Raw genomic sequence first — 288,358 nt, forward strand, 5'->3', positions numbered from 1 at the left:
TAGTGGACCCCAGTCTGGGAACTCCTGTGCTAGAGCAATTTGATTTTTCTGTCGTTTAAACTTCCCAGAATGTAATAATACTTCAAAGCAATCTTTGTTAAAGCTATTAAATAACAGTTGGGAATAACTATTCAAGATAGAAGGATGATTTCAGCAGATATGGAGGTACCTGCAAAGGTAAAAGGGCATCCAACTTTCTTTTTGTTACATAATACTTTAGTTTCAAGAAATAATCCACGCACGATGACTTCTATTTTGTAAATTAATTAGATGAAATGATTGAAAGTAACTTAAAATCGATTACTCAGAAAGAGCAAAGTACTGCTTAATTTGCACCAAGTGTATTGCACTTGAAACACAACAAATTTCCTATTAAATCAAAAACCCAAGAAATAGTGTTCACTTTACTAAGGCCGCTCTACTCACTTAAGTTGGTTTGTCTGCCTGTTTTGAATTTTGACTTGCAGTGGAAAAGGATTTACCACATTTCATTTAGGCAGCAATGAATTTGGTATTAAACCAGTGCTAAGAACATAATAGGGATGTCTGTCAGAGCCTTTCCCTCGGGAGCAAGAGGGCAGTGAAATAATCCATGCCCATTATACTAACAACTTAATGCTGCAAAATAAACATAATAAATAGCATCTACTTCAATATTTCTGTCTATCTGCAATGTTAATTAGATTCCAAAGGGAATTAATTAGATTCCATTTTTAGTTTTAAATTTCACTCCATGTAACTGTCCACATTAATGTTAAAAGTGGCAAGATATGGATGTCCTGAATTGTAATTTTTCCTTATCATTTATCCCTCTGTAAAGATTCCTTAACAACCACCAACAAAGTATTTCGTAGATGCCAGAAAACAGGCCCATTCTACTACAAGAACTCAGTAAAGAGTTTTTAAAAAAATGTTATTTAGTTTTGATGACTTCCCACTAGAAAGACTAAAATATGTGTCTTTTGCACAATCTTTCAGATCTACTATCCAATATTCTTGTTGCATGTGGACAGTGCTCCCAAGTGATACATTTGCCCTGAAGTACAGGGAATGCTTCTTTTATCTACTTTAGTCTTGCAAGTTGGTTGTGACAAACTCTTCCTCACCTTCTCCTGCTAATTAGGAAGGATAAATTCTAACAATGATGCCATTGGAAATTTTGATGAAACTATATGAACAGAGTATGTTTATAATCCTTTTCTAGAGCAAGTTAAATTCAAAGCAGGCAAGCAAACTAACTTCAGTGATTTGGCCTTGGTAAAGACAACCCTTTTTCTCAGGTTTTTGATGTTACTCGCTATTTTTGAATGATTGCCTGCTATTTTGGATGTTTTGCACTGAGCCCCAGAGGAACGCTGTCTCATTCACCTGTATCTACAGAATGTATGGTTTGAATGATAATTAAACTTGATTTGAAGTCTATTACATGAACAATAGTTCAATAACTAAAAATTAAATGTGGGTACTTCTTTCTTTGCCACTTCTCCAGTCTACAAACCCTTCTTCAGAGAGGCTTTAAATGAGGTGCACTTCACACAAATTCCATCCTTTAGATGGTATTCCCTTGCCTATTCTTAATATCTAAGGGGAAAAAAAATGTTTGTTTTGGAAGGCAGGGTTTTTAGTTGTTGAAGCTCTAATGACTTGCCAGATGACTTGCACTGACTTAATAGCTGAGGGTGAAAAGCAGAATGACTATGTGGCTCTTCACCGAATCCTCTTTTGAATTTAATACCATTACTCCTATGTATAGAGCTTATTGTCTGTCCAAGGATATGCTTGCTCCAAAGTGGATAAAGTCACCTGTCACATTAGAATTCTGTTTGTATCAGCAAAATTTGACAGTGATTATCAGATGAAGTTGTATATAGTCTTTTTCTCTGTAGAAAATCATTTGCCGCGTCTCTCTTCAGTAACAGTCTCAACCCACCACAAAGAAACACTTTTACTTAATTTTCTGTTTGGATAACTGGGGTTTCCATCTGTACACTCAATCCAATGTGCTGAGCAGGAGATAATTGGCAGCTACATAGTGGAGTTTTATCTAAATTGAGCTTTGAAAAAAAAATAATCAGGAAATTTTTCTAAGCTTGCAGTTCAGATAGTTTGGAGCACTACCTGAACACAATTTCAGGGAAGAGTTAGTTGCTGACAATCCTGTTGAAAATGGGAATTGTGTTTCCAGATCTGGTGTAAAATTAGATCAGGTGTGTAGTCTTAAAGTTCATCATCATTACAGGCTGGTTTTGTTTTATAAATGTTGCTCAATTCCAGTGTCATAACAGAGGCAATGTGCTACATACATCAGTAACCTACAAAGTAATAGGCAAGGAAAGCATTTAAGGATATCAGAGAGGTTCTTGTGTAGGATAATTAAAAACAATGTTTTTATGTGGAATTGATTGTGCCACAATATATCCATTAGAAGTCATGATTGTTTTAATATATTTGTAATTTATGTAAATTATAATCAATATAGTTAAAACAGCCCGACATCCATCACTTGCGTGATTATGGAAATATTAGAAATCTCTATCAATATCACTCAGGCTCTTTTATCTGCATTATAGAAATGGCATAACCACAGGGCGCGGAGCAGAATTGCAGAGATTATAAATGTCATGGAGTAATATTCAAAGGTTTTGTTCTTCGTCCCCGTTCTTTAACTGGGTGAAGACCATTATCAAAGCATTTGAGAAATTATAAACGGTCCAGATTCCAATTCCAACGTCCCTTTGTGGAATGGTGAAAATAATAATCTAATTCTAGAGGTAACACTAATGAAGAATTTCTCATTCTGGTGCCATAGGGTATTCAGTTTATAAATGAAGTCTGTGGCAGTTCTTTCCCTCAGCAATGTAAATACTCTATGGAAAGCAAGATCCTAACGTTACAGCAGCATGTGGAAAATGGGAACGAATGAGTGTTTCTGAAAACACATCAGTCCAAATACTTCTGTAAATAAGGAGTTTATAATACTTTATACTTTGCTATTAAATACTTATTGTGCTTACATTTCAGATTACCATCTTTCAGAGAGGACTTTTGTCTATTAACCCTGTACTCGTTCTGAAAAAACAGACTTGTACAAATGTACAATTGATCTCAAGTAACTGACAATTAAGAAAACATTTCACCTGTTCCATTTCCAGGGCATCTAATGCTATCAGGCCACATTTCTTGTAAGAAAATATCTATATATTTTATTGTTTTGGAACTCAGGAAATTAAAAATTAAAATGTTGAGAAATGCAATATGACTAATAAATAAACCGCACGACAAAACCGTACACATTTACTATGAAACTTTTGGTCAAGTCAATAATAACTGAGGAAAAAAGATGTCTTGCAACTTGTATGATCTCTAACTAAATTAAACATTTATCTTGTAAATTCCAGACACACTATCTTAGAAATTTACTCCAGTATTAGATCTTTGGAAGATGCAAAAACATTTTTAGTGCTCAACTTGCATATTTGTTCTATTGAGTTGAAGTTGTAATCATTAAAAGGGAATGTTCTTCAACATTCATACTCATCATCAGCATCATTATCTCCCAGCTCAGAGAGATACAGACAATTTACCTATTATTCCAAACTCATCGTTTAGTAGAATACTTTTCATTCTTGTTCTCCTAAACCTAATAGATAGGGTAATTAGTCAGAATCGTTTTCCCTGGAGTGGAAATGTCAAATATTAGAGGGCATAGTGTTAAGGTAAGAGGGAGAAAGTTTAAGGGAGATTTTATGGTGAAGTTTTGTTTTAGAGTGGAACTTGCTGGAAGGACAGATGGTGGAATCAGATATGAATGTAACATTTAAGAGGCACTCAGATGTCCTCAAGAATAGACTTTGTGCAGGGAAATGGAATTAGTTGGCATAGATATCATAGATAGAAGGGCCCGACCCTGTGCTGTAACGTTCTATGTTTAATCAATTTAATGCAGATTACTCTGAACTGTAAGTCAGGGACAAAAAGAAATTAGATGATGTTCCAAATTGATTTTATATAGGGCCCTTATAGTTAACTGAGTGACAAGACTTTCACCTCATAATTTTGCTGAAACCAGACGTACAACCAGAGGTGAAATGACTGTGTATAATTGACTATTTCATCTATAGTCTCTTCGCAATGAGAAATGAACCCAGTCATCCGTCCTTTCCTAGAGCCATACAATATAACAAAAACACTTTCACACTGCTTTTGTTACTACATCTTATCAATCTATTCGAATAGTTCTTGATTTTCACTCCTTAGACGAACCCAACCATTGTTCATATTGACTCGTGTAAATGTCAAATGTATCTGAATACTATTAACAATCAAGTAGAAAAACAAATGGTTCAATGCCAAAATATGCTTTTATGCTCTTCACACTTCAGTTTTACTCAGGCTGAGTAAACATTAGTATCTTTAGTGTCACATTTTTTTTAAACAATTACTCCCATTGTGCAATTTGAGATAAATATATTTTGCAGTTTCTAAGTTTCTCCCCTTCTGTTACAAGACAATTGTGTGCAGAGAGAATAAAAGTAAATGAGGCAATAGAGATATTTAAAGCAGTTACAAGATAAAAATAAGCAGTATCTAAAAAAACTATGGCAGTTGGCTTTTAAAGCAGAATTTCCAAAACTGCTAACTTCCTGAATGCATTGGCAATATTGTCTGTAGGAGCTCTTTACTGAATTGTCCAATCATTCTACACACAAATACCTGCAAGAAATCGAATCTCAAGGTAGTGTACGGTAACTTTACGTAGTTTGATAATAAATTTACCTTTGAACTTTGAAATGAATTCGAATAAGCACTCTGCATTTGAGGAGCTGACTGCAAGTTCAACATTGTAATGTTGGGTGGATTTCATTGGTTTACAGAAAGACGTTAATGTAGAGCACTAGCTCAAGCCTAGGTTATTATGAGATTTACCAACATTTCTTAAACAAAACTCCAAAATTTTAAAAAGGAAAGATTTATAGGCACAAGAATGTTTTTGACAATGCACAAAATTATAGAATAGCAGGAAACCAAGGACTAAATTAATCACATCACGCTAAAGTTTTTAAGACCAATCTCCATCAGTATAAATGACAAACAAATCATATGCATGATGTGAATTACGAAACAGATATTTTAGCTGTTTATCAAATGTCCTCCCTAATGGAATGCAAGGGTTTTCCCCTGGGTGCTCCAGTTTCCTCCCACAGTCCAAAGATGTACTGGGTAGGTTAGTTATTCACTGTAAATTGTCCCGTGATTACACTAGGGTTAATTGGGTTTGTTGGGGGTTGATGAGCAGCATGGTTTGAAGGATCGGGAGGGCCGACTCTGTGCTGTATCACTAAATAAAATTTAAAAAAATAGAAATACACAGCAGGCACACCAACTCATGTAGTAGGAAAGGACAATATTCTCACTGCAAACATGCTTTTTAGAAATATTAAACTGCTTTGTAGGTGCTGATTATACCCCTTTTCAGTTCTACCTCTCTTTAAACAGAACCCCAAAATACTACAACTGAACCGTGGAACCTAGCGTCAAATTCGCCAGGGCTTGGAGCTATATAATGAGGTGACGGCAAAGAGATTAAAGAAAGGATAAACTTACAACTATCTCACTCTGATTCATCTTTCCCAATGGCTAATTATGAGACACCAACAAATTTGAGGAAAAATGTGAAGCTGTTTGCTATTTTCAAGATTAAAGGGGTACAGCGTAACAGTGTGAAAAGCTGACAAAAAAGTAGGTACATCTTTGAATGTAGTAGCTGGAGTTCGGGGTGGGTTGGGGGTGTGGGGCTATGATAAATTAGAGGAATTTCATTTTTGTAACATAAACAGTAAATTAAAACTGAACCTTTGTGGTCAAAGAAATTTTCACAGGCATTAAACAATGCAGTTGAAAAAAAATTATGCATGAGCTAAAGGTTTCTACCAGAGATGCAGAAAATATACATATTCATGTCAATACATTGAATCAGCTTTGACTAGGATACAGCTTATTAAGTATTTTAACTGCTGGAAGGAAATAAAGTTGATTAATCTAATCAAATACATATTGGTTAAACAGAAACCTATTGTGAAAGTGCAGTTCATTTATAAAACTGAATGCTGTCTGTCTAGAAATAACTTTTATTAATGAACATTTGATATTAAAACCAAAAGACTGGTAGTTCAAATGCAAAACATAATCTTACTATTTCCCTTTCTGTTTTTAAGTTAGCAGCTGAGCAGTGGTCAGTTAATTCTTCGAGAAAATAAGTAAGGAAGAAGAGTATACGTTAAAAAAAATGTCAATGGCCTTGTGGATCTCTGTGAAGCTTGCTCATTCAGGGATTATTGGCTAATTCAGGAAAAATGCTGGCAAGTCCAGAAGCAGCAAATGTGAGGAGAAACTGTATGAAGAAAGATGGTATACTACCTTGTGGAATGCAGTAGCATTATAATTGTGACTACAATGAAAAATAACTAGGCCTGGTTGCCCCCTATGCTAGCCATTCTTCCATGACCCACTATTACTTTTGAACTGTTATCAGATATTAGTGTTTGCTATTCACCACAATCTCTGAGTGTTCCATGTTGCTGAACAGGCATTTATTTCAATTATAAGGTTAAAAAAGAGTCAGTATATAGACAAGTCAGCTTCTGTAGGAATGTGCTGTTACAACTTATTGTAACACCTAATGGGTTTTCTAATCCTATGGAAAGAACAGCAATACCAGGTACAGTATTCTTTTGAGTGTGTTTATCAATGGCATCAACCCTTGCATCTTCTCACAGCTCGCTTTGCTACTTCAGCACAATTGTGGGCATGTATTTCAGTAAGAAAATCTGTCAAAACTAACAATTCCCTCATACGAACTTCAACTTTTCCCTAAATTTAAGAAGGAAAGAAACATTTATTAGCAGCCAACACAAAATTTAAAAAAAATCAAACAAGAATTAAGTTCAAGTTTTCCAAGATACTTTCTTTTATAATATTTTAGACTGTCCCCACTTTTAATTCCAACACAGTGCAATAACGACTCTCCACTCTGATTTAGGCAGTAGTAATCATGGCAAAGATGAAGATGACAATGACAGTGACAAGCAGCAATGGCGAGGAGGATCTCGGGACCACATGTTCACAGAATTGAGCGCAGGATTTTAATTTAAACTTTTTCTGCATGCAGACCCACCAGCACATATGGCGAAGCTTTCTGCACATTTCCAATAGCTCCTTGCCTTCTGTTGTCCAATGTCAAATCCTAGTCCCCATTTTATTGTATTTTTTTTCTTATATTGCCATCTTACATTATTAATACCAGCAGATTCCATGCTTTTGTCAACCCAGACTCATTCCAGCATTGTGTAATACCTGGGCCATTTTAAACACGCCACTTCATTTGCCTTTAACTACAGTATTGAGGCTGAAGATTTCTGTGTACCTCTCTAAAAGATTTAACACCATTGTACTAGCTTTCTGAAGAACAGTTCTGTTTCTATCTGTAAACCGGTAGTCGAATGTGAGCATTTTGGTGGTCCAACAATCGAGGTACTGAAACTGTTTCGTATCCTTTACCCAACATTTGCTCTTTAATGCAGGGTGGGTGAATATCATTAATCAGATACTCCAGTGACTGCAGACTACTACTGAGAATAGAGGTATTACACAGCGTTCTACTGGAGACACTGGCCAGTCCATCCGAAGGCTGAACGACAAGGTCACGGTGCCCATTCGTGAGGTCCTGTGGGTTATAACAGTCGCTGTCTGGTGTCACCAACACACTGTTCCATGGGGCGGCTAGATATTGTCCTGTAGAAAAATTACAGTGCATACCCACACAGTTCAAAGGAGATGAAGGAATTTTTTCAACAGTAGGTGCCAAGGTGTAGGGTCTTGGGACACCACAAACCTCCGGTGATTTACTGATTACTCCCCCGCCACCATTGCCCGAATACATACGGATCTGTTGTTTCTGTTGCCAGAGTAAGTAATCCATTCCGTCCGGGTAGGTCCCAGCTTTAGGTCCCGTTGTGGAGGTTATACTTGAAGCAGTTGCCAACTCTGCACCTCCACGACATTCAGGTACGACTGTTCCAGCATACACCACGCTGCCATTGACCATACTGGTAAAACCATTGACAGTGTTGCGGCTGGCCGTGGCTGGGCTTGGATTGGTAATGATAGCACCCTGACAAACAGCAGCTGAAACCTGTTGTGATGCCTGAGCCTGGCACTGCTGGTTGATCTGGTAGATAATACTTTGAATGGAGGGGAGATTTGACTGCTGCAGTGCCAGGCTTCGCCCTCCTAATGGAATCACAGATGTGGCAACAGTCACATTAGGTGGAACAGGTCCCTCCAAAGGTTTCTGGCTACTGTGGTAACTTAATTGCCCAGTACAGGATTGACTCTGCGCTAAAGTGCTTGGCACTGGGTAGGCTCCAATGTTGCCATTTCCAACTTGTGCTGGGGACATTCGCGTCCTCTTGCCATCTGTACTTTTCACCACACTTTTGCTATGTACCTTCACAATAGCTAAAAGACCTTGATATCCTCCAGAGTGTACTGGATATGGACTGTAGCGTTGCCCCGTAGTGTCATAGCCATTTACAGTCCTATTAAGGTGCTTATGCTGAGGAACCCTGATATTTGTAGGAAAGATCTTGATTGTTAGTGGATTGTTAGCCACCTTCTGGGCATAAGCATCAAGTTCAGCTGGACTAGGATACCGTGGCGAATGTGTGGATCTGACTGCCTCACCTGAAATAAAATACAATACAGAAATTAGAAAAAAGAAAACACATTTAACTTTGTGCTGCTAGTGACCCACTATGGCACACCTATTGATGTAAATGGGGTTGAAAAGGTAAAGAAAATCATGTGTGGCTACTTTATCGGCAGCAAACCTTACAACGATGTAACAGTATGGTGCTGAAGTATCTATTAACGGAGTGGTCAAAGAAAGATGAGAAACTTTAATCACCCTGATGGTAACTCAGGAATGATACTGTACAAGAGGAGACCTGGAAGCATTTGTCAAAGTAAACAACATTTTCCTGAATAATTTCATGTCTATGATTTAAAAGCCCTTAGAAGATACAGGAGAAAAGTATTAAAAGTTTTACTTTACCTGTTGATTAGAAACATTTGAGGTAGTGACTTTATTAGGAAGGTGTCACAGAAGAATGGAACTGAAACAGTACAATCATTGAAACTTCTTGTGGTAATTCCCATCTTAAATCACACAGATAACTGAGGCTATGTAATGAGAGATTACTGTCAGAATTGGTGAGTTAAATTTACCACTGCTGCTTTTATTTTTCAATTTCTTTAGTTACAGTTCTGAAAAATGGATATACATTTAGTAAAACAAAATGAAAACTGCTTATGTCTGGCCCCCAACATTTATGTAAACATCAATTAATCTACTGCTGAAAATGCTTTAAAAAATTATGGTTATGAAAAATTGAAATGATTCTGAGTCAGCCTCCTAGCCAAGCTCTACACTTCATTTTAATCCTATCCTTATCCTGTTAAAAGTATAAATTGGTTCCACAAACACTTCCCCATTACACACTGAACTAAAGTTAACGTAACAAAGAGGATAAAGGGGATAAAATTAAGAGTTTCAGAACTAAGAAATTGTCAAAAGTAAAATAATTATGAAAAAAGTCTTCATCATGTTTCCCAAAATGACCATTCATGATTTCTAGTGACTTGTTTACATAATTTTCCTTACAAAATATATTTCAAAACTTCAAAAGATTATTTTTAATGCATTGGATGTCAACAATGGAGGCAGGTAGCTTGTTTATGAAGACACTCAAAATGAGATTTACAATATAGTTAAAGTATAATATATGGGATAGAGTTTGTCAAAGGTGTTCAGGAAAGTGTCCTTCATCAGTACATAGAAGTTCTAATGAGAGAGTGTGAGATACTGGATCTGCTGTGAGAGAAGGAGACAGGGCAGGTGACACAAGTTTGTCCAGAGAGCACACTTTGCATCCAATGACCACAATGCCATTAATTTCAAAGTAAATATGCAAAAAGATAGGCCTGGTCCGCAGGTTGAGATTCTAAATTGGAGAAAGGCCAATTTTGATGGCATCAGGAATGATCTGGCAAGTGTGGATTGGGACAGGTTTTTTTTCCTGAGAGAGGGACTTGGAAAGTGGGAAGCCTTCAAAAAACAAAATTTTGAGAGTACAAAGCTTGTATGTGCCTGTCAGAATAAAAGGTAAAGGTGACAAGTATAGAGGAAAAAATGGAGGTGTAGCGCATGTAGGAACAAAAAAGGTGCCTATGGAGTACAAGAAATACAAGAGAACACGAAGGAAGAAATCAGGAAGGCTAAAAGAAGGCATGCAGTTGCCCTAGCAGACAAGGTGAAGCAAAAGGATTCAAAGGGACAAAATTGGTCCTCTGGAAGACCAGAATGGTAAACCATGTGTGGAGCCAAAACACATGGGGGATATCTTAAATGCACCCTTTGCATCCGTATTTATTCGGGAGATGGATTTAGAGTCTATAGAAGTGAGGCAAATTGACATCAACTTCATGGACCTGGTACAGATTACAGAGGTTGTGTTTGCTACCCTGAGGCAAAACCAGGGAGGATGAATCCCCAGGGCCCAACAAAGTGTTCCCTCAGACTGTATGTGAGGCAAGTGCAGAAATTGCCGGGACCCTAGCAGAGATATTTGAAACATCCTTAAAGACAGGAGAGGTACCAGAGGACTAGAGAACAGCCAATTTTGTTCTACTGTTTAAAAAAGGTTCTAAACATAAACCAGGAAATTACAGGCTGGTGAGTCCGACATCAATTGTGAAAAATTTATAGTAAGGTATTCTAAGGGACCAGATATATAAACATTTGGATAGACATGCACCGATTAGGATAGTTAGCATGGCTTCGGGTATGGTAGGTCACGTCTAACCAATCTTACGATATTTTGTTGAGGAAGTTAGCAGGAAAGTGGATGAAGAGAAGACAGTGGATGTTGCCTACATGGACTTAAGTAAGGCATTTGACAAGGTCCCGCATGGGAGATTGGTCAAGGTTCAGTTGCTCGGCATTCAGGGTGAGGTAGTAAATTGGATTAGTTATTAGCTTCGTAGGACAAGCTAGAGAGTGGTAGTAGAGGGTTGTCTCTCTCTAACTGGAAGCCTGTGAATAGTGGTGTGTCGCAGGGATTGGTGCTGGATCCTTTGTTGTTTGACATCTATAATCAATGATCTAGATGATAATGTGGTTAATTGGATCAGCAAATTTGTGGATGACACCAAGACTGGGGGTATAGTGGACAATGAGGAAGGCGATCATGGCTTGCAGAGGGATCTGCATCAATGGGAAAAATGGCAGATGCAATTTAATGCAGACAAATGTGAGATTTTGCGCTTTGCTAGGACCAATCAGGGTAGGTCTTATACAGCAAATGATAGGGCACTGAAAAATGTGGTAGAACAAAGAAATCTGGGAATACAGGTATACAATTCATTGAAAGTGGCGTCACAGGTAGATAGAGCTGTAAAGAAAGCTTTTGGCATATTGCCCTTTATAAATCAATGTAATGAGTACAGGAGATGGGATGGAAGACATTGAGATGCCTAATTTGCAGTATTGTGTGCAGTTTTGGTCACCTATCACCAGGAAAGATGTAAGCAAGGTTGAAAGAGTGCAGAGAAAATTTACAACAATTTTGCCAGATCTGGTGGACCTGAGTTACAAGCAAAGATTGAATAGGTTCTGAATTTATTCCCTAGAATGCAGAAGATTGAGAGGAGATTTGATAGAGGTATACAAAATTATGAGAGGTTCAGATAGGGTAAATACAAACAGGCTTTTTTCACCGAGGTTGGGTGGAACTACAACCAGAGGTCACGGGTTAAGGGTTAAGGGTGAAGGGTGAAAATTTTAAGGGCAACATGAGGCAAAACATCTTCACTCAGAAGGTTGTGAGAGTGTGGAATGAGCTGGCAGCACAAGTGGTGCGTGCGAGTTCGATTTCCACGTTTAAGAGAAGGTACATGGATAGTAGGGACATGGAGAGTCATGGTCCCGGAGCTGGACAATGGGAGTGGGCAGTTTTAATGGTTTTGCCATGGAATCGATGGGCCAAAGGGCCTGATTCTGTGTTGTACTTCTCTGTGACTCTGTAAAATAAAGTTGCCGATTCAACATCTATATCAGTTTTGGGTTACCAAATCTTGTTGTTATTTTGGATAAATGTACCAGAAACTTGCATTTATTCTTCCCTATTTTAGCAAATATCATTAGTTTACATCTCCCACTTGTAAAAATCCATCACGTTCACCACTGAGCGAAGTCGTTGTCGTCGTGGCTATCCCTCGAGGTCAAGGATGTTGGTCTTCATTCTGAAGAAGTGGCTCACAGAGTGAAGACACCTGTGCGTGTATTTTTTTTTTAACGTGTACTTGATGTTGCACTCCAAGAAGCACACAATACTTCACAAATCAACCGATTCCAATGGCACAGAAACCACGACGATTGGAGCTGATGGATTTATTGCAGCCTTCAACTGCTTCACAGCCGTTGAGTTCGAAGTAACTTCATTTGCCTGTTCCACCGCTGAGGTCTTGGTTGGATTGTTCTTTGTCAGGGACCTCACTCTCAACCTTACCGCCATGGGTGACCCTACCAGGAGCATAGCTCGAGACGGCATTGCTCTCGGGATCACAGGACCACACAAGCTTCTCCACCACGACAAGGTGACGATCCACGGAGAAGCAGATATCATTGCAAAGTAATTCAGAGGTCAACATGGACGTACGAGGATAGAGAAGCAGAGAACTTGAAGCCATCGGAAGGCTCGAGGGTTCCTCAGTTTCAATACGAGACCTGGGTGTCATTATACACCAGTCATCGAAAGTGGGCATGCAGGTACAGCAGGCGGTGAAAAAGGCGAGTGGTATGCTGGCATTTATAGCCAGAGGATTCGAGTACAGGAGCAGGGAGGTACTACTGCAGTTGTACAAGGCCTTGGTGAGACCACACCTGGAGTATTGTGTGCAGTTTTGGTCCCCTAATCTGAGGAAAGACATCCTTGCCATAGAGGGAGTACAAAGAAGGTTCACCAGATTGATTCCTGGGATGGCAGGACTTTCATATGAAGAAAGACTGGATGAACTGGGCTTGTACTCGTTGGAATTTAGAAGATTGAGGGGGGATCTGATTGAAACGTATAAGATCCTAAAGGGATTGGACAGGCTAGATGCAGGAAGATTATTCCCGATGTTGGGGAAGTCCAGAACGAGGGGCCACAGTTTGAAGATAGAGGGGAAGCCTTTTAGGACCGAGATTAGGAAAAACTTCTTCACACAGAGAGTGGTGAATCTGTGGAATTCTCTGCCACAGGAAACAGTTGAGGCCAGTTCATTAGCTATATTTAAGAGGGAGTTAGATGTGGCCCTTATGGCTACGGGGGTCAGGGGGTATGGTGGGAAGGCTGGGGCGGGGTTCTGAGTTGGATGATCAGCCATGATCATAATGAATGGCGTTGCAGTCTCGAAGGGCCGAATGGCCTACTCCTGCACCTATTTTCTATGTTTCTATGTAACTCAGCGGTCACTCGAAAGCATACTAAAACCGCTTAGAGACTATGCACATGGGGTGATCCTGTATGACACGCTATCCATCCAATAACGAAATTCCAAAGTGGAAGGATACATTTGACCCTTTATTAAGCAACTAACAGAACAATCTTGTACTGATAAAAACTAATGAAAATAAAACTAGTGATATAATGAAATAAACAGTCTTTGCGTATTTAAATGTACTTAAACCAAGCATTCATTAATGTATTTAAACGATCAACAAAAAGATATTATTCCCAGCTGCCTCTAACTCAACCGGGCTAAAACTGAACTAAAGACAAAGCATGAATACACAACTAAAGTCTTCACTTCTACCATGCCTCAACCCATGTGACTAACTACCCCTAATAAACGGGCAACATAAAATACAATACAGACAAAAAAAAGATATATAGCTCCTGCAATGCTCCATTGTCTTTCTGCAGCGATGCAGCTTAGTCTTTGGGCTAATGGACTGGGGGGGTGGGGTGGGGAGGGGAGAGGAGGGGAGCGATGGTACAGACAGGTAAAACCCTAGCTCCTATGACATATTTACATGTTCTATTAATGAGCCAAACCTGGCTAGATTTTTTTTTGTGCCCCGGACAACTAGAGCTAGGACTAAATTAACTGTCGGATTACCAAGAGTCCTGCAGAGGAATGTCAGACTTTACTAATTACATCAGGAAACAGTGCATTTTTGAAGGTTATTGATCGTATAGAGGCCTTATTTAGCAAATTAGCAATATTAATTGACAGTCGGTACCAGGAAACCTGTGCCTAAGTGAATATCATAAAATGTACATATCATAATCTTTGTTCTATTCCTGGCAGAGGTAACCACTAAAAACAAGACATCTGCAACATTTGTAGCAGCAGAATTCATACCTTCTGCACATTTAATCAGTGTGCACTACCTCTTGGGTAGGCATCGACTTCCACTAAATGTTATCAGACCATAAGACATAGGAGCAGAATTAGGCCAATCGAGTCTGTTCCGCCATTCCATCATGGCTAATCCCGGATCCCACTCAAACCCATACGCCTGCCTTCTCACAATATCCTTTGATGCCCTGCCCCTCAAATTTGAGGCTGTGCCCTCTAGTTCTGGATAGCTCACCAGAGGAAGCATCCTCTCCACATCCACTCTATTTAGTCCTTTCAACATTCAGTAGGCATCAATGAGATGGCACCACCTTCTTCTAAATTCCAGTGAGTACAGGCCCAAAGCTGTCAAACGCTCCTATGTTAGCCCCTTCATTCCCAGAATCATCCTTGTGAACCTCCTCTGAACTCTCCCCAATGTCAACACATCCTTTCTGAGATATGGGGCCCAAAAACAGTTGACAATACTCTAAGGGCGGCCTGATTAGTGTCTTATAAAGCCTCACCATCATTTCTCTTCGTTTACATTCCATTCCCCCTGAAATAAATGCCAACATTGCATTTGCCTTCTTTATCACAGACTCAACCTGTAAATTAACCTTCTGGGAGCCTTGCATGAGGATTTCCAAGTCCCTCTGCACCTCTGATGTTTGAACTTCCCCCCCATTTAGATGATACTCTGCACTATTGTTCCTTGTACCAAAATGCACTCTCATACATTTCCCGACACTGTATTCCATCTGCCATTTTTCGCCCATTTTTCCCAATTTTACTTAAGTCCTGCTGCAATAACATTGCTTCCTCAGCACTACCTACCCCTCCACCTATCTTTGTATCATTTGCAAACTTTGCCACAAAGCCATGAATTCCATTATCCAAATCATTGACTAACAATGTGAAAAGTAGCAGTCCCGATACTGACCCCTGAGGAACACCACTAGTCACTGACAGCCAACCAGGAAAGGCCCCCTTTATTCTCACTCACTGCCTCCTGCCTGTCAACCATTCCTCAATCCATGCCAGTATCTTTCCTATAACACTATAGGACTTTATCTTGTTGAGCTACCTCATGTGTGGCACCTTATTAAGTGCCTTCTGAAAATCCAAGTAAATGACATCCATTGCCTCTCCTTTGTCCACCCTGCTTGTTACTTCCTTGAAGAACTCTAACTGATTTGTCAGGCAAGATTTCCCTTTATAGAAACCATGATGACTTTGACTCATTTTATCATTAGTCTCCAAGTACCCCAAAACCTCATTCTTCATAATAAACTCCAACACTTTCCCGGCCACTGAGGGTAGGCTAACAGGTCTATAATTTCCTTTCTTTTGCCTTCCTCTCTTCTTAGAGTGGAGTGACATCTGCAATCTTCCTGCCCTCCAGGACCATGCCAGAATCAAGTGACTCTTGAAAGATCATGATCAGTGCATCAGTTATCTCTTCAGCAACCTCCTTCAGGACTCTGGAATGTAGACCATCTGGTCCAGGCGACTTATTTACCTTAAGACCTTTGAGTGTGTCTAGCACTTTTTTCTTTGTAATAGCAATGGCACTCATTCCTGCTCACTGACTCACGGACCTCTGGCACACTGCCAGTGTCTTCCGCAGTGAAGACATATGTACCCATTAAATTCATCCGCATTTCTTTGTCCCCTATTACTACCTCACCAGCATCATTTTCCATTGGTCCAATATCAACTCTCATCTCCCCTTTACTCTGTACAACTGAAAAAACTTCTAGTGTCCTGCTGTATATTATTGGCTAGTTTGCTTTCATATTTCATCTTTTCCCTTCTTATAGCTTTATTAGTTGCCTTTTTGGAAGCTTTTAAAATCCAACAATCATCCAACTTCCCACTCACCTTTGCTACTTTATATGCCCTTTCCTTGGCTTTTGTGCAGTCCTTAACTTCCCTTGTCAGCCACGGTTGCCCAGCCCTGCCATTTGAGAACTACTCCTTCTGTGGGACACATCTATCCTGAATCTTGTGAACTATTCCCAGAAACTTCAGCCATCTCTGTTCTGCCATCATCCCTGCCAGTATCCTCCTCCAATCCACCTGGGCAAGCTCCTCTCTCATGTCTCTGTAATTCCCTTTATTCCATTGCAATACTGATACATGTGAGTTATACTTCTCCCTCTCAAATTGCATTGCGAATTGAAACGTATTATGATCACTGCATCCTAATGGTTCCTTTACATTAAGCTACCTAAAAAGATCTGGGTTATTACACAACACCCAATCTAAGATAGCCTTTCCCCAAGTAGGCTCAAGCATAAACCGCTCTAAAAAAAATCTTGTAAGCATTCAACAAACTCCCTCTCTTGCGATCCAACACCAACCTGATTTTCCCAGTCCCCTTGCAAATTGAAGTCCCTGTTACAATTGTGTCATTACCCTTATTACATGCATTTTTCAGCTCCCTTTGCACTCTCAACCCCACATCTTGGCTACTATTTGGAGGCCAATGTGATTCCCATAATGTTTTTTTTTAACCCTTGCAGTTTCTTAACTCCACCCACAAAGATTCAACGTTCTCTGACTCTATGTCACCTCTTTCTAAAAGGTGTAATTCCATCTCTTACCAACAGAGTCACACCACTACCTATGCCTTCCTGCCTGTCCTCTCGAAACAAAGTATATCCTTTGATATTAGGCTCCCAACTATGGCCTTCTTTCAGCCACGACTCAGTGATGCCCACAATGTCATACTGACTAAACTGTAATTGTGCCACGAGTTTATGCACCTTATTCCAAACGCTACGTGCATTTAAATACAACACCTGCAGTCCTGCATTCTTCTCCCTTTTGAATTTTGTCTGCTTCTATTGCAAGAATATTGGTTCCCCTTGGATTCAAGTGCAACCCGTCCCTTTTGTTCAGGTCACGCCTGCCCCAGAAGAGGTCCCAATTATCCAGAAATCTGAATCCCTATCCCCTGCTCCAATTCTTTGGCACCTCATTCTATTCTTACCCTCACTGTTGTGTGGCACAGGCAGCAATCCTGAGATTACTAGCCCTGAGGTCCTGCTTCTCAGTGTCCTTCCTAACTACCCGTATTCTTTTTTTTCCAGGGCCTTTTTCTACCCATGTCATTGGTACCAAAATGTACCAAAGACTTCTGGCTGCTCATCCTCCCTTTTCAGGATATCGTGGACGCGTTCAAAAACATCGCGGACCCAGGCCCTTGGGAGGCAAACTACCATCCTGTTTCCTTTTCAGGTCCACAGAATTACCTATCTGTCCCCCTGGCCATAGACTCCCCTATTACTGCTGCCATCCTCTGCAGTCCCTTATCCTTCTGAGCCACAGAGCAAGACTCAGTGACAGAGGCACAGCCGCTGTTGCTTCCTCTAGGGAGGTCGTACCCTTCAAAATGGAGTACTTATTGTTGAGGGGGATGGCCACAGGGGTGCTCTCCACTATCTGACACTCTCTCTTCCCTCTCTCGACGGTCACCCATTTATCTGTCTCCTGCAGCCTTGGGGTGACTACCTCCCTGTAGCTCATGTCTATCACTGCTTCACTCTCCCTAACAACCTGAAGGTCAACTGTGATTAAGGATTTCAATTACTTAATTTCAAGATTTCTAGCTTTAGAACTGTGGAAGGGACTTTGCAGACATTTTTGTAACAAGCAAACCACGTCAGTACTTGAGATGTGTTCTCCATTATGTTGGCCTTTAGCTAAAAAGTACTGATTTGAAAAATCTGATGAAATCAATTAGATTTCTGAATAGCAAAGAAAAATGACTACATAACAAACCTCATTACCATCTGATGGATGTGCATGCTGATGTTTCTTTTGGGCACCAGTTAATAATATAGTAAAAAATACATTTATGTGATGTAGCTGTTGCAATAATGTTCATTTCTTGTTGGTAAAGTCTTGTTATACTGAAGTACAGCAATAAGTGATAAAATAGATTCTTGGTGTTTCTTTAAAATTTAATTATGCCATATGTTTTATTTCCTCAATCCCGCTTACTCGTTACCTACTAAACCGGCACACAGGATGAAAAACAAGGTTTCACACTGCATGAAAACTGTAATAGTTATTATCATCAGCTCAACCAAAGGGAATAATTGCTCCACACCTGAAAAAGAAAGCAAAATGATACCAATGACAACCCTCCAACAAGCAGCATCCAATAGACAGCTAGTGCCTCATGAAGAAAGAGTAAAAGGAATATCTTGTTCACAGAATTTACTCATGTGCTTAAGATGTTCACCTAAAATCTCCTTTAAACTTTGTATTACCATAGAAAATCCTTCTCCCTGAGGGATGTTACACAATAAGAAACCATGTAAAAATAAACATTTTCATAAAAATAAGTTTGTCTGAACAATGTGCAACATGTCCAACAGTACCTTTGGAAAATATAACGTAATTGTTAAGTATTCCCCAGTTGAGTATGGAGATATATACTGTATATTATAATCAAATTAATGACGATCACATCAATTCATGGCTGGACTTGGAATGAATTATGGCCACCAAAGCTTGAAACATATCATTGGATTAACTGATAGGGCATCTGCTGGCGGTGGGGGTGGGGAAAGGAGAGATCAGTTAACCAATTCAACATGACACCTAAAACTTTGCCAAATTTCCAAAGGTTTGTAGTGGAGAGTATATTGACTGGCTGCATCGCAGCCTGATATGGAAACACCAATGCCCTTGAATGGAAAATCCTACAAAAAGTAGTGGATATGGTCCAGTCCATTGTGGGTAAAGCCTTCCCCACCATTGGGCACATCTGCTTGAAGTGTTGTTGCAGGAAAGCAGCATTCATCATCGAGGACCCCAACATCCAGGACACACGCTCTCCTTGCTGCTGCCACCGGGAAGGGAGTACAGGAGCCTCCAGACCCACACCACCAGGTTCAACTATCAGGCTCTCAACCAAATAAATATATGATTTCATGTGCAACTATTACCTACAGTCTCTAGCTGTGGTGGCCATAATTCATTCCAAGTCCAGCCATGAACTCATATAACAGTCATTAATTTGATTATAATATGCAGTATTTATCTCTCTCCTCAACTGGGGCATAACTTCACTCATCCCATCACTGAAATGTTCCACAACTTGTGGACTCACTTCAAGAACATTTTATCTCATGTTCTCGATATTGATTGCTTATTTATATATTATTATTATTTCTTTCTTTATATATTTGCACAGATTGTTGTCTTTTGCACACTGGTTAATATCCAAATTGGTGTGGTTTTTCATTGATTCTATTATGTTTATTATTCTATTATGGATTTATTGAGTATGCCCACAAGAGAATGAATCTCTGGGTTGTATATGTATATGTTTTGTTGAACACTGTATATTTCAGGAACAAATTAACAATAAAGTACCACTGCTAGAGATCTGAGAGAATGTAGTTTGTTGCCTTTATTATCAAATGATTTGTGGTCAGAGGAGAATGAGAACACAGCTAAAAATAACAGTAGACAGGATTGAATGTGATATGGAGAATAGTAACGTCATCTGATTCAAGTGTGGAGGTTTCCTGTAACCCTGTTGGAGACAGAATATCAGGGCAATTTCACGGATGCTTAACATTGCTTCTAGACTATTCCTCAATGAGAAACATGTTCTTAACTCAAACAATAAATCAATAAGAGTCTCAATGAAACAAAGGAATGTCAGTTTGATGGAATTTTACACATGAGCAAAATGCACCTCAAAAATAAAATTAAAGTGGTGCTACAATAACTAGTCCGTCAAGCGGACATGCTGGCAAAATAAACTAAATGGAAAATCCCAAATAACTGCCGCTTGCATATCTGCTTTATGGTAAAAATGCTGTAAAATACATTTGTTGAATTCATTACTTTCTCATTCTGGGTTTATTCCAAGTATTCTAAGGGTCATTAACTGCAAAAAGTGAATATATTTTCCAACATACACACATCCAGAGCAAATTGGATGCTTAAAACTAACAGGAAATTAAACCCCATGACCATGGAAGATCAGGCCCTAAGTCAAGCTCAGGCAATAATCACAGAATTATTTGCAACCAAAAATATTCCACTAATTTTCTCTTTGTTTCAGCAACATCACCAAACAATTTCAAATGCAGAATAGTTTAAAGATGTGCAATTTTAAAAAGCATATGGCTTAATTGCAGATTAGGGAATTTAAAAGGTTTCTTTAGTATAGATAATTTAACAGAAATATTTAAATCATGCTCTTCAGAATCAGAATCAGGTTTAATATCACTGGTGCATGTCGTGAAACTTGTTAACTTTGCAGCAGTACAATGCAATAGATAATATAGAAAAAACTGAATTACAGTATGTATATTAAATAGATAAATTCAAATAAATAGTGCAAAAACAGAAAAAAAAAGTAGTGAGGCATGTTCATGGGTTCAGTGTCCATTTATCTTCCTGATTTAACAATTTGACAGGGACATACCTTTCACCCATGTAATCAATATTCTGTGCTCTGACCGTATAGGAGCAGAATTAGACCATTTGGATCATCAGGTCTGCTCTGCCATTTCACCTTGGCTGATCGATTTTCCCTCTCAGCCGTATTCTTCTGCTTTCTCCCCATATCTCTTCATGCCCTGACTAATCATGAATTTATAAACCCGTCTTAAATATACCCGGTGACTTGGCCTCCACAGATGCCCGTGGCAACAAATCCCACAGATACGCCACCCTGGCTAAAGAAACTCCTCTTCCTCTCCATTCTAAATGGACGTCCCTCTATTCTGAGGCTGTGCCCTCCGGACCTAGACTTTCCACCATAGGAAACATCCTCTCCACATCCATTCTATCAAGGCCATTCAACATTTGATAGATTTCAATGAGATCCTCTCTCATTCTTCTGAATTCCAGTGAGTACAGGCCCAGAGCCATCAAACACACATATGATAAGCCTTTCAATTGGGAAGAATGGGCTACTGCAAAACAGATAAAGATGAGTAGAAGGGTAATTTGGGAAATATTTGCAAGTATCTTGTTCTTTAACCAATATTTAAGGGAAGAAGCTCTTCCTAAGGAATTTATCCTACTGTGACACTGCAATTTCCTTTGGGATCAATAAATTATTTATCAGTCTAACAGACCTTCAAAAAGTTCTATTTTAACTTCATCAGTTCACAGGACTTGTTTCCAAAATGCATCAGGCTTGTTTAGATGTTCCTTTGAACTTTTTGAATTGAATTTTTTGGTCGCAATTAGCAAAGGTATGTTTGGAGAAAAAAGGGTGCAGAATTTCATGAAAAGAAGCCCTCTCCAACTGTTAAGCATGGGGGTGGATTGATCATGCTTTGGGCTTGCGTTGCAGCTAGTGGCACGGGGAACATTTACTGGTAGAGGGAAGAATGAATTAAATTAAAAACCAGCAAATTCTGGAAGCAAACATCACACCACCTGTAAAAAAGCCGAAGATGAAAAGAGGATGGCTTCTACAACAGGATAATGAACCTAAGCACACCTCAAGATCCACAATGGGCTACCTCAAGAGGCACAAGCTGAAGGTTTTGCCATGACCCTCACAGTCCCCTGACTTAAATATCATTGAGAATCTGTGGATAGACCTCAAAAGAGCAGTGCATGCAAAATGGCCCAAGAGTTTCACAGAACTAGAAGCCTTTTGCAAGGAAGTATGGGTGAAAATCCCCCAGACAAGAATTGAAAGACTCTTAGCTGGCTACAAAAAGCATTTACAAGCTGTGATACTTGCCAAAGGGGGTGTTACTAAGTACTGCCATGCAGGGTGCCCAAAATTTTACTTCAGGCCCTTTTCCTTTTTTGTTATTTTGAAACTGCAGAAGATGGGGGGGGAGAAAAAAGTCTTCTTGCTTAAAATATTAAAGAAATGTGTCATCTTTAACTTTATGCCTTTTGGAAATCAGTTCATCTTTTACTCGCTTAGCTATTCACAGTAACAGAAATTTTGACCAGGGGTGCCCAAACTTTAGCATGCCACTGTATACAGCATGGGAACAAGTTTTACACATGTAATGGTGCAGAGAAACTGGAAGTAGTTTTAAGATAGGTTACATTGCATGTGTATATATGCAAAATTGTAGATGTTGTAAATAACATGGGATTAAGACATTCTGGTAGTAATAGAGGTGGCTGTAAAAAGGCAGAACAAATTGTAAATATTACTAGGTATATGCTATTGACAAAATGCATGGAAATGAGGAATGGGGTAACAGAGTACTGACCAAAGAAAACACTGCACTGCTGAGGAGACACAATGCCTTGGAAAAATCAAAGATTGTTTAGAGTTTAAAAACTACAGAGATGTAATTAAGTCGAAGTATTCTATAGATTGCCAAGTAGTGGGAATCATGTTGAGGAATAACCCTGCAGAGAAATGAAAGGAATATGAAAAAGCTAGAAAATAGTGATGATAGGTGACTTTGACTATATGAATGGAGTCTCTAATAGATTTAACAATAAGAATGAGAGGAAGGAGCATCTGAAATGTTTTTAAAAGAACTTTGCTGATCAGTTTCTGGCCCAGTGAGAGAGGCAGCATTGGCTGCTTGGTTCTGGAGCAACATCTGAGAAACAGCAATAAGCTTAGAATAGTTAAAAAGGCTACGGACAAATCAAAGGTGAAAATAAATAACTGTAGGAAGGCATCTTTTAATGCAATGTGAATACTATGGCAGGTGGAACGAATAACCGTGTTAGTTTTAAGGTGAAGATATTTCAGCTGGTCTAGGTATATTCCCACGAAGGTGGTGAGGGAAATCAAAGCCAGAGTTCCATGGGTAAACCACAAAGAAAGGAAGTAAACAGCACACAATAAAAGCATCAAACAGATGCCAGGTAATTAATACAAGTGAGAAACAGACTAGACTGCAGAAAGCTCAGAGGGAAAGTAATAAAGGTAATATGAAAAGCAAAGGGTGTGCATATAAAATACTGGCAGAAAACAAACAATAACTTTAAAATATTTTGTTGACGTGTAAACCAGGAAAGGATTGCCAGTGGGGAGCTTGGGCTGATTAGAGAGAGAAGGGAAATGTTGATATTGAGAAAGAGGTGTTTGAACTCTTGAAGACTATCAAGGTAGATAAGTCCCCAGGGTCTGATGGAATCTAACCTAGTTATTGAGAGATGCAAGAGAGGAGATTGGGAGGCCTTGACAAAGATCTTTGTTTCAACATTAACTACAGGAAAGGTCCCAGAGGACTGGATAATAACCAATGTTGTTCCTCTGTTGAGAAAAGCAACCAGGATAAAATGGGAAATTATAGGCTTTACAATCAGTGGTATGGAAATTACTGAAAAAAAGTAGAGGGAAGACCTACTAGCACCTAGAAAAGCATAGATTTACTAAGGAGAGTCAGCATGGCTTTGTGCTGGGAAGGTCTTGTCTTACAAACTTGACTGAATTCCTTGAGCAGATGACGAAGATTGATAAGGGTATGACTATGGATTTGGCAAACATGGACTTTACTAAAGCTTTCAATAAAACCCTTCATAGAAAAGGCTGGGAAGTCTTGATGAAACGCGATGAAAATAAACTGTTCTCATTATTGTTGTTGGTTGGTTGTCAGTCTTTGTTCTGTATCATTTTATCATTGGTTCTATTGTATTTTGTTGTTTTCCTGTAAATGCTTGCAAGAAAATGAATCTCAAGGTAGATAATAAATTTACTTTGAACTTTGATGGAAGGGTTAAGAATCAAAGAATTATAGACTTGAGGCGAATACAAGGAGAATTAAAAGTGACAAGTAAAAAAACATAAAACATGAATGATTAGAGTACAATGCATTGTTGGGTTTGTGGTTGACATAGATTCAACTGTGGCATTCAAACTTCTGCCTGTGAAGGAATGGAACTAGCTACTACTAGATTGCTCAGAGGGCACCTAGCACCAGTTCAAGAGAATACAAGATTCATTTGTACTGCAAGAAGCTGTGACTGTCAGTCAATCTTTAACAATAGAGTTCTATTCTTTGACAAAAATGAACTGTAAGAATAGGTGAAGTGCACAAAAAGATGCCAAAAATCTGAACTTTATCACTTTTGTTTATTCAGTTACCATTACTGACCACTATTCTCCCATGCGGCCCTAAAAATTTGGTTGAACTAAAACAGATACGAGGACAGATGAACAGAATCTTCATCTGTGGGGTGGGTATTAAAGAGGAGAGAGAGAAAAATGTGAAGAAATCCAGAGTTGAGGTAATGTCCCAATCCCAGTGGCAGGGTGGGAGATGAATGAACACAAGGACAAAAGTGAAGGAGTGCAGAGAACATAGACTTGTAGAAGTCATTGGTTATATGTAATCTGGAGGGAGACAGGTACTTAAAGAGCAAAGGGCATCCAAGTTCATATGGAGAAGGCAACGGGAAGGGGTTGAGAGGTAAAATAAATCAGCTGTGATTAATTGGTGCAGTTTCGATGGGCTGAATGGCCTACGTCTTATGGTCTTATCATTTAATATTACTTGGGTTCAAAGAACTATCTACATCACAATCATTTACTGAAAAAACTAAAGACAGCTGCTCAGAAGAACAACTCAGCGGCCAGAGATTCAGATGTATTTGAATTTTATTGAAGTTAAAAGGATCAATGAAGCAACCTAGGAAATTGGCTGTTATTTCAGTGAGCATTTACAGACTACATTAATCAATTCTTTCACTCTGTTCCCTCAATTGAGATGGCGGGGAATTCAGGATTAAAAAAAACAATAGAATGAAGAGGTAGCAAGTCAGAATCTTTTTCCCCCAGGGTAGAAATGGCAAATACCAGAAAAGAAGCACTTAAGTGAAGAAGGGGTGTCTTTTTTTAAAAAAAACTACACAGATAGTGTGAGGTGGCTGGAAAGAGCTAACAGGTGTGGTGGTAGAAGCAGTTATGCTAGTGGTGTTTATACATAGACACTTGATTCTACAGGGAATGAGGAACATGGATCATGTACAAGCAGAGGAGAGTTAGCTTAATTCACCATTTCATTTGGTATATACACTGTGAGCCAAAGGGCTTGTTCTGTGCTGTATTGTTCTCTGTTCTATCTTCTAGGCCTGCAAATAGCAAGACTTAGACAACATCCAAACATGGGCTGATAAATAGTGAGTGATATTCATGCTAAAAAGAATTGTCAACAATTGGTAATAAATCGTTTGAAGCCATCTCACAAAAAGTCACCATGCCTTGGTCTCCCACCATCAATTTCCTGGGCATCACATCCCCATTGACAAGCAGCTCAACTGGAGATCAGTTATTGTGCATAACTTCTCATCACAATGGCATAGAAAGGATGTAACTAGGCCAGACTGTGCAGGAATGTTGATTGAACTGGAGTGCTTGACTTACAAAAAGAGGTTGTATACGCTGGGATTGTTTTTCCTGGAGTGAAGGAGGCTTAAGGGTGACATTATAGAGGCTTACATAATTATGTGGGGCATTGTTACAGTCTGTTTCACAGGGTATAGGAGTCTAAAGCTAGTGTCAAAGTTATGCAGCACTTCAACCTAACTCATCCATCCCCACCAAAATGTCTGTCTGAGCTTGTCTGTTTTTGGCACACATCCCTCAACCTTTTTTTAAACCTATATACCCACTTAACTAAAAAAATATTGCAATTGCACCTGTATCCACAGCTTTCTCTAGCATACTCGCACCACCTTTGAGGTGGAAAATGTCCCTCAGATCCATTTTAAATCTTTCTCTCTCAATTTAAATCTATATCCAGCAAGTTTTAAACTTTTCTACCCTGGGCAAACAACTGTGACCATCCTCCTTATCTGAGCCCCTATGATTTTATACACCTCTGAGATGTCACCAATCAGCCTTTTATGCCCCAGTGTAAAGACATCCCAGCTTCTCCAGCCTCTCTTTACTACAAATCTTCTAGACCTGGTTAACTCCTCATGCTATTTCCTGCAATCTTTCCAGTTTAATGACATCCCTCCTGTATCTAGGTGACCACAGCTGCGCACAATACTCCAGGTATGATCTCAATGACTTGATATGGTTGGCATGGAGCTGGGCCAAGGGTCCTGATTCGATGCAGTGTAAATCTACGAATCTAAAACACCATTCCTACATTGATAATGATTGACTCAGTCCCTATCACCCTCAAAGTCCATTGCCTTATGTTCACACAGGAAGCTGCCTGAACACCTCCACACAGGAATTACAACTGCCCTGTGATAAATGTTGGTCATGTAGCTGAAAAAGAAATGTATTTAAACAGCAATCAACTGTAAATTATGCATCAGCACAACTTGTAAAAGGTCAAACAACTTCACGTCTTTACCAAAAGCATCTTTATCAAAGTTCAGATTAACTGCTGAAACTTTGGTAGAAGCAATTCACTACTGCAATAACGAGAATCTGTAGACCTTACTGTTGGGGAATTACATTGAATTTAATCTGCGGTTGTACAATTCAATGGGAGAAAGTAACGTGATGGGCAAGAATATTTTAACCTGTTGTGGTTTTTTGATAAAACAAAACTAGCCCGATTGGTCTTGAAACCATACCACACTCAGCTGTATTGATTCTTGAGCATAGATTGGTGGCCAAGATGTACTTGTGTGATATTAATCCCCACACTATACATTTATATAGTGTAGCGCATTTCAAATAAGATTACAAAACCTGACCTTCCAATGACCAATATTGCCAACACTATTCCTGACAATCAATTAACTTCCATTAAGGACAAATTCACCAACCTTAAGGATTATCGTAAAGTTAAAGGCAGCTCACTCTTTCTGGCCATTTTTTAAAAGAAAATCACCATGTATCACTAAGAGCAACACACACAAGATGCTGTAGGAACTCAGCAGGTCAGGCAGCATCTATAGAAAGGAATAAACAGTTGATACTTCGGGCCAAGACCTGTCATCAGGCAAACCGTGTGTATTAAATATTTCAGTAATATTTGAGTAATCTTGTAAATATATAGATTGATTAAGCATTTTTTGTTGTTCATATAATTCCTTATATAAAAATAGGAGATTTGCATACGTCAACATGCTACCATGCAATATGTGCGTGCCTTGCTTAAAGTAAACACAAACTTAGCCTCACATTTCAGACTCGTATCTTCCTTTGGATTAGTTTAATGTTTTGAAGTTATAAAACAAACTGTAAACCCACATCTGAAAATTCATCTACAATCCAAGACACAGGAGCAGAATTGGGCCATTTGGCCCATTGATTTTGTTCTGCCATCCCATCATGGCAGATACTTTATACTTTATTGTCGCCAAACAATTGAAATTAGAACGTACAATCATCACAGTGATATTTGATTCTGCGCTTCCCGCTCCCTGGATTACAAATCGATAGCAAATATTAAAAATTTAAATTAAAAATCATATATAGAAAATAGAAAAATGGAAAGTAAGGTAGTGCAAAAAAACCGAGAGGCAGGTCCGAATATTTGTAGAGTATGGTCCAGATCCGGGTCAGGTTCCATTCAGCAGTCTTATCACAGATGGAAAGAAGCTGTTCCCACATCTGGCCGTATGAGTCTTCAAGCTCCTGAGCCTTCTCCCAGAGGGAAGAGGGACAAAAAGTGTGTTGGCTGGGTGGGTTGTGTCCTTGATTATCCTGGCAGCACTGCTCTGACAGCGTGCGGTGTAAAGTGAGTCCACGGACGGAAGATTGGTTTGTGTGATGTGCTGCGCCGTGTTCACGATCTTCCGCAGCTTCTTTCGGTCTTGGACAGGACAACTTCCATACCAGGTTGTGATGCACCCCAGAAGGATGCTTTCAACGGTGCATCTATTAAAAAAATTAGTGAGGGTTTTAGGGGACAGGACAAATTTCTTTAGTTTTCTCAGGAAGTAAAGGTGCTGGTGGGCCTTCTTGGCAGTGAACTCTGCTTGGTTGGACCAAGTCAGGTCGTTTCTGATATTGACCCCGAGGAATTTAAAATTTAAAGCTTTTGACCTGTTCCACTTGCGCACCACCGATGTAAATTGGGTCGTGTGGTCTGCTACTCCTTCTGAAGTCAATAACCAATTCCTTCCTCTTGCTGACGTTGAGGGATAGGTTATTGTCTTCGCACCATGCCACCAGGTTCTTAATTTCCCCTCTGTACTCAAACTCATCGTTACCCGAGATACGGCCTACAATTGTTGTGTCATCAGCAAACTTATATATTGAGTTCAATGGAAACTTGGCTACACAATCATGGGTGTACAGTGAGTACAGCAGGGGGTTGAGTACACAGCCTTGTGAGGCACCGGTGCTCAGAGTGATCGTAGAGGAGAGCTTGTCCCCTATTTTTACAGCCTGGGTCCTGTCTGTGAGGAAGTTGAAGATCCAGCTGCAGATCTGAGTGCTAAGGCCCAGGTTCCAGAGCTTAGGAATCAGTTTATTTGGAATGATGGTATTAAAGGCAGAGCTGTAGTCAATGAAAAGGAGCCTTATGTATGCGTCTTTATTCTCCAGGTGTTCTAAGGAGGAATGTAGGGCCAAATTTATTACCTCTCTCAACCCCATTCTCCTGCCTTCTCCCTGTAACCTTCGACACTGACTAATCAAGTAGCTCCACTTTAAATATACACAGTGACTTGGCCTCCACTGCTGTCTATGGCAATAAATTCCACAGATTCACCACCTTCTGGCTAAAGAAATTCCCCCTCATCTCTGTTCTATTGTTGTACCAAATTTGTTTAAAAACCTGTAAACCAACTAGATATCTCATTCTGCTGTGTCTTCTATTAATCAATTCTCTGACAACACTAAATTCTCTATCATACTGAGTTTGGATAATAAAAGGTATGATTTAACTCTTTTGGATCGATCATACTAATTCTAATATAGCTTTTATTAGATCTGCTGAAGGATTTCTGCCCGAAATGTTGACTGCACTGTTTCCCATAGATGCTGCCTGGCCTGCTGAGTTCCTCCAGCATCTTGTGTTGCTCTGATTTCCAGTATCAGCAGATTTCCTCTTGTTTGTGATAGCTTTTATTTTGAATGTTTGCCTCAAGTTGCTAAATGAATCCTGACAAATAACAATGATTATCATTACTCATTTTGAGGAGCCTTGAGGGTTAATTGGCGATGTGACAAAAATCACCCCTTCAGTCTAGCTTGGTTCCTGCTATATTGACCTTTTTGGCAAACTGAAAATAGAAGATAAATGCCTACATTTCCCTCCCTGCTGGTGCAGACTACCCTAGGAGCCACTTGAACACCAAGTATATGCAAATACCAATTATCATGCCGCTAATTAGCTGCCAACAATCAAAAAGCTCACATTTTTATTTAGAGATCACAGAAAGGGAAAAATATGAAAGAACAATTGTTCAACAATTCTCAAGATTAGTTGACATAATTTCATTGGCTGTTGCACAGGATTTGATTTTTTATCTTAATTTAGCTCAACTGCATTTTCTTGGTTTTATTAATGTTAACAATTAATGTTAATTTTGGATATTAAAAAACTTCATTGAGAACAATACAAAAACTTCCAACCTCCGTGAACACAACTCAAATAAATTCTAAGGAGGAAGTGTGTTGCCCTGTTCTGTGACTTTGATTTACAGGAATGCATCTGTTCAGTTGCCTGCTTGACTTGCAGAGTAGGTCATTTGGTACTCCCCAGTTGTCAACTCCTAGAGCCAGTCAATCAAGAGTTTTATGATCATGGTGACCCAAATCTGCTTCATTTGGTAGATGGTAATTAGTAATTTGCCTAGTATTGTCGCAAGTACTGAGATACGGTGAAAAAAGTTTGTTCTGAATGCTATCCATACACATAAATCCAAAACACAAGTACATCAAGATAGTACGAAGGGAAAAGCAAGAACATTCTTTCCAATGCAGAGAGTATATAACCCTTATATGGTTAAAAGACACCAAACTCTGGATTTAACAAACAGTTTTGGTGAAAATTAAATGTGATTGATTTTGGTCCATATTAATTGACCCATGAGGAAGGCCAGCCTTGACATGGTAGTGGATTGTGTCATTTATACTGGTGTTTATTCAAACATTCACTGGGTCTGAAATGTATTTACAATCCCATCAGTTAATAAATAGCACAAAAAAGCAATCCTGGCAGTCATAATGTTTCATTGGTTTATTTATAAAATAATGGCTGTTTCTCTTTTTTTTGAAAACTGGAGGCCATTGAAAAAAATTAATGCTTTTTGACATAACCTCAAAACCTCTGTCAAACCTCTGTGTTCTATCGCTGAGCAGCAGTGAACCATCTGATTGGCCTATCAGAGTTCTCTTTGGGAACTAGTTGACTTGATCAGCATTTCTGATCTGGCTATTGTTCACGATTGCACTTAATAATAAAAAAACAAATTTGGGTGATCAGTTTTCATTTGATCATGCACAGAGTTGGATTTGCCTCCCTCTTACCCTGATGCCCCTCCTGCTTCCCCTTCTTCAGTGGTCCACTCTCCTCTCAAATCAGATTTATTCTTCTTCAGCTGAAACCTCACCTTTTTACTTCAATCCCTCCCCCCACACCCACCTGGCTTCATCTATCATCTTCTAGCTTGTACTGCTCTCTACCGCCGCCCCCCCCCCCGCAAATCTTCTTATTCTGGCCTCCTCCCCTTTCTTTCCAGTACTGAAGGTGGTCCTTGGCCCAAAACATTGACTGTTTCTCCCTCTCCATAGATGTTGCCTGACCTGCTGAGTTCCTCCAGCATTTTGTGTGTTGTTCTGGATTTCTAGCATCTGCAGAATCTTTTGTATATTGTATTATTGGTCCACTTCTGTTTGTCTTTTACTCTTAGAAAACACAGTACGGTAACAAGACATTTAGCCCACAATGTTGTGCCGAACCAGCTAAAAAGCAACTTAAAAACACCCAATCACTATTCCCTCTTACCTACACCACATCCATATCCCTCGATCTTACATCCATGTGCCTATCCAAACAGCTCTCAAAAACCTCTACCACACCAGGCAGGGCATTCCAAGCATCCACTGCTCCTCAAGCAAAAAACTTACCCCTCACGTCCACCTTGAACCTACCCCCTCTCACCTTCAATGCATGCCCGCTGGTATTAGGCATTTCAACCCCGGGAAACAGATACTCTTTGCGCACTCTACGTATACATCTCATAATTTTGTAAACTTCTATCAGGTCTCCCCTCTGCCTCCGATGCTCCAGAGAAAACAACCCAAGTTTATCCAGCCTCTTGTCTTCTAAACCAGGCAGCATCCTGGTAAAACTCTTCTGTACGCTCGCCAAAGCCTCAATATTCTTCGTATAATGGGGCAACCAAAACTGTATGCAATACTCCAGATGTAGCCTAACCAGAGTTTATAAAGTTGCAACATAACTTCCTGACTCTTCTGCTTTACTATTCCCACTTTCGTCATCAAATTGACCAGTACGCTCCCGTCCCATTGACAAATGGGATTAGTCCAAGGAATCCCGACTTGGGTCCACAGAGCCTTTGGTTAATGGTAGGGGTCCATGGCATAAACCAGGTTGGAGTCCCTGGATTAGAAAGTAATCTACATGCAAATTTTGAAAGACAGGTATACCAATCTAAAGGCAAAGTGTGAATTCTATACGGTTGACATTTATTTTTAAGAACACGATTTTACTGGTGAAAAACAAAAATCACATCACATTGGCCTCTGTTTTCCAGGTTTTAACTAAAGTCTATCTGATGTTAAGGCAGTCTATTCCTCAACTAGAAATGTATATATCATTGGCAGTGCCAGTTTTCTTTCCGCAATGGAACACTTAATACTCCTTTCTAACTGAAATAATTTGACTAGAATAGCTTGCCATTAATAAAATCTCCAGACTATAACGGTGAGGTTGCATACATGAGCAAACGTCAAGTGGTATATGTTACTTATTTGAAATGAATTGCCGCTGAATGTGATGATATAAAATAAATTTTTTTATTTCGTTTGTTCCACTCCCGCAGAAAGCTGTTTAAACCTCAAAGCATAGCTGTTATAAAATAGAGGATATCAAATATTCACCAGCTGTTGAAAGACACTCAATTATAAAAGGACAGAAGTCATGATTGTGTCATTATCCTACAAGTCCTACTGGTGTCATTAAAAATAGAATGTAGCAATTGCACAATAAATGGACAAGAATGTGAGGTACATTTGCTTTATTAATCCATTATCTATGAATAAACAACAAATACAAGGTTCTACAGTTGTTTGACAAGCACCAAAGTCAATCATTTAAAACTCCTCAAAGCAACCTCCTGAAATCCACGCAGATGGGTCTTTTTGATCCCATACATGATTGCACACACTCTGCACTGAACTATACGGTATCCATTGTCAGAATCAGTGCTAGAGTTAACGCCAAAGCGAAACACTGATTGGCAGCAAGAACCAAGAAATGGAGAATGCCAGCCAGCTCATCAAGCATGGAACCACATAGAATCTAAAAGCTGAAGCCAGGTGGCACAGATTCTTAGTGGGAGTACAATGAAGCTGGATGGGATCACAGATTTTTTTAAAAATCGGGGAAACAAAGACTTGTGCCAAGCTCCAGTAACAACGCTTCCTCTTAACAATTTTCTTTGTAGCAAAACATCCTTGTTCCTGTTCACTCAGAACCTCTTTCAATGAAAGTCAACATATCACTAGCCTTAATTGCTTTACTAGCACGTTTACTCTCAATGGCTGATTCACAAGCTTATTGATCTCTTCTGACATCAATATTTCCCAACCTATCACTATTTATATTACCTTGCTGGGAAGGCACAGTAGCGTACAGGTTAGCACAATGCTTTACAGTATTGGCAACGCGGGTTCATTTCCCACCGCTGCCTGTAAGGAGTTTGTACATTCTCTCCGTGACCACATGGGTTTTCTCCAGGTGCTCCAGTTTCCTCCCACAGTCCAAAGACATACTGATTGGTAGGTTATTTGATTATTATAAATTGGTTATAAGGGTGTCAATGGTTGTCGGGAGAAGGCAGGAGAATGGGGTTGTGCAGGTTAATAAATCAGCCATGATGGAATGGTAGTCCAATGGTAATACATACCTTGTACTAAACAATTGGGGTGAAAATAAAACATACTCGAAAGCAGGTACAACTTATCAGTATTTGGTTTGAAGGCTGTATATGCTGGTAGGGAAATATAAATTTATAGGTGCATTAAAAAATAAAAGGTACAGTTCAATAAAAGGTGTAAATGTAGTAAAATGGAGAAAAAAGGCATAATCTACTGGTGTGGTTCTCTTTAAAGCAATTAAGCAACAAAAATGGGTTAGAAACCAGGGTAATGTTGCAAGCTACTCCATGGGGAAGGGAGGAGGGGTTGATTTTGCGCACTATCGTACATCGTTCAACTCCATTTGCAACATTCAGCAAATGACGCAATCCACAACTGCCTGCAGCAAGTTTCAGGCCTGGGCTGATTAACTAAACATTCGTCCCCAAGTGCCAGGCAGTGACTGCCTGCCTGCCGGAGGAAAATCTAACTACTCAACCCCAACTTGAAGACTGAAATATACTAGCCTTTCATTAGCATGAATACAACTCAAGGACCGCTCTTAAGTAATACTGTGCAAATATCTTCAAAGGGTCAGGAAGCTGGCTCATCTATTTACACCTTCTGAAGGGCAATAAATAGCGGCCTTGCTGGGTATGATGGACTTAATTCAGTACAGTTCAACTGCACAACAGGACAAATTCAATTGTGATTTGGATCTCAGCCCCAAACATTGACTGTACCTCTTCCTAGAGATGCTGCCTGGCCTGCTGCGTTCACCAGCAACTTTTATGTGTGTTGCTTGAAATTCCAGCATCTACAGATTTCCTTGTGTTTGTGATATATTTTTTCTTAGTTTGTTTTGCACAAGATAATTTGGAATCATCAAGAGTGAATCACATTTTGAAAACCCTTTAGCTAGTTAACCATGCATACTTTTTCCATTTCCTTTTTCATTCTGCCCACTTCAGGGTTAGAGTTAGGGATTACATTCTCTTTCATGGAATTCTTCACATCTACATGCAACAGCAACAACCAACATCACCTGAATCCAAGCAACACACACACACACACACACACACACACACACACACACACAGTGTTGGAGGAAATCAGCAGGTCAGGCTATGGGGAAAAAAAAATACAGGTTTTGGCTCGAAATGTCAACTATACTTTTTTTTCCCCCATAGATGCTGTCTGGCCTGCTGAGTTCCTCCAGCATTTTGTGTGTGTTGCTCGGATTTCCAGCATCTGCAAAATTTTTTCTTGTTTATCAATACAGCAGACTACCATAAATGAGTCCTGATGAAGGGTCTCGGCTGTTTACTCTTTTCCATAGATGTTGCCTGGCCTGCTGAGTTCCTCCAGCATTTCGTGTGTTGCTTTGGATTTCCAGCATCTGCAGGATCTCTGGTGTTTGTGACTACCATAAATTATTGGATCCCACCAACTTTTCAAGGACTTTGTGAAAGAACAAATGCTGAAAATGTACAACACAATTACGGAGTATGCATTCCCTGCACCAAACAATTTAAATTGAGCCATGTCTCACTGTGACCATAAAGATATTGTAATTATTAGATTAGGGAATAAATGATGCTGGGCCTTCTTGTAACTAATATCTAGAAGCATGCTTCTCTATGAGAAAAAAAACATGTAATTTGAAAAAAATCTAATCAAGATTGAGTAATAACATTGCACATTTATCATTGCTTCTTTAATTTATTAATGTACTGTGCTTTATAAATGCAGTATTTATTGTATTAATATGTCCTAAGTTAGAAACTGATACTGACCCATGTTATTAAAATATATTATTTGAAAACCTAAACACATTGTTCTGCGGATGAGTCTCTACTACTGAATATATTATGCAAATACAGCGACCAAACAGAAAATTTATTCAACAGTCTCTCCACAAATAATATAAACAATTAGTCATTGTACTGCATTAGATTCTGATTATATACAATTAACTTCCAAAGGCGGAACAAACAGAAGTTTTCCGTCAGGACACATTATCACAACAAGAAATAAAATCGTCTGACAAAAGACAATTAAGGAAAGATTCATCTGCTAAGACTAACGAGTCTAAACGTTTACTCTAGTGCAAGCATTTCTAAAAATTGCAAGATTGCCATAATTACTTAACTTTAGGTATTTACTTTTAAAGGGGGAGAAAAACTATAATAGAAGCTGCCACATTGTCATCTAGTTATGCTTTTTACATGTTGAATAAGCTGGTTTTATCACAGACGTTTGCAGAATTAGATTACCTCAGGGCAAGTAGTTTATTATCTGTAGTCAAAGCGTCACCACAAATACCATTCTACACATAGATGTGTCACATTCCATTTGTCTCCATGCAGTCGTATTAACAGGGCAGCAAGCAGGCAGTCAAACTCAAACAACAATGATGAAAGAACCAAATGAAAAATAAACAAGCTGGAAAAATAATTCATTTTCAGTTACACGTTTGTATGTAGCTCCTTACTTTTCTATTTTCTCAATCTTTGCTTTAAAAAAAAACGTCACATCTATCTACCTCAACATGGAAGACAGAAAAAAGTGCAAACTTACAAGCTATAGATGATTTGACAGAAATTCCTGTGGAAACCTCCAAGTCAGACATGAAAGAACAAAATGTGGAAGAGTTGATAATGCTCTTTCACCAAGACAGTTGACTGAAAGAAGCAATTCCCATTTTAAGCATAAAACTTAACCATAAAGGATTGAAGATAATGCAAACGAGGCAAGTAGAAGCCAGGGTGAACGACTTTGACTTATTCCACTTCAACATGATGATAGCTGATCATTCACTTCAGTGCCAGTTCCTGATTTCTCCTGTTATTCAGAAATATTTATCTCCAACTTGAATATATAATGACTAAGCCTCCACTGCATTACTGGTAGAGAAGTCCACAGGTTCACTACCTGGGTGTGGAGATTTATCCTGATTTCAATTGTGAATGGAACACCCAGAGATCCTGGTTCTGGACTCTTCTATTTACAAACACAAGTCAGTCTGCAGATGTTGGAAACCCAAAGCAATACACTTAAAATGCTGGAGGAACTTAGCAGCCTGGGCAACATTTACGGAAAAGAGTAAACCGAGTCAACGTTTTGGGCCAAGACTCTTCCTTCAGAGGGCCTCAGCCTGAAACGTTAACTGTTTATTCTTTTCCACAGAAGGTGCCTGGCTTGCTGAGTTCCTCCAGTGTTCTGTATGTGTTGCCCCCTCTACTCACTCTGTTTAGTCCTGTCTCAGTGTGATCCCTTCTCATTCTTGCAAACCCTATTGAAATTAGGCCTGGTTTCATCCTAAGAATCAGCTTATTAAATCTTTGTTACACTCTATTCAAAACATGAAATCTTTCTTCAGATAAGGAGACTAAGACTACATGAAACTCCAAATCATAAACAAGAGATTCTGCAGATGCTGGAAATCCAGAGTAACATTTAGAATGAAGAAGGGTCCTAGCCCAAAATGTCATTCTTTATTTACTGTCCACAGATGCTGCCTGACTTGCTGACTTTCTCCTTTGTGTGTTACACCAACTCTAAATGTGATCACCTTATAGCCCCGTACAGGTACAGTAACAAATCCTCGAATACTTTTGCAACAAGCTCCCGATGTACCACTTGCCTTTCTAATTGCTTACTGCACCAGAACTCTGTACACCATTTGCTAAAAGGCAAGTACCTCTAGAAACCATTGTACTTTCACTTTTCCCCAATGTAATACCACTTGGAAAATCCTTTGTCTTTGTTTTTAGAAACAAATTGGATAACCTCAATTACCCAAGTGGTTACCTGCATCCTCCTCTGAAATCTTATTTCCAATTATTTTCATTCTCCATATTTCCCTGACAAGCCACTTTTTGTTTTCTCTTCCTTTGTTGAATCCTAAACTACTCCCAGACTCAGACCTGCTACCTTTGCTGGCAAATCTCTTTGACCCCCTACAATTAGGCAGGAGGTACAGTAGCATTAGGACAAGAATTGTTAGGATGGGAAACAGCTTCTTCCTTCAGGCTGTTAGACTACTGGACTCCCTGCTACCACCCAGGCCTCATCACGTATGAAGCATCAGTAGTGTTATACGGTTGACTTTTTAACTTTTATCATGTATGAACCTTACTATTTGTTAATTTATTTTTGGTAATATTACTTTATGTGCTACATGTGTGAGTTATTTGTGTTATGCACTTTAGTCTGGTGGAACGTTGTCTCGTTTGGTGGTATATGTATGTACTGTTGAATGCCAATAAACGAAGATTTTAAGCCTCTTTGGATCCAATAATAATCCTACTTTCCTTTGCAAATTATGGTTGGACCTACTTACCCAACTTATTTTGTACTAGTCTGTAATAAGTAAAATATATATATTTTTTCCCAATTATATCAACTGTCAATCTATCATTAACATTGCAAGTGAAGCCCCCCAATCTACAATAGCTAACTTGCACCTCATGTTTTAATTGTTTCAGTTAGTTCGATCCAGGATCCTTGTATCTAATGCTATTACCTCACTGTGTTTCTTGATGCAGCTGAAGAATTCAGGCATATAGCATTTTTCCCGAAAGTATCGTGCAGAAGAATCAGTTATTCTTTTATAAATGCATTTCACACAATCCACAGAAGTTTGTTCCGTAGCTGGCTCCTCAACACATTGATCTAACAAATATTAGTGTTTCTGCAATTTTATTGCTAATTTGGTTAACCAGTCTATAACCAAAATAAATGCACATTTAATTGAAGTATAATCTCACCATCCTTCTCTGTGGATTGTCAACTTGTCATGGTGGAGAAGCTTGTGTGGTCCTGTGATCCCGAGAGCAATGCGATCTGGAGCTATGCTCCTGGTAGGGTCACCCATGGCGGTAAGGTTGAGGCTGAGGTCCCTGACAAAGAACAATCCAACCAAGACCTCAACGGTGGAACAGGTGGACGAAGTTACTTCAAACTCAATGGCTGTGAAGGTGGATGAAGGCTGCAACAAATCCATCAGCTCCAATCGTCGTGGTTTCCGTGCCACTGGAATCAGTTGGTTGATTTGTGAAGTATTGTGTGTTTCTTGGAGTGCAACATCAAGTACACATTAAACAAATACACGCACAGTCGTCTTCACTCTGCGGGCCACTTCTTCAGAACAAAGACCATCACCCTCGACCTCGAGGGATAGCCACGACGACGACGAATCTCACCATAAGAATCTCGTCTTCAATCAGAAGTTGACGTTTTAAAACTTAAGTCAGTATAAGTAATGAAAAACTTTTGTTAATTAAAATATTTGTTATTAGCCTTATTTCTTCTTCCTTTCAAATATTGTAAAAATGAGATAGATGACTTAGTTAATAATAGGACTTGATCAATGCTGTTCTCCAGCCAGCTTCTGCTGAGTAGGCATCTTGGAGAATCTTCTTTCTTGTTGAAGCAACAAATCACAAAACAAATTCCAGGTCCTACTTGACTTGCAAGAAAAGCACAATTCTAATATTGCTTGGATAATATAGCTCAGGGAAAGTAAGCATTTATTTGCAAGAATCATAAGATTCAGCCTTTCAAATATTCAACACAAATGGACCCTGGGTTAAGACTTCAATACTATTTGCATGCTCAGGTCAATCAATTTATAATGCAAACAAGTGGTTAACTCTAATGAAATAAAGGGGAGGGAACGTCGACTCAGACCATGAGAGGCCTGCATCGTGCGAGGAGTGGCGCCCCGCACAGACTTCCAACCTGCGCCTTGTAAGGCATGAAAATGCCCGATGCAGGCATGAAGTAAAAAAAAAGTTTATGCTCCATTGACAGCTTGTACTTTTTCCTATAATAGTCATTCCAATAAACTAAAAATATACAAGATAGTTCCTAGTGGAAATCTGGGGGACTATGGGAAGAACTGGAGAAAGCCTGGCTTGGGAATCTACTGTGCCAGAAGAAATTACTCACATGGTTGAAGTGGCAAGACTACAGAGGTGCCCTGGATTAATGAATGCACTGCTGATGTTAATATACTTCCCTCACACTGACAGGCTCAGTAACTTCTCAGCACTAATGCCCCAGTGATCATAGGCACTCATTTACACAGATGCAAGTTCAACTGATGGCAGCAAATAAATCTTAAGTACATATGGTGCATAATTAAGAACACTCACTTTATTTTAAATAGAATGGAACTAGCAAGTAAATACCCTTCATAAAGTTTGGGGTGAAAATTGCATTCTGAACAAGCTTTATGTCCCAAGAATTATTGTTCAAGTATATCATTTTGGCAAAATCAATTTGGAAGGGGTTTATAAGAACAACACAGTTTATTACTGAGGTGGAGTTTTATAGAGTTATACTAGAATAGGGAATTTCAGTATCAGCTGGTTCTCCTAACAACAGAGGAAATTAAGATGTGTGTTCAAAAATTATGAAGGGTAAATAGGGATTAATTGTCTTTACTGGCAGGAGAATTGATGACTGGGTCATGCAAATATAAGTAGCACAAAAAACTCAAATTGTTATGTAGTGGATGAAACCCACTGCCTGCCTGAAATACAAGAACGCACAAAAAATAGAAACTTTCAAAAGAGAAATGGATCAACACCTATAAAATTAATTTGCAGGGTTGTGTGAGCAATAAGTTTAGTCAAATATAATGGGGGGGCGGGGAATTCGAGGGTTGATGCACAGGGAGATAGAATGTTGCTTTAGAGTCCTGATTATGTCACAACCTCGAGAAATGAGAGAAAATCTGGCCACTAGTTTTATATTCTAAATTCAATTTAGAGATACAACACATTTACAGGCCCTTCCAGCCCAACGAGACCATGCTGCCCAGATGTACCCATGTGACCAAATAAACTACCAACCTGTATGCCTTTGGATTATGTGAGGAAACAGAGCACCTCGAGGAAAACCCATGTGGTCATGGGGAAAACACGAACAGCTTACAGACAGCAGCAGGAACTGAACCCGGGTCACTGGGGCTGTGGTAGCATCATACAAACCACTAGGCTGCTGTGTTTTTACTTTACTGGTAAGCTCAGCGTAAATTTCATCAGAAAGATACCAGTGTGAAGTACATGGAGAGATTATGGGGTTATACTCCGTTGAATTTACAAGTTAATGGAGCAATGTGGTCCAAGTTACTAAGATATTTTGGGGAATTAGTAAATTACATTGAATGAAACTTCGCTAGTCAGAGAGCATATGTAAAAAATTTTGCTGAATGATAGGGGAGAAACTTGGGTTAATAGAATTATGTTATAGATGATCCAGCTTTTTCATGAAATATGGAACTGACTTGGGAGGTGGGAAAAACTTACTGCTCCTCCTACGCATTGAACTGAATGACTTTCTTCTCTGCCAGATGAAGTTGTAATTCCCAGTCAATTAGATGATTACCAAAAATAATTCTTTGGCCATACTACCAGCAGTGCACCATGGCAGCTGAATGAAATTCCTTTGCTCCAACAGGATGAATACACTTCTATTGGCTGGGAAATCATGCCCTAGAAACCCTCCCACACAGAGCATTTGGCAGCATAAGATGAGCAGCCGAAGGGTTAGACTACATGATTCAAATTGGTGGTTGGCCGGATGGTGAAGTAAATGGTGGTCAGGGAGCACACCTGAAAAATGAAAGCAATAGCAATCTCACTGTTGAGAAGGGAAGAGCTGGCAGCCAGAGAGAGTGGGAGTGGGAGTGGGGGTGGGGTAAGGCCAGGAAGGTAGTGAGAGGTTCAAGGAAATAGAGAAAGATGGTTGAGAGGAAGGGGAAGAGGCTGAGTAAAAGAAGCAGAAGGGGATAGTGTATGGACACTGCAAATGGGAGGAATAAAGAGGCAGAGGATCAGAAGTTGTGAGAATTATGGAGGAGAAAGGGCCGAGGAAATGAATGTGGCATAAAAGGTGCATGAATAATGTCCAGGTGCAACGAGTCAGAGTATAGAGGGATGATGTGCATGCATACTAGGAATGTGCAGTTTAGGCTGGTTTACAAGATGGACCAAGTGGCTTAATTCTGCTCGTATATCTTATGGTCTAACTTCAATGTACACTTCAGTGCGTTCTGACATGCTGGGAGAAAATGTTAAGAACAGACGAGGACGAAGGATTTCTTTGGAATAATAAAGGTAAAAACAACCTGACTAATTTGCTGCACATAAAAATCTGGCGCTTGCACTCAGAAAAGTCATACTTGTAGAATTTATAACCAAATTACTTTGGTAAAAACACCAAAGAATATACAAAAAAGTGATAGAATCAGTCATGGGCCTTGCAGCCCAACTGATCCGTGCCAACTAAGATGCTCATTCCAGTTTCTGGCCCTGTCACTTTCTAAATCTTTCCTATTCGCGTACCCATCCACCCATCTTTTAAAAGGTTCCTATTGTACTAGTTTCAACTACTTCCTTTGGCAGCTTCTTCTACATACACATAACCCTCTGTGTAAAAAAAAAGTTGTCCTTCAAGTTTTTGATTCCCCAGTGGAAGTGAATTCATCCTGTTGCTATATGAGATTAACATCATGTCGCAGATAAAGTGACCAATGATAGATTAGATTAGATTCAACTTTATTGTCACTGTGACAAGTACAGATACAAAGCCAATGAAATGCAGTTAGCATCTGACCAGAAATGCAAACGATAATGTTATTTATAAAATAACTGCGAATAAAAAGTAAGTGCTACGGCACACAAATATAAAAGTACTGAGACAGTACAATATGGATGCAATACTGCTTAGCACTGTGATGTGAGGTTCAGCAGGGTCACAGCCTCACAGCCTCAGGGAAGAAGCTCTTCCTGTGCCTGCTGGTGCGGAAGCGAAGGCTCCAGTAGCGCCTACCGGATGGGAGAAGAGTAAAAAGTCCATGGTTAGGGTGAGATGCATCCTTGATAATGCTTTTCGCCCTGCCCAAGCAGCGTTTATGGTAGATGTTCTCAATGGTGGGCAATTGGATGCCGATAATCCGCTGGGCAGTTTTCACTATATGCTGGAGTGCTTTGCAGTCTGATACAGGACAATTGCCATACCACACTGAGATGCAGTTGATGAGTATGCTCTCACTGGTACAGCGGTAAAAGTCCCTCAGTGTCCTGGGACAGAGGTGAGCTTTCTTGATGCTCCGCAGGAAATAAAAGGTACTGTTGCACTTTTGATCAGCATGGAGGAGTTCAGGGACCAGGTGAGATCCTCGGAAATGTGGACACCAAGGAATTTGAAGCTTGATACACGCTCCACTACAGCTCCGTTGATGTAGATGGGAACGTGATTGTGGCTCCTAGCATGCCTGAAGTCCACAATGATCTGCTTAGTCTTCTGGGCGTTAAGGGCCAGGTTGCTGTCGGCACACTACGTGGCCAGGTGCCGGACCTCGTCCCTGTAAGCAGTCTCGTCATCCCCTCTGATCAGGCCAACCACCGTGGTGTTGTCTGCGAACTTGATTATGGAGTTAGAACCATGTACAGGAACGCAGTCATGGGTGAAAAGGGAGTACAGAAGAGGACTCAGCACACAGCCTTGAGGCACGCCGGTGTTCAGGGTGAGGGTGGAGGAGGAGAGGTTGTCTAACTTAACTGATTGGGGTTTGTTAGTCAGAAAGTCCGAAGTCCAATTGCAGAGAGATGAGCTGATACCAAGTTGGCGAAGTTTGGCAATCAGCTTGGAGGGGATCACAGTATTGAATGCCGAACTAAAGTCAATGAACAGCATTCTGATGTAAGAGTTGGGGCTGTCCAGGTGGGTCAAGGCAGAGTGAAGTGCCGTGGAGATGGATCCTCTGTTGACCTGTTGGTGCGATAGGCAAATTGACAGGGGTCCAGGGTAGTGGGCAGACAGGATTTCAGATGTGATAGAACCAGTCTCTCAAAGCACTTTGCAATGATGGGGGTGAGTGCAACTGGGCAGAAGTCATTCAGGCCCGTGGCAGTGGAATGCTTCGGCACTGGCTTGATGGTGGCGATCTTGAAGCTTGTGGGGACAACTGCCTGGGCCAGGGACAGATTAAAAATGTCCATGACCCTGGCCAACTGCCCTGCACAGACTCTGAGCACACGGCCAGGTATTCCATCCAGACCAGCTGCCTTCCGTACATTCACCCTGCTCAGGGTGGTGCAAACATTGGAGGTGGAAAGTGAGAGAGGCAGTTCACCAGGTGGGAGATCCGCTTTGAGAGTGACCTCCTTGTTCTCTCGGTCAAAGCAAGCGTAGAAGTAATTGAGCTCATCAGGGAGGGAAGCAGAGCTGGAAGGGGGCACAGTACTAGGTGGTTTGAAGTCTGTAATGACCTGTGTGCCATGCCACATGCACCGGGGGTCTGAGGAGTTGAAATGATTGATTCTCTGTTTGTATGTGTGTTTAGCCTCCCGGTCTCTAGACCTGAAGGCTGAATCTCTGGCTTTGAGCAAGAGGTGAACTTATAGTCTTGACTTATTCACTTTGTTGTATGCAAAAATTTTCTTGGACAGATGACATGAATATAGATAAACCCACATTAATCATATAACAATTACAGCACAGAAACAGGCCATCTTGGCCCTTCTAGTCCATGCCGAATTCTTACTCTCACCTAGTCCCACCGACCTGCACTCAGCCCATAACCCTCCATTCCTTTCCTGTCCATATAGCTATCCAATTTAACTTTAAATGACAACATCAAACTGCCTCAACCACTTCTGCTGGAAGCTCGTTCCACACAGCTACCACTCTCTGAGTAAAGAAGTTCCCCCTCATGTTACCCCTAAACTTTTGCCCTTTAACTCTCAACTCATGTCCTCTTGTTCGAATCTCCCCCACTCTCAATGGAAAAAGCTTATCCACATCAACTCTATCTATTCCCCTCATAATTTTAAATACCTCTATCAAGTTCCCCCCCCATCAACCTCCTACGCTCCAAAGAAGCATTCTTATCCTTTAAAAAAGATGTAAGTGACCACCAGATATCTGAATGTTATTTTCAGATTTTCCTCATTTCAGTTCATTCAAGATTTTAATATGATTGACAACATCAATTTATTTTTGTCTCTTTTCCTTTATTATGATAATAGAAAACCATTTACATAAATAGCTATCAACTATAAATCCAATAACTATTATAGGCATCCGTTAGTCTCATGAGACCAAGGATTTGCGCTTTGGAAGGTTTCCAGGGCGCAGGCCTGGGCAAGGTTGCATGGAAGACTGGCAGTTGCCCATGCTACAAGTCTCCCCTCTCCATACCACCAATGTTGTCCAAGGGAAGGGCACTAGGGCCGATACAGCTTGGCACTGGTGTCGTCGCAGAGCAATGTGTGGTTAAGTGCCTTGCTCAAGGACACAACATGCTGCCTCAGCTGAGGCTCGAACTAGCGACCTTCAGATCACTAGACCGACGCCTTAACCACTTGGCTACGTGCCAACTAATCCAATAACTAAAAAAATCAAGAGTGTGTATGCTGAGACTTGACAATACAAAGCACAGTTAACTCAAAGTGAAACTGTAGTGTTTTTTGCATGAGATTAAATGTTTTCTAATAAGACGGCCATTACTTTATTGTGTAATAGCCAAAGCCTGCAGATGTTCTACTCAAAGATAGACAAAGTTTCATGTCATAAATGATATATAGCTTTGACAAATTAATTACCTTCATTTTTACTGAATATAGAAAGAATTAATAACCAACTTAAGGACAATAGATTTTATAGTAATGGTGGCCACATTCAAGCCTATCTTTGAGGGAGATAAGGAAGTTGGAATAAGCTAAGGCATCATGCTAATTATGGAGCTTGTAAGAAGGAAATTAGCTAAATTGTAACATTACCTCCTGCGAGGAGTACTCTCATGAATTTCTGCAATCTACACTATAACAAGCCAATAATGAATGTAGTGCTCTGCAGTTTGAAAATAGCTATTTACATAGCAGTTGCATCAGTACTTCAATCCTAAACTCTGGAACTTGCTGAATTTCTCAATCCTTCTTACCGCTTTCAGACTTTCCTCAGAACCCAAACTTTTGACCAGGCTTTAAGTTTATCCTAAAGTCTCTTCACTTGGTAACTCTTCTTCTGTCAAGGATTTGGTAATGTTTTACAATACTGAAATCTTATAAATACACATTATTGTACTAGGTGTTACACAAGTAGAGTTCCTGCTTGTCTCGTATTTGATGAAGAATTTCTCCTTTCTGTACTCAGCCTATTAATACAAGTGCAAGTTAGCTTAAGCTTCTAATCCTTGGTTCCTATGTACTCGAGGGCTGTTGCTGAAATTTAACAAGTGAAAGTTGAATACGATAGGGTCTTTTAAGAGACTCCTGGATAGTTTACATGGAGCTTAGAAAAATAGAGGGCTATGGGTAACCCTAGGTAATTTCTAAGATAAGGACATGTTCGGCACAGCTTTGTGGGCCGAAGGGCCTGTATTGTGCTGTAGGTTTTCTATGTAAGCCATGTTCTTTACCAGAACAACATATGATTCTCAACTTTTGCCAATTAAAATAATTCTATCATGTCAACAACTCAATACCAAGATCCTGCAAAGAGGCAAAGGAGGTCCTTGTGTTGGCTGAACCATCAAAGTTTAGATGTGCCTTAAAGGCTAAACTGGAATTTAGACTTTTTTGCTGCAGAATAAAATCAAATTAATTTTCATCTTTAATCTGTTGGATATTGAAAACTATTGTCATGAAATATGAGGTCTATTTGGTCACATTCTTAGACACAAATAAACACCTAGAAAATAAAAAGTCTGTTAATCAACTTGTTAGAAAAACAATGATAGGCAAAAATGGTGGTCTTGCCAACAATATTAATAACCAGAGGATGAATTAACTCAAAAAGGTAACAGTGAACTCACCTCTAAGACGCAGTACCATAGTAAGGTCTGTAGGGTAATGTAGTTGGTGAAAACGTACATCACTCATAACCACCAACACTGAGTTGGGGTTCACTTTAAGAGGCTGGTCTGATATGATGACATAATTATGTTAAGTTTTTTACTGCGCTTTTATGTTCAGTGTTTGGAGAACAATAAAGGAGTTTGTTATGGTTTTCTTTAAACTTAAAATGCCTCATGCAGATTTATTAGTGAAAATTTACACATCTACCCACTTTCACTGCATCTTGTTGGATAGTCAACAGATCAGGTTGGTGAATACAGTGCAATTTCCTCAATAAAATTCAATGCCATTCAAAATACTGTCAGAAAAGTCTTGGCTCTCTAGGATCGAGAATTATTCCCAAATGAATTTTATTCATGGATAGTTCAATGGAAAAGGTGATGAAACAAATATGCAAGATCTAAGAAGAATTAGGTTAAACAGACTTTTACTCATTGTGTTTCTGAGGACACACACAGGGAGACAATATTTCCTTAAAAATCAGCTATGCCTCAGCTCATAGCTTTCTCATTTCAATTAGTAAGGTGCAGTTGGGGGAAGGTCCTGATAGAAATATACAAAATTATGAGGCATAAAGGAGGAATTTAGAGCATTTACCAGCATTTGATGAATGCATTAAAGGGAGTAACCCTGCGATGGAAATCAGGCTCAAAATAACAGTCTGAGATGTTAAAAGGAATATTTTTATGTTAAAAGATGGTATTAATCCTAGGGACCTCTTCTGAGACTTCATGTTTATTGAAGCAATCGATAGCCTAGAGATTAATGACATAGACCCATTTTACTCATGTTAGCCAAAAGCAGCAGACAAACCAACTAATCCCCTCCCCCCCCCCCACTTCCTGTAGCCCTGATCGCTATAGCACTTCAAATGGTAATTAAATCTGATGGGGATCTTGTCTCATTGGTCCTTCAGAACACCAGCCGCACAACGGGTGAAACAAAGAACTTCCTCATCTTCCCCTCTAATACTTCCTCTATTGTGTATTTAATACTTGAGTAATATTGTAAGTGACATACGTCATTACGCCACGCCCAAGTGTGTGCCTCGCAAAAGTACAAACAAAGTTTAGATGCATCTCTCCGGTTCCCTTTTTTTTTTCTTTCAATTAATTTGATGTTTTGGAGTTACAGATGATTTTAAAGCTGTTCCTCTTGTCCTTAACCTCTCTATCAGAAACAGGTTCATCCTATTTACAGGCAGTGCCCAGGTTACAGCGGGGTTCCACTGGAGTTCAGGCACTGGGTTTCAACCTGAAACTGCTCCCCTCCCCCACTCCTCCCGCCAACTCCACAGATGCAGACCCACTGCCCGCTGGATTCCTCCAGCAGACTCCTTGCTGCTCCAGATTCCAGCTTTTCCAGTTTCTTGTATCTCTATTCCTGAGAACTGTTCACAACCCAGACTGTTTGTGAAGATGGAAATGAACAAAAACTGTGCAGTAGAGGATCACAGAAACAGTAGTGATGGAAGAACAAGTGCAGGAAGCGTGTTGGCGTCACTGAATCAGTGAGTGAACAAATTAACAATGTTCCCAGCTCTTCTGCTAGCTTGACCTAACTGTTACTGATTCAGGGGAGGGGGTAAAAGTGACCTGTTCCAACCTGTAACCCCATCTGTCTCAAAGACCTCCAAAACATTTGTTCATATGTACAGGATGACAGTAAGTCAAAGAGTTGTGGAAGACTTGTACTTCATTTAAGACTCATAACTTTGTGTACTTTATATGCTTGGCAACTCCTCTCCCAAGGCTTCCTCTATCCTAAAAGGAAAACACCACAAGGACTTTCTCATCACTAATATTTTTTACAGGCTAGCAACATCCTCATAAATCTCCTCTGCACGCCTTCTGGCAGAATTGTATCCCTCCTGTAATGACCAGAACTGTAAAGAGTGTGCCAGCTGTGGTCTAATTGCTGTTTTATAAAAGTACCAGAAGGAACTGCTTGGTCCTATATCTATGTCATAAGCAAATCCCTCGAGAGCACAGATCCTGAAGTCAACTGGATATGCATTCTGAGATCCCTCTGATCCTCTACACATCTTATCCCACCATTCATCATGTATGCCCTTGACTTGTTTACTATGCATTGCCTCACACTTCCAAGATTGATTTTCATTAACCACTTTGTAGCCCAGCTAACTATTCCACTAAAACTTTTTTTTAATAACATGAAACTTTTCACTCACCATTAACTTACAATTTTGGTATCCATTTACAAACTTAAGTTACTATTAAGTTAAATAGTAACTTAATCACTATTTAATTAAATATACTTCATTTGTATAAAGTTACGAAGCATCCGTTTTTAACTTAATACAAGTAACATTGCTATTACCATTTGGTTGAATCATTGAATATACCACAAAAGTAAAAGCAAGGGACACAACACTGAACCACACCATGCAGCCTTCCAATCACAAATTCCTGTTGATCATTAATATACCGGAGCACCTCTGCTCACATTTGGGGGACTCAAACATTTGCTTGTATTTAGGTAAAAAAAAATGGTGCATTAATAGAATATACACTCTTCAGCAAACAGACACACGTGTATTTTTCAGCAGCTATGCAGATTTTAACATCTGCCATTAACTTCCAAATCATCATCCACTTGAAACATAAGCCCCATGCTAAGAGATTGCCCTTTCCTTTCTAGAGGGGCCACACCTTCTAGAACATTATTGCTTATTTTTCTATGTTGTTCAATTTCCAGCTATTGGCAGCTTCTTATACAACACCATCAAATAAATTCCAATTCACACTCGTACTCTTGTTCCAATACTATTGCTAATAAACTTACTACCATTCTTAGAAATAGTATTCATTTCCCCTGGAATTCTATCTTTTGCTCATAACATGGAGCTCAGTAACTTCATGTTAACCATGTACTCAGTTATCCATTTTAAAAATAAAAATAGGGGTATTAGTGCACGTGAAAAGGACAGTTGAGTTGACTCTTCAAACCTAGTCTCTTAAATCAGATTATTCTGCTGAGAATCTAGAATGATAGCATGGCGTATCTTTTCAGGATTAGCATGCCTGCATTTTATCACAATTCCACGATTGATGTTCAGACCTACAGCCCTTTCTGATGTTACCATCCAATGAGACTGCATATTCTTTTTTCTGTAGTAAGCTGTAATTCTTTCTTTGGGATGCTTTATCATATCACTACAAGATTGTTGCCTTCTCCATTAAACAGTTTGCAGTTTTCATTTCCTCCCACATTCCACGTATTTGGAATATCAATGCTCAAGACCAGCTATGCATTTCAAACAGTCTTTTTTTAAATATTAGAATTCCAGCTTTGACAGCTTCTTTCTCCATACTCTCCCCCCCAACTTTTCAACAAAGATCATGTTTTCTTTCTTTCTCCCACTGAAAGGGGTTTATATATATCTGCAACACCTTCATTCAGATATTTGGAAACCCCATAAAAAAATCTCAATTATTCAGGTCCAAAACTCTACCAATACATTTTTAGATGGTTGGATTTATTCATACAAGATCAAAGCACTGTGCATGAAAGGTCCAATCATGATATGGAAGCACGAGCATCACCATGGCAGCAGTGTGCAGAGATATACCCTATCAAACTGCTATCAAATTCCACTCACATTTCAGAGGCTCCAGCGTTTTACTGGGACATGACAAGCGCTGTGAAGGTGGGTTCTGTGTTCGCTGAAGACAGGCCAACATGATGGAGGAGCTGCGTCTATTCCCACAGTCAACGCCCTCAACTATCACACTGTTAAATGGAAAAAGGAAAAATAAAAAATGGTTACTTTTGTTTTAAAGAAAATATAATACTTAATGATGTAGTACACAAACTAATATTGGCATGACATTATTTTTGAAGGCAAGGGTACGAGGGCTAATTAATTCCATACAATCTCAAACTGATCGAAATTCCTGTTGAACCCATTTAGTTGATAGCATCATTATAGAATACTGCATTTTAATTCAAGAGATGTCTGGATTTTAATCTCAGACTCCATAAATTTACTAGTTGTTCCAATCAGAAATAAATTAAGCTGCAAATATTTCATACATAAAGCAGCCCAAAAGCAGTTCCACATGTGAAGGCCTTAGAAGTTTTTCCAGGTATTACAGAAAAAAGCCTTCAAATATTAGCTTAGTTATGATCCACTGCATAATCTTTGAAAAGACCAGTGGTTTCATTGTTACACTTCTCTTAAATAACGAATAGATTCAACTAGCTACCCTTGATACCTTGATAAATCTACCTCATAGATATCTTCTAAAGCAGCTTCCCAGGAAGGAAGACTACTTCTTTTCACTGTAGTTTTGTGGGACCTTAAGTGGCTCATTACATTAATGTGCTCCTTCACAGATGAAGCAGTTGGTGGCTGAATAGGTGGTATGCTCCTTCTGCCATTCACACAGAGAATCTGCACGATCCCGATGTAGGAGTTCCAAAGTTCTCAATACCATCCCCATTACCTTGACCTTCATTGCTATAAATCTCAATTCCCTAGCCTAGTGGTCCCCAACCACTGGGCCATGGACTGGTACAGGGCCGCAAAGCATGTGCTACCGGGCCGCGAGAAAACGATATCATTTGGCGATATGAGTCAGCTGCAACTTTCCTCATTCCCTGTCACGCACTGTTGAACTTGAACGCACACGAGGTCATTATGCACGCGTCATCCATGTCAGCACGGGAAGAAGATCAACTCCGAGCTTGCAAATGATGGCGGGCTGAAAAGCATATTTGACATAACATCTCTGCTGGCATTCTGGATCAAAGTCAAGGCTAAATATCCTGAGATAGCCATGAAGGCACTGAAAACTTTGCTTCCATTTCCAACCTATCCCTGCGAAGCGGGGTTTTCTGCAATGAATGCAATGAAAACTAAATTGCAGAATAAACTGGACATAAGGAACCCCCTTCGAGTATCGCTGTCTCCCATCAACCCTTGATGGGACCGTCTTGTTGCAAGGAAACAAGCCCAGGGCTCCCACTGATTCAGCGATATTGGTGTGTTGTAATGATTTTATATGTTCATACGAGGAAAATATGCGCTGTGTGTTTAATATTAAATTCATTAGATAAAACCTTTTAGAAACGAAATTGAGTGTATCAGCCACTTATAAGCATAGTTCCCCTCTAAGCTGTGCGTGTGCACACGTTTTTCAACCAGCGCACAAAGGAAACTGATGAGCGCATGAAAGGTTAGTTACCTAAGATAATGCAGTAATTAATAATTATACTTATTGAAAGTAATCTTTTAGTTAACTGTTTCTGTTAACTAGTTAGTCGGTTTTTCAAATACCACAATGCACGTCACTAATTTACGTCACCTCACCTATCCTGTTCCAGTTTGTACAGCTGCATCACGGTGACAGCCATGTTTGGACTGTGTTCCTATCGTACAGTTTACAAAGATCTGTTTCAAATCCTGTAGATAGCTTACTAAGTTTTTATTGGAAAAAGTATTGATTCACTATGTCAAATTCAAAAGAAGCGAAGGGTGTGAAGTGCAAAAGAACTGCAAATTTGTTTAAAGTTGAATGGCTTAACAAAATAGTAGAAACTGCTACACCAAAAGCACATGAGGTCATGAACGTTCAGCTACAAGAAATATTTATGTATGATTTGGAAACTGGAGTAATCTGTTTGTATTGTCGTGATGCGAAAGTTGCTGGAGAATTTGCTAGTGGAAAGAAGTGGGATGATATTTGGAAACTTGACTTTTTGAAGCATCACTTGGCAAGTAAATCACATTTGGATGGTGTACAAAAGCTCAGGCAACAGAACCCGTCATTACCCATTACAGGAGTGCTATGCATGAGTCATAGCATAGCCATGCATGAGTTATGCATAAATGATATGAGTCAGCTGCACCTTTCCTCATTCCCTGTCACACACTGTTGAACTTGAACTTAGGGTTGCCAACTGTCCCATATTTGCCGGGACATCCCGTATATTGGGCTAAATTGGTTTGTCCCATACGGGACCGCCCTTGTCCTGTATTTCCCCTGCTAAGGTAGGGCGTTCCTATGAAACCTTTCGTGCCGAAATACTGTAAAGCGAAGAAGCAATTACCATTAATTTATATGGGAAAAATTTTTGAGCGTTCCCAGACCCAAAAAATAATCTACCAAATCAATACCAAATAACACATAAAACCTAAAATAACACTAACATATAGTAAAAGCAGGAATGATATGATAAATACACAGCCTATATAAAGTAGAAATAATGTATGTACAGTGTAGTTTCACTGAACAGAATCGCCAAAAATGATTTGTAGAAAAAAAATTGGCAGGTACACGCATGCGCACGTCACGCATGCGCACACAGGTGCCTGCGTAAGGCTTCATGGTCATGGTAGTCTTTCTCGGGATAAACACAAGTGTCCCGTATTTGACTGCTACTCTTGTCCCTTATTTGGGAGTGAGAAAGTTGGCAACCCTACCCCCCCTCCACCCGGTTGGCCAGTCCACAAGAATATTATCAATATTAAACTGGTCCGCAGGGCAAAAAAGGTTGGAGACCCCTGCCCTAGCATTCCAAAAGTCTTTCTCAGCCTTGAAAATATTGATCTCTGGCTAACAGATTCCGCTGCCCATTTAAACAATTTGGATTCTGCTCCTTGAAAGGTAACTTTGACAGAAGAAAATAAATCAAGTCATTTGACTGTTCATGGTAAAAGCCATGTTCTTTTGTTGTGCTTGCATTTTGGTCATTTTAGTAAGCACTTGTTATTTAGTTATATTTCTGCATAAATTATACAAAACTGAAAGTAACCAAATTGTTCTAATTTTGCTGCCACTTAGCAATTTGTACTGAGGGCAGGGACAAAAGGTTTTATTGAAAGATCTTGATGAATACCATCATTAAAGATAGACTCTTGGGCCTCTCTACATAGCCTGAAAGGATAGCTTTGACATGAACTACTTAATCACGAACCAGATAAAATGCATTCTTGTTTTTCAAAATTTGGTACTTGTCTCCTTAACATTAATCATTCCTTCATCGATTGGATCTACTTCTACGACTACTTGTTGCTTGGCGCACCACAGAAAATGTCTGAGAAAAGAATAATAAACTAAACTATTTCTTCACCATGAAGACAGCTTTATACTAACTGCCCTTCTGAATTCTTCTACAGAAAAAAAATTGTCTTCAATATACAGGTAACTTTCTTTTAATGTCTTAACATTTTGTATTGGAATATATTAAAATTTGACTTGCAGAGGTGTACTAAGCATCTCCTATGGCAAAGGACATTGACCAGTAAGCCCAACCTTTCGATAGAGAGGTATTCTAGTTATTAGAGAAGATTCTGAGGGATAAGATATCCAAGGATTTGGAAAGAAGGGTTGATCAAGGATAGTCAACACAGCTTTGTGCACAAGAAATTGTGCCTCGAACTTGACTTGAGTTTTTCATGGTGGTTGATGAGAGCAGGGCAGTAAATGCACCAACAAAGCCTGTGAGAAAGCTCTATATAATAGGCTGCTATGCAAAGTCAGATCGCATGGGAACCAGCTAATTGGACACACAATTGATTTCATGGTAGGAAGCAGAAGATAATGGTAGAAGGTTGTTTTTTGGACTAGAGTCTCTTGACTGGTGGTCTCTCCCAGGGGTCACTGTTAAGCCATTTGTCACCCATATTAAGATTTTGAAAAGAATGTACAGGGCGTGGTTAGTAAACTTGCAGATGTCACTGAAATAGGTATCACTGACAGTGAAGATGATCAGGGTTTACAGTGGACCTTGATCAGCTGGGTAGTGGTTGAGGAATGACAAACTGAGTTGAATTCAGACTGGTGTTTATATGTTGCATTTCAGGAGGGCAAATTAGGGAAGAACTTTCACAGGCAGGTCAATGAATATAGAAATTGAGATGTTATGTTGCAGCTGTACAAGCAACAAGACGTGGCTGAGGCTGCATTTGAAATATGGCATACAGTTTTGGTCACCCTGCTATAGGAAAGATGCAAATAGAGCAGAAGAGATTTTGAAGATGTTGCTGGGACTCGAGTGACTGAGTTATGGACAGAGGTTGAGCAGGTTGGGATTTTGTTTTCTACTAGAGTGTAGCACAATGAGGGACAATCTTAGAAGTGTATAAAATCACGAGGGGGGATAGTTAGGCTGAATATGCAGTCTTTTCCCCTAGTAGTTGGGGAATCAAGAACTAGATGGCATAGGTTTAAGGTGAGACGGGAGAGATTTAATAGAAGCTTGAGTGGCAAATTTTCACTCAGATGGTAGTCAGGATAATGAGCTGCCAGAGGAAGTGGCTGAGACTATACTTTAGTAACATTTAAAACTTACTTTGACAGGTTCATGGATAGGAAAGGATCAAAGCAGAGGTTCCCGACCTTTTTAATGCCATAGGTCAATACCATTGTGCAAGTCAATGGACGCAAGGTTGGGAACCCCTGGATTAGAGGGACATATGGGTCAAAATTAAGCAAATGGGACTAGCTGATTAGCTTAGATGGGAATCTTAGAGGAATGGAACACTTAGGCCTGTATATGTATATGACTACAAGCCTGCCTTCATTCCAAAGTACAATTTGGCAATTATTTTCTCTAAACCTTTGTTTGATGCCCTTTGCTCCAGCTATGCACTTGCATTATCCTTAATGTTACATGCATTGATATTTTCTATTAAGTCATTCATGTGACACCTTCTTAAATAATCAAGCATACCTAAATATCTATTAAATTCCATATATTAACATATTAAACTGCAGTCCTATTGTGTTAATCAAGCATCAGTGCTTTTTCCAAGTACCCGTGCTGAAAACACAAAAAATGTAATATACATCCACATCATTCCCATTACTTTTAATTTTAAAGGTACAGCAGATTGATCTAATGTGATTGATCATTTTAAAAACATTGTTTGCTAAAATCAAATATTTGTGTCAAGATCTACTTCGGAAATGTGCTTAACATTGAGATATCATAGAAAATTTATTTTAATATTCATGCCAGTTGAAAGCAAGCTACTGAATCTAGTATTAGCATCTGATTGAAAAGACATTTCAATCTCTCGTTACTAAAGTTGAAGTTCCCACCTGCTTCAAAAGGGCAACAATCATACCTGTGCCCCAGAAGAGTAGGCTGAGCTGCTTTAATAGTTATTGTCCAGTCGCAGTTATATATACGGTGATGAAGTGCTGAGAAGTTGGTTATAGCTAGCATCAACTTCTGCCTCAGCAAGAACCTGGACTCATTGCAATTTGCCTATCGCCAGAATAGGTCTTGGATCCCCAGGACAACACTAATACTTATGTCAGGCTACTGTTTATTGACTACTGTTCAGCATTTAACACAATCATTCCCAAAGAGCTGATCAAAAAGCTCCAAAACCTGGGGCTCTGTACCTCCCCTCTACAATGGATCCTTGACTTCCTCTCCAGAAGACCAGTCCGTGCAGATTGGAAATAACATTTCCAATGGTGCACCTCAAGGATGGGTGCTAAGCTCACTGCCTTACTCTCTCCACACCCATGACTGTGTGGCAAAGCACAGCTCAAATGCAGTCTATAAATTTGCTGATGACACAACTATTGTCGGCAGAATTTCAAATGGTGATGAGAAGTTGTACAGGAACGAGATAGAGTTGAAGTAAGAATTTACATACACTTAGGTTGAAGTCATTAAAACTCATTGTTTAACCACCCCACAGATTTCATATTAGCAAACTATAGTTTTGGTAAGACGTTGCGGACATCTACTTTGTGCATGACACCAGTAATTTTTCCCACAATTGTTTACAGACAGATTATTTCACTTTTAATTGACTATATCACAATTCCAGTGGGTCAGTAGTTTACAAACAAAATCAAAAGAAATTAGCCAAGACCTCAGAGAAAAAAAAATTGTGGACCTCCACATGTCTGGTTCATCCTTGGGAGCAATTTCCAAATGCCTGAAGGTACCACATTCATCTGTACAAACAACAGTACGCAAGTAGAAACACCATGGGACCATGCAGCCGTCATACCGCTCAGGAAGGAGACACATTCGGTCTCCTGGAGATGAACGTACCTTGGCGTGAAAAGTGCAAATCAATCCCAGAACAACAGCAAAGGACCTTGTGAAGATGCTTGAAGGAAACAGGTAGACAAGTATCTATATCCACAGTAAAACGAGTCCTATATCGATATAACCTGAAAGGCTGCTCAGCAAGGAAGAAGCCACTACTCTAAAACTGCCAAAAAAAGCCAGACTACAGTCTGCAAGTGCACATGGGGACAAAGATCTTACTTTTTGGAGAAATGTTCTCTGATCTGATGAAACAAAAATTGAACTGTTTGGTCATAATGACTAACATTATGTTTGGAGGAAAAAGGGTGAGGCTTGCAAGCCAAAGAACACCATCCCAACCGTAAAGCATGGGAATGGCAGCATCACGTTGTGGGGGTGATTTGCTGCAGGAGGGACTGGTGCACTTCACAAAATAGATGGTGTCATGAGGAAGGAAAATTATGTGGATATAATGAAGCAACATCTTAAGACATCAGCCAGGAAGTTAAAGCTCAGTCGCAAATGAGACTTCCAAATGGACAATGACCCCAAGCATATCTCCAAAGTTGTGGCAAAATTGCTTAAGGACAAAGTCAAGGTATTGGAGTGGCCATCACAAAGCCCTGACCTCAATCCAATAGAAAAACTGAAAAAGCGTGTGAGAGCAAGGAGACCTACAAACCTGACTCAGTTACACCAACACACATCAAAGTTGCTGGTGAACGCAGCAGGCCAGGCAGCATCTATAGGAAGAGGTGCAGTCGACGTTTCAGGCAGAGACCCTTCATCAGGACTAACTGAAGGAAGAGTGAGTAAGGGATTTGAAAGTTGGAGGGGGAGGGGGAGATCCAAAATGATAGGAGAAGACAGGAGGGGGAGGGATAGAGCCAAGAGCTGGACAGGTAATAGGCCATAGGGGATACGAGAGGATCATGGGACAGGAGGTCCGGGAAGAAAGACGGGGGTGGGGGGGGGGGGGCCAGAGGATGGGCAAGAGGTATATTCAGAGGGACAGAGGGAGAAAAAGGAGAGTGAGAGAAAGAATGTGTGCATAAAAATAAGTAACAGATGGGGTAGGAGGGGGAGGTGGGGCCTTAGCGGAAGTTAGAGAAGTCGATGTTCATGCCATCAGGTTGGAGGCTACCCAGACGGAATATAAGGTGTTGTTCCTCCAACCTGAGTGTGGCTTCATCTTTACAGCAGAAGAGGCCGTGGATAGACATGACAGAGTGGGAATGGGATGTGGAATTAAAATGTGTGGCCACTGGGAGATCCTGCTTTCTCTGGCGGACAGAGCGTAGATGTTCAGCAAAGCGGTCTCCCAGTCTGCGTCGGGTCTCGCCAATATATAAAAGGCCACATCGGGAGCACTGGACGCAGTATATCACCCCAGTCGACTCACAGGTGAAGTGTTGCCTCACCTGGAAGGACTGTTTGGGACCCTGAATGGTGGTAAGGGAGGAAGTGTAAGGGCATGTGCAGCACTTGTTCCGCTTACACGGATAAGTGCCAGGAGAGAGATCAGTGGGGAGGGATGGGGGGGACGAATGGACAAGGGAGTTGCGTAGGGAGCGATTCCTGCGGAATGCAGAGAGAGGTGGGGAGGGAAAGATGTGCTTAGTGGTGGGATCCCGTTGGAGGTGGCGGAAGTTACGGAGAATAATATGTTGGACCCGGAGGCTGGTGGGGTGGTAGGTGAGGACCAGGGGAACCCTATTCCTAGTGGGGTGGCGGGAGGATGGAGTGAGAGCAGATGTACGTGAAATGGGGGAGATGCGTTTAAGAGCAAAGTTGATAGTGGAGGAAGGGAAGCCCCTTTCTTTAAAAAAGGAAGACATCTCCCTCATCCTAGAATGAAAAGCCTCATCCTGAGAGCAGATGCGGCGGAGACGGAGGAATTGCGAGAAGGGGATGGCGTTTTTGCAAGAGACAGGGTGAGAAGAGGAATAGTCCAGATAGCTGTGAGAGTCAGTAGGCTTATAGTAGACATCAGTGGATAAGCTGTCTCCAGAGACAGAGACAGAAAGATCTAGAAAGGGGAGAGAGGTGTCAGAAATGGACCAGGTAAACGAGGGCAGGGTGAAAGTTGGAGGCAAAGTTAATAAAGTCAACGAGTTCTGCATGCGTGCAGGAAGCAGCGCCAATGCAGTCGTCGATGCAGTGAAGGAAAAGTGGGGGACAGATACTAGAATAGGCACGGAACATAGATTGTTCCACAAACCCAACAAAAAGGCAGGCATAGCTAGGACCCATACAGGTGCCCATAGCTACACCTTTTGTTTGGAGGGAGTGGGAGGAGCCAAAGGAGAAATTATTAAGAGTAAGGACTAATTCCGCTAGACGGAGCAGAGTGGTGGTAGAGGGGAACTGATTAGGTCTGGAATCCAAAAAGAAGCGTAGAGCTTTGAGACCATCCTGATGGGGGATGGAAGTATATAGGGACTGGACATCCACGGTGAAAATAAAGCGGTGGGGGCCAGGGAACTTAAAATCATCGAAAAGTTTAAGAGCGTGAGAAGTGTCACGAACATAGGTCAGAAGGGATTGAACAAGGGGTGATAAGACCGTGTCGAGGTATGCAGAAACGAGTTCGGTGGGGCAGGAGCAAGTTGAGACAATAGGTTGGCCAGGACAGGCAGGCTTGTGGATCTTGGGTAGGAGGTAGAAACGGGAAGTGCGGGGTGTGGGAACTATAAGGTTGGTAGCAGTGGATGGGAGATCCCCTGAGCGGGTAAAGTCGGTGATGGTGTGGGAGACAATGGCCTGGTGCTCCTTAGTGGGGTCACGATCGAGGGGTAAATAAGAGGAGGTATCTGCGAGTTGTCGCTGTGCCTCAGCAAGGTAGAGGTCAGTATGCCAGACTGCAACAGCACCCCCCTTATCGGCAGGTTTAATAATAAGGTTAGGATTAGTGCGGAGGGAGTGGAGAGCAGAGCGTTCTGAAGGAGTGAGGTTGGAATGGGGACTAGGTGCGGTGAAGTCGAGACGGTTGATGTCCCGTCGGCAATTAGCGATAAAGAGATCCAGAGCAGGCAGAAGAACAGAGCGGGGTGTCCATGAAGAAGAGGAGGGTTGAAGACGGGAGAAGGGATCATCGGTGGGGGTGGAAGAGTCCTTAATTCAATCCCTTCCGACCTATGTTCGTGACACTTCTCACGCTCTTAAACTTTCCGATGATTTTAAGTTCCCTGGCCCCCACCGCTTTATTTTCACCATGGATGTCCAGATATACTTCCATCCCCCATCAGGATGGTCTCAAAGCTCTATGCTTCTTTTTGGATTCCAGACCTAATCAGTTCCCCTCTACCACCACTCTGCTCCGTCTAGCGGAATTAGTCCTTACTCTTAATAATTTCTCCTTTAGCTCCTCCCACTCCCTGCAAACAAAAGGTGTAGCTATGGGCACCTGTATGGGTCCTAGCTATGCCTGCCTTTTTGTTGGGTTTGTGGAACAATCTATGTTCCGTGCCTATTCTGGTATCTGTCCCCCACTTTTCCTTCGCTGCATCGACGACTGCATTGGCGCTGCTTCCTGCACGCATGCAGAACTCGTTGACTTTATTAACTTTGCCTCCAACTTTCACCCTGCCCTCAAGTTTACCTGGTCCATTTCCGACACCTCCCTCCCCTTTCTAGATCTTTCTGTCTCTGTCTCTGGAGACAGCTTATCCACTGATGTCTATTATAAGCCTACTGACTCTCACAGCTATCTGGACTATTCCTCTTCTCACCCTGTCTCTTGCAAAAACGCCATCCCCTTCTCGCAATTCCTCCGTCTCCGCCGCATCTGCTCTCAGGATGAGGCTTTTCATTCCAGGACGAGGGAGATGTCTTCCTTTTTTAAAGAAAGGGGCTTCCCTTCCTCCACCGTCAACTCTGCTCTCAAACGCATCTCCCCCATTTCACACACATCTGCTCTCACTCCATCCTCCCGCCACCCCACTAGGAATAGGGTTCCCCTGGTCCTCACCTACCACCCCACCAGCCTCCGGGTCCAACATATTATTCTCCGTAACTTCCGCCACCTCCAACGGGATCCCACCACTAAGCACATCTTTCCCTCCCCCCCCCCCCCCACATTCCGCAGGGATCGCTCCCTACGCAACTCCCTTGTCCATTCGTCCCCCCCATCCCTCTCCACTGATCTCCCTCCTGGCACTTATCCGTGTAAGCAGAACAAGTGCTACACATGCCCTTACACTTCCTCCCTTACCACCATTCAGGGCCCCAGACAGTCCTTCCAGGTGAGGCGACACTTCACCTGTGAGTCGACTGGGGTGATAATACTGCGTCCGGTGCTCCCGAAGTGGCCTTTTATATATTGGCAAGACCCGACGCAGACTGGGAAACCGCTTTGCTGAACATCTACGCTCTGTCCGCCAGAGAAAGCAGGACCTCCCAGTGGCCACACATTTTAATTCCACATCCCATTCCCATTCTGACATGTCTACCCACGGCCTCTTCTACTGTAAAGATGAAGCCACACTCAGGTTGGAGGAACAACACTTTATATTCCGTCTGGGTAGCCTCCAACTTGATGGCATGAACATCGACTTCTCTAACTTCCGCTAAGGCCCCACCTCCCCCTCCTACCCCATCTGTTACTTACTTTTATGCACACATTCTTTCTCTCACTCTCCTTTTTCTCCCTCTGTCCCTCTGAATATACCTCTTGCCCATCCTCTGGCCCCCCCCCACCCCCGTCTTTCTTCCCGGACCTCCTGTCCCATGATCCTCTCGTATCCCCTATGGCCTATCACCTGTCCAGCTCTTGGCTCTATCCCTCCCCCTCCTGTCTTCTCCTATCATTTTGGATCTCCCCCTCCCCCTCCAACTTTCAAATCCCTTACTCACTCTTCCTTCAGTTAGTCCTGACGAAGGGTCTCGGCCTGAAATGTCGACTGCACCTCTTCCTAGAGATGCTGCCTGGCCTGCTGCGTTCACCAGCAACTTTGATGTGTGTTGCTTGAATTTCCAGCATCTGCAGAATTCCTGTTGTCAGTTACACCAGTTCTGTCTGGAGGAATGGAACAAAATTCCAGCAACTTATTGTGAGAAGCTTGTGGAAGGCTACCCAAAACGTTTAACCCAAGTTAAACAATTTAAAGGCAATGCTACCAAATACTAACAAAGTGTATGTAAACTTCTGACCCACTGGGAAAGTGATGAAAGAAATAAAAGCTAAAATAAATCATTCTCTCCTATTATTCTGACATTTCACATTCTTAAGTTGTGATCCTACCTGACCTAAGACAGGGAATGTTTTCTAGGATTAAATGTCAGGAATTGTGAAAAATTGAGTTTTAATGTATTTGGCTAAGGTGTATGTAAACTTCTGACTTCAACTGTTTATCAGCTAGTTGAGTGGTTCACAGCAACAACCTTGCACTCATCAGTGAGACCAAAGAATTGATTCTGGACTTCAGAAAGGGTAAGATAAGGGAACACACACCAGTCCTCAGAGAGTTCAGAAGTGGAAAGGGTGAGCAGTTTCAAGTTCCTGAGTGTCGACATCCCTGAGGATCTATCCTGGGTCCAACATATCGATGCAGTTACAAAGAAGGCACGACAGTGGCTATATTTCATTTGCAGTCTGAGGAAATTTGGTATGTAACAAGACACTGTCAAATTTCTACAAATGTACAGTGGACAGTGTTCCAACTGTCTGGTATTGGGGGTGGGGGGCACTGCACAGGATCAAAATAAGCAGCAGAAACTTGTAAACTCAGCTCAATCATGGGCACTAGCCTCCGAAGGCCATCTTCAAGGAGTGATGCCTCAAAAACGCAGCATCCATCATTGAGGACCCCCACCACCCAGGAAATGCCCTCTTCTCATTGCTACCATCAGGGAGGGTGTACCGGAGCCTGAAGACACAGACTCAATGATTCAGGAACAGCTTCTTCCCCCCCGCCATCCAATTACAGAATAGACATTGAACCCATGAACACTACCTCACAACTTTTTTTTTCCCTCTTTGCAATACATACGATTTAAATTTAAAGAGATATCTGATCACAATTTACAGTTTTTATTATGTACTGCGTTGTACTACTGCCGCATAACAAATTTCACAATTTATGGCAGTGGTATTGAATCAAATTCTGATGTGTTATTCTGCAGATTACAAATCTTCAAATGCACATCCATAATCCCTTATTCCGTGATGAAATTGTTAGACGGTGAATTTCTGACAACAATTATCATCTGGATAAAATGATTTATCATCTCCACTTCAATTGTTCTCACAATTTTTAACTTATGCCCTTCTCATAAATTATGACCCCGTGTTTATGACCCCTTCGCTCAGGAAACAAGTTCTTTTTAATTATTCTGTCTAGGCCCCTCAACTAAATTTCTACTTAGTCTCCTCTATTCCAAACAATCCAAGCTTATTTATTTTTCCCCTAATAGCTGAAAAATTTCATATCACGGTTCCATCCTCAAATGTCCCCTCACCTTCACGAGCACAAATCACATGCTTCTTACTTGTATGCAAGAGACTGTGACTTGACTGGTGTTGGATATAACTGTAGCATCACATCCTTGCTCTCACATATTTTATGGCTAAACAACTCGTTCGACTATTTTTAAGGATTTGTGGAATACAATTTTTGAGACCCATATGTTCTTTCAGAATAATGGAGGTCCGCCTTTGCTTTCAGCTCCTCCTCAAATACAATGGTTCATGCTTTACAGGATTACTTTCCACGTGCCACTTCTCAGATGAACTAATCTGATCAAATAAACCCTCATGAACACTATTTGTAATTCGTATCCATTTACAAATACGTCGTTATAAATGATGTCATGCAGCACCTGAGGCTGCTGTATAATTGGGCACAGCTGATTTCGAGTAGAGTGATCCCGGTAGGGAGGATAGTGAAATGTGCTACAAACCACTTAACATCCAAAATTTGATAAAATTCCATTTGTCAAAAATGTCTCAGTTTTAAAATGTATATACACTAGAAACTTGTATATTTATTTATTGATATACACATGGAACGGGCCCTTCAAGCAATGCCACCCAGCAATCCCCCAATTTAATCCTAGCCAAATCATGGGATAATTTAGAATGACAAATTAACTTGCTAACCAGTATGTCTTTGGACAGTGGGAGAAACCCATACAGTCATGGGGAGAACATACAGTGGCAGGAATTGAACCTGGGCCACCTGTACTGTAAAGTGTTGTGCTGACCACAATGGACTCATTAGCTCTAGGAGCAAATCGCCTCCTCTCACAAGCTGCCCTTTGAGTTACAAGTTGACACTGTAGCCCCAAATTCAGTCCTTTCAGGATGAATTCCAGTACTGCTTTAGCCAAAAGGTAATCAGCAAAATTGGTCTGATTTTATGAATGCAATATTGCAGAAATGAGCTGGATTTTTAATGACACAATTCAATGAAATATGAAAAAAAGCACAAAAACACGAACAAACCTGCTGAATTCATTCAGTGAACGGCTTGCACACTAGTAAAGTGACACACACGAATTCTTGACTGAACAACCAAAAATTTCTATTTCCAAAGAAAGGTGATTTTTTTCCCCCTTAAGCCACAGAGGTCATGAAATGTAGAACAAATTGAATTCCTGGGTAATACATAATTTCTTTTCTTAAATGTACAGCAAGATGAGATGCCCATGGGATCGTGACAAAAAGCAGCAATTATGTGTCAATCATCTGTATGATGACAGACATGCATGCTCTCACTTCAAAGGCTCCAGCAAATGATTGGAGTGGCTCTAAAAGCTATGTAACCAATTGTTTCAGATACTAATTGGGGAGGAAAATGCACTTTACCAGCAATTTCTTTAATTTTCCCAGCTGAATTATAGCCAGGATCCATTTTCTTCCCGAGAAGGCAATTATAAAAACACTCTCGAATTTTGGATTTTTTTAATAAACTAAATTTACCAAGGCTCAAATACAACTCTAATGAAATCAGTTAAACTCTCAACTTAAAACTCTACTATAATCCTTCGAGGGCCACGTTTTCCAGTGTAATTATGATCAGGCCTTCGAAGGCTGTAGAAAAATAAGTTTAATGAATTAAGTACATTGGCTCTAAACTATTTTGAATAACCAACGCAAATTAAGAATGCCAGGCGGTTTGGTAGAGGAATATTTCACATTTAAATCGAACCGTTTGTGCATGGTTGTGAAAAGAAGGTATTGAAATAGATTCAGAAATATGAGGAAATCTGTAGATGCTGGAAATTCAAGCAACACACACAAAATGCTGGCGGAACGCAGCAGGCCAGACAGCATCCATAGGAAGAAGCACAGTCGACGTTGCAGGCCACCACCAACTGTGACTCCAGCCTTGAACTCCAAGCTGGGTCTTCACGTGCTGCTATTGTGACTCCCGTCTCCCCTTCCCCCACCACCACTCTGCAATCCCGTCTCCCTCAGATCCCACCGTCAGCTCCTGGGCCCTCACAGGTTCCATCTTCCTCTCACCCCAACCCTCCCCTCCCCACTGACACCACAAGCCTCCCCCCTCCCCCCTCTGATCCCACTTCCTATCCGTGCCGGGTCTTTACCATCCCCTCCGACCTTCAACTCTCTGAAGCAGGGCGCTCTGTCCTCAGCAAGGGCCTTACCTCACCCACACTTCAGCGAGTTCCGTGTTCGCCACGACGCTGAACTCTTCTTCCGCCGCCTCCGTTTTCGAGCCTACTTCTTTGGCAAGGACTCTCCACCCCCACTGATGATCCCTTCTCCCATCTTCAATCCTCCTCCTCTTCATGGAGGCCCCGCTCTGGTCTTCTGCCTGCTCTGGATCTCTTTATTGCTAACTGCGGACGGGACATCAACCGTCTCGACTTCACCACAGCTTGTCCCCATTCCAACCTCACTCCTTCCAAACATTCTGCTCTCCACTCCCTCCGCACTAATCCTAACCTTACTATAAAACCCACCGATAAGGGGGGGTGCTGTTGTAGTCTGGCATACTGACCTCTACCTTGACGGGGCACAGCGACAACTCACGGATACCTCCTCTTATTTACCCCTCGATCATGATTCCACGAAAGGAGCACCAGGCCATTGTCTCCCACACTATCACCAACTTTATCCGCTCAGGGGATCTCCCATCCACTGCTGCCAACCTTAAGAGTTCCCACACCCCGCACTTCCTGTTTCTACCTCCTACCCAAGATCCACAAACCTGCCTGTCCAGGTAGACCCATTGTCTCAGCTTGCTCCTGCCCCACTGAACTCATGTCTGCATACCTCAACACTGTTTTATCCCCCCCTTGTTCAATCCCTTCCCACTTATGTTTGTGACACTTCTCACGCTCTGAATTTTTTCAATGATTTTAAGTTCCCTGGCCCCCACCGCTTTATTTTCACCATGGATGTCCAGTCCCTATATACCTCCATCCCCCACCAGGAAGGTCTCAAAGCTCTCCACTTCTTTTTGGATTCCAGACTTAACCAGTTCCCCTCTACCACCACTCTCCTCCGTCTAGCAGAATTAGTCCTTACTCTTAATAATTTCTCCTTTGGCTCCTCCCACTTCCTCCAAACTGAAGGTGTAGCCATGGGCACCCATATGGGTCCCAGCTACGCCTGCCTTTTTGTTGGCTTTGTGGAACAATCCATGTTCCAAGCCTCTACTGGTATCTGTCCCCCACTTTTCCTTCGCTACATCAACGACTGCATTGGCACTGCTCCCTGCATGCATGCTGAGCTCGTTGACTTCATTAACTTTGCCTCCAACTTTCACCCTGCCCTCAAGTTTACCTGGTCCATTTCCGACACCTCCCTCCCCTTTCTTGATCTTTCTGTCTCCATCTCTGGAGACAGTTTATCTACTGATGTCTACTATATGCCTACGGATTCTCACAGCTATCTGGACTATTCCTCTTCTCACCCTGTCTCTTGCAAAAATGCCATCCCCTTCTCGCAATTCCTCCATCTCCGCTGCATCTGCTCTCAGGATGAGGCTTTTCATTCCAGGACGAAGGAGATGTCTTCCTTTTTTAGAGAAAGGGGCTTCCCTTCCTCCACCTTCAACTCTGCTCTCAAACGCATCTCTCCCATTTCACGCACATCTGCTCTCACCCCATCCTCCCGCCACCCCACTAGGAATAGGGTTCCCCTTGTCCTCACCTACCACCCCACCAGCCTCTGGGCCCAACATATAATTCTCCGTAACTTTCGCCACCTTCAACGAGATCCCACCACTAAGCACATCTTTCTCCCCCCCCCCCAACTTTCTGCTTCCCGCAGGGATTGCTCCCTACGCGACTCACTTGTCCATTCATCCCCCCCAACCCTTCCCATCAATCTTCCTCCCAGCACTTATCCTTGTAAGCGGAACAAGTGCTACACGTGCCCTTATACTTCCTCCCTCACCACCATTCAGGGATCAGACAGTCCTTCCAGGTGAGGTGACACCTCACCTGTGAGTCGGCTGGAGTGATATACTGCGTCCGGTGCTCCCGATGTGGCCTTCTATATATTGGCGAGACCTGACACAGACTGGGAGACCGTTTCTCTGAACACCTACGCTCTGTCCACCAGAGAAAGCAGGATCTCCCAGTGGCCACACATATTAATTCACGTCCCATTCCCATTCTGATATGTCTATCCACGGCCTCCTCTACTGTCAAGATGAAGCCACACTCAGGTTGGAGGAACAACACCTCATATTCCGTCTGGGTAGCCTCCAACCTGATGGCATGAACACTGACTTCTCTAACTTCCGTTAATGCCCCACTTCCCCTTCGTACCCCATTCCTTATTTATTTTTTATTTTTTTCTTTTCCCCTGTCATCCCCCTCTCTTTTTTCTCCCTCTGTCCCTCTCACTGTATCTCCTTGCCCATCCTCTGGGCTTCTCCCTCCCCCGCCTTCTTTCCTCCTAGGCCTCCCGTCCCATGATCCTCTCCCTTCTCCAGCCTTGCATCCCTTTTGCCAATCAACCTTCCAGCTCTTAGCTCCATCCCTCCCCATCCTGTCTTTTCCTATCATTTCGGATCTCTCCCTCCCCCTCTCAAATCTCTTACTAGCTCTTCTTTCAGTTAGTCCTGACGGTGGGTCTCGGCCCGAAATGTCGACTGCTTCTTCCTAGGATGCTGTCTGGTCTGCTGTGTTCCGCCAGCATTTTGTGTGTGTTTATTGAAATAGATTTATTTATTTGTTCTCTCTTGTCAATTCAAATGGTGAACCATTTAAATTATTGGTGTACACAGTGAATTCTGAGCATCGATGAAGTGAATAAATTATTTTAAAAATGCCCTTAAAATTTCTAAGTAGCCATGTTATTCATCACACACACACACACACACCGCGCCCCCCCCCCCCCACCCCGGATCATACCCAGGATTCTTGAACCACACCTGATCAATATTATGTAGAGACAGAAACTACAATCATGTTTACTTCTGCCTGTACAAGGGCAGAATTATTCTTATGTTAAGTGTGCTCAAATACAGAACCGATACAAGACATAGCCTCCTTTGCAACAAATAGATTTGTTATAAATTGACAATACATTAGTAGTTATGCATTAATACAAGACATTGGCTGGATTGTACCCTGGATTTGTGAACCACATCGGTACAATACTATGCAGAGACCAGGGGGTGCTGCAGCAACTGGGTCTCTGGCACTGCACCTGGTGCTCTGGCTCAGAAGGGAAGGGTGAGAAAAAGACTGCAGTAGTGATGGGAGATTCCATACTTAGAGGAGTGGACACGAGGTTCTGTGGACGTGATAGAGATACCCGGATGGTATGTTGCCTCCCAGGTACCGGAGTCAGGGATGTTTTGCAATGGGTCCTTGGCATTCTAAAGGGTGAGGGTGAGCAGCCAGAAGTCTTGATACATATTAGCACCAATGTCATAGCTAGGAAAAGGAAAGAGATCCTGAAGAGAGAATTTGAGGAGCTAGGTATAAAACCAAAAGCAGGACCTCCAGGGTAGTAATCTCTAGATTGCTGCCTGTGCCAGGTGCCAGCGACGGCAAGAATAGGATAATTTGGCAGATGAACGTGTGGCTGAGTAACTGCTGCAGGGGGCAGGGGTCCAGATTTACAGATCACTAGGATCTCTTCTGGGGAAGGTATGACCTGTGCAAAAGTAACAGTTTACACCTGAACCCGAAGAGGATCAATATCCCTGCAGGCAGGTTTGCTACAGCTGTTGGGAGGGTTTAAACTAATTTGGCAGGGGAACGGGAAACTGAGTGATAGGGTTGAGAATGAGGCAATTGGTATACAACCAGAAACAGTGCGCATTGAGACCATCAGGAAGGACAGATAGATGATAGGACAAAATTAGTGGATGAGTTGCAGTGGTAACAGGGGAACAAAATTGAAAAGGGTGATGAATACAGAACTCAATGTATTATATTTGAATGCATGCAGTATATAGAACAAGGTAGATTATCTTGGAGTGCAGTTAGAGATTGGAATGTTGTGGACATCACCGAGTCGTGGCTGCAAGAAGAACACAAGGATAGACATGATATCGAAAGGACAGGCAAGTACAGAAGGGTGGCATGGTTGGTAAAATAGGAAATCAAATCCTTCGGAACAAGTGACATAGGATCAGAAGATGTAGAACTTTTGTGGATAAAATTTTTAAAAACTGCAAGGGTAAAGAGACCCGGTTGGGACATATACAGACCTCCAAACAGTACCCAGGATATGGGGTACAAGTTACAATGAGATATAGAAAATGCATGTCAAAAGGGCATTGGTGCAATAGCCATGGAGGATTTCAGTATACAGGTAGATTGGGAAAATCAGGTTGGTGCTGATTTTAGATCCCAAGAGACAGAATTTGTAGAATGCCTCTGAGATGGCTTTTTAGAGCAGCTTGTGGTTCAGCCATCCAGGGAATCAGCAATTCTGGATTGGGTGTTCTGCAATGAGCTGGAATTGATTAGTGGGCTTAAGGTAAAGGAATCTTTAGGAGGGAGTGATCATAATACGATAGAATTCAATAATATGATAGAAGCCATAGCTGGAGTTTCTGGGAGCAATTTTGGAAGATGCAAGGTAGATAGATCCCAAATAAGTATTCTACAGTCAGGATAACACAACCGTGGCCAACAAGAGAAGTCGAAGCCAACATAAAAGCCAAAGTGAAGGCATGTAATAGAGCAAAAATTAGAGTGGGAGGTTTTTTTAAAAACCAACAGAAGGCAAGTAAAAAAAGCTATAAGGAGGGAAAAGATGAAATATGAAGGTAAGCTATCCAGTAATATCAAAGAGAATAACAAAAGCTTTACCCCCAGATATATAGAGTAAAAGGGAGGTGAACGTAAATGTTGGACTGCTGAAAGATTACGCTGGAGGGGGACACGGAAATGGCAGGCGAACTGAAGTAGTATTTTGCATCAGTCTTCACTGTGGAAGATATGTATGCCAGATGTTTGAGAGTGTCAAGGAGCAGAAGTAAGTGCAGTTGCTATAACTAGGGAGAAGGTGCTTGGGAAGCTGAAAGGTCTGAAGGTAGACAAGTCACCTGGTCCAGATGGACTACATCCCAGGGTTCTGAAATAGGAAGCTTAGGAGATTGTGGTGGCATTAGTAACGATCTTTTAAGAATCAATACATTCTGGCATGGCTCTGGAAAATTATAAATATCACTTCACTCTTCAAGATGGGAGGGAGACAGAAGAAAGGAAGTTATAGGCCAACTAGCTTGACTTCAGTGGTTGGGAAGACGTTGGAGTCAATTGTTAAGGATAAAGTTTTGGGGTATTTGAAGGTACATAAGGTAAGCTTAAGTCAGCATGGGAAAATCTTGCCAGGCAAATCTGTTGGAATTTGTTGAGGAACTAACAAACGGGACAAACAAAGGAGAATCATTGGATTTTCAGAAACCCTTTGACAAGGTGCCACACACGAAGCTGCTTAGCAAGATAAGAACCCATGGTATCACAGGAAATATGTTAGCATGGATAGAGCATTAGCTGACTGGCAGGAGGCAAAGAATGGGGCGAAAAAGGAAGTCTTTCTGATTAGCTGCCAGTGATTAGTGGAGTTCCACAGGGGTCTGTGTTGGAACACCTCTTTTTACATTGCATGTCAATGATTTAGATGATGAAATTGATGGCTTTGTGGCCAAGTTTGCAGGTAGTGTTGCGGAAGCAGAGTGGATGCAGAAGGACTTAGATTACGAGAATGGGCAAAGAAGTGGCTAATGGTGTCGGGAAGTGTAAGGTCATGCACTTTGGTAGAAGGAGTGAAAGTACAGACTACTCTTTAAACAGGAAAAAAACTGAAAAATCTGCGGTGCAAAGGAACTTGGGAGTCCTTATGTATTTAAGCCGGGGGTTGATAGGTTCTTGGTTAGTCAGGACAGGAAAGGTTACAGGAAGAGGGCAGGAGAATGGAGTTGAGAGGAAAATGGATTAGCCATGATCAAATGGTGGAGCAGACTTGATGGACCGAATGGCCTAATTCTGTTCCTATATCTTACGTCTTATGTCTTAAAACATAATTAAGTTTTTTGACCAGTTATCAGGCTTTGGGGGTTAAGTTCAAGTTCTTTCACTCTTAAGCTTTTTTCTTCCAACAGAGGTTTCTGCAAGTTAAACAAAAATAAAATGCTAAGACCCTCTCAAATCTTTTAGCATTATTCTTACTTCCAGAAACTTGCCAATAAGATTAGGAAAAACATTAAGGAAAGCTGATTGAACAAATTTCACAGAAGATCATCAGTCCAAAACATTCCTTTGCCACAAATGCTTTCTAACCTGCCAACAATGTCCAGCATTAGCCCCTTGATTCGAAAGATTCCTAGATTCTATCAGGCTTGTATAAATTACTGGGAGAAATTGCATTTATAAGTTGCGCTAAAGGTAGCTCGCAATTTTATAAACATTTCCCTTTAAGTGACACTTCGAGTATCTAGTCAAGTTTATTGTCATTTAGTATATACATGTATATAACGTATAAAACCATATAACATATATAGAAATGAGACAATGTTTCTTCAGACCAGGGTATAAAGCACAGTAGTACGCATAACACACACAAACACACAATGACTTAGGAAGGTAAGGATAAAATCTACGAATGAATCACACATAAATAACAAACTAAAGTGCATTAATATTACATATTGCAAGATACGGAACAGATTAACTAGTAGATAAACCAATGACATTTCGAATACAATGCAGCAGATGAGATCAGTTTCAGCAGTCTGATATAGGGGGGTACAGGTTTACCCCGCCATCCGAAGGTACAGCATTCCTATGAAACGGTTCGTAAGCCGAAATGTCATAAAATGAAGAAGCAATTACCATTTATTTATATGGGAAAATTTTGTGAGCGTTCGCAGACCCAAAAATAACCTACCAAATCATGCCAAATAACACATAAAACCTAAAATAACAGTAACATATAGTAAAAGCAGGAATGATAGGATAAATACACAGCCTATATAAAGTAGAAATACTTCTCTACAACGATTGCCTGCACAGATCTCTGTAGCGAAAATTTCACGCAAGCGCTCTCAGCAGAAAATCTCACGCAAGCGCTGTTGGCATAAGCGCGCTCTCCAGTAACCTTTAAACTATGAAGCTGCCAAATCTACCAAATAACACGTAAAAATACACAGCCTATATAAAGTAGAAATAATGTATGTACGGTGTAGTATCACTTACCGGAATTGGGAAAACAGCGCTGAGCACACTGATGATGGTGTGTTAGAGTGAGTCGCCGCAGACTGGGCGGTGCAGTGGCCCCCACCCTCCGGGCTGCCGACCCGATACATTGCCTGAAGAACGCAGCGGTAGCCCGGAGGCACCCAGCACATCTTTAAGAAAAAAGCTGAAATAAACATGCACGTAATTGTCGGCCCAGATCAGTGCTGATTGCCGATAGCACTGCCTCTGTTCTGGGCCAACAATTATGTGCTAGGCAGCACCCAATTAATTAGAATGTTTATTTCGGCTTTTTTCTTAAAGATGTGCTGTGTGCCTCCCGGCTACCGCTGCGTTCTTCGCGAATTGGTACAGTATCTGTCCAGGGCCCAGGGATTGGGATGGTGGGACACGGGGGTGTCATCTCATCGTCAATCAGGGCAGGCAGTTCATCTTCTCCTATGACTGCCCGCCTCGATGTCAAAGGTCAAAGTTCATCGTCTGCTGTGGCTGATGTGGAAGGCTTGCTTGACTGCTGAGCCTCACGCATGTTTCTATCATACAATTGTTTGTAAGCACTCAAACCATCCTGCAAATATCCCCTAAACCTACGTACCCTTTCAAAATTAAAGTCGTACTTTATCATTGCAGTGAAAATCTCACGTAGTTGCTTCACTTTCCGCATTCGGATTTGATTGTTATCCTTTCCTCTTCCAATTGCATCAGCTCTTCATCTATCAGTTCTTGGTCATGGGATGCCAAAACCTCTTCAACATCATCTTCGTCAACTTCCACAAGCCAAACTCACTTTGTCCTTGCTTCATTCACCACGATCGAAACGCTTAATTATTATGTCTAGTTTTACGCTAAGTGTAACACCCTTACTCTTTCAGGCTTTTCCGACACCTTAGAACTCATCTTACTAACAGCTGCTCAATGCAACGTGTTAAAGCAATGCCGTTCCAAATCCGGGGGAGAGCGGCTGCTCAGGGCGCGCGCCGCCTTTTATTGTGTGCTGATTTTTTAATCGCACGCTGCCTTTCTTCGTAACAGTGAAAACACCTTCTGAAAGTGAAAACAGGGTACTAATGTAGGTCTTTCGTAACAGTGAGGTTTCGTAAAGTGAACGTTCGAAAAGCGGGGGACACCTGTATCTTGGAACACAATCTTTGCAGAAGAATTCTGATATTTTAATAGAATCATATTCCTGAAATTCATACCATGCCACTGACATACCAATGGCTATTGGGCTATCAATATTCATAAACAAGGGATGAACGTAACTTTAAAAAAATCAGAATTTTCCACACAAAGATATTGAAAGTTTAGGTAATGTCACGTTAGAAAAATAACTCCATGAGTAGAAAATAAGGAGATATATACACTTCCTAATAATTCTAACTCTTATTGGACAGTTACTGGAAGTGTGTGTATATATATGCATCCGTTAGTCTCGTGAGACCATGGATTTGCACCTTGGAAGGTTTCCCGGGCGCAGGCCTGGGCAAGGTTGTATGGAAGACCGGCAGTTGCCCATGCTGCAAGTCATCCCTCTCTACGCCACCGATGTTGTCCAAGGGAAGGGCACCAGGGCCGATACAGCTTGGCACCAGTGTCAGTGCAGAGCAAATGTGTGGTTAAGTGCCTTGCTCAAGGACACAACATGCTGCCTCAGCTGAGGCTCGAACTAGCGACCTTCTGATCACTAGATGAACGCCTTAACCACTTGGCCACGCGCCAACACTTTCTGGAAGTAGGAGTGATACTAAAAACATTTGAGAGAGTCTTAGTATTATGCTTTTGTTTAACTTGCAGAAACCTCTGTTGTTAGAAAAAAAAGCTATATATCTGAACTTTAAAAAGTACATTGCTATTATCTTTATATCAGATATACTGTTCATTTGTAAAAGGAGTGGTAGATTTTACATGACAACTGTTCTGTTTCAGCACCCTGCACCATTTTACTACATTAAAAGCAGTATATAAAAGTTGCTAATACTTTGGTCTGTGAAGGAGGATTCTATATTTACTCTCCTTCCATTGGGCAGCAGATTCAAACCTCTGGAAGCATGTACTACGATGCACAAGGACAGTTTCTATTCTGCTGTTATTAAACTATAGAACGCTACCCCTTCCCATCCCCAGTATGATGAGATAAACTCTTGACCTCATTATGGTTTTGCATCTTATAGTCTGCATGGAGTGCACTTTCTCAGTAACATTTCATCGTGCATTCTTTTCCTTTGTACTGCCTCAATGCACTGATGTGATGAAATTACCTATATGATAGCATGCAAAAGGTTTTTCCACTGTATCTCAGTACATGTGACAATAATAAACCAATTTACCAATGTTAAGATATAATTACTGATAAAATTGCTTCCTTTGTACAAGGATATGTGAATGTGAAGATTCTAAGACTCCTTAATGTTATTAATTCAAGTGACTTTGATTTTAAGAACGATTCCACTGCAAATAATGGGAGATTTGTTGATATATTGGCCTAGGAGCAACCTTCCCAGGTGCAGCTTATTTTTAAAATCAGATGGCTTCACAGCAAATTGCAACTGGAGAAGCATGTACTGTTGGGGACAAAGAAAGAATTATTTGTATACACCTTGTCTTTCATCATATCCCAAAGTCATCCCAATGCTCCTTTCAAATAATTGCTTTTGAAGTACAGACAATTGCTTAGGCAAACATAATCAATTTACTCTTTGTAGTCTCTTGGAAGCAAAGAAAATACGACTCGAAAAACAAAAGAAGAATAATGCAAACAGTGAAAAGGTTATACAAAAGTAGAAAATGCTGAAAACATTTGAGAGGTCAGACAGCCTCATAAAGATAAACTATTTACAGCCATATTTTGGGAATTAAAATTTTAATGCATATTTAATAAGTTCAGGTGAACACCGTGCTACATCATTAACAGTCAGTTTACACAAAAAAACCCTATTATTTGAATTTCTCATAAGCTGTTTGAATTTCAACACAAATGCAACTTCCTCAAAAACAATGGTGGCCAACTACCAGTATTCTGAAAACCATGAAAAGACGACTTCTTCCGTAACTGTACCGGCTATTCCTCAAAATGGGAAAAAGACTCCCAAAGTTTATTGAGTGGGACCTTAAGTGGCTTATGGATCACATTGTCTATGGAGAGGACATATTGAGAACAAGAGGGCCACTCGCCACGTTAGCTTTCAAGAGCTGCCTGCTATGGAGGTCTGCTGAGCAGAGTTGCAAAACATTCCGATCAAGGTTGATGAAGCTGAGCGCTCACAACGGGCAACTTCTTCACTCTGGAAATATGATTAGTCCTGAAGGAGGATCTTGGCCCGAAATGTTGTCTGTTTGCTCTTTTCCACAGATGCTGCCTGACCTGCTGAGTTCCTCCAGTGTTTTGTGTGTGTTGCTTTGGATTTCCAGCATCTGCAGATCTTCTCATCTACAGTATATGATCAGATATATATTCATGAGCCATCACTCAACACTGTAACAAAGGGGTATGTTTTCAGTGTCCAGAGTTTGTACTCAGAGGCTTTTGGAACAGATGCCAGTATTGAATACTCATACTCAATTGGATTCTCTAGTTGGGATGGGCTAACGAGTATATACGAGGGGTGATTGATAAGTTTGTGGCCTAAGGTAAAAGGAGTCAATTTTAGAAAATCTAGCACATTTATTTTTCAACATAGTCCTCTCCTACATGTACACACTTAGTCCAGGGGTCGTGGAGCATACCGATCCCTTCTTTGTAGAAGTGGTCCACAGCAGGGGTGATTGATACATTCGTGGCCTAAGGTAGAAGGAGATGAGTTATACAGCTTTTGTTACATGCACGTGCAGTTCAACTCTGAGTGAAAATGCAGAAAATTTGAGGTTCATAACTCACCTCCTTCTACCTTAGGCCACAAACTTATCAATCACTCCTGCTGTGGACCACTTTCTGGAGGTCCAAGATGCCGACTTCTACAAAGAAGGGATATGTATGCTCTACGACCGCTGGACTAAATGTGTAAATGTAGGAAAAATAAATGTGCTAGGTTTTCTAAAATTGACTTCGTCTACCTTGGGCCATGAACTTATCAATCACCCCTCGTATATTAGTTAGCACATCCTAACTAGAGAACCCACATAAATCTGACTATATTCAGAATGATAAAGTGAGTGACTATAGCAACTGAAACTGTAGTTAATAGTTATTGTTATCTTTGTGTTGAAGTACAGAACATCTCTGTCAGCAGTGAGATTCCCTTAGACTTTCTTTCTCTCTCTCTCTCTCCTGAAAGGTTGCTACAGGCATGTGAATAAAGACTTTTATATTTCATTCACAATAATAGCTTCTGTGTGGTTCAGTTTTAGTCACTCACAACAGTACCATAGTTCATGCTTTCTATGTGAGAACCATCATTGAAAAGGCATAGCTGTTTGAAGGATAGAGATAAATGCCTGTTTGTAGAATGTCTTTGTATAGCCACAATTCTTTCGAAGATGTTTTGTAGGAGGACCATGATCTGAGGATAAAGTTAAATCTGTAATTGCACGGACTGGGCAGTAAACAAGTTACATATGACTGCAATTCCAAATTAAACCAAATATATTACTTGATCAAGTGAAATGATAACCATTCATAGCTGCAAGCATTCCATCTAAACTCGTTTTTGAGCTCAGAGTAGCCTTAAGACTTGTCATTGTTCTTCTCATTAGCATCCACTGATATACTTAACTGCAAGTGGTCTCAATTACCTTAAGGCCCTTGCAGTGTCAAGGATCCCTCCCATCTGTCCCACAATCTCTTTGACCCACTCCCATCAGGCAGGAGGTACCATAGTATTAGGACAAGGACTGTTAGGATGGGAAACAACTTCTTCGCACGGGCTGTGAGACTACTGAACTCCCTGCCACACTCAGTTATGAAGCGCCAGTAGTGTCATACTGTTTACTTTTTGACTTGCATTGTAAATGCAAATATAATTTATTATTTGTTAATTTATTTGTGGTAATATTACTGTGTCTGCGTGCACCTCTCTCTGTATGTGTGTGCTGTATTGTGCAGCTTGATCCGGAGGAATGTTGTTTTGTTTGGTGGTATACAAGTACACTGCTGAATGACAATAAACCTGAACTTGAACCAGTCTTTTCATGGGATATTAGATAACTACCTCTAAGGTCTATAAATAGGAAGCAATACTTGTAATTAAGGTATTCACTCCAAGATTAATTTATGATACAGTAGGTGCTGACTAGGAAAATTAATACAGTGCAATGAGCAATATTTTGCAATGCTGCTAGATGATTGTTCTCCCTTTGCAAGACTGAGTTGAGATTGAGCACCAAAGTAATAGCTTCCACCTGTTTTTAAGGTAAAGAAAACCCATTCACTTTAAGTAACCTTCTGGAGATCATTTACTGCCTCAATTTGGCTGCGATATATAGGGACGTTAACTGATTGTGTCACACTGACAGAAGACTATTTGTCATGCCATACTAACTTACAATGACAAATGCGTTAGTGATTTGAAAATGAATGATCAGGAAAGGGAGAGTGTTATTAGCCTATGAAAATCTTTCCAGAATCAAATGCCATCTCCCAGCATTATCGAGGAAGGTGTTCTCTTCAGGAAACAATAGGAAATCTGTATCACTGAAGATCTGCTCTGTGTGGCTGCTTGCCTTCAGCATATTCCTCCTCCCCAGCTTTCACAGCGGCGGATTTAACCTGCTGCTCTGGTTGCTGGTTCGTTCCTTGCATTAGCCCAACGCTCAGCTCATCTCCTGGCTAAATTAAACGGTGCACAGCAGATCACGACAATGTCAAGCATTCTGGCTGGTGAAACCTGTAGAGTGGCATCATAGTTTCGGAGACAGCAGAACTAATGTAAGCAGCCTGCCACAATCTAAATGGAGCTCCTGCTGGCAGTATATTACTGCAGAATTGTGTGTTTGAGCTGAGTGTAATGAGTAGGGGACAGCTCTCACTCCTCCTCCCTTTTCTGCCTACCTGTAACTCAAAATACACCCTATGATGGTGATTTAATTCATACACTGCCCTTGTCCTTCTGGGCACTGAAAAATGGCTTTGGAGTCACCCAGTTGAACAGCAGCATATTTTGTAGATCATACACTCTGCAGCCATAACAATTACAAACTTTTGATGGAGCCACTGAGTTATAGAGCACGGCATAGTCTCTTCAGCCCATCTCATCTAATACTCACCATATGCCTACCTGAGCTAGTCCCTTCTCCCTGCATTTGGCACATAGCCCCTTGAAACCTTTCTTGTCCAAATGTGTTTTAAATGCCCTTGAATGGAAAATGCTACAAAAAGTAGTGGATCTGGCCCAGTCTATCACGGGTAAAGCCCTCCCCACCACAGAGCACTGTTACAGGACAGCAGTATCCATCATCAGGGACCCCCATCCACTCAGGTCATGCTCTCTTCTTGCTGCTGCCATCAGGATATTGGTACAAGAGCCTCAGGACTCACACCATCAGTTTCAGGAACAGTTATTACCCTTCAACCACCAGGCTCCTGAACTGGAGGGGATAACTTTACTCGCCCCATCACTGAGTCGTTCCTACAACCTATGGACTCAATTTCAAGGACACTTCATCTCAAGACCTTGATATTTATCCTTACTTATTTATTACTTTTTCTTCTTTCTTTTTGTACTTGCAGTTTGTTGTCTTTTGCACACTGTTCGTCCACCCTGCTGGTGTGGTCTTTCATTGATTCTGGGGGATTTACTGAGCATGTCCTCAAGAAAATTAATCTCAGGGTTGTACACAGTGACATATGCACTTTGATAATAAATTTATTTTGAACTATGTTGTAATTCTTCCCACCTCTATCATTTCCTGCAATAGCCTTATTCAACATGCCACTATGTGTAGAACAACTTGCTCCTCAACTTCCCACTTTCCCCTCTTGCTTCAAACCTGTGCCCTCTAGTCATGTCTACCTTGGAAAAATGACAGCAACAATCTATTTTATCTATACGCCTCATGATGTTGTATAGAAGGCCACCCCTCAACCTCAATCAGGGAAAATAGTCCCAGTCTATCCAGGTTTATCAAGCTCTCCAGCTGTGCCAGCATCCCCTTGAGACTTTTTCTGTACCCTCTCTAGTTTAATCACATCTTTTCAATAATATGACAACCAGAACTGCACATAATGTTCCAGGTACAAGTTCATCTATGTCTTGTACAGCGTAACATGATGTTCCAATTCCTATCTTCAATAATCCAAATGAAGTAGTCATCCAATGCCTTCTGTATCACCACTTTCAGGAAACAACATACATATACTCCTCGGTCTTTCTATTCCATAAGACTCCCTAGGGAATATACATTTAACAGGGTGAGAGTTGCTTGGTCCTGAATGGCGCTGGGCTTGTTGAGAATTAATGGAACTATATTTCGATAAGCAAGGAACCTTCCATTACAATTCCTCCTAATGCATTTTAGACGGCAGAAAGGCTTGAGTATGAGGAGTTATATCAGCCACCAATTATATCCATAATATGTACGTGGTTGGTGCAGCTCAATTTCTGGTCATGCTAATCCACAAGAAGGCTCATTGTAACATCACTGAATGTCATGGGTTGATGGTTATAATTACCTTTGTTGGGGATTCTCTGCCTTGCCCAGATATTGACACAAGAGACTGCAGATGCTGGGAACTGGAGCAAAAAAAAACTACTGGAGGAACTCAGTGGGTCGAGAAACATCTGTGGAGGCAAAAGGATAGCCAACATTTTGTGCTCTGCCTCAGGATTGAGAGCTTGGGGAGATAGTCACTATAAAGTGATGGCATGAGGGGTACTGGCAAGCACTAGATAGATCTAGTTGATGGGGAGATGAAACCAGATGGGGGAAGGAGGATGGAGACAGTGATAGAGGTTGGGAGATGAATGCCATAGACACAAAGTTTAAAAAGCCAATTCAAAAGAAAATTGATGCAGTGGATGGGCATTTGGCCCCTCTTCCATGACCCACCATTCAATATGATCTGCCCATGCCTCAACTCCTCTTCTGTGCCAGCTCTATATTCCTTAACATTCCTTCAGGAATGCATTTTCCCCTGTTGACCTTGCCTCCTCACCTTTCCAGGTTATGTAATACCATAAATTCAACAACTTCTGCAGGAAGAAATCCTTAGTTTTAAATTACCGCCCTTTATTTTGCAACTTTATTCCCTCCTTTTAGACTTTCTCCACTAGAAGAAAAGTCCCTTCAACTACTTTTATCATGCCCCCTTAGGATCTTATATGTTCAATAAGATAACATATCAATTGTCCAAACTGCAAACAATACAGATCCAATTTGTTTTTAATCTTTTAACAACAGCACAACTCTCACATCCAGGAATAATATAATGAATCTGTTCTGAGTTATCTATAGTTCTAGAATATCCCTTATTAAACAAGGGGACCAAAACTCTATACAATACTCCAAGTAAAGACTCACGAGCACCATACACAATTGTAACAACTGTACTTTTCTATTTTTAACTTCCATGCCAGAACAATAAAGAGTTATCTGTACTATCATTGCTTTCTTCATTATTTGTTGAACATGAAGTGTTTCAGGTACAATAATAATGGACAAAAAAATTCTTCCAAAATGGTGTTTCCTCAGATTTTTTTTTTGTCTATGACAGACTGCTTGAAGCTGAACACAAAATATATTTTCAGACTACTTGTAACACTTAGAAATTTGGAGAAACAAGAAATTAAGTTTTATTGAGTATAAAGCATTTAATCGCATAACTGTGCTGATGCTTTGTAATAGTTCAACTAAGCTAAAAATATTTTGATGATGGTTTTCATTTGTACTCAGTGTCTAAGGTTAAGTGTCCAACGATAATCAGCCAGCGTTGATGGATTCCAGTTACCCTGATACATTTCTCCATGACTGCAATGTCCTGATGACACCTTTCACCATGCTTGTCACTGACAGTGTCAAGATTTGCGGGGAAGAAATCGAAATGGAAATGCAGAAAATGAATCTTTAGTGACTTGTACTTCATGGTTTTGCATGCCTGAAGCATGTTGTCATCCAGCTGCACATAGTTTGGTGCTCTGTAGTTGCCAAGAACATTTTCAACAATATGCTTGAATGCCTTCCATGCAATTTTATCTGGTCCCACTAGAAGTTCTTCAAATTGCCTAATATTGATGACCAGTTTGACTTGTGGACCAACAAAAATGCCTTCCTTAATCTTGGCATCAGTTATTCTGGGAACATTTGTCTCAAATGTTGAAATCCTTCATAGAATTTTTGGTGCCTGATGACAGCAACCTTGCATTTTTGAATCCAGTAATTCTACTTTTGCCTTTGACAAACCCCAAGTCTGTGACCAGATCATTTAACACAGATTGAGTTATCAGATGAGGTTTATTTGACACAAAGGGTTCAAAATCTGTATCAGTATCGGCGTCATTTTCCATTCCTGGCTCGTCATCATGGCATCTTCGTCTGCCTGCTCTAGACTCCATATCCCATTTTTCTAAAACTTGTCCTGCTATGCAGCATCTGCTCTACCTAAGCATGCTCAGGCATGCCTGGACAAGATAGAAAACTTTTCAGCTTACATTGTGGGCAACATTTTAATTGACTTGAATTATAAAATGAAATGACAAATACTTTATACTTTATTGTCCCCAAACAATTTATACTAGAATGTACAATCATCACAGCGATATTTGATTCTGCGCTTCCCGCTCCCTGGAGTACAAATCAATAGTAAATATTAAAAATTTTAATTATAAATCATAAATAGAAAATAGAAGGTAAGGTAGTGCAAAAAAAAAAAGAGGCAGGTCCAGATATTTGGAGGGTACGGCCCAGATCCATGTCAGGATCCGTTCAGCAGTCTTAATCACAGTTGGAAAGAAGCTGTTCCCAAATCCGGCCGTACGAGTCTTCAAGCTCCTGAGCCTTCTCCCAGAGGGAAGAGGGACAAAGAGTGTGTTGGCTGGGTGGGTTGTGTCCTTGATTATCCTGGCAGCACTGCTCTGACAGCGTGCGGTGTAAAGTGAGTCCAAGGACGGAAGATTGGTTTGTGTGATGTGCTGCACCGTGTTCACGATCTTCTGCAGCTTCTTCCGGTCTTCCATATCAGGTTGCGATGCACCCTAGAAGAATGCTTTCTACTGTGCACCTATAAAAATTAGCGAGGGTTTTAGGGGACAGGCCAAATTTCTTTCAGTTTTCTCAGGAAGTAAAGGCGCTGGTGGGCCTTCTTGGCAGTGAACTCTACTTGGTTGGTCCAAGTCAGGTCATTTGTGATATTGACCCCGAGGAACTTAAAGCTTTCGACCTGTTCCACTTGCGCACCACCGATGTAAATTGGGTCGTGCGGTCCGCTACTCCTTCTGAAATCAACAACCAATTCCTTCGTCTTGCTGACGTTGAGGGATAGGTTATTGTCTTTGCACCATGCCACCGGGTTCTTAATTTCCTCTCTGTACTCAAACTCATCATTTTTTACCCGAGATACGGCCTACAATTGTTGTGTCATCAGCAAACTTATATATTGAGTTCGATGGAAACTTGGCTACACAATCATGGGTGTACAGTGAGTACAGCAGGGGGCTGAGTACACAGCCTTGTGGGGCACTGATGCTCAGAGTGATTGTAGAGGAGAGCTTGTGCCCTATTTTTACAGCCTGGGTCCTGTCTGTGAGGAAGTTGAAGATCCAGTTGCAGATCTGAGTGCTAAGGCCCAGGTTCCAGAGCTTAGGAATCAGTTTATTTGGCATGATGGTTAATGAAAAGGAGCCTTACGTATGCGTCTTTATTCTCCAGTAGGCGAATTGCAAAGCGTTGAGGTTGACCGGTAGGCTGGGCTGATGTGTGCCATAACCAATCTCTCAAAGCACTTCATAGCAATTGATGTCAGAGCCATAGGTCGATAGTCATTCAGGCATACCACCTTGCTCTTCTTTGGCATTGGGATTATTGTTGCCTTCTTAAAACATGAGGGGATCTTAGACTGAAGCAAGGAGCAGTTGAAGATGTCGGCAAACACTCCAGCTAGCTCGCTTGCACAGAACCCATCCTGGGACGCCATCTGGACCCGTCACCTTCCTTGGATATATCTTCAGGAAGCCCCCTTCTAACATCCTCCTCAGTGACGATGAATCTCGATGTCACCAGATCCGGTTCATCCGGAGGGAGCGGGACGCTCCTCTTCTGTTCGAATCTTGCGTAGAATACGTTAAGTTCGTCAGGAAGAGAAGCGCCACAGTTATTGATATTCCCAGCCTTTTCTTTGCGCCCAGTGATCTCATTTAGATCCTGCCATAGTCTACCGGCATCCCTCTGGTTAGCCTGGGTTTCCAACTTGGCTCGATTATTGCCTCTTGGCGTCCTTAATGGCTTTCTGGAGTTCACGCCTGGATTCCGTGTAGCGACTGGTATCCCCGGACCTAAAAGCCGCAGCTCTAGCCTTCAAAAGGGACTTGACCTCATAATTCATCCAAGGTTTCCGGTTAGGGAATATCCGGATCGTCTTGCGAGACACACAGTCCTCTGTGCAATTCCAAATAAAGTCCGTGACAGCTGAGGCATACTCATTGAGGTTAGCTGCTGAGTCCTTGAATGCTAACCAGTCCACTGATTCAAAGCAGTCACGGAGGACCTCATCCATTTCCTCCGTCCAACGCGACACCACCTTTGACACCGTGACCTCCCGCTTCAGCTTCTGTTTGTAAGCTGGGAGGAGCACAGCCTGATGGTCCGATTTTCCAAAGTGAGGTCGTGGGACGGAACGGTAGGCATCCTTGACTGCTGTGTAGCAGTGGTCAAACATATTTGGGCCTCTAGTGGGGCCGGAGACATGTTGGTATAACTTTGGCAGTGCCTTTCTGAGGTTGGCCTGGTTAAAGTCCCTGGCTGTAATGAGCAAAGCCTCCGGATACCTGGTCTGGGAAGTGTCTGGGGCACCTTGAGGTCTCCAATGTCACTTCTGTGTGATCGTTTGCTCCTGAGAGGTGCTGGTCGGAATGGGCCGTGTCTCCAAGCGCTCCGGCATGGTAGCAGACCGTGGGTCTCCAGGAAAGCGGTGGGCCTTGGACCAGGCCTCACTGGTCGGGTTCAGGTGCGGTCCAGAGTTTAAGAAGCAATTCTGGCACGGTGATCTCCGAGGATTTTTTTTAAATGGTGCATGACAGGGAAGTTTGATGGTGATTTTCATGATCAGCAGCTCCAAATCCATAAGATACACTCAAATATATTCAGGAAGCAAAATCTTTGTTGCCCAGTGTCATTAGATCCATGTGTAATCCACTCATTTGCAATTCCTCTACATTTAGTTAGAATCTGTTTTTTTTACAGAAGTGCATGACCTCACACTTTCCTGCATTAATCTCACCCATTCACTTAAGTGGCTACGTCCAAAACCCTCCTCACAACATGCCCTTCCAATTAGCTTCCTGTCATTAGGAAACCTGGAAATTTTACGCTGTGCACCATCTCCCCCCCTCCCACCCATGTCATTAAAGTAGATTGTTAATGGTCGTGAATTATTTACCGTAAAAAGTGAACTGATGCTTGGGGCATTCCACAAGCTAATGTTTTCATTCTGAAAAAGTTCCATTTGTTCATTAAAGTCTTATGTGCTAACCAGTCTTCACATCCTAATTCGCACACACTTCTTCCAGTAACAAGCTCTTATTTTATGCACTAACCTTTCGCATGATAACTTATATGTCTTCTGGAGATCCAAATATGCTGTAGGTTTCCCTCTACTCATTGAATCCTCAAACATCTCCAGCAAATTTGTCAAACATAATTTTCCTTTAATGAAACCATGTTGACTTAGTTTGATTGCAGCGCAAGAAAACCTTTAATTTAGGAATTCAGATCAGTCGACAAGAATGTAACTTCTTTTTGTGAGGTGTACATGAACTGTGTTAATCAAGTGGGTTAAAAATGAAAATTATCCTGAACCCATGATTACTAATTAGTTATGGTAACAAAAGAAGAAGGTGACAGCAGAACTAAGTACCAAGTCAGGCATATGATGAATAAAAAAAGGCATAAATGCTAGCCTTAAACAAAAAGCAGGGACATTGGGCTGAAAGATGACAGGGAATAAATAGAAACCCAGGCTTTCATTAGACAGGTGCTTAATTATAAATTAGTAATGATAAGGATATGATTAAGGATGGATCAGAATCAGAGTTATTATCATTGTCCTATTTGATATGAAGTTTGTCGTCTTGCGGCTTCAAGACTTGGCAGTTTTTAGACTTCACAATTCTTAGAGACATCCAAAGAAATAAAGACAAAGGTCGATGATGATGTGCAAGAGCTTGAGCAAGGTTATACATATGTGAGCACAGAGTACGTCAGCAAGAAACAAAATACTACATGTATAAACTGGAGCCTTGAACCAATAGGACACTATGAATTGTGGCCCAGCATATGGGAGAGACAATACCAAATTTTGAATTCAGTGCTAGTTGATAGTTCAGCCCCATCAACTAGTGCCAGTAATGGGTAAACTGAGTGCTTTTCTTTCTTTGAATAATTGTTATTGTGTGCATCATTCTTCTACTTTTCAGTATAACTAGAGAAATACTGAAGTTCTGCTAACAATTGCATTAAGCTTCCTAAATTAATAACTATATCTTCCCTGATTATATACTTCCATATCTTTCCAAATAAAAATGTTAAGCTAATTGGCTTATTAGTATCCCACTTTTTAATCATCTTTCTTCCTTGAACAAGGAAGTCACATTTTTGGCTTTGTGTTAGTCAAGTGGGCTACAAATGAATGCTATCCTAAACCTGTCATTACTAATTAGTTATAGCACAAAACATGTAGCTCCATTTTCAGCTTCAAGGGGGCAGTAAACGCTGGCATGACCAGCAATGCCCACAAATTCCATGAATGTCTTCCTATCCACATTAATAATTTCTTGTTCAGCACTCACAATCTAAAATTATTTTTATAGTACTTCAATTAACTATTGGGATTTCAGTTAGATAGAACAGAATTTCCATTTCTCAAGATCCAGATAGTTTACCTTTTTAACATAGATAAAGTAATTTCTTGCTGGATTCTGTGACCTTGAAAATTTGGTTGGATTGCAAGGTGAGAAGTTGGAGGACCTAAGCAGCTCCACATTAGAAAGAGGCTTCAGAGGGTTGCCAACTCAACCAGCTCCATCATGGGCACAATCTTCTTCACCACTGAGGACATCTTCCAAAAGACAGTGCCTTAGGAAGGTGGTTAAGCCCTCTCAACACCCAAGATATGGCTTCATCTCATTATTTCCATCAGTGGAGAACTACAGAAGCCTGAAGAGCCACAATGAACAACGTTAAGAACAACAATCTACCCCTCACCCCCCACCATAGATTTTTGAACTGTCTATGAACACTACCTCCATATTCTGCACTATTTATTGTTTTGGAACTTGTAGTAATTTTGATGTCCTGCTCTGTATTGCTACCATAAAACAGTATATTTCACAACACAGACACGAGGAAACCTGCAGATGCTGGAAATTCAAGCAACACACAAAAAATGCTGGTGAAACACAGCAGGCCAGGCAGCATCTATAGGAAGAGGTACAGTCGATGCTGCCTGAACTGCTGCGTTCCACCAGCATTTTTTGTGGATATTTCACAACATATGTTAATGATAATAAACCTGATTCTGGTCAAATTCTGCACTAACAGTTAAATGTACTAATTCTGTACTAACAACTCCCCCCGGGATCAATAAAGTATGACTATGACGATGAAGTGGCTTCAGACTTTTGTATGTTGTACAAGGGGTTTTACAGGAAGAGTATAGGGAAATACAGGACATGGAAGGTCTCATTTTGTGAGGTGTGGAGGAGACAAAGAAGAAAGGCATCCTTACAAGAGACAAGATGGGAAGAGGTATATAGGTATAGACCAGACAGCTTGCTGGGTAGTTAGTCTAGGTCTAGGTGCAAATATTCACCTGGGTGTTCAACTGTAAGTCAATGATCAAAGTACATTATCCAAGTATGTATACTTTATACAACCTTGAGATTTATCTTAAAGGCAGTAAACACAATAGAATCCATTAAAAACAAAAACTGCCAAACACCCAATGTTCAGAAAAAACAAAACAGGCAAACAAAAATAAGCAAATATCATTTAGAACTGAAGCCACAAATCCAGTCAGAGCCGATGCAGGAGCCCAGTAGATTCAGGCCATAACCTCAGTTCAGTGCAGAAAGGAGCAGTAAACATCCCCAAGCAGAAAGTTTAGCAAACATGCCCTATTTAAGTTTAAATCTTTTTAATCTAAGAAACTGTCTGATAATAACATGTTAGTTCTATACATTTTGTACCCTCTGCAACAACATCTTCACTTATTGAATCTGCCAATTGGTAGCTAGTTTATTAATTACTTTCATTAAACTAATCCCTCCTTACTTTGAAGAACCCAGCTTTATCCCAGGTTTGATTTCTTTCAACCTTGCTGTGGTTGCTTTACACTTTGCAGAGTGGAAAAAAGAATGCTACAGCCTGGAAACTCATAAGGCCCCTGCTGCCTGTAAAAGCTGAGCTTTTCACTTACTCCCTTTGTCCTTTCCTTTTCAGTATTATTAAAAAATATTATTTTAAAAAAATCAGGGAGGTTTCAGCCCTGCTGTTGAATCTCTCTAGTTGGTCATTAAATGTCGTTAACTAGTGTGCTTTATATAAAAAAACATTGCCTTAATTCCTCTACCCTTTGTTCTTTTGGGAGCTGGATGCAAATACTCAAGACCATGGTCACTCTGACATTATACTCTAAATTATGTTGTGACTATTGTCAAAGGTCAAACACGAAACCATGTACATCATTAAATCTGCTCCCAAGGTAACAAGAACAGGTGCAGCTTTAAATATTAGCACAACCCACGTGTTTATTTTACATCTCTAATGCCTCCTTGAAGATTTACATTTCAACAATTATAAACCTATTAAACCTTTAATCTGCAACTCCTTTCTAGTCAATATATAATGTGACTCTTGGTAGAGGAGAGTCAAGTCAGATGCTCATTAAATTGGATAGCAGCTCACACTTCATGGAGATAATTCACAGGAAGTTATTCAGACAAGCCATGTGATTAGGTAAGTGAATTTGCTTTAAATAAACAGTGAAATTTCATTGGAAAACTAATCCATCAATACAAACCCAATTTTCATCCTAATGTTCTGGTGATGTAATATTTTCACATGCCATCATAAAGAATCCTTGGACTCTATGCTAAGGCATATTGTGCATCTTAACAGATAACATCATAGAATTTTCAAATTCTGGAATAATTATTTAAAGCTTCTCAAAGTCCAACCCTATGACCTATCGTGAGAGGTGGAAATGGGCAAGACTGGCCAACGGGGATCTGGTTTAGCTGTACAGTGCCCTGCACAGTGAATACAATGAATTGATGTACTCCAACCACGATGGAGACGGGAAGTCTTCGAAGGCCTATGCTCCACTGGGAGCTAAGGGCCCAAGAAAAAATATACTGATAGATTTTGCAGAATTGAATGACTATGTTGTAAAATTTATAATTACAACAACTATATTTCTGCTGATTCTAATGTTCCTTTTGCATCACACCTGCAGAGGAAAGTAATTACAAATGGACAGATCTTCAATCTAATGCAGGGAGCCAAATCCACAGTTAATATATTGGACTTTATGCGAACAGTCACAGACCATAATGATACCCAAGTGGCTATTGCAAAGTCCGGAAATAATCAGCACATCACTGATACAAAACATTGCACCAAACTCCCTATAATAGAAATACCGTGAACTTTGGTTAGGCAATATTTGGAGTAATGTGTGCAATTCTGATTAGAAAGGAGAAGATAGCTTTGGAGAGCGTACAGAAGAGATTTACTATAATGTAGCCTGGGTTAGAGGGTGTGAGCTGTGATAGGTCAGACAAACTAGTGTTGTTTTCTCTGGAGTGGAGGCTGGGGAGAGACCAGACAGAAAGTTTATAGAGTAGACTGCATGAATCGTTTTCCCAGGGTAGAAATGTTAAATACTAGAGTACATACATTTAAGATAAAGAGGGGGAAATGTTTAAAGACGTGTGTGGCAAGTTTTTATTTTATACTCTGATGGTAGGTGCCTGAACTAGCAGAGCAGTTGTCAAATCAGATTTGATAGTGGCACCTCAAAGTTCAAAGTAAATTTATGGTCAAAGTACATATACAGTTGAAGTCAGAGGTTTACAGACACCTTAGTCAAATACATTTAAACTCAGTTTTTCACAATTCCTGACATTTAATCCTAGAAAACATTCCCTGTCTTAGGTCAGTTAGGATCACTACTTATTTTAAGAATGTGAAATATCAGAATAATGGTAGAGAGAATGATTTATTTCAGCTTTTATTTCTTTCATCATTTTCCCAGTGAGTCATAAGTTTACATACACTTTGTTAGTATTTGGTAGCATTGCCTTTAAATTCTTTAACTTGGGTCAAACGTTTTGGGTTGCCTTCCACAAGCTTCTCACAGTAAGTTGCTGGAATTTTGTTCCATTCCTCCAGACAGAACTGGTGTAACTGAGTCAGGTTTGTAGGCCTCCTTACTTGCACATGCTTTTTCAGTTCTGCCCACAAATTTTCTATCAGATTGAGGTCAGAAAATGATGTCAAGTCTGGTTCATCCTTGGGTGCAATTTCCAAACACCTGAAGGTACCACGTTCATCTGTACAAACAATAGTACGCAAGTAGAAACACCATGGGACCACGCAGCCGTCATACTGCTCAGGAAGGAGACGCATTCTGTCTCCTAGAGATGAACATACTTTGGCGCGAAAAGTACAAATCAATCCCAGAACAACAGCAAAGGGCCTTGTGAAGATGCTGAAGGAAACAGGTAGACAAGTACAGTATCTATATCCACAGTAAAATGAGTCCTATATCAACATAACCTGAAAGGCTGCTCAGCAGGAAAGAAGCCACTACTCTAAAACTGCCAAAAAAAGCCAGACTACAGTTTGCAAGTGCACATGGGGACAAAGATCTTACTTTTTGGAGAAATGTCCTCTGGTCTGATGAAATAAAAATTGAACTGCTTGGCCATAATGACCTTCATTATATTTGGAGGAAAAAGGGTGAGGCTTGCAAGCCGAAGAACACCATCCCAACCGTGAAGCATAGGGGTGGCAGCATCATGTTGTGGGGGTGCTTTGCTGCAGGAGGGACTGGTGCACTTCACAAAATAGATGGCATCATGAGGAAGGCAAATTATGTGGATATATTGAAGCAAATCTCAAGATACCAGCCAGGAAGATAAAGCTCTTGCAAATGGGTCTTCCAAATGACAATGACCCCAAGCATACCTCCAAAGTTGTGGCAAAATTGCTTAGGGACAACAAAGTCAAGGTATTGGAGTGGCCATCACAAAGCCCTGACTTCAATCCGATGGAAAATTTGTGGGCAGAACTGAAAAAGCATGTGTGAGCAAGGCGGCCTACAAACCTGACTCAAGTTACAGCAGTTCTGTCTGGAGGAATGAAACAAAATTCCAGCAATTTACTGTGAGAAGCTTGTGGAAGGCTACCCAAATCGTTTGACCCAAGTTAAAGAATTTAAAGGCAATGCTGCCAAATACTAAGAAAGTGTATGTAAACTCCTAACCCACTGGGAAAGTGATGAAAGAAATAAAGGCTGAAATAAATCATTCTCTCTACTTCTATTCTAACATTTCACATTAAAATAGTGATCCTAACTGAACTAAGACAGGGAATGTTTTCTGGGATTAAATGTCAGGAATTGTGAAAAACTGAGTTAAAATGTACAATATTTAGCTAAGGTGTATGTAAACTTCTGACTTCAACTGTATGTCACCATATACAACCCTGAGATTCATTTTCTTTTGAGCATACTCAATAAATCCAATAACCATAATAGACAGCCAGTGTGCAAAAGATGGCAAACTTGTGAACATACAAAAAGAATAAATATTGAGAACATGAGATGAAGAGACCTTGAAAGTGAATCCAACGGTTGTGGGTCACAAGTATGCAGGGAATGGAGAGATATGGACAAAGTGCCGGCAAAATTATTTTAATTTGGCATTGTTCAGTATGAACAGTGTGGGCCAAAAGGCCTGTTCCTGTGCCGTAATGTTCTATGTTTTAAATCATTAATTTTAATATCTATGTCTTGTCAGAATTATCCTCTGTATTAAAAATCCTGCCAACTTGAAGTCACCTCAAATTCTGATTCCACTGTAACAAATGAGTCAAATTACTGAACAAATGAGATCCAAGCATCAGTCCCTGTGCAAAAGGACTAATTCTCCATCACAGGAAATTATCAGACTTTTAAAGCAGTTGGCTCCAACTGCCATACAACCTTGTTGAATTCCTGCAGAGAATCCTGAAGATCTCAATCTATAGCAAGAAGCCATTATTGTGACCCACCCACCCCACGGAACAGCTCCGTAAAGTCCAAAGTTTGGAATTCTTTCCCTATTGTGTATAAAGTTCCCTCTCTCCCGCTCTCATTATTTTTATTAAAAAAGACTTGATACTATTTCTGATCCAAGCATTAGACATCTTTTAATATTTTGGCTTGGTATTAAATTTTGCCTTGTGCTCTTCTGCAAAGTCCCCCGGGGTGTTTGTACTTAAAATTGCTTAATTCAATATTTGCTGCTTGTCTTTCATCACGATTCATTAAACAAAAGTCCTCTGTCTCTGCTTCCTCCGGCTCTCTCTCTCTCTCTCTCACTCGCTGCTGCTGGAGGAAGGTGTCCGCATACGGTCTATCTCCATCTTGTCCGCTACTCCTACAGGATCATGCTGCAGACCTGGGTCTTGGGCAAGACTAGAGGACTGTGCTTGGGTCCTGGGCCTTGGGCAAGGTTTACTCGACGCGGTTCATGGATTGGACTCTGTGGATCAAGTTATGATATGTTTCATGTCGCTCCTTTTTTCTGTATAGTAACAAAAAATAGCATTGGGGCGATTTTGATCGGGGCGGCCTGCAGATAATGAACAACACAGCACTAGACTGAACTGAGCTCGGCTGAGCTGAACTGAATATGGCTGGACCCTTGATTTTACATTTTATATTCTGTGTTTCTCGCCTGTTATTTTGCTGTTTGCATGATTTGGTTTTTTTTTTTGCAAGTGGAGTGGGGGTTGATGTTTTTCTTCGAATGGGTTCTATGGTTTTCTTTGTTTCATGGCTGTCTGCGGGTAGATGACTCTCAGAGTTATATACTTTGATAATAAATGTACGATGAATCTTTGAATTTTGAATCATTCAGTAAATGGTGAAGATGCCAGAATTTGAAGTGCAGGGTGGTGGGCTGCCCATTCACTGGCTAGGTGAGGCTAGGTAAGGCAGGAAAAAGTGAGCAAATGTAGTTGCCTTAAGAAATAGTATTGTACGTCAAATTTCACATTACCCTTTAATGACGCCTGTAATTGTAGTGCACAAAGACATAGCAAATATAAAGTAAAAGATTTAACAAATAGTAGCTCTTTCATTCTATGCCATTATACACAATTAAACTATTGAGGCCCACTCCAGACTTCTTACTGATTAACTGAATTACCAAAGGCCCAGTATGTCTCAAGCTAACACAAAATTGTCAGCACTTTCAGTGGAAAACTAAGCAGTTGTGTAAATAGATCACCCTTCAAAATTATGCTTTATTGCTGTAATAGAAAGCATGTCAAACCAATTAAATCCAATCCTCTCTCTGTCCTTCATTCAACAGCTTTGTATTAATGGGTAAAAATTAAATCCTCTCCATATTATTATTTCCAGCATGCTGTTGTCAATGCTGATATTTTGTTAAAAGTAGCACCAACGTAGACGAATAGTACAGCACAGGAATATGACTACAGACTACAATATCTGTGCCAAACATGATGCTGAGTTCAACCAACTCTTTTCTGCCTACGCAAGATTGATATCCCTCCATTCCCTGTAAAGTCACGTGTCTAACAATCTCTCAAGTAGCACAATTATATCTGCTTCCACGAATACCTGTGACACCATTTCAAGACATCTCCCACTGTGTGCAAGATAAAACTTGTCCTGGATTCATTTAAAATGTTTTTCCTCTTGTACTTGACATTTCTACCCTGTGGAAAATATTCTGATTGTCTACCTTAGCTACGCCTCACAATCTTATAAATTTCTACCAACTTCTTTGAAGTCAAATTAGATGTCCACAACTCTCCAAACATTAAATGCTCAGAAGTATCACACTAACCTGGTCAATGTTGGAAATAATCTTCCAATGCAGCAGGTCATGCCAGTCCGACGATAGGGGATGCATAATTTTGAAATTTAGAATCCAAAACTGGGAATCCAAAAATTATAGCACAAAATAAAAAAAGTCAAAATTGATGTCAAAAAAATTTAGTTCAAAACTTTTCTTTTCAGTGGGTGGCAGGAGTTATTTACAATCTCGATATGTTTAAATAATCTTTAAATTGGTGAATGAGAAGGAAGAACTGATGCCATGCTCAAATTTTTATTTTAATCTTGGGAGGTACAAGTCAATTTATTATGTTCTTCGTGGGTTGATCCATTTGATAGTTTAATTCAAAACTAAGTGCAATGAAGTTCTTTTGTGGAAATTAAACCTGAGTTATAAAAAAAACTTATCACTTCCCATCTAGGTTACATGTATCTGTCTGTAGAACATTTGGATGTTTTTATACGACTCATGTGAGAGAAGGGAATCATAACATGGCAATTGTGCTATGTTTGTATGTGCTTTTAAAAAAAAGTTTTTACACTGCTGGAGTAATGACCATGAATATAAAGTTTTTTTGCATTGTTTCTTCCTTTGTACTATATTTTTTTGAACCATAAATCTGTTTTAGATATTTAAAGTGTGGAGATTTTATGCTCTCCCCATGACTCTGTGGGTTTCCTCCCATATTCCAAGGTGAACAAGTTGGTAGGTTGATTGGCTGCTGCAAATTTCTCCGAGTGTATTGGTGAACAGCAGAATCTGAAGACAGTTGATAGAACGTAGAGACTCACTACGCTGTGTGAGGGAAGGATATTTTGTTTTATCTATTTTTTCATATCCTTCATTGGTAGAAGCACTTAGCAGATTCAGATAGTACACGTGAAATAAAAATCAGTTAACCTTTCAGGGCCAGGATCCTTTGTCAAAACCTGTGAAAGGTACCAGACCAGAAATGTTGACTGCTTCTCTTTCTACGCATGTCGCCTGACCCAATGAGTGGCCACTGTTTTTTTTTGCTTTAGTTTCAGATTAAGCATCTGTAGTTTTTGATTTTTATCCATCATTGTTGTTGCTGCAGGGGATAAACTGAAGGTTGCTCAGGATTTATCCTGTTGATATCCCAAATGGTCTTAATCACATGCATTATTATTTAATAACAGTAGCATTTCACATTATTTTAATAACATGGTGACCATCACTGGCTAAAGCTACTGAAACTTAAATCCAATTAGGGATTGATGGTAAATTGGTCTGCTAAATCACACATCTATAGAGAACAACAGGCACTTAGAATGGAATAGAAACCACCTTCATGCCACCACTGCCCCCGCCCCCCACATCATCTAATCAAAAGGTGGGAGATAAAAATTTGACTAAGGGAGAGCAGTTGAACTGTACACTAAATACAAAAATAGGTCTGAAGGTCACCTTCAGCAGTCAAGCAAGGCAGCAACACCACTGGAGTTTTTATGCTGCTTTAGCAACAGGGATTAGTTTATTGTGATCAGTCTCAGAAATCAATTGAGTTAGCAAATGGAATCAGAATCAGATTTATCATCACCGGCATGTCATGAACAAAGTGCAAGATATAAAAATTACAAGTAACAAAAATAAACAGTGCAAAGGAGAAATAAAGAGATCTGGTTTATGGACCATTCAGAAATCTGGTGGAGGGGAAGAAACTATTCCTAAAACATTAAGTGTGGATCTTCAAGCTCCTGTGCCACCACTTGATGGTAGTAGGGATTATTTTTACAGCTCTCCTTTTCAGTTATACCCCTTATCACAACATACTGGCATAAAACTATAAATAGCAACCACTTAAAACTCATTAATCATATACTCACACTTCACCAGTTTGTGAGATCCAAATCTAGTTTACTACAAAACACCTCCATCTCAAGAATTTTTTTCCATTAGAGTCTGCTATCAGAACTGTCAGCTAATAAAGTCCAACGTATCAGAGAACACTAAAAACAACTTCATTTTGGGCAGATTCTGTTCTGATGAAGTTTCTTCAAAACAAATTATCAACTCTTTCTCCCTCAAAAGATATAACCCATCCTACCAAGTATTCCAAATTTCGAGCTCCTGCAGCTTGTTGATTTTTAATAAATTTAGATACAACTGCTGGAAGGTCCACCAGAAATCAAAATGACCAATCTCACTTTAATCTACACTTGCTTTTGTTGATGAATGGCAAATGCATGTTTGGAAACATAACATGTTTGGAAATATACAGCGCACTTTATTTTTCAGTACTTGGGCAATAAGCACAAAAATTTAGTTAGTTTGTTAAAAGTCATGCAATTCAAGTTGCTCATTTCATATATGCAGCTTGTGTGAACACCAAATAATTACTAGCAACAGAACACCACCAAAAACTCTACTTCAGAATATCTCCACATTTTTGGGGGGAAAAAAACTGAAGTCTTAAAAATTGTATGGCACTGGAAACAGCCATTCAGCCGATTGGGTTCACATCAACTTCCGGTAGAAAATTCCATGCAGTTGTCTGGGACTTAGAACACAAACAGCCGAAGAATACAAATTACATTAGTGATGCACCATGGCTTCACTCCACAGCAAATTACAAAATACAAAATAAATTTTTGCAGTATTTATTTTTCCAACTATTAGATTTGTCATTTTTCTCTTCCTCCCTTTCCCATCAGAAACAATCATCCATCTTCATTTCGGATGGAGAAAATTTCTTTTTCCTCTGATCATTTTGAAAACATAACTGTATGAGTGTAGCTGAGAGAAAATAATTTGCAGAGTTGTGTGGAAAGCAGAGCAGAGACCGATGGGACAACTGTAATAGGAGCTGACAAAGAACTGACCAAATGCTCTCCTCCTGCACTATAACAGTCCTATCACTATCCTACGGCATTTCACAATTGGGAGAATTCACCATTTTTGCTAAGTGCAATGTGAACCAAGTCTTAAAAGGGAACTAACAGCCAGTTCAGTTTCCTGGAGGAAATGTGGGAGAGAGTAAGATTATAGACCAGTTTTTATCCCAACATTTCCCATAATGTTGGGATAAAAACTGAAAAACTGTCCTCCATTCTATCAGAAACATCTGTATGAATAGCACAGCAAATACTAAAAAGTAGCCTACAATATTCTGTCACATTAGGTAAACTTAAATGGCAGTCTTTGAAACTAATATTACTTGAGGAGAAACTTCAATCACAATCCACAGAGACTTGGATTGTGAAAAGGCTCACCTGTCCATCACCTTCCCCCGGGTCCCCTCCTCCTTCCCTTTCTCCTATGGTCTCCTCTCCTCTCCTATCAGATTCCTTCCTCTCCAACCCATCTTTCCTACCTATGTGATTTCACCTATCACCTTCTAGCTATTTTCCTTCCCTTCCCCCTTCCTTTTAGAAACAAAGAAAACCTACAGCTCAATACAGGCCCTTCAGCCTACAAAGCTGTGCTGAACAGGTCCTTACCTTAGAAATTACCTAGGGTTACCCATAGCCCTCTATTTTCCTGAGCTCCATGTACTTGTCCAGGAGTCTCTTAAAAGACCCTATCGTATCTGCCTCCACTACTGTCGCTGGCAGCCCATTCCACGCACTCACTACTCTCTGCATAAAAAACTTCCCGGTTATATCCTCTATACCTACTTCCAAGCACCTTAAAACTGTGCCTGTCATGCAAGCCATTTCAGCCCTGGGAAAAAGCCTCTGACTATCCACACGATCAATGCCGCTCATCATTTTATACGCCTCTATCAGGTCACCTCTCATCCTTCGTTGCTCCAAGGAACAAAGGCTGAGTTCGCTCAACCTATTTTCATAAGGCATGTTCCCCAAACCAGGCAACATCCTTGTAAGTCTCCTCTGCACCCTTTCTATAGTTTCCACATCCTTCCTATAGTGAGGTGACCAGAACTGAGCACAGTACTCCGTGGGGTCCTATATAGCTGCAAGGTCCTGAAGAAGGGTCTCAGCCCAAAAAGATGACTGTTTATTCATTTCCATACATGCGGTTTGACCTGCTGAGTTCCTCAAGCATTTTGTGTGTGTTGCTTTGGATTTCCAGCATCTACAGACTTTCTCGTGTTTACAACATACTCTAAACTGATTTAAAACCTCTTCAGCCAAAAGTATAGTTTGTCTTTGGGAATGATAGTAAAAACATCAAAAAATACAGAAGATATCATTCAGTCCATCATAGCAATTGGTTATACTCTTCCCCTTCATTAACCCCAACAAGGAACAAGGAACCATCCTGACTGACAGGTCTGCTGGAAAGCATAATGCTGTAGGAAATGTCACAGTTGAGGTGCAAATAGATATGCTGTTGCCAAGATTAGAATCTCAAATGGGGAGGGGAAAAAAAGCACATGGTGGCTCTTAATGTTGGCATCATGCTGCTGAGGGTGATCATGAGGGAGACAGAAACAGACTATAGTCAAAGAGTCATATAGTCAGACAGACTTGAGAAGCACGGAGGAACATCTGGAGAAACTTCTGAAATGCCCACTTCGCTGCCGCTGCTACTGTGCGAACGAGAATCTTCAGAGGGGAAGGCCCCAAATCCTCGGCTTTGCCTATTGCTTGTTGCCGGGGCCGAAGCGCTCGGCAGAGATGGTGATCGGTGTCGGAGGGCTGGTCGGACGCTTGAAGTTTTCGGACGGACTCAAGAGTTGGCCGTGGTCGGGTGCTTCCAGGGTGCTGCATCGGCAAGTTTGCGGCGCTGCAGGTTCATGGCAGGAAGAAAGTTTCTCTTCCTTCTACCGTCTGCGTGAGATGATGGGACTTTCAAGAGACTGAGACTTTTTTTTTTTTACCATGCCCATGGTCTGTTCTTTATCAAATTATGGTATTGCTTTGCACTGTTGTAACTATATGTTATAATTATGTGGTTTTTGTCAGTTTTTCAGTCTTGGTTTGTCTTGTGTTTCTGTGATATCATTCTGGAGGAACATTGTAATCATTTCTTAATGCATGCATTACTAAATGACAATAAAAGAGGACTACGTGTCCTCATAATCTAATACAGAACAGAAACAGGCCCTTTGGCCCAATGTACATGCTGATCAAGATGCCCAGATAAGCTAGTTCTATTTGCCTTTGTTTGGCCCATATCACTACATGTATCCAAACCGTCCACCTGTCCAAATGTTCTTTCAATATTGTTTTTGTACTTGCCTCAATCAGCTCCTCTGACAGTTCATTCCATAAATAGACCACCTTCTGGCTGAGGTTGCCCTTCAAGTAGCTTTTAAATCTTTACCCTCTTTTGATTCCCTATTCCTGGAAAAAGGGCTTGTTATTTTATTATTTTATCTATCTCCATAACATCATCCCTCAATCTGTTATGCTCCAGTGAATAAAGTCCTAGTCCTTCCCGAGTTACAGTCAGACCCTCAGATTCTGGCAACAATGTCATAAATCTTTCCAGCATAATGGCATCTTTCCTATAACAGCGTAACCAAAACTCCAGATGCAACCTCACTAACATCTCATACAATTGCAACATAACACTCCAACTTCTATACTCAATGTCCTGACTGATGAAGGCCTGCATTGCAAACACCTTTGGCAACCACCGTCTACTTGTCTCAAATTAATGCAAGAAAGGTACTGTGTGGGAAAGAGTTGGTGGACAAAAAGTGGTCGGAATCCTCTTAGTCACAATCAGTAACTGAAAACAATTCTCAGCTCCTTTTGATTGCTGGATATCCCAAAAGCAAAGAAACTGGATTGCCCTGAGGTAAGTATGTTTGAATGGAAGGCATACAACACTCATTTTAAGATAACATATGTTAATGACCAACCACCTTATTTAAACCATCAAGCAATGGTTCAACAAAAGCATAGATTCACATTTGATATTCCCATTGCTTTGTAACCCAAACCGCTGGATTTTCACTTTACATTACCCTTTCACATTTGTTCAGTGTTTAATTTCACAAATACACCCCCGTACCTTTGAAGAGTATGGATCTGTCTTGTATGAAATTCACTATTTTTTTTTAAAACCAACTCTGATGGATAGGTCACGTCATCTGGATGCTTAACTCTTGTCTCCCCAAACAGACCAAACAGAAGGAAGTGCACTGAGCACAGGCTGGCAAAGGAAACACTTCAGGGATATCAAAATCAACATTACATTTAAAAATTCAGAAGATACGGCACTCAATAGATACACCTGGAGGAAATCAGTTCAAACGAGAGTTGTGCTACATGAGAGCGACCTCTGCTCTACCACAGAGAACAAGTGGAAGCTGTGAAAGGAAAGACTGAACAATCAAAGGACCCGACTACGGCCACCACTTATTCATGCCTACATTGCAACCAAATATGTGAATTCCAGACAGGCTTCTACTGCCACATGAGGACCTACCAATAGACACCCCAAGGAGAACATCATACTCACACTAATACTACTACTACTGCTGTTTATGTTTTTACTTGTTAGAACTTTGCTCAGATTTGCTATGATTAATTTCTTCTCATCCCTTTAAAAAGGTCACAGCACTAAATTTGAAAACTTGGCCACTATAAATCACAAATCTAGCTTTAAATTTATTTCTAACATCCCTCCTTAATATACAACACTGTGGTTGCATGAAACTCTCCTTGATTCTCATCGGTATTTCCTGCTTTGTTTCGTTGCCTGTTTACAGAGTTACATCGCCAACCCTTTTTGGGACTGGAGACCAATTTCAGCCAAAGACCAGTTTATCTTTTTATATTTTTCCCATAAACAACATGAGTAGTGGGATTTGATGAAGACTTGGATAAACAGGCTTTAGAGCAGGGACTCCCAATGTGTGGTCCCCGGACTCCTTAGTTAAGGATATGGGTCCATGGATTAAAAAAGATTGGGAACCTCTGCTTTGAAACTGTAGAAGAGTTCCAATAGATTAAAAAATGAATAACGGAGCAAGTAAAAGACAGAAGCATGGACTTAAGGCAAGAAAACTTCTACTTATGTTGAATAACACACACAAAATACTGGGGAGACAACCAAAACTGCTGAGTTCCTTCAGCATTTTGTGTGTGTTACTCTGGATCTCCAGTATCTACAGAATTTCTTGAGTTTCTCATGCTGAAGATGGTTCATTATAGCTGGAGGAGATTAAAAAAAGCACTTGGCTTTATAATGTGACTTTCATGACCTTAGTGTCAAGTGTTTCACAGCTAATAAAGTTATTTTGAAATGTTGACACCAATGTAATGGCAAAAGCATCTGAAGCTAAGCATTTTAAAACCACATAAGCAGTCACAGCATGCTGCTACCAAATGTCAATTATAGTGCAAACTTGAGATTTCAATAGCAGCTTTTAGATTAAATATTGCTGCAAAATAATTTATAGTTGAATGGAGAAGCTTCAGGCTTGACAATGGCACAACTGATTGAAAATCTCAAACATATTCCACAATGTACCAAGGTTGCATCAAACAATTTCAGGCTAAAGCACCAACAAGGTTTGAGGTTCTGTGACACTCAAAATTGGGTGAGGTGAGAAACAATCATTGTTGTCCTCCCTGTTTCTATTGAGCAAACTCAATTGATAATTGACGTAGTTGAGTGTTGTTCAATCCACAGTAAATGCAAATACAGTCAAGCAGATCATTAAGCCTGCTGGATGATTTCTGATTTACAATTAATACATTAGTGGGAGTTAATGCATGCAAAAATGGTGGAAGTAAGCTGCAGAAAGTATGAACCCAAGGTTCACTTAACTTCAAAAAACAAAAAAAAAAGTGCATCAGACAGTCTAATATAATCTACTGCAGATATTACTGTGTTAATAACATGGTCCTTATCTCAAAGAACTTCTGCATCAAGGTCGGTACAAGGTAATTACTCCTCAGCAGCTGTCAATATTCTGCCACGCTCAGGGATTTAGATAAGGAGTTCTTGACAGCTGGAGTAAGTTTTGGAAAAATATAACGCATGTAGAATATCACCAGGAACCAACTACTTATCACATGACTTGTGCAATCAATAGGTTGCAACTCGGAGTTCTAATCCAAGAATAAATGAAACAAAACAATAGATAGTACAAGTACTGATGTGTACACCAAGTCTGTGATGACTTCAAATGTATCACTTAACAATTTTATATACCTCTTGGGAGGTTACCACTCAACCTCCAACATTCCCTACAGACTAACCAGTCCCTCTGTTTAGATCAGGGGTACCAACCTAGGGTCCACCCCCTCAGTTAATAGTAGGGGTCCATGGCATTAAAAAAATGTTAGGAACCTATTATCGATCAAGTCTGCCAAACCCTGCAACAGCCTTGTTAATCTTTTCCGCACCCTTTCCAGTTAAAGGACATTCTTCCTAGAGCCAAGCACACAAAACTCCAAGCCAGTTCTCTTCACGCCTTGTCTAGCTGCAATATTTTACTCCAGCCCTGCTTTACAGCATACTCCAAGCCTGCCTTGGTTCAACTTCTCAAATACAAAACTTTACACTTGTTCAAGTGAAACTCCATCTGCTATTACTCAACTCCTTTGCTAGTTGATCTTGCAGTAATCTTGGGCGATAACCTTCTTCACCGTCCACCAAACTACCGAGGTTACGGATGACAGATTTAATAATCACACCAATTACATTCTAATCCAAATCATTAACAGCAGTTGGCCCATCACTAATCACTTGTAGATGCCCCCATAATGAAAAACAATGCTCCACGACCACCTCTAATTTATATCAACAAGGGAATTTTGTAGTGAAATGGCTGCCTCTCCCTGGATTTCATGTGAATGACCAGTATCCCCTGGATCACTGGGAAGGACTATTTGGGAGCCTGGATGGTGGGTAGTGAAGGGGTAACATCACAAGTGCTGCATCTCCTACAGTTGTACGGGAAAGGAAGAAGGGAAGTGATTGGAACAGCAAAACAGGGATTGATCCTTTCAAAATGCTGTAGTGGGAAAGAAAGGTGTGCCTGGTGTTCAAGTTGCATTAAAGCTGGTGGAAAGTACAAAAGGATGATCCATTGAATTTGGAGGCAGAAATCTAGAGGGATATCATCCTGGCTTTATCCAGCAGAGTAAGTGAAAGGAGAGTTGAAGTCAAAAATTCTGTCAGATATGGCCGAGGATTGCCATGGATCGAAAAGGAGGAAGACACCTTAGAAGCACTTGTACAGGCATATTCAACGCCAGTCACTATATTAAGCTTCTCTAATAAACATCCTCTTATCTTTAGTTGCTGCAACAAATCATTGCATTGTTTTTAATCTGACCAGATAAATAAATTCTCTGAACTTCAAAGATGTTCCATTTTCATCTTTTCTACACATCTTCAATGCCATCGTGCCCTTCAGAAATAACAATTCTCAGAATTCGACAATTCTCCAGCTGGTGGAACGCTAATTTTTAAATAACTCCAGTATAACTTTTCTTGGCCCAATATTGTTCAAGTGGTGACTGTTTTCATTTCATTGTTCCACAAAGTTTCTGAATGGCACTGGCTTAACCTTGCAGGTTATGGTACTCTGCAAATGAATTCCATCTTCATGCCAATGTAGGTTTTCCCCATGTTTAATACTTCTCATTTCTAAATGTGCCATTGATTTATTAAATAGCTGAATACAAATTGTTGAATAATCTAAGGAGCATCCAACCCTTCTACAATAATAATACAAGGCATACTTTTAGTTTAGTTTCTATGTAATCATTAAATCAAATGTCAAAGTTGACAGTTGTAATAAAATTGATATTTAACAAAATTTATGACCTGGAACACAAATATGAAAGGTATGAGAGCCCACACTGTCATACCAATTTTATCATAAACAGCTACATGCCTTATGATCAAAGTAATCTCCTAGGCTAGTGGTGAAGGAGGCATTTCTGGGTATCTATCTTACAAAAGCCCTGCCTTAACAAGTAATTTTTTTACATTAACCTGACAGTGGAAAACAAAGGAAGCTAATAGCTAAAAATACACTTACATTTTTAGATGAATGAACAGGTTCTACTGCAGTTTTGCTCATCGGCAAATATGTTTGGCTGTTTAGTTGGCAATCATGTGTCTGCAGTCATTATATAAAAAGGTCACGGCTTCATTTTAACAAGTTACCAAGTTTTGAAATCACAGCATATTTGCAGCTATCTCACTACATGCTAATGAATAACTAAGTTTCTTTAAGTCAATAACAAAAGTTAAAAACTATTGTGGTATATGCATGCTAGCAAAAAGCCAAGACAAATGCATTTAAATTTATTTAAAAAGAAAGCTGGAGTTATCTTTGGCAGTTACTTTTGATGCTAATTGCTAGATCCATAACTTTTTTTGATAAATATGTGACTGGGTTTAATGTTTAGTTACCACACAAATGAATACAGCAGTATAAATACCATCTGTTTAAACTCCAAGATTACACTGTTGAAACTGTTCCCCTGACCCTCAGTATAGGAGGTTTCTGCTTTAAAAAAAAGAGGCATCCGCTTTATCAATATAAATAAGTGCAGAGTTCAGGACAAATAGCATTTTCTGTTGATCCAAAATGAGTTCCCAAAAAAACAAAAAGACCATATAATACATACAAAAGTATCAAGATTCCCAGAGAACCAGTATGGAAAGTTTAGGGCAGTAAAATTAAATTTAAAAAAATTAAAAAGCAATCTGACATTAAGAGGGAAAATGTGGCACAGTGCTTCAGCAATTGAGTAGTAGTAGTCTTTGCCATTCATGTCAAAGTAAATTTATTACTAAAGCACATAAATCTCACCGTATACAACCCTGAGATTCATGTTCTTGTGGGCATACTCAACAAGTCAATAGAATAATAATTATAATGGAATCAATGAAAGACCACCTAACTAAGGTGTTCAACCAGTGTGCAGACGATAACAATGCAATTACAAAAGAAATAATAAAATAAATATGCAATTAATATCGAAAACACGAGATGAAGAATTAGAGAGATGTGTAAGTATATTAAACGATACCACATGTGTGTAAAGCAGCAGCATTGTTGAATGGTTTTCAAAACACTTCTGGCTCAGTTGGTTCCAGAGACTTTGGAGCTGTGCTAAGACGACCCATTTCCTTTCAGAAAATCCATTTTCAGCTCATAATCCATTTCAAAACAAACAACAGGATAGACACAAGAGAGACTGCAGATGCTGGAATCTGAAGCAAAGAATAAACTGCTGGAAGAACTCAGCAAGTCAGGCATCGTCTACCATATAATCTTCACTAGAATCTGATTGCCTGAACTGAAACCAGCAGAACTGTTGGTTTTAGTCCATATTCTGATAAAAATTTGGGTTTGCATCAGGATTGGAGAAGCTACATTGGCCCATTCAATACTTCATTCAGCTCAATATTAACATATGTGACATTTGTTTATGAACAATGGGAAACACCAAAGATTAAAGGCATGTTTGAGACTATTATAGTCACAAGAACTGTCAAGCACAGTATGGGAAATATTTCAAAGTTTATGGTGAGCTCAGATTGGTCATGGTTAAGATGTAGTAGTTAAGATGATCAACTCCCCACATTCAAAGCAGAATGACTACTATACGTTTCCAAACTAGGGGGGAAAAAAAAAACAAAATCTGGTAGACCTGTGCCTATAGACACGTGTTGAGGAAGTGAGCAAATCCTTTTTCATTATCCATTCTCAGAGTCCTAGAGGATTTTGCCCCCTCTAGCCATCAAATCCCGTTTGCCAGTATTTAGCTTACAATATTCTATATCATTTGAACCCACATACAAATATTTAAATGTTTGGCACCGACACAAATATAGCAAAGATGGACTTCATTTAAACTGTCCATAATTTAACAAGATTATCAGGCATTTCAGATCACCTTTTTATTAAAGCATGTGAGAACTGAAGCAAAAGGCAAGCTGCGAATAGTTACAGGAACTTACATTTAATTGAAAGTAAAGTACTGCTTTTTTTGGATGACTTCCTCCAGAGTACTAAAGTTCCTTTACAGTACTGTGCAGGATTCTCATACTCTACCAGACACGGGACTGGTGGCACCCTACACACTGATGAGTTAGTGGCTAGCACATTTTGCACTCCTTCCGCAGTTTACATGTTCTCCCTCTATGGAGTGGTCACACATCAAGTATTTTCATGAGCCAGGGGGAATATTGAACCTTTTCCAGAGAGACTGAGAATATCCTTTGAAGCATTTTAATTGACCTCCTCAGAAATCATCTGTCACAATGGAACTTCAAGTTTGAAAATTTGGTGCCAGACCAGTGGAATTTACAGCTGGTAGAACAACACTAGAACTTGTGTCTGGATATGTTGGCCTAGGAGAGAAAGCTGACATTGGTTCAATAGACAGGCTATTGACAGAATCAATAGTCTGTCTATTGATTTAGAAGATTCTGCAGATGGTAGCGTTTCTCCAATGTGTTGAGGTATCCACTATAAAGCTGTCCATGATTCCTAAGCATACAGGAGTGCAAATATTGCTGTTATGCAGTAGATCATAAACTTGGGAGAAGATTTAAGGTCTTTATCTTTCAACACCCTTTTTCCCAGTTGCCTGAAGATTGCAGTAACATACTAGTTGGTGAATTTTGACATCAAATGATGATAAAGAGGCAACTTCCACGATATGGAAAATGACCCACGTTTTTTCAAGTTCTTGTTGTTGATTCAGCTGAGACTTAAGTCGTGTGATGGAGCCATGATGCTTTGAGCAAAATACAATTTTCAGACACATACATCTTGATCTCATTGCCTGTCTTCCGTGGTCCAATAACTGAAGTTTGGGTGACCTTGCAAAATAAAAATTGAACAGCTTTCTTCTGGACCTGTAGATCAGGTCCCTTCAATAAGGAAGATTATTGGATATTAGGTGCAGGCAGCATTGCAGTGAGGGACATTAAGAACCAGATAGAATGATGAGATGGCCTTGCTCAAGGATTGAGCCTGTGATAAGACTCTCAGCATGTCATCATATAGAACAATGACTTTTAAGAACAGCTACATTTGAAAACATTTTTGGATGACAGAGTCCAAGTACTTCTGAATGAGTGGAAGTATTTTACATGTTAATTTTTGATTTTTTTTTCACTATTTTCTCTCAACCCACATTACCACTCTGGGTGCAGCTCTTTAGGCCACCGTGAGTAAGCAGTTGAGGAAGCCTCGCATGATATCTGCCACAGGGAAAGATATCAAGGAGACCATTCTCTGAATAATAAAATCGGACATCTATTTTCTTGAATGGGATGGTGGGGTGGAAATACATCTCTACCAAAGGAAGCGTAAGGCACTTCTTCCCTCCACTAGCAAGGAGTCACACTTGTTTATCTTCTCCTCCCCCCCACCCCCACCGACCAGGGTCAAGTGAAGCCATGGGAGTAGGTGGTGGGTGATCATATGAGCAGCTAGTGCATATCACAAGTCCTGCCTATGTGATCACAGACACCAGGCAGACAATCTCTGAAGAGAATATTGATTATGGCTGGGGTTACCCATCTTGTAAAGACACTGCCCAGAAAAGGCAAAGGCAAATCAATTCTGTAAATTTGCCAAGAACAATCGTGGTCATCGGGCCATGATCGCCTACGTCATACGAGACAGCACAATGACAATTATTTTCTTGAAGATGGCACCTCTGAGATCTTTTGGCATGCTTCAGACTTCCTAGAAGAGTGGTATTAAGGTAGTGAATTCATGCTAGAAGACTATCAGATTTTGACCCAAAATTACCTTTCTTTTTGCCTCTTCTTTTAGCAAATACAATCTACTCATGACCTGGAGGCCTAATGGAGAATGCCGTTAATAATTAAATATTAATCTGAAAAGCAATTTTAGGAACTGTATTGAAGATCTAGTTAGAGATCTTACATTAGCACGCTGCCTTGCATTAGCAAGCAAACAACAAGAGTCATCCACTTGCTACAGAAAACAAATTTTTGCTAGTGCTGATTTCAGCTGAACAATAGCTTTGTAGATAATGCTGAAAGAATAGACATTAAAGTCTTGTAAGTGCACATATGTACTTGTAAATTTTCATATGCTGCCTGTATAACATGTTCCAAAGTCTCGTAAGAAATTACATCCTAAGATCAATACTTCTCATAGACCAAGAATGAGAAAAAGGACAAATATTCAACTACTTACTAACCTGATTGAAAATAATTTAATTTGGATTCATTTGCAAAACAAAGCTCTTCAAGGTAATTTAAAAAGTAGAGCTCATTACTGCCAGCTGTACACACAAATAATGAGTTATGATCACAAATATGTTAGACAAGCATCTAGAAATTCTTCTCAACAACTTAAAAAAAATTACAGGGTTGCTAAACTTTTTCCAGTCCTGGGTGTACAGCATTTATATTGGCAATGAAATTACCTACAAGGAGAAAATGGGATCCTTTGTTCTTTCAATTGCTATTTTACCTGTTTAGTATTTTCAGAATTGCTTTGTTGGCTTCAGATTTCCAACATCAGAGCTTTTTCCTTTGTTATTTTTAAAGAGGTAAAACAATAGACATACAAAAATGAGGAACAAAACAGAAAAGTAGCAATGACTTAATTTCAAAACTTGCTATGTTGGTACTAAACAAAAGACCTCGCTACTATTAAAGTATCAAGGCATGGCTGGCCAGGGCAGTACAGTGGCACAGTGGTTCTGTGTTCAATTCTGCTGCTGTCTGTAAGGAGTTTGTACATCCTCCCTGTGACTGTGTGGGTTTCTTCTGGGTGCTCCAGTCTCCTCCCACACTCCAAAGACCTACGGTTCAGTAGGTTTGTCACACGGGCAGTGTGGGCTCATTCAGCTGGAAGGGCCTGTTATCGTGCTGGAACTACAGAACAATAAAGACAAAAATAACAGATAACCAGAAAGCTGCTGGCAATAACACCAAGGTTGCAGTGACATTCAGCCATCCACAAGTCTCTGAATATAACCCATGCAAGTTTCAGCTTCTATATTTCAGTTTACCAAATCAAACCTACCAATGTTCCTGATCAGAATTTCTTGACCACAGTCTCTGCTCTAGCCACACACCTGGTCAACACTTCACATACCAGCTCCAGCTGTAGACTGACTTGATATTTCACTACCTTTGTTAGCATGAGACACCGAATGTAATCCACCTCAGCAAGGAAGATTCATTGGACACCAGAGGAAAGTACTCACGAGGAATGTATCATATGAACCAATTCTCCCAGTAAGACATGGCCAACCTTACATGTATGTGGATCAGTGGATAACAAATTGTGTGTGTGTGTGTGTGTGTGTGTGTGTGTGTGTGTGTGTGTGTGTGTGTGTGTGTGTGTGTGTGTGTGTGTGAGAGAGAGAGAGAGAGAGCGCGAGAGCGCGAGAGAGAGAGAGAGAGAGAGAGAGAGAGAGAGAGAGACAGTCAGTCAGTCAGTCTTGGTCTACAGTGCATGCAACTACACTGAGCTATGCTCATAATTTCAGCTTTTCCCAAAATGTGACAAAGAACAATGAAGTCGGCATAATTGAAAAGCAGTAACCAGTAATCAAGCAATTGATCATGACAAGTACTTACTGAAAATATTTTTTCAAGAAATAACAATAACAACTTGAAAATTTATGTTAAGTTTTATACATTGCCTCAACTCACAATTTTGGATAATTCTTTATCCCCTCTAAGAATGGAAATCATCTATTCATCTTAAAAATAAGATCTGAAATGAACACTGGAGGTTCAAATTTCATAGACTAAGCTCAGATGAACTGGACTATAACATCTTCATTTTTATTTTCATTTTCAATTAGAGATACAGTGCAGAACAGACCCTTTGGGCCCAAGAAACTGCACCACCAGCAACCCACCTGCTTAGCGCTAGCCTAATCATATGACAATTTACAATGACCAGTTAGCCTACTAACCGTGACATCTTTGGACTGAGAGGGGAAACTGGAGCACACACAGGAAACCCATATGCTTACAGGGAGAACAGACGAATGGTGCAGAAATGAACTGGAAACTCCAATGCTGAGCTGTAATAGCATGGCGCTAACTGCTACGCTGCCATGGTGCCCCCGTTTGAAGTCACTCCTCAGTTGCACTTATTCAAGGAACAATGATACAGTTGCAAATTTAAAAATCTGCTATTGTGAACATACATTTTAAACATATATATTCTCAGGTTTAAAGAAAATCAGTTTTGCAAATTTTAATCTAGAATTTGTGGCAGAAATCTCTGAAATAATATATAAACAGAATATAAGACTCAAATGCAAAAACAAATAGAATCTTCTTATATTACCTGTCCGCAGCTTCATGATCCGTTGAACAGCTAAAAACAGGAAGATGCACCAATTAAGTTCTGTCTTCTGTTATTAAATGTTGAACTATTGTTACTTGTCCATAGAAACCCCAACATGTACAAAACATTTCAATAACTAAAAAACTGCAAAGAATCAATGGCCATCAGAAACTCCAAAGCACTGAAATTTTAGTTTATCACCTGTGTGTGTAGTGTAAATTGCTACAGAAGTACATCTGGGAACATCTTCAAAGTGTTTATCTGTATACTTAATGTATATTAGAAATTGAAACAATTGTTTAGAATTTATAGAATTATTTGTAACTTTTGAATTTATTGTCCAATTATACATCTAATTAGTTCTTGCATAATTTGTCTCATAAGCAAATGCTATAAAAACACAACCAACACCCCTCACCAGTAAACTTGCTAAGAAGCTTTCCTCTATGTCTGGTCAGATTACCTTATTCTGACATTCAGCCTAGATTTTATCTTTGGAGTACTATGAGTCATAGAATAACACAATTTATTTTTGAACTGTCAAAAGCATACTGTATATTCACATAAAACTAGATAAGCTAATGAAGTGATTATCTGCACACATCAAATCAACGTTTTTCAAAAACAAAAAAATGCAGATCTGAAAACAGAAAATGCTAGCATACTCAGATCTAATGCAGATCCTAATGAATTCTTTAGCAAGCTTCCTCACTACTCACAATGTCAATTCTCATGTCATCTGGAAATTTACTAATCAGCCCAACTATATTTTTATCCAAATCATATACAGTGGGTTCCTATTAATTGGGCCATCAGTTAATCAGGGCAACTGTTTATTTGGGACAACTCTCAAAAACAAATATCAAATTGAGAAAATGGTCAGGATTCCCTTTGTTTATTTGGGGCACTCTGCTGCTTAATTGGGACAGGAGACCATTGCTGAACAATTTCTAACCAGTGTCAGTCGTGTGCATTTGCATGGCCATTTGACACTGCACCGTGCATACAGCGAATGGTTTTCAAATAGCATCAGTTTGTGTTAAAAAAAAAGTGATTTCTGTCACGAATCGTTGGCGAGAAATAAGCAGCAAGACAATTCAGAAGTGTTTTGCTATGGATCCCATGCACGTTTATCTCCTGGATGAGCCTACCATGAGGGATCTTGTCAAAAACTTTACTAAACTCCGTGTTTACAACATCCAGCGCTCTACCATCATCCATCTTCAGCACTTCCCCAAAATAGTAAAAAAACATTGAAAATATGATCTCACCACACATTGCCAAGCTGATAATATACTCAATAACTGTTTTCCATTCACAAATAGATCTTATCCCTAGGAATTTTCTCCAGTGATTTCGCCACCACTAATGTAAGATCCATTAGTCCACAATTTCCTGTTTGTCCCTAGTGCTCTTTGTAAACAAAAGAAACACCTGCCACATTAAAACCCAACATGCCATTGCCTGGAAAATCAATGTATCCCTTCCTAATCTCACCATCATCAATGTCCTTTAGTGGTAAATACAGAAGTAATGTACTTATCCCTTCCATGTACAAATCCCTTTGTTCTGGAGTGAACCTACCTTTTCCCTAGCTGTGCTCCTGCTCCTAACCGATGTATTCTCCTTAATCCTGATTGCCAAGGACATTTCATGGTCCCTTTGGGCCCTCTTAATTTCCTGCTTAAATTCTTCAAAGCTTCCATTATATCCTTCAAGGGTATTGTCTAACATCAGCTTCCTTAAGCTTGACATACACTTTTTTCCCTTTTGGACCAAACTTATCTCGTATTAAGCAGGACAATCCTGCATCAGGAAGCATATGAAGACTCCATGAACAAAGATTGATACCTCAATTGACTTCTTTCTCCCAGAAAAAAAAAGCAATTTGTTAAAGAGCTCCTCATTCTTGAGTTTTCTACTTATGAACATCCTTGACCCCAGTCCAAGAAGCCATTTGGTACAATTTTGCCACCACCACTGACTAATAAATTGAAACTGGCAAAAAGACCTTGGGAGTAAATGGAACATCTGTCACAAATGTCTGGGAGAAGACAGACATACCAGGTGATCGCCAAGATACTGAAATCATGTCCACCTAAAAGAAAGGAATATATTTGACTGCAGTAACTACAGAAGGATCTCCTTGCTGCTGGAAAAATCTTCACCAGGCCCTCCTCAATTGTCTTCCCCACTGACCAAAGAATTGTTCCTCAAGTTGGATTGGGTATTCTATTCATCAATAGACATGATCCTTCCAGTATATCAAATCCAAGACAAACACAGAGTGTGAAGTTAATCATCTCACAGAAGCCTTTGACCCCATCAATCTCCATCTGTCATTTGCTTCATTATGATCTTAAGACCTCAGATCTATTTAATTACAGTACAGACTGCTGTTAAGCAAAACTGTCATCTGCTCAAGACACCATCCTACTCTTTCACTACAATTCTGCACCCCTCTTTCAAAATGTTTACTGCTGGAATACAATCAATTCACTTAAAGAACCTTTCACCCAGGAAACCACCACCATGGAATCAAGAAACCTCCAACCTACACAAACGTCATCTGTTTATGACACATGCAGGCTTGAAGTCCAAGCCAAGTTACACGTACAGTGAAGCATATGACAGAACAGGCCTTATACCTTACACTTGCAAAGCAAATATCTACCCCCACTGTACAATACTCTCCTTCCAACACGAGTGGTCTACAAAACAGATTACTTCCCATATCTTTGGCATTAAGTCTCACATCAATGATACACAAATCACCATTGCCTTCTGTGTGCTAGTACATACTAAGATCATTTCAGGAAAAGGTTTAAAGGTTAAGAGCTTAAACTCAGCGCAGAGCTAATTGAGCAGACAACTATGAACTCTGCCCAAATGAACCTTTAGATATGAAATAGATATATAGCCACCACCTCAGGAGCAAGCTTAACATTCCTTCCAGCTTGCATTAATTGCTGAAATGTTCCCACTCAAAGTGGCAGAACAACACTTAGGATGGCAATGAGAAAATAGACAATTTATAGAAGCATATGGGATATCAACATGATAGATAGAGCACATCTCCTTCTGTCTCCTACCCAAACTGTGCCTGAACTCCATTAGCTACCACAGCACCTAAAGAATTGGTATGGAAGCAGGTTATCCTTGATCCAATGCATCAGAAGCCTTTACTGAGTAGGTAACCCAATTATTTAAGTACAATTCCTGTGAATGTGGGAACTCAAACCTTTCAGACCATACATGCAACCTGGCTGGGATGATATCAGATGTGTATGTATCTATGACTATGGAAGGAAAAGCCCCTTTGAGCTGTTGTGGTTTGTATTTTATTCTGAATTGCTGAGCTATGTAGAGAGACAGTATACTGTTCCGAAGACAAGCTTACCACCAGTAGTGCTGATCCACCTACTAGCCCAAGTCCATCTATGTTTTCTATTTCTACCTTGTTTTGAAATCAGGTGCAGCCTCTGGAATCATCTCTGAGAAATCCAGGAATGTGGAAGCTCAAAAGACCCAGGGAATGGCAAGAATTTTAAAGTGTTGATGTGCAGAGGGATCTTAGGGTCCAAGTCCACAGCTCTCTGAAAGTGACCACATATGTTGATAGGGTGGTAAAAAGGAATATGGCATGCTACCTTCAGTCGAGGAATTGAGTTCAAGAGAAGGGAAGCTATGTTACAGATCTATAAAATCTAGTTAGGCCGCCACTGGGTAATGCATTCAGTTCTGGTTGTCCCATATAGGAAGGATATCGAGGCTTTGGGAAATGGTCAGAAAAGGTTAATCAGGATGCTGCCTGGATTAGAGGGTATGTGCTGTAAGGAAGATTGGACAAACTTAGGTTGTTTTCTTTTGAACAACAGAGGCTGAAGGGAGATCCAACAGAATACTTTTATAAGATTATGAGAGGCATAGAGTAGACAGACAATATCCTTTTCCCCAGGATTGAAATGTCTTATTAGCAGAGGGCATGAATTTAACCTGAAGCAGAATCAGAATCAGGTTTAATGTCACCAGCATATGCTGTGAAATTTGTTAACTTTGCGGCAGGACTAAGTTCTAAAGAGATGTCAGGGACAAGTTTTTTTTCCAAAAACACAGAGTGATGGGTGACTGGAATGCACTGCCAGAGATGGCACTGGAGGCACTATAATAGAGGCATTCAAGAGGCATATGAATGTGCAAGAAATAGAAAGATCTGCACATTGTACATGCAGAAGGGATGAGTTTAGTTGGGCATTTGATTACTAATTTAATTAGTTCAACACAGCATTGTGGACCGAAGGGCCTGTTTCTGTGCTGTACTGCTCAATGATAATTTTTACATGCTTGCAGAGAACTTATATCAACTTTGGGAAGATTATTAGCAAGCTAAATGTTTTTCCCAACACTCAATAGCCAATAATAAACCTATCACAAAGTGTGCTTTACTTTTCAAGTCTGGTGGTTGGGGAGGCGAGGGAAACATTACAAAACGTTACTTCTCAAAGGTAAACTAAAGATCCCCCATCTTTTCGGCTTGAAACGGTGATTGCTTATTAATTTCCATAGATGCTGCCTGAGTTGCTGAGTTCCCCCGGCATTTTGTGTGTGTTGCTTTGCAGAATCTTTCATGTTTATTGCAAAAGTACAACCTTTATATTGTACAGTATCTTGCTAGAAAGGAGGAGCTTCTTGTGAATTGAACCCATTGAGCAGGAATTTCACAAATAACTGTTAAATCTATTTAAAGATAGGCTCAGCAGATTATAAATTCACTTTATTAAGCCACATTTGAAAATTTAATTACTAGGTTTCTGTGACCCATAAGATGAAATAATTGTACTTGCATTGTGAAATGCATTTATTAACGCTTGCAGACAGCCTTTAAAATGTTTCCTCTGGAGAAGTGCGTTTATCAAAGAAAACAGCCTGTAATCATATTCTTCTACAAGCAGCAGGATTTTTTTAAAAAAACGATTGCTACACTTAGTTCCAGAACTGATTATACTATCCATGAATCTGTGTAATTGGAAGTCAAGCAATGAGCATGCATTCGTGGCTCGTGACTTTAAAAAAAAGGGGTCACACTTGAAAGCATGGTCTTGCAGTATTATTCACCAGAGTACATTGCCTATGGAGAAAACTAATAAACAGACCTAAATAACCACTTCTGCTGAGCAGAATAAAATACCGAACCAAATGTGGTGAGGAAGATATTAGGAAAAAGTAACTATGAGAAAATCCTGCAATCCAATAAAGAAAAGTTATCATTGAGAAAGCCAAGAGGAAGGTGATGTGTGGGAGAAAACAGCCTGAGAAATGTGAACAGAACAGGGATGCATTACAAAGTCTTTCACAGAAATGCACCACTGTAAAGCCAAATATGAAATAATCATGGAATTGTGGTACTACACAGAACTAGGCCATTCAAAGAAAAAATTGAATACACAGGAGGCAATAATTGAGCAATCAACAGGTTTACATTTTTTCTTCCGTACATATGTTATCAACATGAGATTCTGTTGATCATAAACATGAGAGATTTTGCAGATGCTGGAAATCCAAAACAACACACACAAAATGCTGGACAAACTCAGGGCAGGCAACATCTATGGAATTGAATAAACAGACCATGTTTCGGGCCGAGATCTTTCCCCGGGACTGGAAAGGTGAAGCCAGGTGTGTAGGAAAGCTAAAGGGCTGGAGAGAAAGGAATCTGATAAGAGAGGAGCGTGGACAGTAGGAGAAAGGGAAGGACGAGGGGAACCGGGTGGGGGGGCGGCTGACAGGTAGGTGAGAAGAGGTAAGAGGACAGAGTGAGGAATAGAAAAGGTTGGCGGGGGGGGGGGGGAAGAAATTTTTTTTAACTGCAAGGAGAAATCGATATTCATGCCATCAGGTTGGAGGCTACCTACTCAGAATATAAGGTGTTGGTCCTCCACCCTGAGGGTGGCCTCATCTTGGCACAAGAGGAGGCCATGGACCAACATGTTGGAACAGGAATGGGAATCGGAATTAAAATGATTGGCCATCAACAAGTTTTGCTTTTGGCAGATGGAGCAGAGGTGCTCATTGAAGCATGAACCCCCCCCACCCCCGATTTACAATAGGTCTTAAATGTTTGGTGGCAAGATCCCTTTGGCGATGGCGGAGGTTGTGGAGAAAGATGTGTTGGATGTAGAGGCTCATGAGTTCGTAGGCAAGGACAAGCGGTTCAGTGGGAAAATGAGGCGAGGTCAGATGTTCGGGAAATGGAGGAGATTCAGGTGAGGTCAGCATCAATGGTGGAGGAAGGGGTGTCCTGTTTTTTTGAAGAAGGAGGACATCTTTGATGAGCTGGAAAGAAATGCTGCATCCTGGGAACAGATGCAGCGGAGACCAAGGTTCTGTAGATTCTAGAAATCCAAAGCAATACCTCTTCCTTACTTGCTTCAGCAATCCCTCCCCCCACTATCTTATTCTGGCTTCTTCCCCCTTCCTTTCCAGTCCTGAAGAAGGGTCTTGGCTCCTCACATCAACTCTTCATTCTTTTCCATATATGCTGCCTGACATACTGAGTTCCGCCAGCAATGGTGTGTGTTCATTCAGTGTTTTTCAAGGATCCACATATAAATATGTAGATGTGTTATGATTTTTAAGAAACAAAGCTTAATTTACTAAAACCAGGAATAGCTTGGTTATGGTGTTCTAAATGAATTACAATAACCCTAACACGTAACACATTTCTAACATTAGAGCATGAGCAAATTTTTTTAAAAATGCAAGAAGGACAACTGAAAAAGTGGATTTTAACATTTGCTAAATGATAGCTTTTCCTAGAAGCACTTCAGAAAACAGCAGCCTAGGCAAGAATCTTTAGCAGCAAACAATGCAGACTTCAAGGCATTAGTAATCAGAAGCTAGTACAAAAACTAGTCCTGGCAATATTCAGACAGCATTAATTGCATGTACACGAGGCAACACATCACACGTTCATGTTGTGCAGTCTATATACTTTTTACATCAAGCTGACATAGCTGCCACACCAACATCCTATTAGTTGACAGTTTCAATGATAGAACCAAAAATAAATGAACAAGGTTACGTTCATCCAACAAGGACGTTATTCAATTGTTAGTTTATATCAAAGATTATGCTAACTGATGACCTTACAGGTCTCATGAGAATTTTGTGCAGACTCTAGTCTGAAAACGACTGGTATAAAATATTAATCAAAATTGAAGTATATTTTACAATTAACAAGATGCCAGTGACATTTAATAGACATCTGATTAAAGAATATACCAAATGTTTAAAATGAAGTACTTAAAGAAATAGTTTTAATATAGAGCATAGAAAATAATTATGAACTGAAGTACAGTAGATTTTCCAGTGGATTGAACATTATATACCCATGAATAATATCTCCTTGTTTGTCTTTTGCACTATTTTTGTAACTTTTAATGACTTTTATATCTTGTGCTGTATTGCTGCAGCAAAGCAACAAACTTCACGATATTTGTCAGTGCTAATAAACCTCAGTATGACTCTCATTACTGCAATGGCTACATGATGTGCAGTGATTTCAGTACAAACTGTCCATAGGACATAGGAGCAGAAGTAGGCCACTTGCCCCATCAAGTCTGCTCCACTATTCAATCATGGGCTGATCCAATTCTTCCAGTCATCTCCACTCCCCTGCCTTCTCCCCATACCCTTTGATACCCTATCAAGAACTTATCTATCTCTGCCTGAAATGTACACAATGACTTGGCCTCCACAGCCGCTCGTGGCAACAAATTCCACGGATTTACCACACTCTGTCTAAAGTAATTTCTCCGCATCTCTGTTCTAAATGGACGTCCTTCAATCCTGAAGTCGTGCTCTTTTGTCCTAGACTCAACTTTGCCATATCTAATCTGTTCAGGCCCTTTAACATTTGGATTATTTCTATGAGATCCCCCCTCATTCTCCTGAACTCCAGGGAATACAGCCCAAGAGCTGCTAGACGATCGTCAAAAGGTAACCCTTTCATTCCTGGAATCATTCCCATGAATCTTCTCTGAACCCTTACCAATGTTAGTAAACACGAGGAATTCTGCAGATGCTGGAAACTCAAGCAACACAAAGTTGCTGGCGAACGCAGCAGGCCAGGCAGCATCTCTAGGAAGAGGTAGAGTCAACGTTTCGGGCCGAGACCCTTCGTCAGGACTAACTGAAAGAATAGATCTCCCCCTCCCCCTCTCAAATCTTTTACTAGCTCTTCTTTCAGTTAGTCCTGACGAAGGGTCTCAGCCCGAAACGTTGACTGTACCTCTTCCTAGAGATGCTGCCTGGCCTGCTGTGTTCACCAATGTCAGTATATCCTTTCTAAAATAAGGAGCCCAAAACTGCACACAATACTCCAAGTGTGGTCTCATGAGTGCCTTATAGCGCCTCAACGTCACATCCCTGCTCTTGTATTCTATACCTCTAGAAATGAATGCCAACATTGCATTCGCCTTCTTCACCTGGAGGTTAACCTTTAGGGTATCCTGCACAAGGACTCCCAAATCTCTTTGCATTTCTGCATTTTGAATTCTCTCCCCATCTAAATAATAGTCTGCCCGTTTACTTCTTCCACCAAAGTGCATGACTATACACAGTCCAACATTGTATTTCATTTGACACTTCTTTGCCCATTCCCCTAAACTATCTAAGTCTCTCTGCATCCTCAACACTACCCACTCCTCCACTTATCTTTGTATTGGCAAATTTATCCACAAATCTATTAATCCCATAGTCCAAATCATTGACATAAATAGTAAAAAAAAAATAGCAGTCCCAGTGCCAGCCCCTGTGGAACTCCACTGCTAACCGGCAGCCAGCCAGAATAGGATCCCTTTATTCCCACTCGGTTTTCTGCCGATCAGCCAATGCTCCACCATGCTAGTAACTCCCCTGTAATTCCACGGGCTGTTATCTTGCTAAATAGCCTCATGTGTGGCACCTTGTCAAAGGCCTTCTGAAAATCCAAGTACACCACATCTACTTCATCTCATTTGTCTACCTTGCTTGTAATTTCCTCAAAAAATTGCAGGAGGTTAGTCAGGCAGGATTTTCCTTTCAGGAAACCATGCTGGCTTTGGCCTACCTTGTCATGTGCCTCCAGGTTTTCCAATATGCTCACCCCTAACAATCGATTCCAACAACTTCCCAACCACTGATGTCAGGCTAACAGGTCTATAGTTTCCTTTCTGCTGCCTCCCACCCTTCTTAAATAGCGGAGTAACATTTGCAATTTTCCAGTCATCTGGTACAATGCCAGAACCTATCGATACTTGAAAGATCATTGTTAATGCCTCTGCAATCTCTCCAGCTACTTCCTTCAGAACCTGAGGGTGTATTCCATCAGGTCCAGGAGATTTATTCACCCTCAGACCATTAAGCTTCCTGAACACCTTCTCAGTTGTAGTTTTCACTGCACAGACTTTACTTCCCTGACACACTTGAATGTCCAGTATAGTGCAGATGTCTTCCACTGTGAAGACTGATGCAAAATACACATTCAGTTCCTCTGCCATTTCTGCGTCTCTCATTACAATATCTCCAGCATCATTTTCTACTGGTCCTATATCTACCCTCAAGTCTCTTTTACCCTTTATATACTAAAAAAGCTTTCAGTATCTTCTTTGATATTAGTCACCAGCTTCCTTTCATAATTCATCTTTTCCTTCCTAATGACCACCTTAGTTTCCTTCTCCAAGTTTTTAAAAGCTTCCTAATCCGCTATCTTCCCACTAGCTTTGGCTTCCTTGTATGCCCTTTCTTTTGCTTTTACTTTGGCTCTTATTTCACTTGTCAGCCACAGTAGTGTCCTTCTTCCAATCTTATTTGGAATACATCTGTCTTGCACTCCCCTCATTTTTCGCAGAAACTCCATCCATTGTTGCTTTGCAGTTTTTCCTGCTAGTGTCCTTTTCTAGTCAACCTTGGCCAGTTCCCCTCTCATGCCATTGTAATTTCCTTTACTCCACTGAAACACCGACACATTGGAATTTAGTTTCTCCCTCTCAAATTTCAAAGTGAACGCAATCATATTGTGATCACTTGTCCCAAGGGTTCCTTAACCTTAAGCTCTCTTATCACCTCCTGATCAGTCCAGGAACAAATATTTTGAAGTTTTCTGCCAGGGGAAATGCTCCAAAACATTAAGATAAATTTTATTTGTGAAAACAATGTTTAAACACAAAAGAACAATTTTATCATTATTGCAACATTACAATTAATGTACCAGTAAAACAATAAGGAAATTCCCATTCTTTAATGCTTTTGTAAAACCAGATCATAATTGTGTCTTCTATATAATTTTCTACATTTTACTTTTTGTAAATGTTTCCATTCAAATAACTATCGTATGACCATAGTTGTGTGCAATTCCAATGTTTGGAGACTCTAGATGAACATTTAGCTACCGTTCACCACGAAAGAAAATAACCTTTTAAAGAGAATAATGAAGGTGCTAACATAAAATATTCTGGATTATGTAACACTTTCTCACATTTCTTTACAACACTAGAGGCACTCACTTGGCTAGCAAATCTACATCACTTCTTTTGAGCAATTCCATTTATGTTCCCTATTTTCTCACACGTGAACATTAACATCCTCCATCCTCCAGGAGCTGGTGGTAGACCTGAGGAGAGCTAAGGTACTGGTGACCCGTTTCCATCCAGGGGGTCAGTGTGGACATGGTGGAGGATTACAAATACCTAGGGATACGAATTGACAATAAACTGGACTGGTCAAAGAACACTGAGGCTGTCTACAAGAAGGGTCAGAGCCATCTCTATTTCCTGAGGAGACTGAGGTCCTTTAACATCTGCCGGACGATGCTGAGGATGTTCTATGAGTCTGTGGTGGCCAGTGCTATCATGTTTGCTGTTGTGTGTTGGGGCAGCAGGCTGAGGGTAGCAGACACCAACAGAATCAACAAACTCATTCGTAAGGCCAGTGATGTTGTGGGGATGGAACTGGACTCTCTGATGGTGGTGTCTGAAAAGAGGATGCTGTCCAAGTTGCATGCCATCTTGGACAATGTCTCCCATCCACTACATAATGTACTGGGTGGGCACAGGAGTACATTCAGCCAGAGACTCATTCCACTGAGATGCAACACAGAGCGTCATAAGAAGTCATTCCTGCCGTGGCCATCAAACTTTACAACTCCTCCCTTGGAGGGTCAGACACCCTGAGCCAACAGGCTGGTCCTAGACTTATTTCCTGGCACAATTTACATATTACTATTTAACTATTTATGGTTTTATTACTATTTATTATTTATGGTGCAACTGTAACGAAAACCAATTTCCCCCGGGATCAATGAAGTATGACTATGACTATTCTCCCATCATCCACCTACATGAGGCTTAATCTATAGTAGCTAGCACATCTTTGACAGAGAAAAGAAATCATATCATAATGTGGTCAGTGAGACCATGGGCAGCATTCAAAAATGGGACTGAATCCAAGTTATGCGCTATGAGACATTCCAACTAAACTGGACTATCTCGAAGATAGAACAAAGTGGTCTCAGACCAAAGAGACAGGTATTTCAGGTGATGCCCAGGGGCAACTTGCTTTCTAATGAGCATTCAGTTTCTACAGAGATAGTGAACTTGAGGGTTTTATAAACTTTAGACACAGAGACTGGTTCAGGAAAGATGGGACCTCCAAATGCTACCTGGGCTGCACTTAACAGCCCTGGACCACTATCATAGGGGGAAGGTGCTACTGGGAGTGTTTCCAACTTATTTAGCAAGGAGTGGGAAGATGTGTGTGATTCAGAAATAAGTAAAACAAAATTGGAAACAAAGGAAAACATTAATAATGAGTTTAAAAGAATAATTAATAGTTCAGAATGAAAAATTTAAACAAAAAGAACAAAAAGCCTGGATATACTACAATGTACACACCTAAATGCAAGGAGTTTAGATAACGGGATGGGTGAGTTGAAAGCACTGAGACACATGAAGATATAATATTATACTCATTGCTGAAAAAGGTCAGATCTATCTAATTAATTGTTCTGGTTAAAGGATTTTCAGGAGGAAAGGGAAATGATTAATTTGGAGTTTTATTTAGAATGGGGGGGATGAATAATTGTATGGGTGAGTTCAGATGTTAGGATAATCATTACAGGAGAAATATTGGAATCAAGTCTGAGGGCCAATATAAAAAATTATTTAGAAAAACTTTATTTATTGAGAGAAAATTAGCACGAATTATCTGAAGGAGGGTCAGATCTAAATAACTTGATTGAATTTTGAGAAAATAACAAGAGGATCAAAAGAGGCAGTTAGGAAAAGTAACCTATGAGATTGAATGGATAGTGACAAATTTGGTTCAGTAACAGGAAGCAGCAATGACTGGTGTTGTGACTACAAAGTTACTCCAATTAGCCTTATTTTTTTAAAAAACACTATGCTTTAATATAGGGGCATAATGAATAATGTTGCTGATAATACAAAAATGACCATCTGGTTAACAATAATAATGAAAGCTATAATCAGCAACAAGATATAAATGGTCCGAGAAAAATGTCAAATGGAATTTCTAATCCACAGATATGCTAGGTAATGAAACTGGGTGGTAAAACAAGGTAAGAGAATGCACAATAAAAAGGGAGATACTAAATGTTTTGGGTGAACAATAGAACCTTGAAATGGATGCCAACAGATCCTTAGAAGGTACACAGCAGGTCAACAAACTGGTCATAGAGGGCAAACTGGGTATGCTTTTTTATTATTTGTGATAACATAGAAAAGCAGGGAGGTTATACTATAACTGTACATCAACACTATCTAGACCACAGCTTGACTATTGCATAAGATTCTGACTCAAGCATGAAAGGAAACACACAACTGCACTGGAGAGGGTGCAAAGGAGATATACAAGGACGTTATTAAGATTAAAAATTATTGTAATAAGGGAAGATCTGACACACTAGAGTTGCTTTCTCTGGAATACAGAAGACTGAAAGTTTGCCGGATCTAGATAGAATAAATTGGAAGATGCCATTTCTAGACCAACATGGCATGAAGTTCAAAGTAAAAACCAAGGTGGCAGAGTTCAAATAATTGATGAGAACAAAAATATGAGAAAGGTATTTTCATACAGAGATGGCTAGGGGTATGCAACTTGTTCCTTGAAAGAGTAAGAGAAGCACTAATGCTCAGCACATGCAAGTAGTACCTGGAAGAGTATTTGAAGAACTATTGCTGGAAAGACATATGGGTTAAAGTATCTTCCAACTAGTATAGATAAAACGAGCAAAGAACCTCCAAGTCAAATTTTCTATGATTCTATTTTCACCACCTATCCTCACAGCAAAGGAGTGATAGGCTATAAATACAATCATTTGTCAATATTAAATAGCGATATTATATAGAACATTTTTCATTTGATTGTTAACAATTGTCTTTAGCTGGTATGTACAATTAAATTATGGGTGAAACAAAATCATAGTCCAAATGTTAGAGCGTTTTTGGGGTTACCACATACAGCAAATAACTTCAGTAATGGAGTTCAACCACCAGTCTTCAGATTCGATTATGAACTGTGGATTAAATCTAAAATGCAGCTCTGAACAACGGGTTCCTAAGAACTGTGAACCACAGTTAATTGGAAGACCAGGCAATGCTGATTAAAATTCTTCATCTGGGTGTCTGTAGTGAGGGTGCGAAGAGGGAAGTGTGTAATTCAACGGAAAGTATAATGATTACATACTTGCACTGTCACAGTGAAGCATAATGTTAAAACATAGCAGAATGCTGGAAATGAAAGATATAAAATATTGTAGTTGCTGGATTATCTAAAAACAAACCAATGCTGGAAACACTCAGCAGGTTATGCAAGCACCCATAGAGAGGCAAAAAATTGAGTCAATGTTACAAGTTGATGACCTTCATCTGAATTGGCCAGACATGGCAAGATCAAAAGTTAGATATTTGAAATTGTTGATTTCAAAGCTGAGTCTCAAAGATTGTAAAGTGCCTAGTTAGGTGAGATGCTGTTTCAAGTTTACACTGCTCTTCCTGGAGTTACATTTGGCAAAAAGGTCACTCCAATCTGCACTTTCTTCTCAAATGCAAGAGAGAATATCATGAACACTAAATGTAGCACACTAAACCATAATGCATTTAGAAATCAACCAGAAAGAGAGAACAGGAACATATCAGCATTAGAAAATAGCATATGATAATTGATTGCTTGAAAAAAAAATCAAAATAAGACAACATAGAAACACAAAAATCAGGAGTAGGTCATTCTGCCTTTAGATACAATACAACCATGGCTGATCTGTATCATTTTCTCACCTACTCTTCAAATCCTTTGAAGATTTATTTTCTGAAAATCTATCTCTTTAAGTATATTCAGTGACTTGGCCTCCACCACCTTTTGGTAGCTTACTATTCCCTGATTGAAGAAATTTATCCTCACAATGTCTTACTCAGTATCTTGAGGTCTGGCTCCAGAACTACACAAGGGAAATATCCTTCCCTTATGAATCACTGAATCCAGTGAGAATTTTTATATCCTTTGATTAGATTTCCTTTCATTCTAGTAAACTTTAATATAGGCCTAGTTGATACAATCTGTCCTCATATGTCAGTTTTACCAACCCAGAAATCTACCCCTCATTTCTTCAATAAGTACACCTGTATACAGTACACCATACACTGTCTCACTAAGCCCCACTATAATTGTACAAAGACATTCTTGCTCCTGTAATGAAAACCTTTTGCAATGAAAACCAACATACTCTTTTCCTTCTTGGCTGCTTGCTGCATCTGAATGTTAGGTTTCTTTGTCTGATATACAAGGACATTCAGATCTTTTTATGCATCAACATTGCCAAATTTATCACATTACCAACAGTAGCCAACATCACGACTATCCACGTTACACTGCATATACCATGAATTTGCCTACTTGCTCAATGTCCAGATCGCTTTAAAGCCTTCTTGTAGATTCTTACTCAATTCTTATTTTCTGGCATTAGCAAATTTAATAAATATTCCATGGTCCCTTCATCAGATTCTTGATAGTACAGTATAATGTGAATAGCTCAGGCACCGACTCCTGCAGTTCCCTCCTAGTCAATGCCTGCCACTCAATAAAGACTTTACTGTACCTGTCATCTACTGCCTGTCAATCAATTTTCAACCCATATTGCTATATCACCTTCAGAAGCACAGGCTTTAAATTTTACAAATACCTCTTTTATAGGACTTCATACCAAATACACCACATCCATTGCTTTGTTCTCATCTATTACACCAGTTACTTCCTCAAAAAAAACTCCAATTGCTTTGTCAACACAATTTTCCTACCAATCCATGCTGACTTTATCTAATTTTGCTCATATTTTCAAAATGTCTTGTTAGCACATCCTTGCGAACTTGGTAATTTTCCTTACTGTTGATATTACGCTAAACAATTTACATTTCCTGTTTCTTCCCTCCCTCTTTCTTTCAAACTGAGATGTTGCATGTGTCATCCTTCAGGAATTGTTCCCTAATATGTAGATTTTGGAAAATGACAACCTCAGGTTTGCTACTTATAATGTATTCAAAATATTATTCCTCTTTGGATCTAATATAATCCCTAACATGTTAATTATGTTGGGTCACTTTTCTTCTCGCATTTATGCACCAGGAAGAAACGTAAAAATGTTATCCTAGTGTACTAGCAACCAGGGTTCTGGAGCATTATACAGAATTCTAGTTCAAGTTAATTAAAGCAGTCTGTCCTAATAATGGTAACCAGGAAATGATCAATTTGTCAAAAAAACACTTGGCCATTTAAAAAAAATCTCCTGACCCACCAATGTGACTTATCATAGCTGCCTCTTGAGTTCAGGGGCAAATACCTGTTGGGCAGCAAAGGTATGTCACATCCATGTCCACTTGAATGAGCGGTAAAAAGTTCAGCCTTCAAAAAGGGCCTCATGACCTTTCCTGTTTCTACTGATGGCCTTATGGTCTTATATAACAATAATTTCCATTAACACTGCATTACATCCTAGTGCATTTTACAGAACTTAAACAAAAAAAAAACAGATTTAGCAGTGGGAGTGTTTGAAGCAAGACAATCAAAAATCTTTAACTGAATATAGAACAGAGTTGAAAGGCTTACTCATTTTACGTTAGACCTGATTCAGAACAACCATTTATTTGGAACACAATCTAAACTACCAAAATGATAGCTTTATATATCCTTAAGAAAGAAAAATAATAATTTAGAAAATGCAGCACTCTTAATCAAATCAATATTACCACGAACAGTTTTAAAAATCTTCAACAAATACTTTCATTTTAAACAGAAACCAACTTCACTATATTCCAACTGAAAAGTACTCCCACCCTCCCAATGCCACCACCAGTATACTTTACAAAGCAGTTCACTGATGCCAGAGGCATTTCACCATTAAAAGCCTGAAAGGAGACCATGTCAAACAGTAGACATGGCTCACTGATAGATCAGTCACCTCCAAATCAGAATTAAATCCAGAAACTTGCCTAAAATTGATACAGTACTGAGGGGAAAATAGTTACTAGAGTTGTGTCTTTCCAATGAGGTGTTTTAAAAAAAAAGCACCGTCCTATTTGCTGCGACTCCCCCTTCTGCATTTTAAAAATCAAAACAGGGATCAGATACGAACAACTTCATAGATTAGGGCTTTCAGGAGGATAACATTGTTACCCTAATAATGCAAAATGCTCACATCTACCTCAAATAGAAATTCATCCCTTTATAGACACAAATCTACAGGCCACCTTGGGAGGGCTCTAACAAAATAAGCAGCTATCTTACTGTTCATTCACGATGAGGATTTCAAAGCTGTGTTGCGCTATAGAAGTGCATCGACTTTGCACAACAAGTAATCCTGTATGACCTCTACCGAGAGCCTCTCCTTGTGAGATTATGTGCACAGAAGCAATCCCTTCCACACAGCCCCAGGAATAAAAGACACATCCTGTAATTGAAGAAGTGCAATAATCTTCCCCAACAATAAATTAAAATACCCATTAGGCCGATTTCAAAAGATGTCAGCAGGCTTATAATTGTACATGACATCTTCTAGATAAAACTGATTACCATGCATGCAAATTGCTTAGCAACCACTCATTACCCCAAGCGCAAAGAGCTGACCAGCCATCCATTTTCACCTTGTCCTTCCCTGCACCACCAAATACAAACAGAGATAAAAAGAGGCACAATGGCTCTTGACACGTAAATAGGTTAACACAATAAAGCCAGCTTTAGCAGGATCACTCAAGGGAAAAAAGCAATTCTCAGGCAAGCAGGAGGTAATAAAATGAGGCTTTGTATGCCAGCTTCAATTCTTCACAGCCCCTACTGCCATTTTCAGATATAAATCTCACTTATTGAATTACATTTCATGAATATTAGTTGGAAGCATTTACGACAATGTTGTCACATGACTGCAGGATTATTTACCATTAAAATGGTCCAAATGCTATTAAATCACCAGTCAGGATGAGCAGTTAGTGTTACACAGATGTTGACCGCAGTATAATTTTTAGACACATCAAATCGAATCACAAGGAACTATTCTTTGCTTCCTATTTGTCAACTACATGCTACCCCTTCATAATATCAGGCTAGAGATCTGCATCATCAGTTCCATTGACCGTTCGCTGTCTCCAATTTCTTCTACTGTTTGTCTGACGTTCAATACAGGATGAGCAGAAATTTCCTCCAGTTAAATTTAGAAAGACCAAACTCTTTTATCCCACTCATAAACCTTGCCTCTATAAATCAACTGTACCACTGTCTGTCTGGAACTGAACTAAATTACTTATAACCTTTGCATCATCTTTGACCCCAAAAGCTTTGGTGTCTATGCCTTTACCAAGGTAGCTTACTTTCACCTCCATTAACACTGTCCAACTCTGCCCCCTGCATACATTTATCTGCTAAAGTCGACATCACTAATTCTGCAAAAACAGTCTTGACTACTCAACACTTTTAACCTGAAACACAAGATTCTGCAGATGCTGGAAATCCACTGACAGGTCCATAAAATGCTGAAGGAACTCAGGTCAGGCGACATCTACGGAAAGGAATAGAGTGCCAACTTTCAGGCCTAGACCCCTCATCAGGACTACAAGGAAGATTCAAGATCATTAAATGTCATTTTCAGCACACAAGTACAAAGGAGCAGGAAGTAATTGTAACTCCAGATCCAATGCAGCACGAAAAAAAGATAAAGAACACAATTTAAAACACAATAAATATAAATACATAAGATAGCTTCAATACAGGTTTCCCCCGTCATTCGAAGGTAGAGCGTTCCTATGAAACGGTTCGTAAGCTGGAATGTCGTAAAGCGAAGAAGCAATTACCATTTATTTATATGGGAAAATTTTGTGAGTGTTCGCAGACCCAAAAGTAACCTACCAAATCATGCCAAATAACACATAAAACCTAAAATAACAGTAACATATAGTGAAAGCAGGAATGATATGATAAATACACAGCCTATATAAAGTAGAAGTACTTTTCCACAATCATTACTGAACTGTTCGTAGTGAAAATCCCACGCAAGCGCCGTCGGCAAAAACACGGCACAAGCGTTCTCCAGTAACCCTTAAGCTATGAAGCTGCCAAATCATACCAAATAACACGTAAAAATACACAGCTGATATAAAGTAGAAATAATGTATGTACAGTGTAGTATCACTTACTGGAATTGGGAAAGCGCCGAGCACACTGATGATGGTGTGTTAGGCTGAGTCGTCACAGGTTGGGGCGGTGCAGTGGCCCCCACCCTCTGGGCAGTGAACCGATACCGGTCCACGAAGCATGCAGGGGTGCAGCGGTAGTCGGGAGGCACCCAGCACATCTTTAAGAAAAAAGCTGAAATAAACATGCTAATTAATTAGGTGCCACCTGGCACGTAATTGTCAGCCCAGATCAGTGCCGATTGCATCGCTTTGTGTCTCCCGGCTACTGCTGCATTCTCCGCGAATCGGTATCTGTCCGCGGCCTGGGGGTTGGGGTGGTGGGACACTGGGGTGTCATCTCATCGTCTGTTTCCATTAGGGCAGGCAGCTCAAAGTTCTCCTATGACTGCCCGCCTCAATGTCGAAGGTCGAGGTTCGTGGTCTGCTGTGGCTGATGTGGAAGGCTTGCTTGACTGCTGAGTCTCGCCCATTTTTTCATCATACAGTTCTTTGTAAGGACTCAAACCATCCTGCAAATATTCCCTAAACCGACGTACCCTTTCAAAATTAAAGTCGTACTTTATCATTACTCATTCGGTTTCGATTATTATCCTTTCCTCTTCCAATTGCATCAGCTCTTCATCTATCAGTTCTTGGTCATGGGATGCCAAAACCTCTTCAACATCATCTTCGTCAGCTTCCACAAACTAAACTCACTTAGTCCTTACTTCGTTCACCACGATCGAAATGCTTAATTATGTCTAGTTTTACGCTAAGTGTAAGACCCTTACGAGCTCTTTCAGGCTTTTCCGATACCATATAACTCATCTTGCAAACGGCTGCTCACAGGCACGTGTTTAAGCAATGCCGGCGAGAATGCCGTGCTGAATCCGGGGGAGAGCGGCTGCTCGGGGCGCACACTGCCTTTTATCGCGCGCTGCTTTTTTCGTAACAGTGAAAACACCTTCTGTTAGCGAAAACAGGGTAATGTAGGTCTTTCGTAACAGTGAGGTTTCGTAAAGCGAACGTTCGAAAAGCGGGGGACACCTGTACATGGATTGATTGTATGTCCATAAAGTGATGCTAGGTACAGAGCGTCTGTACATAATGTGACGCTGACAGGAAATGATAAAGTAGAGGTGGTGGAGGTGCAGGGGGGTGGGTTATTAGGTGGAGGTATTGATCTGCCTTACTGCTTGGAGAAAATAACTGTTTCAGTTTGGTGATCCCGGACTGGATGCTACGTAGCCTCCTCTATGATGGAAGTGGGTGGGATTGTGCATGATGTTATTTACAGACGGGTAGGCTGGTGCCAGTTTTGACTTCCCATTGTAGAGTCTTCCTATCTGCTGCAGTGTAGTTTCCATACTACGCAGTGATGCAGAATGTTAGGATGCTCTCTACTGTGTACCTGTAGAAAGGAGGCAGAAGTCAGAATAAGGAGGTGGGAAGGAATACAAGCTGGCAGGTGACAGGTGAAGTCAGGTGAGGGGGCAGGGGGTGAATTGAGAAGCTGGGTAGCAATAGGTGTAAAAGGTAAAAGGCTGAAAGAGGAGAAACCTGATAGGAGAGGAGAGCGAACCATAGGAGAAAGGGAAGAAGGAGGGAAACTAGAGGGAGGTGACAGGTAGGTAGGGAGAAGAGAAGAGGTGAAAGAGGAGCCAGAAAGGGAAGTGGAAGAGAGAAGGGGGACAGGGAGGAATTAGCAGTAGTCAGAGTTATCAATGTTCATGCCATTAGGTTGGAGGCTAATGGCAGATGGACTATGAGTTGTTGCTCCTCCAACCTTAATGGCTTCATCATGGTTGTAGAGGAAGCTGTAGACTGATGTGCCAGAATTGGAATGGGATAGGACTTAAAATGATTGCCCATTGGGAAATTCTACTTGTTGCAGACAGAGCAAAGGTGCTCAAAAAGTGGCTCCCCAATCTATATTGGATCACACTGATGTAGAGGAGGCTGCATCGGGTCACCAGATACAGTAGATGACTCCCCAACTGCCTCACAGGTGATGTATTACCTCAACTGGAAGGACTGTCTGGGGCCCTGAATGGTGGTGAGGAAGCAGGTGAATGGGTAGGTGTTACACTTCTTCCACACACACGGATAAGTACCAAGAGGGAGATCAGTGGGGAGGCGGGGGATAAAGGACAGGGGAATCACAGAGGGGGTGTTTCTACGGAAAGAAGAGAGTGGGGGGGGGGAAGGTAAAGATATGTTTGATGGCGGAAGTTGCAGAGAATGATGGGCAGAATCCAGAGGCAGATGGGGTGGTAAGAAAGGACAGGGGAACTCTATCCTTGTCAAGGTGATGGGAAGATGGGACGAGTATGGTTGTCCAGGACATGGAGATGCAGGTGAGAGTAGCATCACTGGTGGAGAAAGGGAAATCCCATTCATTGGAGGAAGACATCTTTGATGTTCAGCTCCATAAATGCTATTTGCACCTTTCTGTTTTTTTTCACTTCTTCGGTCATACTTTATAACACCTGATGTCTGCTTTAATGTCTCTTTATGAAGCTTAATGATAAAATTTAGATAATTCCCAAGTGAGGAGCTTGGGACCAATGATAAACAGTATAAACAGTACTCCCTGTTACGCAAGCATAAAAAAGTGAGCTGTCTAAATACAGATAGCTGACAAGATGGGATATCTAAAGAAGAAGGGTCTCGGCCTGAAACGTCGACTGCACCTCTTCCTAGAGATGCTGCCTGGCCTGCTGCGTTCACCAGCAACTTTTATGTGTGTTGCTTAAATAAATATTGCCACTGCATTACAAAGTTGCTTATTACTACATGCAATTGAAATGTCTAAAGATGCAAAATTTAAAAGGAAACCACCGCATGCCAAATACTCATTTAGATCAGCTCAAAAATACGCTTACTTCAGATCTACATATATTTAAACCGTTTCTTGCTGATTGGGAATAAAACAAAGTTACCGTAAAGGAGATTAAGTGGAAAACTGAATCCGATGACCTGAGCTGAATACAGTGTTCCTTAGATAGCTCATCCCCGCAGGAAGGAATGCATTAGGTTAAAAAACAAGGCTTTTCATATATATAAAAAAAGGATTCAGATAAAGCGCTTTCAAACCAGAATTCATACATTTTGATTTGCAAGTACTTTAAAGCTATCACTAGAAGGCAGCCAGCTTCTATATGCAGCAAGTACTTCAACGTCTTCTGCTACACTACAAACAGAACACAAATAGGATGAAATACTCTAAAATAGTCTGTGTTTCCTTGAAATTTTGGAGATTTCTATTTTATAACACATCTCATAAAAAAACTTTTTTCCTTAATGAGATAAAGGGAACAGGAGAGCTTTGGAATGATACTAAGAAGTACCGTAGCTTAGCAGAATTTTGTATTAGTAGTGTAGAATATTTTACACAAAAAGGAAAAAAAGGAAGTGCATTTTCAAAATGCCCCATTTATTGTTCTTTTCCTCTGATGCCTTGTGGCCATTCTAAGGCAGTGGCAGCATCTGTGGTAAGGCAGGGTACTAGTAACTCAGGTATTAGTACCAGGCAAAGTTCAAAGTTATAATTTAGCAAAGGAGTTACTAGAAACACAACCCATTAAACAAACACCTGCCTCCAAGCTTTTGTGACTAATGCATTATGTAATTAAATACTAAGAATTTCAATCATACTATATGCTCTACACTGCATCAACCTGTTCATGCAGTTTATTCATGAGTAAGATGGGATAGTTGACTAAAGTAAGACAATCCCAAATCCCTGTCTGAGTCAGAAAGATCATCAGTTCAGTAATGATGTAATTAAACGTGTCAGTCATCAGATAATAATTTGTATGAGAGCCTGAGGACTAGGACCAGGACCACAGATAAAGGTGAGGGATAATAGGGGGATGGACTGTGAAGTATGGTTACAATACTGAACAGAAAATACTGGAAGCACTCAGCAGGTGAAGCAACTTCTGTGAAATGGGAAGCGAAATAACATTTCATGTCAGGGTCCCTTCAGAAGAATTGAGAAAGAGTTAAACAGGTATGGTTAAGGTTGCAGAGTAGGTGTTGAAGGGACAGGTTGGGTAAATATCTCTGATAGATTGATGCTAAGGTGTCACTAGGGGAAGACTTTTTTAAATTTGTTTTTTTGCACTACTTACCTTAAATTAACTATTTTGTATACATATGCTTACTGTAATTCAGTTTCTTTTCTATATTTATCATGTATTGCTGCCATAAGTTTAAGAAATTTCATGACATATGCCAGTGATATTAAACCTGATCCTGATACTGAAACCAAATGATAAGTAATGTTTGAGGGCACAGACTACAAAACAGGGTAATAACGAGAAAGGGAAGAAAAAAGTACCCAGCAACTAGACAGTGTCATCACAGCATATCCCTTAGCAACCTTGAAACATCTGCTTTGGTTGTTTTCCACTGATCCTGCCCAATTTGCTGAGTATTTCAAGCATTTGCAGCATTTGTGATTTTCAAAGTTACAGTGCAAGTGAAAAACCGTGTACCAGTGAGACATCAATATAATGAAGGAAGTCTTCTGTCTCAGAAATCAGAAAGATATGCGAAATAGTTATTTGTTCGCTCGTAAGATCTAGAAATGGTCTTACAGCATCTGATCAATTGTCAGTTATCTTATTTGCTCCAAACTGCATTAAGCTCAGTGTTCTAACCCCTGGGAGATTCTCATCGAACCCTCTCCTGCCCGATTTCATCTATTGAATAAGGGCTCATTGTAGTTACATCACCAACTGGTGCTCAACCCAGAACACCTAATAAATAAGAAATAGTGATTGCTCAAAAGTAATGCAAGATGAGAATATGAAACATCTAACGTTTATTTATGAAATTCCTGACCATATAGAAAATCATTTTAGAAAGTTGGTTTTGGAAATACTTACGATTTTCCAACAGTTAAATTTCATTGTGAGTGAACTACTTAAACTTCAAAATTTTCTTGCCTTTTGCTAATCAGAATAATGGTACTTGGAAAAATAAATTTATATTAAAAATATTTTGTTGAAATCACAGAAATTATACATTTCAAAAGACAAAAAATTTCAAAGGTACCTGAATTTGTGCAATTGTGTTCCCTTTTTCTCCTGTAACTAGAACTTGGGCCTGCACAGTGCTGTACTGCCCTGGCAGTGTGACGTTTCCCTTTCAATCTCCTCCAACATCTTCAAATCTACAGGGAGTTTGGCCTCATCACATAGGACATCCATAGAGTAGCTCTTTAGCTGCTAGCCAGCTAGCTTAAGTGACGTTAGCTATGCTAATGAACCAATGACACCTGTTAAACTCACCTCAACATGTCTTTTACATTTTAACCTACCATGGGCAATAGAAAAGTCACTGTTGCAAACAGTGCAGCGAGCAACACTGTCATTAGTTTTGAGGTCGACTGTATAGCCCGCCCACAGAGAAAACTGATTGGTCTCTTTTCATACTAAGTAGACCTATCAGGATGCTCGCTCTCCCTCTCAAAAAAATCAATTTCCGGGATATTGTATATAATTTCCGGGCGTAAGGGAGCCACTATCAATATGCAGGAGACTCCCGGAACTTCCGGGAGAGGTGGGATGTCTGCATCTTCCTTTAAATTTCCTCCCTAAACTTTCCTCATGACAAAGCACAATAGGAGGAGAGTTTAGACATTTACAGCATTCCTTTCGATTTTCTCTGTATGCTCATCAAAAAATTCAATTACATTAGTCAAACATGACTTGCATTTAACAGATCTGTCATGGGATTAGAGTGTCATGGAAAGCCTAAAGAGACATACAGGGCTACCAGGTGATATTTTCAGTTGGGATTTGGTATCTCTTGAATCGCTGCACTCCCCAAAAATGGACAGGAAGGTATTCAAGTCTCTGAAGTGGACTCAAGTTCAAAATTCAAGATCTTGAAACTAATCAATAAGCTTCAAGACCTTGGCCTCAATACCTCCTTATGTAAATGGATCCTCAATTTCCTCACTTGCAGACCCCAGTCAGTTCTGATTGGCAACATCTTCCTCACAATCTCTATTAGCACAGGTGAACCACAAGCTATGTGCTTAGCTCCCTGTTCTACTTATTTACACCTATGACTGTGAGCTTCAATGCCATAATTAAATTTGTTGATGATACCACTGTCGTTGGCCCAACCAAAGCTGCAAATAGGAGTGAGACTGAAAATCTGGCCGAGTGATGCCACAACAGTAACCTCTCACTCAATATCAGCAAGACTAAAGAAATGATTATTGACTTCAGGAGGAGGAAACCAAAGGTCCATAGCCAGTCCTCATCAGGGATCAGACATGGAGAGGGTCAGTGTTATCATTTCAGAGGACCTGTCCTGAGTTCAGCATGCAAGTGCCATTCCTAAGAAAGCATGGCAATGTCTCTACTTTCTTAGAAGTTTGTGAAGATTCAGTATGTCATCTAAAACTTTGACAAACTTCTATAGATGTGTTGGAGAGATGTGTTGCTGGTTGCATCACAGCCTGGTGTGGAAACACAATGCCCTTGAACAGAAAATTGTATAAAAAGCAGAGGATACAGCCCAGTCCATCACAGGGAAAGCCTTACGCACCAGTGAGCACACTTACATGGAGCACTGTTGCAGGAAAGCACAGTGTTATCCTCAAAGACACCCACCACCCAGGCAATGCTCACTTCTTGCTGCTGCCATCAGGAAGGAGGTACAGAGGCCTTGGGATCTACACCTCTAGGTTCATGACCAGTTATTATACTTCAATCATCAGGCTCTTGAACCAGACAGAATACCATCTCTCAACTTCACATGTCCCATTACTGAATGTTCCCACAACCATTGGATTCATTTTCAAGGCCTCTTCATCTACTGTTATTGATATTTATTGCTTATTTATTTTTTACTTTTTGTATTTGCAGTTTGCTGTCTCTTGCACATTGATTGCCTGTCTATGCTGATGGGTGTGGTCTTTCATTGATTCTATTCTTTCTCTGTACTGTGAATGCCCACAAGAAAATGAATCCCAGGGTTGCATATGGTGACGTACTTTGATCTATCAACTCCATAACGACAATGAAAGGTTAACGTCAATTAGTACAATGTTATTAGTTCAAGTCAGAATCAGGATACAAGCAGCTAAAACAATTCCTTAGGTATATGTAGGTGTCTTTATTGCAGAGGCTATCATGTAGACTGTGAAAAGTTACGCTCAGACACTACATTTCAGAAAATAGATTGCAAATACGGAATAATTCTCTCAAGATTCAATACTTAAACTAAACATAAAATTCATCTTCTCTTGGAGCAAAGAATCCATAAGGGCCAGTAAATTTAGAAGCAAAATAATGCAAACTACTCAGATTGCTCTGCCAGTAATTTGGTGTTATCGTTTATTGCTTTTACTTTTCTGTAGCAATTATCATTTCTTACCGTCTCCCCTTAAGATATCAACTCATTATTAGTTGTGTGGATACCAGAAAGTGCCCATGATCAACAAGTGAGCTCTGGTGATGAGCAGCAGCAGGCAATTTATTGACTACATTGAGCCAAAGTCCATTTTAGGCTTGTTTATCACCCTTATATGACACGCTCCTTACAGGCAGTGATGAATAGCAATCAGAATCAGAAAGCTGTGGCTGGTTACCCAACACTTCAGAAATTCAGTGGAATGTTATTTACGGTCCTATCACATCTGCAATCAATTAAGCACCAGCTACCTGCTGATCTGGGTACAAGGCGCCTAAAGAACAATTTTAGTTGTATCATTGTTCATAGAGGCAAGGAAAGACAAAAATCAAGGACATCAAAGAACAAGCATTTGTACCAAGCAGGTGTGTGTTGCGATCAAAAATCACACTTTACCACTGTTTTGCACTTTCTGTATAGAATCTAATTTAACAACAACTACTTTGGAAGGGTCACCTACCCCAAAACTGGGCAAAAGAAACTTATATGCTTGTATTTGTCCCATTTCTATGAGGTTAACTTTTCTAGATACATGTGGTCAACTTTAGTGGTAGAGCTAGGTTCCTGGAGGCAATTAAGAGAGATTCTAAGGGATCTCAGGGCCTCATAAATTATAATTCAGATGTAGGGTTGAGCAAGACAGGCCCCACCCACAAAGCACCTCAGATTGCAGTGCAGCACCCCAGTTTTGCTATCGATCACAGCTGTCAGGATCACTTCGACCACACTTTAGTCACTGACATTAGAAATATTTTAAATTAGACTGTTTTAAAAAGAAATAAAAATCAAATGAGAACACTAAAAAAAAGAAACAATTAAAATAATGCAACTGAATTTCTTTGCAGGCATACAATGGTAGATAAGGCTTGTGGTTACTGTGCCAAATCTAACCTGGCTCAAAAGAGCGGATCCCCAGAGAAGAGTCTCAAACACCTGTTCTGCTGTTGGACAAAATACAGGGAAATGTGGCAAAGTACAGAAGTGATATCTCTGCTGGCATGGGATTCTCAGAAAATCCAGACAAACCCCAAAGTGCAACTTACTTCTTCACTTCTCATCATTGCATCAGTTGCAAAGCTGGTTCAATATTCAAACAAACTGAATTAGACCTGAACTCATTCTTTCCGGATATATTCCCCTTACAAGTGCATCCTCATACCCTGGATTGCAAAACACCATCAACATTACACATCTGAATTTTGTCCTCTGAACTATACTTGTTGACAACAAAGGTATCTCCACTAAACTTACTTCAAAGGTTAGAGAGTGTTTGAAACAAACGTTTTCTACAAAATATTGAAACATAACTTCTCCTTTCATTGTTCTCAAATCATATCAGCCAAAGTGTTCTTTTTTTAATTAAGTAAATGATCGAAGCTGGCTGTCATGTTAATACAAGCCACCTTCTTGAATTGTTACATTTTTCGTGGGAAATAACTTGGGTAGAATGCCAGGATTTAAACCCTCCAACTGTAGAAGGGGAGGTCAGGTAGGTATAGCTCCGAGATCTGGGGCAGATAGTGAACACTTACTCCCTACCACAGACACATTCTGATAATTAGGCCTTTCAGGATTTAGCCAGCTTGATCACTAAAGTTGGTACTGTACTACTCTTGATAATGGATAGTGAAGGTTTATATCCAGACCATATTTATACACTTGCTACTTTCGTTGCTTCTTCAACATGGTGAAACACTGTTAGAATTCAGTGCTATTTTCCCCCCAAGTGTGCCACCATCTCTGGTAGCTCTTCGACTTTAGAGCAGGTGATGATTACAGAGGGAAACAGAATTTTATTTAAAAGTAACTAAGGCCAAGCTAGACTACAAGCTACTATGGGAAAAAGACCACAGGACAAAAAGTCATTGTTAGGAAATGGACAGAAGAGGATTGCACAAGCTCAATCTTTATGGTTAGTATGGAACGCCAGAAAGAAGATTATTGGAAGAGTCTGGATATAATATATGCACAATGCTTACAACTCAAGATGATCCGAGACGGAAGAAGAAAGGGCAATCTTGCTAAGCTAGGAGCAGGCATTCGTCATGATGCAGGTCATGGGGTAGCAAGGTCTACTTGGGGCTAAATTGGATATAACTGTTTCAACCCTAGACATTCAACTGAAGAATGAGTTGAAGACATGTAACCTGAATAATGGCGTTCCATACATCACTGCAACTTTGTACTGAGGTTCACGCAAAAAAAAAGTTCTGATTCAAGATTGCTTCCTTTCAAATTTTAAAGAGGGGATTAGTGTATTGTCAAAAATCAAGCACTTTATGACTGACTGTCCCCGTTTCTAATAAAGTTGTTACAAAGAATCCAGACTTTATGCCGAAATACAGGACAAGCTAAAGACAAAATGGGTGATTCAATACTTAACACAAAGTCCCATTTCCCATCCACCTAGATCCCACGCAGCCTTGATTGATGTCTGTATCTACCACCTTAGTTCATTGGCCAGTAACAGCAAATTAATACAGCACAGAAATGGGTCATTACAAAATATATCCTCTCCATCTTCATTAATGCCTCGAGTGCAACAGCCAGAATAATGCTCTATACTCCAGTTAAGTCCTATCAGTTGTTGCAATGTTTTTATTTTTACAGCATTTTCTTGCAATTGTATTAAGTGAATATAGCCAAGGATGCTGCATGATTTTATAATGCACAAATCAAATTCTCTTGCACCTTCAAGAAATTGAGAACATACACCAATAGGTAATATCTTCAATATTGTACTATGTGATTAATAATCATTAATTTTCCCACTTATATTACTTCATACTTTTAATTAAATTGTTGTCCACACTTCAATTTGTAACTATCTTTTTTGCTTTTCACGAAGTCAGCAGATTGAGAGTTGTGTGTGTCCTGCTTCCGAATCTCTCATTTGAAGTATTAATAGCAGAGATTTCAAAAGTCACTTCCCGTCATTACAGATTGTTCAAAAGAATTAAACAAGGCAATTACCACCTGGATACATCCAAGAGACCATAAACAAAATCTGACCTGTTACTCAAATTAGACAGAAGAATACAGAAATGACCCCACAGGAAAATAAGAACTACTATATTTTTTGATATACACATTGATTTGGGTAAACTGGGGCACAATTTCGAAATATGCACCATAGATAAATTAAGAAATACAGTTAATGAGGATGATTGTAACAGACTGCATGAGAATACATACACAAAATGGCAGACACGTGATTATTCAAACTTACCCTCTCACAGTTCATGTGTTACAGGAGAGGCATTATAGACTACGTGGCCCAAGTTTAAAGGGGACTAAGGAACTGAGACAAAATCACTTATTGGCAGTTCAATTAAAAAGGCAGTTAAGTCTATGGAATGCTGAACACTAACACGAGAAGACAGTGCATGAAGCAGGGAAGTTAGATGAAGCTCTACATTAGGTCTCTGTATTGAATCAGGGTGTCATGTTTTAGAAAAGATGTCACTGCAATGGGAATAGTACAGAGATTTATTATGCGGTTACCTAGGGATGAGGGACTTTGACGATGTGAAGATGACGACATTTGCCTTAGAGCAAGCATAATTAATGAAAGATCAAAACAAAGATGTTCCTCGTTTTGGCACCCAAAAAAGAAACTGGAGTGGGGGTGGGGGAAACATTTATGATGTCTGGCAAAAGTATAAGGGACGAAGTTTGTTTTTAAAAGTGAGAATTTGAGTTCTGGAATTCTCTGCATGCCATGGTGATGGACACAGACTCAAATTTAACAAACTGAACAGCATTAGTTAAGAATTGGAAAGAAAATATGCAGTAGATTTCGCTTTATTGAATTCCTTCTTGTCCTCAGGACATGCCAAAGCACTTCAGAGTCTATTAATACTTTTGCAATAATGCAAGAAATGCAAAGCCAATATGCTTACAGTATCTTCTGTCTCACACAGACTAAATAAAATAGTTCACTGATGTTGCTTGAGGGATAAATATTACCTGAGTTAGTTCTGCTTTCCTTTAAACTTGTTCCACATAAATCTCTTACATCAATCTAAAACAGCCAAGGTCTTGGTAAATCTCTAGAATAGAAATGGAACCCACAACGGAGCAATCATTGAATTGTGTGGCAATTGACTGACAGCTGCCACTCCTATCTGAATAGAATAAAGTTACAGAATTACAGAGAAAGAGCAGTGGAAAGGGAATTAATGGGATTGTACTACCAGACAGCCAACACTGTCACCTTGGTCTAAATGTGATAATAGCCACGGATAATGTTTCACAAATAAAATACCAAGATCAGAGATAGAGGCTGCATTTGAGAAGTTGGAAGGTAGACTTTTATTAAAAAAGTCTAGTTCTTAGAATGAAATATTCTTATTTTAAAATCCATGGGCAAACCCAAAACTTCAATCTATCTATATAATTAAGAACTAAAAAGATTTGACAATTGCAAGATCAAATGTCAGGATCTCCTTTTAATATAGTCATTCAAATCACAATGCTATATGTATGTGACATAAGATTTTATTTTTAATCTACTCATATTCAGGACATCTCAAATGTAACCAAGTAAAAAAGGAAGGAAATAAATGATGCCTCAAATCTTCATTGGCAGAAAACTCATTACCAGAAAAATCCATTCAGTATTTATCCTCTTATCAAAAGAAAACTCTTGTACACCAGAAAAACACTAGTCAAAGAAATCAAAACTATTTGAAGAATAAGTGCTAGATACGCAGTGGTATAGATTACCAAACAGCTTCATAAAATACATCTTGTCAAAAACTTGGCCATCAAATCTTAGTGTCCAAATTGAAGGCAGGGTACAAAGATCACCATAAATCTAAGGCATTTTAGAAAGTCTTGACATTATTCATACAATTTTTGAAGTATTTGGTAATAAAATATCAAAATAAGGGGTATATCCCTTGTTTGGGAGAGAAAATATATTGTAACGTAACTTGAGAGTGAAACTTTAGACCCCTTAAGCAAAAAGAGTTTTTGTAATCCATCAATAACAGGCACATGGGAATGCAAGTTCCCATATATCTGCAAGTTCCAGGAACAATCCGAATTTTGGAAGTACACTGCCAATTTCCCACTGTCACTCAATTCTAATAGCACTATGGAAAACTTTGCAACATGAGGGGCCAGATGACCTACTATTTCTTTTCATGTTCAAGGTAGCCGCCACTTTCCGGAGTGGTGAAGAATCGACAATAAATAGTGGTTTTGCTAATCATTTCCAGATCCCTTCAAAAAAAATTAAGGTACCCAGAATGAGCACTGCAATACTTTGTTGCAATTAAAACCACAATGGCAATAAAAACTGTTTGGTAGACATTAGATTTACTAAAACAACACCAGTTACAAATTGCTGCTAAAGCAGATCTGCAGTCTCCAGCATGTGATTGACTCTCAGAAGACAATGAAGGGACACTGAGTCACCAAATCACCATTCCTGCTACTTCCCCCAGCTTCATTAGCCCTCATTCCCCTTCCCTCTCACTGCCTGCAGACAGACAGGACTATTCAATAAAGCTCTTTAATCAATATTACCATATTATGGGAATGGAAACTATGAGCAGGGTGGAGAGATTTACAGTACTTTAATAAGGAAGTTTATTTTTGACTGAGCATCTTCTCTGGAGTTTAATTCAACGTTGTAAAATAAAATAATAGTAATTGTACATTTTATACTGAGATCTGCAGACTCAGAACAAACAGGAATATTTTAAAGACAGCATTACCCACTTTCAAAGCAACAATGTGAAAACAGCTTTTCAAATGCTGGGTGGAAAATAAAGATCACAATGCACTCAAATAGATTGCAGTGAACTCATTTCATGAGTGAATTTATCAACTTTGGATGTAGCATCCCATAAAAATTAAATCAAGGCAGTCAGCTATCCTCCATTTTAACATAGTCATTTACAATGTGGCAATACCTAGTTTGAGGATGGCAGTGGGAGCTGTATAAAACAGGGAGATTAAAAACTGATTACTTTGCCAATGTACAAAACATGGTTTGTTTATTGAGATACAGTGTGGAATAGGCCTTTCAGGTCCTTCGAGCCACAATGCCCAGCAATCCTCTAGCCTAATCATGGGATAATTTACAATGACCAATTAACCTATCAATCAGTAGTTCTTTGGATTGTGGGAGGAAACTGGAGCACCCGGAGCAAACCCACACGATCATGGGGAGAACGTACCAACTCCTTACAGGAAGCAGTGGGAACTGAACCCTGATCATTGGTACTGTAATGTGTCGTGCTCACCACTATGTCACCTTGCCACCCACATGGCTCTCTTGACACATACAAATTCAGTGTCAACATTCTCACAAACAGGTTAATGCTCAACCTAGCTCTGTACTGAATCAAGAGGTAGAACACAGACTAAAAAATAAAACACAGACTTATGTCTACTGATAGTTAAGATTTCTATTACCTTCAAAATCTGCCATAATCCATAATTCATGAATTGTATTAAATGCACATGGCATGATCTAAAAATGCTAATTTAAGAGGCTTGTGAATACTTTAAAGTTTAAAGTGCAATCTCATTCCTTAAAGTTTATTAAGTAGTGTCCAGGCTACATTGATTATAGAATAGGGTGATTTTGATATTACCAAATTCACAGACTACCGCCACGAATTATTTGCAATTGAAAAGCTAACAGTGTATGTACTTTGCATTTGTCAACCAACCCAGAGGATAAAATTACAGCCTTTCATTTCAACACAGATGTCTATTTAAACAATGCCCCAGTCTCAGAAATTAAATGAAACTTCAATAGGTAAAGACAACATTAAAGTAACCATTATTAACAAAGATTATTTCCACGTGTGTTACTCCATTATTTTGTTACATACTTAAAATGTATGTAATTGACATAAAAGAGAAACTACAGGTACACTTTAAAGCAGCTCATTAGTCAGATGAATGACAATATTGAGTGCCTACTCTCACCTCATGGCTTAAGATCCCACTTCCATCACATCCTACAATATCCTCTACACTGAAATATATTTACAAAGTTTAGTTGAGCAAAGTCTATATTTAAAATGGAAATGTGTATTCCATGGATATTTGCAAAAACTTGATGCTTGCAAACATACCATTGTATGTTAAAAATTATTTTACATATTCCAGTATTGAAATTTCAATACTGGAACATGCAAAATAATTTTAATACCAAACTTAGTTATACATTTTTAAAAATATACAATATATTTTACAGCGAACTTGTACATTGATTAAAATCAAAGCCTCTAGATCTGAATACCCAACATACTTCTGTTGAGTAACCTTACTCTGACAGGCCTAAAGGAGGATAACATTTCAATAAACTTTGGATGAAATGTTCCAAATACACGAATGTTTGAAATCTAAACGGACAACTGATAGATGTGTAATATCAATACAACAACTTAATTTAAAAATATAGAATACAGAAACTTCAGGGAATGTGCGTAAAAATCCGCGAGAAAAAAAATGACCAGTCTTAGTCGAAACGGGGTCCGGGAACAAATAAATCCATAGCTAAAACAGAAATAAAATTAACACAAGATTGGGAGGGAGAGACGTTGGGGCTACAAACTTTTAAAAAATGCGTAAAATGGTGTAAAATACACAAAAACCCGCACCATATCTGGAGGTCTCGATCTCCCTTTAAAGTCATAAAATTACGTTTACAAAATGATCTAGAAACGCTTCGTTGGAATCACCGCCTTTCACCTATCGATCAAGTCGCAGTCAATATTGACCTCAAGGGGGTAAAACATCGCAGAATGTAAATGATGGAAAGGGCAGTAACCTCTTTTAGCAATGACACGATTTCGATCTTACGAAATGCAGTTGCAAGTAAATTAAAATTAATGTTTGAGAAATGATAATTTACATTTTGTAGTTATTAAACAAACGAAAACACTTTCGCTTCAGTCATTTTTTTTACAAAAATTGTATTATTTATAAACGCACGCATGTGTGGAGATAGTGAGGGGGATAAAAGAATTCACGCACTTAAAAAAAACACAACCTATTAAACTTTATATCTGTTCTTTCAAATCATTGTGTGTGTGTGTGTGTGTGTGTGTGTGTGTGTTGAACTTAAATAATAAGGTAACATAGTCGGAGCTTTTCTCCCACGATTTGATTTCCCAAGACCAGCAATAGTGGTGAGAGGCGTCTAAATTAATAATTATTAATATTAATTCCAGACAGCTTCCTTTCCATGCAGCTGGAGACAGATCGGTAAATCTCGAGCACATGAAACAATAAGTAAGTCTGTCTTGGATGGACTCGGGACTGAAAGGACTGCGGAACAAGAGTGCAAACTGACAGGAGATTTCAAGTCCGGGTATTTTTTTTGTTTCATATGCACGCTTTAAAGGGAACAAACCCACCTTCCCACACACCCCCCACCCCCCGATCGGCTACTCGCTCGCCTTCAGCTTTGATTATCCTCGGATACAACCTCCGCCCCGATCGTCAGTCCTCCTCGCCGCCCCGCCGCATCTGTTGGGAGCTGCAACCCCCAGAACTTGGTCCGTCGCCGGCTCAACCACTCGGGGCTCTCACTGCAACCCCTGCAAAGCGGGTCGCGATCTCTTCCCCCCACGCCACCACCCCCAAGCCCAGCTCCCGTCCCCAGGATCGGGCACCCTTCGCCGCTCCTGCTTGGACATCATCGCCCACCCAGCCCCGAACCACATCGGAGCCCGACTCCGGGCTCCGGGCTCCGGCCTCCCCTCCCCACCACACACCTTCCCCCTCGTCGCTCGCTCCGTCCTCCGCCGCGCCATCTCCCTCACAAAGCTCCCAACTCCCTGGGAAGCCGGTGAGAGCGGCGCCGGTCCCCCCTCGCCATCCACTGCCTTCCCCGACCGACCGTCAGCTGTCACAGCGCCGGCAGCGGTCGGCGAGAGGGAGAGATGCGACTCGCACTCACCTGCCCGCTTCAATCGTTGTTGCGGCGCCCGAGTGCGAGCTGTGCCATCCGGACGGCGCGCACGGCTCCAACAGCCCATTGCACCGACTGGCGCAACCGACTGAAAACTACACATCACTGAGGCGCCGCTGCTTGCGGATATTCCTGCGCCTGCGCACAGCCACCGGAACCCCCAACCCCACGCCGGTTTTTTTAAATCCCTCACTCTCGCGAGAACGGGCGGTGACGTCGGCGAGTGCAGCAGGTGTGAGGGAGCTGTCCGGGCGGGAGGTGGCTCGCCGCCGACTAAAGTCAATGTCGGCATGGCTGAGGAGCGGTCCTGCTCGGCCTCCCCGCTCCCCACCATCTTCTGTTTCTTCCCTCACTTCACAAAACTTGAGGAAAATTGGACATAAAGTACATTTTACAAACTCTGGTTGCTAACTCCCGTTGGAATCAACGGGACATTTTGCCCTCCTCAGCCGATCTCCAGCCTGTTTCGGCGGTCAGACTTTTTAATTCCACCCTGACAAAGTCGACCGAAGGACAATTCTGGCCAGGGATGAAGAATTGGCAGGGCTCGCCTCACGTTTATCTCATTGCGAGCACACACCAGTCCTGATACAGGGATCAGTGGTGGAAAAGGTGAGCAACTTCAAATTCCTGGGTGTCAACATCTCAGAGGATCTATCGGTGCAGTTACGGAGAGAGCGTGACAGTAGCTTAAGAGACTGGCAAATTTCTGCAGGTGTACCATGGAGAGCGTTCTGACTGGTTGCATCACCGTCTGGTATGGACGGGGTGGTCTACTGCACAGGATCAAGATAAACGGCAGAAAGTTCTGAGCTCCATCTTGGGGACTAGCCTTCGTAGTATCCAAGAAATCTTCAAGCAGCGATGCCTCAAGAAGGCGGCGTCCATCATTCAGGACCCCCACCACCCAGGACCTACCCTCTTCCCATTGATACCATCAAGAAAGAGGTACAGGAGCCCGAAGGCACACGCTCAGCGATTCAGTAACAGCTTCTTCCCCTCTGCCATCAGATTTCAGAATGGACATTAAACCCATGAACACTACCTCATTATTTTTAATTTATTTTACTTTTTTCTAGTTTTTGCACTATTTATTTAATTTAGTTATTTAATATACAGTATATACTTACTGTAATTCAGCTTTTTCTCTGTTACTATGTATTGCCACTGCAAAGACAACAAATTTCACCACATATGCCAGAGATAATTAAACCTGATTCTATTGGCATAATCAGTGAAGACTTCCCTTGGCTCTACCAAATGTCACACAAGGACTTATCACAGACCACAAATCAAGGCAAACACGCTCAAAATCCGAGCACTGTCCAAAGAGTAAAATAAACATTGGGAAATGGATGAACAGAAATATTGTAAAATTAGATTTAAAATTCATATCTTAAATTATGTCTTTGCCACAAACAACAAATTTCACGTCGTGTAAGACTGGTAATAAACCTGATTCTGAAATTGGATAATTCATATACAAAACCAGATAACTGGGTGTTTGAGATGGTCAGTTATGATATTTTGAGGTCTGCATTAAAGTTATCATCACTTTGCTGGTTTCTGCTGATTATTCAAAAAAATCCATTTGAAGATAGGAGGCTCATCAATGATATCACAAAACGCTGGAAGTACTCATCAGGTTAGATGCCTGTGGATTGATGGCTTTAAATATCACATAACCAGCACATTTAAAAAAAATTATTGACAGTTTTAAAACTGACAACATACAAATTCCAGGTTGCTTCCGTTATGATGGTGAGCACTGATAGCTTCAAATTGTTCTCACAGGAAATTCCAGACCAGTATTCTTCCAATTAGACTTATAATTTCTTAGCTTGTGCCTGTGCAGTGACTAGAGCCAACCCTTACTGGTTTGTCATTTTGACACTCCTTTAACATTCTCTCTTCTTTAATGTTCAACTGGCATACACTTTGCCACATGCATCTTGACTATTACTGCCCTGCTTATGCATCAGTCCTGATCTTGCTGACTCGGAATGTGTTCCTGACCCAAGGCACATAATTGACAATTCTCATCCATAAATCTCTGGTCAGCTTTCCATACTTTTGCACATGTCTATGCTGGATTTTCCTCCAATTCAAAACTCTTAGAAATAGCTATTACTGAATCTACATCAGAGAAAGCTGACTTAAGCATTGTGGCTGAACATTCTCTGCTCCTGAAGTTGCACACAACAGAATTGTTGCATTATCTTGCATTAAAAACTGTAGCATCATCACTATTGTTGACTTTAATGTCCTGAGAGCAGGAATATGCTATATGACTGTGAGTTCTATAGTAAAGGTGCCTTAAATACTTGTTGTGACTGGAACATATCAAACAGTAAATAGTGTGACCAGTTATTACTCATTTATCTTTGAGACTTTGGGTTTATCTTGGTTATTTTATTAGAATAAGCAAATCCACACAATAGAATAGAAATTAAGAGTACGAATTTCAGGCTGTATACTATATACATTCTCTGATACTAAAGGAACCTAACCTAAATCAATAGTCATTTAAAAAAACAAATAACTAGAAAAGCTTTACTGAAATTACTCTCCATCATAAATTGCTCAAGCAGCTTATTATTTTTACGTAGTCACTGAGTCACACAGACCAGATAGGTTTGATGTAGTAACCAATATGTAGCTGAGTTTCCTAATCTTAACTAAAATGGAGGTAGGATTTCAATTATTGTTCTGAGCACCAGCTCCAGGTTTAATATTACTGCAAAACAAATCAAAATTTATTAGGAAGCTGCTGGCCACGGAACTTCATCTCAGTCCATTTTGATTAATTCATCAAAAAATTAATTATATCAGTTATTGGAGACTTTAAACATGTGCTGTAAAAGATCAGGACGTAAGTGAAATGGGCAAAATAGAGAGATCCGTAGAAGAGATGATTCCAAACTCAATTACATTAAAGTGAAAGTAAAGAATGATATCAGAATCCAAAATATGGACATCAAATTCTCACAAACAACAGTGATAGTAATTAGATTGTTAATTTTCTGTGAAGTTATTTGACTGATAATAATTTCCCTGCACTTCTATAATCTTTTCTAGAGAGAGCAAGCTGGTTCATATCTCAATAAGACTGCACTTCCAACGGTCAGTATCATAATTTCAAGCTGGAATTTGTTCGTGGGTCTTTATAGCTGGACACAAAGAAACCTCTGACTTGGTGGTGTATGCACTTGTAAATAAGCCACAGCTGAAAGTGCAAGAAGAGACCTGATTGTTGTAGACCTGGATTAATTGGAGAGTGAACTGTTGGTCTGGAATTCTACAAGTGAGTAATCTAATAAACACACACCTATAACTCATGAACTAAGGATATAATGAGTGAAGACTCATACTCTGAATGAGTAAGTTTTCAACTGCTCACAGGCAAGCTTAAGGCATGGCCTGGATTATGAAAAAATAAGAAACTCACTTGGTGCTGACCTGATAAAAATACCTACAAAGATTTAATAGATTCAGGACTGCAGACTCCCTCTCTTCTGAAATAACTTAATTTAGTATAATCTTAGAGTTCAGTAACTTTGCAAAGGCAAGTAGCAGATCAATCACTCAAACAGAAAAATCCTCTCATGGCAAAGCAGATATTGAAAAGCAGAGATCCCAATTCATTTTCTAGTCTTTCTCCGGGAAGTGATTCAATAATATTTAGACATTACCATTAAGAAGCACTGAAATATCATAAATGTAAATATTATTATGAAGGAATTAGACTCCAGATTTATTACCCCTTTTTCAGGGCCAGAGGGGTTATTCAATAGGTATTACAAACTATTATTCAGTAAAGGCTATATCATTGCTCTGAAATTATATTTCAATATTTCTTACCAAAATCCTGCAATTTACCCCCAATAAACATTGAAAAGAAAGTTTTTGTAAACTCAGTGATCAGCATTTACTCTTATAATAAAGTTTCCTGGCAATATATATTTCAGGAAGGTGGACATTGATGATGACATTCACTATTGCCTTCAGGGCATCAGCTTAATCTTAGAATGACCAAGGAAATTTGTATGAGGGGTGACTGATAAGTAAGGTAGAAGGAGTCAATGTTAGAAAACCTAGCACATTTATTTTTCAACATAGTCCCCTCCTACATTTACACACTTAGTCCAGCAGTCGTGGAGCATACGGATCCTTTCTTTGTAGAAATCCGCGTCTTGGACCTCCAGAAGTGGTCCACAGCAGGGGTGATTGATAAGTTTGTGGCCTAAGATAGAAGAAGATGAGTTATACAGCTCTCGTTATATGCACGTTCAGTTCAATTCTTTGAGTGATTATGCAGAAATTTTGAAGTTAATAACTCATCTCCTTCTACCTTAGGCCACAAAGTTATCAATCACCCCTGCTGTGGACCACTTCTGGAGGTCCAAGACGCCGATTTCTACAAAGAAGGGATCCGTATGCTCCACGACTGCTGGACTAAGTATGTAAATGTAGGAGGGGACTATGCTGAAAAATAAATGTGTTAGGTTTTCTAAAATTGACTCCTTCTATCTTAGGCCACAAGCATATCAATCACCCTTCGTAGAACCTGACTGGATGCAAGCCATTATTGATTCAGCAGATTTGCCTAAGAAGGTCATGCTTATGTTATTCCAACTAAACAAGAATTAACATTTTATTTGATTTTTCTTAAGTGAATTTTATACTAAATCTTTGTATCTGTTTTGATCATACCTGTAATGCCTACGGCAGCAGATCCTATGGAGGAATGCACTTCTGGACTTAAGCATTTATCAGTCATAGCTAGATAATAATGAATCATTTTAACTCTATGTTGTGCTTAATACTAATCTGTGCAATGATAATTATTAACATTGCAGCAGTGCTCTCCTTCATTTCATTGCATTGAACATCCTTGAATTTGTTTCCTGTGCCCAATTTACTTCTCCCTTTGCTCAGAAGTGAAGAAACCTAAATGTTCTCTTGTCGAATCTCCAAGGTTCTTAGAGAAGCATAGTGTTAACACTTATTTGATTAACATAATGGTTGGTACCTTGGTTTCCTGAAGATAACATTTCCATTCTCATTCTATTCTAATTAAGCTTGAAATATAGTTACAAAGTGTGCAATATCATGAGAAATAGTCAGAGGTGCTTCTGAACTTGAAGCATCCATATCTTGGTGTTGGCAATATTTTTTATAAACTAATTCAATAATGAAAATGAACAATGTGGAATTATGTTCTTCAGTGAATTACAACTGGAGCAATCTTTATCAAGCTTTTTTTGTATAAGTAGTTCAAGATATAGTTCTGTATGACCTCAATTAACAGGCACTCTGTTCTGAAGTGAAGGGCTCTAGGAACAATTATCATCCGTAGCCCCTTTATAAGTTACTTTAAAATAAAATGAAATATTTTAGTACAATTGTATCCTTGGGGAAAATGAAGGTAAATTTTACTAATGGCTGCTCTATTTAGTTCACCTACCCCTGTTATTTTTCTTGGTTTTTGGCTGAAGTAATATATCATCAGAAAACACCTTTGTAACACTATCCAGCAAATCCAATATCAAAATTTGCTTTGTTACTTCAATAGTACCTCTGAAATATTTAAATAAATTCCTGAAGCTTGAGTTTGAATAATATTCAGAGACTTCAGCTGATTAAAATGTCCCCTTTCTCTCCTACTTATTTCTTGCCTGAATGTTCTATTTTTATTGTAGTAGATTCATTTTACATGGCAAGAAAAGCATAAGATTACAGATTACTGGATCCTTACCAAATGTCATTTTTAATTTAAATAATTTGCTAAAGAGCATTCTCTGTGATTACCATTCCATGTAGGAAGTATCAAATCACAAGAATGAGCCTTATTATTTTAATTTTCCATTTGCTTTTTAAATCTACAAAGGCTGGTTTGAAAAGGAAATAATTGATTCAACGTTTATCTTTGATTCTCTCCGTTCGTATTGGAGGGTTAAGAAATTGTATAATTTTGTTAGCAGATATGTCAAATATTAAATTAGTTTTACAACCATTCAAAATTATTACCTCGGAATTGCATCAAAGGATGAAATGCTGCTGAACCTAGTGAATGAAAGTTTACTTGTAGACCAGTCCCTCAGGTTTGAGAATAACCAACTTCTACCTTAGTGGCTAAAGAGGCTAATTTGGTAAGTGCAGATTCTTCTTCGGACGGGGTAAATAATGGAAATAGGGCAGGCAGGTGGGTAGTTTATGAAGTACCTCTGCTGCTTATGCAGGCCATCTATGTATTCTGATATATGGCTTTGAAGCTGTCAAAATCATGCTGAATCTCCTCCACTTTGAACAATCATGGATTCCCAGGTGTCAAAGGAGATGTTACATTTCTTCAAGAAAAGTTCACCATAAAGATATGTCTTGTGTAGGCTAAAAAGATGACTACTTGTGGGAATTAAAAGATGCATTTTGCAATGGTGTTACACACACGCATATGGAAGTCATAAGTCAGAAATCACAAATGTACAATAAACATTGAGCAGAGGTTTGAGCTTACCACTATGAGTAAAATTGCACCACAGCAAGAGCTAAGTCTCACTCAGAAAGACTTAAGACTAAGTAAATAAATGTGATTGTGACAAACCTAGAAGTACTAATTTTTATTTTTTAAACCAGAATAGAAAGTGATCCAACCCCTCCCCCGCGCCATTTAAGGATATCTATTTACAACATCTGGTGGGGTATGTTTTTGCAGAGTAGAGAGTGATGAATGCTCTGCTATAAAACACTTTATCTACTCAGAATCGGGTTTATTATCACTGAAATATGAAATTAGTTGTTTTGCGATGGCAGTACAGTGCAATACATTAAAAATTACTATAAGGTACCATAAGAAATATAAAAAAGTGCATAAAGAGAGCAAAATAGTGAAGTAGAGTTTGTGGGCTCATGGACAATTCAGAAATCTGATTGCAGAGAGAAAGACACTGTTCCTAAAACATTGTTTATGTATCTACATCAATTATAATACTAAAATAAGTTTTATAATTTTAAAGGCATGTGGTTCCATCCTAAATATTTTAAAATTCATTGTAATGAAAAATACTTTGCAAGTTATATTTAGTCAGCTTGATCTCTCTTGGAATTCGGGTTAAAGAGATATAAAGTTAATGAAAATTTTGTATCGAGGTGCTGGACCTTGGCTAATGAAAGTTAGCACTCATAACTTTAGTATTCTCTCACATCATAGTCATTTTAACATGTAGGTTATTTTAAAGAAATTATTTTGGGTTGCATTCACTGAATAGTAGTTACATACAATAAAGAAACATTACATAAATAAATGAATCGAGGTTCAAATATTACGCGGGGTGATTGATAAGTTTGTGGCCTAAGGTAGAAGGAGTCAATTTTAGAAAACCTAGCACATTTATTTTTCAACAGTCCCCTCCTACATTTACACACTTCGTCCAGCGGTCATGGAGCATACAGATCCCTTCTTTGTAGAAGTCAGTGTTTTGGACCTCCAGAAGTGGTCCACTGCAGGGGTGATTGATAAGTTTGTGGCCTAAGGTAGAAGGATATGAGTTATTAACTTCAAACTTTCTGCATAATCACTCAAAGAGTTGAACTGCACGTGCATGCAATGAGAGCTGTATAACTCATCTTCTTCTACCTTAGGCCACGAACGTATCAATCACCTCCGCTGTGGACCACTTTCTGGAGGACCAAGCCGCTGACTTCTACAAAGAAGGGATCCGTATGCTGCATGACCGCTGGACTAAGTGTGTAAATGTAGGAAAAATAAATGTGCTAGGTTTTCTAAAATTGACTCCCTCTACCTTAGGCCACGAACTTATCTATCACCCCTCATACAATGAGTGGGCTTACAAGAGATGTAAGCAAAATCCACTGTGATTATTTGGAGAAATACAGTAAGAAAATGCTACCATTAGCAGGCATGAGATCCGAACAATAAAATCCATGTAGTAAAATGAATAAGTAGGAAGTTGCAGTTAATTGCTTAGAGCAGATTTCAAAATAGATTGTTAATTGTCAACCCCTGCAAAGTTAACAGTTGTGTAGGTTTGACATACTACTTACAAACAGTATATGATTAACTACAGATCAAGCAAAGGGCATAATGGTATTTTGAAACCATATTTTCAGAAAAGGTAATATTGGAATTAATATTGCATTTGCAAAGAAAATAAGGAAAAATGTCTAAGTTTTGATCATTAGTGCCCAGCTTTTAGAATTGTTTTGCAAAGTACTCATATAATCATACAGCTTAATACCAGCCTTAGAAATGAGCTTGTTTTGCAAAAATCACACATTTGGAATTCTCATGACTCAACAACCTAGTTTCTGAGAGTAAACTATTATTAATGTGAAAATAAGAGCATTTTGTATTGTGACCTCATGAATGATTGGAACTGATCGGAGATAAACCAAATTCTTTTTGCTTAAAATTAGTTAGTATTGACACATTCAATTTCAGTGGATTGTAATGAGCTAAGTCATTTCAGAGTTATTCTTACCTTGTCTCACTAGGTATTTATCACATCAATTCTCAGTTTTCTCCAAAAACTTAAAAAGGTGGCCATTCTTTCATCAGACCTTTATAAGATTTGGGATATATTTCCACGTACTTACTGCATTCCTGATTTTGTTTTTATTTAATATTACTGCATCCCCTCAAGTCAGTAGTTTTCTGTCAACTTTGCATATGAGTTTACATTTTTAATTTGCTATGTTTTTCTTACTTCCTTTTGATCTTCATGCCAGGTCCTCCCGCGTTACTTGTAAAAGCTTTAAGTTTGTGATAAAATCCTTCCTCATTGTTCCTGCTACTGTGGGAACATTCTTGCCTAGCTGCTGAACTCGTTTTAATCTTCTGCCTCAGCAGTCTTTCAAGATCAAGGATGACTCTCATCATGTACAATTTTGTGGGTTCTGAGGAGACTATTGAGGTCAGTGTAAGGCCCACAGACTGTTCCACAGATGAAGTAGTAGGAGGCTTTTAGCTCCCAATGTATGTCTTCTCAGTTCTGAACGCTCCTCCTCTATTTTGAACAGTCATCAGCCAGAGTTTAACAAAATATAGTGGGGATGTTGAGGAAGCTGTGAGCATTTCCATGAATCTTTTTCTTTGTCTACTTAGTAATTTTGTTTCTCAACAGAACTCAGAATAGTGTATCTGTTTCAAGAGTCTGGTACACCTGGTAATTTCATCCCTCAACAGGTCCACCTGGTAATTTTGTCCCTTAACAGAACTTGGAATAGAGTATTGTTTCAGGAGTCTGGTGTCAGGCATGCAATGACACTAAATGACATTGGCCTTAGTTACTCTGGTTGGCTGTTAGACGGGCCCGAGAACAGATATTGACATTGGTTTATTGAACCTTTTGATCAATTTAGATGAGTTTGATTAGGCTGTATTGATGACATATTTCCAGTGTTTTGAATGCCTGCTATGTACAGATTTTAGAAGCATGTATGAGGGAAGAGATCATGGCCGCCTGGTGCAGCATGAATTTTATACCAGTTCCAAGGTTCTGATTTCAAGATACCTTTTTGCTCAATCAACCAAAGGCAAACGTGGTGAAGACAGTGGTGAATTTAATCATTTATGTCTATCTTCACAATGACTTCTGAAATATGGATAGTGGTCCATATTTCCAGAGTCTCATTAAGAACCTTTATTGTTGGATGGAAATGTGCTTCAGTGAGATTAGTAGAGGACCTTGTGGATTTTTAGTGTAATGAACATCCTCTCATGTATTTCAGTGAATAAGCCGATGATGTCTTAGGACTTGTTCTCCGAGTACGTGGAGACTTCATCAGCTGCAGCTTGGCTATTGAGGTTCAAGTGACCTTGATTCGGGATTGTAGTTACTATAGGTTGAATGGTTTCCTGCTAGTTTTAAAGATGATTTCCACTGCCAGGTGAAGGTGAGATGCAACATTGCTGTGAGCCATATTTGACTAGGATTAGTTAATACTGTGACACACATGCAGTTGTGGAGCAAAAAATAAGATGGAGATGAATTTCTGTAAGGAGAATGATCCATTGTCCTTTTCATTTGTTGGAGGCAAAGCTTTTGCGATGTAAATGAAAGCCATGATTCATCATTGGTGCTACTCACTGCAGTTTTCATTGCATTTTTGTGTTGTGAAGATCATAGGCCACTGTACCTTTCATCAATGGATGGAATGCACATTATAACTTGGGGGGGGGGGGCAATTGTTTGGATCTTGGAGGAGACGATTCAGTAAGGCCATAGTAATTATTTCTCTGTTACAAACTGGAACCAGATCACCCATTCTACTTATTATGATGGGATTTGTCTTCTTTCCTTGAAGATGGTTATGTCCAAGATCCCATGATAAATTCTTCTCTTCCCAGACATGGATGTGAATGAAGAAGTGAACCTATAATTATAGCTCTTCTCCATTTCACTCTGTTCCCACAGTCTTGTTACTTTCCTGTTGGGATATGGCTTTCTCGACTTCTTGTCTGTCAGGAGTGGCGGTATGGGTGGCCTGAATTGGATGCTCTGGAATCTCCACTGATCTTGATGTATCCGTTGTTGGTATATAAACCAGATACTGAAATAAAATCTTTGTGGATTAATTTCTGGATGGGGTTAGATATGTGGTTGGACAAACTTAAAGCTACCTTACAATCTGCATTGATCTGAAATTGCAATAATGCCTTAATTATTAGAATAACTTTTGCTAATACTAGATTATGTCTGGAGAGGAAGGGAGCCTAACTAGTTTGTGTTTGAGCTATTACAAGTTTATTAGATGCACCTTGATAACTGCTTGTCAGTCTATGGATCCTGGTGATTTGCTTCTCTATTAGCTATGTTACTGTTTTTACTCAGAGTTAAAGGTAGCAGTGAACAACAATGAATACAAACAAATGAATTCTTTTCTATAAACACATTTTAAAGCAGCAGGTCAAGGTGCTATTCACAGAAGTAATTGATTGATTTTGAGTCAGAAATCATAATTTTTCTTCCCTATCTCCTCTCATAATAAAACTTAATTTGATTTCAGTTTTGACTGAGGCTGCATGGCCTACTGAAATAGAGATTCACAAAGACAAACCACCCTTTGAGTGAAGGCGTTTCTCCTCATTTCAGATTAAAATGGCCTGCCAAAGACGTTCCTGTTGAACGGCAGAATAGGCTGAAGGGACTGAATGGCCTATTCATGCTCCTATTTCATATGTAGCCATGGTGTTTACACAGCTGAGCTCAATCCTGTTATTTCCTAGATTGCATATTAACAGGAAATACATCATTTTGCTACTTCCTGAAGTCATTTCTACTGCCAACTTGGATTTCTTGTCAAGAGCCAGTTAATTGTGGTGCCTGCACAGCCACTCGTGGAGAAATGAGCTAACTCGGCATAAATCATGGCTTGAGGCTGAACTGTCTTCGTGTGTTTAATTTGGCATCACACAATGTAGTTAATTCACCAAGTCATTGGGTAAAAGACATTTCTATTACTTCACAAGTCATGTGGAAACTGTTTATGCTTTACATTCGGAACCATCTTCATTTGGTAACAGTAACCCTCTCAAACTAATCTATCCAGGTATCCTTAGAATAGTTCTGCTTCAAGTCACAAGGTTAATTTTTATTCTGAAATCCTCTATTCAAAGTGAAGGAGATCTACATTAATTAACTTGCAGAGTTGAAATTCATAGGCATTTAATGCAAATACTGTAATTAAGATAAATTAGCTTAAAGTCAAAGTTGAAGTTCTTGTTTTTATTAAAATACCAACAAAGAATTTCAGCTCCACAATTTCTTTATAATGAAGTACTCTTCTTCTGTCTTGGTGCCTCAGAAAGGTGGCATCCATCATTAACGACCCCCATCACCAAGGACATGCCCTCTTCTCATTGTTACCATCAGGGAGGAGGTAAAGGAGCCTGAAGATTCAGGAACAGCTTCTTCCCCTCGGCTGTCAGATTTCTAAATGGGCAATTAACCCATGAACACTACTTCACTACTTGTTTTTCTCTTTTTGCACTACCTATTTAATTTATGTATACTTCTTACAGTTTTTACTATTATGTATTTCAATGTACACTGCCGCTTAACAACGAATTTCATGACCTATGCCAGTGATATTAAACCTGATTCTGATTCTGGTTCCTCCGATATTTCTATTTAACAATTATAGTTTTCTGTTGCTGTTGGGATGTAAACGATGACAAGAATCACATTTTTGTCCATCCCAAGTAACCAGAGAAGGTGGTGATGGACTTGCTTCTTGAACAGCTACGGCCCTTGAAGTCATGCTATCTCCTACAGTGTTATTAGTTAGGCAATCGCATGTCTGTCCACTAATGAAGAAACGGTGATATTTATCAATGTCGACAAGGTACTGTATGTGACTTGAAGAGAAACTGAAGGAACCATCTGAACAGTATTTGATACAGCATGGGACCATATTGTTCAAGCAGTTTAGTGATTTATTGAATTCTGCTGATCATACAACGCATAACCAGAGTTGGCAAAGAAGAGTAGTGAATTGAGTTCAGTAGAAACAGAGTCAGTAAAGTTAATCTATTTGTATTCTCACTGTTCACACAGTAAAGTTTTGATACTATTTACACAAGCTATATTGTAGCATAGTGGTTAAATTACTGCACTAGCAATCAGAGTTGTGAACCATTAATCCATGGACATATGATGTGAATCCCTATAGATTGCATAAATCTGGAATTCAACTAAAAGAAATGGTTTCAGTTAGACCGCATAACTGAATTGTCATGAAATCCATCTAGTTCGCAATGTTCATTCGTTCTGTAGATGGCTTCGGACCCTCCTCACCCCCGCCCCTAAAAGAGATTGACTCTGAAATGTGTTCTCAATTCAGGAGCAATTGGAACAATAAATGCTGGCACTGGCAACAACATATACAATCTGTGAAAAAGAGAATTAAAAAGTAACATCCCATTACTCCCTTACAAACTAAAGATCTTTCCAAAAATGAATCAGCTGCCTAATTAAATATTTTTCTTTCTCAGACAATTCCTTCCTTTGAAACAATTCTTAACATTTATATGTGGGCATTTATTAATATTGAAAGTAATTTGACCACTTACCTACCCAAGAATATGGATTTCAGACATCTATTTGAATGGCATATCTCTCTCGCCAAATCTCAACTCTGGACCACATTGATTTGTATGCGGACTTTGTCTATTTTTCAATATTGTTATTAAATAAAATGAATAGCTGAAGTCCTAGGCATTATCCCTGTGAGAATTAGCCTGTTCTTGTTTCTTGGCCTGAATAATTTCCATTTATAATCACCCTCATTTTCAATTTCCCATTCAAATTGCACTTTCAGTTCTTCATCTTTACTGACCCTTAACTATTTAAAATTACATTATTAGATAATCTCTTGATGTGGAGATATGAAATGCATGTGTTTTTATTCATGAAGGACTACCATTGCAAAAATAAATTTTGATATATTTATTCATAACACTTCTTTAGTCGTGCTTATTGTTTTTTGGACCTCCCTGGTAATACCAAAATTCTTCATATATAAAATAAATTATTTTAAGTTTTTTGCTGCCTGTAACTAATATGTATTGTAGCAGTTAGTTTTAGACTTTGGAGAAAAATTATAAGACCATAAGACAAAGGAGCAGAATTAGGCCATGGCTGATACATTTTCCTCTCAATCCCTTGTTCCTGCCTTCTCCCTGTAATTGTTCGTGCCCTGACTAATCAAGAATCTAGCAACCTCTGCCTTAAATGCACCCAGTGACTTGGCCTTCACAGCTGCCTGAGGCAATGATCCACCCCTCTGGCTAAAGAAATTCCTCCTCGTCTCTGTTCTAAAAGGACGTCCCTCTATTTTGAAGTTGTGCCTTCTGGTCCTAGACTCCCCCAACCAAAGGAAACATCCTCTTCACATCCACTCTATCTAGGCCTTTCAACATTGAACTCTTTGTACCGGTTTAAGATGTAAGACCATGCAAATTATGCAAATGAATTCTTATGTCAATTTAATTGCAATTCATTCCCATTAAGTTATTGAAAAACTTGATATCATTGCTACCTGCAAAGCCAGCTAAGCTATGGTTTTGCATCAGACACTAATATGTACATTTGGACAATCAGTTAACAGTTTTGAGTTTTCTGATACATGTATACACACTCAATATATCATGACATTCAGATTGCATAATATCCTGCTTCATGCTTATGTCATAGAGCCATTGTTGATGTGTTGTCAAAATCCTAGCCAATTAAATTTTAGCTTCCCTTCTTGTGAAAATGACATCCATGGTTGCTTATGATCTTGGGTGCAAAGGAATGCATAGATGGATCTGAGACAGTTTTGGAAATAATAGAATATTTTGGACCGCAGCAGCATCATCCAGAAGGAAGTGAACCTTTAAACTGACAAACTCTGACCTGTAGATCATCAATGGCATCAGAGGCATTTCCACCAACGAGTCACTGAGGTTGAGAGAGACTTGAAGACATCACAGAATCCAAACAGCTAACTGCATCCGGCAAAGAAGTGAGGAAGAGACAGCATCTTTTCAGCCAGCCATAACAGATACAGCCATTTGAGGATTAATGTAAAAGTCTCAAAATGTGAGAAAAGAGATTGTGAATATATTTTTAAAAATTATTTAGAGATACAGCATGAACCAAGCCCTTCTGGTCCAATAAGCTACATTGCTCAGCAACCCACCTATTTATCTGTACTCTAATCACAGGACAATTTACAATCACCAACTAACCTACCAACTGAAATGTCTTTAGACTGCAGGAGGGAACTGGAGCATCAGGAGGAAAATGACTCGGTCACAGGGAGAAAGTACACACTGCTCACAGACTGCAGTGGAATTGAACTCTGAACTATGCTGCCCCGAGCTATAATAGCACCACGCTAACTGCGACACTGCCATGACTATCTTGTAATGGAGTCTCATCTTTCAGAGAGCCTTAGATCAATTTTTTCATGTTATGAGGATCATGACAGGGAACTGAGCAGGAACATGAGGCAGCATGTGGTGAGCTCCTGATTAAACCTGCAGCCTGCCTCTTCAAGTGAAATTAATTTGTAATTTCCTCGAATTATAATTTGTGATTAAAATTTATAATATGGCTATTAATTCCATTATTTGCTTTTAAGTATCTTTAAGTATCAGGTCTCAACCATGTTTTCCATAGATTTAAAACTTTAAGTTACGCAATATTTTTCAGGAACATATCCTCCACATTGCCCATGGTTTGACTGTATGCAGAGCCTCTTCATTTTAAATGCCTCAAAGTAGGTTGTACTTAAAATGCTACTCAGCTATACTTTGAACATTTGAAGATGGCAAAGGTTATGGATAGCTCAGTGTCATTTTGCATTGCAAATGTAGATTTGTAAAAGTTAGATCATGTTTGATGAATATGATAAAATCTTTGAGAAAATGGCTATAAATAAAAGTACATACACACTCAGGCTACTTTATTAGGTACACCTGCACAGGTGCTTGTTAATGCAAATATCTAATCAGTCAATCACATGGCAGCAACTCAAATCAAAATAGCTTACAAACATGGTCAAGAAGTTCAGTTGTTGTTCAGACCAAACATTAGAATGAGGAAGAAATGTGATCCAAGTGATTTTGACCGTGGAATGGAATGACTGTTGATGCCAGACTATCTCAGAAACTGTTAATCTCTTGGGATTTTCACACACAACAGTCTCTAGTGTTTACAGAGAGTGGTGTGAAAAACAAAAAGCTTCCAGTGAGAGGCAATTCTGTGGGTGATAATGCCTTGTTAATGAGAGAGATTGGCCAGACTGGTTCAAACTGACAGGAAGGTGACTGTAACTCAAATAACCATGTGTTACAACAATGAAGTGCAGAAGAGCAGTTCTGAACACATTGAAGGGGATGGATGCCAGCAACGGAAGAGCACACGGGTTCCACTCCTGTACCTAATAAAGTGGGCATTGAGTGTATAATGAATACAGAAAATGCTGGAAGTTCTCAGTTGGTCAGACAGCATATTTGGAAAGATCAACGTTTTAGGTGAAAGTCATCATCAGAGTGGAAAAACAAGTTAATCTGCAGTGGCAGAGAAAATTGAAGAGGAATGGGTAGAACAAAGAATATTTCTAATGTGTCCAAATGTGTTAGTCGGGGCATTTCCAAGCACATTACACTTTATTGGTGTAATGTGCTATTAATAGTGAGGCTGAGGTCATGTCCAGCGGGCTGGTCTACAGAAAAAGAATAAGTAAAACAGAGCCAAAATGATGACAAGTAGAAATGTCCATTCGGATACATGCAGCAAGAAAGAGTAAGTTACTTAAAGTTGGAGAGTTTGATATTGAATCTGGATACATATGTGTCTGATACACTTAATAAGAATCTACTTGACTGAAATTAGACAAATTAAGGTGCATATTTAAAGATTATATAGTGCACGAATGGTGGGAACAAGAAGAAAACAAAAGCTAAACAGATGCTTTTCAGGTGGCTGGAGTCTGGATCATGGGCGTTATCCAGTTTTGAAAACTTCAGACACTAATTTCCTCAGATGGCTGCACTGACCTACTGAAGGTGATGGTGAATCTTGAAATCTGCTTTCGCTGAGAGGTGGCTAGTAAAATATAGTAAGTAGTCAATGATTTAACATGCAGCAGTGATTTCTTCCCTCCTGATTGCTTAGAGCTTTGGACTACTTAAAAACCTCTAAGAGCCAGAGAGATGTGCCCAACGTTATCTCCGCAAACTTTTCCAGGTCCACTGGCAGGATAAACAAATTAATGCTGATATCCTCTTCAGGTCAACGTCTGCTGTATTGAGGTTGCAATTAATCAGACTCCTGAAATAGGTACCTTACTCCAATGTTTTCTCTGAGTTGGTGATTATTATATGAACAGAGGAAAAGATCTCAAGGCATTTATGAAGCTCTCTAGAAATATCCAACATCTTCCACTGACTCCACTAATTCCTTGGACTCTTGGCCGATTACCACTCAAAGTTGAGAAGGTACATTAGGATTTGGCATTGAGAACCGTAAGTCCTCATGAAGGAAGCACAAAATATTCAAGTGCATCATCTTCTAAACAATCCACTTGCCAACAGTGGCTGAGTCTGTAGGTCTCACACTGGCCTTAATGGCCACCTCCAGAATTCATAGAATGGATATAGAAACAAGTTATCCTTGATGCCAGGAGACTATTTAAGAGTCAGGAGGCTTGTACTGTCGTCATGATCTTTACTGGACCCTCCTTCTTTTCTTCAGTTTCCACTTTCTATCAATGATGTGGATTCTATTGGGCTAAATGTAGACACACAGGATTAGCCCTGGTAGGCACCATGGTCAGCCTAGAAAAGTTGAACTGAAGGGCTTGTTTCTGTGCCATATAGCTCAATGACTCTGTATCACTGGTTTAAGTACCTGCTGACACTCAAAAGATTGAATAAGAATGTGGCATACTCATGAAATGTCAGAATATATTGTGAAAAAAATAATGGAAAAGATTGTGAGCCTGGCTTATAGGGGAGTATGAGTTTTTGAGCAATCCTTGACTACATCACAGAACAAAGAATTGACATTGAAATTTTGAACTTTGTATTTTCATTATTGGCTGCAAAATGTGAGGGACCTAATCACATTGCAATTAAGGAGTCACATAATTAAATATTCTAATTTAGCACAAGTCAGTTGATGCAATTAGAAAATAAATGGACTTTTCTAGATGATTCACAAATTGTAAAACCTATATACATTTCATCGTTACCCTTTCAGAGATAATCTATTAATGAATAAAGCTAATTAGATTGAATTCACATCTGTGAATTAGTAACCATAAAAATGGACTACATTGTTTAACTTTAAACATCTCGATAACTCTTGCTAATTTGCTATTACTGTAAGTGGGATGGATAATTGTCTAGCAGTTCCTAAGAATGTATCTTACATATCTGGTAAACAAGTGCACATATGATAGTCATCTTGACAGCTTGTGACTAGTGGTGCTCTGCATAGATAAGTACACTACTTTTTACGTTAGGTATACATGGTAACAATAAATAATAATAATAATAATAAAGGCATCCGTTAGTCTTGCAAGACCATGGATCTGCACCTGGAAAGTCTTCACTCTCCAGGGCACAGGCCTGGGCAAGGTTGTATGGAAGACCAGCAGTTGCCCATGCTGCAAGTCTCCCCTCTCCATGACACCGATGTTGTCCAAGGGAAGGGCATTACGACCCATACAGCTTGGCACCAGTGTCGTCACAGAGCTCTGTGTGATTAAGTGCCTTGCTCAAGGACACAACATGTTGCCTCGGCTGGGGCTCGAACTCACGACCTTCAGATCGCTAGTCGAATGCCTTAACCACTTGGCCACGTGCCCACATGGTAACAATATGAACGACAAAACTGATGTCTTTGTGACCAAATTTTCAGAGGATACAAAGAAAGGGACAGGTAATGTTGAGGAAGCAGGGAGTTTGCTGAAGGGCTTAGACAGATTAGGAGAATGGACAAAGAAGTGGCAGATGAAATATAGGGTAGGGAAGTGTATGATCATGCACTTTAATAGGAGGAATAAAGGCATAGACTATTTTCTAAATGGGGTGTGAGTTCAGAAATAATAAATGCAAAGGGACTTCGGAGTCCTAAAGCAGGATTTCCAACAGGTTAACTTGAAGATTGAGTTGGTAGTAAGGAAGACAAATGTAATGTTAGCATTCATTTTGAGAGCGCTTGAATATAAAACAAGGATGTAACACTGAGGCTTTATAAGGCTTTGGTCAGACCATATTAAGATGATAAAACCGTAAGATATGGGAACAGAATTAGGCCATTTGGCCTATTGAGTCTGCTCTTCCATTTCATCATGGCTGATCCATTTTTCCTCTCAGCCCCAATCTCCTGCCTTCTCCTGATATCCCTTCATACCCTGATCAATCAAGAATCTGTCAACCTCTGTCTTAAATATACATAAAAGAGTTGGCCTCCACAGCTGCCTCTGCTAACAAATCCCATGGATTCACCACTCTCTGTCCAAAGAAATTCCTCCTCATCTCCATTCTAAAAGAACAGCCTTCTGTTCTGAGGCTGTGTCCTCTCGTCATGGATGCTCCCACCATAGGAACTATCCTCTCCACATCCAGTCTATCAAGGCCTTTCACTGTTCAATAGGTTTCAATTAGGTCACCCCTCATTCTTCTGAATTGCAGTGAAATCAGGCTAGAGCCATCAAGCACTCTTCATATGACAAGCCGTTTAATCCTGGAATAATTTTTGTGAACCTCCTTCGAACCCTTTCCAGTTTCAGCACATCTTTCAAAGATAAGGGGCCCAAAACTCCACACAATACTCCAAGTGAGACCTCATCAGTGCTTTATAAAGTCTCGACATTACATCCTTGCTTTTATATTCTGGTCCTTGTGAAATGAATGCTAACATTGCATTTGCCTTCCTCACCACAGATTCAATCTGCAAATTAACTTTAAGGGAATCCTGCACAAGGACTCCCAAATCCCGTTGCACCTCAGATTTTTGTATTTTCTCTCCATTAGGAAAATAGTCAACCCTTTCATTTCACAAACAAGAGAAAATCTGCAGATGCAGTCCTGCATTTCAGGTTTTAGCCCGAAACGTCGACTGTACTTTTTTCTATAGACACTGCCTGACCTGCTGAGTTCCCCCAGAATTTTGTGTGTGTAACCTTTTCATTTCTTCTGCCATAGTGCACGACCATACATTTCCCAACACTGTACTTCATTTACCTGCTCTTTGCCCATTCTCTTAATCTAAGTCCTTCTGCAGCCTCTCCACTTCCTCAAAACTATCTGCCCTTCCATCTATCTTCATATTGTCTGCAAACTTTGCAGCAAAGTCACCAATCCCATCATCCAAATCATTGACATACAATTTAAAAAGAATATTTTGAGTTTTGTGAGAAGTTTTGGGCCCCATATCTAAGAAAGGCTAAACTGGAATTGGAAAGGGTCCAGAGGAGATGTATGAGAATGATCCCAGGAATGAAAGGGTTAATGTTTGAGAAGCATTTGGCAACTCTGGGCTACATTTGCTGGAGTTCAAAAGAACGAGTGGGGATTTCATTGAAATCTATCCAATATTGAAAGGTTTAGATACAGTTGATCTGCAAAGGTGTTTCCAAGAGTGGGAGAGTCTAGGCACAGACTCAGAATCCCTTTAGAACTGAGATGAGGAGTAATTTCTTTAGCCAGAGGTGGTGAGTCTGTGGAATTAATTGCCACAGACAGCTGTGGAATCATTGCGTATAATTAAAGCTGAGGTTGATAGGTATTTCATTACTAAGGGTGCCAAAGGTTATGGGGGGAAGCCAGGAGAATAGGGTTGAGAGGGATAATAAATCAGTTATGATTGAATGGCAGAGCAGACTCAATAGGCCGAATGACCTAATTCTGCTCCTAAGTCTCAATGATAAATTCACTAAACATGAAACTACGATAAACGCTAAATATTTTTAAAATGTAAAAGTTCAGTTAAATCCATTATGTAATGTATTTATTTACAGGTAGTTTGAATTTGCTTGAAAATGGCATGCGAGTGATGGACGTTATTGTTGATGTGTAAATTGATCAGCATCTCCTAGCATGAAAGTGATGCTCTCTGCCATCAGCTTTGGATACACTTACCTTTAACCTCTGAAGGAATTCATTAAAGAGCTGCATTAGCTCATAATTGCCCATTGATCGAGCAATTAATAATCTTTAACCCTGTCATAAAATATTATTTAATTATGTAGTTATTTATCAATCAATCAATTTTTTTTCGGAATCTGGTCTTTACATGCAAGGCCAATGTTTATTGTCTAACTCTAATTATTCTTGAGAGGATGGTTGTGAGCCAGCTACTGTAGTCCTTTGGTGGAGGAATGATGGGAGAAGAGATTTACACCCACTGACATTTTAGAGTCAGTATATTTCCGAGTCAGGATGACCCGAAGGGAGCCTGCAGCTGGTGGTATTCCCATAACCCTGCTGCATCTGTCCTTTCTGGTGCTATAGGTGTGGAAGGTGGTATTGGAGAAGCCTAGGTGAATAATTTTGAAGATTGTAGACACTACAGCTCTGGTGCCCATTTAGGAATTCCAGTCAAGCAGGCTGAATTGTTCTCAATGGTGTCAAGTTTCTTGAGAGCTTCAAAATCTGGACCTCTGTACCTCCCTCAGTAACTGAATCCTTGATTTCCTCAGTCAGTGAGAATTGTTAGTCACATCTCCTTCGTGCTGCCAGTCAACACACGTGCATGCTTACCTCACAGCTCTATCTGTAGTCATAACTTTATGGCTATGCAGAGCTCAAGTGCCATCCATAGATTTGCCCATGATACCACTGTTGTTGGCAGAATCTCAGATGGTGTTGAAGAGGTGGACAGGAATGAAATAGATCAGCTGATTGAGTGGTGTTTGAACAGCAACCTTGCACTCAACATTAGTAAGGTCAAGGAATTGATTGTAGACCTCAGGAAGGGGAAGTTGAGAGAAAGTACTGTGCAAAAGCCTTAGGCATATGTAAAAAAAATTCGGTAAAGCGAGGCTGCTTTAAAAAATAATGGAATGATAAGTTTCGAAAGATCAGAAATTACTATAAAGATCAGTAAAGAGTAATAAATTAAATCAAATCAGTATTTGGTGTGACCACCCTTGGCTTTAAAACTGTATCACTTCTCTTAGGTACATTGTCATGCAGTTTTATAAGAAAATTGGCTGGCAAATTTTTCCAAGGTTTGGAAAACTTGTCACAGTTCTTTTGCAGATTTTGGCTGACTCGCTTGCTACTGTCTCTCCAGGTAATCCCCATGTAGGCCTCAATGATATCATAATGTTGTGGAGGCTATAGCATCTGTTGCAGAACTCCTTGTTCTTCTTTTCACTGAAGGTAGTTCTTTTTGACCTTGGTTATGTGCTTACAGTCCTTGTCCTGCTGCAGAATGAAGCTGGAACCGATCAGATGCCATCTCCCTGATAGTATTGCATGATGGATGATTCTTGTACTTCTCAGCGTTGAGGATTCCATTACTTCTGACCAGATCACCAACTCTGTTTGCAGAAATGCAGCCCCAAACCTACAGGGAAACTTCACCTTGCTTCATGGTTGGCTGCAGATACCTATCCCCTCAGGACTCTCCAGTTCTTCTATGGACAAACCGCTTGCTGTTTGAACCAAAGATGTCAAACTTTGACTTGTCAGTTCACAGCATTCGCTGCCATTGCTCAGCACTCGAGTCCTTGTGTTCTTGTGTGTAAGTGAATCTCTTGGCTTTGTTTCCACTTCAGAGAAATGGCTTTTTAGCAGCAACTCTTCCATGAAGATCACTTCTGACGAGATTTCACTGGACTGTAGAGGGGAGTACTTGGGTTCCTGTGCTTTCTGTGAGTTCAGAGTTGAACTTCTGATTTAGAAGGGATGTCAGTTTGATGTACCTCTCGTCTGCCACACTCAGTTTCTGTGGCTGGCCATGGTGTTTCTGGTCCTTAACCTTGCCCATTCTTTTGTGTTTCTTCAGAAGAGCTTGGACAACACATCAGAAACTGCTGTCTGCCATGAAATTTCTGCTCGGGAGAAACCTGGCTAATGCAGGATGACCACTTTGTGTCTTTTTGCTATGCTCACTCTTGTCTTGGTGTAAAAATTGGTGATTTGAAGATTAAGCTGTCACACCTGCCACACCCTCACCTTTTAGTTTGGTCGTCCTTCACCCATTTTCTGTTTCGGTTGATCAGTTTAGTTCGTTCAACTCATTATGTCATTGATCATTAGCAACTGTTTGTTATCTTTGTTTAATCATGCACTGGGCTATATATCTACAAAGTAATCAAGTTTTACTTAATTTTACTTAATATGTTACTTTCTTTAACAAAAACAAACATTTCTCTGTGACATATAATTTTTTTGCAAAATGAATGTTTAAAATCTAAAATTTGCTCTTTTCTACTGACACACTAATGAAGAAGACAACAAATAAACAACTAAAACAGAATTTATATAAAAAATATAGGGTGCCTAAGACTTTTGCCCAGCGCTATATACTAGACCTCATTGATGGGTTGAGGGTTCAGAAGTGGAAAGGGTGAGCAGCTTTAAGTTTCCAAACATCAACATCTTAGATGATCACGAGGAAGGCATGCCAGTGGCTATATTTCATTAGGAGTTTAAGGAGATTTGGTATGTCACAGAAGGCTCTACCAAATTTCTGCAGATGAATCAGGGAGAACATTTTAGCTGGTATAAAGGTGCCGATGCATCTGATCAGAAAAAGCTTCGCAGGATTGTAAACTCAGCCAGCTCCATCATGGGCACAAGCCTCCCCACCATCGAGGACATCTTCTAAAGGTGGTCCCTCAAGAAAGTGGCATCCATCTTTAAGGACCCTCACGACCCAGGACATGTCCCCTTCTCATTACTGCCATTGGTGAGGAAGTCGAGGAGCCAGAAGGCACACACCCAGCGGTTTAGCAACCGCTTCTTCCCATCTGCCCTCAGATTTCTGAATGGTCTATGAACTCATGAACACTCTTTTGCACTACAGTATTTGTTCATTTAATGTTTATCGTAATATCGTAATTTTTTTTATGTTCTGCACTATACTGCTGCCACAAAACAACAAATTTCATGGTATATGTCATTGATGATGAGCCTGACTCTTGAGCTGTTGGAACTGAACTCATCTAGGCAAATGGAGCATACCCCGTCACGCACCTGAGTTGTCTCTTATAGGTGTTGGAGAATTTGATGCATCGGACGATGAGTCACTTGCCACAGCATATTCAGTCTTTGTCCTGCTCTCATGACCACATTATTTATTGCTGATCCAGTAGAATTTCATGTGAATGGCGACCCTACAAAATGTGGGTACTGAGGAACTAGGTGATGTGAATGCTACTAAATATTAAGACTAGGAAGATTGATGTTTTTGTTGTAGTGGTCATTTACTGGCACTCTTGTGTGTGAATCTTACTTGCTAAATCAGTCCTTACTGTATACAGGCATAGACATTTGTTGAGGAGTTGTGAAAGGAACTGAACAAAGCAGATTCATCAGCAAATATTCACTCTTCTAACCTTAGGATCAACAGAAGCTGAATGAGTGCCAATTAAATTTTATTGCCCACAAAGTAAACACTTGAGAGTTGTGTGTCAATATTTCAGAACTGTTGCTGGAGAATTTAGAAGGGCTGGCTTTTAAAGTTTTAATTTTCTTCTTACGCTCCCTTTCTCTTATCCCTTTGCTTTCTCAGTACAATGATTTTTCCCCCTTTTAGTTACAATAGAGAGTTCGAAGATCAAAGTAAATTTATTATCAAAGTACATATATGTCACCATATACAACCCTGAGATACGTTTTCTTGCAGGCCAAGAACCATAATAGAATCAATGAGGCCCACTTGTTCCATCCAGTCTGTCAGACAAACCCGAAACAACAGCTACAGGAGCCACTGACCTGGACCCACCATCCTCACCATCCTCACCTTATTTATTTATTTTTATTGCGACACAGTGCGAAATAGGCCTTTTCAGCCCTTCAAACTACACTGCCCAGCAATCCCCCAATTTAATCCTAGCCTAATCACACCTAACAAAAGGCTTCGGACTGTTGAAAGAAACCGGAGCATATAGAGGAAACCCATGTGGTCACAGAGAGAACATACAGGCAGCATCAGGGATTGAACCCTAGTCACCTGGTTCTGTAAGGCGTTGTGCTAACCACTGTGCTGCTGTGCCACCGATGGAGCTTGACCCTTGGAATCCATGCTAACTCTAGGAATTAATCACTCCATCTCACAACCACTCCTTTTAGTTATGATAAGTACTGAAGTTGATATTGCACCCCACCCCCCACCCACTCTCTCCTTCCAGTATGAATTTCTCAAACTATAAATTTCACTGGAGTGACATTGTTTGCCTCATTGTTCACTAAGGTCCTGCTTACTGCATGCTCACTATGTCATCAACTTATGCCAAAACTTTTTTGGGCTGAAGAGTGCAAATAAATATCCAACACATCCAATAAATATTCCAGTATTTATCATCACAGTGTCAAATTGACTCAAGTCGACATCAAAAGCTGTGGTTTAAAGATTTATTCCAGGCACTTTGGAGAGTCATTTTCTTAGTACTGCTTTCCTAGTTGTCACATCCAGACATTAATCCAAGACATGACTGTCTGTTCCATTCAGGTGAATGTTAAAAGTCACTGTCTGAAGTGTTTCCCAAATGTTAAACAATCCTTCTTCAATTGGTTCGATGAAAACAAGTCACTGGACTTTGTCTTGTTGTAAAATTGCAAAAGCACAGGGAACTAAATAAGTTTTCACGATGTTTCACATAGTAGTAATTATTTAACCCTAATAAGGTTCTTTCTGACCTTATTATTAATATTAATTTGGTGTGTGTGTTTTTTAAATTATTGTGATTTTCTATATCCTATCCTAAAGATAACTCTATATTCCACCGAGATACAACACTGGGCGTCATGGGAGGTTGTTCCTGCCTGTGGCCATCGAACTTTGCAGCTCCTCCCGTGGAAGGTCAGACACCCTGAGCCAAGAGGCTGGTCTTAGACTTATTTCCATCTGGCATAGTTTGCATATTGTTGTTTGATTGTTTGTGGTTTTTGTATTGCTATATTTATGCTCTATTCTTGGTTGGTGCGGCTGTAACGAAACCCAATTTCCCTCTGGATCAATAAAGTATATCTATCTATCTATCTATCTATCTATTAAGCAGTTACCAAAATAGTTATCTGGTCCCCATGTCGAAGGAGTCTTCAGTGTCCTGCCTCAACGACTACTCTCCTGTTGCTCTCACATCCACCATCATGAAATGTTTCGAGAGGCTCGTCATGAGGCATATAAAGACCCTGCTGCCCCCCTCACTGGACCCCCTGCAGTTCGTGTATCGTCCCAACTGCTCAACAGATGACGCCATCACAACCACCCTCCACCTGGCCTTCACCCACCTGGACAAAAAAGACACATACATTTGAATGCTATTCATAGACTTCAGTTCAGCATTCAACACAATCATTCCTCAGCACCTGATTGGAAAGCTGAAACTGCTGGACCTGAACACCTCCCTCTGCACGCAAACACGAGGAAATCTGCAGATGTTGGAAATTCAAGCAACACACATCAAAGTTGCTGGTGAACGCAGCAGGCCAGCCAGCATCTCTAGGAAGAGGTACAGTCAACGTTTCAGGCTGAGACCCTTCGTCAGGACAAACTGAAAGAAGAGCTAGTAAGAGATTTGAAAGTGGGAGGGGGAGGGGGAGATTCAAAATGATAGGAGGAGGGGGAGGGATGGAGCCAAGAGCTGGACAGATGATCGGCAAAAGGAATATGAGAGGATCATGGGACAGGAGGCCTAGGGAGAAGGAAAAGGGGGAGGGGGGAAAAACCCAGAGGATGGGCATGGGGTATAGTGAGAGGGACAGAGGGAGAAAAAGGAGAGAGAGAAAAAGAATGTGTGTATATAAATAAGTAACGGATGGGGTACGAGGAGGAGGTGGATCCTAGACTTCCTGACTGGGAGACCTCAGTCTGTCCGGATTGGGAGCAGCATCTCCAACACCATCACACTGAGCACGGGGGCCCCCCAGGGCTGTGTGCTCAGTCCACTGCTGTTCACTCTGCTGACCCACGACTGTGCAGCAATACACAGCTTGAATCACATCATCAAGTTTGCCAATGACACGACCGTGGTGGGTCTCATCAGCAAGAATGACGAGTCAGCATACAGAGAGGAGGTGCAGCGGCTACCCGACTGGTGCAGAGCCAACAACCTGTCTCTGAATGCGAACAAAACAAAAGAGATGGTTGTTGACTTCAGGAGAGCATGGAGTGACCACTCTCCACTGAACATTGACGGCTTCTCCGTTGAGATCGTTAAGAGCATCAAATTTCTTGGTGTTCGCCTAGCGGAGAATCTCACCTGGTTCCTCAACACCAGCTCCATAGCCAAGAAAGCCCAGCAGCATCTGTAATTTCTCCGAAGGCTGAGAAAAGTCCTTCTCTCACCCCCCATTCTCACCACATTCTACAGAGGATGTATCGAGAGCATCCTGAGCAGCTGCATCACTGCCTGGTTCGGGAATTGCACCATCACGGATCGCAAGACCCTGCAGTGGATAGTGAGGTCAGCTGAAATCATCGGGGTCTCTCTTCCTGCTATTACAGACATTTACACCACACGCTGCACCTGCAAAGCTAACAGTATTGTGAAGGACCCCATGCACCCCTCACACAAACTCTTCTCCCTCCTGCCATCTGGCAAAAGGTACCGAAGCATTCAGGCTCTCACGACCAGACTGTGCAACAGTTTCTTCTCCAAGCCATCAGACTCCTCAATACAGTACTCAGAGTCTAGACTGACATCTACATCATTTATTATTATATTGTAATTTGTCTTCTACTGTGCCTATTGTCTTGTTTATTAATTATTGTACTGCCCTGTACTGACTGTTTTGTGCACTTTATGTAGTCCTGTGCAGGTCTGTAGTCTAGTGCAGTTTTTATGTTGTTTTACGTAGTCTAGTGTAGCCTTGTGCTGTCTCACATAGTCTAGGGTAGTTTTGTGTTGTTTCATGTAGCACCAGGGTCCTGGAGGAACGTTGTTTCATTTTTACTGTGTACTGTGCCAGCAGCTTATAGTCGAAATGACAAAAAACTTGACTTGACTTGACTTGGTTCAATTTAAACAAAATAATCATTACGTTAGTGTAAATATTCATCTCCCAGGCAATATTGTTTCATGTAGTAATCTTCAATTTGAACTGTGGTGCTTTTGTTCCTATCAAATATTAAATACACTTTGATGCCTATTTGAGATTCCAAACTGTATGAGTAAGAAATCACACAAGTAATTTGTCTTTCATTTGTATGACTTACTTAAACCCACATGACCCATCAATAGGACAAGAGTTGGGGTTTTCCAAATGGACGGGAGCTTAGCTAGCTAAATTTACGTTGCTTATCATAGCTTTGTTCCTTTGCTTGTTCATCTGGGAAATCTTCATCCAACAGACATGGCTTTTGATGTATCAGATCTCATTAATCCTCCAAGAGGACCATAATGTTGTGGTTTGGAGGCTTGCGTGCCTCAATGACATGGAGAGTTGTGTTGGCTGGAGTCAGGGCTTTATGCTTTGGCTCTTGGTAGGGTCCCCCATGCCAAACAGGTCAAAGGGTAGAGGACAGACTAAGAGCGGTTCACCAGTTCTCCAGGTTTGGGGATTCAGCTCAGGGCCAGCAACCCTGCCTGGTAAAACAAAATTGTTCCGTAAACAACAGTGAAGAATCAGGGTGTGACGATATCCTGAGTCTTCACCTGGGACTTGCATGACTGACAGTAATGAAAACTGAGAGGAAGCTACTGAGACGATGAAGGAGGCCCTGAACACCACCAGAGATGGAGGGCCTTCATTGCTGCCCTAAACACCAGCTGTGTAGCGGGTATTGAGTAGGTAAGAAAATCTCAATGAGTTAAACTGGCTGGAAGATCTTTAAATATGTCACAGAATTCAGTTCAGGTATTGTATTACAATGCTCAAACCTAAAAGAAGGACAAGTCTGTTTCCAATATTCTGTTGCTAGTCATGCTAGTTTGATCCAAAGTAACCCATTGATCCTGCATAATTGTTCCTATTCTATTAGCCCCAACACCATTCACAAGGTTAATCATTAATTACTGATAAGTTCATCCTGGGTTGTAAATTTGTTTAATCACTGAGTAGAAGACAGGCATGTGAAGGTTGCACAAGTTATCATAAAACATGTGAGAAAATTAATAGTATACCCCTGATCTCATCCAATGAAGGATCTGTGCTTTCAGTACACAGACCTGAGTAGCAGCTGATTTGATTTTCAATTCAAAATAATCATTAATATTTGTGTAAGCATTCATCTACCAAGCAATATTGTTTCATGTAGCATTTGTGGATTCTTAAGCAAAGTCAAAACCATCTGCACCAAAGGACTCAACCTGATGAGAAGCAAGATTAGAACAGACTAACCAAGGAAAGAGACAGTTGAAATCAATAAGGCCTCAGGAGCAGGCAAAATCCCTGCCAGAGTACTATAGTGTAATAGAAATATATTTCTGACTTGAACTCCTGACCTAATCGGATAAAGAGGAGAGCAATCCATGGGACCTCTATTTCTTACCAGCTTCCAGAAAGCTGATATTCAAATTGTGTTTTGTTAGAGGTGCCTCCTATTCTGTGCAACAAAGTTCGTTACCCAAAAGCTCTTCCCAGTCTCTCAATGTGAATGCAGCACATCTTCATCACACAATGAACCTCACAGAATTGTAAAGAACGGCAGCAATAATAATCTTTCTCAACACAGATTTATTAACTGTGAGAAATTATGGAGAATCCTCAAATTTGGTTGTCTTCATTAATTTATTACTGCTCTCAGCCTGCTATATGCCAACATAGAAGTCTTGATTTTAACCAACCATGGCATCACAGACCAGGGTGGCAGGGTGGAGATTTGTCTCTACTAAAGGAGGTGAAAGGTGCTCCTTCCCTCCACTAGTCTGCAGGCCCCACTTGGGCAAGGTGTAACATCTGCTTAATCCCCTGATTAAGGTCCTGAGAAGCCATGGGAGCAGGTGGTGGATGGTTGTATGAGCAACTGGTGCATATCACAAATTCTGGTTATGTGATCTCTGACACCAGGCAGACAATCTCTGAAGACCATTGATAGTGGCTGGGGTCACCTGTCTTGTAGACATACTGCTCAGAAGAAGGTAATGACAAACCACTTCTGTAGAAAAATTTGCCAAGAACAATCATGATCATGGAAAGACCATGATCACCCACAGGTCATAATGACACAGCATATAATGAATGAACAACCGTCACATACCAGTCCCAGTCCATAGAGGGGTTAAGTAAGGCTCTGTCATTGCTCAAGATGAGTGAGGAAACAGTTCAATCTCTGTCATCACATCTCTGAACCAAGATCTTCTCAATCTCAGTATTTAAACTACATGAAGATGACACATGTGTGATCGGAGAATACATTCCAAGATACAGGTTTCCCCCGCCATCCGAAGGTAGAGTGTTCCTATGAAATGGTTCGTAAGCCGTAATGTCGTAAAGCGAAGAAGCAATTACCATTTATTTATATGGGAAAATTTTGTGAGCGTTTGCAGACCCAAAAGTAACCTACCAAATCATGCCAAATAACACATAAAACCTAAAATAACAGTAACATATAGTAAAAGCAGGAATGATATGATAAATACACAGCCTATATAAAGTAGAAGTACTTTTCCACAATCATTACTGAACTGTTCTCCGTAGTGAAAATCCCACGCAAGCGCCGTCGGCAAAAACACGGCACAAGCACTCTCCAGTAACCTTTAAGCTATGAAGCTGCCAAATCATACCAAACAACACGTAAAAATACACAGCTGATATAAAGTAGAAATAATGTAGTATCACTTACCGGAATCGGGAAGACAGCGCCGAGCACACTGATGATGGTATGTTAGGCTGAGTTGGAGTTTGGGTGGTGCAGTGGCCCCCACCCTCCAGGCCGCCAAGCAATACATTGCCGCAAAGCATGCAGGGGTGCAGCGGTAGCCAGGAGGCACACAGCACATCTTTAAGAAAAAAGTCGAAACAAACATTTCTGATTGCATTGTCTCTGATCTGGGCCGACAATTACATGTCGGGTGGCACCTAATTAATTAACATGTTTATTTCGGCTTTTTTCTGAAAGATGCGCGGGATGCTTCCCGGCTACCGTTGCATTCTCCGTGAATTGGTATCTGTCCGTGGCCTGGGGGTTGGGGTGGTGGGACACTGGGGTGTCATCTCATCCTCTGTTTCCATTAGAGCAGGCAGCTCATCTTCTCCTAAGACTGCTCACCTCGATGTCAAAGGTTGAGGTTCATCGTCTGCTGTGGCTAATGTGGAAGGCTTGCTTGACTGCTGAGCCTCGCACATTTTTCTATCATACAGTTCTTTGTAAGGACTCAAACCATGCTGCAAATATCCCCTAAACCGATGTACCCTTTCAAAATTAAAGTCGTACTTTATCATTACTCATTCGGTTTCGATTGTTATCCTTTTTTCTTCCAATTGCATCAGCTCTTCATCTGTCAGTTCTTGGTCATGGGATGCCAAAACCTCTTCAACATCATGTTTGTCAGCTTCCACAAGCCAAACTCACTTTGTCCTTACTTCGTTCACCACGATCGAAATGCTTAATTATGTCTAGTTTTACGCTAAGTGTAACACCCTTACAAGTTCTTTTAGGCTTTTCCGATACCTTAGAACTCACCTTGCAAACGGCTGCTCACAGGCTTGTGTTAAATCAATGCCATTCCGAATCTGGGGGAGAGTGGCTCCTTGGGGCGCGCTACCTTTTATCGCGCGCTGCTTTTTTTTCGTAACAGTGAAAACACCTTCTGAAAGCGAAAACAGGGTACTAATGTACGTCCTTCGTAACAGTGAGGTTTCGTAAAGCGAACATTCGAAAAGTGGGGGACTCTTGTATTTCCTATACTAATACATAGCAAAATGGGCCTTACACAAAATAAACAGTAAAGATTCTCTTTCAGCCTAGCCCTCCTGTGTAAAATAACCCTCCAAAAATTTAGATCCATGACAAGACTCTCAAAAATGTGGATCACTTTCTGTATCCTTGGAACCATCTTTTAACAAGGTCAGATATTGATGGCAACCACTATCTCCAGTGCTCCATCGCAGAATCTGGTAATTGAGGTAAACAGGTCTGAGTACCAGTGTTTCAAGTTGAAGTTATAATGAGTAGCAGAGATTTGAAGTTCAAAACGTTCAAGATAAATTTTATTATCAAAGTATCTATATGTCACCATATACAACCCTGAGATTCATTTTCTTGTGGGCATACTCAACAAATTTATAGAATAATAACTCTAACAGAATCAATAAAAGACTACCCAACTAGGGTGTTAAGCCAAGGTGTAGAAGAATAACTGTTGCTGAACCTGGTTGTGTGAGTCCTAAGGCTCTTGTACCTTCTACTTGGTGGCAGCAGCGAGAAGGGAGCATGTTCTGAGTGGTTGGGATTCCTGATGATGGATGCTGCTTTCCTGCAACAGTGTTTCATGTAGATGTGTTCAGTGGTTGGGAGGGCTTTACCTATGATGGATTCCAAGCTCCTTTAAGCTTTGGAGTCATGGAGAATGTAACAGGTACAGAACCTAGACAATGATGTCACCTCAGAACATTCCAAATTCTCTGGCAGAATAGCAAACCATACCAATCTCCTCTTCTGAGGAAACCTGAGTCTTCAGGCTCAGATCATCCTCAACCAACTTCAAGGATATTATTCATATGATTGATATACTCTTGAAGCAAGCAACTTTCTCCAACTTTATGAGAGGCAAAATACTGTATGTTAATAAATTATGTCTTCTTGAACAACATTTGCCATTTCTGTCAAATTAGAAATCCATACTGTTCAAAATAGACAGTCAGGATCTGAGAAGGCATTAAGCACCTCATGTTTCTACATCTGGAGCAGGTAGAAACCATTTGCAGACAGCAGGAGTGCATAGCCTCCAAAATACGTGTCTATCTGTCCCATCTGTGGCAGACTTTGTGGATCCCACAAAGGATTGTTCAGCATCCCCGGAAACCAGAGACGCTACTAATTATTCTCCACCTTGAGGGACTGTGCCAGAAAAAGTTACAGCCAGGGAATGCTAACTAATAATTCCAAGTTCCCTTGTTGGCTATTGGACAGAAAGCAGCCTTTAGGATCAGATGAAAGGACCCATCTGGTATGTGTGTAATGATACACCAATGACCTTGATGTTCGAGTGATCCACATCCTAAACTGCAAACCAGGTTTGCTTTATCATCAGCTACTCTTCATAGTCCTTGTGAACAGATATTTAACAAAAAATAGTGCCCGCTAGGTGGCTGACAATATTTTCCTCCCTCTCTCCGGTCCCCTTTCTACCAAGAACTATGTACTCTCTCCTTCCTCCATGCATCTGTTTAAATAGTGAATACTGATGACATCAGGGGAATTTGTCTTGAAACAGTAATTGAATCTGACACTGCAAGAGAGCTGGATTAACATGCGTGGTTGAAATTGAAGCAGCCTGGATTAATGACTACTGATGTTATTTCAGCAGTCTACACTGTTGCATTCTGCAGTAGCTCAAATAAAGCAGTCTCTCTGATTTTTATCCCAGTTTAAATAATTGTCTTTAAATCAGTAAACAACCACTGGAATGTTGATGTGAAATTAGCATTCACAATTGGCATTACAAGCAAATTCTTTACGTTTTGCAGAATGTTCTTTGACGTATTAAATGTCTGGTTAATATAATTGAGAATAGCAACAAAGGAATAGTTATCTACATTAGAAATGTGAATATTGATATATCAGTAGTCCTAATACAATGAATCTTTACAAATCCTGTTAAATTACAGTCTCAAGAGTGAGATATTTATGTAATGTATGTTTACTATCAGACAAAGATGTATATTACTTCTACCAGCAGCATCATAATGACATGACAGAGGAGATAAATTTCATCCTCCAGTTATGTTTAGGGTCAAACTTTCCTAGATTCCAGAATCAAGCAGAAAGAAAAAGTGTCTCCTCATTGGCTTGATGATGGCTATTCCCTCCTTTCTGTAATACAACCCCTGAAATCCCTACATTGTTTTGCCAGCCATGTCTACAGGTAGGCCTTCCATAAATACTGGAATCTCTCCACGCTCTTTAAAAACTGATTTGTGCTAGGCTGTCTGGCTGGATGTCAGTTTTTAACTGTCTGTGCTCTTCCAAAGTGTAGTAGGAGGTGGTGGTTACATTTAAACATTATATGTATATATTTTTAAGAATTAGTTTGCATGTCGATCTCCAGATCCAGTTTGACATTATCAAAGGCCCTTTGGTCTCACTCTGTTCTGCAAAAATCAGTCATAATTTTCTTCATTATCATCATCTCTCTAACTTTCCATGCCCGGACTCTCTATTTTCACATTCAAAGAAAAGTGAGTAGCTTCCCCACTTGTTCCAAAAGAGATTAATTTCTGGATTAGAATGTTTGGACATGGTTGCCATGAGTACCCAATTCAGATCTTCATCCTTTGCTTTTTCATTGTGAAAACTGAGTGTGCCTCCTGAATAGGAAGAAGTAGATAGGGCACATAATTTGAATATACTCTTGAGACTCCATTGTGATAAAATTTTAACTTTCACACTTTATGAAGCAGAAAATGGTTTCAGTTGTTACTGTCCTGGTATTCTTCTGTGTGTTCTTTTGAAATTCTGTCACAATTTTCCATTTAAATTTCCATTTAATTTATTTCAATTTCTTCAAGTGAACTAATAATTGAGAAGACTGTACAGTCTGTTGTTATTAAAAAAATAGAATCAGGTAAAGGCACTGAGGCAACAGATTTTGATCAGAATCTAGTGAAATGGGGTTAGTGGGGTCCTCTCTTTCGAAATGAAAACACACAATCTAGCATTGAGCATTGAAATTAGGACTGACATTATGTAGGTGGCCTTACTTGAGGTTCACCACTGAAACTGTGAGCCCTGCCTGCAATTGAAAATGAATCTCTGAGGCTCCTTGTGCTACTCAAGTCAAGGTATCATTGAAGGGATACTGTAGCCTTCACTTACATAAAGAATGCACACTGGTGGAGCAAAGCAATGTGACAAGTTTCAGCTATAACTTTCTAATTGGTTTCCGGTTTCATTGGAAAAAGACAGGGTGAACCCACCTGAAATGAAGACCTACACCTGATCACATGTCATAGAAACATGCCACATACTTCACATACCAACAATTACTTTTGAATTAGGGTAACAACTATGTAAAAGGTTAAGAGCAATATATGTAGTTAGTATGTTAGCCAATCTGTGCACAGGCAAAAAACATCAATTTTGCTTTACCCTTTGAAGGACAAGTGTTGCCCAGAATCCCAAGAGAAATCCCTGCTTTCCCCACAGTTATGGATATAACCAAGGAGTTGGGCAGCAGATATAACTTCATGGCTTGCACATAATTATGAGCAATTCTGTTCACAAAACAGAAACTAAGATTTTCTATGCATGCATGTTATATATACATGTACATGTTTGTATAATTCTCTGCTCTGCCATCGGGTTTGACTGGCGGGCTGATGCTTACTGCAGTGTTCCAGGTCCAGGAGCTAAAGTGGAAACTAAGTTAAACTTCAAGGGCGGTATGAGAAGATTTTGCAGGACTCATCAGGCTGAATTTTTTCAGGCTGTTGATTGGATACTCCCTGCAATGGTGCTGTGAAATTGTTTGTATCGTTGTGACCTGTAGGTGGACGAGGCTTCATTTCAATGTCTTTAAAAGAACTTCCGAGTTAGATCAAAGGATGGCGAGGGGAAACTAATAAAGGTGTACACAATTTTGAGACCTATAGGTAGGACAGATAATAGGAAACACTTTCCCTTAGAAGAGGTATCATAACTAAAGGGTATAAGTTTAAGTAGGTGTAAGAGGTTTGGGTATGAATTGAAGAAGAAACTTTTCTCACAGAAGTAGTTTGGGATCTGAAAAGTACTGCCTGCGTGAGTGGTGGAGGCAAGTCCTCTCACAACATTTATGAAGTATCTACTCATCTATGAATCACCAAGGTTTAGAAAACTATGGGCCAAGTAAATGTGATTCGTATAAATGATTACTTGTTGGTACGTTGGACCAAAGGGCCTGTTTTTGTGTTATGTAACCATGATTTTAATAACCTTCCATTCAAACCTGAATATTATCCAAAACTTCTGCCCCCTAATCCATTTGGCTCTCTCTGTTTCCATGAAAATCATGCTCTTGTTGAGTATTATTGCATAGAAACAAGCCATCCACTGTCTCTTCTAGTTGACACTTTTATTTTTAACTTGAACCCAGGCAGCTAAAATATAGTGAACATTAAGCAGATGCACAATTCTGCTTTCATTCAAAATCTACTTCCTAAAATGAGCTTCTGGATAATAACAAGGAGCTGATATATTTTTTTCTCTCTCTCCTCGTCCCTGTCTACCAAGGTCAACTGTAGCACCAATGTCACTGATGAAAGATTAGCTGGCTTAGCACAGGCCTCAAATTAGAGCTGGGATCTTCTCTGTAAGACTGTGTGCTACATCAGGCAGTGCTTATTTGTGCTGGGCTTAGGGACCAAACTGTTGCTAAGCCTTTTTATATCTTTACCTTGGTTAGTATGTTCATTTCTTTCCAATTTACTTTGACTTGAACAGACTAAAGTAAGTGATGAAATTGTTGACCCTTAAATGACCTTAAATGTGATTTTCATTATGCTATGTATTGTCATTTTAATACTCATTAATACAAGCTCACAGTATGAAAATAACTTCTCATAGAGCCAAAGGGGAAAATCGCTGGCTTTAATGATATTACAAATATAGTTAAGCAGGCCAGTTTTCTCTATTGCTTTTCATGGCAACTGGACTTTTTCAGCATATTAAATGCACCAATTGTACGAAGTGCTGGCACAACATTCACAAGGAATAGAGAAAATCAATAGCAGCATAGGCTCCAAGAAAAGAATAATATTGATTTTTGTGCCATCAATATTTTGGATCATTCCATCAACCTTTATATACCTGCTGTATCTTTGGCGACTAGTCATCAGAAATTAATCTGAGAAGGGTAGAGGTATTGACAACCACAACAATTCAGAGGGACAAAACATTTGTTTAGAACAACTTCAACAGATCAAATACATTTCAGAAATAACTCAAGATTTTAGATAGTGTAACTTTCTTAAAAGATTTTGTTTTTAGGTGTATTTACTACAAGAGCAACTGTTACCCATACATTTTTAGTTTGGCCAATTGGAGGCAACTCTGCCTTTCTCCATGTGGGAAATCTGGCCTGAAACTTCCAAGTGCCTATAGCCACAATCAAGAAGGAAGTCTGGATCCGAGAGTTAATTGTACAGATCTTAAAAGTGGTAGGAAAATTCCACTTGCAAACTTCCAGAGAAATTCATTTGAACTGGGGGAAAAAACATCGCTATTCTCTAACTTGAAAGTGGTTCAAAATTTTTCTCTTATATACTAAAAGTCTGAAGTTTCAACATGAAGAAAAATGTTAGAGTTGAGAGTTATGATAAAACGTTTGACAAAGATGATGAACTCATTTAAACACACAGTGTGATATATATCAACATGAGTGTTGCTGTAGTTCATAAAGATTTGCAGGCCTTTTTCATTTTCTATTGCTCCACTCTATTTGACACATTTTAACTTATTGGTGCTTTTCCTTAACCCCTGTCCAGTACCTTGCCTATTTTGAAGAAAAATTCTTCCCCTGTAGGAATAATTTCTTCTCTAGTCTGCATTTACCTTGATGAAAAAGAGCAACAATTTAAAATAAAACTGATTTAAAAAAATATCAACCCACTGTTTCTGCTGTATCCGTCTCCACTGATAGATATATATATATGATTGTGACTCCTTTCACAGTGGATTGAAGTAATTACAATAGATTCTTCATATAAGTACACCAAAATCCTGCTTTTATACCATTTGCAAGCAGTACCAGAAAAGCAGCAATTTATAAAGACCAACCTTTGTGGCATGTCCTTCTGTCTTCTACTGCTGTGTGGTAGAGCACCCTTGGCATAAGGGTTGTACTCTATCTTCATCATCTTCATCTGTGGGATAAGGTGAAGATTACATACAGTTAAAACCTGTCTCTTGACAGTATGAACCTGTAGAAAGCATGAGTCTCAAAAATTCATTAGAATAAATGACCAAGTAGCCACTCCTGACTCTGTACAGTTTGAAGAGATGGGGAAAGATTTGGTGATTTAAATATTACCAGGTATCCCACAATCAGATGTTTGATTGTCAGTTTTATCAATATGAAAGAATTAGGGAATAGGTTATTTCATGTGTTGTATTTCAAAACTGTAAAATTGCAAGAAAAAATTCATAGAGCATACATTAAATTTAGACAGGCTAGTTTATGGAGTGCTATTTCTCACCATCTTTTCAAACTAATACAATATGGCTTAGCTGAACTAAGATGGCATTATTCAAGGAAAGGTAATGGAGTTCTAACAGTATCCTAGCTAATATTTATTCATCAACCAAAGTCAGTAAAACAGATTATATTGGTCATTGGCCTATTGTTGTTTGTAAAATTCTGCTGTATGCAATTTACTCCCAGATTTCAACAATGACTACTTAAAATGCACTTTGTGGTTGTAAAGTGCTTTGGAAGATTCTTACTGCTATACAAGCACAAACTCTTTCTCTATTCATCCATTATTCCATTGGATCGCCTTAAGTAGAACGTGCTCATATTCTAGATTTGGATATATGAATAGATAAAGGCCAGTACAAAACTCTCATATATGAAAATTATGGAAAGCCTCCATAATTTCATGATATGCATTCCACATGTCAAAACAATGCACTGGCAATGCACATCACAAATTGATTTTAAAGTAGTAAATGTGGAGTTTTGTTTTAATCACCTGTGGCAATCAATTTCGATATTCATTTTACATGCACCAATTTCCTGCTTAAATTCTGGAAGCCTGACTGATAAAAATATATATTTATAAAGTCTCAAAATTTTAATCAAATAAATTACATCTGTTTGGTTAGTGTTATTAGACGAATGTGCCACCCATTACTTCCATAGTTAACAATGAAACAAATGATTGTTTGATGTACGGAGTCAGCTTTGATTCAGAGGCAGCACTTTTGAATCCATTGCTGTGTTCAATTCCCAGAACAGGTCCTGAATCACAAAGTCTAAACTGACATGTAATGGGTACGTAGAGGGAATGATACATCGTTGATGGTATCAACCTTGGGATGTAGCATCCACTCAATAAGGACATGCTAGATGGATTCCATGGCACTCTAAAGACTAGAGGAGTTATTACAGACGTTGTCCTGCCATACATTTCCCCTTGATCAACATTGCACCCGGCATTAATCTTAATGTTGTTTTTGCAATCACACTTATAAAATCAATATAATTACTATAACAATATTAAACAATCATTTGAAATTCCACACAATTACATGAAGACAGCAAATTTATAGTGTAAATTGCTGAATTAAAAAACACACCTTTTTGCTATGGTAGTGACCCACAGCTATAAACTCTGTTTCCGGGAAGCAGTATGTCCACGAACAAAGTTTAGACTTCAGTTGCTCAGCATTCTGAATCAAATGAATTCGGGGTCTGTACTTGTGCATTGGAGTCAGGGGAATCTGAGATGCACAAAAGAAGCAGAATTAGTAAAATGACTGACATTATTGAATAAAGATGGTGTTGAGTAATCAAGAAAACCCTTGATGGAACAACTTAGAGATTTTATTTGTTGACATAATGTATTTGACATTGTGGGTGATGGGTGGCTCATTATGTTGGAAATTTCAGATCTAGTAAATGATGTTATATGAAAAGCTTAGAACCAAAGTATTTATTATGTCAGCGCCATTCCAATGTCCTATATGTGTTTCTCCAAATATTGATACACCTTTATGATATCTTGTTCTAAAAGTTTTTTTGTATTTTTTGTCCAAAACTCAAAATTACCACTAAATTCTACTGACAATCTTAAATCACTTTTAGTGGTGAGTTGTTAATTATATAGTGTTGATGCAGTTACTCAGAGTTACCTAGCAAAAAAATATGCTAATAAAACTATATTGACACAAGAGATTCTGCAGATGCTGGAAACACACACGAGATACTGGAGGAATTCAGCAGGTCAGGCAGCATCTATGGAGAGGAATGTAGAAGAACTGCCAGTCCTGATGAAGTATCTCGGCCTGAAACATTGACTGCTCATTCTAATCCATACATGCTGCCAGACCTGCTAAGTTACTCCAGTATTTTAGGTGAATCATTAAAATTCTAAATAATACTATAAGTTTTCTGAATCCATGGGGATCCCTCATAAGTGGTAGCTGCAAGCAACATTGGTATTTTCAACATTGGTAGTGGGTCAGGTGAAATGCAAGTGTGAGTTTGTATATCTTGGAAATGCGAGAACATACTCATGTAAATAAATGCTGAGAGATGTGAATCAGCAGAGACCTTAAACATTTAAGGGTAAATGAAGGTGCCGGTGGCCACAAAATGTAAAAGAATACAATTGTAAAGAATTGATGATACATCTGATTTACAAAATAATGATTGGGCCATAGTTAGATGTTCAGTGCCACTCATGGAAAGACATGAAAGGCACAGATAGTGAACAGTAGAGTTTGAACTAAAGAGAGATGAGAAAATAGGATTAGGATTGAATTGTAGTATTCCAGTGATTTCCAGTGAAGCAGGAAAGGCTATGAGAAAATTTCAGAGCTTTCTAAAATCATGTTAGAATGTAGTGAATGGGGGCAATTTTCTTCTTCCTATGTTGGAAAGTTGATGTTTTAAATGGAGGAGGTATTTTAAATTACGAGAAGAGTGAAGATAGTGGTATTAGAATTCTGAATTATTTTTCCACAGTATATGGTTAAGTAGCCCATTGAACCTATCAGGGAAATTTCAATATATATTTGAAACTGAAATGAAATCGGAATTCATTTGATGTCCACGCATTGAACTGTATTAACTACTGGGAAATGGTTCACCAAACTATAAGTGGTAATATCCCTCCCCCCACACCCTTCTTGCTTTTTCAGCTCAAGAAAGCACTGAAGGCCAATTCTAACACTGTCATTTCGGCTTTTGGTAAGGTCAGCCAGCTCAGCACAAAGCAGCAATCAAACCTTCATCTTAATGGCTCGGAATCACACCTGCCAGGATGTTTAACCATTGAAGGAACTGTGAACCTGTACCTTTTCGTTTGATGCAGTGCTAGTCAAACTACAGTGTCACAGACACCATGGAGAAAGCTGTCCATTCACCAGCATCTGTGCCATCTCTCATGAGCAGCAAAATTAGAACAGAAGGACAAAATCTACCTGTCCCCAGGATATAACACTGGAAAGATCTTTTCAACACTTTTCAATTTATATTAATTATGTCTGTAATAGCACTACAAAAATATGTAACTTGATTAGTAAAAGATGGGATTATTAGTATTCAAAAGGCAGTAAAATAGCGGTCAAATATCACAAGTGATGAGCAGTTCTGACTGTCAGGGTAATTACTGGCTGGTTTGTCGGCAATCTTCTCGTTACAAAAGAACTCCATTAGCTAACCGCAGGGAAAATAGTTACACCTGCCATTTTGGTTCAATACATACAAAAATAACTGTGACACTTTACAGCATTAAACTGGGCTCCCTGCTGCTTTGTCAATTGTGAGGATTCCCGATCAGTCTGCATGTGGCATTCTGAAAAGTTCCACCTGCCAGTTAGGTTAGACACAAATGTTTTAGACTCTGATCTGAAAGCTTCAATGTGCTACAAAAAATACTACCCACTTATTTAAAATAGTTCCCAGTTCTAAAAATGCAAACCAAATATATATTTTAAGATGCTCAAAAGAAATATTCTGTAATGCAATACCTTCCTGTAAAGTATAGAAATTAATTTTCACAATTTTATAGAGTTATCTAGTGTGCACACTCAAAGAAAATTACTCAGCTAAAAGCACTTGCTGTGAATTCTGACAGTTAATGGGTACCTCATTAAGTCCCATCATTCAACCAATTCAAAATCATCTTTGCACCTTCAACTTTCCTGCCAAGAATCTAATTTCACACGAGCTATTCTGAATGATGTCATAGCAGAAGAGTTTGAGTAAGAATCAACTTGTGTTATCACTGGAACAATCCAATATGCAGAAAAGGGTGACATATTTTGACAATAAGATTGAAGGGTCTTTAAGGATTTTTAAACTGAGTGCAATAATTTCAATAATCAGCCTGTTAAATGTCAGAATTTTAAAACATTTTTTTCCATTAGTAATTCGGGCTGGAGATTTGTATAAGAGGAACACTTTGCTGGATACTCTTAGAATGCTAGAGTGCAAAATGATATCAAATTCACACAAATAATTCACCAGTTAATTTTTGATCCTAAGCCCCATAAGGCTATATGGTACAACTGTTTAGAACTGCCTTTGTGTAATGAATATAGCTTTCCTTTAAATTGAAACAATCTGATTTCTATATGCAGTACTACAGAAGTAAATCAGAGTCTCATAATTCCCAACTTCCACAGCTCAAAATTCCCTTCATTCATCAGCCACTCGAACAATTATACATTATTCATCTCAAAAGTTATCTGGGATGTGCTCGCAATACTGATCTGTGGGAGCATTGAAGCTGGACCTGATCCTAACCTTAACCTCATTGTATATCCAAACTGTCCAGCAATGGTTTTTCCTGGTCATGAGCCTAGGACCTGCTCGTGTTATGAAGCATAGCTACCTCAGCAAAGACTAAGGCCAGAACTAGCAATTTATCGACTTTAAATGGATCAATTCTAGACAGTGAATTTAGCAACCAAGCTGGTAAGAAACTATGGATAGATGGGAAATTAATGTACTGTATGGTCATTTTGAAATTAGGAGGGTAAAAATGTATCCATGCTTGGCCTGAGTGGATAGCAATGAACTACCACAAAGCTGCTTTCCAACAACACAGTAGGGTTTTTCTAGCATGAAGTAATTGTAATATATGTACAAAGCAGATGTGTGACTTGGAGGATTCTGGTGTTCTCATCCACCTATTGCCCTTGGCCCTTTTGTTAGTAGAGGTTACCTATCTAGGAGGCTTTGCCAAAAAGCAAAATAATCTGCCAAATTGCTGAATATTGTTGCCTTCTCAGTGAACAGTCCCTATTCTGACCTTAAACCAGAAGGAAGATCACTGACAAAGGTGATTAGCTTTAGATACTTTCTTCAGGAATTATTGCAAAGTTGCTCTAGGCCTTAAATGATTTCAACCTGATAATCTTGACCATGTGCCATTTTGTCAGACATATTAATTGGTTTAAACTATACTTCTTAGTGTAGTGGACAACTGCAGTCACCTGTCTGTTGTCAACTGCTATCTCTCTCTACCTGAATCAGGGCTGATACATCTCAATGGAACTGAAGAGAGTGAATGTGAGGAGATTAAGTGTGCATCATCATACTATTGAAGAATGTTTCTTTCACGTTACTAATGATTGCAATTAGTGCGATAGGTTTCTTAAATGATCTGGCCACATTTGTACAATTGCATATTCTTTCAAGAATCAGCAGATTCTGGAATGGTTCTGGAGGACTAGAAAATTTCAAGTGTCACGCCACTCTTTAAGAAGGGAGGAAGGCAAAAGAAAGGAATCTATTGGCTAGTTAGCCTGACTTCAGTGATTGGGGAGATGTTAAAGTCCATTATTAAGGATGAGTTTACAGGGTACTTGAAGGCACATGATAAAATACGGCCGTAGTCAGCATGGTTTCCTCGAGGGAAAATCTTGCCTGACAGATCTGTTGGAATCCTTTGAGGAAATAATAGGCAGGATAGACAAAGGAGAATCAGTGGATGTTGTGTACTTGGATTTTCAGAAGGCTTTAAACAAGATGCCACACATGAGACTGCCTAACAAGATAAGTGCCCAAAGTATTACAGGAAAGATACTAGCATTGGCCGACTGACAGGAGGCAAAGAGTGGGAATAAAGGGGGCCTTTTCTGGTTTACTGCTGATGACTAGTGGTGTTCCACTTGGGTTGGTATTGGGACCGCTTGTTTTCATTTCACGTTATATGTTACTGATTTGGATGATGGAATTGATGGCTCTGTGGCCAGGTTTGCAGACGATATGAAGGTAAGTGAAGGGGCAAGTAATGTTTAGGAATCATGGAGTCTGCAGAAGGACCTAAATAGATTAGGAGAATGTATTTAGTGGCAGATGGAATATCGTAGGAAAGTGTATGGTCATGCATTTTGGTAGAAGGAATAAAAGCATAGACTATTTTCTAAATGGGGAGAAAATTCAAAAATCAGAGGTGCAGAAGGACTTGGGAGTCCTTTGAAGGATTCTCTACAGCTTAACTTTCAGGTTGAGTAAGTGGTAAGAAAGCCAAATCTGATGCTGAGGTATTATAAGGCATTGCTCAGACAGCACTTGGAGTATTGTGAGCAGTTTTCAGCCCCTTATTTAAAAATAGATGTGCTGGCATTGGAGAGGGTCCAAAGGAGATTCACGAGAATGAAAAGCAAGACACATAAAATGCTGGAGGAACTAAGGAATGAAAGGGTTAATATACGAGGAGGGTTGATGGCTCTGGGCCTGTACTTGCTGGAGTTCAGAAGAATGGGGGAGCACTCTCATTGAAATCTATCAAATTTTGAAAGGCCTAGATAGAGTGAATGTGGAGAGGATGTTTCCTATAATGGGTGAGTCTAGGATCAGAGGACACAGCCTCAAAATAGAGGGATGATAGAACAGAGATAAGGCCAAATTTCTTTAGCTAGAGGCTGCTGAATCTGTGGAATTTATTGCCATGAACGGCTGTGGAGGCCAAGTTATTGAGTATATTTAAAGTGGAGGTTCATAGGTTCTTGATTAGATAGGGTGTCAGGTTACAGAGACAAGGCAGGAGTATGGGGTTGAGAGGGATAATAAATCAGCCATGATGGAATGGCGGCGCAAACTTGATGGGCTGAATGGCCTAATTCTGCTCCTTTTTCTTGTTACTCAGGGATTAAAATCCCTGAATATTTTCAACATTATCAGATGGATATTGATCTTGTAGCTTGTCTGGTGCAGCAGTAGGCTGCGGGACATAGAAATTTAACTAATAATATGGCTTCCAAAACCTCACGCCTTCTTCTTAGGCATTACTTTGGAACGGAGAATGATTGCTTGTACTCCAGCTTTGTGATTTTGAAGTGGCTGATGAGGCCAACATGGACATGCCTTCTTTTCAATACTACCACTAGGGAGTTGGTACAAGAGTCCGAAGACCCACAGTCCAGATTTTAGGTACAGCTTCTTCCCCTCCACCATCCGATTTCTGAACTGTCCATAAACCATGAACATCACCACACTATTCTCTTTTGTACTATTTATATATTCATATTATAACTTATAAACTGCATGTAAGGCTGTCAGAAAAAGACTAATTTCCCGACTTATGTCAGTGACGATAAAGCTGAGTGTGGTTCTGATATGGAGCAGGAGTTGCCCAATGCTAGGTGGTAGCTTGAGAACAGATATGCCAATTCTGCTGCTCGTGCGGGGCTTCCAAATGGATCAACACATGGACTTGAGGTTCTCAATGTCATTCAAATGCTCCTTTACCACTTTGAGCAGTCATGGGCCAGGTATTCCCAGAGTCCAATGCTGAACTAGATTTTTTCCCTTACTTTGGTAGATTTGCTACTTCAGTTTTGTGTAGCTTGTTTTTCAAAGGACCTTTGAAATACTGGTTTTAAAATCGGGATTTCCAACATCTGCAGATTTTCTCTTGTTTTTAAAATCTGTGTTATCTTTCCTCTGCTTTTTCATTTTGTTTCAACCTGTTGTCATTGGCCTGAATCAGTTGAGATGTGTTACTTGGTTTATTCAGGCAGTTTCCCCTATAAGTAAGGACATAATTGTAGCATAAGGAAGACCAAAGCACGGGAGTTTAAAATGGGTCAGAGATACTTTTATATGCCTTGATCCAAACTGTACTTGATGATGAACTACTTCCCCCTCCCCACCATTGTATGATCATGGGAATTTGATTAATGAAGAAGAAACAGAAAATTTCATAAATGACTAATTTTCACCTGAGCACATAGTTTTGCAGTCTGCTCACACAAAATAAACAGAACAATTAATGCCATTCTTGTCACCTCTGCAAATGCCAACTCAAGTGTTCACTTAAATGCTTGTTAAATTTTCATTGGCCGGACAGCACAGCCAGTAATGTAAATGTCATGTTTCTATGGTCTCTAGTTCTAATGTAAAAAAAAGGATAATTTGTCTCTTAAGAAAACATCATTTTGATGCCAAAGCAATATATACGGGAAGTTGTGATGGTAGGCCAAGAACAATGGGTGCCAGAGCAGAGGTGGTGGATGGCAATACCAGACATTAAAGAACATTATTCTAAGAAAACAAGTTTTCATTTTGTTATACGTCACATTGTATCTTATACCTAAAATAATACAGGTTAAAAAGAATCATGTCATCCGCAGCCAATGCTCGAATTAAAAAGTACTGCTTTCCTTGCTACCAAAACAAATATAAAGTCTGCCATAAGTTTTAAATGAAATCAGGTCCACTTTATGAGAAAATAATGCATAGTCAATCAGTTGTGACTTCACCGTGTTGCTGAAATCCAGTGTTTCAGCAGAACTCACGCATTCCGAAACATTGGCAAACAAGCCAAAACTGGCATGCAGGAAAGGAATTGTTTAAGACGGAGAGTTGTACGGACCACTGTGTCCTCACCAAGTGTGAAACAGCCATTTACACCAACCCTACACAAGCATCATTTGATTGTCCCCACATCCTGATTCTCTCTCCCACTCATTTCCATATTAGGAGCAACTTACAGCAGCCAATTAGCCACCAACTCCCACATGTGGGAAGAAACAAGAGAACCCGGAGAGTGCTCTCACAAGGAGAATATTCAAATTCCGCACTGAAGGTCATGATAGAGCCTGGCAAACATGAGGAAATCTGCAGATGCTGGAAATCCAGAGTAAAACACACAAAATGACTAATTTTCACCTGAGCACATAGTTTTGCAGTCTGCTCACACAAAATAAACAGAACAATTAATGTCATTCTTGTCACCTCTGCAAATGCCAACTCAATGTAAGTGCTCAGCAGGCCAGGCGGCATCTATGGAAAAGAGTAAACAGTCGACATTTTAGACTGAGACCCTTCATCAGGACTGGACAGGAAGGGGGAAAGAGTCTGAGTAAGAAGGTGGGGGAGAGGGGAGGAAGAAGTAGAAGGAGGAAGTGATAGGTGAAACCAGGAAAGGGGGAGATGGTGAAGTAAAGAGTTCAGAAGTTGTTTGGTGCAAGAGATAATGGCCTGGAGAAGTGGGAATCTGATGGGAGAGGACAGAAGACCATGGAGAAAGGGAAGGGGTCAGAGCACCAGAGGGAGGTGATAGTCAGGTAAGGTGAGAAGATGTGAGAGGGAAACGGGAATGGGGAATGGTGAAAGGGGGCAATACCAGATGTTCGAGAAATCAATGTTCATGCCATCAGGTTGGAAGCTACTCAGACGGAATATAAGGTGTTGCTCCTCCAACCTGAGTATGGCCTCCTAGAGGAGGTCACGGACTGACATGTCGGAATGGGAGTGAGAAGTGGAATTAAAATGGGTGGCCACTGGGAGATCCTGCTTTTTCTAGCAGTCTCAAACTTTTCTGGTAGGTGTTCGGCGAAGCAGTCTCCCAATCTACTTTGGGTCTCATCGATATACAGGAGGCCAAACCAGGAGCATACCAGTAGATGACCCCATCAAACTCGCAGGTGAAGTGTTGCCTCGCCTGGAAGGACTGTTTGGGGCCCTGAATGGCAGTGAGGGAGGAGGTGAGTGGGCTTGTTGGAGCAGAGGGGCAGCCCCTCCATGAGCCTGCCACTGTGCTGCCCACATATCACTGGTTTACTTAGTGATTGTTACTATCTTTGTACATGAAGAGGAGATGGAAGCAAAATCAACTGCAAGACCATGAGAAATGACAGGGCAGTATGATATGGAGAGCAAGCTGTTGCTCTTGCAGCAGACTCCCCCACTCCATGCAGTGATGAATCTAAAAGAATGGCAGAGGTCGATACAGTTTGGCGCTTAATGCAGGAGTGCCTTATTGGGGTTTACTCCCAAAGCCTCCCCATGAGTGGGTGTAGTCGCAAGGCAGTGGAGGTTTGAGATCAGAGTTTTCCTTCTCCTAGGTGTGCTGCCTACCAAGGCTGATGAGCTCCATCTGCCTGAAGTGGCTGGTTTTAAGTCACCAGTAACCTGCCTTTGCCCCTTCTCCTGTCAGTAGCAATGGTTCCACTGGGCTTAGTAGCTTAGCCACATGTAAAGACCAAGAGCTGGAGTTGGTTGTCAGAGGCTATTTGAAGTGCATGCCATTGTGAACATTTACTAGCAAGAGGGAGCTTATCCCCACTATCAGCTATGACAACCTTAAGGAAACTGTTTAATATCACTTTAGGATTTGTTTCAATTATTTATTGTTTACTTTTAATTACAGTTCTGATGAAAATATTGAATTTCCAAAATATTTTTAAACACTCTTCAGTCCGTTTATTAAAGTATCTAAATTCCTAAGGTGCATAATCCTAGTCCATAAATTTCTATCTAAAATCCATAGGTGTACTCCCACCTTTCAGGCAGGTGGGGCTCGTCAGCCTTGGACAGCAACCCGCCTAGGAGAAGGAAAACTCTGATTTTAAACCTCCGCTGCCTTGCAGGCATACCCACTCATGGGAAAGGCTTCGGGAGTAAACCCTGAGGAAGAAATCCAGAGCCGGGGTCCCTAAGGCAGTTTGATGTTGTTTACCGGTTCTTCAGATCTTCCCGCCCAGGCTTGTGCCCTAGAGAGGACACAGTCCAGCAAAGGCGCAAACCTATGATCCCCTGGGATCGATGGCTACCTACTACTCCCACCTAATGGGTACCACAAGCCACCAAATTGAGGTTCAAGGTTATTGTCGCTGACTTGTGCATATATACAACCAAATGAAACAGTGTTCCTCTGGATCACAGTGTATCTACAATACATACAGTATATCACACACTGCACATAAAACAAAATACAGTGGATTCTGGTTATTTGGGACACATCAGACCAGTATATTCTGCCCCAATTAAACGGCTGTCCCAATTAGCTGAAATTTCATGGAAATAGTTAAAAAAGGGGGAAAAATATACATAAGAACATGATAGCGTACACTGTATGAATTCCTCCATCAATAACTATTAGCAACTAATACACAGCTTTCTAATTTGTTCCGTATTTAATGTAAAACGCAAATTGTTACTCAGTTAATTTAAAGTGTATGAAGTGCGCAGCAAACGGTAAACAGCTCTCTGTCCTAGTGGCAAGTCCTCAGTGGTGGCAGGGTATTCATTAGTCTCACAGCCTGAGGGACAAAGCTGTTACCCAGTCTGCTGTTCCTAGTCCTTATGCTCCTGTACCTCCTTCCTAACACTAGTGGGTCAAAGAGATTGTGGGATGGGTGGTAGGGATCCTCAACAATGTTTTGGGCCCTCATGTACAACACTCCCAGTAAGTGTCACAAATAGTGGGGAGGGAGGCCCAGGTGATCCACTTGACGATTTTTACTATCCTCTGTAGGGTCTTGTGGTCTAATGTCATGCAGTTTCTAAACCACACAATAATGCACTCTCAATCGTGCTCCTGTAGAAAGTCTTTACAACAGGGGCGGGGAGCCTTGCATGCCTCAATCTTTAGAAAATGTAGACCCTGCTGTGCCTTCTTGACGAGTGAGGAGAAGTTGTGGGTCCAGTTAGATCTCTAATATTGAGCCAGAAAAGTTGTGAAGGGCCAGTCAGTGCTGAATTAGGATGTTAATTTCCAGACAATGTCACAACCAATCAATCAATCGGTGTTCATCATCAATCAATGAACCTTTGCAGAGGACATCTGGTTGATTATACTCTATTCTTGGTTGGTGCAACTATAACGAAAACCAATTTCCCTCAGGATCAATAAAGTATGACTATGACAATGATAGTAGGGACAAGATAGAACACGGTGCACTGCCCTCCAGGAGCAGATAGCCAGTGACAAGTACAAATTTAGGCACTAGATAATGTTCGTTTAGGTGAGGACTGCTTGCAGCCATAGAATTATCATGAAATTGGAACTGGCTCTTTTAACAGGAGAGAGTAAAGAAATGAGTATAAGTACCACAAACAATATTGTCTTGTAATTTTGAAACGAGAGACTCACCATTCCTTTGTTGTCGGTCCCATTTGTTGTGCAGATCTTGAGCAGTTTGAAAGTTACGGGCTTGTCGTTTAGCTCAGCTCCGAGGGCAGGTGTATCTGAGTGGATATAAACTCCACTTGATTGCTATACAATTTTCAGGAGGAAAACAGAAATAGTTGAGAAGCATATAGTTGAAGAATAGAGTAACACAAATCCTCCCCATCAGTTTGTTCAGATACATACCCATGGTTGATCTCATGGGAGTGAAATTTCCAAGACCAGATGACCTGCAACCCAGTGTTTTGTAAATGGTAATTAAAGAGAGAGTGGAGGCATCTTCCAAAATTCTAAAATAGGTCCCTCAGGCCATGGATTGCAACCTCAATTCATTGAATTCTTGTACTTTCTCAATATTTCATTAAAAGACATAATTGTTTCACCATTAGTACTTTGACACTTGTGATACTGCTATTGCTTGCGTTCAAGTCCCTCTGGTAGTCTCACTGTCCTGCCACTCCTGGCTCTGACTAACTTATGCTATTGTTAGGTGCTTAGATTAGTTAGTTTCATGAAAATACTGGATATCAGGTCCATTAGGTGTCATCATGATCATCATTATGTGCCGGGTCCTATGATGTGGGTGATCATGGTCTTTGACTATGATTGTTCTTGGCAAAATTTGTCTTCGATAAATGGTTTGCCATTGCCTTCTTCTGTGTGGGAAATCTATCTACTTCAAGTGGAATGTTTGTGGTATTTCCATTTCAGCCTTTCAAAGGCATCTGCCTTCAGGGGAAGGTCGACTCAGACCTTGAGAGGCCTGCGTTGGGCATTTTCATGCCTTACAAGGTGCAGATTGGAAGTCTGTGTGGGGCACCATTCCTCGCACAGACACTAGAGCAATGTGTGGTTAAGTGCCTTGCTCAAGGACACAAACACGCCGCCACAGCTGAGGCTCGGACTAGCGACCTTCAGATCACTAGACGAACGCCTTAACCACTTGGCCAGGTGCCTTCAAAATGAATTTATATCAAACTAATTGGATAGTGGTGGGTGCGTGGAACCCAATGTCAGGGGTGGTGATAGAGACAGATACATCAGAGACACTGAAGGAACTCCTAGGTAGGCGCATGGATGATAGAAAAATGGAGGACTATGTAAGAGGGAATAGTTAGAGTGATCTTAGAGTAGGCTAAAAGTTCGCACAACATCGTGGGCCAGAGGGTGTTCTCTGCTTTAACGTTCTATGTTTTAGAATTCCATGCTTTGTAATACCAGCAATGTAATACGGTTAGCTGATTTTTAGTTACACGGTGGTTGTAAATTCCTCAGCTTCTTTGCCCTTGCTACTTTCCTCCCCCAATGCCCGCTCAACCTACCATTGTCAACCAGTCCGCCTCACTTGAATAAAGAGTTGTTCATTCTTTTATCTCACCTGCTGTCGAGCTGGTGCAGATGGGCACCAGCCCCGCTCCTCTGTGTAGGAGTAGCGCTGATCACTGCTTGATTCCATATCCACCATAAGTGTGTATGACTTTTCTGGATCTAAGCCATGTAGCGTGATGACAATAGGGGGGAACAAACATCTGTGGATTAAAATAAATACTGAATTCACTCTGCTTGCAAAATACTAAATGTGTGTAAAACATAACTGTTTCTTTGTAACATAATTTATTTCTTGACCTATCCCCAGAAATTTATCAGTCTTTGTTTTGAATGAATTCAGTGAATGAATCTCTACAGCCATCCAGGACAGGATTTGAAAGAGTCACCATCCTCTGAACAAAGACCTTTCTTCTTCTCTCACTGTTAAGTAACTTGCCTTTTATTTGGATAGTGTGGCCCCTGAATTTCTACTCCTCAGCAAGGGAAACCTCACCCTTCCATCCATCTTGCTAAACCCTGTAAGAACATGTTTCAATGAAGTCACTTCTCATTCTTTTAAATCTGAGAGATTAAAGGCTATTCAATCTCTGCTCAAGGGGCAAGCCTGCCATCCTTGGAACCAATCTGCTGAATTTTCTTTGTACTGTTTCTATAGCAGAAAGATTTTAGGTAAGGAGACCAAAAATATACACAGCATTTCACCTGCAGTCTCACCATGGCCCTATATAATTTCAAAAAGACACCTTTGCTGTGAGGCATGTTAGTTTTCAGCTATTTGGGTTCCTTTGAGCATTAATGCTTTCCAGTGTAATCAAAAAGCCTTCCAAAAATCTAATTAATTGTTTTCCCTGGTCATATTGACAAAGACATAGTCAAACAATTTATGACACTTTGGTTTTCTGTACCAGCATACCTGATCCAACTTTGTGCAACCTTGAACTGGTTCTTTTTGCTGAGTTTGATGTCTGTGTTGGAAAGGATACTGGAAAGATGTGACTGACATGGAAAAATGGACTCCAGTGAAATCCTTCCTGATGAAATGCTGATAACTTGGCACTTAGCATAACCAACAGTGGCAAATATCAGCTTTAGCTTTGTCACCTCCCATCCTCATCTAAATTAATTCCGAGCCCAACATCATGATGTATTCTTCTTCCTCCACCTCTGCCTCCTTGCCCATTTCTCCGGTCAAAAGTCTTTTACCACAGACTGTGGACTCTTTCTTCAGACTCCACAATTCATGATTCATCTGAACTCTTCCCACAACATACATTTGTTTCTCTTACCACAAGTGTTCCCAAACCTCCTCCATGCTTCCAGCATCTTCTCTTTATTCAGAGTGCCAGTTTGTAATTTTACAATATTCTAAGTTGTGGCTAAATCAGGGTATAGAGAATCATCAGAATTTCTAAAGCACAGGATTCTGAATGCTTTTTTAACACTCAAGCTGTTATTATGTGAAGTATTTATGCTCAATGTGTCTCTATCCCTGTACCACTTTTAAAATTGTGGCCTCTGATTGATATTCCTTCTCTTCACGCTCCTTTCTGAAATGAACCACTTCACATTTTTCAGTTGCCATTTGTGTCTGTTTATTCCACTCTCTATCTATATATCCTCTTGAGGTCTGCCACTATCTTCCTCACAGTTTTATGTGATCTGTACACTACAGTCCAAGTCCTTCATGCATATTGAGAAAAGTAGTGGTCTTGGTAATGACCCCAGAGAGTGCCATTGTATATTACCAGTCTCCTTTTAATTAATATACAAGTACACAGTGTTATCAAAAGGTTCTGCTTCAGTGATTGTAATACATTTGTAAATTTTATTCAGAGCTTCTGTTCAGAATCTCCATCCAAATATGGTTAATGATGTGAAGTATTTGAAACTGTTTTAAGAATGAAGTTTGGAATATAAAGTTAAAGAAAAAAGTGCTGCTGATTCAAAGTAGCCTGTTAAGATATTTTAGAAGACATAAAAGTCTGATCTGATATATTTATTTTCAGCCACATATTCAGTTCTCTCACCTTACTCATTAACCACAGGTGCTTATTTAATACAAAAAACACTTGTACACTGATTTTGCTTTCAAGGTGAGATTGAGAGGGGTACAGGAGCAAGAGAACCTTCAGTCAGAGAAAATGAAAGAAATGCTAAAGGTTATTTTTTCCCCTTCCCTTCTCTATATCTGCTCAGGTAGGACAGTAGAGATGCCAGGCAGGATAGTGGAATGCTCCTATTGTGGGATGTGGGAAGGCAGGGAGTCCTCCAGTGCCCCTGACGACTACAACTGCGAAAAGTGCATCCAGCTGCAGCTTCTAACAATCCGTGTTAAGGAATTGAAGCTGGAACTGGATGAACTCCAGATCATTCGGGAGGCTGAAGGGGTGATAGACAGGACATATAGAGAGGTGGTTACACCCAAGGTGCAGGACACAGGAAACTGGGGGACAGGAAGGGGAAAGAGGAAAGGGGTTAAGGAGCCAGTGCAAAGTAACCCTGTGGCCATCCCCCTCAATAAAAGGATACTGTTGGGGGGGGGGGCAGAAGTCACAGTGGTCAGGCTCCGGCACTGAGTCTGCCTCTGTGACACAGAAGGGAAAGGGGTGTTGTGGTGACAGGGGATTTGTTAGTTAGGGGAATAGATTGGAGGTTCTGTGGGCGAGAACGTGATTCTCAGAAGGTATGTTGCCTCTCGGGTGCCAGAGTCCGGGATATCTTTGACTGAGTTCTCAGCAACCTTAAGTGGGAAGGTGAATAACCAGATCATGGTCCATGTAGGTACCAATGACATGGGTAGGACAAGGGATGAGGTTTTACATAGTGTGTTAGGTGCTAAGTTAAAGGGCAGGGCCTCCAGTCATGTGAGACCAGAACAAGGAAGATTATAAGGTTTAATACATGGCTAAGGAATTGGTGTAGGAGGGAGGGCAGAAGATTGTTATCACTTGGTTCTCTTCGAGGGAAGGTGGGAACTGTAAAGAAGAGACGGTTTGCACCTGAACTGGAGGGGGGAACTAATATCCTAGCAGGAAAGTTTGTCAGTGTGGGGTTTAAACTAGAGTTACAGGGGGATGGGAATCAGGGTGTCAGAACAGTTAGTGGAGAGGTTGTGAAGGCAGATGTTGGTAAGACCTCAGACAAAGATAGGAATCAAGAGCTTGAGTATGGTGTGACTAGTGTCCTGAGTTATATATATTTCAATGCAAGAAGCATCAGAAAGGTGGACAATAGTGCTGAAGATGAGGTAGCTGGTTTACAAACTGAAGCAATGTGCAGTGAGGAGAGGCTGTTGATAGGGCAAAATTGCAGTCAACAGGATGAGTTGCAATGTAGAAGGCGGACAAAATCGAAAAGGGCGAATACAGGACTGAAGGTTGCTGAACTTGTAGCACAGTTACAGATTGGTATGATGTTGTGGGCATCACTGAATCGTGGCTGAAAAAACATAGAAATATAGATAGCCTACAGCACAATACAAGCCCTTCGGCCCACAATGCTGTGCCAAACATGTCCTTACTTTAGAAACTACCTAGGGTTACACATAGCCTTCTATTTTTCTAAGCTCCATGTACCTGTCCAGGAATCTCTTAAAAGACCCTATTGTATCTGCCGCCACCACTGTCGCCGGCAGCCCATTCAATGCACTCACCACTCTCTGCATAATAGACTTACCCCTGACATCTCCTCTGTACCTACTTCCAAACACCTCAAAACTGTGCCTTATTGTGTTAGCTATTTCAGCCCTGGGAAAAAAGCCTCTGACTATCCACATGATCAATGCCCCTCATCATCTTATATACCTCTCATCCTCCATCGCTCCAAGAAGAAAAGGCCGAGTTCACTCAACCTATTCTCATAAGGCATGCTCCCCAATCCAGGCAACATCCTTGTAAATCTCCTCTGCACCCTTTCTATGGTTTCCACATCCTTCCTGTAATGATGCGACCAGAACTGAGCACAGTACTCCAAGTGGGGTCTGACCAGGGTCCTACATAGCTGCAACATTACCTCTCGACTCCTAAACTCAATCCCATGATTGACGAAGGCCAATGCACTGTATGCCTTCTTAACCACAGAGTCAACCTGCGTAGCAGCTTTGAGTGTCCTATGGACTTGAACCCCAAGATCCCTCTGACCCTCCACATTGCCAAGAGTCTTACCATTAATACTATATTCTGCCATCATATTTGACCTACCAAAATGAACCACTTCACACTTATCTGGGTTGAACTCCATCTGCCACTTTTCAGCCCAGTTTTGCATCCTATCAATGTCCCGCTGTAACCTCTGACAGCCCTCCACACTATCCACAACACCCCCAATCTTTGTGTCATCAGCAATTTACTAACTCATCCCTCCGCTTCCTCATTCAGGTCATGTATGAAAATCTCGAAGAGTAAGGGTCCCAGAACAGATCCCTGAGGCACTCCACTGGTCACCGACCTCCATGCAGAATATGACCATGCAGAAAAAGATTATAGCTGGAAGCTTAATGTCCAAGGATACACTTTGTATCGAAAGGACAGGCAACAGAGGAGGTGGCATTGCTCTGTTGGTAAAAAATTTAATTAAATCATTAGAAAGAGGTGACACAGGGTCGGAAGATGTTAAATCATTATGGATAGAGCTAAGGAACTGCAAGGGTAAAAGGACCCTGATGAGAGTTGTATAGAGGCCCCCAAACAGTAGTAAGGATGTGGCCTACAAATTACAATGGGAAATAGAAAATGTATGTTAAAAGGGCAATGTTGCAATATTCACGAGGGACTTCAATATGCAGGTAGATTGGGAAAATCAGGTTCCAGGATGGTGAATTTCTAGAATGCCTACAAGATGCCTTTTTAGAGCAGCTCATGGTTGAGCCCACTAGGGGATCAGCTATTCTGGACTGGGCATTGTGCAATGAACCAGAATTTATTAGAGAGTTTAAGGTAAAAGAACCCTAAGGGGAAAAGTGATCATAATATGATTGAATTCACGTTGAAATTTGAGGAGGAGAACTTAAATCCAGATGTATCAATATTACAGTGGAGTAAAGGGAATTACAGAGGCTTGAGAGAGGGATTGCCAGAATTGAGTGGAAAAAAACACTGGCAGGGATGATGGCAGAGCAGTAATGGCTCGAATTTCTAGAAGCAATTCGGAAGACCCAGGATATATTCATCCCAAAGAGGAAGAGGTAAACTAAAGGAAAGGTGGCTAACAACAAAAGTCAAAGCCAACATAAAAGCAAAAGAGAGGGTATATAATAGAACAAAAGTTAGTGGGATGTTCAAGGATTGGGAAGCTTTTAAAGACCAACAGAAGACAACTAAAAAGCCATTAAGAAGTTAAAGATTGAATATGAAAGTAAGCTAGCCATCTATCTATTAAAGAAGTTGTAGTAAGAAAGTAAGCTACTATTAAAGAAGATACCAAAAGTTTCTTCAGATACATAAAGTGTGAAAGAGAGGCAGGAGTGGATATCAGACCACTGGAAAACGGTGATGAGAGGTAGTAATGGGGGACAAAAAAATGGCGGACGAACTGAATAAGTATTTTGCATCAGTCTTCACTGTGGAAGGCACTAGCAGTATGGTGAAAGTTCCAGGTGCCAGAGGTCATGAAGTGTGTGAAGTTACCATAACTACAGAGAAGGTTCTTTGGAAACTGAAAGGTTTGAATGTAGATGTCACTTGTACCATATGGTATACACCCCAGGGTTTTGAAAGAGGTAGCTGAACAGATTGTGGAGGCATTAGCACTGATTTTTCAAAAATCCCTAGATCCTAGAATGGTTATGGAAGACTGGAAAATTGCAAATACCACTTTACTCTTCAAGAAGGGAGAGAGGCAGAAGAAAGGAAAGTATAGTTTGACCTCAATGGTTGGGAAGATGTTGGAATTAATTATTAAGGATGAGGTCTTAGGGTATTTGGAGGCACATGATAAAATAGGCCCTAGTCAACATGGTTTCCTCAAGAGAAAATCTTGCCTGACAAATCTGTTGGAATTCTTTGAAGAAATAAGAAACAGGATAGGCAAAAGAGAATTGGTTGATGTTGCGTATTTCGATTTTCAGAAGGCTTTTGACAAGGTGCCCGCATGAGGCTGCTTAACAAGCTACAGACCCATGGTATTAATGGGAAGATTCTAGTATGGGTAAAGCAGTGGCTGATTGGCAGGAGGCAAAGAGTGGGAATAAAGGAAGCCTTTTCTGGTTGGCTACCAGTGACTAGTGATGTTCCACAGGGTTTGTGTTGGGACCGATATTTTTTATGTTATATGTCATGATTTGGATGATTGAATTGATGACTTTGTTGCAAAGTTTGCAAACGACCTGAAGATAAGTGGAGGGGCAGCTACTTCTGAGGAAGTATAGAGGCTGCAGAAGGTTTAGACAGATTAGAAGAATTGGCAAAGAAATAGCAGATGGAATACAGTATTGGGTACTGTATGGCCATGTACTTTGGTAGAATAAATGAAAGGGCCGACTGTTTTCTAAATGGACAGAAAATACAAAAATCCGAGGTGCTTGGAAGTCCTTGTGCAGGATTCCCTGAAGGATAATTAGCAGGTTGGTGAGGAAGGCAAATGCAATGTTCACATTCATTTCAAGAGGACTAGAATATAAAGAAAGTATGTAATGATGAGACTTTTTAAAGCACTGGTGAGGCTTCAGTTGAAGTATTGTGAGCAGTTCTGTCCACTTATCTTTGAAAAATGTGATGAAACTGGAGAAGGTCCAAAGGAGGTTCACGAAAATGATTCCAGGTTTGAATGCACAAACGAGAAAATCTGCAGATGCTAGAAATTCAAGCAACACGCACAAAATGCTGGTGGAACGCAGTAGGCCTGACAGCATCCATAGGAAGAAGCACAGTTGATGTTTTGGGCCGAGACCCTTTGTCAAGACTAACTGAAAGAAGAGATAGTAAGAGATTTGAAAGAGGGAGGGGGAGGGGGAGATCCAAAATGATAGGAGAAGACAGGAGGGGGAGGGATGGAGTCAGGAGCTGGAAAGTTGATTGGCTAAAGGGAAACGAAGCTGGAGACACGGGAGTAAGAAAGGGGGAGGGGAGCACCAGCGGAAGATGGAGAGCAGGCAAGGAGTGATTATGAGTGGGAAAGAGAGAGAGAGAGAAAAGCGGGGGAGGGGGAATAATAAATAAATAAATAAAATAGGGGATGGGGTAAAGCTGAAATAATGGGTCTACCTGGACAGGCAGGTTTGTGGATCTTAGGTAGGACGTAGAAACGGGAAGTGCGCTGAAACATTGGGTCTACCTGGACAGGCAGATGGGGATTACCAATCAATTATCAGTAAGACCAAAGGGCTGATTGTGGACTTCCCAAAGTGTAGAAACTGAGGGATCGGAAGTGGAGAGAGTGAGCAATTTCAAATTCCTGGGTGTCAGTATCTCTGAGGACCTAAACTGGTCATGACATATTGATGCAGTTATAAAGAAGGCAAGACAGTGGCTATATTTCATTGGGACTTTGAGGAGATTTGGTTTGTCATCTAAAACACTCAAAAACCTTTACAGATGTACCATGGAGAGCACTCTGACTATCTGCATCACTATCTGCTATGGGGGGGGGGGGGGGGGGAGGGGCATGTTGGCTACTGCACAGGATCAACGTATGTTGCAGAAAGTTGTAAAATTGGTCAGCCCCATCATGGGTACTCGCCTCTGAGATACCCAAGACATCTTCAAGGAGCAGTACCACAGGAAAGTGGACCCTCACCACCAAGGACATGCCCTCTTCTCATTTTTGCCTCAGGAAGGCAGTACAGAAACCTGAAGGCACACACTCAGTGCTTCAGGAACAGTTTCTTCCCCTCTGCCATCCAATTTCTAAATGGGCAGTGAACTATGACACTACCTCACTACATTTTAGAAAATTTATTTTCTGTTCTTGCACTCCTTATTTTAATGTAACTATTTAATATACATACATATATATAAACTGTAATTCAGTATTTTTCTATACTTATGATAAATTGCATTGTACAGCTGCTGCAAAGTTAACAACTTTCAGAACATATGCCAGTGTTATCAAACCTGATGCTTTTTCTGAGAAGCTAGGATTTGATTGTAGGACCTTCCTTGCTAGTATGGTTCAATTTTGCAATATGTATACCAACTGTGAAGTATCACGTTTGGGTACAATGTTCCTTTAACTTAACCTATACACAATGCTGGTGACGCAGTTTGCATAATGATAATTTTATTTAGCTTTGTGTCTTCCATGTATGCACATTTGAATTCCATGACTATTACTGGAATTTTCCTTTGTCACAGTTGAATGATTTTTATGCTTAGAGCCAGTAGTTTTAAAATAAACAACTGTGTGTATAAAATGACTTTATGAAATACTGCAAAAATAATCTATAATTCCTCTTACAGCTAGCTGGATGGGGAATGAGAGGAGGCAAAACAAACTGGTCCCATTTGTCACACTCAGATGATTAGTTTTGCTCATAAATTGTAGTACATTCAGGAAAGGAAGATGCACAATACCAACAAGCATATCACCAAGGTTTTTAGAAACTAGAACGTCTCTTAGCCAAAGGGTTGATAATTCAAATGACCCACCTTTTCATCATGTGTTTTTATCTTATTTTTGTTAAAATGTATCAAAATTGTATTTGTTTTGCAAAGCAACTAAATTAGTCTGAAGGCTGAATATGAAATATCCTTAGCCGTTTCATTACTGATCTAAGGATTACCATCTGTGGGATGTAGAGAGGACATCTCAACTATCTTGTCACATCTTATCCCTCTTTTTTGTCAGAGTACCAAAGAGCATTTACAGCATTCCAAACCACTAACATATGGAGCTGCTGGCCTCTGTCATATCAAAAAAGAGTGACATTTGCCCCTTGAAGTAATGATACGATTTCCTTGTGGAAGCCAGAGCTGTGTACACAGTATAAGAAAATTCATACTTTCAAACACACTATGCCAGTTGTTTTAATTGACTGAACTTAAAAGGTTGTATTTTCCTTTAATTCCAGGTCCTCAAGTTTCAATTTAGCATATTCACAGAGTTTCATCAGCTTTTGAAACAAGAAAATTATTTACCCCTCTGGTGTGGAATAGAAATGACCTGATGAAAAATTCCAGCTGAAACACTGATTTATCTTTTATTGGAGAAGAGGAAAGGATACAGATCTGTGTACTGGCCATTTTAATTAAAATATTCAGCAGCATTCTTTTATTTTCTTTTAATCTTTGCCATTAATATATTTTAATATTAGTCAAATGGACTCTGAATCCTGGAGCCATTCTTCAGTTTTTTAGCCTTATTTTCCTGTCCTCTTTATTGCCATATTGCTAAGGCTACACCAAATAGATAATATAGACCAGGAAATATGTAAAGATAATGCATATAATTATTTTATAATAATGAAGTCAAATTGAAGCAAAATCCTCTCTGAAAATTGAGTACTTTTTTACATTCTTTTTTTTGGATCTGGGTGTGTCCAGCAGAGCTGCCACTGAGACAATGTGAATTACTTTATTGAACATCTACATGAAGGTACTCTTACGGTGTCTTGGGTCTGGCGTTCCAGGATTTAGACTTAATGACAGTATTTTTCTAAGCTGGTGAACACTTGGAGGGGATATCTGTAAGACATGATAAGCCTGGACTTGAGGACCTCAGTTATAGGGAAAGGTTAAATAGTCTTGGACTTTATTCACTAAAGTGCAGGAGAAAGAGGGGAGATGTTATATACTAAATTATGAGGGTTATAACTTTTTCCCCTCAGGTTGGATGAGATTAGAGCTAGAGGTTTTAGGGTGAAAGGTGAAATATTTAATGAGGGACTTCTTCACTCAGAGGGTGGTGTAAATGTGGAACGAGCTACCAGCGGATGTGGTAGATGTGAGTTCAAATGCAAACTTTAAAAGAAATTTGGATAGGTACATGGATGTGAGGGGATTGGAGGGTTGTGGTCCAGGTGCAGTTAGATGGGGCGAGACAGAAAATTAGGCCAGCACAGTCTAGATGGGCTGAAGGGCTTGCTTCTGTGCTGTAGTGCCAATAGTTGCCAGTATTGTACCAGCTTGGCTAAGAGCAGCAGCGAGTTCAGGAGTGTATGTGCTACAGCTAAAATGTTGTATGACCCTATAGCCTCTTCATGATATCACAGGAAGTGAATTGATTTAGTTCAAAACTAAAACATATGTTTTGGTTAGGATCTCAAGAGGAAGGCCAGATGGATCATCTATTCAATATTATTCTAAGGTGAAAGGGGAAGCAAATAATAAAGAACACAGTAAAGAAACTGGAGGATGCGGAAAGACAAGTTAAATATTAAATTAGTGATTTGGATTCTCTTGTAATGAAGCTACTCTTGTAACATGAACAACTTGTTGAGCCCTTGGAGACTACAATTTTTGCTTAAAAATATCAAATATGATTATTTAAATACAAGCTATTCTTCAGATGCTGGAAATCCAGACAGAAAATGCTGGAAGAACTCAGCAAGTCAGGTAGCAGAGCAGCTATGCAAATGAATAAACAGCCGAAGTTTCAGGCCGGGACCCTCCATCAGGACTCTCCGCTGGACTGCAGTGCTGGCTGCAGCGATGCCTGGCTTTGTGCCCGTGATCTCGCAGTGTTCACTCGGCTTTGCAATGACCTGTGACTGTTGCCCGTGTCCCGTTCTGATGCTATTTGCTTGTTTGTGTGATTGTTTTTTTTTCTCTCTCTCTGCGCATTGGGTGTTTGATGGGTTTTTTTTGTGGGTTCTTTTTGAGGTTTCTGTATCTTGCGGCTTCCTGTAAGAGGAATCTCAAAGTTGTGTGTATGTGCTTTGATAATAAATGTACTTTGAATTTTCGGCTTTGAAAGGAATATGTTGATTATTTGATTTGATATTGTCTCCTGAATACATAAATTGGTGTCATTAACAATATGTATTGGAAATATTTAGATGCTCTCCTACATCTTGCTTACAGCATGCATTTTATTTTACAACAGCAGTGGTATTATACAATATACTCTATTACTAAACTCAATAAACATATTCTTTCAAATCAAAATTCTTTATTTGTAAACATGGTAAAACATCACTAAATGACAAATGCTGTTTGGTCGCAAAATTTGTAGATTGAAATGTATTTGACAATTTAAGCTTGTAACTGCAGACAGAACACTTAAGGCTTTTGTAACAATTTGTGATGGCAGTCTGACAAAATTTTAATATACCAACCAATACTGGTGCTCTTACTAATATTAAGTCAAATGGAGAAGGCATTGTCCTGCTGCTAAAGTAAATCTGTATCCCTCAAGGCCACTCTCTAACTGCTGTTCAATAAACACCAAGTCTCAACGTAATTGTCATTCAGACTGTGAGTCATAATTCTGGTTTTCCTTTTGGTGTGATAATTTAGAACTTACATTCTCCTGTTAAATGATAGCTTTTTCTCCTTATGTTTGTGCATGTGAAGCGTAAGGCTGAAAGTTCAATGTAGAATCTAAAGGAAGTGCTTTCTCTGTGAATATTACTGGTATATATAAATATACAGGAAGTACTCTCTGTATAAATAGTATAATTGGAAAGGGTGTTGCAGCACTCAACTATTTACACCTCCAGATGATGGTGCTTCCATTTATCACTACCAGCTGCCCAATCAATGCTCAGTGCTACTCAGAATCAGGTTTAATATCTCACCATATGTCGGGAAATTTGTTGTTATGCGGCAGCAGTTCATTGCGATACATAATAATAAAAATTGTGAATTACAGTATATGTGTGTGTGCGTTTGTCTAATAGTTAAATGAAATAAGTATTGCAAAAAAAGTAGTGAGTTAGTGTTCATGGGTTCAATGTTCATTCTGAAGAAGCTGTTTCTGAATCATTGAGTGTGTGTCTTCAGGCTCCTGTACCTCCTCCCTGATGATAGCAATGAGAAGAGGGCATGTCCTGGGTGATGAGGGTCCTTAATGATGGACGCCACCTTTTTGAGGTACTGCTCTTTGCAGATGTCCCGGATGCTGGGGAGGCTAGTACCCATGAGGGAGCTGACTGAGTTCACAACTTTTGGCAACTTATTTCAATCCTGTGAAGTGCCCTCCCCACCCACCCACCCATACCAGAAAGTGATGCAGCTGGCTAATTATCAATTAACTCCCTATGCTTTAACCTTTTAAAAAGATCGTTCTTCAATATATTTCATTTATTCATATTTTCCTGCCACAAATCAATTCAATCTTTTAGTTCTGCACTAGATACTCCTAGTTTCGATTCACTAGATAATTTCTATAGGACAAGTTCTACAGGGCATCTGCCACAGCACTTGGGAGCATAAGAAAACTTTAAAAGCATTCCATTATTCCATTCTGTTATCAGTGCATTACGTGCCTTTTATTAGATTTACATTTAACCTTGGAGGAAGTCTGTAAAGCGTCTAAGGGTATAATTATATATACTGTAAAGTAAAACAGAAATTGCTGGAAATACAAAATTAACTTTTCAGGTTTGAAGATTTTTCATCATGAATTATGCTTAGCACTATAGATGCCAGAACTCCTAACCCCCCCCCCCCCCAGGATTTACTGTTTTATTTCAGATTTCCAGCATCTATAGTAAGTTGCTCCTTGATAATTACATTGGGAATTAGACAATTGGTATGAATTTTCTCCAAGACCAAGAGAAGCAATGTTTAATTCAAATCAGACTGATGGAAAGGAGCCTTTTGTGGTTCTAAGTATCCCACTGTAACACACAGTATGTACTCTATTCAATCCTTGGTGACAGGATAAATCATAGTTTGGCTCACGTTGACTGTCTCAATCAGAAATATTATTGCCATGTAGGAATTTCCATTATAAATATCACATTGGAGCGGGACAGAGAGTCATCATTTTTATTTACCAACTTCCTTCACTTTCCCAAATGTATTGACTTGTTCCTGAGGTATTGCATTCTTCAGGATTTCAGTCGGGAGAATTTACATAAGGAGAAATTATGCACTGTTAAAGAGGAAATAAGCTGCAGGGGCTGAATAATCTTTCATTGTTAAATTCTTAAAGTTAAGAGTTAAATTAGTTGATACAAGCCGGCTGATTTAGCACTAATCATTCTCTTTCAAACTTGGCACATTCTTGATTTGTACAGTCTGGCTAATTATTACAAGAAGTCATTGAAACATCAAGTGAGCTAGGAATGCCCTTCTGAAATAGTGTTTATATAGAAGATGATGTTAAATTATCTGTACAGTACATCTCAACTATGTCACACAGTAATGGGAATGGTTGTTATTGAAACTGGGTGCCAAAAGGGGAACAGTGTTCAATTTGGAAAAACATGGGTAGGGTAAGCAGGCAGAATCTTTTCTCCCAGGGAAGAAATATCAAATAATGAGATCATAACTTTAAGGTGAGAGGGGGAAAGTTTAATGGGATGTGCAGGGCAAGTTTTTTTTTAAAACAAGGAGAGTGGTTGATGTCTGGAACTCATTGGCAGGGGTGGTAGTGGAGGCAGATAAGTTAGTTCAAGCGTCTTTTAGATAGATACAATGAATACACAGAGAATGAAGGGATATATGGACTGTGGAAGCAGAAGGGATTAGATTAATTTGTCATAATCTTTAATGCAGACATTGTGGGCTGAAGGTTCATTTCCCCTGCTGTACTGTTCAATGTTCTTGGCACAGAATTTCCTTACCTTAGAGCAGGGGTTCCCAATCTTTTTTATTCCAAGGACCAATACCATTAAACAAGGGGTCTGTGGTCCCCAGGTGGGGAGCCCCTGTCTTAGGGGAACAAATTCATGTACATAGAATGGAGGTATGATGGTACCATGGATAAAATGCAGCATCCATCTGTTCCACTAGTACCAGAGATACAAGGATTTTACTTAAAATAAATCAGAGAAGTTGAACATTAATGTGTGAAGAACTTCACCTAAGCACATGAAAGAGCAAACAATGAACAATAATTTAAACTAGTCAATGAATTGGTAACAAGAGAACATAATTTTAGTTGTTATGACAATATAAAAAAGGATGTTAAAGAATTTTAAAAATCAGAATATGGAATATATTTTTGTAAGGAGCTGGAAAGTCTAGTTAAATCACATTTAACAATGAGTAAGACCTATGCTTAAGGAAGTGATTCAGAAAGTGAGAGAATAGGGGATACAATATCTGGAATCGAGTCTGTTTAGTTACCACGGGTACAAAGGATCAAATAGCAAATTAAAAACTGACAGCAGAATTCATATATCTCGGTAAACAACAATACACTTAGATCATTGAATAGTTAATAGATATTCATCATGAGCTCTGCCATGTATAGGGAAAGAAGTTAAAAATTATTGGAAATGTAACCTATTGACATGGAATACAACTATCAATGGCCTTTGAAATATTCAGAATAATCGACTCACTAATGACTCTAAAATGCCATACATAATGTTCAGTTGAATCTACAATGTTGTTATTCAGCAAAGAAAAGTGTGTGGAGGAGGAAATCTCCTGGCAGATGTGAAAAACAGCAGCCCTATGTGGAGTAAAGATTACATAATTTGAACGTTTCCATTTGTTCTGTAGATTAGCTGTACTCCAGTAGATTTGAAATTAATGTATAGTATGGTGGCAAGAAAGATTGAGAAACTGTGTTCAACCATTGGGAGTCTTAAAGCATCCAACATAGTTGTTATGAAGTCCACAATAGTTAGTGCCTGTGAGAAGACTTCTGGACTCTCTATCAAAAAAACAATAGGTATGATTTACTAACCAGAAAATCCAGGAACTAACTAACTAAAAATGCAAGATATTCCAGGATTGGGAAAACTGCTGTGTCTCAAAGGAAACATCTCTGCAGGCTCATGAAGACTGAAATCTAACAAAAACCATGTCACGATCCATGAATGCTGCACAGAAAGAAGGAGCACAGGGGATCCATTGATTTTTCATCTGATAACCACAACAGATATGGAGTCTTCAGGGCCTTAAAGACCACATATAGCTGAAGCGTCTATAGTCCCACCCTGAAGAATACTAGGAACAGAAGAAAACTCAAGGACAGAGAAGCAGTCCCAGTTCACTCGGGGAAGGGCTTTGAAGAACTTCTGAGATTTTATCCTCAATTTGAATCTTCTTCACTTAATTCCACAAGAGAACATTCAGTACAACCTTGCTACCACTCCAGATGAACAAACAGATGAAAAGATTTCACGGCAACTGAAAAATGCCAAGGCCACCAGGCAGATGGATGCCTGGAGAAGTTTTAATACATGACAGATATTCACAAATTCACAGCCTCACCTTCCACATTTGGGAAGCAGAGGAACATACAAGGGAACCTCAGAAATGTAATAAGTACAACCATTGTCAAGAAAGGAGACAAATCCAATTGCAGAAGTACAGGAGGAAAAGTCAACATGAGCATCCTCCTCGGTCACCTCCTAATGCAGGAGTAGCTCCCCATATCACAATGCAGCTTCCATCTACTCTGTGCAATATGCAACACCAACCACAAACATGGCCTTACAAAAACCTTTGGTCTCTTAGATGTCTTGTGTGCCGGATAAATAAGAAGAAACTCAGAGCTCTGTAATGTCTATGCATTGTGCAGTCTGGAGACCTCCATTTTGCAGATACAGCCAACTTTAGGTACAATGTAATACTATTATAAACTGAGCCGACATAGCGATTATAAACGCAAGAGATCCTGCCAATGCTGAAATCTTGAGCAACACACACAAAATACTGGATAAAAAAGCAAATCAGGCAGCATCCATGGAGGAGAATAAACAGTCGAGATTTGGGGTCGATATCCTTCATCAGGACCGGAAAGGAAAGGGGCAGAAACCAGAATAAGAAGCTGGAAGGAGGGGAAGAAGTACAAGCCGGCAGGTGATAGGTGAAACCAGGTGAAGGGAAAGCGGGTTGGCGGTAGAGGGGGGATGAGGTAGGAAGCTGGGAGGCGATAGTAGGAAGAGGTAAAGGGCAGAAGAAGTAGGAGGACCATGGAAGAAAGGGAAAGTGGAGGGACACCAGAAGGAAGCGATGGGTAGATGAGGGGAAAAGAGAGGGGCACCAAAATGGGAAATGGAAAAAGAGGAAGGGAGGGGGGCAAAAATTACCGAAAGTTAGAGAAATCTATGTTCATGGCATCAGGTAGGAGGCTACCCAGATGGAATATAAGGTGTTGCTCCTCCAACATGAGTTTGGTCTCATCATGGCAGTAGAGGAGACCATGGACAAACATGCCAGTATGGGAATGGGAAGTTGAATTTAAATGACTTCACAATTAGTTTCTACGCCCTCGTTGTGGAGAGTAATTACCAAGGTTTTTACTTCTGATGCTGTTTCTGTGACTAACAGGGGAATACATTTATGATTTGACTTTAAAATTTAGGATTAGAATGAGGAATTCACTACCACAATCCTCACAGAAGCAGAGTTCATAAGCGACTGAAATTAATTTTGAAAAAGGAGAGTGGAGAAAGTAGACCAGGCTTGGTTGCTGATGTGAATTAAAACACTGACACACATTTGGCAACCTGAATGACAGTTTTCAATCCTGAAATGCCCTATATTCTGATGAAGGGTCTCGGCCTGAAACGTCGACTGTACCTCTTCCTATAGATGCTGCCTGGCCTGCTGTGTTTACCAACATTTTTTGTGTGTGTTGCTTGAATTTCCAGCATCCGCAGATTTCCTCATGTATGCCCTATCTTCTGTTTCTTTTCATACCAATTAAAAAACTACCAGAACTAGTCAATAACTCCAAAAAACTGGCAGATTCTAAATGGTTGACAACTGCAGTCTGCTTCTGATTATGAACCAGGAGTTACATGGGCTTTGTAATGAGAGGTTAACCCATCATTTCTTACTTAAGTCGGAACTATTCAAACCCAAGTATCTGAGAACCTCAAAAGGGAATATAAACATTGAAGGCATTTCTACAGATAAGAGGCATTGCTCTCCAAGGAAACCTCAGGTTTTTTTTCATATCATGCATTCCAGCTAATTTGACCAACTTTCAAATGTTAAAATTGTAAATTGAAAAAATATTAACAAAGCACTTTTCTAAATCTACTCCCTACACCTCAGTTCATAAGAGCAATTCACCCTTTCAAAGTTCAAAATTCAAGTTCGAAGTACATTTGAATGAAGTTATCCTGTACTTTCCTACGCTACATTGACGACTGCGTTGGTGCTGCTTCCTGCGCCCATGTGGAACTCATTAATTTTATCAACTTTGTCTTCAACTTCCACCCTGTCCTCAAATTTACCTGGTCCATTTCCAACACCTCCCTCCCCTTTCTCAATCTCTCTGTCTCTATCTCTGGAGACAGATTATCTACTGATGACTATTATAAACCCACTGATTCTCACAGCTACCTGGACTATACCACTTTCCAACTTGTCACCTGTAAACATGCCATTCCCTTCTCCGACTCCACTGCCTCTGCTTTCAGAAAGAGGCTTTACATTTCAGAACTAAGGAGGTGTCCTCCTCCTTCCAAGAAAAGGGCTTCCCTTCCTCCACCATCAACGCTGTCCTCAACTGTATCTCTTCCATTTCGCGTAATTCTGTTCTCACCCATTTCTCCTGCCACTCTACCAGGGATATGGTTCCTCTTGTCCTCACCTATCACCCCACCAGCCTCTGCGTCCAGCATATAATTCTATGTAACTTTCCCAATCTCCAATGGGATCCCACCACCAAGCACATCTTCCCCCCCCTCCCCCACTTTCTACCTCTGCAGGGATTTCCTTGTCCATTTGTCCCTCCCCACTGGATCTCCCTCCTGGCACTTATCCTTGCAAACGGAACAAGTCCTACACTTGCCCCTATACATCCTCCCTCACTACCATTCAGGGCTCCAATCAGTCCTTCCAGGTGATGCAACACTTCACCTGTGAGTCTGTTGGGGTCATCTACTGTATCTGGTGCTCCTGGTGTGGCCTCCTGTATATCGGTGAGACCTGACGTAGATTGGGAAACTGCTTCACCGAACACCTAAGCTCCATCGGCCAGAAAAAGCGAGATCTCCCAGTGGTCACCGATTTTAATTCTACTTCCCATTCCCATTCCAACATGCCTCCTCTGATGCTGCAATGAGGCCACACTCAGGTAGGAGGAGCAATACCTTATATCCCATCTGTGTAGCCTCCAACCTGATGGCATGAATATCGCTTTCTCAGACTTCTGGTAATGCACCTCCCCACCATTTCTCTATTCTCCATTCTTGTTTCCCTCTGTCACCTTATCTCCTTACCTGACCATCACCTCCCTCTGGTGCTCCTCCCCATTTTCTTTCTTCCATAGCCTTTCGTCCTCTCCTATCAGTTTCCTCCTTCTTCAGACCTTTATTTCTTTTGCCAATCAACTTCCCAGCTCTTTACTTCACCCTTGCCCCTCCTAGTTTCACCTATCACCTTGTGTTTCTCCCTCCCCTCCCCCCACTTTCTTACTCTGACTCCTCATCCTCTTTATCCAGTTCTGCTGAAGGGTTTGGGTGCAAAATGTTGACTGTATTCTTTTCCGTAGATGCTGCCTGGCCTGCTGAGTTCCTCCAGCATTTTGTGTGTGTTGCTTGGATTTTCAGCGTCTGCAGATTTTTCTTGTTGTGATTGGACTATACTTTCCAGACTCAATTTAAGCCTTAGAGTTATAGAGACACACAGAGTCATAGAGCACCTCAGCACAGAAACAGGGCCTTTGGCTCATATAGCCCATGCTGAAGTATTATTCTACCTACTCCCGCTGAGCTGACCCTGGACCATAAACCTCCATACCCCTCCCAACCACGTACCTATCCAAACTTCTCTTAAATCAAACCAGCATCCACCACATTGGCTGGTAGTTCATTCCGCACTCTCACCACTTTCTGTGTGAAGAAGTTCCCCCTCATGCTCCTTTTAAACATTTCACCTTTCACCCAACCCATGACCTTTAGTTCTAGTCTCACTCAACCTCTGTGGGAAAAGCCTGTCTGCATTTACCCTTTCTTTATCTCATGTAATTTCCCATCTTTTCATTCCCCCAATGCAATTCCTCTTTCACCCACAAGTCAGTCTGTAATTTTACTTGCAACTCACCTGGCAAACCCTTCTACATCCTCCTGTTCCTCTCTAAACTCCACTCCCTATCTGCACTTCCCTTAATTCCATTGGCTTCAACATCCACCCTCTTTTTCTTCCCAACACTGCAATCCATTGTCCTTCGGTTTAGTCTCTCCTCCTTCAGAATCAGAATCAGCTTTAATATAAATTAAAATAGTTAAATAAATAGCGCAAAAGCAGAAATAAAAATGTAGTGATAAGCGTGTTCATGGGTTCAATGTCCATTCAGAAATCAGATGGCAGAGAGGAAGAGGCTGTTCCTGAATCACAGAGTTTGTACCTTCAAGCTTCTGTACCTCTTCCTGACAGTAACAATGAGAAGGGACATGTCCTGGGTGGTGGGGATCTTTAATGACAGATGCCACCTTACTGAGGCACCGCTGCTTGAAAGATGTCTTGGAAACTACTGGGGTTATTACCCACGATGGAGCTGACTAATTTTACAACTTTCTGCAACTTGCTTTGATCCTGTGCAGTAACCCCCGCCCCCCCATTCTAGATCATGATGCAGCCAGTCAGGATGCTCTCCAACAATACATCTGTAGAAGATTTCAAGTAAAAACCAAATCTCGTCAAACTCCAAATGAAATATGGCTGCTGGCTTGCCTTCTTTATAACTGCATCAATATGTTGGGACCAGGTTAGCACTGTTCCTCAGCATTATTCTCAGCAAGTTACTTCCTTCAGAGCCATGAGTGATTCTATTGATTCAATACTGTGACCTTCCATTTACACAAGGATTCCCACCAGCAGGCTATTGGATATGGAATCACTTCCATTAACAGCAGGGTCCAAGTTCAAACTGATTTTTGTCAGCAGACACTGATATGCAAGCATGGTGTCCAAACCACTGGTATAAGCACAAATAAAATGTAAGTAACAGTTGGATGCGCAGCCACCTTTCACTCCATGATTCAGTATCACAACAGATCATTTACCGCAGGTTCATTTTATCTTCCCGATCCAATCATTATATAATTCCCATTTTTAAATCCATAGCGGCTGATTAAATAATGCTTCCCATATTTCTTCCAAGAGTCTACTGATGCTTGTTGTCTACGTTTCCAAGCCATTATGGGGCAAATATCAGAAAACAGTGAAACTGTAATTCAGCAGTAAAAAATCTATCTTTGGGAAATAACTGGGGGAAATTTATTCACTCTTTTGAATTTCCCATGCTAAAGACAAAGTGCAATTACTAAGATAAAGAGTGCCAGTTACTTGTAATTTAAAAGCTTTTATGTAAATATATTATGATTGATTAGAATAATAGCTAAGGCCTTGCAAAGTTGATTGTCTGGGTTCCAGAAACTTCTTCCTTCTGCAGGTGCGCAGCATTTATGCAGTAAGTCAATGAGTGCATGGAGGTAGATTCCTGTTCACTATTGCACTCATGTGAGGTGAAATGTTCTTTAAAGATGTGCATGACGCTTGCTACGAAACAAGGCTTTGCCTGGAAAAATGATGGTGTTACAGAGACCAGTTTAGCTGTTGTGTTAGCCAGGTATAATTACATCAGAAAGTGTGGTGCTGAGTCACATAAAACAAACCTCATGTTCAATCTCTAACTCTGCTACATTTACTAATTTAAGCCATTGCATTGCTATTTACAGTCACCCTACGTCTGATGAGTTAGGGAAGGGGAGAGAAGGAACAATCGGCAAGGATACCAGCTTCTGGGTTTTCATCAATAATCATTGCTGTAAAGGATGTATTTATAGATGAGTACAATGCTGAAAACCCTGAATAGCCTGACAATATTCACTGTCCCAAATTCATAGATTTCAATAAATGTCCATTGGATTCTAAACAACATGGAGGCAAGAAGCTGAGACTGCTGTCTTTTACCAGGATGTTTCTCACCCCATTTGCCAGGCTGAGCTCACTCTGGGACTTTCCACCAATTATCATCATGTGCCATTATTCAACACAGGAGTTCCCAGCCCTTTTTATGCCACGGACCAATATCATTTAGCAAGGGGTCTGTGAGCCCCAGGTTAGGAACACCTGATTTAACACAAAACTTGCCTTCTGTGCTTGGCCACATTATGTAAATATCTCAGTTTTACCCTTCCCGGTGTCATCTTCACATCTGTTTTTTTTTCAGTTCAGAAGACAGCCATCCTGTTGTTAAACCAGTAGTAGCATGTAAATCCCCGAGAGTGTACTATTCCATAAAGAATATCAATCAAAATACTTTCCATAATACTACAAAATAACACCATGATCCTTGCAACACACACAAGATGCTGGAGGAACTCAGCAGGCCAGGCAGCATCTATGGAAAAAAGTACAGATGACGTTTTGGGCCAAAACCCTTTAGCAGGACATGCCTACCCTGAAGAAGTTTAAATCTTCATTTTGTGTGTGTTGCTTGGATTTCCAGCATCTTCAGATTTTCTGTTGTTGACGATGATCCTTGTTCCAGTTCCATCGGAAGGCTCTCAGCTACGGTCATTCAGGATTACTAAACAAGAATTTTTACTGTATATTTTGCTGGGTTTTTTTGTCTACATTTTTTCCCAGGAAACCTTTGACTCCTTGCTAAGAAGCAGCTCAAATGAGATTCAACTATATCTTTTCCACTCATTTCATTTTGGCTGGAGAACATTCACAACCAAACTCCATCTTTTATTCACTGGCCACAGTTTCTCAACTTCCAACCCCCTTCACCCCCCCCCCCCAGAACCTGCCAGTCATCCTGGATCCATTAATCCCTTTGGGCTCCTGTCTCATCATTGTCTACCTGCCTATACTGGCTATTTTCCCTTTTCACCCTCAGTCCTAAGCAAGGTTTGGACCTGAACCGTTGGTAATTCCTTTCACCCCTAATAAATGCTGCTGGAGTTCTTCCTTCAGATTGTCCTTTGTTCCAGATTCCAGTATCTGCTGTCTCTTATATCTACAACATTCAAACTATTTTTTCCTTCCAATCCACTACCAGTTTACTCAGAGATCACCCAAGCAGGAACCTTGCCCATTTCCCCTTAAATGTTAACGTTTCAGCTGAAATCATTGAACTTCGCACAGACTAGATGTCAGCCTCAACCTTCAGTGAAATTAGTCATTGGGGAAACTAATGCTGACATCATTGCAAGCAGAGCTGTGTACCAGCTGATGACAGGATCTGTAGAATAGGGACACCATTTTTTATAGGGGCAAGTTATCAAGGTCAGAAATGCACAGCAGATTTTGATGTCAACCTGAAAGTCTCATAAACTGGAATATTCCCAGCCCAGGAAAGAAGTTTGCAATCTATCATGTGGGTCACTGGGGAAACTACAGTCCGCAGGTGTCAACCACGAATAACTTACAATCTTTTTCCAGAGGTCAGACAGTCAGTAACTCCGGGCACAGCCAATCCCAGCCCAATCATCTCCTTCCTTTGCGTCTAATCTGCAAACCTCAGAGCTTCCACCACACCCCTCCAGCTGCCTCAGCAACCTCGGTCTCTTTCTATTCAGACGGAGAAAGATCCCAACGTGCTTGTGCAAAGTGAACTCTTTTCCCTGCCTTCGTTTACAGATTCAGGGATGGTGTTAACACAATATTCTTCTGTGATTGACTTTGTTAACCATTGAGAATATCATACCTTAGGGGAATCTATCTTCCCCGAGATCTGCTTCAGGGTCTATCGAGGCGGGAACGCTGACTGATTTCAAACTCATTGGCCTTGAGGCTCCACCAGCGGCGTGAAAACACGACAAGAATCCCACTTACCATAGTCTTAAAATAACTACATAAAAGACCTTACAATAAATAAGATTTTTGGGATTTTGTGCTCCTGTTGGAGATATAAAATAAGATAAACGCGTTTCGCTTCTCGCGGTTAAATTTGCTGTGAGAATTTAGAATTAGTAATTGCCACAGGAGCGATGTTTACACAGAACGCACCCCAGTGTGAGTTGGTGTTGCCTGGTGGAATGGAACAATAACTGTGGGTAATAAAATGAGATGGAAAATAAAAGGTTACACTGTTACAGTACCTTCCTCTGCCTGTCACTATCATCTCGGTGCCCACTGAATGGAACGTGCTCCACAGCAACTCGTTCTCCTTAACCAGTCTGATTACTGGCACCATCCTGCCGGTTTCCAGATCCATGGCACAGAAAATATTCTTTGCTCCAAAAATTATCTTTAGGAAAAGTTTCGACTGTAAAGTTGCTTGGCGATGAGTGCGCCAATCCTTCCGTTTGGAATCAGCGGCCGCACATCAGAACGGGAGTCTCAATATCAGCATCAGGAAAGGAACCAATGCCGGACTTTTACCATTTCCACGCAGCTCTGCTGAACGTGTTAATCCCTCAGTAATTTTCATCCAAAGAGCGTTTTGTTTTAAATATTTCTATCTGTGTCTAGAGCCTCGACGGCCATCTAGATAACGCCTCGATGAGATAAAGCTGCGCACTGTCTGGATACGGGCGTGATTTTTGTCAGTGATAGAGATGGTAAATTCACTGTCAAAGACGAGGCCAGCGGTCACATTCTGATCCTCGGTGTAAGTGCTGATGCCGCGGTGTGCCTCTTCCGTCTGGAAGCTGCTGTTGTCTCCCGTTGCTGCTTTATCTGACCCCTTGATCGCTTCGCTCGGCTGGCTGTCTGCGGGCAGATCCTGAGATTTCGGATCTCCTGCCTGTCCCCGGCTGCCAGCCTCTATCCGAACCGATCCGGTCTCGAATCGCCTGGAACTGGTGATCTGATCTCTCATCACAGACCGTCGTCCCCCGCCTCACCTCTCGCTAACACTCTTGCCTAAAATTTCTTTTTATTTCTCATCTGACACGCTGCGATCACAAGATCTCTTCCGGGAGCCTCAGCCTCTCTGTTCCCTTCCCTGGGCTCCATCGTTTTCCTCTTAATCCAGTTATTTTTATCCAAGGCACCATCCCCCTCCCCGACGCAATAATCGCCACGATATTCTCTCCAATTTAATCTTCTAAATTGTTGCCTTTTACTTCGCTTTGGAAAAAAAAGAATCAGGCAGTGGAGACGGCGCGGTTAGTGCGCGAAGCTCTATCCATCACCCAGTCGCGTCCTATTCTTATCATCGGGTCAATCAGCTGCTCCGAACGAGAAAAATAAACACTCATTTCAGCATCTGACGTGTCCCTTTCGCCCTCACGCCACAAATCCTGGCATCAGCAACATGTAACCGCATCTTCACCCAGACCCAAACCAGTTGCACAGTGATGTCAAGTCGCAGCCGGTGCCTGTTAGGATTGGGATAATATAGACTGGCAGCAACCGGCTCCTCGTTGCTCAGCCCCTATTAAAGAGACAGAGCCCTTTGGATAGTGTTGTTTTGCGCGTTGTTTCTTGGAGAATTGCTAAAAATTTCCAGTCATGGATTCACAGTGAATTAGTATAACAAGGCGGCTTTTTTTTAAACTTGCGGATCAAGGTTATGCAAATTTCAGTGGTGATTTTTAGGGAAATTATTGAGCAATCAATTATATCCATGCACTTTCTTCCTGTTAATTACCCTCATTCGCAAAATTTATATTATCTCATTCACACACACACACACACACACACACACAAGAAACGATTCAATTAGGCCCAAGAAGCACCATTTACTTCTGTGGACAAATAGATGAATTTTATAAAATGGTTAAGTATATGACAGAATTCTAAAATAAAATTGGGGGAAGAAGCTGAAAACACCCTGTATAGTAGATAGAACCTATGGACAAAAGAAGGCAGGGTTCACATTAATGGTCAATTATATTTTTTCCATGGGAATATTTTAATCTGAATATAGAAAGTACAGTAGAAAATGTGTGTTGTTTCAGTATTTCTTCAGGGATGCCTTTATGGAAAATGTTTTATAATTGGGGAATGTGCAGATTATTTATAGGCACAGCTTTTGAGAACATGTGTGTAGATGAGGGCATCACAAATTATATATCTGTGATACCGAAGACATAGAAATTGTTCCCACAATACTGACCTCCGCCACCATGGGCTGGATGCTGCCGGTGTCTCTTGGCTGTTACTGAGCCCTCTGGCCTCCTTCACTGCTCTTTCTAGAATCCTTCCCTCTCTCGTGACTTTTGCAAATTATGGCAAGTATTATTCTCTTGCAGTTTTGTCTGCTTATGCACAACTGAGTTGCATTTTAAAAATTTAATTCTGCAGTTTAGATGGGGTCTCAATATTAATGTGTGACTGAAAAGGTATTTCAATTACTGAATGTTCTTCAGTTATAATCCTTTGGACAATTCTGAGCACAGCACTTAAGACCATATGACATTGAAACAGAAAAATGCCAATCAGCACATCGAATCTGCTCTGACATTCGATCATGGCTGATCTATTTTCTCTCTCATCCGTATCCTCCTGCCTTCTCCAAATTGCCTTTGACACCCTTACTATTAACCTCCACTTTAAATATACCCAGTGACTTGGCCTTCACAGCCGTCCATGGCAATGAATTCCACATACTTACCACCCTCTGGCTAAAGAAGTTCCTTCTCCTCTCTGTTCCTTGTATTCTGAGACAGTGCCTTCCGATCCTAGACTTCTCCACTATTGAAAAACCCTTCCCACATTAAGAGGAAGTTTAAGGGAAGATGCAAAGTGTTTAGAAATTGAAGAAGAGGTTTATTTCAAAGTTACTTCAGCTGTGAGAAGCTGGAAAAGTTAGAGTGAGTTCTGTTTGGAGCAGAAATTTAATGAGTGACCTCAAAGAATATTTATGAGGATGAGATGTTTTGATAGAGTGAATATCATTGGATATCATTGACATAATCTAAAATGCCATGGTAGTGTAGTGGTTAGCACAATGCTTTGCAGTACCAGTGACCCAGGGTTCAATTCCCACAGCTGCCTGTAAGAAGTTTGTATGTTCTCTCCATGACCGGGTGGGTTTCCTCCAAGTTCTTCAGTTTCCTCCCACAGTCCAAATTGTCCCGTGATTAGGCAAGGGTTAAATCAGGGGTTGCTGGGCTGGAAGAGCCTACTCCGCACTATATCTAATAAATGTTTAAAAATTAAATGCTGGAGAAACTCAGCAGGTCAGGCAGCATCTATGGAAGGAAATGAAGATCCGATATTTCAGGCTGAGACCCTTCATCACTAACCCTAGAATTTTGAGTCTGTTGCTCTAGATTTCCAGGATCTTCAGGACCCTTGGGTTTCCATTGGCATTATCTAGAAGGGGTCAAGGGCAGTGTTTTCATTCAGTATTTTATCATGATCTGGAATGTTATGATTGGTGCTAGTTCACTAATTTTAGAAGACCACTGCATTGGCAATATAATACAGATAAATCAGTTGAGTCAAGAATGAAAGCCTAAGTGAAATTAGTTTTTTCAAAAGCCAGCCAGCCCAGACATGATCTGGACTGAATGGTTTCCTGTTCTGTACTTTTATTCTATAGATTTGATATTTACATGTGAGGAGTTTGTAAAATCTCCCCATGACTGAGTGGGTTTCCTCAGAGTGAGATGGTTTCTTCCCACATTTCAAAGATGTGTGGTTAGGGTTAGTGAGCTGTGGGCATGCTATATTGGTGCTGGAAACAGGGCGACACTTGTGGGCTGCCAGCACAATCCTTTTATGCAAACTATGCGTTTCACTTTATGTTTTGATGTATGTGTGACCAATAAAACTCATCTTTAATAAGTTCACTTTGGCTGTTGGTTGGGAGACTGCAATTCCATATTGGCAAATATGAAACAACATACACAAACCATTCCTTTATTTAAAATCCAACATATTAGAGCTTAGTTAATAAAGGCAAAGCTTCAACGTAGACACAAGTGTATACATCTGGAAGGCTGTAGATACATCCTCTTTGGTTCTGCAAACTTAACTACTTTAGTTTAATCAGCAAATTGGTGTTACAATGAACATGAGTGACTGGCTGCATCACTGTCTGGTTTGGGCGGGGTGGGGGAGGCACTGCACAGGATCGGAATAAGCTGCAGAAATTTGTAAACCCAGTCAGCTTCTCAGCATCCACAACATCTTCAAGGAATGATGTGTCAAAAAGGCTGCGTACATCATTAACGACCCCCATCACCCAGGACATGCCCTCTTCTCATTGCTACCATCAGGGATGAGGTACAGGAACCTGAAGATTCAGGAACAGCTTCTTCCCCTCTACTGTCAGATTTCTGAATGGACGTTGAACCCATGAACACTACCTCACTACTTTTGCACTACTTATTTAATTTAACTTTTTAAACTATATATACTTATTGCATAAACACGAGGGATTCTGCAGATGCTGGAAATTCAAGCAACACACATCAAAGTTGCCTGAAACGTCGACTGTACCTCTTCCTAGAGATGCTGCCTGGCCTGCTGCGTACACCAGCAACTTTGATGTGTAGACTTATTGCAGTAATTTACAGTTTTATTATGTATTACAATGTACTGCTGCTGCATAACAACAAATTTCATGACACATGCCAGTGATATTAAACCTGATTCTGATTATTAGTAGATATGTTCTTGGGCAGAAAGTAGCGTCTAGAACTTTTTTATCCCGTCCTGCTGAATGGTCTCGACCTGAAACGTCGACTGTAGTCTTTTCCATAGATGCTGCCTGGCCTACTGAGCTCCTCCAGCATTTTGCGTGTATTGCTTATACTTCCAGCATCTGCAGATTTTCTCTTGTTTGTGTCTGGATTTTGATGTTTGATCCAGTGAAAACTTTGAAAACCATGTTCTGTTCCTGAAGCAGGTAACCTTCTCTGAGCTCTATCATAGGAAAGATTTCCACGAGGGTCAAGAAAATGTATCAAGATTGTTCCCAAAGCTTCCATCAGAAATGTAAAGTATTCCACTGCTTTTGATGGATAAGGTTTCAGGATGGATTAATGCCTTACTAGATTTTTGGTCTGAGGTGGATGATGCAAGTTCATCTATAATTGGCAGATCTTATGGCAGCAAACGCTTGATAGGTTATTACGAAGGTTCCATGCTCTGTCTGGAGATAGATTGCTCTGGGTAAAGGGTGTGGAGGTGCTCTATGCTGTCCTTTGTTCTCTGTTTAAAGCAGACATATCCTGGAAATCCAAGGATTGTTGAGGATATTACAGTTTCTGGGAACCCTTGAAGCATTTTCTCTATTCTTCTGGGAATCCCTTCTTGTGACAGCTCAAAGCCTGTTTCAGAAGTTTATTGTGTTTGTCAGTGTGTTCAATGGATTGTAAGCAAGAATAAGAATGTGTATGTGGAATATTTTCTCTCTCCAGCTGAAAAATAACTCAGCAGAAATTTATTGTTTGCTCTTTGTTTGTGTTAGCCTTTTATCTTCCAGGGACAAGAAAAATATTTACTCTAGTTAAACGTTATTGATGACCACTTAGTACAGTAATTCTTCAAACCATTGGGAAATTCTGAGAGAAGGTGCGTACAATTTTGTGTGAAAAACTTATCCACGGAAATCAATTGATTTCTCTAACATTTAATGAGCATATGAAATCAAATGTTTCCCTAGCTCCTTTTCAAATGAATCTTTCCCGGTAAGGTCCAAAATCACCCGGAGAGACTAAATTTCCCTAATCTCAACTCCTATTTTTATATTTTTTACCTATACAGTATTCACTTCTGTGGTCATTTGAAAAGAAAATCAATACTAATCAAAAACTGGACAAAACAAAATTTTTGTACAAATTCCTATTCATTCATAAATATAAAAATATACATTTATTAAAGGACAAATTGCACATAAGGGTACTTGTAAGTATTCATCTATCGTTTAAAATATTTTCCAATATGAATATTATCGGTGTAACAGGAGCAACTAGCATTTCATGTTTATTCCGACCACTGTCTCCTGACATGGACCAGTTGGAAGAACAATTTATCTTTCAATACATAATGATGTTTCTTTCACAGTTCAAGTAGACATGGTATGAAAATTTTGCAAGTCTGCAGCTCCTGGTGGTGCCACTTTAGACCGCATTCATTCACATTAAAAGGGGAAGCTGTCGATCATGATTCAAGTTGATGAGTTGGTCCAGACCCTTTGATTGATATCAAATTCCATTGTACACCTTGCCATCTTACACAAATCTGTTATCAGCAAATTTAGTAGACTAGGTTCTCATTTGCTCATCTAGTTCATTAACGTTGCTGGTGAAGAACAAACCCCCGAGTACTTGTCTCGGGAGAGCTGCACAAGTCTCTTCTCCCAAGCTGGAAGTATTCCCATTTATAATTACCCTTTGCTTCCTGTTGTCTAGTCAATTTTTGATCCAATATATTCACCTAATTTTCTGAGTCCTTATCTCCACTGACAGAGGTTTGTGAAGTACTTTGTCAAATACTTTTTGAAAGCCAATATATGCTGTATTATTCACATCTAATATCTTGGTTGCATCTGTATAAAAAACAGTAAATTAGAAAGATGAAATATGCTCAGAGTTACATGCTGACTTTCATTAATCATACTGCAATGAACAGAGTGCTTTAGTGCATTGCTTGCTTCTCTTCTGGGAAATAATGGGAACTCTTTCTGGTAAACAATATTTTGCGGGATGTCCTGACTCAGTAGTTAAATACAGCACCCAGTGAAGAGCTTCCAGGTTTGGTCCCAGGTGAATTGGAAAATTTCAAACGAAGTGGGTAAAATGACACTACTTCTGATTTTAATGGTTCTGGGAAAGAGTAAGCAAAAGCCAGTGGAGGAAAGCCTTTTCTAATTCTAACACAAAATCGTTGAAGGGAAACATTTGGAAGTACCAGAAGTATTTATTTCCAACCATAGGTCATCACAGCCAAGCTCTCTTTATGCAGCATCCATATAAGTATTCAGGAGACCACAAACAGAACTCCGGGCTTTTTTTTATATATACCCCATTCTGAAGTCAGAATCTCAAAGCTAATTATAAAACTCACAACTTTTGTCAACCTCATTTTGAAAGATCTTTAACTGTGTTGAATAAAATAAAATTGAGATCCTGAAGGTGCAATACAAGGATCGAGGAAGGATTTATTAATTATGTCACCTTGAGGTGCAAATTACACTTGGTAATGTTGTCAAACACTTGATATGGCTGTAGGATATTTTCAATTGCAACAGAGGTATTGCTGAGCTATTTTAAATTAATTTAGTTTAATTATTTTAAATAGCATAGTGATTCTACTAACTTACAATAAACGGACTTCAGATAAAACCCACAATTTATCTGTTCTCGTTGTGAATTTCTGAAACTAGGTTACCAAGCTGGTAATTGTTTTCAAAGATCAATACATGTATTCACCTGTTGACATGGAGTAGATGCACAAAACCACTCCTAACTGGGGAGGGTCTAGCTCTATACAATATTACACATGGGGCTCCATTTCAAGGTGATCGACAGACTCCTGGAATTGTGTTGCTCTAAGATGATCCCAGCAGAGATCAGTTAACATGAGATAAACCTGAGCCTTTCCAGACCTGTGTCACAGTGCACATACCAGCACTGTACATCAAGCAGACAAAAAACATTTTTTAAGGAACTCAGACTAACATCTAGACAAAATCTGAGTCATGATAATGTCACTGTCACCTCTATTTATAACTAAGGTAAAATGCATAATATATCACGTATCTTTTAGGCCACTGCTTGTTTCAGGTCTTTAATTTCTTCTCTGCACTATTTTTAGCAAACTGGTTTAAATAGGTTAAGAAATGTAGTGCAGAGAGAAGTTTAGCAAGGATACTTTAACTAGCTAGTTAGGTTCAGTGAGGTATTAAATCTTGTTACATGCACCAAATAAAAGGAACTGGAATATCATTCTACCTTGAATTTGTGATTAAGAGACTTACTGGAATTCTTTAGGTGGCACTCTAGACTATTTTTGAAAGTAGCAACATGTAGAAAAATTCAGCTAAATCTTAAAAGTGGAAACGAAAAACGCAATAGCTCCGGTGCAAGGACTGTGGACTTTCCTAAAGAAGGTAACAAAGGGATATCTAAGGAGAAGGACATAAAACATAAAACCAGATGGCCTAGAAAAGGCCCAGTTTTAGCCCAGTCTCTGCTCTCTCGGAGAAGCAGTGTGGCTACTATTATATTCTTCGCATTTTCAGCTAATGAGGTGAAACAAAAACAGATTTGCCACTTCCACCATCCTTTCTAATAGAAGGGCTTGACCTGACATTGGATTAGTTCACTGACCATCCATTGTGCCTGAAAGAAGAGTATTTTTATGTTATATTTAGAGTATTGTTATGTCTCTCCTGACCTGGTTTGTTATTTTATTTATAATTACTGGATCTCGCTGCTACTTGAAAGTTCACAGCTGTTGTTGATTGCTTATTATTGGGTTGTTACACAATCAGCTTTCGTCGTCAGGTTGCCCATTTTTATACTGTTTATACATTTCATTTAGTCGCTATTTGTTAGAAGTTGAAGGAATTTTAATCAATATTTGAATCTATCTTTTGTGAGGATGCCGAGAAGCTGTCTTTTCAGTCAGCTCCTTGCACACTGTAAGGCGTTGGTGAACAATAAAACTGCTTTCAAACTACACCTACGTCGGGACTGCCTGCCTAGCTTCGGAGAATGGGAAAGCTCTTCAATGAGGGCAGAATAGTCAGAGCACTACAGCACAGAAACAGGCCCACCTGGTCCATACCCAACTGTTATCCTGCACGGTCCTATCAAACTGCTCCTAGACCATAGCCCTCCCATCCATGTACTAATCCGAACTTCTCTTCAATGTTGCAATCAAGTCCACCATTGAAAAGAAGTACAAAAGGTTAAACAGAGAAAAATGGGCGGAACATTTCTGGGTAATGTTTAGAAAGAAAAACAGAGAAAGGAAATTGAGTACCACAACCCATGGTTTGCCTCGTTGTGCTAATCTCAGCTCCGTCAGCAATGGAGCCACACTTGCTTTCAGTGTTTCTGGACCAGGGTTCACACTTCTGTGACCAATCTGTGGCATCAGCTGTGAACTCTGTGTCAGGCTGGACTGAGTTAAGCTTGTCTGTGATGCCCACTAGCATCCAAAAGCTGACGAGTACTTACTGTCTAAGCTTGCAATTGAAGCAGGGGATGAGACAGCAGAGGCGCCCAGCAGTTATGAATATCATTGAAGCATGAATCAGTACCTTCAGGGATGAAGGAGAGAAAAACTTGAGTGGAAGGAGGAAAAAAAATCCTTTTTTTCAGTTTGGTGAACAGTGAATACAAAAACATATTTAGATTGGATCAAAACTGACACTTCTGCTTAATCCATCAGTCAGACTACTCTCAGGGTTAATCCAATGTCACTTTATTTTAGTGAAATGCTATACATTAAAGAAAAGATTAAAAATTACTGGAGCGACTGCATGGGAGATAATACAGACTGTCTGGTAAAACAATACTCCTGATAATTCCATTTAATGTTAAGGAGGAGGCTTTTCCATTCCAGAGAAACTGATTGTTCATTTAACAAATGGCCTTATCCTATTGCTAAAAGTCCATTAAACGTTAGAACTTAATTGAAATGAAGGCCAATCTCGATGGAAAAAGGAAGCAATGGTGTGTAGCTACTGCATAGATAAGTACGCAGAATAATCTAATTGGCAGCTTAGACAAACCGATGTTAATGCTCTCTCAGAGGCTGATGTCCCCAGTGTGGAAGCTTTCTGTTCAAGCTAGGCTTCAGCCAATTCTACTAGACAGCCCATGGCATCTAGATGCCTGGCTCCAGGCTCCCAACACAGGCATTTAACTCCAAACACAAGGAAGTCCGCAGATGCTGGAAATCCAAAATCAACTCAGCAGGTCAGGCAGCATCTATGGAAAAGAGTGAACAGCCGACGTTTTGGGATGAGACCCTGATTTAGGACTGAGAGAGAAGGGGGAAGATACCGGAATTAAAAGGTGGGGGGAGGTGAAAGGTGATAGGTGAAGCCAGATGGGTGGGCAATTTTGTGAAGCAAACAGATTTCCAGGAAGATGAAGATAAACACCTCAGGGGCATCCTCAAAATCTGCTAAAAAAAATGATACATTGAACTCCCCGGCCTGTGACAGCTCAAAATGGAAAAGGAAGATCTGGCAAAATACTGAATACGTTAAATCTCTTAAAAAGGCCATCCCTAAACCTTGAAAAGAATGCCAAGATCCCAGGAAGCCCACCTTCTCATTCTGTTTCGCACCTGTTCCACCAATACAGTGCCTGCAGATTCTGCATTGCTTCAGATCATCTCCTCACTGACCTCAGTGCAGTCACTCATCCTCCACTCTGAGGTACTGCCTAAAAGAGAAATGCAGAATAACAATCACTCAAAGGAGATCTAAAGTCAGAACTTTTTACTGTTACTTCTGGTCAAGCTGTGGCTCAGATTTGGTTGTATTTTAGGTTTGTAGGGATAGTTGTGGGGATAAAGAGGGGAGTTAGAGGTCAGGTTAGGGTTTAGAGACAGGGATGAGAGGGAGTTAAATGTTAGGGGCAGTAAATAAAGAGTCTAGACAGAGTTCGAGTCTAGGTTGAAGCGCTTCACAGTTGAATGTTAGCCATCCTAAAAATCGTGTCACCACTGATACTCGGGTTAGAGACCTGTTTCAATTGGAAGTTCTGGGCAGTGAGTGCTTGGTACGGGCAGGAGTCATGAGATCCGGGACCATCCGGCCTCAGGTCATGTGAATCTGGAAGTTTAGGCCCAAAGGACAAATCTGGTAAAGTCAGGAGAGCAAAGCCAAAGGCTGAGGCCTAAAGGTTGAAGTTCAAAGGAGCCACGAGGGAGGTCCATTCAAGTCCAGAAGCTGAGGCCTAAAGTTTGAACCTGTGACCACCATCCTGGGGTGAAGTCTGAAGGCCCAATGCCGGCAGGCTTGAAGATGCAGGGACAAGGACTGGAGACCTGGAGGCAGCCTTTGCTGGGGTTGGAGGCCTCTCTGTTGTGTGTGTGACAGGGTTGGGAGAGGGATGGACAAGGCTGGTGTCTTGTTTTATTGTTGTTTTGTTGACATTGCTGCTTGTGTTGTACTGTGGAACATTGGAAGCATGCTATGTTGGCACTGGTATGTGTGGTGACTCTTACAGGCTACACCCAGCACATCCTTGAGTGTGTTGGCTGTGACCGGAAACAATGAATTTCACTGTGTGTTTCGATGTACATGTGACCCTGAAACCTGAATTTAGTCTTGTGAAATTAAGCTTCAAGAGCTCCTAATACTGAGTAATTTATGAACCTGTACACTATTATTTCTAAAATTGCTTCCTTTTACAAGTCGTGTCTACTCGTAATGGTACTGAAACATGCAGGGTTTCCTGTAAAAGTTGGTGCTGTCCAGTAGCTTGCTCAGTGGCCTTACTTTCAAATACAGGAGATCTTCAAAGAGAATTCTGCTTCTTTTAATCGTTTGGCATCCAAATAAATCATGGACTGCAATGAAAAGTGCTGAATTCTCTCACACTGATCCTGTGAACTTGCAGGCAAATGTTAGCACTCTTGTTGTCATTTAGAATCGAACACAACACTGCAGTCTAACAACATACTTGCAATTTAGTATTTATATTTTTATTGATTTTATTTAGTGATACAATACAGAGTCAGCCTTTCCGGCTCTTTGATCCACACTGTCCCAGCAACGGTCAACAAAAAAGCCTTGCAGAGGGTGGTTAGGGGAGCAGAGAAGGTTATTGGGGACTCCCTACCTTCTGTCCAAGACCTCTTTCAGAGTCGATGCCTCCAGAAGACACGGTGCATCATTAAAGACCCCTCACACCCTCTCTATGAGCTGTTTGTTCTTCTGCCATCAGGTAAACGTCACAGGAGCATCAAAACTAAAACCACAAGGCTACTTAACAGCTTCCTCCCACAGGCAGTCAGACTGCTAAGTAGCTGCTCCACTTGACTCTGCTTTGGACACTTTTAACTTGCACTGGACATTTATAACTTAATTTTAACTGACATGTGGCTGTTGTGTTTTACTATTTATTGTTATGTTTATTATTTAGTGTTGCGTTTGTTATGTTATGATTGCACTGCCCCTGAGAAACGCTGTCTCATTCTGCCCTGCAGAGCTGATGTAAGGTTAGAATGACAATAAAGTTTTTCGAATCTTGAATCTTTGAACCCCCGACAAACCTGATTAACCCTAACCTAATCTCAGGACAATTTACAGTGATAGTCACTGTCACACTCACACTCATACTCTAATGATCCCGAGGGAAACGGGGTTTCGTTACAGTTGCACCAACCAAGAATAGAGTATAAATATAGCAATATAAAACCATAAATAGTTAAATAGTAGTATGTAAATTATGCCAGAAAATAAGTCCAGGACCAGCCTATTGGCTCAGGATGTCTGACCCTCCAAGGGAGGAGTTGTAAAGTTTGATGGCCACAGGCAGGAATGACTTCCTATGACGCTCAGTGCTGCATCTCGGTGGAATGAGTCTCTGGCTGAATGTACTCCTGTGCCTACCCAGTACATTATGTAGTGGATGGGAGACATTGTCCAAGATGGCATGCAACTTGGACAGCATCCTCTTTTCAGACACCACCATGAGAGAGTCCAGTTCCATCCCCACAACATCACTGGCCTTACGAATGAGTTTGTTGATTCTGTTGGTGTCTGCTACCCTCAGCCTGCTGCCCCAGCACACAACTTGAAGCATACAGTGAAATGCGTTGTTAAGAAGAACTAGTAATTGGAGGAGAGATGCATTAAAAGTTTATTTTCTTCTTCATACTGATTAAACTGGACAGAGTAAACTAGTGGGTGTGTATATCCAACCTAAATTTCCCTGAGAATGTTAATTCGTGGAGTTTGCCTGCAAACTGGAGAATTAATTCCTATTGTCCTTTAACTATATCACATCCTAATATTGTGCCACACTCCCTAGGTTCTTTTAGAAATGGGTTAATACTGGATAGATACAGTGTCTCATTAACACCTGTCCTGAAGTACTGACAAGTACTTATCTTGTCAAAATTCTGAAAATTACTCATCAATACAGAAAAGTGAATGCAATCTGCCAGCATTGTGGCCTGCCTGTACACTGTTCAGTCATTCCACTGTTCCCCATAGAGACAGCTGCCTTATAACAGGTATACTATGCAACACCTTTTTAGTGGCATACACTAATTTTGGCTGTAAAGACCTAATATTATGCAGATAAATGTACTAATATACATATGCTTATTGGAAACTAGTGCATACTGGGTATCTGTCCTTCACCACAGTTTGGAATGTAGGCATAAACTAATCATACACAGCATGCACTCTTGCAAAATCTTGCTTTTGATCCACAACTTGAGAGAAGTACTTCATCAGCATGAACTTTAAGTATGATGATTCACGTGCAAGACAGTCTAATTCAGCCCAGCTCTTCATACATGTGTCACAAAGGTGGGGAGCAAGGGTGGACCCAAATGCAAGACACGTCTTGTGAGGTTAATTTAAATTGAGTTTATTGCTCGTTACAAGGAGAGCAAAGCAGAAGCAGGAATAGCGTAATGGACAAGGACTCAGGCCCTGGACTAGGCTAGGACTCGGAATCACGGACCTCGGGGCCAGGACTCGATACTTGAATCCCCTGGGGCCAGGACTCGATACTTGAATCCCCTGGGGCCAGGACTCGATACTTGAAGCCCCCGGGGCCAGGAACTCTTCTTATTCATTGGACAGACTCAGACACAGGACATAAAACACTGAGCCGGGAATCCTCCTTAGACACAGGATGGAGTTGGGACTCTTCTTGACACAGGGGCAGCACCCTTCCAGGGTACAGGGCCAGGACCCCTTTTAGACACAGGGCATGGATACGGAGACCACACAACAATGGACAGAACTATAACTGGGCTCAAATACGCTGCAAGTTGCGGCGAGATCTTGACTCACCCCAGCGGGTTAACTTTGACTGACTTGCTCTGGCAAGGGAAGGCGGCTTGCTGGCACTTGCTTCAGGAGGAGACTAGGCTTGCTCCAGCCAGATGACATTGGCTCGCAGTACCTTTGGTGACTTTGTTAACGCTCTCGCACCGAATGGCTGAAAGCCGGAGACTTATAAACTGCCGGTTCAGCCGAGAGGAAATTCCCTCTAATCACCAAGCCCAAGAGACACGGAAAAACAGGGAACCAAAGGGAAACAGGGAGTCAATGGTCCGGATCGTAACACAAACAAAGTAAATTTAAAGGGAACCCGATCCGGAACATGACAACATGTCCATCCACGCTTTTAATATATGGCCAGGTTGGATGCAGCTTGCAATGCCATTGAAATGCCTAATTGAACCATTGTGCTTAGCATTTTGTCTTAATTTTTTTGCAATGGATATTGTAATAAATGGTACCAACCACCATCTTTCCTTGATGATTGATCAAGGTGAAAGAAACCTTGCACACACAATTGAAAAACAATCACAGGGTTCTCTCCCATCTTGTTGTCTTAGTAATAAATTCAGGAGAGTTTGAAGTACGCATGTGTACAGTGTGCGACTAGGGTATTGACATCACATGGTTAACGATGGTGTCTATTACTCATTTTTAATTTACTAATCAAAAATGCAATTACCCACCTCTGGATTCCTAATTAGTAACATCTGGGCAGTAACTAATGCATTGGTCAATACTGAGTTAAAGCACATCTCCAGAGACACACAAGGATTAGATTGAAAGAGAAAAATGATGTTAATCAATTCCTTGCTATATTCATGCAGCCATACATTATTTCTCTTTTGAGTTTTTATTTCTCTTAAGCTTCTATACCAACAGATTCAATAAGGCACTGCATGAGACAAAGACATTTTCTAGATTAGATCAGTATCTCCAAACATTATTCTTTTAAGAAGTTTATGTAGTCATGAAACTGAACTGTAATTTTTTTATAATTTCCTAAAAAAAAACAGATCAAATCTTTATATCTCTATGTCTGTTAGTATGTTTCACTATTGCATCTATCCAAAAGCAGGTTCTTTTCCCGCCAATCTCATTTTCTTTCCCAGCCCATGTTCTAACAAGCTGAGAAACATAAGACGGAAGCTCGCCAGGTCCCCGAGGTCTTTAGAGATTCTGCTGGTGTTTCAGCAGCACTTTTTTTTTACATGGGGTTGCTAGCCCCATACTCGGTTGGGACAAGGAGCTATTTTATTAGATTGAGGATACACAGTTCAGAATTGGGATGGACGTAGAGCTGAAAGCAAATGAATGAGTTCATGCAATCATGAATTAATCAGATGGAGTTTACACAAAAAGTGTGAAAACAGCACAGAGTATGTTCAACAGCTACCAGCCCTCCATTACTTCACAACATAAAGAGAAAACCCCAGAAGAACGTCACTTCTATAGAAAATGAGAATGCCCATCCATCCAACTGCCCATTATGCCTCTGGCATTTAGGGCTGCAATGAAGCTCCTCCATGTCTGGCAGTGTTCAGGACTTCCTTCATTATGTCAGTAGCTTCCTCTTGGTTTTCTCTACTGTCAGTCATGCAAGTCCCAGGTGGAGACTCAGGTATACCATTGCACTCAGATGTAGAAGGATTCTTCATTGCTGTTTCCATAACAGTTTTGTCTTACCAGTCACGTTGTTGGCCCTGAGCTGATCCCCCAAAGCTGGAGGACCAGTGGACTGCTCTTAGTCTGGCCCTCTATCATATCAAGAGCCAAAACATAAAGCCCTGACTCCAGCCAACATAGCTCTCCGGGTAATTGAGGCACAAAGACCTCCAAACCCTGACAATATTGCAGTCCTCTTGGAAGTCATACACAATGTGAGAATCACAAATTCAAATAGATTAAGCAGTCAAACACTGATCATTTTCAAAGTTTACCCAATAAATACTGGCTGAGCCAGTCACACCCAAACCCTAAACATGAATTGAACTTCTATTCCGATATCCTATATTCAGTTTTCCTCCAAGAGGACACCGACCTTGTCATGGTTTGGAGGCTTGTGTGACTCAATGACCTGGAGAACTGATACTGACGTCTACTATCAGTTCCTCGGTTTATTGACATTGAGTGAGAGGTTGTTGTTGTTATTACTCCCTCCTGTATGCTGATTCATCACCACCTTTGATACAGGCCACAACAGTGGTGTCATCAGCCACTTGTATATGGTGTTGGAGCTGTACTTAGCCACCCAGTCATAGGTGTAAAGCGAGTAGTGCAGGGGTCTAAGTACACCTCCTTGTGGTGCTTCTGTGCTGATGGAGATTGTGGAGGAGATATTTTTACCAATCCGAACTGACTGGAGTCCACAAGTGAGGAAATCCAGGAACCAATTGCATGAACGGGTACTGAGGCCCAGGTCTTGGAGTTTACTGATTAGTTTTGAGGGACGATGGTGTTAAATGCTGAACTGTAATCAATAAAGAGCACTCTGATGTATGCACCTTTGCTGTCCAGATGTTCCAGGGTTGTGTGAAAAGCCAACAAGGTAGCATCAGCTGCAGACCTGTTGCTTCGGTAGGTGAACTGGAGCAGATCCAAGTCGCCACTCGGACAGGAGCTGATATGTTTCAACACCAGCCTCTCAAAACACTTCATCACTGTGGATGTAAGTGTCACTGGGCGATTGTCATTGAGGCAGATTACCAGGCTCTTCTTAGGCACTGGTATGGTTGAAACCTGCTTGAAACAGGTGGGTACCACACACTGCTGGAGCGAGAGGTTGAAGATATCGGTGAATACACCAGCTAGTTAGTTGGCACTGGCCTTTAGTACTATGGAAGGGCAGAAATGTAAATGCTAGTCAGTTTGATCTGTGACTTGGAAGGTTGATGTTTTTATGTCTGCTTCCTTCTTAGGCGGTAGAGGTCACAGGTTTGAGACCATTATTGATTGCTAATCATTACCTTCACTAATGTAATTGCTGTTTGGAGTAGCTTTTAAACAAGTATTCATTTCCCTGCCAACATGAGCATGCATTCCAGCTGATAATTGAATACTTTCCATTAATATTCACCAAACACAGTGAACTTCTCAATGTTTAGTAAAGCTAAAGAGAATTTGTGCCTTAGTCATCATTTCTGGTTATCACTGAACCCATCAGAAATTACAACTTGCAACAAGAGCATAAACAAACTTCAGAATATTACCAAAGTGGCTTCAAAGGCCAGGTAACAGCTGAGGTTTGTGCATAATTGTAAATAGATCAGTAAAGGTAATTCAAATATCTTTGATTTTAAAAAAAAATTTCGAGGAATAAGATACATTTCAAAGTTCAAAGTAAATTTATTGTGTAAGTACATTTATGTCACCATATACTACCCTGAGATTAATTTTTTTGCGGGCATTCACAGTGGATACAAAGAAACACAATCGAATCAATGAAAAACACTCACACAAAGGACAAATAACTGATGTGCAAAAGATGGCAAATTTTGCAAGACAAAAAGAAAACCAAAAAAAAAAAAAAAAAAATATATATATATATATATATATATAATGTTAAGAACATGAGTTGTAGCGTCCTTGTAAATGAGTCCATAGATTGTGGAATCAGTTCAGTGTTGAGGTGAGTGAAGTTATCCACGTTGGTTCAGGAGCCTGATGGTTGAAGGGTAATTTGATACAAAAATGCTCAGTTATAAATTTGGTTAAATTTTGAGAGGGATTTCACGGTTGGAGAATAGAGCATATCATTTCCCCATTTTTTAACCTAATGTTAAGGACTCCTGGGTCAGGAGCAGTACAGATGGCACACAGGCTTGCTCAGCGTGTCCTGCTCCAACGATATGCTTCAACTGCAATCTCAGAAGAGCACCCTGAACTGGACCAGGACAGCTGCCTTCCATTTCCACACACCAGTGTTCTTCTCCAGTTAAGACTGACAATTTAATACCCATCTGTGCTCAATTAAGGACAACATGTGAACCCCCTGCCCTGCTTCATCAGCCAGTAGTTGGAACTGTGCCAAAATCATTAAGCTCTCAGTCATGCAATTTCAGAAGACCAACACTACTCAGTATCTATGAAGTACATTTTAAAGGACTGCCACACTGGATCACATACTATGACATAATGCAGAAGTTCTCAGAGAATAAAACGCCTTACACTTGTAAAGACAATGCTGCTTAGGTTTTGAAGAGCCTTTGTGTAGGTGTAATATTCTTACTGCAACTGTCATTTGACTATATGTGGATAATAAAATTATAGTTAAATTCAATATTATTTGCTTCTTGTAGCATTCTCTTTACAGAGGCAGTTTGTTCATCTCCAAGCACTTTTTTCAAAGACTGGAGTTCAGATCTTCCAGGATCTTCATTCGTCCTGGGTCAATACTGTTATGTTACGTAACTCCAAAAACTTAAAAACTAATTGAAAGGAAAACAAGGGAACCAGGAATAACTCGTGTACTTTCTTAGTTTTAATTTTAGCGAGATGCGCTTCTATGATGAGGCGGTGTAATAACGTATGCCATTTACGTACTTTTACATATAACCCGCAATGCATTATGTAAACAACGAAGAAATCGTAATCAAACAATATATTTACAATATCACTCAAATATTACTGAAATATTAAATGCACAACAGATTCTGAAGATTGAAGCCCAAAGGCTGATCAGAGGGCCAGTTGAAGCTCAAAGGCCAATCAGATGTACAGAAATCAAAGCCCGATGGCTGAGGCGCAAGTGTGTGAATCTCTGTGAGTCCACTGGGGAAGTCGGGGCCTAGTGTCCGCTGGATGCTGGGGCTGAAGATAGCCTGTCCAGGGGTTAGGGGACTGTATATGTGGGTTGGTGGGAAGAAGGGAGAAACAGAGGCTTGTTCTGTTGTTCTTGCTTTGTTGCTTGGTATGATCTGTTTTGTTGTGTTCCGTGTTTTTCTGCTGAACATGGTCGGCATGCTATATTGACAAGGTGGCGATATCTGCCAGTATATCCTTAGTTTGTGTTGGTTGTTAATGCAAACAATGCATTTCACTGTATGTTGTGATGCACATACGATAAATAAATCTGAATTACGAGAAAACTCTTTGAATTGTTGAAACCTGGAGAAGTTGTTGGTAAGAGTGTTGGGTTAGGTAACGGAATAGTTGTCAATAGTGCAAGAGTCTACCGCAATTCACCTGAACAGAATTGGAAAAGTATAAATTAATTAATTTATTTATTGAGATAGAGTGTGGAACAGGCCTTTCGAGCCATACTCCCCAACAACCCACGATTTAATTTGAGCCTAACGTGGGACAATTTACAATGATCAATTAACCTATCAACTGGTATGTCTTTGGACTGTGGGAGGAAACCGGAGGAAACCCACATGGTCATGAAGAGAAGGTACAAACTCCTTACAGAAAGTCGTGGGGATTGAACCCAGGTCATCTGTACTGTAAAACGTTATGTTAAGCACTAATGTTAACTGATGAGACAAATCCAGGGTAGAGACAAGACATATAATGTGGGGAGGGCACCAATATTCCAAGATGACCACTTCAAATGATCTTAATACTTACTTACTACCTGTTATGTGGCTGGCGTTGAGGGCAGCAATGAAGATTCTCCATCTCTGGCAGTGTTCAGAGCTTCCTTCATCATGTCAGTAGTTTCCTCTTGGTTTTCACTGCTGTCAGTCATACAAGTCCCGGTTGGAGACTCAGGAACACTGTGACACTCAGATGTAGAAGGATTCTTCATTGGTGTTTCCGTAACAATTTTGTTTGACCAGTCAGGGTTGTTAGCCCTGAGATGAACCCCTGAACCTGGAGGACCGGTGAACCACTCTTAGTCTGGCCTCTACCCTTTGACCTGTTTGCCATGGGTGACCCTACCGAGAGCCAAAGCATTAAGTCCTGACTCCAGCCAACACAGCTCTCCAGGTCATTGAGGCACGCAAGCCTCCAAACCCAATGACAAGGTTGTGATCCTCTTGGAGGGGAAAGGTGACTGGTTTCAGAAACATTACCAGGTTCATCATTACTTCATTCTCAGAGGAAGCTGAGATTTCTGATTACATACAGTTAATTTCATGCAAAACTGCAAACCTAGTCAGAGCAATTTACCACATCAGTCCAATCCCATGTTAAAGAGTATGTGCACACTACATTTTAATAAGGGAGTGAAACTGGTTTGCTATTAGGATTGGGGTTTCTTTTGCACCTTTGTCATCTTACTGCTAAGGTTGTTACCTGTTTCGTCTTGGACCCAATAGTTCCATTTCCTGAGCATGCTTAATGGAAATTACAGAATGTAGTAGCAGAAGTCAGTTTTTTTTTGGAAAGGGACATATTTCAGTGACTTATAACAGTGATAAGATGACTTGTTGTCACTCATGTCTGCTCAGTGTCTTGCATTTTCACAGCCTCTGGGACTGTTTATGCAAACTGTAGTGCTTGGATAGCAAATTGTGTAGTAGTCAGATTTTTGTGCGTGCCAAATGACTTGCCCTACTTCGTATGTGGAGTTATTAGTCATTAGAGTGTTCAGTGCATTTTTATCAGCAGGAAAGGGGAAAAAGCATAATCCAATTGCCTGCCATTTTCCAGTCTACCCACGCTGGTCTTTGAGGCATATTCTGTGACTCTGAGATGAATAAATACATAACACGAGAAAATCTGCAGATGCTGGAAATTCAAGCAACACACACAAAGTACTGGTGGAATGCAGCAGGCCAGGCAGCATCTATAGGAAGAGGTACAATCAACGTTTCAGGTTGGGACCCTTCGTCAGGACTAACAGAAAAAAGAGATTGTAAGAGATTTGAAAGTGGGAGGGGGAGGGGGAGACCCGGAGAAGACAGGAGGGGGCGGAATGAAGCCAAGGGCTAGGAAGTTGATTGGCAAAAGGGATACAAGGCTGGAGGAGGGGGAGTATCATGGGACGGAAGGCCTTGGAAGAAAGAAAGGGGGAGGGGAGCACCAAAGGAAGATGGAGAACAGACAAGGAGTTATAGTGAGAGGGAAAGAGAGAGAAATGAATGAATGAATTAATTAATAGGGATGGGGTAAGAAGGGGAGGAGGTGGGGCATTAATGGAAGTTAGAGAAGTCAATGTTCATGCCGTCAGGTTGGAGGCTACCCAGATGGAATATAAGGTGTTGTTCCTCCAGCCTGAGTGTGGCTTCATTTCGACAGTAGGGGAGGCCATGGATTGACATATCGGAATGGGAATGGGACGTGGAATTAAAATAAGTACATTCTGTTTCTGAGTTAGGGTAATGGAATCTTTCAAAATCTTACTTATGGTCTCTTAGATATTGCTCACTTGTTTTGGGGTGTTGAAGAGGGGTTGAGGAAATATCTGGATCTGGAACTTTCCTTAATCCCAGTCCAGGTTCTGCTGTTTGTGTCACACCAGCATAAAGTGGATGTCCAAGCTTTCCAACTGCGCTCCAGCACTTCAGTTATACTCCTAGGACAACAGTCATTCATAGAAACATAGAAACATAGAAAATAGGTGCAGGAGTAGCCATTCGGCCACATTAGGCTTCCCATTCTTCCCAAGGAGATCCACAGCTGATATTACTGTTGCTTTTTGTTCTTCCTCTGGCGTATCTCATTGTGTTGTTGGTACCCAGTGGCTTTACCAAAATGAATGAACCTCAGAATCAGATTTGCCGCCATATGTTGTGAAACTGGTTCTTTTGTGGCAGCAGTGCACGGAAATACATAATAATAAGACCTGTGAGTTACAGTGAGGATTATTTATTTATTATTTTTAGTTGGGATGTAATGCACAATCGGCCCTTTTGGACCTTTAAGCCATGCTGCCCAGCAACCCCCCAATTTAATCTGAGCCTCATCACGGGACGTTTTATAATGACCAAGTAACCTATCGACCAGTACGTCTTTGGACTGTGGGAAGGGTCAGGGGCACCCAGACGAAACCCAAGCAGTTACGGGGGGGGAATGTATAAACTGCTCACAAGCAGCACCGGGCTCTATGTATATTCAAAAGTTAAATTGAATAAATAGTGTAAAAAAGTAGTGAGGTAATGTTCGTGGTTTCATTGTCCATTCAGAAATCTGACAGCAGAGGGGAAGAAGCTGTTCCTGAATTGTTGAGTGTGTGCCTTCTAGCTCCTGTTGTGGTATCAGTAGATCTTTGGCAATGAACATTGGATTAAAAGTCTGTTCATTTCCTGGCCAACGTTACAGTCAGCTCAACTCTGATCAGATCGCTGCTAGTGTGGTATTTGGGCAATTATAACTGATCTCACTGCTCAAGACTTTTGGGAGGACAACAATAGAAAGCCTTATGATAAAGGATCTATATCCAAAATATTAACTTGCATGTCATTTTAGAAACTTAGAAGATAGATAAAAAAGAGCAGAAATAGTCCATTTTTCTTTTTGAACCCACTCCACCATTCAATATAACTGAGGCTGACCCCCGATCCCACTCTCTCCCATGCACATTGATGACTTTTGCATAGAAATGTATCTACCTCCTGTATAAACCTATTTAATGACCTGATCTCCCCAGCCATCCATAGGCTTACCGTTCTAAGTGTGTGGAAAGGTATCCCCATCCTCACCTGCGTGTTGCAGGACTGCTTTGATGATGTTTGCTGGAATGTCTTCCGTGATGAGGATGCCTCCAAGTTCACAGATGGGGTCACGAATTTCATCCAGAAGTGCATTGAGGATGTTGTCCCCCAGAAATTGGTCAGGGTCTTTCCAAACCAGTTTCGTGTGAGCAGCACTTACCACGCGAGACAGAGCTTACGTTGCTGGTAATCAGCAAGAGCTCAAGAAATGTAGTACAATCTGCACAGAGTCACCAAGGCAGCGAAACAACAATACAGAGTCAAGAGTTAGACTCAACTTTCCACCAACAACATACATAGCTTATGGCAAGGTCTGCACACCATCGCAGACTTCAAAGCTAAATACAGTGGAGTTTCCAACATCGATGCCTCTCTCCCAGACGAGCTAAATCATTTTTACGCTCGGTTCGATGTCGCCAATATGGAGCCCCTGAGGAGATCTGCAGAAGATGTGACCGTCAGCTTGGTTATCTCTGAGGCCAAAGTATGCAGGTGCTTCCAACGGGTGGACAGTCTCAAGGCTGTGGGACCGGACGGCATCCCAGGGCGGGCACTCAAGATGTGCACGGCAGGACCGGCAGGTGTGTTTACAGACATTTTAAATCACTGCCCCTTCCAATGTAGAGTGCCCTCCTGCTTCAAAACATCCACCATTGTCCCTGTACCTAAAAGACCAAGGTAACATGTCTGAATGACTGTTGTCCTGTGGCACTCACCTCAATAATAAGCAAATGCTTTGAGAGGCTGGTCAGGGACTACATCTGCAGCTTGCTACCATCCACACTGGGCCCCCTACAATTCACCTATTGACACATCCGACAGACAGGCGACTCAATTCTACACACCATCCTTCCACATCTGGAGAAGAGGGATGCTTATGTGAGAATGCTGTTCTTGGACTACTGTTCAGCATTCAATATCATAATTCCCTCCAAGTTTGACAGGAAGCTCAGAGACCTTAGCCTTGACCCTGCCTTGTGCAGCTGGATCCTGGACTTCCTGTCAGATTGCCGGCAGGTGGTAAGAGAGGGCTCCCTTACCTCCGCCCCTCTGACTCTCAATACAGCTGCCCATCAGGGCTGTGTACTAAGTCCCCTCCTTTACTTCCTGTATACCCATGACTGTGTCATCACCCACAGCTCCAATCTGCTAATTAAATTTGCTGACGACACTGCACTGGTTGGCCTTATCTCAAGTAATCATGAGGCAGCCTACAGAGAGGAAGTCATCACCCTGACACTGTGGTGTCAAGAAATCGACCTCTCCCTCAATGTCGCAAAAACAAAGGAGCTGGTTGTGGACTACAGAAGGAATGGAGACAGGCTCACCCCTATTGACCTCAATGGATCAGGGGTTGAGAGCATGAACAGCTTTAAGTTCCTCCGCATAAACATCATCAAGGATCTCACATGGTCTGTACATACTGGCTGTGTGGTGAAAAAGGCACAGCAGTGCCTCTTTCACCTCAGATGGTTGAAGAAGTTTGGTATGGCCCCCCACATTCTAAGAACTTTCTACAGGGGCACAGTTGAGAGCATCCTGACTGGCTGCATCACTGCCTGGTATGGGAACTCAATCACAGGACTCTGCAGAGAGTGGTGCGGACAGCCCAGCGCATCTGTAGTTGTGAACTTCCCACTATTCAGGACATTTACAAAGACAAGTGTGTAAAAAGGGCCTGAAGGATTATTGGAGACCTGAGTCACCCCAACCACAAACTGTTCCAGTTGCTACCATCTGGGAAATGGTACCGCAGCATAAAAGCCAGGACCCACAGGCTCCGGGACAGCTTCTTCCACCAGGCCCTCAGACTGATTAATTCATGCTGACACAACTGTATTTCTATGTTATATTGACTGTCCTGTTGTACATAATATTTATTATCAATTACTATAATTGTTCATTGCATATTTGAACAGAGACATAACATAAAGATTTTTATTCCTCATGTATTTGAAGGACGTAAATAATAAAGTCAATTCAATTCAATCCTAAATACCTTGCCCCATATCCTGAAACTCTAAATCCTGAGCTTAGACCACTCCAGGCAAAGACCCTCCCTGCATCGAAGATGTCAAGTTCTTTCAAAATTTTGTCAGTTTCAGTAGATCATTCTCATACTTCTAAACTCAATTTCATACAGGCCTGCCCAATCCAGTCTTTCATGATAGCAGTCCTGCCATCCCAGAAATTAGTCTGATGAGATTCAATTACATTCCCTTTATGATAAGTATATCCCGTGTTTGGTTCAGAGACCAAGACTACATGCAGTATCTTGGGTGTAGGACATCCTTTCTCCTACACTCAAATCTGGCTCTGGGGCCTGTAGTCAATGAACGACAACGTTAAATTGAACTGAACTGAACTAAACTAAACATTCCTAAACTATTTCAAGGAGTCTTGTTTCTGATGATTAACATTCTCTGTGATAATCGCTTGTTTTTTGCCGTTTGTGCAACTTGTTCCCTTTTTTGCGCTTTGGGAGTATGATGTTTTCTTGGAACGGGTTCTATGGTTTTTCTTTGTTTCATGGCTGTCTGCAGGAAAATGGATCTCGGGATTATATGCTGCATACATACTTCGATAACAAATGTACTTTGACTTTGAAATCTGTTGTACTGAAGCCCATACACCATTTGCTGCCGTCACTGTGCTCGGCACTTACATATGTGCTTTCAGTGACTGATGCACAAGGACAATCATATCTCTGTAGGCATCAACACTTCCCTTTCGCCGCGTAAATTATATTCTCCTCTTGGGTTTTCCTAACTTCACTTTTATCCGCGTTACATTGCATCTTCATACAGTGCCCACACACTCAACCTGTGAAAATTGTATTCTGCAGCCTTTTCATTAATCACACTACCACCTAGCTTTGTAAAATCACCAACCTTGAAAATATTCCTTCTGCTTCTCTCATCCAAGTCACTGATATTAATTATGATTAAGTGAGGCCTAAGCTTTTATCCCTGTAATTCCCCATTTCTGGTGGCCAAATCAGTGGCGGGAGCAGTGCACAGCGAGGAGGTTCCTCGCAGGTCAGTGGCGCTTGTTTAAAAGGAGAGCTTCACGGATGTCTGGTGTCATTCCAGTGACCCAATCAGTGGTGGGAGCAGCAGAGAGAGAGGTAAATAAAAGGACAGAAATGACAAGCAGAGCGGCCATTGTTGGGAGTGGGCCACTGCTGAGAGGGAGGGTGTCAGGCTTTGGCTCAAAGTAGGTTTCGGCTCAAAAGAGGTGTTGGCTCTGGAGAAGTTGTCTGGGTAAGTTTCCGTTAAGTTTCCCTTTTTTCTTACTGTGTCAGGGTACTTAGTGTAGTTTGAATGGCTGTTGTGTGTTCTTTGTGCCGGATGTTGGAGTCCTGGGAGACCCAGAGCCTTCCAGGGAACCACATCTGCGTGAAGTGCATCCAGCTGCAGCTCCTTAAAGACCGTGTTAGGAATCTGGAGCAGCAGCTGGATGATCTTTGGCTTGTACGGGAGAGGAAGGAGATAATCGATCGGAGTTACAGGGAAGCAATCACCCCTAAGCTGCAGGAGGTGAGTAGCTGGGTGACCGTCGGGGGGAATGGGAAGGCAAACAGGGAGTTAGCTCAGAGCACCCCTGTGGCCATTCCCCTGGATAGTAAGTATACCGTTTTACATACTGTTGTGGGGGACAACACCCCAGGGGAATGCCACGGAGACCAGGTTACTGGCACTGAGCGTAGGTCCGTGGTGCAGAAGGGAGAGAGGGAGAAGAGAGGAGCAGTAGTGATAGAGGACTCAATAGTCAGGGGAACAGACAGGAGATTCTGTAGATGTGAACGGTACACCCAGATACTATGTTGTCTCCCAGGTGCCAGGGTCAGGGATGTCTCAGATCGCGTTCACAACATTTTGGAGAGGGAGGGAGAGCAGCCTGATGTCTTGGTACTTATTGGTACCAACGACATAGGAAGGAAAAGTAAAAAGGTCCTGACGAGAATTTTGAGAGCTAGGCAGAAAGCTGAGAAGCAGGACCTCCAGGGTAGTAATTTCTGGATTGCTGCTTGTGCCATGTGCCAGTGAGGGTAGAAACAGGATGACTTGGCAGATAAACGTGTGGCTGAGAAGCTGGTGCAGGGGGCAGGGTTTCAGGTTCTTGGATGAGTGGGATCTCTTCTGGGGGAGGTGTGATCTACACAGAAGTGACGGGTTACACCTGAACCATAGCAGAGCCAATATTCTTGCTGACAGGTTTGTTAGAGCTGTTGGGGAAGGTTTAAACTAATTTAGCAGGGTCCTATCCTGAGTCCCTTCACTCTGATTTTGGGAATTAGAGTGAAAGGATTCACGATAGGATGGATGGTAAAAAAGCAAAGATATCCTGCAGTCAGACTGTTGGGAAGGGCAGGCGGATGATAGGACAAAATTGCAGTTAGGAAGTTGAGGATCCAATTGCAGAGGGAGGTCCAGAGGTCCAGGTCAGAACAGAAAAGCCAATAAAAATTAGTTTATATGACCCAATCCATCACTGTTAAAGCCCTCCCCACCATTGAGCACATCCACACGGAGCACTGTCCTGATGCATTTCAAATCACAGTCACAGACTTCAACCAGGCTTGCTTCAAGAAAACCCAGCACACTTACCACCAGCATATAACCTGTGGCACCAGAGGTCCCAATACACTAGACCACTGTTACACTAAGATGGAATACCTACCATTCCTTTCCCAGACCACATTTTGGTAAATAAAGCTGTCCTTCTCCTACCTGCCTACATACAGGCCGAGACTAAAGTGCAAAGCTCTAGAGATTAGGAGAACAAAGAGGAGGTTGCGGGAGGCAGAGGAGAGGTTACAGGCTTGCTCAGAGTCAGTGGACTGGCTCAGTGGATGTGTTCAAGCACTAATCTAGAGATCTGAATGAACACACCAGGGTTGTAATGGACTTTATTAAAACAGCTGTAGATGAGTTTGTCCCACTAAGTCATTCCGAGTCTTCCCAAATCAGAAGCCCTGGTTGAATCCTGAGATCTGAAACCTGCTGAGCACCAGGTCAGATCTATTCAAGTCTGGAGACCAAGAAAGTTGCACGGGGGACAGGTATGATTTCTGGAAAGCCAACTCATGGGCAAAGTGGAAATTCCTGACTAAACTTGAATCAACGAGGGCTGCTCATTGTGACAGGTCTTGAATGCTATCACCTCTTATGAAGTAAAATCAAATCACATGGGGGACATCAGGGCTTTGCTTGCAGATGAACTCAATGATTTCAATACTCACTTCGACCATTAGAATATGGAGGACCCATCGTGAACTCCCACAGCCCCTGATGATCGGATGGTTTCAGTCTCTGAAGACAATGTGTAAGCTGCCTTCAGAAGCGTGAACCCACAAAAAGCATCTGGACGAGGTACTTGGCCATGGACTAAAGACCTGTGCTATCCAACTGGCTGGCGTATTCACTGAGATCTTTAACCTCTCACTTCAGCAGTGTGTTACCCATGTGCTTCAAGCAGGCTTCAATTATACCGGTGCCCAAGAAGAGGGTGGTGCCCTGCCTCAATGAATATCGCCCAGTGCTACTTATGGTACACCCACAGTGACAAAGTGTTCTGAGAGGCTGACGATGAAACATATCGGCTCCTGCCAGAGGGGTGACTTGGATCGGCTTCAATTTGCCTCCCAGAGCAACAGGTCCACAGCAAATGCCACCTCATTGGGCCTTCACTCAGTCCAGGAACAAGTGGACATCAAGGATGCATACATCAGGATGATCTTTATCCACTACAGCTCAGCGTTCAATACTATCATCCCCTCAAAACTAATCAATAATCTCCAAGACCTTGGCCTCAATACCTCCTTGTGCAATTCGATCCTGGATTTCCTCACTTGCAGACCCCGGTCTGTTTGGATTGGCAACAACATCTCCTCCACGATCTCCATCAGCACAGATACGCCACACAGCTGTGTGCTTAGCTCCCTGCTCTACTCACTTTACACCTATGACTGTGTGGCTAAATACAGCTCCAATGACATATACGAGTTTACAGATGACACCACTGCTGTGGGCTGAATCAAAGGTGGTGATGAATCAGCATACCGCAGGGAGATTGAAAATCTGGCTGAGTGGTGTCATAACAACAACCTCGCACTCAGTGTCAGCAAGACCAAGGAACCGACTGTAGACTTCAGGAGAAGGAAACCAGAGGTCCATGAGCCTGTCTTCATCGGAGAATCAGAATGGGAGAGAGATAACAACTTTAAATATCTAGGTGTTACTATTTCAGAGGACGTGTCCTGGGCCCAGCACACAAGTGTAATTACAAAGAAAGCATTAAGTCCTACGAAAGCCTCTGCTGCCTTCGGCATTTGCAGAGATTTGGCATGACATCTAAAGGCTTGACAAACTGCTATAAATGTGTAGTTAAGAGTATATTGACTGGCTGCATCTTAGACTGGTGTGAAAACCCTAATACCCTTGAGTGGAAAATCCTACAAAAAGTATTGGATATGGCCCAGTACATCACAGGTAAAGCCCTTCCAACCACTGAGCACATCTACATGAAACATTGTTGTAGGAAAGCAGCATCCATCATCGGGGATCCTCCACACCCAGGCCATGTTCTTTTCTTGCTGCCTCCATCAGGAAGAAGATACAAGAGCCTCAGGACTCTTCACCAGGTTCAAGTACAGTTACTACCCCACAATCATCAGGCTCTTCAACCAAAGAGGATAACTCTCTCAACTTCACCTGCCCCATCATTCCCACAATCCATGGACTCACATTCAAGAACTCTTCATTTCCTGTTCTTGTTATTTATTACTATTTATTTATATTTGCATTTGCACGGTAATTGACTTCTGCACTCTGGTTGATTGCCCCAGTTGGGCAGTATTCCATTCATCCTATAGATTTGCCTTCAAGCAGATCTCAGGGTTGTATATCAAAGTACTTTGAACTCTGAACAAAGGCGGACAGACAACCTCTATGCAAAAGATAACAGATGGTGCAAATACAAAAAGAAATAATAGTAATAGATAAATATAGTAAGTGATAAATAATATCGAGAACATGAGTTATAGGGTCCTTGAAAGTGAGTCCATAGGTTGTGGAATCAGTTCAGTGAAGTTATCCACACTGGTCCAGGAGTCTGATGGTCGGAGGGTAATAACTGTTCCTGAACCTGGTGGTGTGGGAGCTAAGGCTCTTCTACCTCCTTCCTGAAGACAACAGCGAGGAGAGAACATAATCGGGATGGTGGGGGTTCTGGATGATGGATACTGCTTTCCCTGCTGTGTTTGATATAGATATGTAGGTTCTGTTGTGGCACAGCCAGTTCCAGAAAGGATCAGACACATTGAAGCTCTGTATTACTAACTTTCCTTTGTAGTGTAGAGTTATATGTACATTCTTATAATATTCTTCCATTTTACTTTCCAATACTCTTTCCCATTATCTTTTTTCTCACTGCTGTACAAACAGCCGACAATTCAATTCAAGCTTCAAAATCTCTTTGCAAGAAACTAGAGGCTTTTGCAGTTACAAAAGTTTTGATAGCGTTCCACTTGAGAATTCAATATGAAGTAGTCATCAGGAAATTAACATGAATTTCTCTGTCAGAAGGAAATTGAACTCACTATTATAGAAAGAATGGTTGGCAGGGTGGAGATACATCACTACCAAAGGAGGTGGAAGGCACTCCTTCCCTCCTTAAGACCATAAGACATAGGAGCAGAATTCGGCCATTCAGCCCTTTGAGTCTGCTCCGCCATTCCAGCATGGCTGATCTGCTAGCCTGCAGGTCACTCTTGGGCAAGGCGTAGCTCCTGCTTAGCCCCGCGATCAGGGTCACGTGAAGCCATGGAAGCAAGTGGTGGATGGTCATATGAACAGAATCAGAATCAGGTTTATTTTCATTGGCAGGTGTAGTTCAATCCAATACATGATAATATAGAAAGAAAAAATTAATAAATAAGTAAATTAATTACAGTAAGTATATATATGTATATTGAATCGATTAAAACTAGTGCAAAAACAGAAACTATATATATATATAAAACTGAGATAGTGTTAATGGGTTCAATATCCATTTAGGAATCGTATGGCAGAGAGGAAGAAGCTGTTTCTGAATCACTGAGTGTGTGCCTTCAGGCTCCTGTATCTCCTCCCTGATGGTAACAATGAGAAAAGGGCATGTCCCAGCTGATGAGGTTCTTAATAATGGACGTCACCTTTCTGAGGCACCGCTCCTTGAAGATGTCTTCAGGACTGTGGGTGCTAGTACCTAAGATGGTGCGGACTAATTTTATGACTTTCTGTAGTTTCTTTCAGTCCTGTACAGTAGCCCCACCTCCAACCCCCATACCAGACGGTGAAGCAGTCTGTCAGAATGCTCTCTATGATGCAACTATAGAAGTTTTTGAGTAATTTAGTTGACAAACCAAATCTCTTCAAATTCCTAATGAAATATAGCAGCTGTCTTGCCTTCTTTATAGCTGCATCAATATGTTGGGACCAGAGATCTTGACACCCAGGAACATAAAATTGCTCACTGTCTCCACTTCTAATCCCTCTATGAGGATTGATTCATGTTCCCTCATCTTACCCTTCCTGAACTCCACAACCAGCTCTTTCGTCTTACTGATATTGAGTACAAAGTTGTTGCTGCGACATCATTCAACCAGCTGGTATATCTCACTCCCCCATGTTCTCTCATCTCTATCTGAGATTCTACCAACAATAGTTGTATCATGAACAAATTTATAGATGGTACTTGTACACAAGGGATGGGTTGCGCCTGAACCCGAGGGGGATCAACATTCTCACGGGCAGGTTTGTTAGAGCTGTTGGGGAGGGTTTAAACCAATTTGACAGGAGGGGTTTGGGAACCACAGTGAAGGGACTCAGGATAGGACAGATGGTAAAAAAGCAAATATAGCATGCAGTCAGACTGTTAGGAAGGGCAGGCAAATGATAGGACAAGATTGCAACCAGCAGGGTGAGTATCAGTGCAATAGGGATGGAGAATCAAAAAGGGTAGCAAATACAGTACTCAAAGTGTTATATCTCAATGCATGGAGTATAAGAAATAAGGTGGATGATCTTATTGCACTTTTACAGATTGTCGGTATAATGTCAGTCACTGAAATGTGGCTGAAGGATGGTTGCAGTTGGAAGATGAATGTCCAAGGATACACATTGTATTGGAGGAATAGGAAAGCAGGTAGATGGCTCTGCTGGTAAAGAATGGCATCCAGTCATTAGAAAAATGTGACATAGATGTCAAATCCTTGTGGGTTGAGTTAGGAAACTGCAAGAGTAAAAGGACACTGATGGCAGTTATATACAGGCCTCTAAACAGTAGCTGGGACATAGATCACAGATTACGAAGGGAAATAGAAAAGGCTGGTCAAAAAGTCAATGTTATGATGGTCATGGGAGATTTTAACATGCAGGTAGATTGGGAAAATCAGGTTAGAAGTGGATCTCAAGAGAGTGAATTTGTTAAATGCCTATGAGATGTCTTTTTAGAGCAGTTTGTTGTTTTTTTTTGTAATTCAAATTTTTATTATTATTTATTCTTATTTTACAAAGCAGCAGAGCATATCATAGAGCAAATAGAGTACAGCATATTTACACAGCCATCCCATGAAGGAAAACAAGTAAAGCTTAGAAACAGAAAGAAGTTCTAACTTAAGTTTAAATTAACATTCAACCAAAATTCATCCCACGCGTCTTGCACTTTTCCCTCACTGTTAATTCTTCCCAACATGTGTTCATATGATGAAATCTTAATCATTTCCTCAGTCCATTCCTTCACAGTGGGACATCTGGATTTTTTCCAGTTTTGCAATATAATTCTTGCAGCTGTGATGAGACCCACCTTTAAAATAGTGAACTTGACATTGTTTACATTAGGTATCATTGTCCAATCACCCAGGAGACAAAGCCGTGGGCACAGGACAGTTTGTTGTTGAGCACACTGTGGGATCAGCTTTAAGGATTGGGTGTTATGTAATTAACCAGAGGCGATTAGGGAGCCTGAGGCAGGGGAATCCTTAGGAGTTCAGAGGAAGTGATCACAGTATGATTGAGTTTAACTTGAAATTTGATAGGGAGAAAGTAAAGTCTGACATAGCATTATTTCAGTGGAGTAAAAGAAATTACAGTGGTATGAGAGAGGAGGTGGCCAAAGTAAATTGGAGGGAGTTGCTGGCAGGGATGACAGCAGAGCAGCAATAGCATGAGTTTCTTGGCAAAATGAGGAAGGTGCAGGATAGATGTATTCCAAAAACGAAGAAATACTCAAATGGCAAAATAGTCAAAGCTAATATAAAAGCAACAGAGAGGGCATACAACAAGGCAAAAATTAGCAGGAAAATGGAGGAATAGGAAGCTTTTAAAAACCTACAGAGAGCAACTAAAAGAATAATTAGGAGGGAAAAGATGAAATATGAATGCAAGCTAGCAAGCAATATCAAAGGAGATAGAAAAAGCTTTTTCAAGTACATAAAAAATAAGAGAGATGAAAGTGGATATAGTACTGCTAGAAAATGAGGCCAGAGAAATAATTATGGGGGACAGGAGAAGTAAATGAGTATTTTTCATCAGTCTTCTCTGTGGAAGACACTAGTAGTGTGCCAGATGTTGAAGGATGTGAGGGAAGAGAAGTGAGTGCAGTTACTATTACAAGGGAGAAGGTGCTCAAAAAGCTGAAAGACCTAAAGGTACATAGGTCACCTGGACCAGATGAACTATCTGAAATAGGTAGTGGTAGAGATTGTGGAGGCATTAGAAATGATCTTTCAAGAATCACTGGACTTTGGCATGGTTTTGGAGGACTGCAAAATTGCAAATGTAGCAGGAAGGATATTATTGACCAGTTAGCCTGACCTCAGTGGTTGGGGAGATGTTGGACTGAATTGTTAAGGATGAAGTTATGGAGTACTTGGTGACACAGGACAAGATAGGATAAAGTCAGCATGGTTTCCTTAAGGGAAAATCTTGCCTGATGAATCTGTTGGAATTCTTTGAGGAGATTACAAGTAGGATAGATAACGGGGATGCTAGTGGATGTTGTATATTTGGACTTTCAGAAGGCCTTTGTCAAGATGCCACACATGAGGCTGCTTACCAAATTAAGAGCCTATGGTATTACAGGAAAGTTACTGGCATGGTTAGATCATTGGCTGATTGGTAGGAGGTAACATGTGGGAATAAAAGGATCCTTTTCTAGTTGGCTGCCAGAAGTGTTCCACAGGAGTTGACGTTGGGAACGTTTCTTTTTATGCTGTATATCAATTGTTTAGATGATGGAATGGTCCTCAAGAGCAGACGAGCCGGTTCTGGCCAATGGGACCGTGTGAGTCTAGTCGGAATCCCACAGGAACTAGTGAGAAGCAATTTCTATGTCACAGGACCAAGGTGATGCCCAAGGAGTCTGGGAGACTTCGGATAAGCTGAAGGGGACCAGCCACCAGGTCTCAAGGAAGGAAAAGACTCCTTTTTGCCGATCCCTGAAGCCTATTCATGGGGATGCAAGAACCCTCTGTAATGCCTCACTGATTTTGCCTGAGAATACAGACGGGCAGTTGGACTCTGATTTGGCCACTGTTTCCACGGATGAACTTTGAGAGCTCAGAGAGAGGACTCTGAAGCACATTGAATCACCCCCAACCCCATCTCCAAAGTCTCAGGGGTCATCCTCGAATGAAGGTCTGGGGGAGATAGCAAAACCAAAGCCAGTCAAAATCTTAGACTGGACCTAGAGGAGGCCTTCAGCAAGGGAAAGGCCTTGACACTTCCACCACACTGACCCTACGACTGTGCCATAGGCCTGCTGCCCAGTACTTGTCCTCTGTTGGATCGTTTGTACGTGCTCTCAAGTTTAGAGGAAAGCGCTATGGAGGAGTATGTTATGTTACGTACCCTGTAACTGGGTTGCCAAACCAGCAGAAGTGGAACGCTCGTTGGAGTCTGGATTACTAGGAACTAATTAAGTTTTATTAAACACATAAATAATATAGTACTCTAATTGTAAGGATATCAATGTAACAGATTAGCAATGATAATAATGACAATGGCAAATTCATGGCAGATGCAATTTAATGTGGATAAATGTGAAGTTATCCACTTTGGTGGCTAAAATAGGAAAACAGATTATTATCTGAATGGTGGCCAATTAGGAAAAGGGGAGGTGCAACGTGACCTGGGTGTCATTATACACCAGTCATTGAAAGTGGGCATGCAGGTACAGCAGGCGGTGAAAAAGGCGAATGGTATGCTGGCATTTATAGCGAGAGGATTTGAGTACAGGAGCAGGGAGGTACTACTGCAGTTGTACAAGGCCTTGGTGAGACCGCACCTGGAGTATTGTGTGCAGTTTTGGTCCCCTAATCTGAGGAAAGACATCCTTGCCATAGAGGGAGTACAGAGAAGGTTCACCAGATTGATTCCTGGGATGGCAGGACTTTCATATGAAGAAAGAATGGATGAACTGGGCTTGTACTCGTTGGAATTTAGAAGATTGAGGGGGGATCTGATTGAAACGTATAAGATCCTGAAGGGATTGGACAGGCTAGATGCAGGAAGATTGTTCCCGATGTTGGGGAAGTCCAGAACGAGGGGTCACAGTTTGAGGATAGAGGGGAAGCCTTTTAGGACTGAGATTAGGAAAAACTTCTTCACACAGAGAGTGGTGAATCTGTGGAATTCTCTGCCACAGGAAACAGTTGAGGCCAGTTCATTGGCTAGATTTAAGAGGGAGTTAGATATGGCCCTTGTGGCTACGGGGGTCAGGGGGTATGGAGGGAAGGCTGGGGCGGAGTTGGATGATCAGCCATGATCATAATAAATGGCGGTGCAGGCTCGAAGGGCCGAATGGCCTACTCCTGCACCTATTTTCTATGTTTCTGTGTTTCTAATACACACTCATACACAGAAATAGGGTAATAGGAATCAACCAAGCTCTATCGCAGTCTAGGGGTAAAATGGCCAGTCTTAAGTGAAGCAGAGTTCAGGTCAGTTTAGTGCAGTTCGCAGTAATTGCTGTTGTGGTACCATTGGGGGGGGGAGAGAGAGAGAGAGAGAGAGAGAGAGAGAGAGAGAGAGAGAGAGAGAGAGAGAGAGAGAGAGAGAGAGAGAGAGAGAGAGAGAGAGAGAGAGAGAGGGTGGGGGATGCAATTTGGTTCAGGCAGACCTTTGATGTCTTAGCAGTTGGTTTCCAGCAGACCCTTTTATGTCTTCTAATCCCCGCCGTGGTCACCGACTGTGACCCCTCCGTTCTGGATACGATCGTTCTTCTGCGGTGAACCCGGCACCCAGGCAAGGGCGGACACACACCCCAGGTTCCCACCGATCGTACCTTTACACCCTGTGAGCCTCTGGTCGGTTCCCGCGAACTGGACCTCCAAACTCCCACCACTTGTGGGGGTACACTGCTCTTTCCAGGGTCTTGTGGTCTCGTGGTGTGTTGCGTGCCTTAGCAAACCTGCTCTTTTTATCCCCCTGCTGGGGTATCACCTGTCCAACAAACTTCAGACAGTTCAGGTTCAAAGCAACCGGTCTGTCAATATTCTGAATTGTGTTTCTTTTCCGTTAATCCCTCTCTTCTCTCTTATTAGCATTTTGAATGTTCCTCCATTGTCTTTCTTATCTCTCTCATTAGCATCATCAGTCCAGTACCTCTGCTGGGCGTCACACATGACACCCCCACCCTTAAAAGGATTGTTACCAGGGTAAAAATTATGGGCATGAATGCACATTATCAGATACACAATAATATACAGGTAGTCATCAGCTATTCGGCTAATACAGAGATGTATGGGGTGTCAGGGAGGGGTAGCACCTCTGGTGGGGGAACATGTCACGTCCTTTTCAGGGCGGTTAGTCCACCTTTGGTCCCCACCTGGCACTCAGCTCTCACCTGTGGCTCCCCGTAGCTGTTTGCATGCGACAGCGGCCACACCCCGGGCAACAGCTTCGACAGGCCGGCTAAACCAGGTGAGGATAGCCGACAGGTCTCAAACCCTCGGTGAGATAGGGAGTTGTCTATCCCAGCATGTGAAGACAGACTCCGGCGGATTGAGCGGACGAGACCAATGGAAGGTCCAATGGTCAAGAAGGTGGTCTCTGCAAGCGTCGTGGAACGTGTAGAGCAGGACAAGACACAGAAGACGTCCTGGTCATCCACTGCGCCTAGTCCCATCTCCAGCCGTCTAGACTCTGTCTTGCCACTGGATCCAGATGGGAATTGGGAAGAGGGAGTGAGGCTGACGCCGCGCAACTCTCCCTCACTTAAATCCAAATCATGCACTAGTCTCGACACCATCATAATGGTGTCGAGGTCCTCATCGACGTCAATGATGGAGGAACAACAATACGGAGAACTTTAAGTTTTAACACCTTGACAGACAGTCAGCAATCACATTGTCCGTTGCTTTTATATGTTTTATTCTAATATCAAATTCCTGTAAGACCAGGCTCCAACTTAGCAAGCATTTGTTTTTATCCTTCATTGTGGCCAAAAACACTAATGGATTGTGATCAGTGTAAATTATCAGTGGTTTCCATGCCGGACAAATATAAACCTCAAAATGTTGTAATGCTAGTATGATTGCCAGTAATTCCTTCTCCACAGTGGAATAATTTCTCTGATGGACATTAAACTTCTTAGAAAAATAAGCCACTGGGTGGTCAATCTCCTCTTTGTCTGCCCTGGCCGCTTTGTCACTAGCATATGTTGCTAGGGAGAAGGGTTTTGAAAAGTCAGGTGCATTCAATACAGGGCGGTGACACAGAATCACCTTCAGACTCCCGAAGGCTTGTTGACAAAGGTCGTCCCAAACAAACTTCGCATCCTTCGGCGAGAGATTAGTAAGAGGGAGGGTAATATCCGCAAAGTGTTTGCAAAACTTCCGATAGTACCCCACCATCCCCAAGAACCTTCTCAGGGCTCTCTTGTCCGTCAGGATGGGAACTTCAGAGACAGCCCGCACCTTAGCCTGCATCGGTGCCAGCTGCCCCTGTCCTACCACATACCCCAGATAAGTGACCTTAGCGTGGCCAAATTCACTTTTTGTGAGGTTCACTGTCAGGTTGGCTTCAGACAGCCGTTTAAACAGTTCCTCTATTGCCACAATGTGCTCCTCCCACGTGTCACTCCAGACCACTAAATCGACAATATACGCTTCTGCATTCTTTAACCCTTTTATCACTGAATTAATCATCCTTTGGAAGGTCCCTGGAGCGTTTTTCATGTCAAAAGGTAAAGCATTATACTCGTATAACCCGGATGGAGTGACAAATGCTGAGATTTCTCTAGCCCAGTCGGTTAAAGGAACGCACCAGTACCCTTTTAGCAAATCGATCTTTGTGATGTACTTAGATCTCCCCACTTTATCGATGCAATCGTCTACCCTTCGGATGGGGTACGCATCAGTTTTTGTGATGGCGTTCACTTTTCTGTAACCTCTACAGAATCGTATGCTCCCATCGACTTTCGGGACAACCACACAGGGAGACGCCCATTACAATTTGGATGGCCTAATAATATCTGTGGCTAGCATGTGTTCAATTTCTTTCTCCACTAGCTCGCCCTTCTCTAAGTTCATCCTATAGGGGTGTTGCTTAATAGGCTGGTCTGAGGTGACAACAACATCATGCACCGTCCCTTTGCATCGCCTCGGGACATCCGGACATACATCTGCATGCCGGTTAATTAGCTTTACCAGCAGCTCGCTCTGTTCAGGGGTTAAGTGAGAGACCTTATCAGCAAAGTTGGCCAAAACAATAGAGTTCTCCAATCTGGTCGGTACCATATTTATCTTTTCAAGATGGGTTTTCCCCTTATCACTTGGCACCCCAGCCTCATTATTTTTCGTGATAACACCGACCAGATCTGTTTTCTGATCGTGGTAAGCTTTTAACATATTAATAGGCTCTAACTGTGTCGGCTCATGTCTACAATACTCAATAATATCCTTCCTCATGTTCGGCCAGTAAAACTCTTTCATGATTCTATCGACTGTTTTCCTCACCCCAAAATGTCCACCGAGGGGTATCTTGTGGGCCAGATTAAATCCCTATAAATTTTCTGCGCTACCACCTGGTGTACCACCCCCCACTCCTCATCTGCGGGCACGGTACTTGGTCTCCACTTCCTCAATAGTACTCCCTCCTTCACATAATAGCCCACCGGTCCCTTCTTTATTTCTGCTTCGGAGAGAGCTGTCTCCGTCAAAACCATCAGCTCCTCATCTCGTTCCTGTGCCTGTATAAATTCCTTCCTCGCTAATGATAAATCTACCTCAACTCCCTCACTTCCTTCCGCTCCACTATGCTCCTTCTTCTCACTTTCTAACCCCTCTTGGTACAAGGCTGGTAAAAACATCTCAGCTAAATCTACACATTCGCTTCGGCAGCCTTTCTGGACATGCGCCGAGTTACTGCGCAAATGGGATAAACCTGTGAGTCCATGGGCGGGTCCTCAGTCCTGGCAGGCTGGCTTGCTTTACTGCTGGGTACACCTCTCCGCCTGCAAGGTCATTACTGAGTAAGACCTCCACGTCTTCCATCGGTAATTCGGGCCTCACCCCTATCGTGACCGGTCCGGAGACCAAGTCACTTTTTAGGTGTATCTGGTGCAAAGGTACTGCTTCAGTCAATTTCCCAATGCCTTTTATCACACTGACCTCCCCAGTCTCGGACTCTGGACTAAAGTCTAACACCCTCCTTAAGATCAATGACTGACAAGCCCCAGTGTCTCTCCAGATCCGTACTGGAACGGGGTTTGACCCCTCCTTCACTGACACCAATCCAGCCGAAATAAACTTCTCGCGCCCTTCCTGAACTCTATCAGACCTCTTCTCCCCTAGCGGTTTGTTTGCCGGCTCAATATAGCCAGTTGGAGTCATCATTTTTCCTTTCCCCGTCTCCTTCTTTGGGGCAAAACACCTGGACGCAAAGTGTCCGGCTTTCCCACAATAATAGCATACGACCCCAGGAGACTTCCTACCAAACTGCTTCCTGTCTTCCTTACCCTTCTCACTAGTCTCCGGCTTACTTTCTGGCTTTTCCAGCGAACTCTCTCCGCCCTCTCGACTACCCTTCTGGTAGCTTTTACTTGAGGTAAACTTTGCTTTGTGTGTTAACGCGTACTCATCCACTAACTTAGCAGTTGCAGCTAAGGTTTCTGCCTCTTTCTCATCTAGATAGGACCTCATACTTCCATGGACACAACCTTTAATTTGCTCAATTAGTATTGGCTGTAGCAGTCTGTCATAATCCCTATTGACCCCTTTCGAGGCGCACCAACGCTCACAGTACATCTGCATCTCACGGGCAAACTCTAAATACGTGCGGCCCCACTGCTCCCTCACATTCCGGAATCTTTGCCGGTATGTCTCCGGGACCAACTCATAAATCCTGAGTATAGCCTCTTTCACCACATAATACCTCTGGGCATCTTCTGCGGACAATGCCGAGTAAGCTTGCTGAGCCTTCCCCTTAAGTACGCTCTGAAGCAAAACAGCCCACTTATCCCTCAGCCAGTCCTGACTTGCAGCGACCTTTTCAAAATGTAGAAAGTACCGATCAACATTGGCCTCCTCAAATGGGGGAACCAACCTAACCTCCTGGGTCGCCCTGAACCTCCACCTTGGTTCGGCATTTGGCCCCTCTCTAGCGTCATCCTTAACTTTTCCAGCTCAAACTCCCTTTCCTTCTGCTTCTCTCTCTCTTCCTGTTCTAACTGCTTGTCCTTCTCTTCTCGTTCCAACTGCTGTACTCTCTCTTCCCGTTCTAACTGCTTTATTCGGAACTCGTGCTCGAGTCTCAATTTTTCCATCTGCAGCTGCACTGCTTCTCCACCAGGTTTGCTCATAGACACCACTTCCAGCTCCCCTTGGGGAAACACACCTTTAGATACATAATGCTCAACGATAGCTCTGTGCATCTCCGCTCTCCTCATTGTCGGCTTCCCCTTAAAAAGATCCAACCGTTTGGCAACAGTGGCCAATTCTGATTTCCTGGCATCCTCTAATGCCTCCAAGGTTGGCGCCTTTAGAAATTCCTCAATCTCCATTTCTTCTGTTTGCCCTTTCTTTCTTTCAGGAATTTTAACCCAATCAATTTACCCAGTCCCAAATTTGGTGTTCAAAATCCCGGAGGAGGTCCCCACTTATGTTACGTACCCCGTAACTGGGTTGCCAAACCAGCAGAAACGGAACGCTCGTTGGAGTCTGGATTACTAGGAACTAATTAAGTTTTATTAAAGACATAAGTAATACAGTACTCTAATCATAAGGATATCAATGTAACAGATTAGCAATGATAATACACACACATACACAGAAATAGGGTAATAGGAATCAACCAAGCTCTATCGCAGTCTAGGGGTAAAATGATCAGTCTTAAGTGAAGCAGAGTTCAGTTCAGTTTAGTGCAGTTCGCAGTAATCGCTGTTGTGGTACCATTGGAGAGAGAGAGAGAGAGAGAGAGAGAGAGAGAGAGAGAAAGAGAGAGAGAGAGAGGGGGGGGGCGGGGGGATGCAATTTGGTTCAGGCAGACCTTTGATGTCTTCGCAGTTGGTTTCGGGCAGACCCTTTTATGTCTTCTAATCCCCGCTGTGGTCACCAACTGTGACCCCTCCGTTCCGGATGCGATCGTTCTTCCGCGGTGAACCCGGCACCCAGGCAAGGGCGGACACACACCCTAGGTTCCCACCGACCGTACCTTTACACCCTGTGAGCCTCTGGTCGGTTCCCGCGAACCGGACCTCCAAACTCCCACCACTTGTGGGGGTACACTGCTTTTTCCAGGGTCTCGTGGTCTCGTGGTGTGTTGTGTGCCTTAGCAAACCTGCTCTTTTTATCCTCCTGCTGGGATATCACCTGTCCAACAAACTTCAGACGGTTCAGGTTCAAAACAACCAGTCTGTCAATATTCTGAATTGTGTTTCTTTTCCGTTAATCCCTCTCTTCTCTCTTATTAGCATTTTGAATGTTTCTCCTTTGTCTTTCTTTTCTCTCTCATTAGCATCATCAGTCCGACCTCTGCTGGGCATCACACATGACAGTAAAGAAAGCTCTTGCCACAGGCTTTATTCGGTGTTTCACTTCACCCGCCGGTGCATGTTTTTTCTTCGTACAAAAGAAAGATGGGAGGCTGCAGATGCGTATTGATTACTGGGGATCAAACCACATTACACCCAAGAATCACTACCCCCTTCCTCTACGGCTTTCAGGATTCTCCAAGGGGCAAGGGTTTTCACAATATTAGACCTCCGGAGTGCCTACAGTCTGGTCCATATCACGGAGGGTGATGTATAGAAGATGATATTCAATACACCGACAGAGCGCTACAAGTACCAGGTTATGCCCTTCGGCCTTGCGAATGCCCCAGCCATTTTCTAAGCCTTTATAAACGAAGCGCTTTTGGATACTCTCCATAAGTATTCCTTTGTCTACTTCCTTGTCTAAGCTTCCCGATCCTTGGAGGAGCACGTCTCTCACATCAGGGATATTTTTAAAAGGCTACCAGACCGTGGGTTTTCTGTCAAGTTGGAGAAATTTCAGTCTCATGTGACGACTGTTTTATCTTTGGGTTTCATCATCTGTAATGGTAATCTTGAGATGGACCCCACCAAGGCCCAGGCAGTCAGAGACAGGGCACCACCATCCAATATCAAACAGGTCATCAATTCCTGGGGTTTGCAAACTTTTACCGGAAGTTCATCAGGGACTTCAGTTCGGTGGCAGCTCCCCTGATGGTGCTAACTACGAAATCCACAGGCTCCTCTGGACTACTGAAGTGGAGGCTGCTTTTGCAGAACTTACACAGCAGTTTTCCACAGCTCCCATCTTAGTTTCTCCTAACCTGGACCTTCCCGTCGGCATGGAGGTGGGCCCCTCAGACATCGGAGTGGGTGCTATCTTGTCTCAACAATCACCTACGGACAGTAAACTGCACCCATGTGCATTCTTCTCCAGGTGGCTATCCCTGACAGAGAGGAACTATGACCTCAGGAATTAGGAGCTCCTTGAGGTTAAGTTAGCTTTGGAGGAATTGCATCACTGGCTGGAGGGTGCCAAGAACCCCTTTATTGTTTGGACTGGCCACAAGAACCTGGCTTATATTCTGGAGGCCAAGAAGCTAAACTCTAAGCAGGCCAGGTGGTCTTAAGTCTTTAACCTCTTTGATTTCATACTGATCTAATGACTGGGGTTGAAAAACTGGAAGCCGGATGTCCTGTCCCACTTCTCCGAGCAACCAGAATTGTCAGGAGTTGGCCATAGGGAGGGAGTCCTGTTACGAGTCACTCCCAACCACGTCGGCTTCTGAGATTTATCGCTCTAATTCTCTGCACTGTGGATAGCTGCTGTGGCCTCTTTAAGGGCTTAGGACATTCCCATTAAGTGGGTGTCAAGAATTGAGTATTTAAGAAACACCCAAAGGTAGGTTCAGTGCTCAATCGTAAGCCTACCAGTGATTTTGTCCAGCGTTTGTTTAGTGCTCAGTTTCTCAATCTTGTTTGAGACAGTGTCTCAATACCTGCCTTGGATACTCCGGCATTTGGGTCCAAGCCATTCTTGTCAATGACGCCTGTCACAGGGTACTCCTTTCCACATTCCCTTTAGCTCATAGAGTCTCATTTCCCAAGCCCTCTTTAAACTTGATGGGTTTATTACATTTTGTGTAACATCTTTTGGATTGGGACAACAGAGCGGCGTGGGAGCTGAATTTTGAAGGAAGGCAGTTTTTTAAAAAACTTCTTCGAGTGCAAGAAGGACAAGACTGTGCAGGCGCGTGGTGTAACAGGACAGCGCGGAGAGTTTAAAAAGGAGACCACTTTATACAGCGGGCAGCGGAGTGAGTGGTAGCAGAGTGTAGGGCTTTGGCTTCAACAGGCTTCGGCGGTAAACAGGAAGAGGCGAGAGCGAAGCACCAACTCTTCTCCCGCCCTTGGCAAATCGGCCCAGACAGACAGGAACAGCAGGGCTCACACAGCTAATAGTATGAGCTAATGGTTTAAAAAGTTCGTCTGTTTGGCGAGGTAAGTGTGTGAGTAGACTTATTTTTCCTGTTTCATTCTTATAGAATTAGATAGCATGCCTGCAGGTTAGTGCTTTGTTCAGGGTGTCAGATATGGGAATCCTGGGAGACCTCCAGCCTCCCTGATGGCCACATCTGCGCCAGGTGCACCAAGATGCAGCTCCTCAGAGACCATGTTAGGGATCTGGAGCTGCAGCTTGATGACCTACAGCTTATTAGGGAAAGTGAAGAGGTGATAGACAGGAGCTACAGGGAGGTAGTCATCCTGAGGCTACAGGGATTGGGTATTGTGTAATGAACCGGAGGTGATTAGAGAGATTGAGGTGAAGGAACCCTTAGGAAGCAGTGATCATAACATGATTGAGTTCACTGTGAAATTTGAAAAAGAGAAGCTGAAATCTGATGTGTCGGTATTTCAGTGGAGTAAAGGAAATTATAGTGGCATGAGAGAGGATCTAGCCAAAGTTGACTGGAAAGGGACACTGGCGGGAAGGACGGCAGAGCAGCAGAGGCTGGAGTTTATGTGAGAAATGAGGAAGGTGCAAGACAGGTATATTCCAAAAAAGAAGAAATTTTCGAATGGAAAAAGGATGCAACAATGGCTGAAAAGAGAAGTCAAAGCCAAAGTTAAAGCAAAGGAGAGGGCATACAAGGAAGCAAAAATTAGTGGGAAGACAGAGGATTGGGAAGTTTATAAAAGTTTACAAAAGGAAACTAAGAAGGTCATTAAGAGGGAAAAGATTAAGTATGAAAGGAAGCTAGCAAATAATATCAAAGAGGATACTAAAAGCTTTTTCAAGTGTATAAAGAGTAAAAGACAGGTGAGAGTAGATATAGGACCGATAGAAAATGATGCTAGAGAAATTGTAATGGGAGATAAGGAGATGGCGGAGGAACTGAACGAGTATTTTGCATCAATCTTCACTGAGGAAGACATCAGCAGTATACCGGACACTCAAGGGTGGCAGGGAAGAGAAGTGTGCGCAGTCACAATTACGACAGAGAAAGTACTCAGGAAGCTGAATAGTCTAAAGGTTGATAAATCTCCCGGACCAGATGGAATGCACCCACGTGTCCTGAAGGAAGTAGCTGTGGAGATTGCGGAGGCATTAGCGATGATCTTTCAAAAGTCGATAGATTCTGGCATGGTTCCGGAGGACTGGAAGATTGCAAATGTCACTCCGTTATTTAAGAAGGGGGCAAGGAAGCAAAAAGGAAATCATAGACCTGTTAGCTTGACATCAGTGGTTGGGAAGTTGTTGGAGTCGATTGTCAAGGATGAGGTTACAGAGTACCTGGAGACATATGACAAGATAGGTAGAACTCAGCATGGATTCTTTAAAGGAAAATCCTGCCTGACAAACCTATTACAATTTTTTGAGGAAATTACAAGTAGGCTAGACAAAGGAGATGCAGTGGGTGTTGTATATTTGGATTTTCAGAAGGCCTTTGACAAGGTGCCACACATGAGGCTACTTAACAAGATAAGAGCCCATGGAATTATGGGAAAGTTACATACGTGGATAGAGCATTGGCAGATTGGCAGGAAACAGAGAGTGGGAATAAAGGGATCCTATTCTGGTTGGCTGCCGGTTACCAGTGGTGTTCCACAGGGGTCCGTGTTGGGGCCGCTTCTTTTTACATTGTACATCAACGATTTGGATTATGGAATAGATGGCTTTGTGGCTAAGTTTGCTGATGATACGAAGACAGGTGGAGGGGCCAGTAGTGCTGAGGAAACAGACAGACTTGGATAGATTGGAAGAATGGGCAAAGAAGTGGCAAGTGAAATACAATGTTGGAAAGTGTATGGTTATGCACTTTGGCAGAAAAAATAAACGAGCAGACTATTATTTAAATGGGGAAAGAATTCAAAGTTCTGAGATGCAACGGGACTTGGGAGTCCTCATACAGGATACCCTTAAGGTTAACCTCCAGGTTGAGTCGGTAGTGAAGAAGGCGAATGCAATGTTGGCATTCATTTCTAGAGGAATAGAGTATAGGAGCAGGGATGTGATGTTGAGGCTCTATAAGGTGCTGGTGAGACCTCAGTTGGAGTACTGTGGGCAGTTTTGGTCTCCTTATTTAAGAAAGGATGTGCTGACGTTGGAGAGGGTACAGAGAAGATTCACTAGAATGATTCCGGGAATGAGAGGGTTAACATATGAGGAACGTTTGTCCACTCTTGGATTGTATTCCTTGGAGTTTAGAAGAATGAGGGGAGACCTCATAGAAACATTTTGAATGTTGAAAGGCATGGACAGAGTGGATGTGGCAAAGTTGTTTCCCATGATGGGGGAGTCTAGTACGAGAGGGCATGACTGAAGGGCGCCCATTCAGAACAGAAATGCGAAGAAATTTTTTTAGCCAGAGGGTGGTGAATCTATGGAATTTGTTGCCACGGGCGGCAGTGGAGGCCAAGTCATTGGGTGTATTTAAGGCAGAGATTGATAGGTATCTGAGTAGCCAGGGCATCAAAGGTTATGGTGAGAAGGTGGGGGAGTGGGACTAAATGGGAGAACGGATCAGCTCATGATAAAATGGTGGAGCAGACTCAATGGGCCGAATGACCGACTTCTGCTCCTTTGTCTTACGGTCTTTGAAAAGAGAGGATTTAAAATAAAATACAGTATCAGTAGGGATAACACCGATAGTCTGAGAGATCTGTCAGTCTGACACTACCAGAGGTTTGCTATATTACTCTTCCATGTTCTTTACTTTTGCACACTAACCTGTTGAGAGGCTTCCGTTGGTCAGAGTCGACCATGGATGTTGGACCCTTGCTGTCCAGATATTCAATACAATATGGAGAGCAAGTGGTTGCCATGCAGCAGCCTCCCATTCTCCATGCAGCTGATGAACCCAAAGGAACGGCAGAGACTGACACGGTTTGGCACCAGCGGCATCACAGGAGTTGCCAGTCAGTGTTGAACTCAATGTAGGACTGCCTTAGCGATCTCAATTCTGTGTCTTTCCTGAAGCCTTCCCCATAAGTGAGTATAGCTGCAAGGCAGCGGTGGTTTGAGATCAGAGTTTTCATTCTCCTAGATGAGCTGGCAACCACGGCTGATAATCCCCATCTGCCCAAAGTGACTGGTTTTAAGACGCCAGTAACCCACCTTTGCCCCTCTCCTGTCAGTAGAAACTGTTATGCTGGGTTTAGTAGCTAAGCTGGGAACTGGACTTGGTTGTCAGAGGCTATTTGAGTCACACGCCATTGGGAGCATTTAATAGGTAGTGGGAGCTTGTCCCTATTACCACCCCCAACCAGCTGGAACAACCTTAATGAACAACCACTAACCTATTGTGTGGGACTTTATCAAAATCTTTTGAAAATCACCTTTCCCTTTCACAAATCCATATTGTCTTTGTCTAATCCAACTGATGTTATCCTGTTTTGAGTATTTTCATCATTTCCTGTTTGAGTTTTCATTTCTGATCACAATTCAGGATTGTTAGCAAAGAACAGTATTTAGCTTGGCGGATTCACACTGTAATCAAATAGCTGGCTGAGACTAATTTTTTTTATGCCATACAGAATAACAGCATAGAACATTAGAAGAGCCAAACTCTGTATAAGCAGGGAAGAGTTGTGGGGGGTACATGGGAAATTAGAAATAAAGACCCTTAATGAGCTATCATTTGCCATTTTTAAGCTATCTACTATACACTAATAGACGTGTGGGACAAAGATAGAGAGGCAATGGACAGCATGCATAGTCTCATTTACGATCTATTAAACAGCAGTGGTATGCTGTAAAATCAGCAAAACATGTTTTAATAGGAAAATAGGGAAATACAGTATATCATGAAACTACACTGCTGCCAGTGTCTCATCGTTCCTCATTCTTTTTTCTGGTCCTTTATCGAGCTGCAGGTGTCTCTAACTGATTGCTATTACATTACATGTCAGCTCAGGCTCAGGGGCTGTTTTGCACTTCTCCCTGCTGCCTGTTATACGGTTGGCGTTTAGGGCAGCAATGAAGGCTCTCCATCTCCGGTGGGGGTTTCAAGGCTTCCCTCATCATGTTAGGAGCTCGGTTTTCACTACTGTCAGTTATGCAAGTTCCGGGTGGAGACTCAGGAACACCGTCACACTCAGATGTAGAAGGATTCTTCATTACCATTTCCATAACAGTTTTGTTTTACCAGTCAGGGTTGTTGGCCCTGAACTGAATCACCAAACCTGGAGGACCGGTAGTCTACTCTTAGTCTTGATCTATTTGGCATGGGTGTCCCAACCAAGATCCCAAGCATAAAGCCTTGACTTCAGCTAGCATAGCTCTCCTGGCACTGAGGTAGGCAAACCTCCAAACCACGACAAGGCTGCGGTCCACTTGGAGGTTTGCACTCCTGGCTTCTGGTATTTCCATATGCTATTAAATCAGCCATTAACAGCTCAATTCCAAATGGGCATCGCCTCAGTTTAGCTATTGTAGAGATGCCACCAAGCTACAGACATCAACATTTTGGTCAGCAAACGATAAGTGAAAAAGTCAAAAACAATGAAGCTGCAGTTCAATGTTGTTTCGTCAGTTTTTAAGTTTGCTCTTCACACCATCCCACTCATCATCCTCAACCCCTCATGCATCCTCCTGCAATTAGCTTTTCCTCTGAGTTTTCTCCCAAGCTCCTCATCCCCAAAGTGTAACAATTATTCCAAGTAGCAGAAACAGTTGTCAGGATTCTTGCCTGTTGATACATGATAAACGTGAACAGTAATTGGGTGTTGGTCTGACTAAACCATAGAACGACCATGATGAAGTAGCTTTCCAATACCTAAAGCAAAACTCAATGTTTTAATAAAATGTATCAGTTCCTTTAATGAAATATTCTCACCATAAATACTTTTTTTAATATTGTAGATTACCATTTGTGAAATTTTATGAATATTTTAATCCCCAGCCATCATCCCTACTTCATCCTGAAGGCACTAGCTCATATTGTGATTATGGTTCACCAAGTTCCAGTTATCAAAGAACATAGAACAGTACAGCACAGAAACAGGCCATTTGGCCCACAATGTTCTGCCGAACTAGCTAAAAAGCAAATCAAAAGCTCCCAAACACTAATTTCTCCTACCTACACCATGACCATATCCCTCCATCTTCCTTACGTCCATGCGTCTATCCCAATGTCCTTTAAAAACCTCTAATGTATTTGCCTCTACCACCATACCAGGCTGCACATTCCAGGCATCCACCACTCACTTACCCCTCACATCCCCCCTGAACCTACCCCCTCTTACCTTCAATGCATGCCCTCTGGTATTAGACATTTCAGTCCTGGTAAACAAATACTCTCTGACCTCTCATCTATGCCTCCCCTAATCTTGCAAACCTCTATCAGATCTCTCCTCAGCTTCCAGCGCTCCAGAGTAAACAACCCAAGTTTATCCAGCCTCTCATGTTAGCACATGCCCTCTAAGCCAGGCAGCATCCTGTTAAAACTCTTCTGCACCCTCTCCGAAGCCTCACATCCTTCCTATAGTGGGGCGAACAGAACTGTATGCAATCTTCTCCCAGTAACCATGAATATAAAACATGAAGAATAATGCAGTTGACCGCAATCCTGCCCTTGATTTCAATGACAGGAGCATCCTGACAGTTTGTTGTAGTCCCCAGCCTACTAATGGTGAAGTAATACTAGCTAAACGTAATTAAATATCCTTGCCCTTGTTGGTCTCTCTTTCGCCATGCAATGTATTTAATAACTAAACATTGAAGAAGAGAATTGAGTAGACCAAATTGAGATGAAGTTTCTCCCTGCAGCTAACAATCTGATAGAGGAACAAGCTACATCTGTGGGAAGGGAGGGATGGGAGGAGGGAAGAAATTACTGATGTTTTGCAACACTGCTCCTCTGCTCTGAAATGTATACAATTCCTTTCTTTCCACTGACGCTGCTAAGCCTGCTGAGTTCCTCTAGCAGATAGTTTGTTGTTCCAGAAATCAGCGCCTGAAGTCCCTGAAATTTCCCTAGGGTAGTTTCAGGAAAGATCTGAAACTACCCTATGCACCTTTCAATGCACTTTTTTTTCTAAATTTGAAAGCATAGTTTTATCCGGGCAAATATAAATTATATATTAATCAATCAATCAGAGGCTGTTATTGCACTAAATAACATCTTCAACTATCTCTTCTTGCTAATGGCTATTCCAGAGGACGCAGTATATTTTTGTTAATTATAAATCAGTTTATGTCAGGTCCTGTGGTCACAGAGGAAAAGAGAGGACACGTAACTGGCTTTCTGTTTTTTGTACTAATCCAGACGACAGGCTTGAACAGACTGGTTTATCTCCAGTGCAAAACTGGGAAAATGCTGACTTAGAGGCATTATCTTTACATTTACAGAATGTTAAATTATTGACTTCTTTTGCTTGATCCAGTTTCTCTAACTCTATCTGTAGATTGGCAAATGCGTTCTAAGTTTGGCTCTGTGAAACGGGTTAGAGATTTTTTAGAATTAGTAACTTGTTGCCTTCATTCCTTCCTGAACATTAATTCCTCTCTTTTGTTTTGTCTTTCTGAGCCGATGTTGATGGAGACCTCTGTAGATACAGCCAGCTTTTTCAGCCTGAATGGGCACTTTTATCTTTAATCATATGAGGCAAGCATTTGCCGAGGTACGGGGATTATTGGTGAGGCTAGATCTGCCCTTGGCTCATTTTCCTGCAAGGTCTCTTGATACTGTTTTGGGACGTGCTTGTAGTTCAGTTTCTCCTCCCTAGCTCAATTATAACAATCCTTTCAAGGGGAAAGAATTTTAAGATATGTAAACCAGACGGAAAGGAAACGAATGGCAGATGGGACAGCTGGAAATCTAACTCTGTGACTTTGTAATACCTGAGAGTGAATCTAATGAAGCCAACTCAATTTTAAGCAATCGATAATATCCTGTTTATATAAATACATAAAGGATGATTCTGCTTGTGCAAATTTTCACAGTTTATTGACAAACTGAAGATGTCTGATCTGGATTCATCATCATTACGTGCTGTGTCGCATGACGTGAGTTATCATGGTCTTATCCATGGTTATGATTGTTCTTGGCAAATTTTTCTACGGAAGTGTTTTGCCATTGCCTTCTTCTGGGCAGTGTCTTTACAAGATGGGTGACCCCAGCCATTATCAATACTCCTCAGAGATTGTCTGCCTGGTGTCAGTGGTTGCAAAACCAGGCCTTGTGATCTGCACCAGGTGCTCATACGACCATCCACCACCTGCTCCCGTGGGTTCACGGGTCCCTGATCGGGGGTGGAGGGGGTCTAAGCAGGTGCTACACCTTGTCCAAGGGGTGACCTGCAGGCTAGCAGAGGGAAGGAGCACCTTACACCTCTTTTGGTAGAGACATATCCCCACCCTGCCACCCACGTAAATGAATTCCTCCTTTTTCAAAAAAAGGTGTGTAGTTTCACCTTTGATTAAAATTTGATTTGGATTATACTGTCAAACTCAAAGGTGAAACTATGCACTTTTTTGAAAAATAAGGAACTCATTTTTATAGTGCCTTTCTCAAATCACAAAGCAGTCAATAGGTATTTTATTTTACTGTGGTCAATGTAATAATACAATAAGTGTTTTTAGTCTTCACTCAGCAAGCCACCATAACTTGTGGTCGTTGTGGCTATCCCTTGAGGTCGAGGATGATGGTCTTCGTTCCATACAGAGTGAAGACGCCTGTGCGTGTATTTGTTTAACATGTACTTGATGTTGCACTCCAAGAAGCACACGATACTTCACAAATCAACCAACTGATTCCAATGGCACAGAAACCACGACGATTGGAGCTGATGGATTTGATGCAGCCTTCATCTGCTTCACAGCCGTTGAGTTCGAAGTAACTTCGTCCGCCTGTTCCACCGCTGAGGTCTTGGTTGGATTGTTCTTTGTCAGGGACCTCACCCTCGACCTTACCGTCATGGGTGACCCTACTAGGAGCATAGCTCCAGATGGCATTGCTCTCGGGATCACAGGACCACACAAGCTTCTCCACAACGACAAGGTGATAATCCACGGAGAAGAAATAGTGGGGACAGCAATTAAGTAGTTTATTCTTCTGACCTTTCTTGAGGGCCTTTAATGGTATATCAGTTCCTCAATAACAGACTGGAGCTTCAGTTAAAATCTTATGCTCACATCTCTGGATAAGGACTTGAATCTTTTGATCCAGTTGCAAGAGAGCCATCACCAATCCTGTCTTCTTTGCCACTTTGCAACATATTTTAGAACCACTTCTATGTCAGATCAAGGATAATTTTTATTAGCTTGTCATACGTACATCAAGACATCCAGTGAGATACGTTGCTTGCGTCAACAACCAACATAGTCACAGGATGTACTAGAGGGCAGCCCACAGGTTTTGCCATGCCTCCAGCCCCAGCAGAGCACACCCACAATTTAATAACTGTGACCTGTACATATTTGGAATATGGGAGGAGATCAGAGCAAATCAGGAAACCCATGAGGCCACAGGGAGAACCTACAAACACTTTCCCGACAGCGTGAGAATTGAACCGCCGAATCGCAGGCACTGTAAAGTGTTGAGCTATGTCACTGTGCTGCCCCAGATATTCAATATGCTGGATCCATCCATGGCAGAAACGTGGAGTTGCATTTCAGTGAATCGAAGAGTAAAAAGAGAGTAGTTTTACAGAGCAACTGTAGAGAATTTAGGCAATGTTTCCATTCCATGGATTCATAAATAGTGGAGAGAACTGTACCATAACCTGGTGCGTTTGCATTGGGAAAGAGAAATGGACAAGCCACGAATCATTACGTGGTATCTTGAAAGGGTTAATCATTTTAAAGTCCATGAGCAGGAATGTTAAGAAGAATTACTGTAGTATGCCTCAATCAAACTAGAGGGCCAGGCTCCATAGTGTATTATGGCAATTGAACCTGATGTTCGGATCTCAGCTTAAGTGCTGGGCCAGACTGGAAAGGGCAGGGTGTCGGGGCCTGAGGTGAGGGACAGGCTTGTTCAGATTTCTGCTGCACGAGGTTTACTGGGCTCCGTGTTGAACTGTGGGACACTTTTGCGACTTCAGTTCAGAATGTTATTTTCTTGCGTTTTCTTGCTCTGCACATTGGGTGTTCATTGGTCTTGTTTTTTTCATATGGGTTCATTTTTTTTGTGGTTTTTTATGGGCATGATGTGTGTTTTTCTCTCTGCACATTGGGTGTTGGACGGTCTATTTTTTACTATGTTTTTTTTGGGTTTCTTCGTTTCAAGGCTGCCTGTTAGAGGATGAATCTCAAGCTCATATGCATACTTTGATAATAAATGTACTTTGAACTTTGAAAAACAAAACAAATATTAAAAGCGGTTACAATTCCTCAGTTTCTGTTAGCCGTAACATAGGATTAATAAAAGAGATCTGAAAGCATCCAGTGTTAATGAGAAGACAGCTCAATCAGGAGCACAGAGTTGAGAGCAATAATACATTACTGCCAAACATGCTTCAACAGAACAAGAAATTGATTAATTTAATTTTCCTTTGTCATTTGACATACAGCTCTCTGACATTAGACAAAAGTTGCTGAGTAGATGTTGAATGATTAATTACCATGGTAACCATTTGTTTTAAATGGCAAGGATGAAATGGCCCAAATAAAAGCCAGTAGGAGATATGTTAAGAATATTCACTGCAAATTAGCAGCAGAGTCACTGTTTATCCATTAGGTAAAAAGTGTCTATGTGCATCTAATGAGAGGCTAACAATGCTTCTGAAGTAATTATTGTCAATCAGAGGCCATGGAAGGGAGGGGTGTTAATTAGCAGATTAACTATAATGAGTCTCACCTGCATTGGTGTCTATGGTGACTGTGGATGAGCTCAACTGTTGAAAGAGGTAATTGCTCTGGTAAAACTTGGCCCCAGACTCTAATCTGTTCACAGGTAAAATGAAAAAAGATCACTGCAGTTAATGAAAATCTGAAATAAAAATAGTAAATGTTGGAAACACTCAACAGATCAGTCAGCGTCTGTGGACAGAGAACTAGACTTATTATTTTTGGTTAAAGAAAGTTTGTTAGAACTGGGCAAAAGAGAGACCAAATATACTTTGCAACACACAAATGCTGGAGGAACCCAGTAGGCCAGGCAGCACCTATGAAAAAGAGTAACCAGTTGATGTTTCAGGCTGAGACTTTTATGAGGACCAGAAAAAAAGATGAGAAACGAGAGTAAGAAGGCAGGGGGAGGGGAGGAATAAGTACAAGGTGGTAGACGATGGATGAAACCAGGAGAAGCCTGGTTGGTATGTAACTTGGTGTTGTACATACGAGTGGTGAGGTTTCCATGTCTACAACTCTTAGTCCCTCTTTATCTTCAAAGCTTCAAGAGAAGTTTTGGTGAGTAACGACAGTATATTTTGTGGTAGCTGCCGCTAGAGGGAATGAATGGCTAGTGTGGTTGAAGTGGTACCAGTCAACAGGACTGCTTTGTCCTGGTTGGAGTCAAATGGACTACAACTTACAGACTTGCAGTATGGTGGTATAGCTTTCATTTTCAGCAGGATTGGGTGTTCAACTCTTGTGATACTGTCAGTACTATTACCAGGAATAGAAAGGCTGTGAAAAATAATGTCTGTATTTAAAAAATTGCATATTACTATCCATGCAATGTTTCAGTTTTTCCTAGTGCGGAGAGCATACGAAATAGAAGCAGAATTAGGCCATCAGCCCATCAAGTCTGCTCTTCCATTCCATAATGATTGATTAATTATCCCGCTCAACTCCATTCTCCCCATAATATTTGATGCCCTTACTAACCTAGAACCTATGAAACTGCAACTTAAATATACCCAGTGACTGTGATGAACTTCTTTGAGAGTTGGTCATGACTAGACTGAACTCCTGATTCAGCAAGAACCTGGACCCACTGCAATCTGCCTATCGCCACAATAGGTTGATGGCAGATGCGTTCTCAATGGCTCTTCACGCGGCTTTAGACCCCCTGGACAACACAAACACCTATGTCAAGATGCTGTTCATCGACTATAGCTCAGCATTTAATACCATCATTCCCGCAATCCTGATTGAGAAGTTGCAGAACCTGGGCCTCCCTCTGCAATTGGATCCTTGACTTCCTAACTGGAAGACCACAATCTGTGCGGATTGGTGATAACATATCCTCCTCACTGACGATCAACACTGGTGCACCTCAGGGGTGTGTGCTTAGCCCACTGCTCTACTCTCTCTATACCCATGACTGTATGGCTAGGCATAGCTCAAATACCATATACAAATTTTCTGATGATACAACCATTGTTGGCAGAATCTCAAGTGATGACAAGAGGGCGTACAGGAGGGAGATATGCCAACTAGTGGAATGGTGTCGCAGCAGCAACCTGGCACTCAACGTCAGTAAGACAAAAGAGCTGATAGTGGACTTCCAGATGGGTAAGATGAAAGAACACATACCAATCTTCATAGAGGGATCAGAAGTGGAGAGAGTGAGCAGTTTCAAGTTCCTAGGTGTCAAGATCTCTGAGAATCTAACCTGGTCCCAACATATTGATGCAGTTATAAAGAAGACAAGACAGCGGCTATACTTTATTAGGAATTTGAAGAGATTTGGTATGTCAACAAATACACTTAAAAACTTCTATAGATGTACCGTGGAGAGCATTCTGACAGGCTGCATCACCGTCTGGTATGGAGGGGCTACTGCACAGGATCGAAAAAGGCTGCAGAGGGTTGTAAATTTAGTCAGCTCCATCTCGGGTACTAGCCTACAAAGTACCCAGGATATCTTTAGAGAGCAGTGTCTCAGAAAGGCAGCGTCTACTATTAAGTACCTCCAGCACCCTGGGAGTGCCCTTTTCTCACTGTTACCATCAGGTAGGAGGTACAGAAACCTGAAGGCACACACACAGTGATTCAGGAACAGCTTCTTCCCCTCTGCCATCCGATTCCTAAATGGACATTGAACCCTTGGACACTACCTCACTTTTCAAATGTATATCATTTCTGTTTTTTTGCATGATTTTTAATCTATTCTATACATATATGTATACTGTAATTGATTTACTTATTATTATTATTTTTTTAATATTATGTATTGCATTGAACTGCTGCTGCTGAGTTAACAAATTTCACTCATGTGCCGGTGATAATAAACCTGATTCTGATTCTGATTCTGACTTGGCCTCCACAGCATCTGTGGCAATGAATTCCACAGATACACCACCCTCCGGCTGAAGAAATTCCATCTCATCTCTGCTCTAAAGCAATGTCCTTGCTCTCTGAGGCTGTGAGAGCCAAAAACAATTAGGAATGTGTACAGTGATGATGCTGGGTTGGGCCAAACCCACAAATGTACATAATGTACCTTATATGGTATACCAACGTAATGAAGTTGTCCATTGGCTGAGTGTGTAATTCTGTGATCTAGTGTAATACTCTAGCCACAGAGTGATACTGGGGCATTTAGTCAGGGCTCAACTAAAATCTGTGCATACCCTAATACTTTACTTTCTCTACCTCCTCAGGAGCCTGCAGAGATTCGACATGACATCAAGGACCTTGGTAAACTTCTATAGGTGTGTGGTGGAAAGTGTGTTGGCTGGCAACATTATGGCCTGGTATGGAAACACCAATGCCTTTGAGTGGAAAATCCAAAAAAACATAGTGGATTTGGCCAGTCCTCACGGGTAAAACCTCCCAACCATTGAGCATATCTACAGAAATCTGAGATGCAGAGGGACTTGGGAGTCCTTGTGCAAAACATCCAAAAGGTTAACTTGCAGGTAGAGTCCGTGGTGAGGAAGGCAAATCTAATGTTAGCATTTGTTTCAAGAGGTCTAGAATACAAGAGCAGGGATGGGATGTGATGCTGAGGCTTTATAAGACACTGGTGAGGCCCCTCCTTGAGTACTGTGAACAGTTTTGGGCTCCTCATCTAAGAAAAAATATGCTGGCATTGGAGAGGGTTGAGTGGAGGTTCACAAGGATGATTCCAGGAATAAAAGGGAACGTTTCATATGAGGAACATTTGACTGCTCTGGGTCTGTAGTCACTGGAATTTAGAAGGATGAAGGGGAGATCTTATTGCAACCTTTTGAACGTTGAAAGGCCTAGACAGAGTAGATGTGGAAAGGATGTTTCCCATGGTGGGGGAGTCCAGAACAAGAGGGCGCAGCCTCAGGATGGAGGGTCGTCCATTTAAAACAGAGATGCAGAGAAATTTCTTCAGATGGGCGTGGTGAATTTGTGGAATTTATTACCATAGGCAGCTGTGGAGGCCAAGTCGTTGAATGTATTTAAGGCAGAGCTTGATAGGTTCTTGATTGGATACTGCATCAAAGGTTATGGGGAGAAGGCCAGTGAGTGGGTCTGAGTAGGGGGAGAAAGGATCAGCCAAGATTGAATGGTAGAACAGACACGATTGGCCAAGTGGCCTAATTTCTGCTCCTGTGTCTTATGGAAATTTTGCCATAGAAAAGTAGCCTCCATCATCAAAGATCCTCACTACCCAGGCTATGCTCTTTTCCTGATGCTGTCATCAGGTAGAAGGTACAGGTGCCTCAGGACTCACACCACCAGGTTCAAGAACAGTTACTACCCCTCAGCCATCAGCTTCTTGAACAAAAGAGGATAACTACACTTGTGCTATTTCTGGTGTTCCCACAACTAATGGTCTCACTTTAAGGACTCTTTATCTTGTCACTTCATGCTCTCTTTATTTATTGCTATTTGCTTGTATTTGCATTTGCACAGTTCGTTGTTCATTGATCCTGTTTACAGTTATTGTTCTATAGGTTTGCTAGGTGCACCTGCAGAAAAAGAATCTCAGGGTTGTATGGTGTGACATGTATGTACTCTGATAATAAATTTTACTTTGAAACTTTTGAACTTTGATTAGATTACAGGTGAAATGGATAAATAATGAATTAGTGTGTGTTTATAGGGTACTTGTGATATCAGGGTATAACTAAATTCTTTAGTTTATGAAGGAGCACCACTTACTGATAACTGTAATTGAATGGGTGCCTGTGGTCATAAGTATTGTTTCAAATGGCCATTCTTTATATTTTATTCCTAAAATACACTGCATCAGTTCATCTGCTTCCTGGCATTAAAACAGTATTACAGCTTCTTCAATTCTACTTATAATGATCCTCTTAAAAAAAGAACTGGATTAGCCTTTGTTTGGAAACAATGCTATTAAGCTTCCTTGTGTAATATCCCTAGTTTCAGGAAAAGAGGCATAATTTGTTGAATTTCTATGCTACTGGCACAGTCCACAAGGGAGCACAGCCACAATACGAACAGCACTCCGCTAGCTACTGATGAGTGTTGACACAAACTGAGAGTTGAGGAACCATGCACACACATCTTCCTTTTGATTGGCCACATCTGACGGGAAATTGTCAACCAAAAAAACCTAAGTCCATAACAAACGGAAGTAGCAGTAAGCCCATTAGACCTATCGTCCGCTCAATCGATAGGAAAATCCTTTATCTCAACACTACTTTCCTGTATTGACTCCATATGCCTTTATTTGCTTAATAATCCAAAAATCATTTGAATTGTACTTTAAAATTACTCGGTGATGGAGCTGACACAGCCCTTCTGTGTAGAGGATTACTCTGATTCATTTCCTTGCAGGTGGAAGCAATTTTTCCTCATCTTAGTCCTGAATGGTTAACTGTTTACTTCTGTGACTTACCTCCCCACTCCATCGGTTCTGCACACAGCAACAAGAGGAAGCATGATTCCACGTCACCAGAAAAAGATTCTGCAAAGCAGCTGAATGCCAGTACCAGCTCTGAATGATAACATCATATTAACTAAAGCAAAGATCCTGTACCTGGATGCATGAGTTTTTTGTTTCACTTCGCTGATGCTGCAAATTAAAGAACGAATTGTTGTGTGGTTTTCTTCAGTAGGGACCGGCACTGAAGCTGGGATTCTGAGAGAGATTGACCTTGGCCTCAAGGGCATCTGTGTGGTCTTGTACTGGGGATTTTTTGGGCTCTCAGGTGTGTGAGAGAAGTATCTTGTGGAGGAGAAGTACATTGCACCTGCAAGGAGTGTTGATAAAAGGTGGCATCCCTTGAGGGTTGGATGTGACCTAATTTGACAGATAAATTACTCCTGTGTGTGTGTGCTTTTGCTTACTTGATGGAAATGAAACCATCCCTGTAATGGCAAGATTTCTTCTGGAGCATCCGGCCGACTGAATTTAAGGGAGCTATGGTTGCTGGGAACTCAATCTGAGTCTGTTGACTGAATATTTGTTTTGTGGAGCTTTGTACAAAACTTTGATCCATGGATGCAGTAGAAATACACCTGGCCATGCAAATAATACTGTCGTGAGCCACACTCAAAACATCTGCTGGATGAGTTCTATGGGTCAAGGAGCACCTATGGGTAGGGAGTAGGTTGGGAGGGAAAGAATTTTCTTGGGGCAAAACCTGCATCAATGGTCTTGTGAGGCCTCAGCAACTATAACAGCTGGCTCATCTGTGAGTGAATGGAACCATTTATTATTTGGACAATGTGGTTAAAATTTAACTGGAAGCCAATTTTGGATGTTGCGTTTCTGCTGGTGTCACTCAGACAAGTTGACTGCCAGAAAAACAGTGCTTAGCTGCAAGAAATATTAATTATTGACATTATCTCTCCCTGAAACGTGCACAAAATTACTTAATGATGCAGTAACGCTGTCTTTGTCTGTACAGCATCTGTTTTTTTTCCTGTGTTATGCAGACAAGTTTCTATACTTTTAGAGAAATTGGATGAAGGCATCTCTTGACTCTGATTCCTCTGCACGACAAACTGACAAATAACTCTCACTATGTGTATAAGCACGGTAAACGATTTAGCGGATGCTCCAACAAACATGAGTGCCTTAATGAGTGAAGAATACTGGGAACTCCAACAGTGGAGCTGTGCTACAGGTGGCTATAACAAAAATTATTAAAACCACACGAGGAAGATCTTTCAACTGTCTGGTACAATCTAGCCCGAGGATGTAATAACACAATATATCATTGTCGTTCTAGTTAACCCCAATGGTGGATTTCACACGATAAATGCTGAACAGCCTGTACTCAAATCATCCTGTCCTCGTTTATTGCTGTTGTAGTATGTCTGATTCATAGAAAGATAATTGGAAAACGGGCTTGTTCAGGCCCGAGCAGGATTAGCAGGTGAATGCTTTATATTAAATCAATAATTTAGAAGAGTTGCTTCTGTTCAAACAGTACAGGCCCAGGCTCGTAGTTAAGGTTCGCTGTGTCCTATTGGGCTGTGCTGATATCTAATTAAAGACGGATTAAAAAAGCTTGTTTTCCAGTGGGGAAAGGATTTGAAATTCTATTATGATGAAGAACATCTCACTGATTAGTGAGATGAAGGACAGGGCAGCTCTGTGATGCTAAGTACTGTCCCAGTAAAGGCAGATTCAGATTTAATTTTTTGCAAGTAAGCAATGTAGTTTGTTTAAAATAAATGCAAATTGGGGGATGGGGGTGGTCAGCAGTCCGATAGTTTATATGGATGTGTGTGTGGAATGCTGATCAATGCAATCAGAAGGTATTATGATACAAGGGCTGACTTTACTCTGTTTATCTTCATTAAGACCAGCGTGCCATTCGTTAGATTTTGTTATATTGGGGGTGGGGAACTTGGGCAGATAATGCAGAAGGGCTAGGATATTGCGGATCAACAAATAAAGTAGGCGATGTATGTGTAAAGCACCTGCGTTGTTAATAGCAGAAGAGATTGTGCTGATGCTAGTGAACATGTAACTGCCATGGAGGTACTGAGTTGAGGTGATTTTTATTTCCAACCATTACTTTTGGCTATTTGAAAGCGAGACTATTGGAAGCTAGACAAGATGTGGTTTGTATACTGGGTAGGATACAGAATTTTCATCGAGCACCTCCACTCCATCCGCCAAAAGTGGATCTTCCCGGTGGCCAAATATTTTAATTCCGATTCCCATTCCCGTTGCAACATGCCAGTCCATGGTCTCTTGCGCCAAGATGATCCCACCCTCGGCAACACCTTGTATTCCATCTCGGTAATCTCTAACCTGATGGCATGAATATTAATTTCTCCTTCCAGTAAAAAAATTTTCCCTCCCCCCCCCTTCTATTCCCCACTCTGGCCTCATCTCTTCTCACCTCCCTATCACCTCCCCCCTGGGTCCCCTCCTCCTTCCCTCTCTCCTATGGTTGACTCTCCTCTCCTATCAGATTCCTTTCTCTCCGCCCCTTTACCTTTTCCCACCCACCTGGCTTCACTTATCATCTTCCAGCTATCCTCTTTCCCCTACCCCCACCTTCTCCTCCACCCCCCCCACCATCCCCCTTAGTCCTGATGAAGGGTCTCAGCCCAAAATGTATTAATTTCTGTAGATGCTGCCTGACCTGCTGAGTTCCTCCAGCACTTGGTGTGAGTTTCTTTGGATTTCCAGCATCTGCAGTCTCTCTCATGTTTATAGCATTTCATAGTTTGATAGGGATACAAAATAAAGAGAAATGTCACAAAGTGGAGCAAAAAAATCAGACAAGAACAATATAAATCAAATGGCCAGTTCACAGTCACCATCTTGCTTTATACTTCCTGCAAAGTTGATAAAATAGATGAACAAAATATTATTCTGAGGCCTTGGGCTGCATTTAACCTTGTTATTCCTTAAAGAATAGAAAAAAAATGTAATTACAACAAGTAAGCAACAATTTTTTGGCTTTAATTATTATTTGGCCTGGTGACTTTGCTGACTGGAATGTACTTGTCAGTTTCAAAAGCAGTCAGCATTTTGCTTTTTGCATTTGCAACAGGATGACATCTGAAGTGTCCAACTCTTAATACATTATTAATAGATCTCTCAGCATTGCTCAGTGTGTTGGTAAATAACAGTGTGATGCTAGCAACAAAATGTGAAGGAGTTATTTAGTGTGTATTAAATTTAAATGAAATCTTTTCAGAATCAGGTTTAATATCATTGGCATAAATTGTGAAATTTGTTGTCTTTGTGGCAGTTGTACATTGCAATATATAATAATAGAAAAATAACGTGAATTACTGTAAGTGTATGCAGCGTGTGTGTATGTTAAATAAGCTGTGCAAAAAATAGAAATAAAAAAAGTAGAGAGGTAGTGTTCATGGGTTTAATGTCCATTCAGAAATCTGCTGGCAGAGGGGAAGAAGCTGTTCCTGAATCATTGAGTGTGTGTCTTCAGGCTCCTGTACCACCTCCCTGATGGTAGCAATGGGAACAATAGAAGTAGTTGCATAAGTATGATATTTATTTTTGCATATGTAATGGTATGGAATAGAGTAAGGTGTAAGAAACACTAGGATGAATATTTTTGGTGAATCTTTAGGATTTTCAGAGTTTGGTAATGGCAGGAGCCAACCATTGAAGGTTTTTTTCCAGCCAGTCTTAATGCAGAGATTAGTGATGCAAGCAGGAAAGGGCTACAAAGGCAGTAATGATGAGGGACATAGCGATGCAAAAATTATGCAGGGAAGTTAAAAGAATTAATTAAAAAGAACCGGAGAAAAGGCTCTTAAAGGTTGGAGCTAAGTTGGTATCAGAAATTGCAAACATTTTAAAAAGTTTCGCTCCTGCTGAATGGAAAATATAGTTTCCCTCTTCTCCGTGGATTGTCACCTTGTCACGTGGAGAAGCTTGTGTGGTCCTGTTATCCCGAGAGCAATGCCGTCTGGAGCTATGCTCCTGGTAGGGTCACCCATGGCAGTAAGGTCGAGGGTGAGGTCCCTGACAAAGAACAATCCAACCAAGACCTCAATGGTGGAACAGGTGGATGAAATTACTTCGAACTCAACAGCTGTGAAGGCGAATGAAGGCTGCAACAAATCTATCAGCTCCAATCGTCGTGGTTTCCGTGCCACTGGAATCAGTTGGTTGATTTGTGAAGTATTGTGTGTTTCTTGGAGTGCAACATCAAGTACACGTTAAAGAAATACATGCACAGGCGTCTTCGCTCTGTGGGCCACTTCTTCAGAATGAAGACCATCATCCTCGACCTCGGGGGATAGCCACGATGACGATGATAATTTCCCTGCAGTTCATTAGCTCACCAGCTTGGTTAATGTTAACATGGAAGTGCTGGTGATGTCAGAGAAATTAGATAAAATGATGGCATTGTGGATGGTTCGGTAATTACACCTTGAGGCCTGACTGTGGCAAGGGAAACGAGGTAGAGATGGAAACAAGAAGACTGAAGCCAGAATGAGCAGTTTCAGATGGAGAGGGTGGGTTAGCTGAAAGGATGCCACACATGGAACATTGGGTCAAAGATGGATGCAGCAGCATTGTAGCAGGAGAGAGAGGACAAAACAATCTGGAGAAAACTGTGTGAAGGAAGCAGATTGTGAATAAAAGGGAATTGTCTGGAATAGAGCATTGCACTCTCTGCATCTGTTTTAATAATAGCAAGCAATCATCTGGGGAGATAAAAAATAAATACTTTTGTCGATAATGGCCTTCTACCACATTTTTACATTATCAGTGCATGTTGGAATATCATTAGCCTGTGATAGGAGACCCTATGTTGTAATGATTCATTCATTCAGGAATGTCATTGGTCTGTGATGGGAATCCCTATATTGTGTAACGGTCCATTCATTCCAGAGAACCACTCATTTGCATTTGCTCAGTGTGAAGGAGATAAATAAAAGTGGCAGACTGTGTTTATGTTGAACTTCAGCTGTTCTACTTCAGGCTTTGGGCAATAAAAAGTCAGGAGTTGGTTTGCTTTCTAAAGGCAGCAGTTAAAGGAAAACATCAGCAGGGATCTCTTCCACTTGTCTACCAGATCAAGCAAGTCAACACAGAAGCTGACATTATCGATTCAGTGTGAAGAAGGTCAGTGTATCCTTCTCCTGAACATCTCTACAGGAACACAAGAGTCTATTCCATGTAGCTCTCATTATGCATCTGCCCACAGATCTACCGTTAGTTAAAAGGGCATGGATCAGCTTTGTAAGTGATCAGAATGAATGAATGTGTGAATGCTGGAAATCTAAAATCTAACCAGGAAAGCAGCTGGTATCACTGAGCAGATCAGGCTGTATTGTGAGAGAAAAATGGATTACAGTTGATTCCGATTGATTGGGGCAGGCACTTATTTGGTACAATGCTTAAAGAACAAAAACTAATTGAGAAAATAGGTGGGATTCCCTTCATTTATTTGTTAAACTATGCTGGGGCAAGAGACTGTTGCCGAACAGTTTCTAACTAGCATCAGCCATGTGCACTTGTGTGGCTGTTAAACTCTACACCCTGATCGGATTTTAAAGGGTCAGCTGCATGTGTTTGTGTTCAAAAAGCAGTGATTTTTGTCACTGATAGTTGGCAAGAAGTAAGCAGTAAGACAATTCACAACTGTTTTGCTCACTGAGGTTTCAAGCTCTGAGGCTTGGAGACGCCAGAAATGGCCAGGAGTGAAAATGAAATGATTTTAGTACTTCAAGTCCAGTCATCGTGAAGGGCCTCGCCCTAAAGATCAACTGTTTATTCCTCTCCATAGATGCTGCCTAACTTGCTGAGCTCCTCCAGCATTGCGTGTGTTGTTTGAACTACCTGCTGTTACTTGAATCTTGATTTTCTAATTGGTATTTATTGTAACATCTGTATAGATTGGCATCAATATTAGTGTAATGGCAACTGGGCTATCCAGTGTTTGCTCTTGCAAAATAAAGGATGAGTGCTAATCAAACTAACGGAGGAAAATCAATGCTTATAGACTGTGACCCCAACAGCAGCCAGTGTTGGTGGGTAAAGGGGGAGGACTGGAGCTGGGCATTTGAAAGATCACAGTTGTTATTTCTTAAAAAGGTTGCCATTTAGTGAAGTGGAGGGAATGGGAACTGAAACTATGACATTTGACATTGCCCATTGGGATTTCTGAGCATTTTAATGATATCTGATATAGAAGAGAAAAGAAAAGGAGGCAGATTGTATGACAGATGGATAGAATGTCAGAAAGAAAAAGAATACAGTGGCGTGCAAAAGTTTGGGCACCCCTGGTCAAAATTTCTGTTACTGTGAATAGCTAAGCGAGTAAAAGATGAACTGATCTCCAAAAGGCATAAGGCTAAAGATGACACATTTCTTTAATATTTAAAGCAAGATTACTTTTTTATTCCATCTTTTACAGTTTCAAAATAACAAAAAAGGAAAAGGGCCCGAAGCAAAAGTTTGGGCACCCTGCATGGTCAGTACTTAGTAACACCCCCTTTGGCAAGTATCACAGATTGTAATCACTTTCTGTAGCCAATTCTTGTTTGGGGAATTTTCGCCCATTCTTCCTTGCAAAAGGCTTCTAGTTCTGTGAAACTCTTGGGCCATCTTGCATGCAGTGCTCTTTTGAGATCTATCCACAGATTCTCGATGATGTTTAGGTCAGGGAACTGTGAGGGCCTTGGCAAAACCTTCAGCTTGCACCTCTTGAGGTAGTCCATTGTGGATTTTGAGGTGTGTTTAGGATCATTATGCTGTTGTAGAAGCCATCGTCTTTTCATCTTCAGCTTTTTTACAGACAGTGTGATGTTTCCTTCCAGAATTTGCTGGTATTTAATTGAGTTCATTCTTCCCTCTACCAGTGAAATGTTCCCCGTGCCACTGGCTGCAACACAAGCCCAAAGCATGATCGATCCACCCCCGTGCTTAACAGTTGGAGAGGTGTTCTTTTCATGAAATTCTGCACCCTTTTTTCTCCAAACATACCTTTGCTTATTGCAGCCAAAAAGTTCTATTTTAAATACATCAGTCCACAGGACTTGTTTCCAAAATGTATCAGGCTTGTTTAGATGTTCCTTTGAAAACCTCTGATGCTGAATTTTGTGGTGAGGACGCAGGAAAGGTTTTCTTCTCATGACTCTTCCCATGAAGGTCATATTTGTGCAGGTGTTGCTGCACAGTAGAACAGTGCACCACCACTCCAGAGTCTGCTAAATCTTCCTGAAGGTCTTTTGCAGTCAAACGGGTGTTTTGATTTGCCTTTCTAGAAATCCTATGAGCAGTTCTCTTGGAAAGTTTTCTTGGTCTTCCAGACCTCAACTTGACCTCCACCATTCCTGTTGACTGCCATTTCTTAATTACATCACAAACTGAGGAAACGGCTCCCTGAAAACACTTTGCTATCTTCTTATAGCCTTCTCCTGCTTTGTGGGCATCTTTTATTTTAATTTTCAGAGTGCTATGCAGCTGCTTAGAGGAGCCCATGGATGCTGATTGTTGGGACAAGATTTGAGGAGTCATGGTATTTGTAAAGCTTTGAAATTTGCATAACCTGGCCTTTCCTAATGATGACTGTGAACAAGCCATAGCCCTAACAAGCTAATTAAGGTCTGAGACCTTGGTAAAAGTTATCTGAGAGCTCAAATCTCTTGGGGTGCCCAAACTTTTGCATGGTGCTCCTTTCCTTTTCTTCACTCTAAAATTGTACAAAACAAAAATAATACACTAATCTTGCTTGAAATGTTGAAAAGAATGTTTCATCTTTAACTTTATGACTTTTGGAGACCAGTTCATCTTCTACTCACTTAACTATTCACAGTAACAGAAATTTTAACCAGGTTGCCCAAACTTTTGCACGCCACTGTATATCAAACAAGGGATCCAAAGAGTTACTTCCTCCCCTTGTACTGGAACTCTGTGTGAATTCTGCCTGGTATACCAGTTGACAGAGGCATAGGCTAACATTGCTGCTAACTTTTCACCTCAAAGTTCAAACTATGTATAAATTATACATACTTTGGCCTGAGAATCTCAATCGTGTTCGAAAGCCTAGGATCTCGGGGCTCTGGAGATGGGCGGATCAAGGGTTGGTGTCATGGCAGTAGACTTGTGTATCCTCGGGGAGGCCGGAAAATCTTTTGTTGTAGGCCCAAAGACCCAAGGTCTTTGCGATCTTCAGACACAGAGCTCGTAAAAAGCAACAAAACGAACTTTTAACTTCGTAAACCAGTGGGTTGTTGTTACGTCTCCCGCTCGCTGTGAAGATGGGGGACACCTCCCTCTCCCTTGCCAGGGAGAGAGAAAACCTGTGGTCTCGGATGAAATACCAAGTCTTCTTTGGAGTAACCTTGGTCTGTGCCTTTGCTATTCCTTAACATACACTTGGGCTCAGTGATGGTACCGAAGCACATTTTTTTTACTGGTGAGGGGAGGGGGCATCATTACCTACATGTGGGAGAGGGGAGCTGGGGGGGGGGGGCGACTTCAGGCTTCTCACATTTACCTGTCGTTCATTCTTTGGGGCACTTCTCTGTTTTCATGGATGTTTGCGCAGAAAAAGCATTTCAAGATGTATATTGTGTACATTTCTCTGACATTAAATTTGACCTTTGAACCTTAAGATTCGTCGGCTTACAGGCAGCCACAAAGCAAGAAACCCAAAAGAACCCTATTTAAAAAAAAAAGACCAAAATAAAAAGAGGGGAAAAAACAAATCATGTGAATAATAAAAGCAAGCAATGGCATTCTGAACCAAATTGAGTCCATAGAATCCTGGGGCAGCCAGAGTAGGCCCATAGCCTCGGTCTCAGTTCATCATATAGTGGGGCAAATTGCCATGAAGCTCGGAGACACGAAGCATTCTGGCTGTCAGGTCTGAGCTGAGGCAGTCTCACAGCCTCATTGCTGAGGAGAGCAGAGTAAAACATTGCAGAGCAGAATTGGCCTGTTCCTTGGCTCGGGCCTGACACTCTGCCTTTTCAGTCTATCTGGGCCAGCATTTAAATTGTTCAAGAACTGGGTTATCCCCCGCACTGGTATGCTCTGGACCGCTTCTGGACTATACCTGACCTTTCCAAAGCAGCGTGGCACTCCCAGTTTAGGTGGATGGCCTCCGAAATATCTCTGCTCACTCTAACTTCATTCCTGAAGTTCTATCTTTTCCCCAACTTCTGAAGCACGCCTTGACCTCACTCTGACTCTGTCTTGCACTCACATGCCTTGACCCTCTGATCAGCCTTGCCTTCACTAACCTATTCATTGTTTGCACCTATTAAATGCGGAGGATTAGCTAGCACTTCAGGTGTGCAATGCAAACATAGAAGCGATATAGTCTGGATGATATTTGTGAATGGCCTTATTGGTTGATATGGATATGATGGACTGAATTGTGCATTTCTCTGCTGTGCAGTTCTGGCTCTGTATCACAGCTGTGACTTCATTTTCCATTCCTCCTGTTTTCAGTTAGAAGTTCAGAAATTCTAAGCAGAATAACTTATGCACAAAGTCAGAATTGTGTTTACTGCCCTCTGTGAGATAGTAACAGGTGTTAGATACTAACAGCTTCTGGGGGCTTAGAGATTTTTAAAAGTTCAGCTCCATTTGACACAAATACGTTGAAGCGTACAGTGAAATGCACCATTTCATGTCAATGCCCAGTGCAGTCTGAGGATGTGCTGGGGCAGCCCGCAGGTATCACCATGCTCCTGGCATCAACGTAGTGTGCCGACAGCTTACCAACCCTAACCCATACACCTTTGGAAAGCAGGAGGAAACTAGAGAGTACCCGGAGATGCCCACCATGCCATCATTTTTCAGCTACCAACCGGCAGGGGGCTATGGAAACTAGAGGTCCCACAGCACTAGGTTCAAGAACAGCTAGTTCCCTTCAAGCATTCAGTTCTTGAACCAACCTGCAAAACCCTAATCACTGCAGTTTGGTAACAATCTGACCACTTTCATTGCTTTCCATGAAGATGGGCATTTTTACTTCTAATTATGCTCTTGTTAAAATTAGTACAATACACTTTTCTTGTGAATGCTGCTTTGACGATACCTTCAGCAGCATAACAGGCACATAGTAAGTTTTTCATTGCATTTGTGCTTATGACAATAAACTTGACAATGATTTTCAGAATTGCCTAGTTTAAAATTATTACCTTACCAAAGTCATGGGCTACAAAACGAAGGGAAGTACTCAATGTATTGTGCTGTAGCTTTTTCTAAAATGAAAAAGCAATGGTTACCACCACTTCCTGGGAGCAGGAGGTCAGATATTGAGTCAAGTAGAGTTAGAGGATAAATGGCTCTTTCCACTGCCTGTCAAGGTGCAGTTAGTGAAGCATCTGGAATTTGCAGTGCTGACGATTTACTGTCCCTGCTAGCAATGATCTACCACATTGCAAGCCAGCAAGTGAACCAACTACAATATCCTGGTGGCAGTAAGGGACCAGGGCTGAAAATGTCCGTTACAGAAGGGTGTGAAGTGGCCATCTCCAACATTGCAAAACAAGGCTATTAAGAGAGGTAATAAACAGCCTAGAGGAAAAGACTGGGGCGAGATAGCCCAATGTGAAGGACAGTCTTTCTCCAAGGTAATCAGAGTACTAGCCATCATTTGCACGTCAATTGAAGTTTTTTTGGGAAAAGGGGATACATTCACTCCTCGTCAAAGAAAACATTCACTATCTGTTTGGACAGCATGGCAACACCCGTTCACAGGTGTTTTCAGAGGTGTGTGAATGGAATGATTTCCAGAGAAATTAGATGAGGCAGGTATGATAACATCACTTAAAAACATACTGATGGAGGGTAAAGTTTCAGAGGGATTGTAGGTCAAACTTGGGTAGATAGGGGTAGCTTAGGTGGGCATCAGTGTTGGGCCAAGCGGGTTGTTTCCATGCAGTATTACTTAATGATCACGAGAATTTACTGATAAGGTGGAAGGTCAAAGGGCTGATGTGAGATGCTGAGCGGGTAATTTCAATGGAAGAGATGAAAATAACTATAAAGATCTAATGTGATGGTATTGGGTTTGCTCACCGTAAAGTTCTGAACTCAAGTGAAGAACTTGAGCCCTATTGGATATAAATAGCCATGTGTACCCTCACTAAAGGCAGATAATACTGTAACTATCCAGTTTTCAAAAGTAATTTACATTCCTGTTTATTCTCCACGGTGAGATGCCAGTACTTCATACTTTATTGTCGCCAAATGATTGATACTAGAGCATACAATCATCACAGCAATATTTGATTCTGCTCTTCATGCTCCCTGGAGTACAGATCAATAGTAAATATTAAAAATTTAAATTATAAATCATAAATAGAAAATAGAAAAGGGAAAGTAAGGTAGTGCAAAAAAAAAACCCGAGAGGCAGGTCCGGATATTTGGAGGGTACGGCCCAGATCCGGGTCAGGATCCGTTCAGAAGTCTTATCACAGTTGGAA

At 40.9% G+C, this 288,358-nt stretch overlaps 1 protein-coding gene across 1 annotated transcript; it reads right to left on the minus strand.

Moving 5' to 3' along the window:
• Positions 1-3,317: 3,317 nt before the first annotated feature.
• Positions 3,318-218,887, minus strand: fam222aa (family with sequence similarity 222 member Aa). The gene is made up of 7 exons (XM_072247685.1): positions 218,772-218,887; positions 195,753-195,903; positions 194,339-194,461; positions 183,582-183,725; positions 182,061-182,146; positions 49,880-50,010; positions 3,318-8,742 (listed from the first exon to the last, which is right to left on the minus strand). The coding sequence occupies exons 1-7, from the start codon at positions 218,885-218,887 to the stop codon at positions 7,478-7,480; spliced, it is 2,016 nt and encodes a 671-aa protein (XP_072103786.1). The 3' UTR covers positions 3,318-7,477.
• Between the last annotated feature and the right edge of the window lie 69,471 nt (positions 218,888-288,358).

The sequence above is a fragment of the Mobula birostris genome, chromosome 31, assembly GCF_030028105.1.
Source record: "Mobula birostris isolate sMobBir1 chromosome 31, sMobBir1.hap1, whole genome shotgun sequence".
Classification (NCBI taxonomy): domain Eukaryota; kingdom Metazoa; phylum Chordata; class Chondrichthyes; order Myliobatiformes; family Myliobatidae; genus Mobula; species Mobula birostris.

Bases quoted from the DNA above. Each gene is read 5' to 3' on its own strand.
- fam222aa (XM_072247685.1), bottom strand. From the start codon at position 218,887: ATGGATCTGGAAACCGGCAGGATGGTGCCAGTAATCAGACTGGTTAAG. The intron at 182,147-183,581 runs GTGTGTTTTTTA...CTTATCCCACAG, and splicing joins GTCACTACCATAGCAAAAAG to ATGAAGATGATGAAGATAGA. The intron at 50,011-182,060 runs GTTGGTCTTTAT...TCCATTTAACAG, and splicing joins CAGAAGGACATGCCACAAAG to TGTGATAGTTGAGGGCGTTG.